Source organism: Pholcus phalangioides, unplaced genomic scaffold (genome assembly GCF_987345545.1).
Source record: "Pholcus phalangioides strain wild (caught in Gottingen) unplaced genomic scaffold, Ppha-v1.0 ptg000002l_1, whole genome shotgun sequence".
NCBI lineage: Eukaryota > Metazoa > Arthropoda > Arachnida > Araneae > Pholcidae > Pholcus > Pholcus phalangioides.
In genome coordinates, this window is record NW_028301595.1 from 4,542,436 (window position 1) to 4,787,951 (window position 245,516).

Genomic DNA, 245,516 nt, shown 5'->3' on the forward strand with positions numbered 1-245,516 from the left:
TCTATTATGTAAAAAATGAATGGGAAACTAGTGCTATTTTACACCAGTACTATTTCTCATTCATAGATGGCAGTACATTTCAAGTTTCAGTGATATTTTTCAATCTTTGATGAAGCCGTCTCAAGATTGATTTGTCAACAAACACTGGTGTGCTTGGTGAATTTGCAGGCTTTGATGGAATGTTCTTGACGACCATCGATGTAACAAACTCTCCCGGAAAAGCGCCAGTATTAGCAAAAAAACGCGTCAATGACAAGTGCAAAATAACCTATATGTATTGGTAATAACATGGTCGGTTTTGACTTACTCTTGTTTCTTTCGAAAGCTGTACGACTTTGACTGTACAGTTTTCTAGTGTGAAAAATATCTCCTGGAGGCACTGAGCTATAAGTAACTTTACTTATAGCTCAGAAAACAAGGAGGACATGTTTATTGCCATCTAGTTTTAAAAAATAGTGTTAGATGTTTGTTTCATTGTCCTTTTTTATAAATATTAGATGGCAGTGCATATTCCATAATTGTTTTTTTTCCCGGAAGATATTTTTTTATAGTCTGCCGATAGATGGCCAAATGCTGAATAAATTTTCTGTTCAGCTAAGCTCATGACTTTTTTCCTCATCAGGAATTTTTAATTCTCTGTTCGTGGAAACGAGGAAAGAACTCTCCCAGCCAGGGAATGGTCTCTGCAGCCGATAGCCCTGCTTAATTCAACTGTAACTGTAACTGTAACGAGGAAAGAAAAAGAAAGTGCAGTGAGTTTGCGATTTTTCTCTAAATAAAACGGTATAAGCATATTTATATATTTTTTATTTATAATTGTAATCAAGTTTTGAAATTCGATTTTTAATATATTGTGTTCACAACATGATGTTTATAAATATCGGTAGTTATTACTTAGTAAAAGTATTCGATCAATTTTGTAGCTGTCATAAAATTTTCACAAGAACAGGGGACCCCGGGACTTCGACGGGGAGGGGTCCCTGAGCAAAGCATGAATAGCTTCACCCTCCCCCACATTCTGTGCTCCGGGGGGGGGGGAAGAGTCAAATATATTTGGTCAGTTAGTGGATTTATTTTCAAATTATAATGCCACACTTCATGGCTCTCATATCCTAGGGCAGAGCCTCCAAGCCAGATTTTTCACGGGCCCCCCTCCACAGTGATTGTATACGGTGAAAAAACAAAAAATGGTGGTAATTGTTCCTGGCTCCCAGGGTTTGAGCTCTATCAGCCCTACCTTTGTGGGAGGCACATGCACACTTTCCTATGCCCTGCATAAGAATGTGTTGGTTTAAATTTTCTCCACCCTACATCCTAGAGTAGCGTTTCCAAAAATCTCCAACTCGGGGCGATGGACAGGCACTGATCTAGAGCGATGTGGGAGGAGCAGTTTGCATTAGTTAGTTTGTTCGTCCCGCTTACAGGACAGACGAATTGTCCCATACTATTCAGCACTTGGGAGGAGTGGTTGTTCCCATTGAAGAATGGAATAGAGGCAGGCATCTTCAGCTATAGAGTAAATGCAGGTATCTTCAGTCATGATTGGAATAGATGCAGGCAACTTTAGCTGTGAATGAAGCCGAGGCAGACATCTTCACCTTCATATGGAGTGGATCTAGGGCAGTGTGTCAGAAGCAACATGTTGTGTAGGAGCATTGGATCACTCCATATTGTATAGAGCAGAAAAATTTCAGGGCTCCCACTCGTCCTACTTTTCGGTAAAATGTCCCATTTTTGTCCTCCTTTCTTGGTTTTGTTCTACTTTCTAGTTTTTGTCCTACTTTTCCTACTTTTTTACCAAATCCTATCAACAAAATCTGTGTAATTGATTTTAATTGAGCAGGAAATCATTGATATATTGCCAAATATTACAGATGTTGAAGAATGCAATCAATGATTCTGAGCAGAAATTTTATCATTTTTAAGGTTATTTGGGGGGGGGGGTGGTATTTGGTTGATTAAATTTTCATTTGCTTAGTTTGAGGGTTCAACAAGTATAGTAGTCATTAAAAACTTCTGTCTGGATGGGAAAAATAATTTTGTATTTATTACTTTGTGGTCTTGGACAGTAACTAACATTCAAAATTACGGTGCAAATAGGTGAAACAACAGTTTGCATTTCAAAGCAGTTAGATACATAGGCCTATTCTAGGTTTGGTGATTCTGGTGCTACCCAATAGCATTCAATTATCTTCTGTATTTTTAAGGCGCGAACAGGCATAAACAATATTTACAATGTGCTCAGCAAAGAGCTAGAAATGGAAGTGCTTCATTTGTCGAAAATGATTACACTGGCATTGAACAGTCAAATGTGAACAAATCCCTTTAAAAAATGATGGACAACGCAGTAAAACTATCTGGTTCACCTTGCTTTATTTACATTGGATCTTGTAATCTACACATTTTGCACTGTGCTTGTGGAAGTGGTCTTGAAGGAGTGTCATTCTTAAAAAACTTGCGTCTTCAAAATTTGCTGTGCCTTGTCGAAGAGAAGGCCTCCTCTGAACTGCCCTCCTCTTTTGGATCTGTGCTTGATGTTGGAAGGGTTCAAGGTGCGGTAGAAGCTTTGGTATAGTTTAGGATCCTGTGGGCTGGCTTGAGTGGGAAAGTGGTAGATTGAAAGGTTTGGGAAACCGTGAAACTGAGTTTGGTGGTCCCCCCGGCTTTTCATGGACTCTGTAATAAATGTATAGTTTAAAAAATGAGATTCATTTTGGTTAGGTCCCTGTCATTTTACCGATTTTTTTCTTTGACAAGAAAAATGCCCGAAAGCATGACAAGAAGCCTCCAAGAGTGAAGCATACTCATGGTCTTGGATGTCTTGCCAAATAACAAAAATTGTCAACACGTCGACAAAAACAAAAAAATTCATATAATAGAACAAACGACAATAACAAAGCATTCTTGGATTAAATAGGGGTATCAAGATTAAAATATAACATCTTAGACCAGATACAGGATTGAAAATAATAAAAACCCAGACTTTTTTTCAAATAATACAGTGATTAGGGGCAAAAAAAGTTTTCTGTGTTCAAGAAAAACAAAGTAACATGCTGGAAAAGTATGTAAGATACAACAAAAAAAGGAAGAATAAGAGCTGTAAATTTCCCAAGATTAAAAATATAACATTCCCCTAGATCTGATACGGAATTGAAAATAATAAAAACCAGCACACTTTTTTTAACCCGGGAGAACTCGCTAGGTTTGCTATTGCTAGTGCATGAAAACTTGCATGCTGAGAAAAACTCTTTCACTCATTGACAGTATGTGACAAATTGATCGTTATTGTCACTTGAAGCACGCTGATTATTGGGACAAGAGCTAAAACTCCTACCTTTCAAAACAAAATATGTCACGGCGTAAGAGATGCAGCGTGTTCTGCCTTGTTAAATAGTACAACGGTCGGGGGCAATAAAAGCTCTCTGGGTTCAATAAGAACACAATTGCGGGATTAACATTATAACGGCTAGTATGCAAAAAAATTGATAAAAATAAAAATATGAATGTACAACCTAAGAGAGCAAATGAGGTATTCCAATGGGAAAAACTGAATGAAACATAGGGGCCGTTCAAATATAATGTCAACAAATTTTCAGACATTTTTGACTCCTTCTCTTCTTTGTCAGCAAAATTTTGTCAGTTCTGCTCCTACCTCCTAGTGCACATTGGGGGGATCAGAGACGAGTCCCCCCCCCTCCCCTAGATGAACAGAAATTTATTTTTTTAATGCAAATAATATTTTTAAAAAATTAAAATTTCAAAAGAAAATACCTTTATATGTTGTTATATTTCGGTTAATTTCAATAGCATTTGAAGGCTAAGAATTAAAAATTTCTTTTTTAAGAAATTCGTTGTGACCCACCCTCTGAGCCGTTTAAGGTTAAACCTTGGCCCGCGGACCAAATGTGGCCTGTATCCCTCAAACCTAATTTTGTAAAAATGAAGTAAGCACCACAATTACAGACCGTGTAAGTCACCTGTATCATAATTGCAGACCATTTAAGCGGCCTGTGGCACATTTTCTGATCACTCAAGTATTCCCATGGCACACAGATAACTTAAGTGACCCGTAACACAGTTCCAGAACACTTAAGCGATCTGTGGCACATCTAGAGATCCCTTGAGTGACATCTGGTACAGTTTTAGAACACTGGTGCAGCACCCAGTGTTGCTCCTACATCTTTCTAGTTACCCGTGGCACATTCCCAGATTACTTGAGTGAACCACAACGTAATCACGGATCACTTGTATGACACGAGGCTTAAGTGCTCAGGTCCAGAGCACTTAAGCAGCCCGCGACACATTTCCAGATCACTTGGATCCAAGAAACATTTAGTAAAGTGGCTCTGTAGGGAACTTATCAATAGGGATAAGTGCCCTACATGTGCCAACAAACTAGCAAAAAGTTTTACTAATTTTTTTTTTGGCGCACCGAGTAAGATGCCATTAAGAATATTTCATATTTTTATAAAGGGTCGATGATGTAAGCATAATAAGCCCCACCACCTTGTCATCAAAAGTCAACATATCGGAAATCCCCACCCACCCCTCATCGATGGTAATGTACCACTTGAATGACCTCATACTGGGAAAACAGTATGTACAAGAAATATATAAACAGAAGAGAAAAAAACTCCACAAATATCATCTCAATCAATTTCAAATGCAATGCTCTATACAAAATTATATCACTAGCGACGTCTCTAAGGGTGACTTCATGCAATAACTGCAATTTTTCAGCAGCTGTGTTGAAAAATTCCCCCCAATGTTTCTTTCGTGACTGTGGTGGATGGGCCAAGGGATGTAGTATGGAAAATAGGGACTTGCATCAAAATTATACTGATAGTGAACCAAAATCATTCCTAATGACTAAGTTGTTTATTCAAAGTTGCTGAGTAAAGTGAAATTGGCTGAGCATATTAAATTTTCATTTGTAAAGTGACTAACCATGTTTTACTGTGATTATCCACCTGTTTAATATGCATTACAGGTCTCTACCTAAAATATATAGAAGCCATGGATTTTCAATCTGTGAAACCTCAACCGAAACCATCAACTCAGGTTCATTTACAAGAACGAGGAGAATATAAAGTTCACGAGACTATGACTGATGGGTAAAAATGAATCAAATATTTAACAAGTTGTGTTTGCATTTATGATCTTTTGTATCATAAAAATTAGCATGCTCACATTAGAGAAAGATATTGACTCTTGAAAGATTGGACTGGACCAGTGTTCCTCAAAGTGAGCGTTGCCAACCTTTGTCTTGAGCAGTGGTTCCCAAACTTTTTAAGTGTGACCCTCCTCCCTGCCATAATCAACTTCATTCGAAATAAGAGCTGCTGGCTGTAAGTCACTGACAGCTATTTGTAATCAGATGATTTTCTTGATTGGCTTCTTATTGTTTTTATGCGCATAAGATAACAATATTACTTTTTTTTCAGATTGTTCAGCAATTGTCACATTGACATGGGAAAGCATGCAAGTCACTAAAATCAAATTTTACAGAACATGTAAAAAGCTCTGTGCCAAAGCCCTTACGCTTAACACATTCTTTGGAGAGTTGTAAAAACTAAACTATTTCTTATAGCAACTTACTAGCTTTACCATGCCATTGGCATGGGTTCTTACTACCTTATCTGCAAAAAGAAAATTCTGTTTTTGTGGCTTACATGCTTTCCCATGTCAACGCAACAATTATTCTAAAACAAGTCCCCTCCCCCCCAAAGCTAGAATCCTTTCTTTTTAAATATTGAAATTGCGGGAAGTTAACCTTTAACTGGTCTGGTGGAAAAAAAAATTGCACTGAAACTCTAGTGGAGTCTGAGGAAACCCTTCCCCCCCCCCTCCCCCGTCCAGGAAAATCAGATGTTGGTACAAATATTTACATTCAATTGTGATATAAGTTACATAAGTTACACACATGTGAATGTTATTTTGCACAGTCTTGGCCAATACGTGAGCTGTGTTCCAAGCAAAGGAACTTCTCACACCGCATGCAAGAAAATTTTGTCTTTCTCTCGAGGGCACAGCTGGAAACATCCTTTTCAAACACGTGGAGCTGGTCATTCCTGTCTTTGGTTTGTCTCCAGCTTTAATCTTCATTGCAAGTTGCTGAAGCTCCCTTGAAGGATATCTGGTTTCTTGCTGACCAATATGCTCTTTGATAAGAGTCATGCCCAATGAAGTCAAAAATTTTCTTCACAGCATCATTTGTGCTGTTGAATTAGACTTGTAGTTTGATACAATGGCACTTTTTACAAAGGCAATGTGCAACATTGTGAAGAAATAGCCATAGGACATCTCCTTGTGTGTCTCAAAGTTGTATATGTGCCACACAGCTGGTCAAGGGTATCCACCCTGCCCTTTGTGTCTTTTTGAGCAGACACACATGGCGAACATCAACTTTTGCAAATATTACAAAAATGTAATGCACAAAACCGGGAGAAAGTTTCTCAGAAATGTTTACTCTTCAATGAAAAAAAAACCTGAAAAAAAACAAAAAACACATTAACATAAACACTTTTGTGGGGTCTCGCACACCTACGACTGCTCTCAACTGCCAGACAGCGCAGAATAAATTCAAAGTAATAGCACTTGCAGAGCCATCTGTAGGCTGCTAGCGAATACCAAAACCAGCATTGCCATCTGTTGCCTAGTTAAGGAGGTACGTACAGAAAAAAGATTGCATGGGGTCTATTCGACCCATTTAATTAATATTAAAATTAACTTCATTGGTCAATTCCATCCCATGATCTACAGGTATCTTAGCCATGCATTTGGGGGAAATGTTTTTTCTGTGGATGGTTTGTACGAAAGAAAAGAAAACTAAAAATGAGAGAAAGAAAATAAATGAGTCAGAACCAACAGCAAATATTTCCATGGAAGGGATGCACTAATAGATGACATAATACTTAATTGCCTGCAGGTGGTTTAAGAATGGTCGAGGTACAGGTTTTCAGTATTAGAAAAGAAGAGTACTGAGGGTATTACTCGGTCTTCAAAAGGGCCCTTTAAGTGGCCATAAAGTAATGAAAGGAGTGTTGAATGATGGGAGGAATACAAGTTTTATGTTTTGTAGGCTTATTTTTAAATGGTAAAAGCAAGTCTCCACTTTTCTGTTTTATTATTAGCCTATTATTGAACTGGACCTGAACAATTGCTTTGAGAACGATTGTGATAGCTATCGACGCAATACAATTGAATGTATGTACCATTGTAGGCCTGTAGCTCTCTGTGGCGAGACTTTTTAACAGGGAAGTTTTATTTGTATTCACACCTCAAAGTTTGGTACCACAGAAAACCGACTTCAGCCAAACACCCTTGTTGGTGCAGTAGGATTCAAACCTTTGAATCGAGTACAGAAATTTTTGGCCCACTGTCTGATCTACTACTAAGCCACAGTGTGCCTTATCTACATTCCTTTGCAGAACTTATAATGAATTCATACATGTTGTGAACCCGACGTAAAGTTTGTTTCTGTGTAATGCTTGGGATGTGTGGTTCTGCCATCAGTTTATCAACTATGAGTGAATTGTAATGATTGAATAATTGTATCAAATAATTGTCTGGCCTACTACATAGTCTTAGTATTATTATAACTTTGTTTTAACTTAGATTAATGATAATGAATGGTTCAATGTGTGGTTCAACATGCTATCTTCAAAATATGCAGAAAAAAGGAAATTTAGGTGGTAAAAACATAACGTAAACTAGGGGTTCTTATACTTTTTCCATCCACTGCCCCCCCTTTCCTTTATCAATCCTTATCTGTGGCTCCCCAGAGCAGTTTATCAAAGAATCTCTTCGTAAAACCTTTGCCTGGGCCACCGTTATGTGGTGCTCCTGACAAAGGTTAGTGGTGCATAGTTTAGAACCCCCCCCCCCCCCTCGACATAAACTAAAATCCTGATAACTATGAAACAGTTTTTCCACATGGTATTGATATGTTCCATACAAAAGTGATAATATTTGTGATTCTAATATAAGCAGCATCTACTGTATATATATATATATATTTTTTTTTTTTTTTTCTTCTTCTGCAGGTTTTCTTGTGTCAGGGCTCAAGTGGCTGCTCCACATCCCATAGAAGCATCTGAAAAAATTGTAATTATATTTTTAAGAATTTTTACTCATCATAGTTTTATTTTTTTTTTTTGTCCCATTTGTGATGCTTTACAATTTATTTTAAGCAAAAGATTTATTATGATTTTTAGGAATTAATGGTGAGGTATCAAGATTTCCTATTCTTTTCTGATCTTGCAGGGGGTCTGTCCAGACTTTTTTTGTTGAGTCCGGTTTTTGTGAAAATTATCCTTATTTTTTGTGAATAGGATCAGTAATTCTGTGGGAAGTGAAGTAATCTAATTGATCTATCAGAAAATAAATGAAATTCCAAATTTATGGTTTCATTAATTTTCATTTTGTTAAGGGTTCGTTTTTCAGGTCCAGAATATTTTGAAGGTTCTGGAAATTGGACCCAAATTTTGGCTGGACAGACATTACCTCTTAGAGATAGAAAGCCTCAGCGCGCTACTCGTGGCGTCAGTAAGTAGTCAATTTTCCCTCAGAATCTTCAGGGAAAAAAATTCCCTGCTCGATCATTGTGCGGAAAAGAAATGATCTCTCAGAATTGGCGATTTCTATGCCCCATATGCAATCACCATGCTGTATATGTGAACCAACCAGGAAGATTCTATGCCAAAATAAGAACAAACGAAATAGCATGCGGTGGTTCAAAAATATGGAAAACTTTCTAGGTAGTTTTAATGACGTTACAGATAACTTTCAAACGGTGCAAAGGCCACCTATCTCTAGGAGCTGCTGGGACAGGCCCCTGTCTTGTTAGAGTAAGGTTCGAGGAAGTTTTTATAAAAAGGGAGATGTTTTTATGCTGTTTCCAGTTTGGTAGATTTTTATTTAACGTTTGAATATATATACACAAATTTTTATTTTACATTTTGAAATTCACTAGACTTGTACTTTGATAGTTTACTATATTTTTTTACTATTCTTTTTAATTTAAAATTTATCATTCTGTATGTACTCCCGAGAATTTGACACATTTTATAGAGGGTAAAAGCATATTTATAGGATATTTTTAGTAACATGAAAGATAATAAAAACTTGCTTATTCCTTTCATTTATGCGGCCAATAATTTACGAAACAGGGGTCATACATTTTTTTCTATTGTATCAATGGCTATCGCATGGGTAACAAGACAGTGTACAAGTGGGCCCTTATCTTATCCAGTCCCCCCCCCCCCCCCCCACCATACCATTCAACAGCAAGATACTTCCTGCTTATTGAATGTATTTATCGAGCAAATTTAAATTGTGAGCAAAAGTTTTATATAAATAAGATTGATCTCTAGACTTCCTGAGCCTCTCTCTTGTTAAAAGAGGAGGGTCCATGCAGGTACCACGTCGAAATCATTTGGCCAACACTAATCGATGTACTGATGTTCTGGCGTCTTGTTCTTATGCAGAAGTAAAAGCTTACATATTTACGTGTTTACTTTCAAAAATCATAGTGCCAGAACCCCACCCCCTTCCCCATATACCAGGCCATGCCTAGCTAGGCCCATGTTGTATCAAGATGACCTTTGTTAGATATGTAGTTGTGCTGGAGTCTGAAATTAATCACACTTTTTTCACAATATTTCATTCTAAAGTTTTTGTTTCTTCACATTTGAGTTTCTTTTCGCAGCTCTTTGTGGCATCAATAATGCCACCTGCTATGGCTCCCCTTCCATTTTATTAGCACTTGTGGCCCCTATTGAATATCCCAGGATCACAAGGGAAACAATATGATCCGAGGTTGAGAACCACTGGTGTAAAATATGTTCAGTCTACTGGTCAGATATGCAATATGACTACTGCTCGCAGGCCGCAAACTGGTGTAACTAACTATCGTGTTATTCCGATTGATACTTTACTTGACAATTCTTATTCACAGTGGCAACTAAAAAAATTATATTGCATATATGGCAATTCTTCCGATTTACCCGGAAGCCTGTTTTTTTTTTAACCTTATTAAAATTGGTTGGAAATTCTTCCGATTTTTTTTATCTTTATTTAAAATTCCTTGGGAATCTTCAGATTGTGCTGCACAAAAATTAGAAATTCCTCGGTCCTTGCAAACCTAAATAACGGTATTCACCGACAGATTTTAACTGCAATCCCAGGTTAAAGAATTAGAGATTGACATGAATTTGTTCAATTCGGGATTTTAACCAACCTGTGTCTATCTCTAATCCTTTAACCCACAATTGCAATTAAACTCTGTCAGTGAATATGGCCGTTAATCTACAGGTCTCATACACTAGCATTGTGCCACCAGGTTGTGACTAATCTGAAGATGATATCACTCTCCGTTATTCACACAAACATTTTTAATGACTCTTCAGATTGTGCCATCTGGTGGCACAATGTCAGTGTATGTGAGCTATTGACTGAGTTAGGTCAGACTGTCCATGTACAGATCCCGTTCAATGCATACAATCTCTAAGGAAAGAAGTTTGTTGCTTTTATAGCGGTCTAACACACTCACCTGGCATGTGAGAGGATGTGGGTTCAATTCTCCCATAGGGACAAATTTTCTTTCCCAAATTCATCTTTGCATCATTAGCTCTCGTAAAAGTTAAAAGCTCTCGTAACAAGAGGACATCTTTAAAAAAGTCATGACTGAATACCCTGGAAAATATTGGGTTATGTGGTCATCCTATGCCGTCCCTCAAAAAAATTCCTATCCCCCCCTTTTTTTAAGCACAAAATATTTTGTCATGTTACAAACTACAGGTTTTTCAAGTCTGGGAATGGGCACCTATGCAACTGCCAGAAGGGCAGATCGGACATGGTAACAACCATGTATCTATACAACAAAGGTGCCTCCCAAATGGTACTTGAAAATTGCTTATTTTTTCAAGTTTTGCCTTGTACACATCTCAAGCAACTTTTTTTTTTTAACAGTTTAAGATTAACAGTGAAAAGATGAAACTTGCCTGCTTGAAATCTGCCCAAGGGATCCATGCCCCTCTTAGAATCATGATGGAAAAGAAAGCTGTTGCAAAGGTGTGTTTTAACAAATATTTATTTCAATTGCTTCATTTGTTTTTGCGTGTAATTTGAAAACATTGATGTTAATTTTTTTTTGCCTAATCTGCCTTTTGTCATACCAATTTCTTCTATTCATTGTTGGCTTGTGTTTTATTTCCATATTACAGCTTTTGAGACATCAATTCTGGATGTTTATCAGTGATCGAGTGATATCACATCTCCCAAGTCCCTGGGATTCAAGTTGTTGAAAAACTTGGGCCTTTTGACCCAGTTGAATTTGAGTAAAAGCTTTCTGTGGGGGGTTCATGAAATAACATTTTATGTAATTCACACCCCCCCCCCCGCCAAATTTTATGTATTTTATGCTGTATAACCATGGTTGGCAGGTTTTTTGCAGTTTAAACCATGGTCATGTCAGAAAACCTCGCGTCTAAAACCTCAAATATTGCTTTTCAATTTTTTTTAATTCCCATTGGTAATTAGTGACTATTTTAGTTGCTTGGAATGTAAAGTCTAACAAATTCATTAGAAACATCACAAAATAGATGAGGGTCATTGGATTTTCTCCCACCATTCTTTTGAAAGATAACCAGTTTATATCACTTTTGGGAACAGAGCAGGGGTCATGGTTAGTTTGTTGTTGTTATCAATAGATTGCACAATAGTGTTGGAAACGTGAGGTGTCAAATTCTTCTTTTCACATGGCAAAAATTTGTATTGCTTACAAATCTTGTGTACAATCATTGTTAGTTCTCTATACTCTCTCTCTCTTAGAACACCTTTCAAATAACAATGTATTCATATTAAAAACTTGATGCCGTATCCTGACACAGCCAACCCTAATTATTTTTTTAAAACAGTTGGTGGTTTAAAATAAAAATATTTTTAACAGGGCTTGATAAATAGAAAAATAAATTGGGCACCAGCCATTTTCTAACAGGGTTTTTTTTTTTTTTTTTTCCAGGGCATTGGTGACCTTTTTCAATTTTTATGCAAATTTGGAAATTTTACATTGTTCTCAAACTCCAATTTAGTCTTTGCACGCACTGAAAATTTCAGGCGGCAATAAAAATTTTTTAGTCCCCATGGCTATCTGGGATTTGTCAAGCCCTTATTTTTATAGTTTTTATTAGTCATTAGAAATGCATACTATAGTCCGTTTCAGGTTAACTTTGCAGTGAAGAGGAAGCTACGAGGGAACCTCATCACTCATTGCTATGGCAACAAAAGCCTCTTAACCAATGTATCGATGGGCGGCCTCGGTAAGGTATGGACGATTTCTAGGATACCGCGAAAATGTCGTTGTGGTTGCTATAGATTTTTGGATAATGGTAACCAATATTTTTTTCTAATTTAAAATTTTCAAACGAAAAAACATCGGTTCAAAACGATATTTTTCCTTTTTTTTTCACAAAATCATTAAAAAAAATTGAAATATTCTATATAAATGATCATCGTAAAGCTCTGATTTATGGGAACTTCATTTTGCAGCGAAGGAGTACACTCTCTACCTTTCTCTCCACTGCAAAGTTAACCTGAAACGAACTATAGTCATAATCATGCTACTTGATGTAATGATCAAATATAATGATCATTGTAAAAAAATATATTTGTGATAGGTTCAGCGATTACCTTTCTTGCCGAGTTCTAATCTGGCTTTGGAGACACTCGAGGGAACTGATGAGGTTATCGTACCTGAAGATTTGTTCTATGGTGAGTTTCCACCCTTCATTTTGACTCGTTGCGGACTAGCTTTTGCCTTTTACTAATGTGTTTGCTTTTTTACAGAAATTTATTACCTTTTTTCTACACTTTCGAAATTCTTGGTCTTTCTATAAATAAATATTGTTATTAAATAAGAAAAGTTATCAGATATTAATCAAGTTTGCTGTGATTGTGTGCCTATTCCCAACTTATTGATCACCTTTATTTGAGCTGCGGAAAACATTTGTTTTAAAATATTAATGCTAATGAAATGGAATCTGATAATATATTTCCTTGCAGATCCTTTTGAAGGAGTCGAGTCTATTGCACCTCCAAGTATGGTCATGGATAAGCATCTGCATCTATTTTGAGATCATCGTTTTCCATTACCTTTCATTTTTGGTTTCGAAAAAATGATTGTTCATTGATTAATTCATGGACTTGAATGTTTGTATTATTTAACACATTAATAAATGTTGCAGAATTTTTCTTCTCATTATTGTTCAACAAAGAGTCATTTTTTGCAAAAATGACACTTTTAGATTGAGAGCATATCTCGCCTATTATACAGCCTTTGAAGAAGAAAAAAAGCAGCAATGATCTGCTCTTTATACAAAACTAGCTATAATGCCCGGCGCTGCCCTGGTTTTCTTCAATGAGGTTTTTGGATCATGTGATATCCTCCTTCTTTCTTTAAGGGACATACTAACCGTGTCCAAGTTAACCGATATGGTGACTTCTGGCACAACTCATGAAAGAAAAAACAAAAAAATGAAATGGATAGGTTTTTTTTTCCTTAGGTAGCTAGGTATTTTAATTTTTTTCCCTTGAACTTCAAGTGGAACTTCTTCAATGTACTTTAACGGGCCCATAATTAATTTTAAAACAACCTAAACTATGTGAATTTATGCAGCTGAATGTTAAAGGACAATACGGAAACATTAATTTTCACACGCTTGAGAAGATACAAATAAAAAGTTGAAATCAATGTTATTGCATGAATATCCAACTCAAAAGTAGGTCCGGCTAATTACTTCATATTTAATTCTCTGTTCTTCGTATATATCTCTAAGCGAACTTAATATTTCAAAAATCAAGAATTCAATACAATTTTTAAAATTGTTGATGTGACAGAAAACCCCACTAAATTTCCGCATTTCTACAGTAAAATAGGCAATTTTAACACTGATTTCTGTGGGGATGATCCTTTGCCTGATCCTCAGTGATGCTGATTGACATCTATTCGAAATGCCTCATTACTGGCAGGATTGAAAAAGTGGCAAACCATTATAAAGGCATAAATTATTATGCATATATACTGGCAACATTAACGAAGTGACAATCCATATACACGTCTAAAATGCATTGCTAGGGAACCATGGTAACTAAAGTAAACATTCTGAAAGTGATTGTTGAGGCCCCGAAATCATTATTACCTAACAGTTTTTGCCCAATTCTAACAAACTTTTAAAGTAGACTCGTTCAAGTCGGGTCCTGTTTGGTAAATATGTGCAACTAGCTATAATACCTGGCGCTGCCCAGGATTTCTTCAATGAGGCTTTTTGGATCACGTGTTATCTCCCTCTTTGTGGGACATACAAACTGTGTCCACAACTCCTGAAATAAACAAATCTAGATTTAAAGAAACGTATAAGTGAATTCCCCCCCCCCCCGAACTTCAAGTTATCTATTTCTGCCTGTTTCAGCTTCCGAAAATGCTTAATTAAAGCTGTGGAATTTTTTCGATGTACTTTTTATGGGCCCATAATTAATTTTAAAATATCTTATAACCCACATGAATTTATGCAGTTGAATATCAAAAGACAATACAGAGACTAATTTTTTACATGTTTGAGAAGATATCGATAAATCTAACAACTATGCCAGACACTTGTTGTGTTATATAGGCGTTGCCGACCACAGTGCCGTACTCTGATTGGTTCCATACCTCTTTATTTGCATACGCATGCCTGTACCAGTTTTTTTGGCTCTTCAGTTTATTATACATATACGTACAGCATTGAAGAAATGACAAACCATTGTAAAGGCATATACACGTCTAAAACGCATTGCTAGGGAACCACGGTAACCAAAGTAAACGTTCGGAAAGCGATTGTTGAGGCCCAAAACCATTGTTGTCCTACAGTTTTTTACCCATTTGGGGCATATTTGCCCTGGTCTGACAAAATTTTTAAGTAGCCTATCGTTTAAGTCTGGTCCCATTTGGTATATATGCAAAATTTGGCGACGACGGATCTAAAATTCTAGATTTGTATAGAGAACATACACACACATAGAAATTCAATTTTATATAAACAGAAAAATTATCCCTTTTTTATTCGTTGATTTCAGAAGGTTGCACGTAGCTGAGAAAAATATATATACCCTTATTCTCTCATAAGAAGCACGATCTATAGTGGAACCTTTCATAATGGACATTCCGGTTAGTGGACACCTTCACTAACAAACATTTTCTCGAATTATAAAGATGGGGCAATGTATTTTACTATTCATTACTAGACACTCCTCGTTAATGGATAAAATTTTCGGTCCCATAGCTGTTAGCTGTCCATTGTCGAATAGTTCTACTGTAAAATATGACTTCGAAAGCGCTTCTGAAAAACATACCATTTTCAAAAAATCCCTTGACACCAATAGAACAACCGCTTTGTTATTGTTCCCTTTTGAATGAAAAATACAAAAGTGAATGAAAAAGGTGAACCCCCAAAATAGAATATGCTGAAATCTGCCATGTACATTGTAGAACAATCTGGGAGAGTTTTAAGAAAAATGTAGAAAACAATATTACGGGAATTTTTACTGCAGAACATTTCCAGTCAGCGGAGGGCTTGTTGTAAAAAATTGTGCTTTGGGGAAAGGTGAAGGTGAAAGGTTCTTTTTGGTAGAAACTACCAACTTTACATTGTATTACGATTTCGACTGAAAGTATTCCCATTTGAATAAACCGTTTCATAATCCAACAGAGCTGACCGTTGCAATAGAAAAAAAAACAGTGGAAGTGTTCCTTTTTCAAAAAGAAGCTTTACAATTAATCATGTACAGAAAGGGACATCAAAATAGCTTTTGTTTATTGCGGTTTTCAGTAAACAAAAAGCGAACAGGAATTCATATATGTATATATATATACTTTTATTTGAATAGCAATATAAAAATAGACATCTGAAATGTGTTACAGAAACAGAAGTAAACTAAAATTTTCTTAATAAACGAAAAAAACTTATTGTGACATTTTTCTTCTTTGAAAACAAAAGTACAGTACAACCTTGTTAACCAGGTGGTGCGCAACCTTCTCAGTCTGCAGGCTAGATACTGTTACACTGAGGGTGACCATATGACTTGTATTTTACATTAGGGCATTACTTTACTATTACACATTTAGGACATTACCTTTATATTTTGACTATTTTCCGACTTCACTCATAAAGATGTCCTTTTTTTTCAATGAATTTGGTTGAATTTTTATTTTTTATTGAAAAATCAAGGAATAAGAACATTTATATAACTTATTTATATTGTGGTAATAATGACTATAATTATTGTAACTAAATAACCAATATTAGTTGTATAAATAATGATCTTGCATATATATATATATATATTTGAATAAAAAAAAGTTTTCTCTTTCCTCTTGTTAACTCCACTTTAATCCACTGTGATTTACCTTAGTGCTTCATTTCGATTGGTGATGATTGCCATTGGTGATTTTTTTTAGTGATTAATGGAGACCTTTGATAATTTTTTTGGCAATAATTTGCAATGTCCTATATTTTCTCTATATAGGGATCCAAAAATATACTACTACTTAATAGTACATATTCCTCTAACGAATTGGTAAATGTTGAAATGTGCGTGTATGTGTTGTGAACCAACGGGAAGTTTGTTTCTGTGTGATGCTTGTTATATGTACTGCTGCCATCAATTTTCTAACTATGAGTGAAATAAAATGATTGAAAAATTGTTTCATTGTAAACCTGTTGCTCTCTGTGGCGAGAGTTTTTAACAGGGAGATCTCGGCTCGTATTTTCACCTCGAAGTATCTGGATATACTGTCTTTTTTCTTCCTGGGCATATGGCAAGTCTGCGTGTGTGTATTAATAATTTTTAGCAGAACGCTTTTTGCGAGCTAAATTTGGTTTGTGCAATGGAGGTTAAGAACCCCATGTTGTTAAATGTGAATTTGATGGAGGAAGAAGAATGTGGATGATCATAAACCACTACAGCTGAACCATCAGAAATAAATAAAAATTATGCACCTAACAGTAATTGCCAAATAATTGTAGTGTTATACGTTTTCATGAGTTATTGCATTGACCATTCATTTTAATCAAGCGTTTGTCCTCGTATTGAGCGATTACAATTTAAGGAAATAGACATTTTGATCTATTTCCTTAGATGGGAAATTCTGTGTCGTGAAAGAAAATTTTGCCTTATTTCCTTGATGTATTGGACTGAGAAAATGCCATCTATCTCTCTCTCTACCGTCCCGCCAGGGGGCCATTTGCTGGTGTCAAGGGAGGCTACTGGTAACTCTATTTTAGTGTCGCATGCCGCAGTGCCTGAAATTTGAAGGCAAGGTCATATCTCCAGTGGTGTATATGGTAACGCACACTTGCCCAGTTTGCAAGAGGACCTAAGTTTGATTCCTGGTGGAGACCCCCCAGATGACGTTTCCTTCTGAATTCACCTCGTCATAATATCCAGAAAAAATCTCCTTGGTGTATTTTGAGCTGAGAAAAAGCTGTCTATCTCTAATTGAAATTTAAATTAATAAAATTATGCACAGTCAGTGCACACAAAACTTGTTGTGGCAACATTGTGATCACTTAACTGGGACATCATTACATATCCAATGTTACAAAAATGATGAATTATAACTACGTAAACTATACCCGGATCCACCCTACTTACATTTATAGCTCACAGGTACAGTATGTACAATTGTTCGAAATTCGGAAGTGGATTATTGTACATTAGAAGGAAGCTATTGAGTTGTCAGATCAGATTCAAGTTCCAATAGTGAATACCGATAGAACCTCTTTATGTGTATTGATGGGATTGCTAGCAAATTCACAGATGACGTGAAGCTAATGGGGGTAATTGGGAATCAAAGCGATAGGTAGTTGCTTGCAGACCAACTTATACAGGATTGCAGCATGGGTAAATGAATGGAGCATGACATCTAGTGTTGACAAGTGCGTGGTTGCTCATTTTGGTTTGAACAACCCACGGTTCTCTTACGAGTTGAATGGTGTCACCATCCTGAATGCAACTAGGGCCACCGATTTGGGAATTCTCATTGACGAGCAACTTAGGTTTTCTAAACATTGTTCAGCGGTAGTCAAAAAATAGAATAGAATGCTTGGTTTCATTTTCAAAAAGGTCTCTTCCTGTTCTCCTAAAGTCATTCTTCTGCTTTTTCGAGGCTTAGTTCATCCTGGACTGGAGTATGCTGTAAGGTTTTGGAGACCATACCTACAGAGGGACATAGACTTGGTCGAAGGAGTGCAGAGAACAGCTACATGTGTCCTTATTGAGTTATGAAGAAAGACTTCATTTTTTGAATATGTTTACATTGGATGAACGCAGGTGTCGAGGAGATATGATCGAAGTGTTCAAAATTTTCAATGGGATGGACTATGAACGTTTAGTACACTGTCAATCGATTGCTTTTACAAGGGGACACCAGTATCGATTGGTAATGGACAATGCGAGGTTATGGTGTCACAGGGAATTTTCCTGTAATAGGGTTGTTAATAAATGGAATAGCTTACCCACCCCTGGAGGTAGTGAATTGTAACACAATTGACACGTTTAAAAAGAAATACGATAAAAATGTTGGGGTAAATCAAGAAGCTATCCATTCTTAGAATAAGACAACCATAATATTCTTTATGGACATTATATATACATGATAAAATATTATATATACATTGTTTGTAATTGCATTTTTAATTAGGTTGCTGTATTTTAGAAATATATGACATCCATATTTGTTATGGGCTTCTTTTTCTCAGCCACCTTGTTAAGCATTTTGCCTGTTGTGGCGTTGTATTTGTATTTGGTGTTTCATTTGTAGTAACTACCTGTGTAATTATGCATTTTTGCTATCATTCATACAGAGATGTAAATGTGAATTGTGCATGCTTTTTTTATTTTTGTTGCACCCTCGAGTACTTTCATTGCAGCTCGCTGCACTTTTTCGGAACCTGAGAATTGTTGCTCCTTAAGCAAATTCTTTATTTAAGGAAAAGAGGGACATTGGGCGAGATCAAGGGAATAAGCTGGTTGTGAAAATATTGGAATGTGATGTTTCGAGTTTTGACAGGTAACCTTACACCATGAGGAACCTGTGAACCGGTGAGCTGGCCTTCCAAACAGGGCTGGATTAACCCATATGAAGGCCCTAAGCACTCAAGTGTGTTTTTGTTGCCCCCTCCCCTTTACTTTACTAACCTTAACAAGGTTTTGTGACAATCAGATCTGTTTAAATTTTCGAGAATAAGTATGTAAATTGGTAAGCAGGTATTTTTAAGTGGGGAAGGGTGTTCAAAAAAATTTCTCATGAGACCTATGATGCCACGGCTTGGGAGCCTTAAGTGTCAGGGAAGCCTCATGACAATTTGAGATGATTAAAATACTGGAGAGAATAAGCATGTGAATTGGTAGGGCAGATATTTATAGCTGGGTAAGGGGCCTCAGAAAACTTTGTTTTGCCCGGGGAAGGGGGACAGTGTGTGTGGTGTGTGATGCTGTTGAAAATGGCTCTGGGTTTACTTTATGGAAATTCAATGAAATCTCAACACAAAAACTGAGAATTAACAAGAGTTCTTGTTCACAATTAACTTAGTTTCTCTTCTTAGGGCTTGTCACATTCAGGGCCACAACAAAAAATGAAAATTTACTCTGTTACTTGTGGGATCTGTATCCATTTTAGCGCCCGCCCCCCTGTAATTTTTAACGGTAAAAGATTAAACTCGGTGCCCGGGACACCAGATCTCCCCCCACCTTTCCTTAGTTGAAGCCCTGGTCAACTTTTTTGATAAAGATCTTCAACTCTTCAATTAAGTGCTCTTAACATTTTAGGATTTCTACAGGATGGTTGATGCTGGGGAAAAAAATTACATTAAAAAAATGTACTATATTTGATCATTTTTTGTGACGCCCTTATTCTACTGGTGTCCTAAGCATGTGCTTATTTTGCTTAATGGTTAATCCAGCCCTGCTTCCAAAGATCTGGTTGCTTGCATTTCATCGAATCATGCAGATGTTTAAGGACTCACAGGTCCCTCCTGGTGTCAATCCTCTAGATTTAATTGATGAACAAAATATCACATTCCAATACTTCCACAACCACAGCTTATTCCCTTGATCTCGCCCCACGTGACTTTTTTATTGGATAAAGAATTTGCTTAAGGGGCAACGACTCTCAGGTTATGAAGAAGAGCAGTGACAAAGGTACTGGAGAGAGTGACAGAAAAGGCTTGCAATCCGCATTTACATCTTTGTGTGAACAATGGCAAAAGTGTGTTATTGCACAGGGTACTTACTTTGAATACACCAAATAAACAGGTTCTATTTGTATTCATTCTTCAGTTATAAAATAAGTCTCCAAACTTTTTGAATGTAGTAGTATTGTTTAAATGGGCTTTTTCAACTGGCTTACAGTAATCTGGCACACCCTAGTCTGATATGTGCCAGATTAGCGAAAATCTACTGTATTCACTAATAAACTGAACATCTTTGATCATTGTCATAGTAACTCCCTAAATCAGTGCTTTTACAGGGGCTCCTTCAAGTCAAACATACTAACTACCAGCAAAGCACCAAAAATTAGGCTCTGCAGAAGACTTTTTTTTTTTGCTTCTCCTCAGTTTTTTTTTTTTATTAACACATCACTATTTATGCAAAACAAGTTTGAACAAAGAAAATAATCATACAATTGTCACGAAGAAAGCTGGACCCATTCGTGCTCAATTCACAATAAGTCTGGTGAGTAAGCTGGCAAATAAAGAGTTCAAACTTGATGCAGACATTCTTGAGGAGCTCTTCTTAAGCGAGCGTCATCATGCTGAAAAATTTCCTGGACATATCGTTAAGCTGTTACAGTTCCCTGTGCCATGACTAGAGATCATCTTTTATAAGTAATATAGAATAAGTACTATTCATCTGCTGACCACTGGGACACCATTGTCAAACTCTGCATTACTTTCCAAAAGGAATTGTAGTTCATAGCTGAAAATGACAGGGTACCCATCCACAGTTGTCGCTATCGACACTGCAACTAACAAAGTTGATGGTGCTGAGAACAAACCTCCTTCTGCTAACTGTGTGGAAATGGTTAAGTGCAAGAAGAGGTTCCTGGATGAAGACAGTATCTGTTATTGGATGATTGGTGCAGTCACTGTCGGTGTTGCTCTGGCTTGTTGACAGATGAAATCAACCTCTACTGGACAGCCTAGGACATCTAGAGTCTGTTTGACACATTCACATACCCTCACTCTGCTCTCAGCATCTCCCAACATCTTGATCAGAGGGGTCAAGTTTGCATTCAACATGTTGACATATCTACCCTGCTTGTCTCAATCCAATAATACTCAATCTCACTGAAAGTCTGTCAGTTGCGCAAAAGGTTTTTGAACAAGACTTGGAGGCATTTTCAGCAACCAACAACAGCTTATCTAGTGAGAACAGAGGTGCAATTTGCAAAAGGATTTTCTGAGGCTGTTTTAACACTAGAACCACGGAGTGGGTCAATTTGACCCAAATCAAAATTTGTTTTCATTTATCTCAAAAACTTACACACAGATGTTAAAAAAATTTCGTGACTTTTCATGATATCATATGAATATTAATTCACGAAAATTTCATCATCTTCACATTTCGTGTTTCAGAGGTATAAGCACTTATACCTAGAACCGCGGTTTGGGTCATTTTGACCCAACGTACTATTCTATAGGAAAAAAGGGGTGCAGAATTTTCTTGGAAGCAGTCACCCTTTCCAAAAGTATGTGTAAATGAAGACAGTGAAGAATAAAGGTCTTTGAAGGTCAAGGCCAATTCATTGTCAGAGCAGATTATCTTTTTTTCAATGGGGTAATGGCACAAGTAGAGCTAAATATTTTTTCCCTTGTAAACTTGAATACCTGGAATTCTGACGGGACTCAATGAAGATTTTGGGAGAGTAAAAGCTTAACTCTAGAAAAAACGTATAGTTGAAATTTCTGTAGGCAAACGATGTCACAGAAAAAGAGTAAACTTCTAGTTTGCACCAAATATGTTTTGCACGGATTTCAAAACCTTGGGAAGTATCAGCGTCCAACGAATCTCTCTCTTTTAGAGCACATAGTGATGCAACTGATCAAGCCATTTGAGAACAAGGGCAGAAATGCATCAACAGACACTGTTTTTTGCCACTACACTGAAGCTGGCTCAAATGCTAAAAGCCAAAAAATATGTTGCTTAGTAGAGACGAAATCGAAGAGCAATATTATGTTACACAATAAAGATAGTGAAACTACAGTTGTATGGAACAATGATGCCACAATGACAATTTATCAAGGAAAGAACGATATAAGTTTTTCAATACTCAGCGCATTTCATCTGGCAGTCGATATTGGAAGTAGTTAGCCCCAAAAAGCTTCCTCACTCACACACACACACAGAAACTATTTCACACTACAATTCAACAATCAGAGTTGTAGCGATCAAATGCCCAGAAAATATTCGTCATCATAGACGTTTTCTATAACATCCTGGATCTCACTATAAAAATATTCCTGTATTTTGTATAGAGCAGTACAGAAGGCCAGAACTATTTTTTGAAAGCAGTTCCTCTAAATCTTATTGAAGAGCTGTGTTCATCATGCATGTTGCCCTTGCGTTTGTGTGCCCTTGTTGCACGTGTTCGTGAGCAATCAAAATAATAATAGTAATAAATAAAAATAAACGAGTCTTATATGTCAGGTAACATAAAAATGTGGAAACAAAGCTGTGTTAATTTTTGCATGGGATGTGCAAGAATATTGAGAAAAAAAAATTCCTCAACTGCTCATCATAAATTCCACTATCAGTAAGAAATCAATACTTATTTGACAGAATCATATTATAGACGTTTTCATGCTCAATTTGGCGTGCTTATTTTACATCTTTGTCATATTATGGGATAACTGAAAAATGTTTTTAGACTGAATCGAGTAAATAATGTATACTAAATCTTATTTTTACTGAATTACATCATTTTTTTAGCTAATTTTGAAGCCCATTTTATATTCATAAACAAATATAATTTTTCGTTATGAATACGCAATTAAACAACATTGATTAAGAGTAGGGAGAAACCTAGAAACCAAAAATAAATATCCTGTTTTTGCTATGAAACACTGTTTTTTCGAAGTTTGGGTCAATTTGACCCAGTCTGCGGTTCTAGTGTTAAAGAGCAATGGGGGGGGGGGAAGTACTTTCATACCCTCTGGTGGCAGGAATATTTGCGTGATTCGTTCACAACACTATTCATTTGCATTACGTTTTGTAGCAATCCGACTGTTCTTCCTTAATGAATTATTTTTTTATTGAGAGTTTACTCTGAATAATAAAAGTTGAGCAGTTGAACTTTTTTTTGGATATTATGCCAAGGTGAACTCAAAAAGAAAAGTCATCTGGTCTTTGCTGGGAATCGTAGCCAGGTCCTCTGTCCTGGCAGTTTTACTCCCAGCAGAGACTAGATGAATTTTCTTTCAGAGTTCATCTCGGCATAACATCCAGATAAAAGTTCAGTTGGATCATGTCGCTTGTGGTGTATATGGTAGTGCGCTTCCAAGATTTGCAGGAAGGCCTGGGTTTCAATTCCCAGCGGAGACCAGACAACTTTGAGTTCACCTCAACATAATATCCAGAAAAAATGTCTAATTCCTTGATGTATTGGATTGAGAAACATCTCACTCTTTCTACTGTACCATCCCAGGGCCATTTGCTGAAGTTAAGGGAGGCTATTAATTGTCTTTATTTCAGGACCAAAGTGCGCAAAACAAAGAAGGCAGGGGGTTGTGTCTCCAGAAGTGTATATGGTGGCATATTTGCCTTGGTTTGCAGGAGAGTCAGGATTTTGATTCCCGGCGAAGACCAGGTGACTTTTGTTTCAGAGTTCATCTCGGCATAATACCCAGAAAAAGTTCCAATTGTTTGATGGATTGGGCTGAGAAAAACTATCGCGTTAGTAGTCAAGTCCTAAATTTTATTTTTCTGCTTGATACTTTTTATGGGAAAAAAACACAGTGCTTTCAGGGCAACCCAAAACAGATTTCTATCATTCCAAAATACAAAGTAAAATTGGGTACTCTTTCGTTATAGCCATACTATGAATTTTCAATACCAAACTGGCAAATTTTGGCTTGTTTCTTTCTCCACAACTTCTTTCAAAAAAAGAGCAAATTTATAAACATTGCACTAAAGAAAATATTTAACATTAAACAGCAGAAATAAATTTTAAGATAATTCGCCAAGACAAAAAGGGTGCCAAGTGGTGTGGTTATGATGGAAGTGTATCAAAAATCCTTGTGATCAAGACCATTGAAGTCTGATCTTTCTAATGAGGCTCGTGTTAAACCAGATTTGCCAAACTTGAAAGTGTTTCAAAGTTGTTTTTTTTTCCCCCCACACCATTCAACATTTTTGGCATTTTGTAGATATTTATTCAAAACTAAATTTTTTTGTTACATATAAAAGAATGCTTGACAAATGCACATTTTACTTTTAACTAACAATAAGAATTTTTGAGATTCACAAGTTGTGGAATCTCGGAGCATAGAATATCACATATAAATGAATTACAACGATTTGATAAAATACATTTCTATTTTTCCCAGGATGAGTGTCATGATTCAAAATCACTGAGTATACCATATTTTCCTCCATGTAATCCACGGATTATCTGTTCAAAAAGTGGTTAAACGTTTAAAAAATGTGAGTTATCACTGTGGAAAATCTACAGAAAATGTTATCAGCCTGATGAGGCATGTAAATTTTGTTTTGTGTGTAAATAATGCTATTGTTTCGTAAATCAATTTCATTATCTAACATACCAATGGATTGATTATTAAAACCACAGGGTAAGTTTTTTTTTTAAACTCCTCCGTTGTTTGTTTTTTATTTCTTTCTTTGAATTTCACATGCAGATTATGCTCCACTGGGGATTATATGCAGTATAGAAAATATGGTAATATCCTTCGGAAATATAGTATGAAGTATATGAATTCTACACTGATGTGCCAAATTAAGGGAATTTTCACTTTTGGTGGATTATCCCAAGAACTTTTGGACAAATTTTAATGAGAGAAATTCAGGTATGCACATAAGTTGATAAAATACTAACAAAATAAGCATGAAGCAGTTATTGTACCCATCCGTGACCATGTTTGAGATGCACCAATGCCGGACGGACTGGCACAGAGCTTATGATATCGAACAGAAAAAAGAATAGGGGGTATACGGTCCTCTCTTACTGTTATACAGTTCTCGCACATATTGTGTATTAATACTTTCTTTCTTTCAAATGAGCATAACTCTAGTCCTATGGCCACAGTCAATTTACTACTAAGTGAGTTGTGCCGGAAGTGTGAGTGTGTGCACTTAACGTATGTGCATATCTAGTGCTCCTATCTATATTTCAAATTGTGAGTGAAGTGTAATGATTGAATAGTTGTACCATTGTGGGCCTGTTGCTCTCTGTGGCAAGATTTTTTTAAGAGGGATTTTGGCTAACTTTCGCCAGGTTGCAAACCACAGAAAACCAACTTCAGTCAACCACCCCTGTGGCACTGGTGGGGTTTGAATGTGAGTACATACTGGAAATCAGGCTGTTTGAGAGCCCCTGTGGCTGATTCTCTCTAGATAAACATGTGTCAAGAATCTGTGGTTAGGCTGAACTTGGATTCGCTACTTGTCCTCCAATATCAGAGAAAGGGACCACTATGGTGGTGGATGTTCAATGGTTTGGGTAGGCATCATCTTGGATGAGCGCACAGGTCTCTGTATCGTTTCCAGAGGATCTGTGACTGCTGTGAGGTATAGGGATGACATCTTGGAGTCCTATGTTTGCCTTTTCAGGGAAGTTGCACTTGGTGCTCATTTCAATTTAATGGACAACAATGAGCATCCACATAGGACTGATATAGTTGGCAAATTTCTCTAAAGTGAAGATATTCTCCAGATGCAGTGACCAGCCAAATCTCCAGACCTAAACCCTATTCAGCATGACTCTGAAGTTCTTGGGAATGCAATTTCAGCTCATCATTTTCCCTCCCAGAACCATCCAGGAGCTGAAAACAGCATTGTTGTTGGAGTGGAGACTGACTGCCACAGGGACTCTCAAACAGTCTGATTTCCAATATGAATTCATGTTGTGCAACCTGTATAACAGTAAGTACGGACATACTCTCGATTTTTTTTTTTTTTTTTTTTGTTCGCTATTGTGAGCTCTGTGTTAGACCATCCTGCACTGATGTGTCTTATGCACGTATGTATGTATACAACTGTTGTATGCCTGTTTTGTTTGTATTATATCAACCTATGCACATACAAATTTCATTAAAATTTGTCCCGAAGTTCTTGAGATTATCGACCAAAAAAAGTGAGAATTCTTTTAATTTTCGCACCAGTGTAATTAAGTGCACCGTTATGACAACAAAAAAAAAAAAACCTTTTCCGCAAAGCACAAGTTAAAACCAAAAACAAATCTTCATTGTAGGCATCAGTATGTTCTGTCATAGAAAAATATTCGAATCTTAATACAATCTCGTAGATTTCACATCCATTACTTACACAAATTTCTTTTCATTCTCGTTTAATGAGGAAAATGGCTATTCAGTTATGAAAATAGTATTCCTTTCATATAAGTGCCATAAATTCATGCGGTGTAAAAAAGCGTATTTCTGAACATTGGGAAAAAAAATGAATGATAAAATAAATATGTATACATCGATGAACAAAGACATAAAAATCTAAAAAAAAATAAAATTTCAACGGATTTTTCTTATACATCTTGAAGAAGTTCTTCTGGTTCATCGAGGAAATTTTTTGGTATAGTGTTACTAATCTGCATACTTGGTCCAACTCCTAAACTGTTATAATTACCACCAGATACAGGCTGGTGTAGTTCTTGATTCGATGGGTCAACGAGTAGTCGTTTTTCTTCCGCGACGCCAGCTAAATTCCTGCCAGAAACTGAAAGCTTCACCTTTTTGCCTGGAAAACATAGATAAATTGATTATCAGTGATATCAATTCAAGTCTAATTTTAATGTTTCATCATAAGATGAAAATAATGTATAGCATGGTAAACAATGATGATCCGACAATAGCGATAAGTTCGGCTTGAACTGGAATCAATGATTTTTTCATCAAATTTATCTACCTTAATTTCTAAACTGCCACAGCATTTATGGGTTTAAAGTTATATTTTAAAGCATGCAGCATTTATGTATCTTTTTTTTCCCCCAAAATGTTTTTTTAGCATCATGCTACTAATACATGTTAAGGAAAAAAAAGTTGTCTCAGTGTATTGGTGAATGCCGTGTTCTTCAATCGCAGACCAGTACTCGTCCATGAAAATTTCCTGCGTCTGCAAAAAGCATTTTTTTCAATTGACATAGATGCTACATAACTTTAGATTTAATAAATAAAATGCAGTTCATGATTGTTTGTGTATATTTTTTGCTGGTCAGTAAATTATCTCTAATTCATATATTTTTTACAAATCCACAAATTATTTCTCCTATTTATGTATCTTTTTACGGTCCTCAAATTATTTTTCCTGCTATTACTTTTTGCGCATATTACTTTCCTCTATACAGAGTGGTAACTATCAACCACCCAATAATTATACATGTGATTCCTTGTGGAAAACTGATATGGAAAGTGTATTAATGAGTTATAACGCTTTAAAAATTGATGACGTCACTTCCAAATCCTGCTAAATTCACCAAACGTATAACTTGGCGTTTTTGGAAATGCTTAAAATGTAATAACCCCCAGAAAGAAATTCAGAAAACGAAAGATATAGAAACCAGTTTTTTTTCCCCCTCGCACTTTTCAGGAAAGAGTAAAAACTTTTTTACAAGTCAATCAGAATATGTTCTTTGCATCTCACAACGTCAGCTTTACAGCAGAGGCTCCGACATGAAGAAAACATTAGGGGGATTGAGTTGCTGGTTGTTCTGTATATAAGGGACTAAAGCAGATTTACAAGAGAGGAAAGGTGCATTGTTTTTCCATAAATTATTGGGGGCCTCAGTCCCCCTTAAAAAATTTATTTGGGGGCCCAAATGGTTCCAGTACCGATGCTTTACATAGGTTATAGTCATTTTGTTTTATTCCCCAGAAAGTACTGTGTCTATTTATTTATTTTTAATTTCTGATTCCATGGCATTCATCATACAAGAATATTGTGACATGCACTTTATATAGATGCACGTCAATCACTCGAATAATCTGGCTCTAATAACTGCCATAAAACTAAACGTTTGTGAGTAGATTACAATAGACAAATTTTAGGCCAGAAAAAAAAAGTATATTGGAGCTGCTGGTTTCAAAACTGGTGTTCGTTTTGCCGAATTGGCTCTATTTTTTGAGATAATGCATAAAATCAATATTTCAATATAGTCTACAGCCACTAATTTTTGCATAGAAATTTTTCTTTCAATTTTTTATTTACACACAGACTTAATATTAAGTTTATTAATGATTTATACATTTCGCACAGTTTCGATGTGATTTGTATGTTGATTATGGCATGCACGAATCTAGAGAGCGCTGTTGGGAGGGGTGATTTTACAAAAAATAATATTAAATAAATAAAATGAGTTAGTCACTGTGAATAGGGTGATTATACGGTCTTCATTTTCCCCCGTATTTTCCAGGTCAGTCCTGATTGTTTTTTCTCTGAATGTTTTGGGAAAAAAAATGTACAATGTACAGGTTTTTTCTATTTTTCAGTCAAGATTTTCGTGATTTTGTTATTTCATCAAAAACGTCGATACAGGTAATTTTTAACATTGATTAAATGCAATATCAGCATATAAAAGTTTCGAAAATCTCATGAATCACATTTTGCTTGGGGGAGGGGGTGATCAGTGTGATTAGCCCTACCCCCAGGTTCGCATCTGGTTTATCACTGTTGAAATTCAACTTTCACTCAACTCGAAAACTAAAGCCGATCTGATAAAACCAATGTCAGATTCTGAATCAGTGTCGTAAAAGCACCCTCAAATCAATGAAATATCCTTGAGAACAAAATCATTGCTGAGTAGCATAATCAATAGAAAAATCTGAAACCAAAAATTATTTTAAATATGTCAATTCGCAACATAATAAGTTTCATTAAAAGTTTCTGATTGAATCGGTGTTATTATTTTATGGTTTCCACCAGTCATACCTTTGTCAAGCTACCATTTTTAGATCCTTCACTAAAGCGTTTCACAAGTAACAGTTTCGATGAAAGTTAAAAAAAAATATAAATATTACAGTTTTATTGATCAACACGTAATCTGATTAAAACTACACATAAAATAACGATCACGCAGTAAACACATATGCACTGTTCACACCTTCCCTCAAAAAATTTGTCTTGATAGTGAAGGTAAACAAATTGCCACATTTTGGCAAAAAATTGTTGATTTGGCTAAACAAAATTTCAAACATCTCATTTCGCTAACACTTTAGAAATCAGGTGAAAAATTTGCAAACATAATGGATGAAGCTAATACATAAGCGATACATAATAGTAAGGTTATAGTATCACACTACATGGAGAGAAAAAGTGCCAATCGTGTAAGAAGGGCGAACTTGGCTTTTAATGGGATTGAATATTTCAGTTCATTTTCAAGAAGTGACAACCCGCTGCTGGCGGAGGAATGTACTTTCTTTCAGCGTTTGGCACATAACTGACCATTAGAAAAATGACATGTCACGTCACAAAATTTCAGAAGTATAACTCACTTAATATTCGCCCAATCCAAAAATGGAAAGCACTTTTCTTTATTAGTTTCTCACAAGGAATCACATGCGTTATTATTGGGCGGTCGATAGTTACCACCCTATATATACTATTTGCAGGTCCTCAAATTATTTCTCCTATTTATTCATTTCTCACCAGTCCACAAATTATTTATGTTATTTTTGCATTTTTTGTCAGTCTGCAAATCATTTCTTCTGTTTATGTATTTTTTTGCCAGTTCTCTAGTCATTTCTCCTGTTAATGCATTTTTTGAAAATCCACAAATTATTTCTCCTGTTTACATATTTTTTGCTCATAGCCAGATTTTTCGCTTTCGTTTAACTTTTTTTTTTCATAGGTTTGTAAATTACAGTATTTTTACTTTTAGTGTATTTTTTTCCAGTTTGCAAATTATTTCTTCTGTGTTTTTTTTTGTCAGTCCTCAAATTATTCTTACCTTTTGTGTATTTTTGGCTAGTTAGCAAACATTTTTTCTCCTGATTTTGTATTTTTTTGCCGGTTAGCAAAATACAATATTTTTCCTTTTTTGTGTATTTTTTCTGATTTTTGTGTATTATTTCTGAAAATTATTTTTCCTTCTTTGCACGTTTTTTTTGACAGTCCGAATTTTTTACCTCTTATTTATTTATTGGCAGTTCACAAATGATTTCCGTTACTTATATAATATTTGTTGGGCCACACAATATTGTCCTATTTATGTATTTTTTTGAAAGTCAGAATTCTCTTTGTTCTTTTAATTTTTTTTGTCAGTCTGCAACTTATTTCCCCTATTCATTTACTTTTTTGCTCGTCTGCAAAGTATTTCTTCCATTTCTGCCAGTCAGGAAAACATTTTTACTATTTCCACCGATCCACAGTTGCAGAAGGTCGAACAACGTTGGGTTATTGGACTTGCTTTATATGCAAAAGGACACAGGTTGGATTCCTGAAGTAGACAACAAGCTTATCTTTCCAAAGGCTCGTGTTGGCATAACATTCTGGGAAATCTTTTTTCTAATTAAGTTAGCGATATGATTACTATAGGTTAACACTAGTTTAGGATATCTCCTGTGCTGTCTGCAAGCAATTTGAGATAAAGTTAAGGAGTCTGTTAGTTGCAAGCTATTGAAAAAGACACATTCACAGCCAAACAGACCAATTTCCAATGTTACCAGAAAGCTGTTTACAGGCGCTTGTGTTTTTGACCAGTTTGAGATGTTGTTTTACAATTTTTAAGCAAGTGCACAGCTTACAACAATGTTACATTCCTTCCAGGAACTTTGTTTTTTTTTACTTATGCCAATTTTTTTCTGTAGCATGAATGCGATTATTTATTTTAAAACTATAATTATGCTTACCAACATGCCGTATGTGCTCTGTTACATCGTGCGTGACATCTGATACATCCCACATAGCCATGAACGACATACAGCATGGCATTTGCTCTGCAGCCATGTCCACGTATGGTTTGTATGAAAAGGCAAAATAATGTGCAACCGAGGCTAGAAACATCTCAATGCATATGAGGAAATCCTGAAACAAAGTGGATAGTTCAGTCCTTCCTAAATCGATGTACAAATCACTTCAAATATGTGCGTTTAGACAATGCATATAGTTTTCACACAACATTTATAGCATGTACCATTCTATTAAGAAAACAAATAAGGCAAATACATGAAAATACAAAAGTCCTTTTTTGTATTTTCATGTATTTACCTTATTCGTTGGTGTCTTCTTAATATTCTTGGGCAAAGTTGATTAACTCTTCCATGTACCATTCTGTTAGATATTCCCCAGATGAGAATGTTTATGGAAGTACAGTTTAGTACTAGCAGTAGTACAAATAAATTGTTAAAATTCATTAAAGGATTTGACAGAATATGGAAAAACATGAGAAAGGATTTAACAACCAGCCAACCATATGGCATTCTTTCAAACTGAGCACAACTCAGATCTATTGCCATGGACAATTTACTATCCAGTGAGTTGCGCCGGAAGTGTAAGCGTGTGTACCTAACACTCTGAGTGCATATCTAGTGTTGTGTCTGATTTTTCAGTGTTGCCATCTATATTTCAGAAGTGACATGAATGGAGTGTAATTATTGAATATTTGTAATGTTTGTAGCCTGTTGCTATTATCCATATGGCTGAGAGATTTTAAACCTAATACTGCTTGGGTTTCTACATATTCTGGCAGCATTAAAGAAGTGACGAACCATTGTAAAAGAGTAAACATGTCTGAGACTCAGTTAGGGAACCATGGTACCCAAAGTAAACATTCCAAAAGTTGTTTTTGAGGCCCATGAGCCATTGTTGCCTGACAGTTTATCGCCTATTTTGGGCATTTGCTCAGGCTCTGACAGAGTTGTACAGATAAGGAGACCCAATCTTTAGGATAGGGGTGGCAAACAAGTGACATGTGAAGGCTTTCTACAAAAATTAAATAAATTTTATTTGTGATTAGATACTTTTTCCAATATATTTTAATTATTCGAACAAAAACACACTGAACTGGTTAGGGGCCATTGTAGTATTATGTACGCAGATTTTTAGCCATTTTTGACCCCCCCCCCCCCCGCCTTGTCAGCAGCTTAGAATATTTCATATCTTCAAAAAGGGTGGTTGATGACGTAAGCAACCTTCAAACCCCCCCTTCCCCCTTGTCATCAAAAGTCAGCAAATCCGAAACCCCTCCCCCCCACTAGATGCTGACGTAATACTTGAATGACCCCTTACGAGATAACCATGGCTGTCTTAATAGCACTATGTGATCCAGAGCAAACTGATATTTTCAGATCCCCTACTAGCTTGAATCACCTGCCAACCAATTTAGTCTTGAGAATCATAATATCAAATCCCATTATCATGAGGCTCCCCAATTATAAGATATTCCTCGGGATAATGTTTATTTGATTTGTTTCGTTTTTCATCTTAGAAACACCTAACCAAAGATGCTGATGCAAAGAAAACATTAGGGAAGGATGGGTCTAAGGTTATTTTATGTCCAATATGTATAGGATTCAGAGATGTTCCCATGCAGGTGGGGAAATCATGCATTGCATTGTATATTCATGCATTATTTCAGAGCCAGGTTCCTATGTCTGTGAGGTTTGAGGGAGGGAAAAGAAGCCTTTGTGACCTCAGTGGGAGAAATGTCACCAGAGAACTGACAAAAACAACTGGACCCACCCATGTATGTCGAAAGAGAGGACGAGGAAAAAAATAAATGGGGGGGGGGGGGAAAGGGAAAAAAGGACAGTTGAAATGTTGATTGTTACGGAGCACAATCTGCCAAAACTTTTTAAAATCAGGCAACTGATTGGCTTTGGATAAAGAGAAAGACTTGTTGAAAGCCTATAACAATATAACACAGAAACATTTGACAGCTTTTGACAACTACAGTGCAAGCTGCAACATTATCGCAAAACACAAAGTGTCAATATGCCATTAAACATAAGAATCAAGACGCACATCCATAGCGATATAGATGAACAATTAGCTCATAGATGAAATAGATGTTCAAAGAACTGGCATGCTGTTCAAGATCCAGAGGACTATTTCATAAAAAATGTGTCAATTTGTAAATTAGAGGTTCGTAAAAATGAGTGGCAACTGCATATGCAATTTCTCATTACAACCAATTAAAGTTTACCTGTAAACTTCTGCTGACTTCTGCAACATCTGTTCCAGGAGCGGCAAATGATTCAGTTATGACGCCCATATAAACTAGGAATGCGAGTATTACAGCTTGGCTATCAGAAAAAAATTAAAATATGAAGTTTCAGAGAAAAAAATTACAGTGGAACCTGTACGAAACAGAATGTCAAGAGACAAATAATATTTTGTTTTAGACAGATTTCTGCTTCATAAAGGTGCAAATCAAAGCACTAATCACTGAACACATTATATTTTGATTCAGGGTTTTAAACATTTTTTGTCTCATAAAGTGCCTGTCTTTGACAGGTTTCACTGTCTATGTAATCAGCCATGATGAAACATATAAAGCTTTCATGGTTATCATTAACAGGGGTCTGCCCAGCCTTTGTAGGGTCCTATTTTTGGAAAAGTGGTCCTTAATTTTCTGAAGATCGACGCAGTCTCATTAATTTTGTACAAAAGAAACAAAATTTCATATTTATGATTTTGATAATTTGTATTTTTTGAAGGGTCTGGAAAATGGACCTAAATTTTGGCTGGACAGACAAACCCCTGATTAATCAACAAGGTAAATGCTGTTCAAGTTCCACTTTTGCACTTTTATAAAGTTTTTACTCAACATTTTCATGTGACAGACTCTTGAAAATGCTGCCACTCGAGTAGGCAAAATGTTGCACAACAACCTGAGACACTGGTTTAGTATCAACATCAAACAGTTTGCATTTTTAATTTAACTAATTTTTATAATTATTATTACACCTAGATGTGCATTATACAGTGTTCGTAAAAAATCAGTGTTTAGAAAAAAATTGATTTTTTTTTCTGTTACAGTACTGTAGTAGTTCAGTGATAGTACCCATCAAGATGAACAATATTTACAATGGAGAGAACCTATGCTTGCAATCCACTCAGAGTGACTTAAAAGAGAAACTTGGAAACACATTCATTGAGCACAAGTCCTCACTTCTGATGTCACTTTTGCTCTGCCGGAGAAGTAGCACTTCTCCAGAACATAACCGTCAATCGTTTCTGAGCTTCAATTTCTGACACTGAGTGGATTGTGGCCATAGGATTCAATGTAAATCGCCAGTTCAGCACCCGAGTGCCCTGGTGGTAAGACGCTTGTCTACCACCATGAAGGTTGCTGTCACGGTCCTGGGTTCGAACCTGAGGGTTGATATAGATAAGATATTTTCCCTAACGAACTTGAGGCAACTACGGATAGACAGTGCCTTCATTTCCAACCCATCTCATTAATGGCAGTAAATTGCAACATAGCAATATGGCCAGAGTTGGTGTTTGGTGAAGTAGTGTAAATCACCCCTCCAATTTTTTCTAAACAGTTTACTAACACCCTTTATATACAGTATTTAATTGAATCTAATAACTGTTTTTATTTCCTCAGATGAAATCTCATCTTTATTTTTTCATTTGGGTGAACGATAGACAGCTATCAAGAATCAGATTATTTTTCTCAGCCTGATACAGGAAGAAAAGAGATTTTTCCTGGAAATTAAGTGGTGATGAACTTGGAAAGAAAAGCTTATTGGTCCCTGCCAGAAATCAAACCATATGCTCCATAGGAAACACAATTTTGCTTTCCCTATAACATGTACTATGTTGCACGGCTCAATTTCTACATGGGAAACACAGACATTTGCCCAAGGCTTCATGTTTTAAGGTGTCTTCCCAAATTTATAATAGTATATATTTTACTCAAATTTTTATCAATTTTATTTGGTAAAATTTTGGACTATCAAAGAGTTTTCCCTAAATCACATTATACTATTTCCCATGTGCCCATTATAAGCAAATCCTATTAAATACCAATTTTAATATTATATCAATCAGTAATAGACTTTACACAACATGTACAATGCACCTACTGCAATAATAAATCCGTGACAAAAATATGTTTCAATGTGTCTTTTGTTCGATTCCTTAATTTCACGCCTTTGACAGTATTGATTTATGAATGATGACAAGAAAGTTTGCATGTTTGATCAACATTAAATCCTTAAATCTTCATGTGAATTCTGTATATCTGCTATGCAAAACTTTATGCATTTGATCATGCAAACAGTTTTTTCAGACGAATTGCAACAATTTCCAACCTTGGTTAAAGTTAGTGACACAATGTCGCAAATGTTAAATAACGCTAGAGGTTGCTCTAGAAGAGACATTTCTCCAAATGTTGAGGCAGCATTGAATCATCATTGGCATTACCAATATCAAACTGTTCTAGAGAAAGATCTTTCTCATTATTAAACAGGATAAAATCAACAGTTCGCTTAAGTTTTCCACAAGAAAAACTATCATCTAGTTTTATTGTGCATTAAAGCTGAGATAACTCAAGAATTAAATGTTGATGACATTATCAATGATTTCCCTTATATGAAAGTGTGGAAAAAGTATTTATTATAGGATATTCGATGGAGAATTTTGCATTACATTTCTCATTTAGTGCATATCTTTTTTTGATGTGTCTACAAGCAACATGTACTGTATTTGCTGATGTATCAAATCTCTTCTACCATAGTTGAGGGCCCCCCCCCCCCATAATACCTGCTTTGCTCAGTCAACCACCACATTGAGTCAAAGTTCAAAGTTGGGCTCTGCTATGTTGTGACAAGCTGAAGTAGAGACTTACCAGCCTCCCTTAACTACAGAAATTAAAATGATTTTTCTTTCCAAGTTCACCTTGGCATAATATCCAGAAAAAGTCTTTCTTTGATGTATTGGGCTGAGGGAAAAACATTTCATTATCATTTTATTGTCATCACCTGATGGCCATATTCACTGAAATTTCTCGACTTCAATGTGCCATGCCACAGTGTGTGTTACAAGAAAAAGGAAAATCCATGTCTTCCATGGTGTATATGGATAACTTGCTTGGCTGTATTGCAAGAGGACCAGGGTTTGATTCCCAGGAGGACCAATAGACTTTTTTTTCTATGTTCAGCTCGGCATATAATATCCAGAAAAAATCTCTTTCTTAATTAGACAGCTACGTTTTAAGAGCCATCAGAATCAAATTGCTAATAGCTGGTGATTACACATATGCATTCGGCAATTTACATGTTTATTGATTTTTTTGTCCTCATGGGTTCAGGTTGAATTATGCAGGGTTTTAAAAAATATATGGACCAAATTTTAACTCTTCAAGCGCCACAGCAGCAACTACTACATCCCCCCCCTCCCCCGCTCCTTCAAAATGCCATATCATTTTAAATTATAAATAGCCTTTCTTCAGATTTTCAGCAGAATGCAAAGCAAAGGATATAGAAAAAAAGAGTTTCATTGAGAAATCAACTTTACAACATATCTGGGCTTGTCAGTGATAAAATAAGAGGCCTTTATTAGGAGGTGAGACATCTCTTTAATGCGACTTAAAGGGTTAAGAGGTGGTAGAACATAAGATAATCATCTTTTTTTTTAATCAGAAAATGCACAGTCGGAAATGGAACATAAAGGCACTGTGGAGCACATGCAGTAATTGTATTTTCATGGGAGGTTTGATCTTGCTCAGGCATCCTTGAGAACACCACAACAAGAAATGATTGTCTCAGTACTAACAATAACTTCTAGAAATTTTGCACCCACCCCAAACTGCTTCTAGACGTAACTGGCAACTTAGTTTGGCAGCAATTTAAAAAATTGACAAGAAAAAAATCAGTAAGAGACCACTTCGCTCTGTATAAGGAAAGAATATGTAGAAATACTCACAAGAATGAAAAAAATACAACTGCTTTGATGCAAAGGAATTTTGCAACAGGTCTCATCGGAGCGAGCTCTTCCCTGTAAGCTTTGTAGAACAAGACTAGAGAGTACATAGCAACCTAAGAGAAATAACGAACACACCCTCACAAAATCATTGTACTTTGACATATTCAATCATTTTATGATATTCAATTATTGTATGAGTACAATGTTAGCACTTACAAACTGTGATAAGTTGTTTATTGCCACTATGTAAGGAAATGCATATTTTGCAGAAAACTTGCCTTCCCCGTACACATTAAACATCTCGCAAATTCTACAAATTGTAAAAGAAAGAAAATAAATTATTATAACTTAAGAAAAGTGATCAAATAACTTTTTTTTCATATTCATTTTGTTGCACAATTATGTATGGGTGTAACCACCGGGCAAATTAAAATGTGTGTTAATAAATGCCAGGAGCTTGGGTAACAAGAAAGATTTTTTAGAAACTATGATAGTTGTGGAGGACTTGGATCTTATAGCCATTACAGAATCTTGGGCAAACGATGGGGATGAATCTTTCTTACACATCTCCGGATACGATACTTTTTTGAGAAATAGATCTGATAGGAAAGGGGGTGGAGTGTTGATATACGTGAAATCATGTTTGAAGGCTAGAGAGTGTAACGTACAGAGAAGTGATATTGAAACCATATGGGTTGAACTTGAGAACAAAAGACGTCATAAGCTTATTGTTGGGGTTTGTTACAATCCACCGAATAGGGATCAAAACTACATCGCCAAAATGCACGATGAAATTTCCTACATGTGTAAGCGAAAGAGGGTTCTCATACTAGGGGATTTCAATTACCCGGGTATTGATTGGGAGAACCTTTCATCTGGAAATCAGTATGAAAGAGACTTTCTTAAGTTGGTGCTCGAAAATTTTTTGTATCAGCATGTATCAGAAGCCACTAGGGGTACTGCTATTTTGGATTTAGTTCTTACTAGTTCTGAGGATCTAGTTGAACATGTTTCGGTGGGGGAAGAGTTTTCTTCCAGTGATCATCGTATCGTCAGATTTCACTGTAACTTTTCCTCGGGTAAGGTTGATAACAAAAGATTGGTTCCTTGTTTTCGGAGAACTAACTTTGATGTTTTGCGAAGAAGGTTAGCGGAAGTTTTCAAAGACCGGTTGGAATCAGTAGGGGTGGTAAGTCAATGGGAAGAATTTAGTACGAAGCTGTCCTCTGTTTTGCACGACGTCATACCCTTTGTTCGAAAAAAGCGTGTTTGTACATCACACCCTCTATGGTTCACGGATAGCGTGCGGAACCTTTATCTTGAAAAGAAAAGAGCATTCAGAGAGTATAAAAGTGGACGAGGTGACCTATCATTGTTTACTGATAAAAGAAGACTGTTGAAGAAAGCGATAAGGGATAGTAAAAAGCAAGTTGAATCTAGGTTGGCAGATAACATTGGCTCTGACCCAAAATCATTTTTTCGATACGTCAATAATGGATGTAAGGGGACAGTTGGCCCCCTCTCGATAGGAGGCTCAAAAGTAGAGAGCAATGTAGGCATGTGTAGTGCTTTCAATGACTTTTTCGCGTCGGTTTTTAATGGAGATAATGATATTCGATATACGGGTGTTGCATGGGGTAATAAAACGCTCAACGATATTCAAGTGGAAGACGTGGAGGTCCTTAATCTTCTAAGAAATGTATGTGCAAGCAAAGCACCAGGACCAGATGATATCTATCCCAGGGTTCTCAGGGAAGGTGCTAATGAATTGTTGGGGCCAGTCGCACAGATATACAGGAGTAGTGTTGCTGAGGGTATCGTCCCGAGAGATTGGAAACTGGCTAACGTTGTTCCGATATTTAAGAAGGGTAGTAGAGAAGTGGTGTCTAATTATCGTCCAGTGAGTTTGACGAGCTCCCTCTCGAAAATTTTGGAAATTATCATCAAAAGGCAGTTTGTGAAGTGGATAGACGAGAATAATGTATTGTCGGATAATCAGCATGGGTTCAGGAAGGGGAAGTCATGTGTAACTAACCTCCTTTGCTTCTATGATTACGTGACTAAGGCTTTGGGTAAGAGCAAAAATGTCGACGTTGTTTACCTTGATTTCCAGAAGGCATTCGATCGGGTCCAACATGGCAAACTCTTGAAGCGTTTACACGAGATTGGAATAGGTGGCAACTTGCTGAATTGGATAGAATCGTGGTTAAGAGATAGGTCCCAACGAGTTATGGTGAACGGGGAATTCTCTGGTTGGACAGACGTCACAAGTGGAGTTCCTCAGGGAAGTGTCCTTGGCCCCATACTTTTTTCACTTTTTATCGATAAACTCGATCAGGGTATCGATGGAATTACTAGCAAATTCGCAGATGATGTGAAGCTAATGGGGGTAATCGGGAATGAAAGCGATAGGGAGTTGCTCCAGACCAACTTAAACAAGATTGCAGCATGGGCAAATGAATGGAGCATGACGTTTAGCGTAGATAAGGGCATGGTCGCTCATTTTGGTTCGAACAACCCACGGTTCTCTTACGAGTTGAATGGTGTCACTATCCCGGATGCAACTAGAGTCACCGATTTGGGAATTCTCATTGACGAGCGACTTAAGTTTTCTGAACATTGTTCAGCGGTTGTCAAAAAATCGAATAGAATGCTTGGTCTCATTTTCAAAAAGGTCTCTTCGCGTTCTCCTAAAGTCATTCTTCCTCTTTTTCGAGGCTTAGTTCGTCCTGGACTGGAGTATGCTGTAAGGTTTTGGAGACCATACCTACAGAGGGACATAGACTTGGTTGAAGGGGTGCAGAGAAGAGCTACGCGTGTCCTTATTGGCACACAGGGCTTGAGTTATGAAGAAAGACTTCATTTTTTGAATATGTTTACATTGGATGAACGCAGGTGTCGAGGAGATATGATCGAAGTGTTCAAAATTTTCAATGGGATGGATAGGATGGACCATGAACTTGTAGTACACCGCCAATCGACTGCTTTTACAAGGGGACACCAGTATCGATTGGTGAGGGACAATGCAAGGTTATGGTGTCGCAGGGAATTTTTCTCCAATAGGGTTGTTAATAAATGGAATAGCTTACCCCCGGAGGTAGTAAATTGTAACACAATTGACACGTTTAAAAAGAAATACGATAAACATGTTGGGGTAAATCGAGAAGCTATCCATTCTTAGAATAAGACAACCATAAGTAATCTTTATGGGCATCGTATAATATTTTATCATGTGTATATATTGTTTGTAATTTGTGTTAATTGCATTTTTAATTGGGTTGCTGTATTTTTGAAACATATGACAACCATATTTTTATGGGCATCTTTTTTATCAGCCACCTCGTTGGGCATTTTGCCTGTTGTGGCGTTGTATTTGTATTTGTATTTGTATTTGTACAGTATTATTGGAAATGCAATGCTCAGAAAGAGTTGCCACCTATTATGCAACTTTGCAGTGTGAATGATGTCATGGGCGGAAATACGGGGGGGAGGGGGTAATATTTAATACTATAAGCAGGGCCCAGATGTTGATGACATTTACATTTTTTGCCACTTTTTTACTTTAAGGAGTTTTTTTTTTCAAGTTTCGGGGCATTTTTGACATTTCTGACTTTTCTAAAAAAATTTTCAGAGTATAAAAGATGAAAGAAATTAGATGTGTGGGTGCACTAATAACACTGAGCAATGTCATTGAAAATATCATTCATAAAACTCTTCAATCAAACCACTTTAAACAATTAACCTACGACTTTTGACGTGTTTAAAGAATTCAATCTAAACAAAAAGCTAACTACACATTACAAAAAAATATCTTCGTCCAAAGTGGGAACTAGGCAAAAGAAATCTTTCTTATAATTTGACTACAGTCACAGAGTGAAAAGTACAACAGATTGCATTGGAACATGAACTTCAAAAGTCTTTCACAGAAGATAAGTTAGCCAAACCATTCATAGACAAAAGAAAGCAAAGAAAAAAAGAAGTATTGGATCCTGTTAATACATCAGAAGGAAATTAAAGATATAGCCTACTACTTGGAAAAGGTTCTCATCTCATGATGGGTCTCTGTTGAGCAGCGACACCTTTTTTCCCCTAGAGATAAAATACAGCACAGGAGACGATAACTTGAAATTTTTCTGAAGCTTGCATACTGAAGGCGTCGTGTGCTGAACGGGAATTGCTAAATTTTGAATAATGCCTAAAAGCAAACTATCTAAATTTTGTCACTTGCACAAGCTGGTTGAAGAATTTGTAGTGAAAACATTCCCAAATTGGGAAGAAAACAGATCTCTCATTTTTTTTTCACAGTGTGTGGAATTAAAGTTAGAGCTAAAAAGAAATTTACTGTCACACAGCACATTGGAAGGGATAAGCATAAAAAAAGAAATCGAAGCAGCCAAGAAAATGTCTCAATCATTTCAACTCCTCTTTGAACAGCGTAAGCAGTCTACAACATTCTCTTCAAAGAAGGGTTCATTCTTCAAGGAAATGTGTGGCACATTAATATCAGCTAACAATTCAAAGTTTAGGGGAGACTTCTTGGAGAAGTACACCAGACATTGAATACTTGATGAATAAAGGATGCAAAAAAAACTATGTGAGTGATTGTTTTATTGAAATGATGACAAGGTCATACACCTACCACAGCAGGTAAAAAAAATTTTGTTCAATAGATGAAACAACTGATGCTCTGAAAGCACGCCCTGTTGTTAATGTCATTAGGGGAATTCTAGAGCCGTACCATCCAGGAAAAGTTCTCTATTAAATTCTTAGATCCTAGAAAAAGTCAATCATTCTACTATCTGCCAACTTTTTGACAAAAACATGAATGCTTTGTGGTCAAATAGTATAGAGCACAATATTTTACTTTTCTTGACCAATGCTGCTCCATATGTTATAACAGCTTGGCAAGGAATCAGAAGCTTCTTCCAAAAGCTGTACATGTAGCTTGCTTTGCTCATGCAATGCATAGGATTTGTGAAGAAATTTGATAATTTTATTTGAACGTTGACCATCTTGTTTCCAGTATGAAATTTTTTTGTGAAATCTTCATATTGCACAGAAGCTTTTTAAAGCCAAAGCCTTAGCTCTGCCTCAAAGCCTATGATTACGTGATGGGTAACATGGCTAAATGCTTGATATATATAATTTCATTAAGTGCATTAATTAAAAATTTTAAATAGTCAAAATCCATATTAAATGAACTCGATGCTGTATGCATCAAAATTTCACAAGCTTTGTTTTGCCAAGGGAATATTGAAGGACAGTTGGCATATATCAGATCAAACTTCAGTATTTTAATTTCCACTACCCAGTCCTTACAGAAAGAAGGTATGGAGCATATGGATGCTCTCCACTGTATAGATAAAGTCAATGAAGGCAGAAGGTGAGGTAGGGCAATCTAACATAGCGAAATTCGACAAAGTGATAAAAAAAACTACTACCCTCAGAAAAATTTCTGCTGTCTTGATGGGAAAGTCAGAAAATTTCAAGATTGAAGAGGAACTGTGAGTGTGAATCAGGTTTTTTTTTTTTTTCAAGTATGCTTCTATAACACCTGTTGATGTTGAGAGAAGTTTCTCATGGTATAAGACTTTACTTGCAGACAAGTAGACAATCTTTCAATTTTGAAAACATGAAAAACATTCTAAAATTACAAAGTAATGCATTTTAATTATTCAAACTTTTAAACAGATGAGAATTTCTAATATATAAATATATTATTTTTTATTTATTAAGTGCATGAATACATTTTCATGATGCATAGTTGTATATTTCCGTCTTTAGACTATATGCCCAATTCAAAAATTATAAATTTTTTATTCAGAAAATTGTATTAGTAATTTTTGATGAAATGTAAAATGTAATGTTGAGAGGGGTGAGGACAAAAAAAAAACGAAAGAAAAAACATTTGATTTTCTTAGCTACTTTCAGCTGCCTACTCAAATTTTTATTGAAACATTTTCCTTAGACTTTTGAACATAACCGGTTTTCAAGAACTTTGTATTATTACTCTGACACATTTTTGTCATTTTTAGGAAATTCCTCTTGAGTTTTTATGGCATTTTTCATGTTGGTGTTTCAGGTCAACAACATCCAGGCCTTGGTTATAAGCAATAAAAATAGCATACATAAATAACACAAAATTCACTGTGTATGTGGAAAAACTTCATTATACGTGAAAGTTTGTAATACCCATAGCCGTTATAAGCAATTCTGACTGTTTAAAGAACAACAGCGTCTTGACAAACCAAAGGTAACAGAGTCACTTTGGATAACAAGATCTTTGTTGAATAAAAACAAAAATTAATGTCTGCTAATCAGGTTAATTTATTTTAAACAAATAAAAATGGGACTGAAATACTTACCATATAAAGTCGAGTTTTTTTTGGTTCAAAAATGTTAGCTTATATTTGTTAGGTGGTAAATATCTTCATGGGTGTTTTTGAAGAGAAAATCAGACTACAAATTTGGTGGTCATGAAGTGGGAGCAGGATCGGCTTATACACGAGTATACACAGCAATCGTAATTGTGAAAATTATGTGAACAATATTTTTAAATGGCCAGATTAAGCCGATTTTTTTTCCTGTCATGTGCAATGCTTGGCCAGTGAAAAGAGACATGACTAGTCAATCTCAGACTGGCCAAGTGCTTCAGTTATTAGGGAAGGGGGGGGGGGGGGCTCAGTTGATTGAGGTTCTACTGTAATCAATAGCACAACTTATACTAGCAAAACAAACACTTACAGTGCTGTAACAGTTGTTAGAGGACGAATCACTGTATACTGTAGTATCCCATGTTTACACGCCTCTATGAATCTCCTGAAAAAGTAATTACAGAAAATTCAACAATCATAGAAACACTCGTTCAATAGTGCAAGGACGGGGTAGTTAATTCAAACAGTTTAAGAAATTTTTGTTGTTGTATCATCTGATAAATTATTATGGAATTCTGAGGGAAAAAAATTTAAATGGTTCCGATATTCATATCTCAACAAGAACAGCAATGCAAGGTGCAAAAGAAATCGCTGAGGCTGTTTCATAGAAAATGTATTTTATTATTCTATGATCCTTATTACACCTCGATTTTCCAGACATGCCCGGAATGGATCAGACTCTTAACATTCAAAACTAGTGTCTTCTGAGTTTTACAACTTGCTGGCTAATACAGGAAAAATATGGTATTCCCACACACATATATACTTCCCGTTAAAAAAACAATGCACTAAGAATTAGTCGAATCTCCAACAATCTTCACATGCAAATTGTATCACATTGCATTATGCAAAATGCACCGATTGAGAGTTTTCTCTTGTTCATGGTCACCGTACTTGCAAGAGAGACCAAGACTTTTCTCAGATAGTTATCATTTGGTTATTATTATCAGAAACCCAGAGTTCTGATCCGATCACATTAAGTGATGTGGACTGTAATTATCTGATATCTTGAACTGGTTGAATTGTAAGAATTGGTTTGGTTGAATGAGACATATGGTAAAATGGAACAGGTGTTTTTCTTTCCATATGATTGGTTGCAAAATATTCAATCCCAAAACAGGACCTCTTTTTTTTTTTTTTTAACTTTAAGTTTTAATTTTGCATTTTTGTTAAACAGCCATTGCGAGGCGTTAGAATGAAACTGTATATCCCAAATTATGATACTTTTTTCAATGTACAATATCTTTCATAGATCCCTTGAGAAAGTCTCTAGGAAAAAGACATTTGAATCTGGTTAACCAAAAGAAACTAATCAAGAACTGAAGGGGAGGAACTTTCTTTTTATTACATATACACTATAGAAAAACCATTGTAAAAGTACCTCCACACATATATGGGTAATAGCAAACACTATGGACCAGTGGTTCAACAACCTTTTTAGTCTGTGGCCCCTTTGGACCATATTTTCTTCTTGTGCGCCCCCCTCATCTTAACCAAGGCACCCTCCCTCCCTACCCTCATGCAGGAGTGAGATCTTTTCTTACTAAAATGAATTTGGTCAAAACTAAATTTATAATGAATAAAAATTTTATAAATAAGATTGATCTCTGGAACTCTGGGCCAGGCACTGATCCATAAGAAGGGAATGATCATCCCGTCTAACAGTTATATGGGTAAAAATAGGTCTGTGTAAAATACGGGATGATCCAATAAAGATACATAATAAATTGCCCCATCCAATACATCACCATATGTCTGTAACTACCCTAGGCTAGAGTTTAGTGAGCTTCTTTCTTGTGTGGTGCGTTCTTTCAGGTGCGGGGGGGGGGGGAAGATTTCTATGCATGGCTGTTGTCACCACCATCATGGGTTTCTGAGAAAATTGATGTTCTGGAGCCTTATATGTACTTAGCTGGAAGTAATTGTAATAGCTTACATATTTAGATTCGAAAATCATAGTACCAGATCTCATCATGTAGGCTTCCTATGGACATGAGAACTGCAAGCCATGACCCCCATGGAGACACGGCACAGGTTAAGATGGTCCTGGTTCTATGAACAGCTCTGCTAGATTCTGGAAGTACTCATATTTTTCCCAACATATTTCACTTGGCAGCTTTGTTTTCTTCACATGGGAGTTGAACCTGTGGGTGCTCGGACCCATTCTATGAATTTCTATGAGTGTTTGAGTGCCCACAGCACCCCTGGATCTGATGCTACTATCTTCAAATCTCTCTGAGGCCTCTTTTACTACTTGCTGTGGTTTCTCCCCTCTGATTTTCACTTGTGGCTTCCTTAGAATATACTAGCACATCAAGGGGGCAATATGACCCCGACGACATTAAGTAAGGAAATATTTGTCAACAAGAAGGGGGGGGAAGAGATCACCTTTCAGCCTCCAACATAGTACTGTAGACAGATAATGATAACTTACAGGAAAAAAATTAAATTTGGTTAAACTTCAGCTTCAGAATATGCAACAAAAAGCCTTTCGACAGGAAAAAAAACATAGCATTATCCGAAGTCAAAATAAGAAAAAAAGAATTTTGTCCCATGTTATGGTATTGGTCTGTTCCATTCTTTGAAAAAGTGATACAATACCCAAATGATAACATTAATAAGCGGCATTGACTGTATCTGGAATGTGTGACTCGAATATCCTGGCTTACCACAAAATATGGCTATTCCCGGCATATTAGAGAACACAGTGATAGTTTTATATACTTCAGAAAACACCTCTAACCAGTTCAGCTAAAAGAGCATGTTCAACTAAAAAGAAAAATTTGTCATCACTTGATGTCTCGATCTCAATCATAGCTACGCTCAAGTTTTATTAATTTGAATACTGTAGTTGTTGGGAGGAGGAGAAACATCAATCATTTTTCAGTGAAAATATGTATTAGGAAATATATGCGTTACCTGCCCCCTAAACAAGGTGTCAAACAACATAGGGGAAATAAATGCTTCACACACGGCTTAGAATCTATGTATGATTCCAAATCCATCTCGTAGTACAGAAAGTTAAGCAAAAACACCATGAAATTGTAAATCACATATGCTTCGTAGCATTCCCTGCACGTGTCCAAATAAATTCCCGTCTTTGGAAAGGTCAGAGCGAGCCACTGAAAGGAAGAGATAGAAAAAAAATCTAAATATAGTATGTGCAATCAAGGTTAAGATACAAAAAACTGCATTTAGTACTTAGTGCTCACTTTTCTCCTTCAAAATTAAACTTGTTTATCTGAGTGAAACCTCGTTACAAGGATACTCAATACAATGATAAATCACTATACAACAATATTTTTTCATATCTTGATTAAAATTGCCTATAATCTAATGTTAAACCTCCTCTCAATACAATGATACCCTTTACTACAATAAAAATCCCTGTTTAACCATATTTTTTTAGGATGTTTTGCAAAAAAAAAAGTAATGCTGCAATATTTTTTTATATTCTGCTCAAAATCACTTATGATATATTTTTAAATTCCTTACAATTTTTTGTTCTTTTGAGGATGTTTATCTACATCAGTATTTTGCGGCATCTACCCTCTGAATGTGTGTTAATGAAGTTGCAATAAAGCTACTTCCTGTGCAGTGCACAAAATTGTTGTGAGATAAACCACTTCATGCACACAACTGATGTTAATGCTACCTCTCGATGTAACGATCTACAATGATATTTTTTCTTGGTCCATGGAGTATTGTTATATTGAGGTTTCACTGTAGTTAGAACCGATGACATTTGAAGAAAAAAAAATCATAGTTAAGAATAAAAAAATTATCATCAATTATAATTGTTTCTAATAAACTAGATTTGAGTAAATACATCAATATAAATGTGATATACAATAAAACCTGCCTCTAATGGAATCACAAGGGACTGAGATTTTTTCTCCGTTGAACACACGTTTCCACTTAATAACGATTAAATTGACATATAATGTGTAAAATTATGTAACAATCTGGTATGTAATTGAAATGAAATTAATTAATTGTACACTTTATAATTAAAAAAATAAATAAAATGATGTACATTTTCTCTACAATTAGTAAATATTTATAACTTGATATGGTACATTATTTTTGAAAATATTAACATTACATTAACTATTTGCATGGCCAAATAGTGAATGAAAAATTAAAAATGGTACCCTTTTGTGTAAATAAAAATAATTTTTTATTTTTTCCAGTAGTCAATAAGAGTTTTCTATATGCCGTTTGCACCTTTCGCTTCCTGACCTTCAGTAAACAGTTTTGCTTCAGAAATCATACAAGACTACTACTAAACCACACATTCACCTTGTCCATATTCCTCAGGAATTTCTAACAAATCGGTACATGTTTTGGAATGTATATGTACGTATAGTAAATCTGAAGTGTAGTTTGTTTCTGTGTAATGCTTGTTATATGTAGTGCTGCCATCAATTTTTCTAACTCTGAGTGAAGTATAATGATTGAAACAATTGTATCATTGTAGGCCTGTTGCTCTCTGCGATGAGACTTTTTAATGGAGAGATGGACTCGCATTTATGCCTCAAAGTTGGGAACCCTGGAAAACCAACTTCAGCTGACAACCATTTGGCAACAGTGGGGTTCGAACCTGTGCCCTTGTGATGCGGACCCCACCATCGCCACGGCTGTGGTCAGCTGAAGTTTGTTTTCTCAGAAATCATACTAAATGTCAGTGAGTAATTCTGACGTAAAGCAAAGTGCTGCAGTTCTTTCAAGGTTTTGATATCATCTATACATGAGTCTTCACCCTACACTGTTCTTCTTCTGTAATGACGACATTCATCTCATCTTCATCCTCTTCTTTTTGACCTTCTCTGAAATTTTCAATGAGTGTGTCAATATCAGGTTCAGCTTGTACATTGTTGTGCATGTTTATTTAATCCTCAGCTCTGCAATCACGAAAACCAGTTTGTATGCAATATTTAATTCTTGCATATCATTTGGAAATTCAACCCTTGTTATTGATTTTTCCTGTAGAAAAAAACTGCTTTTCCAAAAAAAATTGTTGCAGTTTCAGGAAGCAACTGCTTTACTACATTAATATCACATCATAAAGTACAGAAAAAGTTTTTGCTAATAGTACGGGTGGATGATATAGAACCCACATTGGCAAGCAGAGAACCCATAAAAAAAATTCTTAGCACAGCACTTTGATATATTTTATAATCCCTTGGTCTATTGAACATGAAACATTCATTGTGTTTGTAAAGAGGATAGAGTTTTTCTTTCCGTTTCTGCATTACACAGGTTTCTAATATGTATTTTGGCATTAAATCACAGGACCAAGATTTTTTTTCCCCAATGAAGACAGGTTTCCGCTTAATACAGGTTCCATTAAAGACAGGTTTTACTGTATTTACTATATAATTGGGAGGGGAAAAAATGTTTCAAAATGAAAAGAATCCCTAAATATGAAAAGAAGAATCAAAAATGAAAAATAATTTTATTCTAGAAGCAATAGTCGGTACTACTTCTATCTTTTTTATGTGGGAACTGTCTCATGATTACACCTGTGCAATGAATTGAAACTTGACTGATCCAGAATTTTTGTGCAAAAGAGATTATGAGAAATGAATCAGGCAGTTACAAGTATGACTCTTACTTTTCCTGAGGCTTTTTCCCAGAATGAAGTAATTCATCGTAAATACGCTCTTCTAAGTCTGACAAAAACAATGACAGAGACTCATGTAAAAAATTATTACTGACTACATAGACTTTTCCGCAAGATTGTCATTTGGCCAACTGGTGGAAATGATAACCCTGAACATCAGCTAAATGCAAACTGGCAGACTTAAGGTCTGTTCACACAGCCCATCTTCAACCTGAGTGATCCGTCTTGTTTCTTTGAATCACATTAGAATTGGTTTCTGAACTGCACCTACAGAGTGAATGAAAAGGATAGTGGAGGGAGGAAAAAAACTTTTTTTAACTGAGACGAGACAGTTCTCTTGAAACGGACCCATGAGAATAGACTGTTAATGTCTGTTCTTCCCTTCAATGGAAAAACTCTCGGTATGTTTTGGATCCTTTTGGCATGCACAAGCATCATTATACCCTCCCCCATACTTGATCTAAATATTGTTCTCATATTTAACCCTTAAACTGCTAAAATGGTCAGACATAAGCAGTGTTATCCGAAAAATTTTGACAAGTAATTTTTCACTCCTCTCCTAAATTTTGAGGGGTATTTTTCAAAAATAAGGGGTAATTTTTGAAAAATAATTTTAAATTGGAATTGAAACAGTGAAAACCATATGAAACACATTCATAGCCTATATAAAATTCATGATACGTAAATGAAAACATACGTCAAAACTTTCAAACTTTGAAAAATGTTTAATCTAAACACACTTATATAAATAATGATTTGATACAAATATATAACAAAAATATGAGATAACAAGAACCAACTTAATTATACACACATGCAGTTTATGTATGATTCAACCTAAATTTTGAGGAGTATTTTGACCCCCAAAGAAAATTTTGAGGGTGAAAATTAATTTCAGGGAGTGAAATGTGCATCTAGATGCATATTGGCAAATGCTGGATATAAGGATGAATCAAATGAAAATGGAACAGTAGTTGTAATTTGGTTTATTTTTGTATGAACATGGCGAAATTTTTGTGAAAAGTTAGAGTGAAGGTAAGGAGGCAACTCCTACTGAAGAATAAGACTTGCTCCAGGTAGTCTATTGGAAGCACATAATGTGTGCCGGAGGTCGGCCAACAGTATCAACCGGCAAGCAATCAGTTGTTTTTTCAGCTGCATCTGTGGAATGTTTGTGAATAAAGAGCAATGTGATATTCTTTTTTGTTTTTTGGCAGAACGAGTTAGCATTCATGAAGTGCATCAGCGAATGAAGGCAGTGTACAGAGGGGGGAGGAGCATGCACTGGTATTCATTCACATACAGGACTAGCACAAATGTTTCCACGAGAGAGGGGAATCTGTGAATGATGATATGCGACCTGGTTAAGGCCACCTGGTCATCAAAGAGGCTTTGGTGAAAGAAGTCGACCAGATAATCAGTTTAATCAGTCGACGCACCATAAAGCACATCAGAAAAAAGTCTGAGTGAGTTTCAGTTCCTTTCATGCCATTATTACAGAGAAACTCCACTACAGAACAATGAGTGCACCATGGAAACACTTGTACTAGTCCTGCATACGAATCAATGAAAGTGTATGTTCTTCGTACACTGCCTTCGTTCACTGAAGCACTTCGTGATCTCCAATTCTCTCTGCCAGATGTAATTGAAGATCTCGCCTTTCTTATAGATGAAAAAACAACTGCTTGCCTACAGGACAATACTGTTGGTCGACCGCCAGCACATATCACATGATTCCGAGCAACTACCTAGTGCAGGTCCACTCCCAGACAGGGATTGCCTTCTTTATCCTCGCCAGAATTATACAAAAATGAACCAAATTATGTCCACTTTTCTATTTTCATTTCATTAACCCTTATTTCATCTATTTTTCTAAGCCTTTCTTTATGTACAAGAAGCAAATTTCCCCTCCCCCTCCCTTGCATTAAAACTAATAATACAATATAACCTGCAAGAAATGGAACACAGAGAAACCGAAATAGTTTTCCTGTCCAAGACAAGTTTCCGTTATATCAAAAGATAATTCCATGGATCGAATCAATAAGTTTATATTTTAAAGAGTCTCTGTCTTGGACAGGTTTCCCTGTAGATGATTCAGCAGTTTGCTAAGCTGCAGTAAATAACAGAATTTTAATGGGGGTTTTTTTTTTTCTCAATTCAATTCTATAATTTTAATTCTTATTTTATTGTCAGCTTATTTGAGCAACCAAATATGAGAGATTCTCACTCACCGCATTCAATGCATAAATCGGTACCATCCAAAGAACCCTAGGAATAAAATAAGAAAAAAATCTTTTTATTACATGAATGACTTTGACAATTAATGACTTTACTCTCGAAAACATGAATTTCAAATATTTCTCAAAATACGTAATGCATTGAGCATATGTTTAGGTCAATGCCATACCTTTCTGAGATGAAATGCGACATTCACATTATGTACAGTCTATTTCAAAAGTTTAGACATTATAAATTTTTAACTGCGCCATGGATACCGCTTAAAATTTTTATCTTTTTTTTTGCTCATGATCAGAATGCAAAAACCTGCCTTAAACTTTGGTCATTGTTAAGGAAAATAAGTCTACTACTAAACCAGTCATGCAGCTTCCCCATATTCCTCTACGGAACTTCTAATGAATTGGTACATGTCGAATGTGTGTGTGTATATGTGTAGTCAACCTAACGTGAAGTTTGTTTCTGTGTAATGTTTGTTATGCATAGTGCCACCATTTGCCATCAATTTTTCTAACTATGCATGAGATGTAATGATTGAATAGTATACCATTGCAATTTTTTGAACTCAAAATTCTAAAAATAGCTGTCTCAAAATTTTTGAAAAACTTCTGATTATATGCAAATTTCAAAGATTGCATCTATATGGCATATCAGAGATGTGATAGTATACAAGTAAAAGGATATCAGACCGGTTTTCATTTAAAGAAAAATTGCCAAAGTCATCACATATCTTGTACGATGAAATAATTTGAGTATTTCACTTGAAAGCAAAAACAAAAGGCTGTAAAAGGGGCTTGTGATTGCTTTAAGGATGAAATACAGTGTCTTAAAGGTATTGACCCAATCACAATGTTTCTCCCAAAAGCGAAAACCTTGTTGAGGTTAGCAATGCAGTGCAAGTTTACGTGAAGACAAAACCATTCGAAGAATAATGGCTTCTATCAAAAAAAATCACTTCACATGAAATTGTGAAAGATCATGGAGTGAAAATTTCAATAGATACAGTTCATAGAAACTTGTATTTGATTCATGAAAGTGCGATTAGGAAACCGCCTGTCACAAAGAAGCACCAAAGGGAAGTAGAGATAAAAGACTGAAATGGATAAAAAATCATATATTTTATGGCGATAAATAACTTATAGTACCATATTTAGAGATGCAAAAAAATGAAACTTAAGTGTTCCAAATGGATAGTCTTCCTACTGGCATGAACTACAAGAAAGAACCAAGAATTTTTTTTCAGCAGACAGCAAAGTGGAGCTTCAATAATGGTATGGGCAGCATTTGCTTCTTGTGGTCATGCTTCCATAACTTTTTGAAATTGGCCGTCAAAACTCTGATGCTTACAAGGAGACCCTCAACAAAAATTTGCTACCAATTAGAGAAGATTTAGGGGTGGGGGCAAACTGATGGACACTTCAAGATTATAATCTGTCTATTCAAAGGTGAGCTGCCACAAAACAGCTATTTAATTGTAAAAATGTATCGGTTTTAGACTAGCCAGTTATGAGACCTGACTTGAATCTTATTAGGAATGTTTACTTACAGTAAAACCTCTCTTTTGCAGACATTGGTGGGACAAAAAAAATTTGTCCATAAAAGAGGGTGACAGTTAATCAGGGGAGCCCGAGTGGCGCAGTGGTAAAGATGCTCGCCTTCCACTATGAAGGTTACCATCAGGGTCCATGGGTTCGAATCCGGGCATAGAACATCAGAAGAAAGTTCTTTACCTACTGAGCCTAGGGCGACCACCGATGGATGGAGCCTTCATTTCCCACCCAACTCCACTGGTTGAAAATTGCAGTATGGCGATATATGACCGGCGTTGTTGTGCGGTAGAGTAGTACTAGTTAATCAGGGGTTTGAAATGCATACTTTTATTATACAAGGGAAAATTATAATTTCGCTGTAAAATAAGGGTGGCTGCATCTGAAGTTCAGTTAAGAGGGGTTTTACTGTAAATGTGTACGTAAACAAAATACAGTGTTCAACTGTTGGTGATTTGAAGAGCTCTATTGAGGAAGCATGGTAAAATTTTGATGTTGAAACCCTACAGAATTTAGTTAGTTCCATGGAGGATAGTGTACTTGAGGTTGTTAAAAAAATGAAAAGTCTCTTCTCTATTAAAAGGTCATAATTCTTTTTAATTTGAATTTTCCCTAAACTTTTGAGACAGCCATTTTTATTATTTCCGGTATTATAAATATTCTAAATGTTCTTCAGTAGAATTTTTTTTTCTTACATATGTAGAAATGCTTAAGGTATTATTCATTAAAAGATGCTAATTTTAGTCTGCGTATTTTTCTTGTTATTTTAAGAAAAGTACATTATCTAAAATTCTGGAAATGGACTGTATATTACAGAAATTTGGCATCTCAAAGCACATGCATAAGCTCTACCATAACGTTTATGACTAATGAGGTCATCCCAATAGCCATCGATCGAAGGAGAGTTTTTGTGGCTAAGAAGGTCGTTGTCAGAATGGGTTCATTGTCAATGTTTTTTTTTTTCAAGAAACACATGTTCACCATGCTAGATACCTGCAAGCATCTTGGTTTTGGGGGAGGGGAATATGTTGAGGATTAACCTATCCCAAAAAAAGGTCCACATTTTTTTTTTTCGTCTCACTACTCTCCTTCTCAGAAAAAGGAATGTTCCCATCACCATGCCCAGCGCCTTCGTGGCTGAGCAAACCCATAGGATCCCGTGTTGTACTTGCTGGTTATTTTGCCTACTTTCAGAAATGCCACTTCAGCTCAAGGAATTCTCCTTTGACACTATACGTTAATGTTTGATTTCATTAATATTTTGTTAAATTCGAGTAAATAAGGTAACTAGTGTGAGCTTATTCAGAACAGTATAGTAATAACTACGGCTCAGATTTTTATGACCTAAAAACATGAAAATATGACCTTAAAATGAAAAAATATGACAATATTCCCATTATCCCATTTCATCTTTTCTTTTTCAGTTATTGCTTCTTATCTTATAAAATAATATAAAACCATAATGCAAAAAAAAACAAAAAACACTGTTATAGAGTTTTACAGTAATGGGGAGCAAGCGGTGGAAACTCCCCCTCTTCCATGACAAAAACCTCTGTGTTTAGGCATGATGAAAATGCATTGCAGGCAAAGATTTTGAACGTCAGAATGAAAAATATCTTTCACACATATTTGGCATGTCATGCTCCCCTGAGAACAAAAAAAAATGGCAATTGAGAGTTTAAGAAGAAATTTTAACAAAAAAGGAAATAAAAGACAATAATTCATTTAAGTGCATACTATATCCCCTAAAAAAATGCCCACGGATTAAAATTTTTTGCTAATAAAAATGATCTATTGTTTGAAAATTTCTAAAATATGATTGATCGCTCAAAAATGCTACAAATATGACCGATCGCTCAAAAATGCTATAAATATGACCGATCACTCAAAAATGCTAAAAATATGACCATTAGCTCGAAAATGCTAACAATATGACCATTAGCTCGAAAATGCTAAAAATATGACCATTAGCTCGAAAATGCCAAAAATATGACTTTTCAGAAAAAAAATATGAGATCATAAAAATATGAGCCCTAGTAATAACATTATGTTACCTCGATTTACGCCAGCTCACATTCATGTCATATCACCACAAAAAAAATTTTTTATCCTCAATTAGATATGCATTTTGAACTAATTAAGCTTTGTTTGAGGGCTTTTTACATCATGTTCTAACTTTAAAGAAAATTTATTTGAATAGAAAATATACACATTTGCGTTTCAAGTAAAACTTAGATAGCAAAATCCAATCAGCTGATGGAAAAAAATTTAAAATTCGCACATTCCTGCTTTTAGATGGAGGGGGATGATATTAAAAGTATATATTTTCTTTTGATATATATTTTTTTTTTTCAAATTTTTTGCTAAAATATTAATTTTTTAAAATTCTAATTTCTGGTTGTCCCCCTATGCCGTGGGAATCAAATGATTTAAATTGAAGATGATATGCTATTAGGAATTTCATATCTGATTTATTATTGATTTCAATGTGATTTAGGATTTTATATTTGAATTAAGATTTAATATGTGATACAAGATTATATGTTTGATTTCCGATTGTATAGGCCTACGTAGATTGTGATCTTGCAACTGATTTTATATTTGTGCTCATAATGTATTTTGTAATGCATGTTTTTTTATAAAAAAATTGCCAGAGGTATCCAGTTTGTGAGAACATTGAGCCGATATTGCCATATGGTGATGTGGCCTGGGTATCTTTCGGTTTGATGGTTGGCCCTATGCTCCCCTCTCCAGCAAAACTAAGCATTTTCCCTGAGAATTATACAAATACAAATACAACGCCACAACAGGCAAATTGCCCAACGAGGTGGCTGACTTAAGAACATCGTGGATCCCCGAGCCATTTTTTTTGGAGGCCCTACCTACTACTGCTACACCACAACACCCCCCCCCCACACCCCTGCGGAACCTCCAACGAATCGGTACATGCGGGAATGTGCGTGTACGTGTAGTGAAACCTGACGTGAAGTTTTTGTTGTTTCTCTGTAATGCTTGTTATGTGTAGTGCTGCCATCTGCCACCAGTTTTTCTAACTATGAGTGAAGTGTTATGATTGAATGATTTATCGTTGTAGGACTGTTGCTCTCTGTGGCGAGACTTTTTAACGGGGAGATCGGCTCGCATTTGCGCCTTGAAGTTGGGAACCACAGAAAACCAACTTCAGCCGACCACCACTGTGGGGTTCGAACCCGGATCCTCGCATCGTGAGTCCGTGACTATAACTATATTATCTAAATCTTATCTAAATAATATCTAAAGGCCAACAATATAGAATAAAACACAGTACAGTAAAGCCACAAATCCATAGGACTCAGAAAAATGTCTGTGAAAGAGAGATGATCTCCATTATAGGAAATGTTAATTTATTGCAGTTCCTTTGTATAAGGAATCAAAGAAAGAATTCTCTGAAAGTCCGCCTTTTCCCCCGATTATTTTTGCGATTGGCCCTGCTCAGTACCATGTTTCGAAGAGGGTCCTCTGTCCGAGTGAAATTCCAGGCCATTTTCCAATAGAATTTTTTTCAAAGGTCAGGATACAAAACTATAAATGTTCTTTTGCAAAACTTGGAAAATGCAACCAATACGCTTATTGGATCCATTCGAGAAAATGCAACCAAATGTTGCCGTGGTGGAGAAATACTTTGAAAAAACATAATGATTTATTTGAAACTACCCAAGATAAATTGAAATGAATCATGATATTTACTCAGAGTGTTCAAAGTTGTTCTATGCATACAAATATCAGTGTGAGATTACCTAATGATATGCTTCTGTAGGAATGGCTTGTTATAATGCACCAAATGTTGAGTTATTTCCCAGAAAGTAATCGGCAGCGCCATCAAAACGAAGAACCCTCCACTGAACCATGCTTGTGCATACGGTGTCGCACCACTCCGTTGATACTTGAGGCTGCACAGTGGTAAAACCACCAAGATGATCATGCAATAGAAAGCCATCACTGCTGGGCGAATCCACATTCGCCATCTTTGAAGAAGCCATGTGCAACACATTTTTGTCCTCCTTATCTATCACCTGCAAAAAATAAAAAATAAACAAATAACATTCAAGCATTTAGGTGTTTAAAAAAAAAAAAGGTTAGGCAAAACTTGTGAAAAAAATTTATTTTTCTCCACTTGATACTACGATAACTGTCGTAGTTACTCTTGCGTCCTTTCTCCTCAAAAATAAAACCTGTTCATCCCTTTCGGACTTAAGGTTTCCGACTACCTTTCTTGTCACTTTTCTTTTAAAATGGTATGGCAGTGAACTTAATAACATTTTTTGATAGAAAGTGTCACAAAATTATGAAAACAATAATAAATTTCAGAATTTCTATGTCATTTTCTATGAAAAAGTCATTTTTACGTAAAATTTTAAGCAAAACTTGTGTAATGTTGGAAACACGATTACAAAAATTTCTACGAATGAAATGTTTTGTTACTTTTACAGTACATTCAGCTAGGAATGGTGCAGGTTAGGAAGCAAAATTTAATGGATGGTGTGTATAGGCGGAGATATACTTGGAAGTCTGGGGGGGCACAATGATGTCAATACATTAGATCAGTCAAGTCCACCTTTGACGCTAGGGGGGGGGGGCAATACCCCCCAAAGCCCCCCCCCCCATATCTCCACCCATGAAGGTGTGGTATGCACATAAGTTACACTTAAATCTGTAGAGGTACGTGTGAATTTTTAGAAATTTCATCTACAAAACACTGTAATTACACAAATATATGTAACAGACCTTAGATTTTAGTTCATAACCTCAACAATATATAGCACAAAAGCACCACATTAAAATTTTGCAATGATACTGTAAGGTTTCCCCCATTGGGAAGAGGCATGATAGGATTAGAAAGCGTGGGTGGGGGAGAAAGACCCTCGATGGAGAAGAGGAAAGAAGCTTGGTGTGTTTTCAGTTAGTTAGAGAGTGGCTCCTGTGGGCTCAGGAGGTAATTTCAAAGGCTCTCTGTAAGTGAGTGGAACGAGTAAATAGTATAATGTTTACTGTGAAAAACTATGATTAAACCAAGTATTATATAAGTGGCAGAGAGAGTGTTTATGATTATGGCAATCAGTCATTGGAAAACGAACCCGACAGATACATTGAATAGATTTTTTAAAATAATGTAAAATGTCAAAAAAGTAGAGTTCTCCGTAAAACACGTTTAAAATGTTTGTTTACGTATTACTTTTATGTTAAAAACACAAGACTAAAGTGAATGTAACATCCATTCTAAGTGTCCTACCCACGAAACAAGGCCTATTTTGAAATCCCAAAGAATAGGGCTTTCATAAAATATATAAAAAATGAAAATATTTTTCTTTCAAACTGACATTTTCAACATAGTCAGATATCTGAAAGCTTCAAGTGTGAAAACCTGATGCTGCTGTCACGCGACACTTCTGTGACCAATCAAAACTGGATTTTGGGTCGAAACTGGGAAGTTCGGGAGAAGTTGTTGAAAACTAGGCTTTTTTTCTTAAGGTACTCTGGGCAGATAGCCTCCTTTCAGAACATGGAGGGCACATGCAGGGTTTCCATATTAAGGAATGTCAACCTCTACCCTGCCAGATCATAGAAGACGCTGCTCCTGGGCCACCACCTCTCATGACGGCTCTCCAGAGGCCTTCTCTCTCCAACCAACGTTGGTCAACACTGCTAGAAGCGATCCACCTGGGGCCACACATCTGAAGACGACGCTCCTGGACCACCACCCTACCGTCTCTCATGACGACTCTCCCGTGCCACCTCTTTCCACCTACATCCAACATTGGTCATCGCTGTTGAAGCGACAATCCGAAGACGATGCTTCTGGGACCTCTGTCCCACAAGACGGCCTGCCTTGGGCTTTCATCGATGACGTCCTCTGGCTAGCATCTCGCCGGATGAGCTTACAGTGAACCTGTCTTCCGCACATTTCCCAGAGAAGGGAACCAGATATCCGTAAGACAACAAGTAAAATAATAACATAATAAACTTTAAGTAAAGTTTATAACGTTAATTTTAGGGGAACGTTGTGGAGTGAAAAAAGATGTAGTGTTGAGAATTGAAAAAGGTATGTTGAGATGGTTTGGATATATAGAGAAGCTAGACGAAACAAGTATACAAGACGAGTGTAGATGGGAGAGTTGGAAGGGGTCGACCTCAGCGAACGTACCTCAATCAGATCGAGGACGTTTTTAGCAAGGACGTGCAGCCCACAGGCGGCGAAACCATAAATCTACCTTTGGTCACTGGGGGAAGGGGGGTCTATCTTTAATTCTTGATTTGCTTAGGACTCTCCCCCCCCCCCATAAAAATTTTATAAACGACAATGGACCTCTGAATCCCCGGGCTAGATACCTATGACTCGTTGTCGTCGGATTCTGCCCCTTAGGATATCCACGGGTCCCATGAGTGGGGGGGGGGGGTGCCCAGGCGAAAATGAGGAAAGGCACCTATGAGTGCCCACCACCCAAAAAAAAAGGAATGGTTAAAAATATAAAACTGAAATAGATAAATGCACAATGGAAGCCAAATACTAGAATCCACAATATTAATTTTACGTCCCATTAAATTTTCAATTGAAAAAACGAATTTCAATTACCACCTCGGAAATCACAATTTGTACAATAATAATAAATAATTTGTGAATTAAATAAAAGGAGCGTGGGAAAAACAAGACTAGAATTACAAATACTCGCAAATATAAGAATGTATTCCCCTCGCCCCTTGAAAATTCTCAGTATATATTTAGATTAACCTATAAAATTTTTATTTTTTAAACGTCATCTTACATTAGTGTTGGTAAACAAAGCATCTCAGCAATATTCGTTGCTCAAGACAAATTCTGTAAACAAAGTTGGTTTTCAATGTTGTCATGGGGTAATGGGATCGACAGACTTTGATATGTCAGAGGCTTATTCAGCGTGACCATATTTTTTTTTTTTTTTCACTAGGATTACGGAAAAGTTTTAATCATGTTTAGTGACGCGGTTCGACGCTGATTTAGTTTAGGTGGTAAAACCGAGTTTTCCTAGAAACAGGTTTCCTGTGCCGCGCGCAACGTGATTCACCCAGCGCGACACGCCATCCACTCACCAGTACGAAAAGCAGCATGACTGTTTTAATACAGAGCGCAATACGACGCCTGACGACAGCGCTTTACGTCGGGCGTGATTGGCCGACTGCTCCTGGAGGAGTCAAATGCGTCGTGCGCAGCGCGTTTTGCCGATGTTCTCTTCACACTCTTGTGTGTTTTCTTTCCCTTCAAACCGGAGCATGCAGACGAAACAGGATAGCTGATGCCAAGGCCAAATACTATAACATAGCCGCCCTGATCTGATGCGCCACGCTAGGAAAACACAAACGCGTAGCGTGGTTATGTAACACGTTTCTGTCGGCGCGAAATAGTCTAATTCGGTTCACGCTGCGCAACAAACCTATTCCTAGGAAAACCCGGCTTAAATCGTCGCTTTGTGAGGTCAAAGGTCGCAGGTTCGAATCTAGCTGCTAACAGACTCAGCGCAATTTTTTTTTTCTCACTTCCCTCAAAAATCCTTCTTTTCTGGTCTTTTTATGCGTCTCTGTGGGAACTTTGATTCCTAAAATAAGTATAAATATTAAATTAATTACCATTTATACCAGTGCAAGGATTCTCAAACCTTTTCCACCCGCAGCGCCCCTGTCCCAGAGCTTTTTGACAAGGCCACCAAGAAGGAGGCCGTGGATCACCACCTCCCGTTACCCAGAGCACTGGTAAAAAGAAAGTTAAAACAATCAATGCTAAGAAAATGGCAACACCAGTGGGACTCCAACACCATAGTAGGAAGATCCATCAGATCTTACCAAAGGCCGTAATGGATTACAACGGTTGGACAAGGAGAATGACCCCTTACTTTACAGAGTATGGACCCTTTCCAGCCTATCTCAAGAGATTCCACATTAGATCAACCGACAGCTGTAGGTGCGGGGAAAGAGGCACCTTAGAGGAGAAATAAAGAGGAGACTTATATCTCTTCTCGATGAGAGGCCCCCGAATACTAACGTTTAGAAATTCTGCTAACGACTCAACAAAATGCCCCCTTAGGAAGGAGCTACAGTTCGGTGCGCCTTCAGAAGAGAACACACCTTTATGGAGAGCTGAACTCTTGAAAAGGACAGACCGTACAGAGAAAATTGAAAAACTTATACGCCTAATCGAAGGTAACCAAGACAATTTCATGCCTATAAAAGCTCGTCCGCAAGCTAATCGGAGAAAACCCTCGATGGCTGCTTCGTCAGAGGAAGATTCAGACGAGGTGGAGGAACAATAACGTGGTAAAAGGACGCTCACCATTAGCAGTGAACCGCCCTCCAACTCATCCGAAGGAAACTTTTTCAACTTTCAGCTCAGAAACGAAAGCTAACGCCGGTCGAAACCAAACAGCCAACCAGAAGAAATAACGGAGTACATGGGACAACCAGAAGAGAGAGAGGACTTGTGGTGGAGGAGCCGTGGGGGTAACCATGTACAACATCATCTGCGCCGCTGTGGTCATAGTGACAGACTCGCAGGGACCCGGGTTCGAGACCCACCTTGTCGCCTCAGTGGTGGTTGGCTGCACTTGGTTTTTTTGTGGTTCCTAACTTCAAGGCGCAAATGCGAGCCGATCTCCCCGTTAAAAGGTCTCACCACAGAGAGCAACAGGCCGACAAACAGTACAAATATTCAGTCACTACACACATCACTCACTTCACTTCTGAGATATAGATGGCAGCACTGAAAAATATTACACAACACTAGATACGCACTCAGACTGCTAGGTACACACACTTACAATTCTGGCACAACTCACTAGGTAGTAAATTGCTTATGGCGATAGACCTGAGTTGTGCTCGGTTTGAAAAAAAAAAACATCATCTGCACCCCCAAGTGGCACGGTGGCGCGAGGTGGAGGATTGGCTGCACGTACGAAAAACTGCTCCCCGGGGTGGCGAATGCTCGTAAGGTAGTTTGTGACATTTTGGAGACTTCTCCAACGAGCCCCGGGAGGGCCAGATCTGACTATTTAAAGCAATATTGGTATGAAATACGATCTTTTCTGCGCACTGAGGTGGCATGCTGTCGCGGGGCAGAAAACAAACTGCACATGTAATGTCAGCATCCCGAGTAAAACTGTATACTGAAGTGAAAAGAGAGGGTAATGCCAACACTTTCTATAGCAGAACGTCTCCGAGCGAAGCTCGTGACGTCACTGAAGTCATCCATTTCACCTATAGTCATTGAATACACAGTCGACACCCCCCCCCCCCCCCGTATTCACGGTTTTTTTTCCTTTACTGGAAAAAAATTTTGCAACACTCAGAAATCGTTATTCATGTGTTTTGTTTGCAAAATTCGAGTTGTGCATGTTTAGGATGGCTCGCTAATGACATTACTGTCAACACTAGAACCGTGGCAGCTCCTAAGAGAGACAGTCGCCTCGGGTTATTAACTTTTGGCCACAATGTGCGCTCCAGGACACGATCATTTCTGCAGAGCCAACTGAAGAGATTATAAAAGACATTGTCACGTTAGCGAAACAGATGGGGGGAGAAGTCGAACAGCTAATTAATAACAATTCAGAGGCATTGACCGAGAAGGAATTAATGCAGGTTGACTGCTCCTGAAACTGAAGCGGTACCAGATGAAGATCAATATAAAGAAGTGGAAGGCAAGTTCACCCATGAGTAACATAGCGGAAGGGCTTCGAAAGTTTAAATCAGCAATAGATTGTTTTCATGACATAGATCCCTATATGGCACGTTCTTCACATGTAGAAAAATTAGAAGAGGAAGCCTTGTCAACATACTCCAACATACTTGATGATATGAAGAAGAAAAGAAACGGCAAACAGAAATCACAATGTTCTTTCAGAAAACATCGCCGACAATCGCTGCACCCTCTGTTACATTCCCTTCTATCTTCTGCGTCACGCTGCTCTTCTCATGCTGCTCAATAAACGAGATATACAGAAAAAAACCTATATGATTTCAGTTATTCGCGGTAACCCCGCGAATATGGGGGGCGGGGGCAATTGTACTGGTTCGAAGATAGCCGGAAATAATTTAAACGAATCCATGTCATAGCTGACAAGTCTCCCGAATTTTAGCTTCCTCTCTCGATCTCCCGAAAAGTTCTTAAATCTCCCGAATTTTTACGAAAATCACAAAAATCATCCTCTCTCTAATTGTCCCTAAAAATTCCCTACTTCATTTAAAGGCCCATTTACACGAGGGAAGTGCTTTAGTTGGTAACTAAATTTTAAGTTGCCAAGTACGATACAATGTATGCAGACGATAAGTCTGCATACATTGTCCGTATAATGTTTACACGGCTTTAGTTGGCAAGTACGCAAGTGATTTAGTTCGTAAGTGAACTTACCAACGGACTTTTTACCGACGATAAGTCGCATGCGCCGGCGCACTGTGGTGTTCTGCGTTGCCTGCTGTGTTGTCGTTGTTCTAGAATGTTCTTTCTGTTAAAAAAATACAGCGAGATGGCTGAAACTTCCAACTGCCATTTTCAAAAACGTGTCTTCTCTCCATTTTTTCTTCCAAATGACGTCCAAATGCGGCGTTTTGAATGATTTGAAAAATCGTTGGAGATTAGTTCGTTTTCTTTCCCTTCCTTATATATAATGTAGTGTATTCCGAAGCTATTCCGTTTTATTAATTTATTGATATGTCTAACAGAAAAAAAAATTATTTTACTACGCTTTATATTGATTATAAATATTAGAGGGCTGCAAAATATAATCTAGATTGTTTTTAAGATTCTGAATAAATTATCATTGAAGAAAATGCTTAAAATGTATGAATTTATCAAAAATGTGCGTAACTATATTTAATACTGTATATTGCTTACTTTTTCTGTCAGGAAACGGTGCGGAATCACGAGAAACTTGAATTTTTTTCGTTTTTTCTGGTAATACATGTTCTACTGACAGAAACTGTACATGCACAACCGAATGCGGTCCACACAAACCATAAAATACTGTGGAACTGCCTATCTCAGCATTTGTGGGGGTTTTTTTTTCAAGGAAAAACAAGGATTTTACTTCAAGTGGCTCCAAACAAAGCTCTTCTCCCCGTCTATAGCAGATTTCACCACTGTAATTTCTTTATATTCAAATTAGGATCACCTATGGAACTGCTTTTTGTCGGTGTCCTTGTTTCACTGATGGCCATCCATTAAACACAAAAGCTTTCACCAAAGCCCTGACCGGCGGCGTCAAAAAGAATGTAGTTTGTTTTCTCTTCTGCGGGAGACAGCAGGGGTTCCCATAGGGACGGATGCCTTCAGGTGACATATTTCCCACATTAAGCGACACGAATACACTCCCCGTCCTTCTATAGGAAATGGTGCTTGTATTCACAAAACCTGCATTAAAGCAGCCGAAACTGAACCTTATTGAAATGCTCTTTGTCAGCTGCGGCTCACTTTCATCATGAAAAGAAAAAAAAGACTCAAATACATGGTATAAAAAAAAAAGTCAAATGTTTGGAAGCATTTCGGAAACCGATTTTTTCTTTCTTCCAAAAATTTCCGCCCTACGTATACTGGCTCCAGCCTTGGGGGCCACGGCTTTAGCAAGCCTTCTCGGGGCTCCGGTGCATAGTTTTTCACGGGGGCTCCCTTGAAAGGGTTATACTCAAAAAAGGAGGATGATTCTTATTTTGCAGAATAAGAAACTGATTTTAAGAAATGTGCAAAATAAGTAAATGTTTTTTTTTTGGGGCCACCTATTTGGCTCAGGTTCCTGGAGCATTATCCCGGTTGCCCCAGCCTAGTAATTACCATCATTTTTAGTTTTTCATGCTACTAATCCATTACCTGTGAAAAGTCTGGCTTTGGGGGGCCCGCCAAAGATCCCAGACTAGAAGCCCTTCCCCAGTATGTGGGAGTCCATGGCCCTGCTTATAGCCCGCTGAGTGCCCTCTCCCGGTAAACACGCCACTAGATGCCACGGACAATCGTGGCGACTGCAGTGGTTATTAATGTACCACCATTTCACATTTGAAATGAATCCTCTCGCGCTTACTTTAACCTGTGACCTTGAAATTTTAATCAAATAAATATGTTACCTAGACAATTGCCCTTTGCCTAAGTTTCATTCCCCTAAACTAATTTCTTCTTGCTGTTGGGATTTTATTTTCCGCCAGTGTATTTTGGAATGCAATGTCTGAAAGTTTGAAGACCTTAGGTAATATGATAAAAAAAAAGAGGAAGCAACAGCTGTGTGTGTGTGTGAAAACGCTAAGAAACGTTCAATACAACCTAGTAATAAACTCAAATACCCTTCCACTCATTCGAAAGCCCCAATACCTCAAACTATATTTGTAATTGAAAAAAAATTCACAACGAAACTGAAAACATTCAGTTCAGAAAAAAATGGTCAGTTCTCATAAAAGATTCAAATTTAAAAAAAATTTAATGAAACATTTTTGCTTGAAAATCAAATTCTTAAAAACCAATGGTTACAAAATGAGCACATGCTAATGTTTTGTAGAACAATAATTTTAAATATTAAAGAAAAAAGTTTTACAGAGCAATTTTTAATCTTTTTTTTTCAGAACGAAATCACTACGATATAATGCACATCGATAAATAATATAATATTAAAAAAGGAGTTTAAGTACATTCGTAATCAAACTAATCAAAATTATAATTTACTCATACTTTAAAAAAAACAATTCTATCTATCATAATTGTTGCCATGTATTAAAAAAAATCCTTATAAGAACCATGTGGTAAATGCAATGTGATACTATATAGGTATAGCAATAATCATTACAGTACACACTGGGCAATCAAAGAAACCAGTCAAAACCTAAAGATTTCCATACTTTTATGGCAGTGGCTCTCAAACCTGTCATCTGAAGCTCCCCAGAATAGTGTGGTGGATATTTTAACATATAAAAGCACCCCTTCAAAGCACAAATAAGCACAGAAATTAATATCTCCAGCTATCAATGACGCACACTTTGACAAACACTGCATCATGAAATAATGAACATGCAGCACAAATAAGTTTGAAATGATGTCAGATTTTATTTATATAGAAGGACAAACCCCCCTCCCTCCCCTATAGATAACAGCATTGCTCAACAGGCAACTGCTAAATGTAAAGACACTGAATGTGCATGCAGAATGTGAGCTCTACATGCAATGAGAGTCAGAACCACCACATACTGACTTAACAATGCATCCCAGGCTTCAGGTTTTGCCAACAAATGAAGGTAGAGGAAAATCAAATAACCAAAGAAGGGAACTTTTTCTTTTGAATGTCAGTTCAAGTATGGTATGTATGGCACATTGGCGGAACTATTTTTACTAACAGATGAAGCACCACCTATTTGGCTTTAAAAAGAAATCATTAAGTGAAAAACCATGTCACTTTTTCCACTGAATGAACAGTAGAGTGACATTGTGTTTCTTTATGTTGCCATCTGGGGGCTATTGTAGACATGTGTCATGTCATGTCCTTTTGTGAGTGTACGTTTTAATGTGCTCTGATACGATAACAATGTTTGTCACACCACGGAATGGATTTTCCAAACAAAAAACAAATGTTAACCAACACTTTTGAATCTTTGGTGCATGTTACCAAAAACCCTGAAAGATGAATAAATGCCACATTTAAATAACACCGGTAAATAAATAATGGTACCATCTCAACTTTTTTTTAAACCGCAGCAAGTTGGTAAAAGTCAAAAATGTCAATAAACGTCTTTATTCTGGGCTTTTTACCCGTGAATGTATTGGATAGCATTTACCATTATCAACAGGCAAGAGAATGAAATGAAAAACTTCACAAGCATTTTTTTGGTCTTATGGTACACATGGTAAAAAAAGAAATGAAAGAAAACTAAATCGAAATAATCCAAATGGATTTCAAAATATCAGTCCCCATACGAATGGACATTAGATGATTAGAAAAACATCTGTTGTTGTCCCAATAAAATAACGAATTAACAACAAATGGGTTGTATTTCCCTTGTTCATGGAATAAAGGCGCAGGCAAAAATCCAATTGAGCATTTATCCATCAAATATATAGGGAAGGCATCCTAGTATAATAACTGCATCAAAGTAACACTTCATCTCAATCAAATCTATGCACACACTTCAACAATATAATCATTCAGAAATGCGTGAATACGGTCTCACTGACTAAAAATAACAATTCCCCCTTCTCATTAACATCATAAATTCAATGTTACTCAATTACACCCTAAAAATGTAATAAATTCCTCAATCCCAGGAAGAAGATTCTTTCCAGACCAGTGCTTTTCAACCTGGGACCACATGGTCCCTCCCTTGTGGTCCTGGAATATTTAAAAGGGGACATGATGCAAATAAAATGAAAGAGGGAGCCATGAAAGAAGGTTAAGGGAGCAGAAATGAAGCTTCCAAGTGAAATGTGATAGGGAAAAGTGCTGCTACTTCCAGAATCAAGCAAAAATGCTCTTAGAATCATGTTCATTTTAACACCAGGGGACTATCTAGGAATGGCCTAGGGGCTTCGTATCCATAGCGGGTTTATAAGATATTTGTTACTATGATTTTTGAGAGTTAATATTCAATCATGTAAGCTGTCTACTACCAGCTAAGAATGCCCCCCCCCCAAAAGTATGACTTTGCCCCAGGGTGGGGTCAACGATGTTGAGGCGGCCCTACATGGAACCTTATCAAAAAGAGGGAAGCTTACTGAACTATAGCCCAAGGGTTCGGCAATCGACCTCATTCATAACAATTTTGTTTATTGTAAATTCACTCAAAAAATAAAAGTGGGAAGGCTCTCACTCATAGATGGGGGAACCGTGGATAAGTTTGGACCATGAGAAGAAAATATGGTCTGAAGGGAGGGTCCATAGATGAGAAATAGTCAAGAAAAACTGTTCTAGACAATAGAATACGAGATTCATCGAAAGACTGGTTATTTGTGGAGATGAAGATTACAAGGAAGAAAATTCATCAGTGTCCCCGTGGGGGAACTGATGAATTTTCTTTCTTGTAATCTTCGTCTTTCGATGAATCTCATATTCTATTGTCTAGAACAGTTTCTCTTGACCATTTCTCATCTATGGACCCTCCCTTCGGAACATATTTTCTTCTCATCGAAAGACCGGTTATTTGTGGAGATGCATCTCCACAAATAACCATTCTTTCTATGAATCTTGTATTGACAAGTGAAGAAGACATTTCTATATATATGAATAGAATATGAGGCTTGAATATGAATGTAATGAAAGTGTTAACAAAAAATTTGATAGAATCCTGATAGCATGGATCTATTTCAAATAAGGAGGGGAGACAGTTGTGAACATTTTAAATCATCAAAAGCACCATCCAACATCTGCAAATTTATACCAAACATTAAATTGAACAAAAGTGATAAAAAAGACACGGTGGTTTTTGTATTGTATTGGGAATTGTGTTTGATGAAAAATCAAAATTTTGATAAAATTTTCTCCTTTGAATCTCTTGATTAATTTTTTGAAACTAGTGATTAGTATCAACATTAAAAAATCCTTATAAAGGAGAATACAAAACGGCCAAGTATCGTCATCTTTGGACATCAAACTTTTACACTGACTCATAAAACAATCAGTTCTATCAATCTCACAGTTTCAGTATGATATAAAAACAAACATCTACAGCAGTGGTTCTCAAATTTTTATTAGCTAAATTTCAGCAACTCACCACAACACCCCCCCCCCCAATCAGCTGCAATGCACATTTTGACAACTACTACTGAGTCTGATCTACATTAAAAAAAAAGATTGCATAAAACGATAAAATTAAACTCGTCAGGTGTCTGTCCAGACCTTTTTCACTAGAGTCCTGTTTTTGTGAAAATCCTTAATTTGGTTTATCTTGCATCCTTTATTTTTGTGAAAAGGATCTAAGTAATTTTGTGGAAAGTCATCTAGTTAATGTTGTACAAAAGAAATTAATTTTAAAATTTTGTTTCATTAATTTGAATTTTGTGAAGTCTGGAAAAACAAACTAAAATTTTGACTGGACAGACCCCTGGACATGATTACATTAAGACAGTGGTTCTCAGACTTTTGTCCCCCGCAGCTATCTTGCCCAATTCATGGCTCATCTGCAGCTCTCAAGAATAGTTTAGTAGATATTTTTACTTATAAAAGAACCACTTCAGAGCACGAGTAGGCTCACAAATCAATGTCTCCATCTCGCCACAATTCCCATAAGACTAAGACCCAGCAAAGCACATTTTGAGAAACACTGCATTAAGATAAAGATTTATGCTAAACTTTGCCTCTACTAAGGTACAAAATACAACAAACAACGAAAATAGCAAACGTAAGTTTTAATTTTAAATCCTTTTAGCAATGTTTTGTCACACAATGGATGCTATCTCTGGAGGAAAAACTGCCACAAAATCTCACTGACCTGAGGTCTCAAGGGTTCGAGCTTTCGTTTTGGGTCCCACTAAAGTGTAACCAGGTGCCACCCCCCTTCATTTTGACCTTAGCGTCTGAATTATATGTGTGGTGAGATGTTCTATCAATCTATCTGCTGAGCAACCTTTGGAGATGTGTCACGCTAGTCTTGATGGGGGGCCCTAGGTCAGTGAGATTTTATGGTTGTTTTCAAACTTTTTTCTTTCCCCCCGAAAGATAGTACCCATTGTGTGTGGAAACATATATAAGGATTTAAAATAAAGAACTTATATTAGCTGTTTTTGTTGTTTATTGAGTTTTGAACATTACATCAAGCGATAGATGACTTATATTGACATGCTTCATAAACACATTAGTGAAAAAAATCCAAAACATGCTCACATCTTAATGAAACACTAAACATTTTGAAAAAAAAAATTCAACATAAGAATGTTTCATAAACGTTTTCAACTATGCGTTTTTGATCACATAGACAAAATACTTACAATGATCGAATAAATTATAACTCAAATTGTTTACTTTCCAAAGCAGATGAGACAAGAAAAAAAGGAAAGGAGGTCATGACAGATGGTCAAAAAATCGTGATTAAGATCCTTTCTCATTTGGGCTAAAGAAAACACTCATAGAAACATCTATACATTGTCAAATTCATATTGAATCTTACAAACAATTATTAATCTAGAATATTCTGCATTCTCAAAATTGATGACATGTTGCCAAAAATATACATGTCACACAATTGTCTCTGTTCAAATATACAACAAGACTCAAAAAAGAGCATTCGGAGGAAACCTATTTATGAATAGAGCAACTTGGGATGAGTAACAACTTGAACAGGTAAAGGTTAAGCTGCAATGTTTGGATTATAACCAGTAGACATTTTCAAATTAAACAAAGTAGTATGTTTCAGAATAGTGGATGCCTGACTTTGAATGTACAAGAACATATAACTAAAGAGTTTGGGATGATGTACAAATTCAGGAACTTATTAGCCAGAAAATTTCAATCAATCATTATTTCCTCCCCAATAAGAAGTCTGGCATAAAGAAAAATCAATCTAATAATTATCTAATGAAGATTTGTGTGCAAAATATTGAATGTTTTAATGCAGATAAGATTATAAAACTTCTATCCGGGATCGAGTTGAAACCAATATAATTTTATGCATGTAAAGAATAATTAAACCAGGACCTATAGTTTATAAGTGGTCAATTGCTTCTTGCATGCTTTGACAAACATTAACTGCATGGAAAGGATAATTACAAGATATCTCTATAACATTTATTCTCAATCAGAAATATGAAATAGTGCCTATCTTTGTTATCAGAAGAGAATTGGATGAGAATTAATGAGGTCCCTTGATATATATGGATGTCTCAAACTACATTACCTCATCCTTGAAATAGTATTAAATTTCTGTTTAATCCTCACAATACAGAGAAAATATTTCAAAAACAGGTTTCTTGCGAATGCACTTGCACATTTTAGTCAAATGCCCATTTAAAAATTGCTTTCACTGTGCACAAGAACAAAAAAAATTTTCATCTACATATGCACACACAAACATATATACATCAACAATAAACTTCTTTTTTTACATAAGCACCACACATGCGAGGCATGTGAATTTGACACATGGGTCACTGAAAATTTTAATGGAATTAATGTAACACTTATCAATTCCTGATCAGTGGACTATGTTTGGGAATACTCCAATACTAATGCAATACAGATGATGCAGTATATAACATTTTTCTAATGTAACTGAAAAAAATTGCAAACATGCTATGGTTTCTAGAATACAAAACCAATCAACATGACAGATTTATCAAGTGAAAAGGCTATCTAAACTATTCATTCCAAAGACGATTTGCTTCAATTTGAGTTCTCTGTCTATATCACTAATTTCAATGACAAAGAGATGAAATTACACAAGCACTAACTAAGAAATACATGAATAAAATATCAGGATAACTTTTTTGAAACAGCTATAAGCCATAAATTTGATCATTCAAAGTCTAACACATGATCAAAGATTTGAGATTCTTCAAAGATAAAAAACAAACAAACATTCTAATGCACAATTGGAATATTCCCAGTTAATCAGGTAAAAAAAAAAGCATTGATTCAAAAACACATAGAAGTGACCAGTCTCACGTTACAAAAATATTACACGATACTTGAAAAACCTAACACTTTTTTTCCTCTCATTTCTACTCTCAAAAGAGTGCAGATGAGAAAATCAATACTTTGTCTTTTATGATAATTTTTTTTTTACAAATAAGCAGCTTATAGTAGTTAGTGCGAGTAGAAGCAAAACTTTCACTGATGTAACTGTATTGCAAAGCTTGTTATACTTATATATCAACCATGCTATTTCTATGAATCAAAGGGTTGGGAAAAGTGAAAGCAAAAGACTAAAATTATTGCCTATGCATACTAAATAAAGTAATCCAGCTGCTGTACATGCTCAAAACACGCATGCACATATGTAAAATACAAATTTCACTTATTTGAGAGGTTCATCCGTATTATTTGTAAGGACTGCTGTGACTGTTTTTGTTTAGAAAAAATTCTGTGCACATATGAAATAGGACAACACTTGCTCATGATACGTTCAGATTGAATTTAATTTACCGAAGGTTATTTAACAGTTTTTGAATGTTCTGTTTTTACAGAACTTTTCTGTTCTTTCTTCTTTCTAAACCTTCAGAATTCATCATGAGTATGGAGATATTTAAACTGCTATTCATTTTGATTAGAAGAAATATTTTAATGGCATGCCGAGGCACAGCAACCCCTACTGGACGAATGCTAAAACTCCCGTACGAGTTTGTGATTTTTTTTTTTCTTCTTTTGAGCAAACATTAAAGCTCTGAATTCACACACTCAAATGACGATTCTTTGAAAAAAAACTATACATTAAAGAGAATTGAAAAAACTGAAATTATAATGATGCAATCTAACAGCGTTGAAGTGAGTTGCCTGTCCAATAAGAATTGTGCAAAATTCAATAAAAATTGATAAATATCTTCCACTTTTTCACCATAATTGAAAATCTATATGTTTAATTTAAAAAAAAACTTTACTTAAACACTATAATAATATTTGCTTGAAAACTTAAAAAAAAAAATTCCAAATCAAATTCTAATGGCATGCAAATGTTGGCCATTGATGACAATCGCCACAGAGATGCACAAAATTTTATCAATTTCAGTTGATATCTTCTTTTGTCCACCATCCTTTGGGAATCGAGATAATTTGCAATAAAATATTATTTTTAATACAGACAACTAAACTATTATTTTAACAATACAGAAAATCGATAAATTAAGTAAAATACATAAACTTCACTCACTATAAAATTATTTGTAGTTTATACCAACCAACAGCCAGCTTTGTTCTCAGAGTAAACTAGATTTGGCATCAGTTTATGAGATTAGAGTGATGCAAATGTGGCCAGAGCAAAATAAAGATAGGACTCAATTTAAAATGATAAATGTTAATTTAACCTCTTTTGAGAATGTACCTCTATTATTGCTTTTGTCATGAGTAGACTATTTCTATAGACAGAGGTATATATCATGTTTTAAAACAAATTTTTGAATTTTTGATAGCAATGAGGGGATATAAGATATTAATCACTTTTGATAAATAAAACAAAAGACTTCTGTGGCCATCATGTAATTCAAATTAATAGTTTTCTAGTTTTTAGGCAGACATGACAGGAAGTTTTCACCTTTCGACGTTTCATTTCCACGGTGCCACACAGATTTCTTGAAAATGTTCGCCATTGCAAACAAAACGTTGAAAGGTAAAAACTTTGTCACACCAGCCTAAAAACCAAAAAACTATGGATTTTGATAAAGTTTTACACAGTTCTCATTGGTGTGATAGGTCACCTTTTCCATCACAAATTACAGTCACCATTATTTCAGTTCTTTCAACTCAATCTGCTATACATATATGCAACCATGCTAATGATTTTTTTTACAAGTGTACAATATGGATATTCACATGATATTTACATGCGCCAAAGCGAATATAACTTTCCTAACAGTATATAATCTTGTGAGAAACTCACATTTTATGCAATTTAACATCTACACATTTATGTACACACATCTGACAAAAGCAATAAAATATGTTTACATGAATGCAGCCTTATAATATATTGCAATGTACAAAATTAAAATTTATGGTTTTTCACAAAAATGAAACATCTACTACCAATTTCACTACTTACAAGTTTACAGTAATGTACAGGGCTATCACATGTGACGTTAACATCGACAGTATGCTTAAAAAACCCCTAAACCATTATAAGCACTTCAATGGCGAATGAAACGTCCACAATTTCTGTCAGAAACCTGAATGAAAATTCAACAGCCATTTTATCGCAAGTACATTTATTTAATGAATAAGTCTATAATAACAAGCCAGCACTTACATGGGGACCAACAAAGTAGGTTATACAATGAGATTAGACTTATACAAAGTTACACATTATAATTCAAGCATGAAAATATTTACGCTCGTGATTCAAGTGTCTCATAACAAGAACATCATCAAACATCAGTTACAGATAAAAGTTATTTGCACATAATGCTTTAATGCATTTCTTCTAAAATATTTGACTACTTTACCAAAAAAAAAGAAAAAAGTACATACATTAATTGAAAGCCTATTTATAACAAGAATAATTCCAGGATTTATAAACCAGTGAGTACTCGTGAGTTCAAAGATATGTTTACTAAACAATACAATTATTTCATGCCAGGTTATAATTGAAGGGAAATATAACAGTAAAAAAAACCTGGTAGAAAAAAAACAGTAGAACAAAACCAATACGGCAAAATGATATGCACGAGTCCTCGCTGGTTGAACAATTCACACATATATGCACACACTGTTTAGCCTACATTTTACTATACAATAAATGTATATTTATACAATCTCAATAAAAGATCACCCAATATACGAACACCAAGTTATTTACACTTGTATTGTGGGACTGTTAAAGAAAGCAAAACTGACCATGAATTTTGTTTTAAGAAATATATATGTATACACATAAGCCCTGTTCACATGGGAAATAAAAAAGCCAGTATATTTAACTCTGCAATAGAGAAAAATTGTAAAGAATTATGAGAAAGGTGGCGTGAAACTTTGAAAATTCCATCACAGAAAATGGTGTAAATCTATCATCTTACCAAGCAAGTTTACATTAACCAAACAAATCACCATTCAAACCTAATTTTGCATTTGTAAACAGGGCTAAAGAATTCTTTAATTTTCATAAAAAATAAATTGTTTACCATAATCATTGAACTTATTCAATTAACTTTTGGGAGAGGACAAATACTATAACTATACACAATTTCCAACAAATAAAGATCGAAGTCTCATCTTTTTGCTTCATTAGAGGGGAAAAAAGAATAAAGTTTAAATTATTTACAAATGTATCACTTAATTAAAAATGCATATTCATTACACTCAAATTGTCATACAGGCATAACAGAAAGAGACGGTCACGAATAATATCTATATTCTGCTCAATAAAAGATAAGAAAAAAATAATTAACACAAAAATTTTCTGTGAGAATTTGAATTTAAAATATGCTACTCATTGCACATACGAAACAGATAAAAATAATGCAATAAGAAAATGATCTATCAAGCCAAGATTCAATGTTATTTTAAAATGAAAATTACAGTGGATTCCACTTATAAAATTATAACATGACTTCCAGGGCCACAAAATGTAAAACAATTAAGCGGGAAATGTCTTGACATGGAAAGCAAATTAGGACTCTGGTGACACGTAAGGTTATCTTTAAAAAAAATGAATAAGATTTGAATTATTTTGAAAAAAATATAATTTACAAGGCCAATTTCATCTATGAAAAATCGTAAAAAAATGTGAAAATGACCAGAAAATATATCAAAAAAACATTTTAAAAAATTGTCTAAGTTTATTTCCTAAACTCTTTACTCATTATAATCAAATCTTAATGTGGCTTCAAATGAAACAAAGATAATACTTTCTGAAAGAACAGCTATTTGGTCAAATAGATAAAAAACAATAAAAGTATGTTTCTTAAAAATAATCTTGAAGAAATTAGAAAAAGTAACACACTCGACTTGAATGTGCAAACTCATTTTTCTTTTCCATCGATGAACAAAGATGTGGAAAAAAATGACAACTTCTATAACTCCATTTATCTCAGATGATTCTGATAAAACAATCACATTTTAGGTATTGAAAAAAAATGTATTATATGCAGAATGATCCTACAGCTAATTTCAACAACTTATTTTTGTTAAAAAACAACAAAAATATTTCAGTCCCATTAAAGATGATCCGATATGTTGATCCAAATGTGGAAGAACTTCAAGTGATGCTGAAAACCAATGTTGAAGTGCATGATAAACATTTAGTGTTTATGTATTCACTCACAAGACATACTTAGCATGCAAAAGATGTGCACAGATTCAGAAACAGAGCAATGCAAAGTGAATATGGGTTTCTGAAATTGATAATAAGGCTCTGATATTTGCTTCCATCAACAAAGTGTCACAATGAATAATTCACAACAACAGACAATTTTCAGAGCAATTTTTCCCTCCACAAAATACAAAAAAAATTCTGTTCATACTAATACAGATAACTCTTAACTCCCAAGTGAAAAAATAATATGAGGTGTCTGTAAAAGTATGTACAAGAGATATCTGCTTAAAAAAAAAATCAGTTTAAATTAGGGATGGGACGAATAGTGATTTGGCCAAATAACAGAATATTCAGTTTGTTTAGTGGCAGAACACAGAATATTCAGTGGCCAAATATCAGCTTTTCTTACTACTCATTAGTTATAAATAAAATCAAATTTTAAGTGGAGCACTATTTCAAACTAGATGTATTATTAACCATATATTATCCTAGTGTCTTTTTTGTGATAAAAAAATATAAATAAAAATTAAGTACATTTATTTTACCCATTTTATCTTTTCCTGAAACACATTAATTAGAATATCAATATCCTTGCAAACCATGGACCAATTAAAATTATATATCACATTTGATTTTAGTGCAATGATAACTAAGTTATGCAGAAAGTATTCTGGCACCAATTAATTAAATATAGTTATCTTACTGCATTACATAAGCACACAATTTCACGCTAAATAATTTCATTGGAAGCACAGCACAGATTGAATTTTACTTAACTCGATTTACTTCAATTATCTGACTTCAATTTATATCCTATACTTTTTCTTCAACTACCAAATATTCACTACCATAATATGCTCAATTACTTTTGCTGTGGCCTCTCTTGGACTGACTCATCACTCTGAAATTCTTGATTCTGTGTCTTTATTTTTTCATTATTATTATTCTGGTCGCCCCCTTTATTCTTCTTCTCTATCCCGGTACTCCATCAGCAATGCTCTATAGCAGTGACTCCGTCATTTTTTGTTGCTGCTAACAATATGTTCAAATTGATATTATTAGTATTTTCCAGACATTTGATCTATGAAGAAGTAATTTAATTCTTACACTACGGCTTAACAAATCAAGAAAAATGCCAAGAATTATTTTTCATTCCTGGGGAAAAAGTTCAAAATAATTTTTTTCCTTATTTCTCCAGAATTTATTGACACCTTTGGTATGTTTGTAGATATACTGACATAAATTTGAAAAAAAAATAATTGTGTATTTCTCAGTTTCCAATATAGAAGATTTTAGGCACCAATACAATTTTTATAGTAATGATTTAAGGGATTTGTTAAAGCACAGATATTCGACCAAATACCTAACAAACATTCAGCCAAACCGAAATACTCTACAAAAGGGCTGAATAGGCCAGATACTGGTACAAGATTCGTCCCATCCATAGTTTAAATTATCATGAACGACGATATATTCAGATGCAAAAAAATTAGAATTTCACTTGATTGAAATCTTTACTCGATGTCAGGGCTTGACATATTGAGAAAAAATTTACAAATACTTTAAAGCCGAGCATTTTTTCCTTCTTCTGAGGAAAAACACATTCCAAAATAATATTCTTTTAGACTATTCCCAGATTCAATAATCTCTACATGCTGGCAAATTCTGAAAATTTTGTAGTAATGCCTTCAGAATCAAAAGCATAAAAAACACATGAAATTTTATCTTTTAATATCAATATTTTAATCACAATGGAAACCTGGTGCCTTGGATTTGTCAAGCCCTGCTACATTGCAACTGTCAAAATTCACTTTTTGAAAAACATTATCAGTAAAACAATTTAATGATAAGTTAAAACATATGCATGGAATTTGGCATGGGATATGCATGGAAATGCATTTTTGTGTCTACATTAAGTGCACACATTCTTTAGCAATTATATTTTGCACATTCTAACTGTGATGATAGAAATGCTAGGTATAAAAGAGAGAAAAAAATCAGAAGGGAAAAACAAGCATGGTGAAACCAATGGCCACCGAAATGCGATTGGTGCAATTGATAGCACAAAATAGATCGGTGCTATAAAAAAAAAATGTTTAGCTATGATGGTCAGCTCAATTTATACCCATTCAACTGGCTCTTCAGGCTTTTGAGATAACATTCGTGGAGATGATCAACAAAATCGTCATCATTCTTGGGAAAAAAAAGAAAAACACCAAAATTAACAGAAATCTTGATCAGAACAAATGTTACACAAAATAAAAATAATTATTGAATTAAATTTTTTTTCAGCCATAAATTTTTGCAAATCATCCTTCATACAGTGAAACTTTCATATAATCAATACCCTCAATAATGATACCTTTTCGACCAGAAAATTTATCATAGCAAGTATTTTTAAATTTGATTCTATTTTTCTATTACAATAAATCCTTTATAAGCATAATTTTGTTAGGCCTAATCCATTGAAAATTGTTACAGAGTGTAGTATAGAGGTGAATTTGCTTAATAGGAGATAAAGGCTGATAATGAACATTTTTATAGCTATATTTGGTTTGCTGTTGAACCGCATAGGAAATTACATTCTTTTTTATGAGTGCTTATAGGAAAACTGTAATATAACATGAGCGAAATTTTTCGGACCCATTCTGAGTGAAGTTCTTTTTTCCTAGAAAATGAGTTGTTGCTCATAGAAGAAAAAAACTTTGAAAAAAACCAATAAGAGGAGATGTACACGAGTCATGGTTAACACAAGCTAGACTTTTTTTTTTATATTCACCATTTATGAATTCCAGTTCAAATATATTTATTTACATTATTTATTACTTATTACAAGTCAAATTTAAGAAAACTAAAACTAAAAATATTAAACTCGTCCCTCATGTGAATTATTACTTCAGAACTTGTAATAATATGTACCTGTAACATATAAGTGAGAGCTTCTCGCAGCTGATATTTTGTTAATGGTGTTATTCCAATGCTGTTTGATGACTTCTTGCCACTATTCATCTTTGGCATTAAGTTTTTAGGAAGAAGGAGGTCCCTGTCATTTTCATCTAGGAAATATGAAAAACACTATTTAGAAAAATGGTGTATAAACAATAATTGTCCCTGTATCATCTTAAAAAATAAAATATCTTTCTAAACAAGTTTATAATTTATTTCACAAGTAGTAACAGTACTTATGATATTGTGAGTACAGTAGAATCTCAGTTAACTGAAGGGGATGGAATCACTTCAGTTAATAGAGACAATCCTGGAATTTGAAAAAAAAATAACACTGCCTATCACAAGTTAATTTATTTTTTCTGATGGTGGCGTTCTTTCATACATATATCCAGCTCTATAATCTATACATAACACTTCTTGAATTTGTAGGACCAACCTTGGCTTAAAGTGAACTCCTCATCAGAAATTTTATTGAAAGAATCATCACATTCTTCTGCAAATAGAATCAGATGGAAACTCCATGAAATGTTCTTTTCAAAGCCTTCCTTGAGTAAATGTCATGACAAAACTCTTAAATTTTAGCTAGGAGTTGCTTTCAGCTTCAGACCATTGTTTATTCAGCAAAACACCATATTCATGATGATTCTTTTGATAGATTAACCCTTTTTGGGTTTTTTAATCGTTAATTCTTTTGCCATTGATATCACAACTCATAACAATTGTTACTGCAACAGCAAAAGGGATATATGATCAGTCAACCTTCATCTGGCCACATACCATAGGTAATAAAGGTAAAATTAATTGTCTCTACTGTCCACAATATAAACTGAAGAGCCAAAAAAACTGGTATAGGCATGCGTATGCAAATAAAGAGATATGGAACCAATCAGAGTACGGTGCTGCGGTCGGCAATGCCTATATAACACAACAAATGTCTGGCATAGTTGTTAGATCGGTTACTGCTGCTACAATGGCAGGTTATCGAGATTTAAGTGAGTTTGAACGTGGTGTTATAGTCGGTGCACGAAAGATGGGGCATAGCACGAGAGATGATGAGCATCTCAGAGGTAGCGATGAAATTTGGATTTTCACGTACGACCATTTTACGAGTGTACTGTGAATATCGGGAATCTGGTAAAAAATTAAATCTATGACATCGCTGCGGCCGGAAAAAGATCATGCAAGAACGGGATCAACGACGACTGACGAGAATCATTAACCGTGACAAACGTGCAACCCTTCCGCAAATTGCTGCAGATTTCAATGCTGGGCCGTCAACAAGTGTCAGCGTGTGAACCATTCACCGAAACATCATCGATATGGGCTTTCGGAGCGGAAGGCCCACTCGTGTACCCTTGATGACTGCACAACACAAAGCTTTACGCCTCGCCTGGGCCCGACAACACCGACATTGGACTGTTGAGGACTGGAAACACGTTGCCTGGTCTGACGAGTCTCGGTTCCAATTGCTTCAAGCTGATGGACATGTACGGGTATGGAGACAACCTCACGAATCCATGGACCCTACATGTCAACAGGGGACTGTTCAAGCTGGTGGAGGCTCTGTGACGGTATGGGGCGTGTGCAGTTGGCGTGATATGGGACCCCTGATACGTCTAGATACGACTCTGACAGGCGACAGGTACGTAAGCGTCGTGTCTGATCACCTGCACCCATTCATGTCCATTGTGCATTCCGATGGACTTGGACAATTTCAGCAGGACAATGCGACACCCCACACGTCCAGAATTGCTACAAAGTGACTCCAGGAACTCTCTTCTGACTTCAGACACTTCCGCTGGCCACCTAAATCTCCAGACATGAACATTATTGAACATATCTGGGATGCCTTGCAACATGCTGTTCAGAAGAGATCTCCACCCCCCTCTTACTCCTATGGATTTATGGACAGCCCTGCAGGATTCATGGTGTCAATTACCTCCAGCACTACTTCAGACATTAGTCGAGTCCATGTCACGTCGTGGTGCGGCACTTCTGCAGGCTCGCGGGGGCCCTACACGATATTAGGCAGGTGTATCAGTTTTTTTGGCTTTTCAGTGTATATAGAACTATAAACTGAAAACAGTGCAGTGCAAATCAACTCATAAAAAAGAATGAACTCACCAAAATTTTGGGTGGAGTGTAACATGTATGTTTCATCTATCTCTGGTGGAGATTCTCCCGGATTAGGAGAGCTGTTTTTTGCAGTGACTTTGAAGTCCATAGGTGACAGGAGAGGAGGAGCTAGTGGGGGACTATTTGGCAGACCAGCCTTATAAGAGGAGAAAAAAAAGCTATGAAAGAGCACCAGCACCTAACACGAAAACACACAAGTATTACAGTCAAAAATACATCCCAGTTTTCTAGCTTTACAAAGCATGTGCTCTGATGCAACAGATTATTTATGGAATTGATCAAAATTCTTGATGTAATAAAAATTCATTGCATTAATCTTTGTGATGTGTTAAACAATAATCTCTTGGTTATTTCGTGGAGCCTACTCACAGCCAGGTTATTTCTAGGCCTATCCTAAATTATTTGCTTTAGAGTTTTTAATTTTTAAAACACTTTCTTTCAAATACAGTCAAATCCTGTTATAACGAACGCCAAGAGACAGGAGGAATCACTTCGTTAAAACAAAATTTCGTTATAAAGGAATTCCAGGTTACCTAGCATTGTTCCTTTGTAAACTTATTTGGGGGATTAGAAAAGTGTTAGTTAAAATGAGATTTTCGCTATAACGGTATTCGTTAAAATGGGATTCGACTGTAGTCAACCTACCAAGTTGTTGGGTTAACCGAGGTAAAACATTAATAAACTTTTGGCTATAAACTTTATAATTTACACAAAATTACATTTTGTGAACTGTAATTAAAAAATATATTTCAAATTTGATCTTAATGACAAAAAGAATTACACCCTGATATTCATGATGCCACCATTGATCTGTAGCAATTTTTAAACCACTTGTGTTCTCCCTCTGAAATTTTGTTACCTATCCTATATCATCAAGAATTAATAAAAACGTGTTTACATACTGTGTCAATGCATTATTCTGTTCTTGGTGATGGGATGCTCACAATTTTATGGATTTTTGCTTTAAGCCATAAATATGTTAAAAGTAATTGTCAATTAAAATATGACAGAGAAATATAATTTACTTATCAAAATTTGTGGAAAAAAAATTCATGTAGCATTACTTAAAAAAACCCTATACTTACTCCAGGTAAAGATGATGAAACAGAAAACGGAGTGCCAAATACATTTTCTTTGCTGTGCTTTCCAAAAAGTATGGCATGACTATCGGGTACGGATGAGGACAGCTCCAACATGGCAGGAGTGAGAATGGGTATATCCACAGCTTCAGTTCTAGGTGCATTTGGACTGCCTAAAATTAGCTCGGGATGGGATGGGAGTTCAGATTTCACCTGGGAAGCAATCTGTTTCACAGGAACACATTTTGGACTGATATTCAGCCTTTCCTTGAGATCTTTCTCGACTTGCTCAGCAGCAGCCTGATGATGACTGTTTGAGGAACTGTAGGTTGCAGATCTAGCGCGAATGATCTTTTTAGGATTTGATTTTGGCAGTTCTTTGTGCTCCATAATGGATGAGTTTGAGGATGAGTTCGACAGCAGTTTCTGTATAATATCATCTCCAGCATCTGCACGCTTTGCACTTTCAGAAAGTTTATTGATAGTCATTTGTTGGTTTTGCATCAGTTTTTCATTGGGTTTATTAAGGTCATTTCCCTGATATACATGTTTCCCATCACCAGCTTGAGCAAACAAAGAGTCGACAGATAATGCTACAGATGATGAGCCATTTGATAATGGAGCATGGTTAGCCCTTACAGGGGTCGGCTTCACAATAATCCCACGCTGTTGCTTGCTTCTATCATTAGAGGCAGATGATTCTTGAACCATGGATCGCTGCAACAATAATTGTGTCAAAATTTGATCATAAGGAAAAAAAAAGATTCATGCATATATTGTCACTGCCACAGCACCACCACAAAGCTTGTTCTATTGATTACACATGCATACATATAGTAAGAAGAAGAAGAAAAAATCCTAATTGTTACACACAATATTTTTTAGTATCATACCTTGTCATACTCTTCTTGAGCTCTCGTAAGCAGTGACATAATATCCATTTTTTCGAAATTGTTATTGTTCTCTTTCTTCTGCGTTTTATCACCAGTTTTTGGCTTGTCTACTGATTTCTGCTGTTTTTGAATATTAATCTCAGAAAGCCTGAAAATTTTTTTTAGATGTATTAATAATATTAATACAACTACAATCCAATAAAGTTCATACTGGCCAGTAAATCTGAAGATCAACTGATAATTTTTAAATTATAAAATATGTAAAGCAGAGTGTTTACCATATACTCAAAGGAAAATTCTTTGACTTTTTTACTTGTGTACATCATTGACAATTTAACACTTGTTATTCTGTAACATTGATGATTTAACACACATTATTCAGCGAATTGGCAAATTAACACTTGTTACTCGGCAGAATAGATTTTTTTTACTCACAAAATGAAACATTTCATAGAGATTTAGCACAAGGAAGATCGACAATATAGTTATTTTTGCTGTTCACTATTGTGATTTTTTTTATTGGAAACAACTCATATACATGCTTCTAAATCAGAAAACCAAAGAAAATTTATCTTTAGCCGACCACCATTACTACACCACACATGCACCTCGTAAACATTCCCTTGGGGCAGTAATTCCCAAACTTTTTGATGTCACGGATACCCCATAGTGAAGATCAATACTCTGCAGACCCCCTGTAGCATCAGAAGGTTAATTTCATCACCTCCCTTCCACAAAATGTAAAATGCATTGTTTTTTAATAATTTGCATATTATAAAATTGGACAAATCAAATTACAATTTCACAGTACAAAGTGTGTCATTCATTGCAATGATAGAAAATGATCCTGCGGACTGGTTGCAAAGTACTCACAGAACCCCAGAAGTCTGTGGACTAAAAGTTGGGAAACACTGCTCTGAGAAATTTCTAACAAATTGGTGCATGCTGGAAAGTGTTGTGTTGCATGTGTAGCCAACCACTGCCACACAAATGAATTTTGTTTTGACTTGTGTGACCTATCAATAATGGTAGACATCCTATAAAGCACAACTTGTATCAATGGTGGTGGTCATTTATATATCTAGCTTTACCCACTTTTTTAATTTTTAACCATACCAGGGGTCTGTCCAGCCAAAAGTTAGGCCCGTTTTCCGGACCCTTCACAAAATTCCATTTTCTTAAGTTTTAAGCTCCCTCTGAAAGGGGTATTAATGTAAAATAAATATAGGCTGAATTTTCTTGTGGCCCCCCCCCCCCCATTTAGCTCGGGGCAGTTCCTCGGCTGCCTAAGCCTAGTTAAGGGTCTGGGTCATTTACCAAGTATTTGTTACAATGATGAAAAATTGTATAGTCTAAATACAGGGTGGCCTTAAAACAACTTTGCAGATATGCAAGTCCCCTAGCAGCTGCAAAAATCTATGAATGCAAATGAAATTTGAGATAAAGGTGTTTCAAAGAAGAAGCTCGAGAATGAGCTTGTGAGGGGGGCCGAGCCTCTCCAATTAATTAACGAATAAACAATACAATCCACCTCCCCTCTCCTGCATACGCGCTTGAGTCCCATATACACTGCTCAAAACAATTAGGGGAGCAAGCAAAAAAGCGAAGAAAACCGTGCGAGACAGCCACGTATTGGCATACAATGGATAGTACACGCGTATCAATGCGCAATACTGAAAAAAGACGTAAAAAAAAATTTGGAATTAAGCTTTAATTCTTTGAAAATATGGAAAAAAACATGAAAAGATGATTTAGGGCAACAATTTGGTTACATGTAAACGATAAAAAAAGTACTGTTTAGACGTGATGCATGAGTTTTAATAGGGCGTGTGGTCTCCTCGAACAGCTAAGACTGCTGCACACCTGTTTGCCATGGATGCGATGAGGTTATCGATCAGACTTTGGGGAATACTGTTCCACTCCTCAAGAAGTGCAATCTGCAAGTCTTGGACAGTAACAGGCGGCCTTGGTCGAGCAGCAATGCGTCGTCCGAGCATGTCCCAAACATGCTCGATTGGATTCAGGTCAGGAGAGCACACTGGCCATTCCATACGCTGTATTGTTTCAGCTTCAAGCATGTTCTCCACCAGACGAGCTCTATGCGGTCGGGCATTATCCTGGAAAACAAAGGAATCTCCAATGGCTCCAGCGTAAGGGATGACATGAGGTCGCAGTATCTCGTCTGCATACCTTCGGGCCGTCAAAGTGCCATTCCGAATGATATGCAGGTCCGTACATCCGCCTATGCTGATTCCACCCCATACCATCCAACCAGCTCATCTGTATTGTAACCTTTCACGAACGAATGGGGGGTTATTTCGAGTGCCCCCTGTCCCTCCATACCAGAACACGTCGGGTGTCACACTCCAGACTGAATCGGGACTCGTCTGTAAACAGCACTTGGCTCCAATCATGTTGCTCCCAATCTCGATGTTCAGCAGCCCATCTTCTTCGGGCCGCACGGTGGCGTGGGGTCAACGGAATGCAGACCATTGGCCTACGTGCATAGAGCCCTCCCTCATGAAGCCGATTACGTACTGTTTGGCTGGACACCCTTCGTCCTGTTGCCAAGAGCAACCGTCTTTGCAGTTGCGTAGCATTCTTTGTTCTGTTTCGACGGGCTGTTAACCGTATATACCGGTCATCAGTTGCTGTAGTGGCGCGTGGCCGACCTTGCCCTGGTCGACGTCTAACATTTCCCGTTTCTTGGAATCGATTCCACAGCCTTGCAACAACACTTCTGGCGACTCCAACAGCGCCCGCGACACTACGTTGTGTTTGCCCGGATTCCAGTCTGCCTATAACACGCCATGCCATGGATTCCGGTAAATCGCGTTGTTGAGACATCCTCAAGTCACCTTGTCTCAAAAAACAATACTGCGCAATCGAATTTCACAGTTACGGCAGTAAAACAGACGTTTCTGCAACATCCCGATTTCTGCCCTTATCTCCTTTTTCTGGTTTTTGACGTCATGAACTTTGATTTGCATATGAAGTTTTCTTCTTCCGTTTCCTGCTAGGCTTTAAATTATGGATGATTCATTTTATGTTACTTATCGGCAGGATTGGTAAAAAACCCAGTTATTTTGAAAAAAACCAAAAAACCATATTTTTTTGGTTTAAACCAGGTTTTTTTGGTTTCAACCGGTTTTTTGTTTTAAATAGTATTAACATTAAAAACAATAAAATTTCTGAAAAATCGTTCAAACTCCCAATAATTAACTAAAATAAAATGTTTATTAATGTAATTAACACTATTCCCATGCTAATTAATCAATAAATATTTATTACATTTTAACAAAAACCAACTTTTGCAATTTAATTATTTTTTGCTTAACTCAATGGATTACTGTGTGTTTGAAAATTCTTTTAATGTTATTATCAATCATATAATATATAAAAGTTTTTCTCCAGTTACTTTCAGTATACTTAATTACGAAGCTATTTCGCAAGTAATAAAAATTAGGTGAATATAATGTATTTAATGAAGCATAAATAATGCAGATTAATTAGCAATGGTTTATGATATACGGGGTGATTATAACTAAGGTTCTGATTTCAAAACACTGTAAAAAAAGAACGATTGTCAGAATGACTTGAAAATTGACATGAATATTCCTGAAAAAATTCAATTTTATTTGATAAAGGGGAAAAAATACTTAAAAATGTAAAATTAATGACATCATCCAACATGCAGGAACTTTGCCCGCAAAATGCAAACGATAGACAGTCATGGCAGAATAATAACTATAATAAAAATTAGGTGAATATAATGTATTTATTGAAGCATAAATAATGCAGATTAATTAGCGATGATTTACTATATACAGGGTGATTATAACTAAGGTTTGGATTTTAAAACACTGTAAAAAAAGAACGATTGTCAGAATGACTTGAAAATTAACATGAATGTTCCTGAAAAAATGGAATTTTATTTGGTAAAGGGGAAAAAGATAATATAAATTTAAAATTAATGACATCATCCACCACTTGGGAAATTTGCTTGCAGAATGGAAACGATAGCCAGTCATGGCAAAATGATAACTTAATTATAGCATTTCACGATTTCATAATTCATGGAAACATCACAAAAAACGAAGTAATTGAACAAATAACTACAACTTACTTAAGAAATGTTAAATATGTTGTCCACCGCGTGTTCTGGCTATGAGGTTGAAAGCACAAAAATTCTTGTTCAACAACGAAATCGGAGTATGCCATGGCCATAATGTGGATGTTCTTGCAATTCAGCTTTATTAAACCACTTAATCTGACCACTGTTTATGAGGTACATTTTGAGGTACCCCCACAGCCAGAAGTTGCAAGGGTTAAGGTGCATCCTGTCAAAATGGGTCTTCAGCAGCTGCTTTGCTGGTATTGCAATGTGCATCTTGATAGAAGTTCTATCCACACACTGATGCTGTCGTAGTGTCAAAATGATGTGGTTGCACAAAATAGATTATACTGCTCGCCAAGTACAGCATCATCTACTTGCATATTTTGCACTTTTTTCTTTTGCGAAAGAAACTTCCATTGCTTCAGGAGTATCCATGCAAATTTTCAAGTCATTCTGATCAGTACTTATCGTATAGTTTTGGAATCAAAACTTAAATTATAATCACATAAATGATGTGTGATGCAATCCTTATTCATGAATTTGCTAAAGACAGAGCATCAGAATGTAGCCAAAGGTTAGAAAATGTTGTAAGAATGAGAAATTATGTCTTTTATATATAACTTTAAATGACTAAGATACTTCATATGAAAAAAATATATATATTCTGGCCACTTTTATGAGACTTTTTGAAAAAAACCACTCATTGTTTTATGAGACTTTTTGAAAAAAACCACTCATGTCATTTAAAGATATACCATCAGAATGTACTCCAAGGATATAAAATGTGGTAAAAATGAAACATTTTGGCTAATAATGAACCAATATGATATTTTTCAAGGAAAAAAATTATATTTAGGCAACTTTTATTTGATTTTTTGAAAAAAACCGAAACCATGTGCTCCCCTAATTGTTTTGAGCAGTGTACATGGAATGAACAGAAACTTTCAGCCCCCCCCCCAATGTTTTCTTCATATTGGCACCTTTGCTGGCATTTATCCTGCTACAGCAACCCTTTTCATGCATTTATGGTTTTTGCACAGCCCTAATCGCTTCCTTCAAAATGTGAAAGAGTGGGCATTGCCTTTCAAATTTATTGAAATATTTTTGCTGTGACTATATCAGTGAGATAGGGTTTTGTTTTTCTTCTCATTTGAGCACCTACTCCGAAATACCTATATCTGAAATTTCATTCGCATTTGTTGATTTTCATTTGCATAGAATGTATAGTCATTTCCACTTGCATTAGCAGCAGCTAGAGACTGAACAAATCATACACGCTTTTCCTCAAGCAGAACTAGTCTCAGCAATACTATATACCAGGGGTCTACAACCTTTTTTGGCTGCGGGTCAAAATCAACCAAAATGTGTGTATTAAGAAGACATTTCGGGTATATAAAATATATATACCCGAATATAATTATACTTTATTTTCGGAACTCAAGTGGTTCACGTGAAATTATGAAATCGGTCACTCAGTGACCCGCAGATCATAGGTTGCAGAGGCTTGCACCCTATACTATGCAGCAACAAAATAAAGTGAACTGAGTACCTAAAAACATTTTTATTTAACGATCATCTAATGCTTCCTATGTTTCAATGCACTTATTTCTTCTTTCATCATGATGACTGGACAAAGAATTTTGAAATTCATCTGTTTTGAATTATGGGAGTGGGGGGGGGGGGGGGGAGAAGAAACCCCAATTGCATTAGTCCAGGGGTCTGTACACAATTTTTTTCTCCATAGGGTCCTATTGTTGTGAAAAAAGTTCATTTATTTTAGGGAAAGAAAAACAATCTGGTTAATATTTCAGACAAGAAATGCAATGTCAAATTTATGGTTTTATTGATTTGTATTTTGTGAAGGGTCCATTTTTTAGACCCAGAGTCTTGAGAAGGATCTAAAAACTGACCCAAATTTCAGCTGGACAGATCCTTATAGCCACCACAAAATCCTGACCACATTATGATTGCGAGAGAAAAAGCTAACGGGAACAGCTGGAAAGGAGTCCTGGGAGTCAATTTGACTCCTTCCCTAATCAACCAAAAATCTTAGAAAAATGTTGATGTAAATCTGACCAAAAACTGCAGGTGCTGAACCATTGCATGAACTTGCAAAACCAAGAAAATTGAAAATTATCTACAATTACACTTTCTTGAAATATCATAATTTACTCTTTTCAAAAAAAAAAAAAAAAAAAAAAAAAAAATTGCAACAAATTACTGAGGACTCACCCTTTGAGAAGTCTGCCAATTTTCTTACAATGATCTTGCTCGTAAAACCATATACCAAATATATTTCCTGTAACAAATAATTACCACTACTTAGATATTTAAGCATATTTACACAACAGAATTGGCAGCAAAAAAAAAAAAAAATATATATATATATATATATAAACTGAAGAGCCAAAAAAACTGGTATAGGCATGCGTATGCAAATAAAGAGATATGGAACCAATCAGAGTACGGTGCTGCGGTCGGCAATGCCTATATATATATATAAATAGTTTATTATTAAGAGAAGAAAAAAATAAAACAATATATATAAATATATAAATACAGTATTCTACTCAAGGGATCGCTTGATCCGTCCAGAGTATACAAACATAAATTTTTCTGTGGTGGCAAACACTTTCATATAGGCTACTAACAAGTACTAAGCAAAATACAAGTATAGAAATAGACAAATATTTCAAAGGCCTAGGTGACACAACACTGTATACTGGGGGCCGAGAAGTACCTTCCTATTGTAGTAAAATATTAATATAATTGATAATTAATTGTTTGAAAGCTCTTAATTTATTTTCATATTTTATTTCATTTGGCAGGTTATTAAAATATAATGGAGCCAAATATATAAATTGCTTTTGGGTTAATGTTTTTTTAGGTTGTATAATATTATATTGAAAACCTCGACGGAGACGTGTGTTTGTTGGGCATTGCTTGATTTCAAACCAAGTAGGATTTTTATAAATAAACATTAGACTTCGGTATATATACAATTTTTCAATATTAAATCTATAGTCTGATTTATAATTATAGGCAGATGGTGTAGGGTTACGAGAGGAAATAATATTTATAGTTTTTTTCAGAGCACTTATTAAAACATTTAAATTGGACTCATAATCACCTCCCCAAACACATATAGCATACTGGATAAGTGAGTAGAACCAAGCAAAATAAAGTGTATGAATAAATTGAGGAGATATAATATTTTTTAAGCAATATAAACGAACATTCATGTATTTTATTTTGTTACTAAGTGCAGTTGCATGAGAGTTCCATTTCAAATTTTTGTTTATAGTGACTCCTAAATATTTATACTCTTCAGTTTCCGAGACAATCGGACAAAAACATTGGTCATCAGAACATCCCAACTCATGGCATCGAATTATAAGTGTTTCAATATTTCTATTGTATAATTGAAAATTTATGTATTTAGTTTTGTTGAGATTCAAGGTTAACTTATTATGCCTCAACCAAGTGTTAATTTTTGTTAAATCTTCTTCAGTATCAGATTTCAGCATGGTATACGTTTGTTCTGACAAAACAATAGCTGTGTCATCGGCATAGCTAATCAAATCACCATGTAGATCCAGGTTATTGATATCATTAACAAAGATTAGAAATAAAATCGGTCCAAGAACAGAACCCTGTGGGACGCCAGTTTTAATAATCCTGTATGTACCTATTGTATCATTTATTTTAACTGCTTGCATTCTATTTGACAGATAAGTTTTAAACCAGTGATAAGTGTTGCCTCTCAGACCTGAACAATATAACTTATGCATAAGAATTGGATGATCGACACTATCAAAGGCTTTTTTTAAATCTAAAAACATAGCAAGGGTTCTTTTGCTCTCGTTAATACTTTCATATACTTTTGCTGAAAATTTCAAAATTGCCATCTCAGTATTCTTATTTCCAAGAAAACCGAACTGATTGCTCGAAAAAAAATTAAATTGATTTAGAAAATTTATAATTTTGTGTTTCATTATCTTTTCCAAAATTTTCGAAAAGACGGGCAAAATAGAGATCGGACGATAGTTTTTGAAATCATTGACATTACCTGATTTATGAATGGGTATAACAAGAGCACATTTTAATTTATCAATAAAAACTCCATTGAGAATTGAAGAGTTTATAATGTGGGTTATAAACTTCAAATGGTATTTACTGACAATTTTTAGCATTTTTGGAGTGATTCCATCATAACCAACCGCTTTATTATTCTCAAGTATGTTTATTAAATTCTTTACATTCCTTTCCTCTATCTCAGTAACAACTATAGAATTATACTGGTTTGGTACTAGAAGCTCTATTTCATCTATTAACTCAGAATCTTCAGTTATTGCAGAATTGATAAAAAATTCATTCATTTCATTCACTGTTTCAGGATTAGTATTTACTGGAAGTACTATTTTATTTATTTTTCGATTTATGATATCATTAGTAACTTTCCATTGTTTCTTGACGTCGTTACCACATTTTATAAATTTATTATAGTAAAAAGCATCCTTTGCAGCTTTTAGCTTCTTTTTTAACTGTTTGTTATAGTTTTTGTAATTATTTTCCTTATCACGATCTGAAGGATTTCGTTTAAAAACTTTATAAAGTCTTTCTTTAGTATCGACCATACATTTCAATTCATATGTAATCCATTCACTTTTCAAATTATTTCCTGTTTTGCATTTAGACTGTTTTGTCCAGAAATTACGATGCCTAAACACAATATCAAGAAATTTGTCATATAATACATTTGCATCAGTCACATTGAAAATGTTTTCATCAAATTCATAATTTTTTACACATATTTCAAACTTATCATAATCCACATTTTGACAAAACCGATTTTTATTATTTTGATTATTATTTAAAAGTTTTGTATCAGTTCCAAGATTACATTTAATAACCAGTGGTAAATGATCCGTTATCTCTAATTTTGATACTGCTGTTTCAAATCGATAATTTAACCTCGCGTTTCGAATGAAAACGTGATCTAAACACGCTGACTTTCTTGTTGGTGTATTTATGTATGATAAAAAACCAAATTCAGACATGAGACTCATGTATTCATCACTGTCCGTGTCAGACTTCAATATATCCATATTAATATCTCCAGTATAGATAATATTTTTATACCCTAAATTGCTAATAATTGATCTGAACTCAATAATATAATCCATTCGAGAAAAATCATGGGATCTGTAAATTAAAATTATGCATAGATCTAACATTTCACTGTACAAATATAAGCCTTCAGCTGTATTCATATTCAAGGCAGTACTTAAAAATGAATATTTTTTATTTACATATGCAATAACGCCGCCTGATCTATTTCTATTTCGACATTCACAAAAACTATTATAGCCATAAATATTGTACAGATCAGTTTCATGATCTTTGATCCAAATTTCAGACAGTAATACAACATCAAATGGAACCACTAATTTTTCTAAATGCAATAATAAATTATTAAAATTTTCACGAGCGCTTCTAATATTTACATGCAATATATTGAAAGTTTCAGGACTATTTGAAAAACTCACCAAATCATCGAATGTTTCAAGGCAAGATGAGTTGATACTTACATTATTGATTCCTGGGAATTCTGCTGTTGATTAATTTTATCCAAGTCATTTATGTTACGAATATAATGAAGTTTTTCACCCTGCCTTTTTCTCAGTAAGACCTTGCCGTCCCTCACCCACGCAAAGTCAAAGTCGTTATCCTTCTTGAACTTCCGGACGTGATAAAAAAGGTCTTTGAGAGTCTTAGTAAGATGTTCATTTATGAATAGCCTTGAATCACCATAACGTTCATCAATTTCACTTGCATTTAGTCCCTTCTTGCTTCGGCTAGCTTCGATCCATTCATCTCGCACCGCGGAGTCTCTAAATCGGACAATAATTGGTCTGATCCTATTTTTGTTTACCGAATTTACCCTATGTAGCTTCATTATATCATTCGGTTTATACACATTCAAAGTTTTACCAATTTCAGTCACTATTTCCATCACATCCTCCCCCTTTTCCTCCGGCATTCCTTGTATCTCTATATTGGTTGATTTCGATCGTAACTCTATTTTATCCAGTTCATCGTATATGTTCTTGATTTTTTCCTTCAAAACATTATTTTCACTTCGCAACCCCTCATTCGATCTCTTCATTATCTGTAATTCTTTCTTTACCTCCGATAGTTCAGCTTTCATGTCCCTGAGTGTTTCATCATTGAACTCGATTGATTTTCTCAATTCGATCATTTCGGATTTCAACACACTGCATTCTTCAGAGAATTTTTTTTCCATCTGTTTAGTCATAATTCGACATTCTTCACGAATGATATCATGTATTTTTTCAAGCTCCAATTTTTCCCGTTTTTCAATCTTTGCTGATATTATGCAGTCAGTACATCGCCATTTTTGTTTCATTTCAGTAGACATTTTTTTGAAATTTGTGTCTGTGGTTCCAACACATATCGGATGAATAAGTGATTCACAACCAGAACATGAAAATACCTCCTTCCCTTTCAGTACTTCGCCTTCACAAATTGAACATGTATCCACCATTGTTATGATTGATCAAAGCAGATATATCAACATAAATACCAAGAACGCGGTGGACGTCATTCGCAAAGAGATCATATATGTCTATAGATTAATTTTACTTCATCGACATACTTCGAAATAAATACCTTTCTATCAGACGCAAACAAATTAAATATTTTTAAAAAATGATTAATAAATAAATGGGAAATTTAATAAATTTCCGGAGCATTAGCAACATGCGTGCGTCCTCCCTGCTGTCGTGTTGCCACCATATATAACACAACAAATGTCTGGCATAGTTGTTAGATCGGTTACTGCTGCTACAATGGCAGGTTATCGAGATTTAAGTGAGTTTGAACGTGGTGTTATAGTCGGCGCACAAGAGATGGGGCATAGCACGAGAGATGATGAGCATCTCCGAGGTAGCGATGAAATTTGGATTTTCACGTACAACCATTTCGCGAGTGTACTGTGAATATCGGGAATCTGGTAAAAAATTAAATCTACGACATCGCTACGGCCGGAAAAAGATCATGCAAGAACGGGACCAATGACGACTGACGAGAATCATTAAACGTGACAGACGAGCAACCCTTCCGCAAATTGCTGCAGATTTCAATGCTGGGCCGTCAACAAGTGTCAGCGTGTGAACCATTCACCGAAACATCATCGATATGGGCTTTCGGAGCGGAAGGCCCACTCGTGTACTATTGATGACTGCACAACACAAAGCTTTACGCCTCGCCTGGGCCCGACAACACTGACATTGGACTGTTGAGGACTGAAAACACGTTGCCTGGTCTGACGAGTCTCGGTTCCAATTGCTTCGAGCTGATGGACGTGTACGGGTATGGAGACAACCTCATGAATCCATGGACCCTACATGTCAACAGGGGACTGCTCAAGCTGGTGGAGGCTCTGTGACGATATGGGGCGTGCAGTTGGCGTGATATGGGACCCCTGATACGTCTAGATACGACTCTGACAGGCAACAGGTACGTAAGCGTCGTGTCTGATCACCTGCACCCATTCATGTCCATTGTGCATTCCGATGGACTTGGACAATTTCAGCAGGACAATGCGCCACCACACACGTCCAGAATTGCTACAAAGTGGCTCCAGGAACACTCTTCTGACTTTAGGCACTTCCGCTGGCCACCTAAATCCCCAGACATGAACATTATTGAACATATCTGGGATGCCTTGCAACATGCTGTTCAGAAGAGATCTCCACCCCCCTCTTACTCCTACGGATTTATGGACAGCCCTGCAGGATTCATGGTGTCAATTGCCTCCAGCACTACTTCAGACATTAGTAGAGTCCATGTCACGTCGTGTTGCGGCACTTCTGCGTGCTCACGGGGGCCCTACACGATATTAGGCAGGTGTACCAGTTTTTTTGGCTCTTCAGTGTATGTGTGTATATATATATATATATATATATATATATTTTTTTTTTTTTTTTTTCAAGTAAATTCCTAGCACACTGGCAACAATAACATCTCAATATATGAAATCAATATAAACATAATCAGGGGTCTGTCCAGACTTTTTTGTAGAGTCCTGTTTTTGTGAAAATGATCATTAATTTTATGAAAATAAGTAATGTTGTGGGAAGCAAAATAATTTAGTTAATCTATCACAAAAGAAATGCCAAATTTACGGTTTAATTTTTATTTTGTGAAGGGTCTGGAAAACTGACCTTAATTTTGGCTGGACAGACCTGTGATAATATAAATATTAAGTAGGTAACAAAAAAAAATCATCTGAGTATAACAGAAGGCTTTACCTTTGCCGTTTCTGTACAAGAGAAAAGGTATCTGAACTTGGAATTCCAATTTATTTGTGATTTGTTCAACAAAATTTTTTGTGCTCACTCTGTTTATAATGACAAACCCATGCTGAGGCTTTTTTGATCTAAAATAATGAAATAAATCAACAAATGAACGATTTGTTGATAAAAATTTACAAAACAATCTTAAAAAAACAATTTGTGTTAAAAAACAACTCATTTATTAAATAAATACATGGAGTCTATTCAGAAAACAAGTTTTACACAGCGGAAAAGTATGATTTGAGGTATTTTTGTTTAAAAAAAAGTTTGGAACCATATTCTCAAACAGGCGATGCATAAATGACACTGAAGAGGGTGAAATTATGCTGTAAATTTTATGATAATTACGGATGCCTTTTCCCTTACCTCTGATTATTGTCAGAGGTATGGGAATATCTGGATTACTACTACTACTAAGCATCATTAAGCCATATATGCACCTTGTCCATATTCCTATGTGGAACTTCTAACGAATTGGTACATATTTATAGGATTGTTAATAAATGGAAAATAGCTTACCCCCGGGGTAGTAAATTCTAACACAATTGACACGTTTAAAAATAAATATGATAAACATGTTGGGGTAAATCGAGAAGCTATCCATACTTAGTATAAGACAACCATAAATACATTTTATGAACATTATATATTATTTTATGTATACAGTTTTTATAATTGTATTTTCCATTTGCATTGCTGTATTTTAGAAATATGACATTCATATTTGTTATGGACATCTTTTTCTCAGCCACCTTGTTGGGCATTTTGCCTGTTACGGCCTCGTATTTGTATGTTGGAATATGTGTGTACGTTGTGAATCGAACGTGAAGTTTGTTTCCATGCTTGTTATGTGTAGTACTGGAAGTCAATTGAATGTAATCAATAGGCTTATTGGTTGTTTTTTTTCCAAGTTTTACAAAAGATCTTTTACCAAACCTTTATAGCGTAATCCTGACCTTATACCCTTTATGATTTTAATCTAACAAACATGTCTTTATTGAATCCACAGATAATTTTTGACTAAACCCAGAGAGACTTTTCTGTCATGACAGTTGTACTATTTAAAAACAATTTTATATTCCTGACAATATTTATTTACAGTGGCGACTCTGCTTATAACGTTTCCATTTAGGATGTTTTCCCGCTTAATACGTCTTATTTTTGTGGTCCCAACTGTTACCAATACTCATACAGATTTCCAGTTTAAATTGTGTTTTCCCATTTAACATGTTCTTTCACAGTATATATCAGGAAGGACCATTGCATCAATTTAAAGTTTTATTATTTTTATCGTTCATTTTTTTATCGTCATATTTTTGTTTTTAACAGCAATAGTATTGTCTCTCTCTCTCTTTTTTTTTTTTGCTGATTTTTTTCTTTGACAAGCAAGACTTTCGCAAGCATGTCTTTGTTCCACTCTTGTCGACTTCTCATGCTTTTGGAAATTTTTTTTTGCAAAGAGAAAGAACGGCACTTACATCAACAAAAAGGGATTATACTATAGCTGCTTCATTCAATTAATTCTTAGACTCCAGATACAGTGGAACCTTGTTTATCCAAACATCAATTTTCTGAACAACTCGGTCAACCGAACATCTTTTCATTCTCTCATTTTCAGTTTTCTACAGTCAATGATGCTCACCAGTTGGTATTTTCGTGGAATTTGAATCCTCTTATCTCCAACCGGATGGCTTCCTTTCTTCTATTGTGCCATAAAGCAGAATGTTTAGCACTGTTCTGCGACGAGCCCTCGGCTGACTGGAAATGTTCTGCGGTAAAAATCCCATACATGTAATAGTATTTTTTGCACTTTCTCTTAAAATTCTTCCAAATTGTTCTGCAGTAGCGGTAATTGTTCTGCATCATACGTCACCGATTTTGGCACATTCTGCTTTGGGGCTATTGTGCAATAATCCACTTCCAAACAATTGTACATATGAGCTATAGATGTAAGCAGGAGCAGATCCGGGTAAAGTTTATGTAGTTATAAATGATTGGCAAGCAAAAAAACGTGTGAATAAGAGCAGATTTAGCTAGCTTTCTTTTTTCGTCTGATGAATTCATCTTAACCCTATGGATGTGCCTTAATGAGAGGGAGGAGTGTGTCTTCTTGACAACAAAAAGTTCTTATCACGGTTTTTGCCGAAGGAAGGAGTATTATTTGTTGCCAAATTTCAATATATATCTTTGCGTTATCGAATTAGTTTTGAGAAATCGATTCACCTAACTTTTCACTTTTCTGAACCCCCTTCGGTCCCAATGTGTTTGGATAATCAAGGTTCTACTGTACTTGAGAATTTTCTGGAATTCAAAACTCAAATTTCATGGCATGCTAGTTGTCCCCTCCCCCCATTAGATGGTATGCTGTTTTTCAGCATAATGTCTAATAGCGGGCAAATGTAGTAGTCGTAGAACAGCAGTACACCAAACATACCATATACTGGGAATTTACTTTTTCTTCAGCATAGGTTCAGAATCAGGTTCTGGATAAATCAGGCTAGATAAATTTCACGTGCCAGGTCACCATAACGACTAAAAAATTGGTATTGGCGCCTGTTTCAAAATTTATAACAGCATATATGCGAACATGTAAGAAGGGGGGTGGGTGTGTGGCATGAACTTTAGATACCCCACAGAAAGTCACCAAATGTGACACCTTAGAAACTTTTTGTCATTTTCTCTGTGCTTGTCTGCTCCAACCTGATTATACTATCTTCTTTGACTGCTAGGGCTTTAAACCTACTTAGTGAAATATTAAAAAAGGGTGAAACAATGTCAAAAAAAATTACATTTTTTTTTTTTAGATTTAATCAAACGTGGTTTAGGTGCATCAATTTAACAATAGTAATGGTTATCTGGACCATCCTATCATTTATTAATTCACACATATTCCAATAAATTAATGCTGCGGTAAACCGTTGCATTTTTTATTGATTTTTTTTATTATTCTGTGGTAAAGGATCATGACAAAGTAAAAGCAAAATCACATTCATGGTTATAGCTGTAGCAATTTCACTACCTATCCCTCTTATGTTTCATTCTCACGCAGGTATGTTAGGGATTGGATGAAATGCTTTCTGCTCGATGGCATTGAACTTTGTGTCATTCTGCTTTCATTGCGCTGTGGTGCTGCGTATTCAGCACTTATTTGGGTTTCAGCACCAATTTTTTTCGATTGTTTTGAGGTGTTTTACTGCTTCTGTTAGGCTAAGGCCTAGCAACTTCAAATCCTGTGGAATTTATTTTTCCGGGGAATTTTAATTTTGCACTTTCATGATTAAAAAAATAAATTCAGTGCTATCAGTGTACCATCCATTCAATTCATGCACGTGGGTTATTTCAATTTCTTAAATACAAATACAAATACAAATACAACACCACAACAGGCAAAATGCCCAACGAGGTGGCTGATAAAAAGATGCCCATAAAAATATGGTTGTCATATGTTTCAAAAATACAGCAACCCAATTAAAAATGCAATTAACACAAATTACAAACAATATATACACATGATAAAATATTATACAATGCCCATAAAGAATACTTATGGTTGTCTTATTCTAAGAATGGATAGCTTCCCGATTTACCCCAACATGTTTATCGTATTTCTTTTTAAACGTGTCAATTGTGTTACAATTTACTACCTCCGGGGGTAAGCTATTCCATTTATTAACAACCCTATTGGAGAAAAATTCCCTGCGACACCATAACCTTGCATTGTCCCTCACCAATCGATACTGGTGTCCCCTTGTAAAAGCAGTCGATTGGCGGTGTACTAAAAGTTCATGGTCCATCCTATCCATCCCATTGAAAATTTTGAACACTTCGATCATATCTCCTCGACACCTGCGTTCATCCAATGTAAACATATTCAAAAAATGAAGTCTTTCTTCATAACTCAAGCCCTGTGTGCCAATAAGGACACGCGTAGCTCTTCTCTGCACCCCTTCAACCAAGTCTATGTCCCTCTGTAGGTATGGTCTCCAAAACCTTACAGCATACTCCAGTCCAGGACGAACTAAGCCTCGAAAAAGCGGAAGAATGACTTTAGGAGAACGCGAAGAGACCTTTTTGAAAATGAGACCAAGCATTCTATTCGATTTTTTGACAACCGCTGAACAATGTTCAGAAAACTTAAGTCGCTCGTCAATGAGAATTCCCAAATCGGTGACTCTAGTGCATCTGGGATAGTGACACCATTCAACTCGTAAGAGAACCGTGGGTTGTTCGAACCAAAATGAGCGACCATGCACTTATCTACGCTAAACGTCATGCTCCATTCATTTGCCCATGCTGCAATCTTGTTTAAGTTGGTCTGGAGCAACTCCCTATCGCTTTCATTCCCGATTACCCCCATTAGCTTCACATCATCTGCGAATTTGCTAGTAATTCCATCGATACCCTGATCGAGTTTATCGATAAAAAGTGAAAAAAGTATGGGGCCAAGGACACTTCCCTGAGGAACTCCACTTGTGACGTCTGTCCAACCAGAGAATTCCCCGTTCACCATAACTCGTTGCGACCTATCTCTTAACCACGATTCTATCCAATTCAGCAAGTTGCCCCCTATTCCAATCTCGTGTAAACGCTTCAAGAGTTTGCCATGTTGGACCCGATCGAATGCCTTCTGGAAATCAAGGTAAACCACGTCGACATTTTTGCTCTTACCCAAAGCCTTAGTCACGTAATCATAGAAGCAAAGGAGGTTAGTTACACATGACTTCCCCTTCCTGAACCCATGCTGATTATCCGACAATACATTATTCTCGTCTATCCACTTCACAAACTGCCTTTTGATGATAATTTCCAAAATTTTCGCGAGGGAGCTCGTCAAACTCACTGGACGATAATTAGACACCACTTCTCTACTACCCTTCTTAAATATAGGAACAACGTTAGCCAGTTTCCAATCTCTCGGGACGATACCCTCAGCAACACTACTCCTGTATATCTGTGCGACTGGCCCCAACAATTCATTAGCACCTTCCCTGAGAACCCTGGGATAGATATCATCTGGTCCTGGTGCTTTGCTTGCACATACATTTCTTAGAAGATTTAGGACCTCCACGTCTTCCACTTGAATATCGTTGAGCGTTTTATTACCCCATGCAACACCCGTATATCGAATATCATTATCTCCATTAAAAACCGACGCGAAAAAGTCATTGAAAGCACTACACATGCCTACATTGCTCTCTACTTTTGAGCCTCCTATCGAGAGGGGGCCAACTGGATAAGTGGATTATTACACATGTATGCCCTAAGGATTATTTAATTTCCAATGTATATTACTAGGCTGCTGTGCCGTGGAAGAAGGAAGGAAGAAAAACAAGTATGCGTTAAAAAAAAACTTTATTTCCCTATGTTATGTGTTGGGTTGTACTAAAATTGCAACCCACGGTCTTGCCGTCCATAAAGATAATTACACTCCGTTTTCACAGAAATAGAGTCACTATGCTCTGAAAAAGTCAAAAGAAGCATTATTTTGGGCCTTTTTCTAACAGTACATTTTTTTGGCACCTAGTTTTTTTGGTAATTTGTCCAGGCCTGGTAAGCATGTACATTGCGCTATGTAGAGCTACCCTTGCACCCCCCATAACATCCCTCCATAAAAGGGCCCAATCATACCATGAACACAGCATCAACGTGACTGATTTGAAATGTTTCAGACCCTGAAGTAGCTTGAGCATACCTCTACCTTTGACTCAACAACAAGTTTTCATATTTCACTTCATTACAATCACCATAGAATTATACTGGACAACTATAATTATGAAGTTATTATCAATGAGCACAACAAGAAAAACCTCTTAGCTTTCTTTCAGGACATTACTGTAACATGATCACCCACTAGGACTTTGAAATTGTGAACGTTTCGTTCAGTAGTTAATACACAACATTAATTCGTTTATAACGACTTATAATGACCATAGGAAGGATAAGACCATGAGCAACAAAATAAAAAACTTTACCTCATATAAACAAAAAGAGCACCTTCGATTTCAGTCTTCTCCTAGAAATCGAAAGAAATTCATATTGAAAATAAAAACTTAACGGGCATTACTGTTATAAGAGATATTGGGGGTTTTTTTTTAAGCCAGTGCAATACAATGTACGATATAAATAATATAATTATACGATCTAATAATTACGGTGCCTCACCCATTCATGATTTTCATTGGAGAAACCATACAAAGCAACTTGACTAGCACTATCAACTATAGCTGTAATGCTGTTGTCTAGACGTTGTAAAACACTGAGGTTCAATTTGTTATCGATGACATTCGCCATGATGATGATGACGTAGCCGATTGAGATAATCTCATGTGATGGGTTTAGTTTTGTTTTTCCGTACTTCTTTTCCACCCGTAATATTTTCTGTCTGCTGATTTCTACAGACGCCTTTCCTGAGCTGACCATATTTCTTCGAGATAAATACGGGCTATTGGGATTCCAAACACGGGAAAATACGGGACATCGCCAATTATTGCCAAAACCAAACAAAGTTGCCAAATATTGTTGAAATTACGGAAAAATCAAAATGGCGGGAAATGATGCATCGCTGCAAATTGCAGTGGATTAAAATGTATTCTACGAAAAACAAACGTTCAAGACAAATGTGGGAGTTTAATATTTTCATATATAGCCCCGGGACACTTTTGCCAAAAAGTCGGGACGACCAAAAAAACAGAAAATACCGGGACTGTCCCGGGAAATACGGGACGTATGGTCATCTTAGTCTTTCCAGACGATGATCAATTTTTCGTTTTACTGATGAGGAATATTAAATTAGTAAATTTAATTTCTTTCAATTTTCACAAAGCTAGCATTATTGCCTAAAATAACCGGATGCAATGTCTGAGATCTAATAATTGTGATTCGACATTGAATATTTCAACTGGCGGAATTTTTTTGCACTACTGCACTAGAGTTGTCTGAGTTGAAAACTGAAAAAGGGGAACAACTAAAATAATAGCCACTGTGTGTGTAAATAGCATTATATCCTTTGGCCGGTATTACACTATAAAAGTTTGATAAAATCCCTTTTATAAAACTTGAAAAATCTAACCAATAAGGTTATTGGCTACATTCTAGAAAATGCAACCTGTGACCTTATTGGCTGCATTTTTCAAGTTTTATAAAAGGACTTTTATCAAACTTTTATAGTGTAATACCGGCCTTATCAAGGCACCTTAAAAGACGGCACCCTTGGAAACGTCACCGTTCCTAATTTTTACAAAAGATGGCGCCACTATACTAACAAAAAAAACCTGCCACCACAATAATTTTCCCCAGCTAAAATAAAAGCCGCTGTGGTGGTCGAGTGGTCATAGTGACGGACTCGCATTGCGAGGACTCGGGTTTGAACCCCACCGTCGCCACAGTGTTGGTTGGCTGAAGTTGGTTTTTTTGCGGTTCCAAACTTCGAGGTGCAAATGTGAGCCGATCTCCCCATTAAAACAACGGAGAGCAAAACGTCTACAACGGTATTTTATTCAATCATAACACTTCATGCATAGTTAGAAAAGTTGATGGCAGGTGGCAGCACTGCACTTACATTGCACTAAAATAAACTTCACGGAAGGTTCACTACACACATTCCAACATGTACCAATTCGTTAGAAGTTCCGCAGATGAATGTGGACGAGGTGCATGTGTCTGGTTTAGTATTATAGTGGCTAAAAAAATTAAAAACAGAAAAAAAGACCAAATAACGGTCCGTTTATTCGCTTATAATGAATTTTCCCCTACCACCTGGTCAGTTTTATTACTCTGCTGCCCTTGCCTGGAGCATGGCGGGGTTTTCTTTGGCTAAGAACCTTGTCTTTTGTTACATTTATTGGCATTTCTGAAAGTTTCCATAGCCTTTATCCTCACACAGGCAGTTGTCGTTTTTCTTTCGGGAGTGTACCTTTTTTGCCAGAGACGATTTCGCCATAGGAATCAGCATTCAGTGTTGTTTGCATCCTATTTTCTTTATTTCTGAATGGAAAAGTAACACCCCACCCTCCCCATTTCAATACACGGCATTAGCTATTGATGGGTGAGCAAACAATTGTACGTATTCTTAAAATGGATGTTGCCGTTTTGTTCTTTCAGCTGCTTAGGTATAAATTGAGTTCCCGTATTCTGGAAATTTCGACGGTGATTGGTCAAAGCGTGTAAAAAACGTGTGGGGGAAAAAAAAGATATACTGTATGTTTGAGTGAGAAAAAAAAATTCCCCAGGGAAAAAAGAAAAATAATTTCGGAAACCTGAAAAGGAGGACGAAAGGCTGTATTCTGTAAAACGTAGGAAGACGCTCGAAATGACAGAAAAATGAGGATGTCTGGAAACCCTATTCAGGCGATTGTATACGCGTCAGTAGTTCTCAAAATTTTTTTACCCGCGACATACTTGGCGTTGTGATAGTTTATTCGAGGCTCCATAATCTGGCAATGAATCATTTCAAAACTGAACGGACACAAAAATACACCAACTAATCGTGACGCCCCTCGGAGCCGCGACGCACGCTTTGAGAACCACTGGTAACCTGCAATAGCGGACACGTGAATGAAAAATGAAGATGAAGACAACTATAGGATACTACCGTTGCCAGAAATTTCTTTCGGGGGAGGGGCAACCTCCCCCGAAAATAAGAGACTTAACTACGTAATTCCATAAAGATCCGATATTTTCTAACATTTTTCCACTTCTAACACTGCCTTAGCCATGGTACTATGGGCTGACATCAGGGCCGTCTTAAGGGCTTCATGAGCCCCCGAGCGAAAGAATTTTCCTGAGGCCATACCTGGAAAATTTCAGAAAAATTCAACTACTTCTCGTTTTTCTGAGGCTCCCTCTTGCTTTGAGGCCCCGGGTCGTGCCCGGGTGTGCCCATGCGTTAAAACGGCACTGGCTGACAAGGCTCCAGCCCGGAACTCGGGACGATTTTCTTCATTTTCAAATATTTCCCGCTATAAATTCACTATAGAATGGCCCTTGAAAAGTCTGGCCTAGCCGCCTAGGGGCCCTGCTGCCGGATGTGGTGGTCATGACGGTAGCATTACTTCTTTCTTTCTTTTAAACCGAGCGCAATGCAGGTCTATCAACATGGGCAATTTACTATCTAGTGAGTTGTGCCGGAAGTGTAAGTGTGTGTACCAAAGCTGTATTAAGAAGCTCTTTAATACAGCTTTGGTGTGTACCTAACTAGGGTTACCAACCATCCTCCTACGTTTCGCCTTTTCGTCCTCCTTTTCAAGTTTCCGAAATTTTTCTTTTTTTCCCGGGTGAATTTTTTTTTTCTCCGCTTTGAAACATATATTTCTTCATTGATATGAGTGTTTTTGTGTTTTTTCATCCACCAAAATAGCCGTCAAAATTTCCAGTATTTTTTTCTGCGTCTGCTTTTTTTAGCGGTTCTGTTGGGAAAAATTATTGTTGTGGACGGTTTTATTGGTCGGAATAGTGGCGCCTTCTATTGAGAAAATTGGGATAAATGATGTCAAAGGGTGCGGGAGCAGGCGTCATCCTTTCTCAGTTTTCGAATCTGGTAACCAGGGTCGGATTAACCATTAAGCAAAATAAGCACGTGCTTAGGCATCAGTACAAAAGGGGCACCACAAAAATGTATCAAACGGTACTTTTTTTTTGAATGTACATTTTTTTTTTCAATATTGATCATCCGATAGAAGATCCTAAAATTTTAAGAATACATGATTGTATAGTTGAAGATCATTATCAATTATCACAAGGATGGCACAAAAGATGCGAAACTAATAACATTGCAAACTAGACCACACATTATTTTGCTGAGTTTTTCGATTAGCTTTTCACAATGTGAAAATTGTGAAAAGCCCACATTCAAAGCGATTTTTCTGAGAGAGGCACTACTACCTAGCTGAAAATTCCTACCTACCTATTTGCATATTTACTCTTGAAAATCGGAACCAAATCTAATTGTCACTTGACATCCCGGAGAAGTGCCCAGATGGGCCCATGCAGTAAAAGGGGCCAAGTTCTACAGAATATGACATGATTTTTGTGGGTCATTAGTGGAACTGTGTAGTTTGATCTATAGAAGTAAAAGAAAATGCTACCAGGTGTAAATCACAAACTTGAGAATGTATCTAAAAGAAAAAATACCCAATATAGCGGTGATTCGTCACAAATAAGATACCTACTGGCAGGGCCGCAACTGGATACTTGGTTAGCCTGGGCAACCACTCATTTAGTCACCCCTCTCGTAATGCTGAAGGATAGATTGAATGGTGAAATTTGCGCCCCCTTTTGGGATGCGCCTTGAGCACCCTCTCCCCCCATCTTCACTACTTGCGGCCCTGCCTATGGGTAATATTATGGCCATTCTAACATACAATGGTTTCTCTTTGGAGTGTTGTTACAGCCTTTACCTCATCAACCGTTCGTCGTAGTGGTATTGTTCTAATTTTAAAAATTCTCAAAATGTGACCAGAAATCACCCTATACGAGTTTTGAAGATGAAAATAGTGTACACAAAATAAAAAATATACATTTTCGTACGATCCTCCAACTTCCAATTAGACAGTTTTTGCTCTTTCTCTTCTGAGCATAACAAACGAATTACATGTTTTTAATTGCATTATTTTCTGAGATATTTAAATTCAAAAATCGGAGACAGGTCCGGGCTTAGGAGAATTTTGCGGCCCAATGCAAAAAAAATGTTTGCGCCTCCCTCTAAACATTTTTTTATGTAGTTGCTCCCCGACAAACTTTTCGAGTTACGAACGTAAATCTTGTGAAGGGGAAATTTTTTCACAATGAAAGCATTCTATGACATTCATTATTTCAGGAATGCGTTTATGCTCTGGATCGTAATCAAACATTGTCCATTGAGAGGGAATGGCATTTGAATTAATTTTACAAAATTCATGAGTTATTAATAATAATTAGCGCGTGGTCCACCTGCTGACACTTCATCGTGGCTCGAATCATATTGAACAGATTTTTGTCATACTTTTAAAAAGCTTCATCATCTCTTTATCAAATATACGTTGCAATTCGGTAACTGATCATTTTTCGAATTTTTTATTGCTGTTTTTGTTTAATTAATGTAAATTAATAGAAGTAAAAGAATCAAGCACTGGAATTCCATGACCCCCCACAAGGGGGGGGGGGCTGACAGGCAGGATCGTCTTAAGAGCATCATAGGCTCCGAACCAAGGGATTTTTTTGGAGAGAGAGAGAGATAGGCCCTACCTTAATAATTCAACTACGTCTCGTTTTTCTGAGGCACCTCTTCTCTTGAGGCCCGGGGGGGGGGAGGCATGCGTTAAGACGGCACTACCTAAGGTTCGCACCAGGCGTCCTCCTTTTTCAGTTTTGAATCTGGTAACCCTATCTGAAGACCACATAATACGTATTTTCACTTATTTGTTCGATCATCCATATTCTCCGAATTTTTTTGTGGAAAGAAATAATTATTTTTTCTACATAAAAAATCGATTATTGCAAATGTCCGAATTTTGTTACAGAAATTTTTGTCTCAAAAAAATTTATGCTAAAAAGTAAGAACTCTCTCTCTCTTTCTTTTCATCATTGCATGAAATTTCGAGATTAGATGGCAACAGTATATAAATCAAGCCTACATCACTGAGCTATAAGTAAAGTTTTAAAGTTATTATTATAACTAGCTATAATTAAAAGTTTTACTTATAGCTCAGTGACCTACATCGAGCTTATTATTACTGGAGAGAGTACGACGTCAGCGGTCTCCGCCTTGGCAGTGCTCTGAACTGTCCCCCAACATCTTTCGTCGGAACATCACGTGACTCGGCGAAAACAAACACGATTCCCCCGTTATTTTCTTAAGGCATAAATAGGAGTTTAAAACAATAAATGAAAAAATAATTTCAGCATCGATGAGAACGTCGATGAAAAAACTGAATTTAAAACTTTCATAAATACTATAATGATTGAATAAATAATAATAAAGTAATTAATCCGGTTGTTTTTAATTTAGACAAAATCAGATAAAAAGCAAGCAAATTCGACAAAATAAAGAAAACTTTATACTATACAAAACCATCGAAACAACTAGAACTACGGCAGCTATAACATATGAAAAAGAAAATATAGCACGCGTGATAAAACTGAAAGCAGCGAATGGAATGTCCAAGAATCAGACTCTCGGATCAGCGTCATAATTTTTACAAGTTCCAAGAGAATTACTAATGAATAACAACAACATACAGGTTGATTCCATAACTGTCCTTGCTGCATTTTACTGGCGAACCGTTGATCCCAGAGGCACACTTCCAGTTAGAAAAATTATCCAAATAACGTGTATATAGAACTCAGATGCGTCAATCATGTTGCAAGGGGGTTGTATAGCTATTAAAACAAAAAAAAACTTTTTATACGGACAGCTGTCCTTAAAAACCCAATTGGAAAGTTGTTGCCCTGTCTCTTCTGAGGCCAACATAAAAAATTCCACGTTTCCAATTGCAATATTCGCTGAGTTGTTTGAATTGAAAAACTGGAGAAAAATTGAGAAAGAAAAACAAAAAATAACGGACAACGCATCTTTTCTTTACTTATGCTGTTCTTTTCCAACTTTCCTCCGATTTTTGAATTCAAATACCTCAACGAACATTGTACTTGGAAACGTGGAGTTTTCTCTGTTGCCCTCAGGAGAGACAGGGCAACAACTTTCTAATTGGGTTTTTGAGGACAGCGTACCCGTATAAAAAGTTAATTTCTTATTTTAATAACTATACAACCCCTTGCAGTATGAATGATGCATCTGAGTTATATATATAGACGTTAGTTGGATAATTTTTCTAATAGGAAGAAACGCTTCTAGGACAGGCATCTTTAACCTGTTGCTCCCTGAAGCACCTATAGTGCTCGATACCCGTGTTAGATTTCGTGCTCGCGAACACTTAATCAACGCCCAACACCTTGTACAAATTGCATTCAAGTATTAAAACATTTCGAAAAGGTGCTCTACTTTTGATGAAGGGTAAAGGCAGTGCTCGCGACTAGAAAAAGGCTGAAGACCTCTGCTTTAGGATCAACGGTTTAATGCAATCAACAGTCAAATGCGGCAATGGGGGAATTAAGTAATCACCCTATATAGTATATATAGGGTATATCACCCTATATATCACCCTATACAGTATAAGTGCATTTCATGCCTTCTGGGGTTATTATTATTGTAAATAAAATCATTATTGTATATAACAACAATACATAGAAATATGGGACTCAACAGCAAAGGTCGGAAAATCGACAGAAATGCGAGTCTCGTTTGGAATTGAATAGGTTCAAATCACGAAATGTATTCCGAAATAGCAATACAATCGGCCAATCATTGCTGGAGCTTCTGTTTCCATTTCTGTATCCTCAGCAGCGGTCTCCATACAGGTAAGTCATCAGGCCACACACCTTTCAAAAGGTACTCCACTCGGTCTTTCGTGTAAATGAACCTCAGCATGATACTAAGCGGGAAATAGAAAATGTATACTACTTGTTATAATGGAAACATTTGCACAATATTATCGATTGTACCAAGAGACAACACACGTGGAAAATAAAATTAAAGATGCTAATATATATAAGGTCGTAAGAAACTCACTATTTATCAAGAGCGGGAAGATACTGAGCAGACCATAGCATGAGTAGAAAAGGCTGGTACGCTATCCATCCTTCGAACAGCTTGTTCGCTGCTGCTACCAGAGACAAGTGAGCGCACCTCTCTGATGTCATCTGATTGCATTCGTATTGCTTGAAATCTTTCTGAAATATCTGGGAACAAAAAAGAAACAATTTTTTTTGTGAACGGCAAGTTTATGAAGCATAAAACTATGCAGTCAGCACCTCCTAGAGATAGAAGGTCACAAGCACCTCCTCCGCACGCTGCTTGTGACATCAGTAAGTAGTCCGTTTTCCCTCAGAATATTCAGGGGTAAAAATTCCCTGCTCGTGCCAGTATCAGACCAGACCAGACCAGCATTAGATTTTCGCCCCCATTCCCAGCCGTTGAGGCTGACTGTGGGGTTACAGACGGGTCCAGATGGACCTATGAAGAAGTTGAAAGAGGAGACTGTGTCTGGTGTGTGTTAGAAAATGAGTGAGTGATGTGTTGTGCGTGAGAAAGTAAGTCAACGTCTGGTCAAATAAATGGTCATGGCTTCCCCAGAATTTAGCCTAGTTTTGTAAGTTTTTTTTCCTTTTTTTTTCTTTTTTTTTTTCAATGCCGCCACACCTGAAATAAAACATAAAACCAAGAGAGCAAGTCCAAAAGCAGTACACTCAGTATCACAGGGACATCACAACAAAAGCAGTGATTAATTTTGTGTGTCAACAAAAATGTTTATCACAAGCATTCTTGCCATTCCTACCCAATATCAAAGGAATCTCGATCCGTTCAGTGTGGATTTTTTTTTTTTTTTTTTTTTTATTTATTTATTTATTACGGGTAAATATTGAGTAAATAGGTGCCAAGAGAGTAAATAGGTGCCAAAACGCAAAAAGAAAAAATACTGTACAAGTAGTACAGAAGTAATCAAAAGCATATAAGATAAGAGGTTAAATAGATTCCAATAGAACAAAATGCAGTTTGGGATTTCCCCCTGAAAAAAGGATAAATAGGAGCCAAGACATCATACAATACAGTGAAAAATCACAGAGTGATGAGAGATATGTACATATTTACACAAGGGAAGAGTAAGAAAGATGATTAAATGTTTCTCCAGGGGAGATGAAAGATCTGTTTTGGACGTCTGTAGATCTTCCTTCTGGAAGTCCTTGGTGGAGGGATTTCACTATAATTGACAATTTCATTGATATGAGAGTATGTGGAATTAGCCATACGTAAAAATTGATTTTTATTAAGCTTTTTAATGTATTTCCAGATGTGGTTAATTCTGAGATCTTTTCTTATGTTTTTTCCTCTTATAAACCATGGCGCCCCGGTGAACCTCCGAAGAGTCTTGTTTTGTGCAGTTTGTAATGATTTAATGTTAGCTTTATTGGCAAACGCCCAAGCTGGGGAGGCATACAGAAGGGTGGGCCTAATGATTGATTTGAAGAGCAAAATTTTGTTTTTAATAGAAAGTTTCGCTCTAGGGAACGTAATCTTGTTTAAAGCACCAAGTATCCCATTGGCTTTATTTCGCACATATCTGATATGTTGTTTGAATGTAAGAGCACTATTAAGAATTACACCCAGATATTTAATTTGGTCAACTGGAGCGAGGGAGCAGCTGTTAATATGTAATCGACGCAATCTGGGTATCTTTTTACATCGAGTAAACCAGATAAATTTACATTTATTGCTATTCAAGACTATGTCTGAGTCTTTACACCATTCAGTGATATCGTCTATTGAGTCTTGAAGAAAGTCAACAGCATCACCTGGCTTTCTGTGTCTACAGAGTACTACCGCATCATCAGCAAAAAGCGATAATATACCAGCCTGAGGCTCTGGAAAATCGTTGATATACAATAAGAATAGTTGAGGACCCAAAACGCTGCCTTGTGGGACAGACGCATTTACAGGTTGAACAGTAGAAAGTGTGTCATTAATATTTACTTGAAAAGTTCTACCAGTTATGTAGTGGTAGAAGAAAATTATGTAGAAATATGGAAATTGCAGGTTAATCATTTTGTTGAGGAGAGTAACAAAGTCACACTTATCACAAAAAAAAAAAAAATGAGTAACTTTGCCTGGTTTTAATTTATACAAAAATTGCCACGTTTTTAAGACAAATAAATTACACTGGTCGAATGGTCGACGCGTTTCGGCTCCTCAATGGAGAGCCGTCATCAGGACCTCGTGGTCAGAACTCACACGAATGAAGAGTGATGTTTACGTCTGGTCGTCCGAAGAGTTCGCCTTTGTATTTGCTGCGTCCGAGTGGTCTTTGGATGCGAATTGGGGAGCCATCTGTTGTAAAGTGTTGAAAGTTTTTTCACGACTGAGGTTAATAAAGCCTGTCCAAGCTGACGAAATAGGTGGTGTGTTTCTTCCATCATTAACGAGGAAATTCTGGCATGTTCTGATGAAGTATCCCTCGAGAAAATTCAATTCCGAATTGTGTGTTGCTTTTTTAAAAACAAATGCTTTGTCAAAATCAAAATGATGTGAATGTTGCCAGCAGTGTTGGGCAATAGCCGAATTATCCGTCCGTCCCTTCTCAACATGCTTTCGGTGTTCGAGAACTCGAATATTTAGATTTCTTCTAGTTTGTCCAATATATCCATTTTCACAATTCTTGCATGGGATGAAGTAGATACCAGATTCTTTGGAGGGTGAGATAGGATCTTTCAGATGGGAAAAGGTGAGTATATTTGTTGGCTGGAATATTGTATGGAAGTCAAATTTCTTGAAGATAGAAGAGATCATGAAACTTGAAGAAACGAATGGAAGAACAACGGTATTAGAAAACTGTTTTGAGTCAGCTGGGAGCAGGTTCGTGGTGCATGTCTGGGTCATTTTTCTGAGGACCTTGTCGATGATAAAAGGTGAAAAACCCCGATTAGAAGCGATGTCACGAAGGATATTGAGTTCATTCTGGAGGGAGGCTGAATCACTGCAAAGTTTTAGTGCTCGATGAACAAAAGAAGAAAATGCCGAAAGTTTCTGATTGGGAGGATGAAAGGATTTTGCATGAGGTGGCATGGAGATAGCGAATGGCTTACGGTACACAGATGTATGAAATTCAGTGTCTGTCTTTTTAATGAGCACGTCGAGAAAAGGCAGTATATTATTTTTTTCCATTTCATAGGTGAATTTAATATGTGGGTCAATAGAATTCATAAAATTGAATAACTCAGTGACATTGACATCAGTCTCATCAACTAAAGTGAATGTGTCATCAACATACCTGATCCAAAGTTTGAAGTGGTGGGTTTCCAAAAGTTTTGTTTCGAAAAAATCCATATATATGTCACAGAGGATAGGCGAGAGTGGGTTGCCCATGGCAAGACCTTCTGTTTGGCGGTAAAACTTTCCAAACACTGAAAAATAATTGTGCGATACACAAAGTTGGGTGAGTTGACATATTTCTTCGATTTCAATCGAGGAGAAGTGGAATTCTTGCAGACGTTGTTTCAGGAAAGAAATTGCACCGCTGATGGGAATGTTAGTAAACATGGATTTGATATCGAAGGAAATCATTGTAGCGTTATCTGGTTGAATGCTGCGGATGATGGAAACGAATTCTGAGGAATTCTTTACTGTGAAACGATGTTTTTTGCAGAGAGGGGACAAAAGTTCAACGAGAAATTTAGCAAGTTGATGCGTAGGTGATCCAATGCAAGAAATTATAGGTCTTACTGAAAATGAAGGTTTGTGTATTTTTGGAAGAGCATAAAGTCTCCCGCAGTTTGCGGCGGATGGAAAGATGCGTTTCTTGGTCGAAGAATGTAGAATGGGAGTCTGATTGATTTTCTTTTGAACCAGTTTTAGAAGGGTAGGAGCTGGATCCGTATTGAGACAAGTATATGGTCCATCGCTAATTAATTTTTCAACCGACTCTTGATACATGGATTTATCAAGTACAACAATTTGGCCACCTTTGTCAGCTTGAGTGATGAAAATATTGTTGTTTCTTTTAAGTTCTCGAATGGCAGAGATCTCAGATTTCTCAAATGGTGAAGAAATGGTTTTCCGATTGGCCGAAACTGAAGAGGAAACCAAGTGCCGAAGAGATTCTCTTTTTCTCGTTGACCATTCATTTTCAGTAAGACCTATAATTTCTTGCATTGGATCTTCTACGCATCAACTTGCTAAATTTCTCGTTGAACTTTTGTCCCCTCTCTGAGAGAAAGAGATTCTGAGAAAGAATCTGAAAGAGATTCTCTTCGGCACTTGGTTTCCTCTTCAGTTTCGGCCAATCGAAAAACCATTTCTTCACCATTTGAGAAATCTGAGATCTCTGCCATTCGAGAACTTAAAAGAAACAACAATATTTTCATCACTCAAGCTGACAAAGGTGGCCAAATTGTTGTACTTGATAAATCCATGTATCAAGAGTCGGTTGAAAAATTAATTAGCGATGGACCATATACTTGTCTCAATACGGATCCAGCTCCTACCCTTCTAAAACTGGTTCAAAAGAAAATCAATCAGACTCCCATTCTACATTCTTCGACCAAGAAACGCATCTTTCCATCCGCCGCAAACTGCGGGAGACTTTATGCTCTTCCAAAAATACACAAACCTTCATTTTCAGTAAGACCTATAATTTCTTGCATTGGATCACCTACGCATCAACTTGCTAAATTTCTCGTTGAACTTTTGTCCCCTCTCTGCAAAAAACATCGTTTCACAGTAAAGAATTCCTCAGAATTCGTTTCCATCATCCGCAGCATTCAACCAGATAACGCTACAATGATTTCCTTCGATATCAAATCCATGTTTACTAACATTCCCATCAGCGGTGCAATTTCTTTCCTGAAACAACGTCTGCAAGAATTCCACTTCTCCTCGATTGAAATCGAAGAAATATGTCAACTCACCCAACTTTGTGTATCGCACAATTATTTTTCAGTGTTTGGAAAGTTTTACCGCCAAACAGAAGGTCTTGCCATGGGCAACCCACTCTCGCCTATCCTCTGTGACATATATATGGATTTTTTCGAAACAAAACTTTTGGAAACCCACCACTTCAAACTTTGGATCAGGTATGTTGATGACACATTCACTTTAGTTGATGAGACTGATGTCAATGTCACTGAGTTATTCAATTTTATGAATTCTATTGACCCACATATTAAATTCACCTATGAAATGGAAAAAAATAATATACTGCCTTTTCTCGACGTGCTCATTAAAAAGACAGACACTGAATTTCATACATCTGTGTACCGTAAGCCATTCGCTATCTCCATGCCACCTCATGCAAAATCCTTTCATCCTCCCAATCAGAAACTTTCGGCATTTTCTTCTTTTGTTCATCGAGCACTAAAACTTTGCAGTGATTCAGCCTCCCTCCAGAATGAACTCAATATCCTTCGTGACATCGCTTCTAATCGGGGTTTTTCACCTTTTATCATCGACAAGGTCCTCAGAAAAATGACCCAGACATGCACCACGAACCTGCTCCCAGCTGACTCAAAACAGTTTTCTAATACCGTTGTTCTTCCATTCGTTTCTTCAAGTTTCATGATCTCTTCTATCTTCAAGAAATTTGACTTCCATACAATATTCCAGCCAACAAATATACTCACCTTTTCCCATCTGAAAGATCCTATCTCACCCTCCAAAGAATCTGGTATCTACTTCATCCCATGCAAGAATTGTGAAAATGGATATATTGGACAAACTAGAAGAAATCTAAATATTCGAGTTCTCGAACACCGAAAGCATGTTGAGAAGGGACGGACGGATAATTCGGCTATTGCCCAACACTGCTGGCAACATTCACATCATTTTGATTTTGACAAAGCATTTGTTTTTAAAAAAGCAACACACAATTCGGAATTGAATTTTCTCGAGGGATACTTCATCAGAACATGCCAGAATTTCCTCGTTAATGATGGAAGAAACACACCACCTATTTCGTCAGCTTGGACAGGCTTTATTAACCTCAGTCGTGAAAAAACTTTCAACACTTTACAACAGATGGCTCCCCAATTCGCATCCAAAGACCACTCGGACGCAGCAAATACAAAGGCGAACTCTTCGGACGACCAGACGTAAACATCACTCTTCATTCGTGTGAGTTCTGACCACGAGGTCCTGATGACGGCTCTCCATTGAGGAGCCGAAACGCGTCGACCATTCGACCAGTGTAATTTATTTGTCTTAGAAACGTGGCAATTTTTGTATAAATTAAAACCAGGCAAAGTTACTCATTTTTTTGTGATAATATTTTAGCCCAACGTGTGCTTTCTTTTCATACTACGTCCGTTGATTCCTGGGACTTCGCCAATATGAACTCGATCAACCATTTTTGTGCCCTCCGTATCAAGAAACTCCGGATTCTTAACAAGATTGCATTCCTGAAACGTTGCAGAGATCACAAGGTAATGCCACAATTTTTACAAGTTTTTTCCAATCAGCCTGTTTCCGTTCGCATCAAACGCAACCTTTTCAATTGTCGACTTGCAATTTTGCGATCGATCATCCATGGTCACCGTCGCAATCTTGCTAAAATTGAATTGGATTTGTACAAACTGCATCTCTCTCTCGCACATTCTCGTGATGATTTCGCCCAGCTTGACGCAAGATCGTTCCACCGGGCACTTCACGTGTATCGCCAACATCAAGAAATTTTGGATAATAAGTTCACTCAGCTTCTTGCAAGAAGTTCTTCGAAAAAAAGTTCTCATAAATTTTCTGACTTCTCGAATGCTCCAAAAGTTGTCAATCTTTCGAGTGAAACATTGTCTGGTGCCCATTTGAAAGTACTTGAATACGGACTTAATTTCGCATCACCTAGGCCTCATTTTTGTCCTACAAAACTTCTTGCGCCCATCGAACGGTCGTTCCTCAACAGTAAAATTTCTCCTGATCAGAAAGAATCTCTTCGGCACTTGGTTTCCTCTTCAGTTTCGGCCAATCGAAAAACCATTTCTTCACCATTTGAGAAATCTGAGATCTCTGCCATTCGAGAACTTAAAAGAAACAACAATATTTTCATCACTCAAGCTGACAAAGGTGGCCAAATTGTTGTACTTGATAAATCCATGTATCAAGAGTCGGTTGAAAAATTAATTAGCGATGGACCATATACTTGTCTCAATACGGATCCAGCTCCTACCCTTCTAAAACTGGTTCAAAAGAAAATCAATCAGACTCCCATTCTACATTCTTCGACCAAGAAACGCATCTTTCCATCCGCCGCAAACTGCGGGAGACTTTATGCTCTTCCAAAAATACACAAACCTTCATTTTCAGTAAGACCTATAATTTCTTGCATTGGATCACCTACGCATCAACTTGCTAAATTTCTCGTTGAACTTTTGTCCCCTCTCTGCAAAAAACATCGTTTCACAGTAAAGAATTCCTCAGAATTCGTTTCCATCATCCGCAGCATTCAACCAGATAACGCTACAATGATTTCCTTCGATATCAAATCCATGTTTACTAACATTCCCATCAGCGGTGCAATTTCTTTCCTGAAACAACGTCTGCAAGAATTCCACTTCTCCTCGATTGAAATCGAAGAAATATGTCAACTCACCCAACTTTGTGTATCGCACAATTATTTTTCAGTGTTTGGAAAGTTTTACCGCCAAACAGAAGGTCTTGCCATGGGCAACCCACTCTCGCCTATCCTCTGTGACATATATATGGATTTTTTCGAAACAAAACTTTTGGAAACCCACCACTTCAAACTTTGGATCAGGTATGTTGATGACACATTCACTTTAGTTGATGAGACTGATGTCAATGTCACTGAGTTATTCAATTTTATGAATTCTATTGACCCACATATTAAATTCACCTATGAAATGGAAAAAAATAATATACTGCCTTTTCTCGACGTGCTCATTAAAAAGACAGACACTGAATTTCATACATCTGTGTACCGTAAGCCATTCGCTATCTCCATGCCACCTCATGCAAAATCCTTTCATCCTCCCAATCAGAAACTTTCGGCATTTTCTTCTTTTGTTCATCGAGCACTAAAACTTTGCAGTGATTCAGCCTCCCTCCAGAATGAACTCAATATCCTTCGTGACATCGCTTCTAATCGGGGTTTTTCACCTTTTATCATCGACAAGGTCCTCAGAAAAATGACCCAGACATGCACCACGAACCTGCTCCCAGCTGACTCAAAACAGTTTTCTAATACCGTTGTTCTTCCATTCGTTTCTTCAAGTTTCATGATCTCTTCTATCTTCAAGAAATTTGACTTCCATACAATATTCCAGCCAACAAATATACTCACCTTTTCCCATCTGAAAGATCCTATCTCACCCTCCAAAGAATCTGGTATCTACTTCATCCCATGCAAGAATTGTGAAAATGGATATATTGGACAAACTAGAAGAAATCTAAATATTCGAGTTCTCGAACACCGAAAGCATGTTGAGAAGGGACGGACGGATAATTCGGCTATTGCCCAACACTGCTGGCAACATTCACATCATTTTGATTTTGACAAAGCATTTGTTTTTAAAAAAGCAACACACAATTCGGAATTGAATTTTCTCGAGGGATACTTCATCAGAACATGCCAGAATTTCCTCGTTAATGATGGAAGAAACACACCACCTATTTCGTCAGCTTGGACAGGCTTTATTAACCTCAGTCGTGAAAAAACTTTCAACACTTTACAACAGATGGCTCCCCAATTCGCATCCAAAGACCACTCGGACGCAGCAAATACAAAGGCGAACTCTTCGGACGACCAGACGTAAACATCACTCTTCATTCGTGTGAGTTCTGACCACGAGGTCCTGATGACGGCTCTCCATTGAGGAGCCGAAACGCGTCGACCATTCGACCAGTGTAATTTATTTGTCTTAAAAACGTGGCAATTTTTGTATAAATTAAAAGTCACACTTATCAAATGCCTTGTTAATGTCTAGGAATGCAGCAGCAGCATATTCTTTACGATTGAAGACATCTGTGATAAATTCAGTTACACGGATTAATTGCGTCACGCAAGAGTGTTCTTTCCTGAAACCATGCTGTTCAGGTCTTAAAATATCATTAGTGTCAACGAAAGCTTCCAATCTGGTGGCTATGATTTTTTCATAAATTTTGCTGATATTAGTTAGAAGACTAATAGGTCTATAAGAGGTTGGAAGTAATACGTCATTTCCGTTTTTGTGAATTGCTTTAATAATAGAATGTTTCCATGGTTTAGGAAAATAATGAATCTTAAGGGCTGAGTTAAAGATATCTGTGAGTGTTGAAATTATGTTAAAAGGTAAGTTTTTTAGAGTCGTATTTGATATGTTGTCATACCCAGACGCTTTTTTGGTTTTGAGAGTAGAAATAATATCTACCACTTCGTCCACACTTGTTGATGGAATTTGTTCATCATACTTGTTTATATGTTGGTGGACGTACCCAACTACTCTGTTTTTGAGCTCTATTTGAGTACGGAGCGGCTGAACATGATTTGGTGAGAACTGCCTTCTGTATGCCTCCGCAAAAGTTTCAACTATTTCATTATCTGAGAAGACTATGCCCCCTGCACCTCGAATCTTGTTTATTCGTCTACTATTGTAGGGCTTGCAAAGGTTCCAAGCCTTCCATATGTTAGTATTATCACATGTTGCATTTTCTATAAAATTTGTGAATCTGCAATTTACGAAGTTTTCAACCTCAAGTTTAATTTCTTTACTTAATTTGTTCAAAGTAATTTTATCAGATCGCCGTCTGAATCTTTGCCAGAGGCTTCTAACCCTATTTTTGTGCCTTATTTTCTGCAAAATTTCTTTAGTTAGGCCATATTTATTTTCTTTTTGTATTGAGATAGTTGTGGAATTTTCGATTGCAGATTGAATTTTATTTGTAAGTTGATTGACTGCACTATCTATAGTATGTGCACGTGCTGGAATGTCATTATGCGTTCCCTCGTTCACAAGCAGCTCTTTAAATTTGTTCCAGTCAGTTTTACGGTATATTTTTTGTCTGTGAGGGACCGGGAAGTCAATTTGGAAAAATATAGGATTATGCGGTGAATTAAGTACTGTTTTGGTATACATATGTATTTCATATAAAAAGTTTTTAGAAATACCAAAGTCTATTACATCAGGGCTGTATCTAGCACAGGAAGGAATATGTGTAGGAATATCTGAAGAGTGAACTTCAAGAAGGTTATCAAGACAAAATTTCCTCAGAATACGACCACACCTGTTGTTACGTTTACTGTAGAAAATGCTGTTTTTGCTATTCCAATCACCTGCAACAAGTGTGGGAATATTTGTGTTAAAAATATATTCAAGGAGCGGCACGTCAATTGTATTCCTTGGGGGCTTATATATGGCACAAAAATTTAGAGGAGTTCTGTTAATGTATATTGTTATTGCACAAACTTCCATTTGCGTGGATGGTGGTAAGGTATTAATCTGATAAGAATATCAGCCTTAATATAAATAGCTGTCCCTCCCCCTCGATTATGAAGTCGGTCTTTTCTAATCTCGTTGTATCCATAAAGTTTTATTTTTTGGCTTGGGAGCAACCAAGTTTCTGAAACCAGAAGAATATCCACCTGGTTGAGAAATAATTCCTCTCTTAATTCTCTAACACTATTTTTAAGTCCATTGGAGTTCCAAGCCATAACACACAATGGCTTACTATAGATGGTATTTGATGTATTAATTTTTGGGCTGAAGGATCAAAATCAAAAATTGGAAAATCTGTTCGATTTTGTCCTTAGAAATGCCTGCCTGGTTCAGCAGTTGACAAAAATTTTTAGAGAGTTGACTACTTTCCACTGTGCTACCATTAGAGAAGCTGTTTGAGCTTGGATAACTATTTTTCACATTGACAGCTGATGTCACAGCCTTGTATGATCCACTAGAGTCATTAGAGTGGCCTCTTGGGTGATCTGTATGTGTGCTGATAGTGAAAGTGTTGTTTATGAGTGTGTGTGTGTGCTAGGGGTTTCAACAATTTTCGTGGCAGCTTTATCATCTATCATCGAGCAGTTTGTGGGCACGTTAAAGTCCATTACAGATTGCGAATCTGCGAGAGAATCATTGGCTTCTGACATTGATGTTATGTTCAGCCTCTCTGTTAATGTGATGAGTTGGTTTAACACTCTGCCAAAAGTAATCCTAGCATGTTTTTCTAAAAGATCGAGTTTAATTTCATTTACATCTTTTGAGTTTGCTCCTTGCTTTGTAAGTGGATGTGTTCCCGGTCTAACAATTTTATCCAGTTCCTTTTGTTTTTGAATATTTATTTGTGATAACTGTTCATTTTCAACCGAAAAGAAAATTGTTTTGGTCCATTTCATATTGCTCAGATTGCGAGTAATGGTGATTGGTCCTTGACCTATTGAGAAATCGTCTTCTTGATCTTCATTTTGCACATTGCTCTGTAGCGAGGGAAAGTCCAGTGTATTTGGTCCCTGAAAGTTAACAGGAACCCTGGGAATAAATAAACGTGCCTTATTCTGCGAAAGCACGGGTCTAGCTCTGCACCCAGAGTATGTCGCCGTGTGAGGTCCACCGCAATGATAACATTTTATTTTGTCTATGTTCCCCTTTACTTGGCACATCCGGGTCTCATGTTGTTTGGCACAGAATGCACAATTAGGCGTTAGATTGCATCGAAAGGAGCTGTGCCCGTAGTTTTGACATGATCTACATTGAATGGGGCTCTGAAGCCCTTTGTATCTTTCAATTTCTATAGGTAGGTCTGAAATGCTAGTGAGATTTGCAAAGCTCTTCTCATTGACTGGAATTTCTACCAGATACAATGGTAATGCTCTACCAGAATGATAGTTCTTCATGTTACTGATTTTTACAGGGTTAAATTTTTGTTTCTCTAGGCTTGCTTTAATTTCCTGCGTGTTGATATTTGCAGGTAAGCCACGCACAACAAACTTGAGAGTCCTTTCACTTTGGGTGAAATATGTATAGTATTTGAATTTTTTTGAATCAAAAAATTTAGTAATAGTTCTATGATCTTTCTCAGAAAATACCTGTACCACCACAGTATTGTTTGTAGGTTTGGCTGTCGGAGGGATGTCACACAATTTCTTGGCTGCCACGAAATCGTTAATCCAATTATTACCCCAGTCTGATAAAATTATTGCTGGAATTTTGGTTCGCCTGTTAGTGTTTGCATTGTTGTTTGGCATGTTTGTTGGTCGAGGTGTACCATCTGTCTGTGTGTTCCTTTTCTTTCCTCTCCCAGTGACCATAGTGAAGCCATCACCATTACCACTGTCACTCTCTGAGTTGTCAGTGACAACCAAACGGTTTCTAGGATTTGCCATTAGTCCATTGCTATCACCTGTCGGTGAAAGAGGTATTATAGGAGACCCTTTATTAGAGACCTGATCATTCGTGTCATCCGGTTCATTATTAATCAAATTGGAAGAAGAAATAGCCCCCTGAATATCAGTGTTTGCTAGGTCATTGGGTTCCTGATTTTGTGTGTGGTTAATGTTTATGGGAGAGATGTTTACTGTGTGTGAAGGAATAGTTGCATCAACTTCACTACGATTAGTTTCTTGTACCACACTTATATCTCCACTCCCTGGGCTGCCCTCGCCTTTACCCATGTTATTTGGCAGCTCTGATTCAGACGATGTGTAATTACTAGTTGAATTATTCTTTGAGCTATTCTCGCTTGTTGATGAAGTCGATGATTCATCACTTAAGCTCTTATCCTCAACTGGGGGGGTTGGGTCAACCTCATTTGGGATTAAATGAAAGCTGTTTGAAAGGTCAGTGCAGATGTTGTTTGATCCTTCTTCAGGGTCAGAATTGATATTAGGGATATTATCAGAATGGTCACTTAACAAATCAGTTTGAGTATTGTCAGAACCAGTCTCACTTTCTGAGTTCAAGAAATTTTTTACCTTTTTTGTTTTCTTTTTCTTTCTCCTACCCTTATTAGCATCAGAGGTGGACTCAATAGGAGTCGAAGTAGCATTATTATTACCCTTTAGAAAATGTGTAGATAATTTATGCATACATGATTCGAAATTCAGTGAATCAAAATAATCAATCGCGTTACTTACGAAAGTATCAAATTTTCCAGGCTTATCCTGCTTTGAAGCTGTTTTCCATGAAATAAAGTCCTCAATAATTGAGTCAAATTTGTTGGCGATAATGCAATTTTGGCCAACATGATTTAATTCATCACTTTCCTTCACTTTGCTTTTAACATACACAAGCAATAAATCAATAAACCTTTTTCTCAAGCTCGGGGATTCATTTGCCTCTGAGGCCCCGATACATAACTTTTCCACAATTGAATTATCAACACTTGCAAAGGGACACACCTTACCCATTGTTGACACACAAATATCAACCACTTACCTTGCAGCGTGTCCAATCAGCAGTGAGAAATCTAAACACAGGGACATTTGGGGCAGACGTTTCACTGGGGGGGGGGGCAAACAGCATCAATGACTTCAGAGATGAAGATTCACACCACACTCCAGAAGAATAGCACTGGACGAATCGCAAGATCCACCACAGACAGGGATACGAAGAAGTCCGTAGAACGTGAAGTCCATATACCGTCGTGGTACTCCGCCGCTGAGGCACCCGTTATGATACTAACGCGGCGATCGTTTTCCGTCTTGAAACTTGGTCGAGGAGCGAAGAAAACTGCGACTGTACTGGCCGACTGTCACACCTTGTCTTCCTTCTTTTTCTCTTTTAATGTCGTTTGTACTGAAAGGACTACAAGTTTTCTTAAATTTCGACTTTTAATGTCCGTGCCAGTATCATCGTTGAGAGGAAAAGAAATTATCGGGCTCAGAATTGGCGATTTCTATGCTCCCACATCCAATAACTATTCGGTATTTGTGAGCCAACCAGGAAGACTCTACGCCAGAGTAAGAAGAAACGAAATAGGATGTTGTGTTTCAAAATGTGCCAAACTTGCTAGGCAGTCTGAATGACGTTTATGGCAACGCGTGCGGAGGCTTATCTCTAGGAGGTGCGATACAGTAGAGTGAAAACTTAAGTTCTTTCACCTCAAATAACGTAAAGCGTTGCCTTATACAAGGTGCATAGGTAACAGGGCGTATTTTACTGGCGAACCTTTGGTCCTAGTGGAATACTTCCAATTAGAAAAAGTGTCCAAATAACGTGTGATACCCAGATATGCCATTCATGTTTCAAGGGGTTGCGTACTTGTTAAAAATAAAAATGTTAACTTTTTATACAGTCCCCGTGTGCCTAAAAACCAAATTAGAAAGTTGTTGCTCTGTCTCTCTGATGTCAACAAAAAAATCCCACGTTTCTAAGCGCAATATTAGCTGAGATATTCGAATTCGAAAAACAGAGAAAATTTGGGGAAAAAAAACATCTAAATGCAGGTAGAACCGTTTCACCGATTTGAATATCTCAGCTAATATTGAGCTTAGAAACGGGGGATTTTTTTTTTGTTGGCATCAGGAGAGACAGGGCAACAACTTTTTTAATTTAGTTTAGTGAGCACACGGAGACTGTATAAAAAGTTAACATTTTTATTTTTAATAACTGTACAACCCCTTGATACATGAATGACATATCTGGGTACTACACGTTATTTGGACACTTTTTCTAATTGGAAGTATTCCACTAGAATCAACGGTTCGCCAGTAAAATACTATATTACCTGTTACCTATATACTCTGTATAGACACATAACTATATTCAATTAGAAAAAAGTGAACGTTATCTAATGAACGTGTTCATCTCAGATGAGTCACTTAATTTACTAAGGGCACATAGACAGATAGAGGCGAGGAGCAGAAGGGGGTGACCGCCACCCATTTCCCAAAAATTTTGTATTATCAGCATAGCTGGAAGGGTGAAGGTGGAAAATCCGCTCCCGTTCATTATTGATACACCTCCCCCCCCCCCCGTTCGTAGACCACATCCGTATGGGCAAATGGAGTACGTGCCCAGACCCAAAACATTGCAGGTCCCGGAAATTGGCTGCCTTTTGTGTTACATAAACACGGGAAAATCTCCTCTGCCTCAAGGAACACTAAGGGGGATCCCAAAAATTTATGTTTGCCCAAGGTCTGAACTTATGAGGAAACAGGCTTTGTATATGTATCGAGATACAAAATGTTGTTTTTCTATACCGTCCCCTTGTCCACTAAATTTGAGCTTGAACGTTGTTGTCCTGTCTTTCCTGAGCCCAACAGAAAAAAAAAAATTAATGCGTTCAAGTGCAATATTCGCTGAGATATATGAATTTAAAAATCACTGAAAATGAGGGAAAGGACAAAATATGAAGCGTAGAATGAGGGTTCTTCCCCCCCATTTTCAGCGATTTTTTGAGTTCAAATATCTCAGCAAATATTGCACTTCAACACATGAATTTTTTCGTATAAAAATTTATATCTTTTAATTTGTGACCCACGGTATTTCCACTCTCAAAACTGGCATAGAGTGAGTGATCTCTGAACACATTTTGAGCATTTTTTTTTGAAATTGGAACCATACCTGTACGAGAAACGGTTGATGAGATAAAGGCCGAATTAGCACTTACAGGACACCCTGTATATCGACGACCCCATTCAGAAAGGCAACAACTCAAGAAATTGCATTTTTGAATTAAGCACACCATGAGTATGAATTAAGCACACCAACGGTGGAAAATGCCTCTCATATTGCAAAATAGAAACAACTCCCAACTCTGCTTATACGCTCCCTATTCTAATCAAATCGGAGTTGAGATTCCCATTAAGTTTCAAATACAAAGGCCACAACAAGCAAATTGCCCATAGAGGTGGCTGAAAAAAAGATGCCAATAAGAATATGGATGTCAAATATAACCCAAATACAGCAACCCAATGCAAACGCACATGACGCGAAAGAAAAAACTAATAAATATATATTACAGTCGAATCCCGTTATAACGAACGCCAAGAGACCGGAGGAATCACTTCATTAAAACGAAATTTCGTTGTAAAGGAATTCCAGGTTACCTAGCATTGTTCCTATGTAATAAACTTATTTGGGGGGGGGGGATTAGAAAAGTGTTCGTTAAAACGGGATTCGACTGTACTACAAAGCCCTCAAAACCTAGAATTTTGAGTTGTTGCCTTTTTTTTTTGAACTGGGCCGTCGATATGAATGAAAATCAGTGACTGTGACTGTGAATAGGGCGTCTTCCTACCTTTCCTTTCTCAGTGCCCATCGTCCTGTCGAATATGGATGACTTGAAAATTCCTGGATAAACGAGAGTGATTCCGATGTTATCCTTGTTGTACTCGAACCGCAGAGACTCATAAAAACCCTGCAACAAAAAACATTCAACTTTGATGTAAATCACAGGACACACACAATGATTATAAAATAATAACCATTTATATATATACTGACACTGATTCCAGTATATACTATGCTTCTATGTATGCATATAGCAATATGAATATAACAATGTGCATATAGCAAGTGTTGTGTGAATAGTGACAAGTAACATGTTAAAATTTTGTTCATTTTCATTTTAGTATTTGAATATATTCATGTTGTTGTAGGAATTTTATTTATTCATGACATATGATTTGAATACATTTATATTTTTTTGAACTGGTTTGCGTCAGTATGTTCCAGTCGACGTTAGATAATGTGAATGGATCATATATTCGACATTTGGGAGACTGATAAAACGCATGTATATTAATGTATATTTATTAAAGCAATAATGACGTCTTAATTTAATATTCTCGGGAGCATCAAATTCCTGCTCGCGTGATGTTAATGGTGCTTGGCCCGAGGTATAATGTAAGATGTAATAGTAGTAGTAATCTTTTGTTCTGTTATTATAATTGTAATGCAATGTTAATTGTTTTGTAAGGGGAATTGTTAACCTCGGGGGCCAATGGTGCACCCGGGGGTAGAATGCATATGTATTTATATATGTTTTTTTTAATTGAGAAAATAAATGTTTCCTCCGGGGAACCCCCCCCCCCCCCCGTATGGCGAATCACATTCGCCGGGCCGGGGTAAGTAACTCATATACTATGCTTCAAGAATAGAAGACAGATGGCAGCACCAGTAGGGAACGAAGCAAGCATTACTCTGACAACTTATTAAATACGTTGGTAAAACATATATATCCACGCACCCAACACGTTCAGGCATGCACCAAATAGTTAGAAATTCCTCAGAGGAATGTTTACGAGGTGCATGTATGGTTAATTGGTAGTACATATCGTACGAGTATTATACTATGGTCACTTACCTTCAAGGCATGTTTGGTCGCGGCGTAAGCGGCTACAGATGGCACACCTACAACAGAAGCAGAAAATTAATGTTTCTTTATCAAGAACTTACATAAACAAGTCACTCGTGTGTTCCTGTCTGACTCCTAATGGGTGTATCCATGTGTCTGCCCAGAAACCGTTCTGACCCAGCGTTCGATAGAGACGAGCATAACACTATTATTGGTGTGAGCGGAAAATTCACAGGCATCAAAATTCACCGCTAGGAAACTAATCGACAAACTGACACAGTGAATGAGTGGATGAGCCAGTCAGCGAGTGATTGATCAAGCGACTCGGGGAGTTAATGAGTGAAGAGGTGAGCAAATGAGCGAGTGAGTAAGTGAAAGAGGTGGTGAATGAGCAAGTGAGTGAGCAGATGAGAAAATGAGTGAGTAAGTGGGTGAGCAAATGAGCAAGTGGGTGAGCAAATGAGTAAGTGGGTGAGCAAATGAGCGAGTGAGCAAGTGAGTGAACGGGTGAGCGAGTGAGTAAGGGAGTTGGTGAATGAGCAAGTGAGTGAGCAGGAGAGCCAAGAGAGCTGAGTGAGTGTGAGCGAGCGGGTGAACAAGTCACTCACTCATACGGTCGATCACTAGTCGATCGCTTATTCGCTAGCGCATTCACCATGGCGGGGACATTGCCCCCCCCCCCCCAGCGTCAAAATGGGCAGATCTAATATATATGTGTATATATGAATTGACATCATCATCATCATCGTGCCCCCCCCAGACTTCCAAGTCTATCTCCGCCTATGGCATTCACCAACTCATTCGCTCACTCATTTACTCCCTTGCACAATCACTCGACCACTCACTAACTGGTGACGAACTGTTGTCGGTGAATAGCGTGGCGTTGAATTTTCGTCCGTACTATCAGGTTCCCTGTATCCCTATCAGGTTCATTATACGTATCTCAATTTCATTAACTTACCGAATTTTCCGGCGATGCTGGAAACAACCAGTATATGACCTTTTTTCCTCTCCAGGAAGTGCTTCAGAACAAGTTTGGACAAATTCGTGCTTCCAAAAAAGTTCACATCGAAGAGGTCTTTTGAAACGTCCACTTGAGTATCCACCACTGATCCTATTTGGTATCTCCCGGCATTGCTCACCAACAAGTCTACCTGTGTAATAATAATGATGTTTCAGTAAATAAATTAGATTTTTGGTTGCGTACATAAAAAGTAGAGCCCTGATTATATGCGCTAAAAAGGCTAAATGTGCACTAAAAAATGTTGAAATATGCTCTAAAAATAAATCTGCACTCAAATATGTCACGATATGCCGTGAAATCAAAAAATATGCGTGAAAAATGAAAACAAATCCATCTAATACTACAAAAGTATAGCCCCTAAAATGGAAAATATACGCAAAAATGGAAAAAAAATTCATTTAAAAGTATCGAAAAAAGGAAAAAAATCATAAAAATAGTGAAAATGTGCATTTAAAAATGCCGAAATAGGCATGACTTAATAAAAAATCACTCCTTAAAAATTCTTCAAGATATAAATTATAGGTGCATTGAAAAATATGCATTCAAAATTTTGAGGTTTTCTTAAAAATAAGAAAATATGCTCACGAAAATAAAGCATATTTAAAAATGCACCAAACACATGCCCCCTTGAAGATTACAAGGAAGAAATCCTTGCAATCCATCTCCACAAATAACCAGTCTTTCAATGAATCTTGTATTCACAAGTGGAGAGAATATTTCTAAATGCATGATCGAAGTGTTCAACATTTTCAACGGGATGGATAGGATGGACCATGAATTATCAGTACACCGTCAATCGACTGCTTTTACAAGGGGACACCAGTATTTCGTTTGGTAAGGGACAATTCTAGATTATGGTGTCGCACAGAATTTTTCTCTAATAGGATTGTTAATAAATGGAATAGCTTACCCCCGAAGGTAGTAAATTCTAACAAGATTGCCACGTTTAAAAAGAAATATGATAAGCATGTTGGGGTAAATCGAGAAGTTATCCATACTTAGAATAAGACAACCATAAGCATTCTTTATGGGCATTGTATACAAATACAAATACAAATACAAATACAACGCCACAACAGGCAAAATGCCCAACGAGGCGGCTGATAAAAAGATGCCCATAAAAATATGGTTGTCATATGTTTCAAAAATACAGCAACCCAATTAAAAATGCAATTAACACAAATTACAAACAATATATACACATGATAAAATATTATACAATGCCCATAAAGAATACTTATGTGCCCATAAAGAATACTTATGTGCCCATAAAGAATACTTATGCGCCCATAAAGAATACTTATGGGCGTATAATATTTTATCATGTGTATATATTGTTTGTAATTGCATTTTTTAATTGGGTTGCAGTATTTTAAGAAATATACGACATCCATATTTGTTATGGGCATCTTTTTCTCAGCCACCTCGTTGGGCATTTTACCTGTTGGGTCCTTGCATTTGTATTTATTTGTATAATTATGAAAAGTGCTGAAATAAGCAATTGCGTGTGCACTTTTATGCATTTGCATATAATCCGGGCTCTAATAATAAAAATAGCTCGTTTCAGAAAATTTCTCTAATAAAGTGACGAAAAGCTCAACTTACTTTTCCGAAATGTTCAATTGCTGTTTGAACGGCATTCTTTTGAGTTCCGGTGTCGCACATGTCAAAGGGCAATACTAAGATATCGGATTTTTCAAGTTTCCCGCCAGACTTGACTGTATTGATGAATGAGAAAAAAAGAAAGATCGTTCTTGATTATATTCAATACATGACGAATAAGTCAATTCGTAAATATTTATCAACGTTTCTCAATCTTTCTGAACCGAAGGACCAGTAAAATACCTAAAACAATTCGACGGATCACTAACATTATAATAGGAGCAAGGTGACCATATGCTTCCTATATCTCTTGGCCGTTCTGATTTTTTATGGAGTTGTTCCGTTTATTCAATGAAGCTCATTTAAAAGTGTAATCTTTACAAATATCTTGAATGAAGATAATTTCCACAATCTATAAATCATATTGTGAAAATTATAGCTATAAATATTCATCTAATATATTTGTCCTTTTGACACAAAATACTTTTCCGTGAACTGCAATTTCTAGTCGTTCTTCACATCCCATCTCTATTGTGATTTTTCAGAAATTCTAGCAAACTTCATTATGCTGACTTATGGCAACGCCTTTGGTGACAATTGGCGATGCAACAAATTTTGCTGTATTTAAGATCCCAGTTTACCGTTGTTTTTTTTTTTCAATAAAATATGGTCACCAATGGTCCCATGTGGTAATCATTGTGAGGGGGTCCGATACAAAGGCATGTATCGGTAAACATCTCTGACCGGAGTCGCTCTGATTCAATGCGTTCTTTCTATGCGAATATAGAGTTGTTTTAATTTTATTGATATCACCGAGGGTCCAGTATGTCATAAAGATTGCCCCAGTCTTTATTTCGTCTAAATCGGGCGAGTAGAACCGAAGTTAAGAAGACTTCGCCCAGCAGCTGAATCGTTCGAATGCGTGGCAAGATGGCGGTGACCGTATGTTGATAATCACGATTCTCGCACCAAGCAACTCTAGCATGCTGTCTGGTCCACCGATTGTAATTTTCGGGAGAATAGATAAATTTTGTGATTTCGATTTGATTCCAGATTTAATAATATTATTTTAAAATCTTATCTTTTGTATGAAGAGACAATTGTTTAAGAAACAGAGCAATCCTTGGTAAAGCCAGAGTGATAACGCAACTCTGCAATGAAATTCAGCCGGTTGCGTCGTGTGCTGAGTGATGGTCAACTAAAAAGGAATGTTGACTCAACGAACGAAAAAAGAGATGATGGGTTCAGGGCTAGAGCGATCTTGATGGAGGCTCTGGATTTATCACTGCAATCTCAATTAAATTTTTCCCCCCAACAGACATCGCTTTCAAAGAAGGACATCAAAAATTCAGCGTCACTGTACAAGACCATACTGAAGAGGAACTTTCTCCGAACCATGAATTTAGCCCAGCCCAGTGCAGAGAAAGAGGAATTCCTTTCCGTATTAAGATCTACAGATTCAAGATCAAAGGGATATCTGATTTTAGATGGTACTGAAGCAGGGAATGAAGTAATGAAGCAACCATCTTCTGTGTCAGGCGCAGAACAAGGGGAAACCGGTAGTGAACAACAAGGTGGACCCTACGCGTATGAGGCTGCTAAGACTATATGGACAATGCTGACAGATACGAAGAAAAACGGTAACGCCAAATCACGTAGTCGAATCCCGATGAGTGAAAGAAAGAAACTACAAGGTCTTCTAACAAGAACAATCGATGACATAAGAGACTTATGGGCGTTAATTAGCGTGACACACAAGAGTGTACGAGGGAGGAATCGCTACAGAGTTCCTCTTGATGAACAAGAAATAGTTCTACAACAACTCCAGCTGCTTCTTGAAGAAATAGCGAAGCCATTAGCTGTTACACAACTACCTTCTTGCCAAGCGTTGATTGGTAAAGGCTTGACAAAATGTGATGAAGGACTGTCATCTATAGACTGCCACAAGCACAGCTCACGAGAAGCTTCGCTAATTACAACTTCTACAGTGGATACACAAACTACAACCGACCGAGAGGTAACAGAGGTGCGGAACGAAACAAAGAGAACCTACGTCAACAGGGGATCACAAACGGAAAAAACGGATATAGCAAAGGTTCAGACATCTAGGAAGAAATTCCAGGCTCCAGTGGATAGACAAAATTCGGTAAATGTCAACATGAGCAAAAAGAATCGGAAGATATGTTTCAACCCAATAGTTTCATCGGGTCGTAAATCTCTATTAGACTTTTCTGATCTACCCACTGACGAAGGAAGTGACGTTGCAGCTGAAGTAGAATCTCGAGTGGAAGATCGGTCGCCAAACCTACAGAAAACAGCTACTCAACTTGGAAATCACAAGTGCACCCTCACAACCGGAAATGATGAAAATGAGCGGCTGGATTGGTATGAACGTTCCACGATGGGGCAAGCATGCGAAGTCGATGGACAAACGTTAACTGAGAATAATCTTCAGAATAAAAACAATATGGACAACCCTAAAGATGGACAGTCCTCTGAAATCACTAGTTATAACCTATGTGAGGATGAAAACGCACACTCTGTGATATTGCCGGATGGCCATGCTAATTTAAACATTTCTGCAATAAGATCATCACAAATTTCAAATCTATCATTCTATGAGGAGGACAGTTGGAACGAAGATCAGCAAAAGCAACAAGACGTTTTGCAGTCAGCTCATAGTAACCTGGAAGGTGAAAACTGGAAGAAGGTATGCAGAAAAAATAAACGGCATCCATCAACATCGAAAGACAGCAGTAGTAAAAAAGACAATGGTTATATCTCAATAAAGCTGACGGATTTTACAACTCTCGACACGTGGCCTCCGTTAACAAAGTCCAGTGACACCTCGATAAGGCTAAAACATAAGGTAGAAAATGACAAGGCAAATTACAATCGTAATGACCAAGAACTGCAAGGTACTCAGCAATCGTGGTCACAGGTGGTAGGTGATAAGCCCTTAAAAAAGAAGAGATATGGTTGTAAAGTGATGAGTGGTTCTAACAGACCACAAAATTCCATAAATGAATCTACAAACATCACTCGAAAGGATGTATGGTACTCTCGAATAGAGAAAAATCGGAGGATAGGAGCGGTAGACAACCACATCGCAGATAAATGGTCACTACAGCCAACACGGACGAACATTGATTGGCAAGACGATTACAAGCAGAAAAGTGAACGTCAGCATCAATATGATGGAGGGAAAAACTACAAGCATGTCAGGATTCAGGCAAAAAGACCATTTGGCGGTAGAAGAAACAACAGAGAAGTGCCATCCTTCAATGGATCAAATAAACAATGGTGGTGTAACATACCAGCAGTGCAAGACAATCGCTTCCAGAGGCATAGTGACGGAAGAGCTGGGATTAGATCAGGCTACGAACTCTCAGAGAGAGGAAGATGGTCATCACAGAGTCGTCATACACATGCGAAATGGACTGTTCCCAAGGAAATAGCAAGGGGGGATTATCCCACATGCAAGGGAAGTATAGATATCAACAGGAATCACATACTGGGGACGGCTAGGTGTGATGATGGCGAAGACAGACGCGATAATGCAAGAAAGACGTCATGCTGTTATTCAAGATTTAGAAGAACACATACCCAGTCATCGAGAGAAATAAACAAAGCAAAAAATAGGTGCATAGACTGCTCTCTGATGAACTTGGCCCACGGTTCACAACTGAGAACAGATCATAGAACAGCCGGCAAAGAATGTACAAGCCATTTACTTGTACGGGGTCGCAGCTTGATACACTAGACCAAGAAGAGATGAGTGCTCAAATTGACGTAAACATATTAGAAGGGGAGGCGCCCTTGCGTCTAATTCAGATTAACATGGACAGATCTAGGAACTGTACTTTTCATTTGGTGACCTATGCAATAGAACACAAGATTGATCTACTGTTGGTGCAGGAGCCGTGGGTTAATCGCGGTGCTCTCCGTGGCTGGCCACAACAATGGACAATATGGAGTTCACAAGATTCTAAAAGTGCAATTATAGCTTCTTCTTCGCGGGTGCATCCAGCAACTTATCGTATAGGTAAACAACTTGTTGCCATACAGCTTAGCCTTCGACAGAGAGAAATAATCTTGGTGAGTGCCTATGCTTCTCCCTACGAGGGTTTAGACGGGGTACTACAAGAACTAGAAGAAATACATCTATCATCTACTGCTAAAGAGAAGATGTTTGCTACCGATATTAACTGTCATTCGTCATTGTGGGGCTACAAAACTACAGACGCCAGAGGCTGGAAATTACAAGAATTTCTCAGCGGTCACGGCATGTACCTATTTAACGCTGGCCAAACAAAACCTACTTACGAACTTTTTGGTACAAAAGGATGGCCGGATCTCACGTTTACCTCGTCTGAAGAATTATTTGCTCACACAGCCTGGTCAGTAGGAAACGAGGATTCGCACAGCTCGCATCGGTATATTCATTTGGACCTGCATATAGAATGTCAATCTCAACTGCAATGGCGTTATAGGACGACCACACGGAGATTAATCAGGCTCAAGACACACACCAGCCCAATGTTAACCGATTTTGCACATCAGCTGCGTATGACACACACGGAAGAAGACCTCAATGCAACTGTGGACACCTTTATGGAAGTGTTGCAGTCTGCTTGCGTAAATATACTGGGACGTGCTCAAAAACATAACGAAAAACTTCCCAACTGGTGGACACAGGACTTAGCCATTCATAGAAAGAGGGTTCGAGCCTTGGAGAGAAAATTTCTCAAGGCTAAAGGTAAGTTCAAGGGTGAGACCCATACGATTTACAAAAAGGCTAGAGCAGAATATCTAAAGAAGGTTAAGAAAACTAGGAACGACTGCTGGACAAATTTTTGCGCTGCTGAAAATAATCCTTATGGGATCGCATACCGTTCTGTTTTCAAAAGCAAGAGAGTACCGCCTCAAGTTTTGATGATGCAAAGCGGGAGTCACAATTCCACAATCTTGGAAGCGGCGGAGCAGCAACTCGATACGATTTACCCAGATCCTACGGACACAATATCCTTGGTAAAACCAATTAAAACTGGTATCCCAGATGACGAGCAAATTACAGTGGAAGAGATCAGGAGTATTGTCACAAGATTGAAGAATAGAAAAGCACCTGGCTTTGATAATATTAGTGTTCCCATACTGAAGACATTATTCGAAGCCAATGCCGAATCGTTTACTGAAATTCTCAACAGGTTCCTGGAATTATCTCTCTTTCCTAAACATTTTAAAAAGGGGAAGCTCCTGCTATTCCTTAAGAAAGATAAAGACCCACAATTGCTACGGTCATATCGTCCGATTTGCCTACTACCCACTCTAGGTAAGGTCTACGAGAAAGTTATAGTGCAAAGACTTATGTATCAATTGGAGTGCATGAACTGGCTAAGTCCTCTACAATTTGGATTTCGTGCTGGAGGGTCAGCTGAGAAAGCTATAGATTCACTGTTGCAAGTAATTGTCAGTATGCATCAACAAGGCTATCAGACGGCGATAGTCACGATAGATATTCGTGGAGCCTTCGATTCGCTGCGCCATGAAATAATTATTAATCAACTTCGCCAACTGCCACTTCCTGGAAACCTGACGCGAGTTATTGAGAATATGCTTTCAGACAGATATATAATGATGTCCACAGACGGAGGAATAGCCATGAAAAAGCAGATGAAAGGGTGTCCACAGGGCTCATGCAGCGGCCCCTTGATGTGGTCACTTGTCCTCAACACGCTTTTACAGATTAACTGGGGCCCGCGGGTATATATACAGGCATTTGCCGACGACCTGGTATATGTTATATCCGGCGAAGACCATATAGCAATAACGGATGAAGCACAGACAGTGTTCGGAAAATTGAGCAATTGGCTGGCTAATAATAAACTTCAATTGGAAGTAGAAAAAACCCGCTTCTTGTGGCCGCACCCAAAGAAAAAGATGAAACCTAAGATCTACATTGAAGGTATACGAATTCGACCGTCTCAGATAATACGATACCTTGGTGTGTACTTTGATAGTAAATTGAACTTTATGGCGCACATCCAAAAACAGGTCGACAAAGTAAATGGCACACTGCAATTACTGCGCAGATTGGCCGGATCGAAATGGGGAATGCAGCGAGCCTTTCGCAACATCTTATATAAGACTATTGTACAAAGGCAACTTTCATATGGATGCGCCACTTGGTATCAGCACCCAACTCAAAAACAAAAGAGAGCTCTGGATATCGCACAGCGTCCCTTTCTTCTATATGTTACTGGAGCCTACGTTACAACCGCGAACGAAGTTCTGTATGTGGCTACAGGCAACCCAGCTTTGAGTATTTACATGGAGTACGAGGCTCTTAAGACCAGACTGCTACATCTTGAAAAGGACATAATATTGGACGAGCAGAGAATTTCGTCAAACCAATTTGAGCAGCGGCATAAGCAATGGCTGTTTCACCCAAGCAGACATCTCACCAAGTCTCAAATAATGCCATTTGGTATTGATAATATAGATTCCCTGGGCTCTAAGAAAATATTCACTGATGGCTCTAAAACAGAAACGGCTACTGGCTGCGCGTATGTGGTACTAGCGGAAGATGGTTCAATAGAGGAGCAATGGAGTCGAAGGTTAGCTAAAGAGAATAGCGTATTCCAAGCCGAGATTTTTGCGATACTCAATGCTGTTAAACGTGCGGGAGAGATGCTTTGTCCAGTAACAATCTTGACAGATAGCGCATCTGGCCTCCTAGCCATACAAGATCCTCGTTCACCTAACCCTGACGTACGAAGTATTCGTCTTATCCTACGCGCTCACGACAACATAAGGTTAGTCTGGGTCAAAGCGCACGTTGGTATTGCTGGAAATGAAAAAGCGGATCAACTTGCCAAGGAAGCGACAACATTGAAAGACTTGGTTGTTCTACCTTGGCCGAGGAGTCATGCCCGTAATATCTTGAAAGACAGAATGCTTCATATTTGGCAAGTTGAATGGAACAAGAACTCAACGAAAGACGTCTACAAGATACAACGTCGAGTGGCTTTGCGCAAGTGTGTATGGCCGCGAACAAAAACAATCCTTTTAACTGAGCATGGTCCATTTCCGACATACTTGCAGCGCTTTGGACGATCATCTCACAATGCTTGTAAGTGTGGTGCTACGGGCTCGCTATGGCATTACGTCTGCCAATGTCCACACACATCAGCGTTTCATTTTGGTCAGATGTCACAAAGTCAGATGACGGCATTCAAAAGAAGAATACTAAAAAGTCCGATGAACTTCTCACGCATTCAAAATTTGATTCAATTTTTGGACCGTAACCTATATTTGCTGCACGACAAGATGGGTGGACTACGGAAGAAGCAGGATGAATTTCAGCCTTCCAGACCATTAAAGCTGATACCAGGGAGAGTCTACAACTTGCGGCCACGTAGGGGTACCGGAAATTCACGAAACTGATACGTCGTTGAACGGTGAACTTTATTGGAGAAACTATAAACACTTAACATGTTAACGTTGTGAATCAATGCACCCCATAATCCAGCTAGCCAGCCGATGTAGCTTCGGGAATGATGAAATCTCCTAATTGCCCAGGAGAATTAAGACGTAGGATGCTTATGGAACAGGAATGTGTTCCTAGAATGAGCTAAAACATCTGGGTGTCCGAACATTGGCTGACTTGGACCAGGACATGTGACGCAAACATGGCATCGATTCGTCGTTGTACGGCCTACATGACTAGTGACATCCAACGAACGCGGACGGACCGCCACCAACGGAATTTGATTATCGAGTCCGGACGTGCCAAGGACGTTGTAATATCAATTTAGATTTCGATTCTTAGATCACGATTTATCATAATTATTCCGTTGATTTATACTTCTGTAATTGGGCTTGTTATTCTGTTATACAAATTCATATAGATATATATACATATACATATTTAATAAAATTCCGGATGCACCCATCTTTCGGGAACGCTTTGATATCTCCTTGAGATGGGAAGCGGGGTGTGTCCGGTCCTTCAATGTTCAATCATTGTGAGTGGTTTTTTTTTCGTGAAATGCATTTTTGTTTATTGCGATTTGCAGCATCAACAGCAGCCCTTTACTTCCCCGCCCTTCAGCAATTTCAACAATAATTAAAAAATTTGTGGTAAATTGCATTTTTTCTTCTTGGCTCTGCAATTAGTGATATACTGTATTTATGAACGCAATTTCCTCAATGAGATATGGTGAGCCTAAGTCTGAGGACGTAGTTTTTATTTGAACTCGCAGGGATATTGCAAATACTGTATCAATTACAACAATTGAATATTTTTTTGTTCAATTAGAATTAAATTATCAAGTCTCTGACTGCGAACCGCTTATGCCACATCGTCACGGACCAACTCTGGCCCGCGGACCATAGGTTGAGAAACGCTGATCTATGCCAAATGATAAAAAACATGGATGCAAAACATCTTCGTCTTCTACTCACCAAGGCAATCATCTTTGACTTTCTCCAAAACGTCGACGCTCCTGGATGACAGTATCAGTTTGGCACCAACGGAAGCAAGCTCATAAGCCATTGCTTCGCCGAGACCAGAAGATGCTCCGGTTACCCAAACGACTTTGCCCTTATAGCATGCTGCGGAAAGACATTTCTTTTAACTTCTTCAGTCCTGAACCAAAAACAGCAATTAAAACTGTTTTTTGACGTGAATACGTCTTTTAAATCATCTGACGATACTGGGTAGGCCTCCATTCGCAAAAAGTTGTGTAACAAAATAGGTTATAAACACTCATATATCTCAAGAAGTACTCAGTATATAATAGTACTTTTGATGTCTGCGGGTAGATCTCACGAAGGTAAATCCAATGACAGCCCTCGGTTTTAATATTTCTGCTGGTCTGTGGGTACCGGGCTTGCGGCCGGCTTTCGTAGCAAAACTCTTCTACGCTATGTCTCGAGAGGTTTGCAACGCAAATAAAAACCAATAGTGTCATCTGATAGGCATTTTTATGACAAAACCAACGATATCTAATCGGTTTTAATACCTTTTGTTTGGTCTGGTTTTTGACAATTTGACCATTTCATCTCGTCATCCTGACCGAAAAAACCCGATCAGAAAATTGTTGCTCTGTCTCTCTCGAGGTTAGCATAACAAATTTTATTTTTCTAAATGCAATATTCGTTGAGATATCTTGAATTTAAAAAAGAAACCGCTGAAAAAAAATGAGAGAAAGAACGGCATAAACTAACTAGAAAGCTCAATATGCTGTTCTTACCCACTTTTTTAGAGATTTTTTAACTCAAATATTTAAGCAAATATTGCACTTAGAAAAGTGAAATTTCTTCTGGAGAGAGTTTTTTAGAACACAGTGGCCAATTAAAAAAAAGTTAGGTTTTTAATTTCAATAAATATACAACCCCTTGCAATATGAATGACGTATCTGAGGTTTATAATTTATTTGGAAAATTTTTCTGACTATAGGTATTCCCCTAGGATCAACGGTCCGCCAGTTATTTATGGCCACCACCTACTGAAGAAGGTCTCCGCACGAAGCTCGAGACGTCACCGAAGAAGGCCATTTCTTCTTTTGCCATTGGATATACTGCAAAAAAAGATAAAAGATATCGCATGCGTCGGCCTACTATATCATTACCACCTAGAGATACAGGCAATGTATCTGTAAGGGGTAATGGCTATATCCATGACACTAGGCGAAATTGCCTTCTCCAGTGACGTTATGAGCTTCATGCGGAGGCCTTCTTCTATAGCTGGTGGTGGTTCGGGTCCGGCGTTTTCAGTGTCATTCTCTTTGTGATCTCTACATTCGTGCCTGATTTTGTAATTCTAGTTGTACTTTGCCCTCATATATAGCGATATTTTAAGAAAAACGAGAAACTCTACCTTTTTCAAATTCGCAGCCTCGTATCTTTTCGAGGATTTTTGAGATGGAAACTCAAAATATGAGTTTTCACATACACACTCTTTTCAAAACAATACTAGATTCACGCGAATCGGATATAAAGTCTATCAGATAATATCCGTTTATGGAGATGTGTCGAAGTCGAAAGTCTTGGGTTGTTCACGACGTTCGGCTACCACGAACGTCGGAGCAGTGCTTCACAAATTTCCATTCTTTATCTTTAAAAAGAGACCAAGATGATGGCGCTATGTCTAAGGTTTTTAACTGAGTTATTTAAGCTTGAAGTTAATTGGACAGAAACTGTCGCTCATTTAAGCGCAATTGTCTCCCCACAACCGGCATTGATTTTAAAGACGTTTTCAAGTCAAAATACAATAAAATAAAGCACTTACACACTGGACGTCCGAATTTTTCGGCGATAGCTAATGCTACATCAGAATCTGTCAAGAAGAAGTACCACAGCAGGTACAGCAGCAAGCATATCGAACTGGCAGATAGGAGAAACTCGTACACACTCATCCTAGGCTGTAACTAAGAAGAAATGAAAAAAAAAGTAAGATTATAGTGAATGAAGACCGTTGTTTCTGATGCATCAACTTGATAGTCACTGCATCAAACACATTTTGAAATTAATCATCTTGATTTCCATCCAGGCAGCCAAATATTCGACAATGACGGGAGGGTCACCAAGATATACATACGAGGAAGAAAGCAACTGAGTTTACCGTAATAATGCTTTCTGATAACGTATTGGTTGACAAGTGAAGGACGGGAAAATGTTACTTTCCGAAAGCTATAACGAGGTAGAATCGGAAAGCAGAAAGTAAAAAAGAAAGATTTTGTATATATGGAGCAGAAAAAAATAGAGCTCTCTCTGAATAACGAAACAGTTCTCTAATCTCATCAAGTGACCCTGAAGGTACAGCAACATCCGAGAGAGGTGTTTTATTTCTATACTGATTGGTCAAAATCAAGGTCAGTGAGTAAAAGCATTACATTCCAAATAATGGCAACATCTTTAGGTGAGTAAAATCAAAAGAAAAAGTAGGAAGGTGAAAAGAAATAGTGTTGTAGAGGAATCCTTCATGGATCACACAAATAGAAAATGAATTGATGACCCTTCGGATAATCGTCATCGATACGTCAATGAAAATCTTAATTTTCCACTAATTTCAGCCATGTTTTTTTTGCTGTTTTTTTTTTTTTTTTGCTCAAGATCAAGCTGATGGTTATTGGACAGAGGCGTAGTAAGCCAGTGGTGCCATGGATGGCGTGTTTTAATGTTGATTGTTAAGAAAGGAGATTCCCTCCAAGTTTCACTCGCTTCTTAGCTGCTCACTTTGTGAGACCCTATCTTAGTCAAATTCAGACTTAATGCTATCGATCTACATTATGAACGTACTAACTATAATACCCGGCGCTGACCGAGTTTTTTCTATATACACTGGGATCATTAAAGAAGTTACAAAGCATTGTAAAAGAGTAAACATGGAGTAAACACGTTTGAAACGCATTTTTTGTGAACCACGAAAACCAAAGTAAACATTCCGAAAGTTCGGAATGTTTACTTTGGCCGAGAAACCATTTTTGCGCGATGGTTTTTTGTCCAATTCGCACAGCTCTGACGAACTTCTAAAGTAGCATGCCATTCAATCCGGGGCCTGTTTGGTTTATGTGCAATTTGCGACGATCGATCTAAAATTGTAGATTTGTATAGAGAGCACGCACACGAAGAAAACATGAATTTTTTTTTTTGCTCCAACTAGCAATTAATTGGACATGATGTTTGGACTTGAACGTAAGTTTTGGAAGTTGATCGGGGATAATTCCCACCTTGTCCGCTGGGGGAGGGGGGGGGGGGTAACTGCACTGCTGTATAGCATTATTAATACAAAACATTTGGCTAACTTGAGGCCGTCAAGAAAGCCAGCCCAGATTTCCTCTGACACGCTGTGTCTCTTCATATTCATATGCTTGTATATACATACTTATAATAACTTGTATAACTGTTTCTCGTGGGTCCCATTCGTGGCCTTCGGGCGATGTGCGGCTGTGCACCTGCCCATGTTCCCCCCATATCTATGTATTTAATGTCATTTTATATGTACAGTGAATGGGGGAATTGTAGAAGAATCCTGCTGTTGGTTGGCTTGGGGCTGTCCAGCCTGCTGCGGGTTGTTTGCCGGTCTTGGATGTCGGATTTTCCCCCATGGCCCACGTCTCCTGAGACGAACCAGCTTATATCCCCTAGGGGGACAGAGCGGGGGCCACGGTTGGTCTGGAGGAGGATAGCTGGTGCTCGGAGGAAATACGTGCAAAGGCGTCGGAAGTGTTTGAGATACATGGGTGCTCGACCTGATCATAAAAAATAGGTTTTGATTTCTGAATTAATTTTGGGGGTGCTCAGACTGGTGCTACAAAATACTGTGGATGCTCGAGCACCCACTGCACCCCCAGCTCCGACGCCGCTGAATACGCAGTCAGGTCTGTTAAAGCGAATGATTAGAAGCCTCGGGGCAGAAACGACCTCAATCTATTCTCAAACTTCACACTCGCGCGAAATCAATTTTATGTACCTACAGTCGGCGCTCATTATAATGGCCCCACGTTATAGCGACTATTTCATTACAACGACCTGTAGGATAAGTATCAAATGCTTTCATATAACGACCATGAAACGTTTTACTCGTTTCGATATAACAACCCTCCCAATAAAAAGTTTTTCCCGACAGTACGAAGGGGGTCGTTATGTCGAGCGTCGACTGTATATAGGGGGCATTTTATAACAAATTCCAACTGTGACGGGCCACGTTGAAGAAAGGGCATCCAACTGTGTGGTGAGAGTCGTGTTCATTGACAAAAAAAAATACAATAGGTCATGTTACACAAGTGGACAATTTTCCCTTTACTGGTGGGCCAATTAGAAATGTTGGAGGGCCAAAAAACTACTACTATTTAACATGTTAAAAAAAACGATTGATATGTAGATATATCCGTTAGAATTGTTATAGTATTTATGTGTTTGAGAACAAAACACCTGCACCGCAAAATAGCGCTGTACGGCAATGTAGGTATCGTCATGAACTCGCATCGCGGGGAACCAGGCTCGAACCCCAGAGACGGCGCAGCCTGAACGTAGTTCTCCGACTTCAAGTCGCGAATACCAGCTGATTGATACCCCATTTAAAGTAGGCTCTCCGCAGACAGCAATCAGTCCTATAACATTTAAAATTCAGGCATCAAGAATAAATAGGCAAAATAACCAGCAACGTTGTTGATTCCTAATTCAGAGGGCAGTACTATTTCAACAATAAAAAACATTCGTTAGAAACAAACTTCAGTTACTGGACTTTCCGACGTATTTACAGTTAAGAATTACTTACCACGAAATTGTGAAACGGACTGTGATCTTGGATTTGGAATTATACTGATAAAAAAAAACGACTGCGCTGTGTGCACAGCTGTGCAAGCCACCACACATTTATGATCATGGAAACATGAAATTTTTTTGAAGAATCCGAAAGAGAAACTGTAGTCCTCAGATCACGAGAAGAGTTATCGGAACACACTCCCCCTCTCCAGAGAGAGTCCATTTCGCACGCGGTGCGGGGAAAAGATTAAAATTATCCCGGGTTGCTATAGAGTAGGCTGTCTTGGCACAAATCGGTTTTATTGATGCTCTATACCAGTAATTCTCAACCTTTGGAAGCAAGCCCGCGGCCCGGTAAATCTCTTTTGCGTAAGTGAAAGGTCCTATACAGCTAACGAGAAATTAAAACGCCGTTCAAGTATTACGTAAGCAAATTTTTAGCCATTTTTGACCCCCCCCCCCTCCCTGTCAGCAAAACTCTGACTCCCCCATGTCAACAAAATTTCGTCATCAGCTCTGCTCCTCTGAATCCTAACGCATATTAGTGGGATCAGAGACGTACACAGGGGGGGGGGGCGGGGCATAGGGGGCTCGTGCCCCCTCCCACGATCAAAAATTAATTTTTTCAATGCAAAAAAATAATTTTTTTTAAAATTGAAATTACTTCGGAAGAAAATACCTTTACTTACAATCAATTTCTGTTAATTTCAATGTTATTTGAAGGCTATGTATGAACGCAAAAAAATTATCTTTAATAAATTGATTATGACTATGAGAACTCCTTTCTCCATCAACTACCAACATCTCCTCGAACAAAAGTAACTCCACTCATATTTGTGAAAACAAACATATTTAATTACCAACTGAGAGTACAAGAAAACCATATTCTCTCTCTCTCTCGAGCACACACATAATATAAAAGAAAAACCCTCCGGCCTTCGTCACCAGAGATGCACCCCCCCCTACGTCTCTTCTTCTTTTTTCTTTTCCTCCGGGCCCCCCCAACAAGAATTCACTCCCCCACAGTCTCTTTTTTCTCGATCAGTTCTTTCCTGTAAGACCCCTAGGCGTGACACCTCCCCTCCAGTTTACAATTACTGGACAATTGTCCATAATTCGTAAACTCATTCACCAAAATAACCAAGGTTCATTCATGCGGATAGAGCATCCGCATTTGTATTTTGGCTTCCGGCTTTGTGACTTATAGATAGTTGAAACTTTGAAAGAGCCAGAGCCCATCTCTGCAACTTTGCATTTCTGGGCACCCCTTCGCATAGAAATTTGAGCGGATTGTGGTCCGTGTGCAGGTGGGTCATCCTACCTAAAATCCAGTGCTCAAATTTTCCCAAAGCCCAAACGACTGCATAAGCCTCTCATTCTATTGTACTCCATTTACTCTGAGTGGGAGTCGGTTTCTGGCTCACGAAGGTGATCGGTCTGACTTTGCCATCGACTCGTCGCTGCGCTAAACAAGCACCAACTCCTGTTTCAGATGCGTCGGTATGGATTTTGAATGGTCTCTCTAAATCGGGCGTGAATAAAGAAACCACACTGCACAATGCTCCTTTTAGTTTCTGAAAAGCGGTGTCTGCCTCTTCCGTCCACGGAACATCATTCGGTATTGACTTCTTCGTTAGATCGGTCAATGGTTTAGTCACGGTCGAGTAATCTTTCATATATTCCCGGTAATAGTTAAACAGTCCTAACACTGACCTCAGCATCTTTTTCGTCTTGGGAACCTTCAGCATTTTTATAGTTGCCAACTTCGCCGGATCAGGACCATGTTTCCCTGAACCAATGACGTGTCCCAGGTACTTCACTTCCGATTTTCCAAATGTACATTTCTCCAGATTGGCCGAGAAGTTCGAAGATTTTAATGTGCTCAGCACTGCTTCCAAGTGAGTCATATGCTCTTCCCAACTACCTGAATAAATAACAATATCATCTATGAAACTCTCTGCGTACCCACTATGTATTCTCAAAGCCTCTTTCATCGTCCTTTGGAACGTTGCCGCAGCCCCCGATAAACCAAATGGCATCACCTTCCACTTATACTGGCCTCTTGGTGATACAAATACAAATACAAATACAAATACAACGCCACAACAGGCAAAATGCCCAACGAGGTGGCTGATAAAAAGATGCCCATAAAAATATGGTTGTCATATGTTTCAAAAATACAGCAACCCAATTAAAAATGCAATTAACACAAATTACAAACAATATATACACATGATAAAATATTATACAATGCCCATAAAGAATACTTATGGTTGTCTTATTCTAAGAATGGATAGCTTCTCGATTTACCCCAACATGTTTATCGTATTTCTTTTTAAACGTGTCAATTGTGTTACAATTTACTACCTCCGGGGGTAAGCTATTCCATTTATTAACAACCCTATTGGAGAAAAATTCCCTGCGACACCATAACCTTGCATTGTCCCTCACCAATCGATACTGGTGTCCCCTTGTAAAAGCAGTCGACTGGCGGTGTACTAAAAGTTCATGGTCCATCCTATCCATCCCATTGAAAATTTTGAACACTTCGATCATATCTCCTCGACACCTGCGTTCATCCAATGTAAACATATTCAAAAAATGAAGTCTTTCTTCATAACTCAAGCCCTGTGTGCCAATAAGGACACGCGTAGCTCTTCTCTGCACCCCTTCAACCAAGTCTATGTCCCTCTGTAGGTATGGTCTCCAAAACCTTACAGCATACTCCAGTCCAGGGCGAACTAAGCCTCGAAAAAGCGGAAGAATGACTTTAGGAGAACGCGAAGAGACCTTTTTGAAAATGAGACCAAGCATTCTATTCGCTTTTTTGACAACCGCTGAACAATGTTCAGAAAACTTAAGTCGCTCGTCAATGAGAATTCCCAAATCGGTGACTCTAGTTGCATCCGGGATAGTGACACCATTCAACTCGTAAGAGAACCGTGGGTTGTTCGAACCAAAATGAGCGACCATGCACTTATCTACGCTAAACGTCATGCTCCATTCATTTGCCCATGCTGCAATCTTGTTTAAGTTGGTCTGGAGCAACTCCCTATCGCTTTCATTTCCGATTACCCCCATTAGCTTCACATCATCTGCGAATTTGCTAGTAATTCCATCGATACCCTGATCGAGTTTGTCGATAAAAAGTGAAAAAAGTATGGGGCCAAGGACACTTCCCTGAGGAACTCCACTTGTGACGTCTGTCCAACCAGAGAATTCCCCGTTCACCATAACTCGTTGCGACCTATCTCTTAACCACGATTCTATCCAATTCAGCAAGTTGCCCCCTATTCCAATCTCGTGTAAACGCTTCAAGAGTTTGCCATGTTGGACCCGATCGAATGCCTTCTGAAAATCAAGGTAAACAACGTCGACATTTTTGCTCTTACCCAAAGCCTTAGTCACGTAATCATAGAAGCAAAGGAGGTTAGTTACACATGACTTCCCCTTCCTGAACCCATGCTGATTATCCGACAATACATTATTCTCGTCTATCCACTTCACAAACTGCCTTTTGATGATAATTTCCAAAATTTTCGAGAGGGAGCTCGTCAAACTCACTGGACGATAATTAGACACCACTTCTCTACTACCCTTCTTAAATATCGGAACAACGTTAGCCAGTTTCCAATCTCTCGGGACGATACCCTCAGCAACACTACTCCTGTATATCTGTGCGACTGGCCCCAACAATTCATTAGCACCTTCCCTGAGAACCCTGGGATAGATATCATCTGGTCCTGGTGCTTTGCTTGCACATACATTTCTTAGAAGATTTAGGACCTCCACGTCTTCCACTTGAATATCGTTGAGCGTTTTATTACCCCATGCAACACCCGTATATCGAATATCATTATCTCCATTAAAAACCGACGCGAAAAAGTCATTGAAAGCACTACACATGCCTACATTGCTCTCTACTTTTGAGCCTCCTATCGAGAGGGGGCCAACTGTCCCCTTACATCCATTATTGACGTATCGAAAAAATGATTTTGGGTCAGAGCCAATGTTATCTGCCAACCTAGATTCAACTTGCTTTTTACTATCCCTTATCGCTTTCTTCAACAGTCTTCTTTTATCAGTAAACAATGATAGGTCACCTCGTCCACTTTTATACTCCCTGAATGCTCTTTTCTTTTCAAGATAAAGGTTCCGCACGCTATCCGTGAACCATAGAGGGTGTGATGTACAAACACGCTTTTTTCGAACAAAGGGTATGACGTCGTGCAAAACAGAGGACAGCTTCGTACTAAATTCTTCCCATTGACTTACCACCCCTACTGATTCCAACCGGTCTTTGAAAACTTCCGCTAACCTTCTTCGCAAAACATCAAAGTTAGTTCTCCGAAAACAAGGAACCAGTCTTTTGTTATCAACCTTACCCGAGGAAAAGTTACAGAGAAATCTGACGATACGATGATCACTGGAAGAAAACTCTTCCCCCACCGAAACATGTTCAACTAGATCCTCAGAACTAGTAAGAACTAAATCCAAAATAGCAGTACCCCTAGTGGCTTCTGATACATGCTGATACAAAAAATTTTCGAGCACCAACTTAAGAAAGTCTCTTTCATACTGATTTCCAGATGAAAGGTTCTCCCAATCAATACCCGGGTAATTGAAATCCCCTAGTATGAGAACCCTCTTTCGCTTACACATGTAGGAAATTTCATCATGCATTTTGGCGATATAGTTTTGATCCCTATTCGGTGGATTGTAACAAACCCCAACAATAAGCTTATGACGTCTTTTGTTCTCAAGTTCAACCCATATGGTTTCAATATCACTTCTCTGCACGTTACACTCTCTAGCCTTCAAACATGATTTCACGTATATCAACACTCCACCCCCTTTCCTATCAGATCTATTTCTCAAAAAAGTATCGTATCCGGAGATGTGTAAGAAAGATTCATCCCCATCGTTTGCCCAAGATTCTGTAATGGCTATAAGATCCAAGTCCTCCACAACTATCATAGTTTCTAAAAAATCTTTCTTGTTACCCAAGCTCCTGGCATTTATTAACAAACATTTTAATTTGCCCGGTGGTTTGTTGTCAATCGAGAAGCCATCCAAGTCAGAGGTGGGTAATTCCCCGTCAGTACTGTTGTGATTATCATTAACTAACCCGCATTCCCGACTACGTGGTCTGGGAGTAAAAAACCTGACCTAAGACTATCGTAAACCTCCCAGACCCCTCTCTTATTTAGATGGATCCCATCCGAACGAAGCCACCTATCGGTAAATGCAGGAAGCTCCAAGAACGTGACCCCAAGTGAGGAGCAAATGTCCTTCAGGCCTATATTGAATTGGTGGATCCTACTCCTATATCCCCTACTACCCCTTGGCAGCACTGGAATCACTGCCACATCTGAACCCCCCTCCCTAGCGGATAATAGTAAATCCCGGTATTCTGACAGAGACTCACTAATATTCGCTCCTACCTGATTTGTTCCCACCCACAGAATCACCCGCAAGGGCAACTTTCGGCGATGAAAAACGTCTCGAACGTTGCCAATCTTCCCCCCAGGAAGACAACAGCGCTCGAAACCCCGAAAATCCCTACACACTCGGTTCCCAAGTTCCCTAACCATAGAATCGCCGATGATTAAACCCCTATCACTATCCCCCTCTACCTCATCCACGACCACCCATTCGCCCTCTAAAATGTCGTTGTTCGCGGAGATTGCTTCTTCATCAACAGGTGGCTCGACGACCAGAGGGTCCGTTATAACCGGGCCCTCTAGCACCCTAACTTTTTCCCGTAAAGCTTCGATCTCGAGTTCCAGCCTTTTTCTATCCAAGCACCCTTTACAATTGAAACTATCAGCTGCTATACCCCTAGACCAGGGAAACCTCCCGTCGCAAGCTCTACACAGCACTAGTCGAGGTCGAGGCATACTAACACTATTGCTAAAGCTAGATAATAATAATAATACTTAACAATAGGAAAATGAGAAACGTTAACTGGAAATTAAAATAATGTAAAATACATTACTATGCAAAATATACGTAAGAGACTATACGAAAAAATTACGTAAAGTAGAATGCTCAGCACTAAATCACGAAGAATAAAATAAATATGTATATAAAGAATACAACACCCTCTAAAAAAAGTATTAAGCTACGAAGTACAATTTATACTTATTAGAATTAGCTAACTATCTCAAAACACTAACACTACAACAATAGGCCCAAATGGAAGGAAAACAAAGTTATTGAGAGTACCCGGGAAAAAGTATACACTGTTTGCTAACACTAACGTCCAAAAACCTACGAACTTATATCAAAGAAGCGAGCGAACCTGGCGAAAAAACAACGAAAATGAAATGCGAACGAGAAAAATAAATATAAGTCGATCGAAAATACACAACGAAAATTTAAAAAAAAAATGAGAGCAATATAAAACAAAAAAAAAAACACTTATCTCACAATCCAACGTGCGCTAAAAAAAAAGAAAATCACCACAGAATATGACCCAAAAGATACGAAACTTGTCAACTCTCTACAACCCTTATCCAAAGGAATTTCCCAATATCCTTTTAAAATATCTAGAGTAGTCAAGTAACTTGCCGCTCCTGCTTTGTACCTCAATTCTTCGGAACTCTGCATTGGAAATGGGACCACCTTACTAGCTGCGTTAAGTGCCCGATAGTCACAACAAAGTCTTACCGTACCATCTTTCTTGGCCACACACACAATAGGGTACACGATCTCAGCTCTAGATGGTTCAATTAGACCCCTATCCAACAAATCTCCAATCTGGCGTTCTAATTGAGGTTTCAGTGCTTCGGGAACTCTGTAGATGTGGGGCTGTTTCCTTGTTATTCCCGGTTTCAGCTGGATTAAGTGAGACCCGACTTTGGCACGTTTTATTTCCCCTTCAAACACTGTTTGAAACTTCCCAATGATTTGTTTCAGATCCCTGACCTGTTTTTCATCCAAATGGCTAAATTTTTCCTTTCCGTTAGATTTTTCTAACAAACCGTCTACTTTCCGATCCTCCACGGGGACATGCCGAATTTCGCCAAAGTCATCGTCTTCCTCATAGATTAAACCCACCGCCCGTATCGGCTGTATGTATTTGCGTAATTTGTTTTGGTGTAAATTCCGTATGCTTCCGTCGGGTAACCTAACAAAATATGAATGGGGACCCCTGATGTCTACGATCTCTCCTGTACCACTCCATTTCGAACAAAGATTGTTTGTTGAATATGGAATAAGGACTACCACCTCATCACCCACCCACTTCGAATTTTTCCTCCTTAGATCGCAAATTATAATGATGTACATACTTTTCTTGTTGTTTATTAACAGTTGTAGACACAAATTGTTCTGCTTCCGCTATATTTTCCCGAAGGGATAGCAAATACTGTGACACTGAACCTCCAATACCCTGTGGTAAAATCTCATCATCCTCCCAACTAGACCTTAGTACGGCCAAAGGACCTATTGGCATATGACCATGCACAAGCAGAAATGGAGGTACTCCGGTCGTTGAATTGGGAACTTCTCGGTAAGCCCACAGTAAAAACGGTAATTGTTTATCCCATGCTCTACCGTGACTATGAATTGCGTGATGTAGCATGTTTTTCATCGTTCCAACGGAAAAAAAGATAACGGAGCTAAACACAGAAGAAAAAAAATTAAAGAGAGTAGAAGTGATAATTTAATAATAAAGGGAGTAAAATTACTTTAAATTGACAATTAAATTACAGTGAAACTTCGATTAACCGTCACCGTCTAGACCAGGGCTGTGACGAATAAGGGGTCGTTCAAGTATTACGTCATCATCGATGGGGGGGGGGAGGTTTGGATAATGCTTACGTCATCAACCACCCTTTATGAAAATATGAGTTGGATTCAGAGGGGCAGAGCTGATGACGAAATTTTGCTGACAAGGGGGGGAGGGGGTCAAAAATGGCTAAAAATTTGCTTACGTAATACTTGAACGGCCCCTAACCGAATAGACAGGTAACGGAAATGTCTTAATGTATATGTACAGCACAGTACCGTGATTTCACTGCGGGCTTGGGATGAAAATGAAATTCTTTCTAAAAGTGAATAATAGTACATACTTATTGTATTTAATTTTACACACACACACAAAACGATCAATATAAGGTCAGCCCGGGCAGTGGCGACATTGAAAATAGCTTCCTCTTCGCATCCCTTGTTTATCCTTTCCAAAATTCTGTGACAGTCGCGGCATGATCAGATGAAAGCAAGTCTTCGATAAAAGCTTTTCTGTAACGTCGCTGGATATTTTCAATTATGCTGGATATACCCCCAGTTACCCGTAAAAGAATCCCCCACGAATTCCCCTATTCTATAAACGACTCTTTGATCTCTGAGGTTTCCCATTATAAATACCTGGGCATTATAATCTCTTCCGATCTCCGCTGGGACCTTCACGTTGATTATATCTTTAATAAATGTCTCCAAAAACTGTTTTCCTTCGCCGTAACCTAAAATACTCCACTCGTCATGTTCGTCACTTGTGCTACCAAACATATATTCTCCCTGCTCTATCCTATGCCTATGAAGCCTGGGACCCCCACACCCAAACCAACATGGACAAATTAGAATCTATCCAAAATAAGTCCACTCGTTTCATTTTCAACTGTTGGTCTTCACATGTCTCTATAACGGAACTCAAGCGACAACTCAATATCCAACCGCTCTCCTCTCTTCGACTTATCTCTCGCTTAACTTTTCTTTACAAAATCCTCCATGGGTTTTTTAATATTGACACCTCCAATATTCTAATCAAACCTTCACATTTTCTGTTAGGCTCAATCACTCCCAAAAATTACAGCTCATCTTTGACTCTTCAGATTGTCACAAATTTAGCTTTCTCCCAAGAACTATTATCGACTGGAACAACCTACCATCAAATATTGTAGATTGCACCACGATTTCCGAATTCTCTCGTACCATTAATCGTCACTTCCGCCATATATAATTCCGCATCCTCTTGTATAGGCCTCGTCCAATCAATATTGAATAAATAAAATAAATGCCCTGGTCCGTAGGCTGGATGTAGGCAGTTGTATTCGCTGGGAGAAAAAGAGGCATGTTATTTTGCCACTATCACTAACAGGGGTGTGTCGGGGTTATATTGTCCATTAACAGCAGTGCTTCCTGTGGCAACTGCTTTTCCGGCCGTATGAGCTCTAACTTGAATCACGAAAACGTTGTGGAAACCATTCTGAAAAAATTGTTTGTCCATCCAAGCACTTTTTTTTGGACACAATAGTTCACAGGCAATGCATTGATATTTAAATTTTTGAAGCCACGTGATCTTTTGGATTTACCAATCACAAACAGGGTTTAATCTATGGTTGCCGTAGGCATTTTCACAGACCATAGCAGGACCTTGAAACCTGGGGCTGTTTTTTCCGGTTTTTTTAGACGATGACGGGTAACAGAAACTGACGGTTAATCGAAGTTTTACCGTACTAAAAAAAATTAAATTACTAAAAAACTACAGTTAAATTACTTTAAATTAATAATTCAATACAAAGGGAGTAATAATTAATAATTCAGTAATGATTATTCATTACTATTGCAAATTATATGCGACATTTTCTTCGGTTTAATTTCTATACCGAGCAAGAGAAGGCCACCGGCCAGCAACTAGCTCTTCTTTTTCCTCTTATTGTCTTTTTTTTTCCTTTTTTACTTTCTCCACAGATGCTACTTGTATGGGCTTTTAAAGAGGTGACAAATAAAAAGATTATACATGCATGTTTGTCAAGCTTGCAGTTATTACGTGTGTAGCCGCCTTAATGAGCATTGGAAGCATGGTCCTCCCATGCTGCAGTAGGGATCCTAGGCTGGGATCTCTCACCCGCCGTCCATAAAGAATTTACAGTGTGGAAAAAAAAGAAAAGAAAAGTTCAAGAAAATTCTTCTAGATTGGAGCCTTGTCAGCCCCCATCCTTCTGGGGGTTGGGGGCTTGGTCGAAATTGTTTTATATGTATAGGTGTTCGGCTTCAGCTTGATGCATGAAACTGATTATTAAAAAAAAAAGCTGAAGTTTTCGATCCCATCTGCGGAATAAAAAGTATATTTTTGTATAAAAATAATATACTGTAAGTGCTCGAGCAGCAGGGCCGTCTTAATGAGCATCATAGACCCTCCGAGATAAGCGGTTTTTTCTGAGGCCCTACCACGTAAAAATTCTGGAAAATTTCAACAAGATCTTATTTTTATGTTGCCCTCTCCTCTTGAGATCCCGGACCGTACCTGGGTGGACCAATACTTTCTAAAGCAGAAGGTGCTCTAGAACTTGCTCTAGAAGGTGTTGGGTGGACCCATTCCTTAAGACGGCACTGCCGAACAGCCGATGTTTACTTAACATAAACACCGCGATGACGATACTATCTAGTGCACTGCTATGGCGCTTTTAGTGAAATTTCTATATAGGAGGGTAAAACAGCGCTAAAGATGCCAAGCAGGAAAGCGACGTTACTAATATGCTATTCTCGAAGCCCAGTCGCTTTACCTAAAAGGAAATAATGGAATCGTCCGACGTGACGTAACGTGACGTAGGCAATGTTCTTCTCGTGGCACCATCATCTTGATAACGATGGTGACGCTCGTGGTCGGTGGATTACCACATTCTCTTGGTCCAGCTGTTGTACCATGTGTCTGTGTGTTGCTTTGTATATTATAACTATTTCATGTATAATTTATCTTCCTCATGCTTCTTAATTGATGATTCTACTTGCCATATCGAAGCATATCCTTTTTTCCCCCTCAAACAGAAAATGTATCGTTACGGAAAATTTAAGGGCAAAAAAAACACGTTAAATTATGACTTCAAGCTAACTAATGGCAACTACACATACGATGCTCATTTGTTGGTTTGTATAGTATATTATAGTATATACATACAGTTTTACAGAGAAATAAATACGGTATTCAAAATGAATGGTTCTATGTAAAAAAAAACTCACTGAACACTAACGTTTAGTGAGTTTTTTTTTTTGAATTGCTGAATTTAGCAGCAATTGTTTGATATAGGTTTCCTATTCATCTACTCAGTATAATTGGGAGCGTTGAATTGTTTTGTTGTTTGTTCAACAAATGAATACGAAAGCAAAACTTGAGGAAACCCAAACAATGGCCTATCACTCTTTTTTTCAATTATTATTCTTTATTATTTTCACACGACATGCCACTTGATAAGGATAGATACGTGATTGAAATCAATAGATATTGACTTAAAAAACCGAAAATAATGCAAGTAAAAATTTTTCAACTTCCTTTGAAATGAATGCACAACCTCTAACTGTTCTTTGTCATTTGCTTTTTAAACCACCGATATTTTGTTCTTCCTCTTTATACACTTCCTGGTTACCAATATTTACATAATTTTCGTTTACTTTTCAATTTCTCATCGCCGTATCGAAATGCATGTTACACAGGATTTCAATATTCAGTTTCAAAAACGTTATCTTACAATACAGGCTGTCTCAAATTGTTTGCCCCGGCGGATATCCCTACGGGAGCGTTGACTTTAGAAACATAGTTTCAATTACAACAAAAAGTTCTCAAATGACGCGAGATTACTCGAAATATCTTGAAATTGAGGGGTTAAAAGAGAAGAAATAAAGAAATTAACTTTTTATGTATTCCCCGTGTGCTTACGGTTATTGAAACGTAGATCCCTCTTTGAAAAGTTATTTGCAAAAAGTTTCATATTTTTAAATGCAATATTCATCGAGATACAGAATATATAAAATCACTGAGTTAGCAAACTTTTATTGGCTCAAAAGTTGCCATTTTTAGGGATTGTACACAAATAGAATGAACTCAAACATTTCATTTTTTTATCCACAATAAATAACAATTAAATTTTTCTGACAATCACAGAATTTTTACAACTTTGAATTTACTTTAACCCTTTATTTGGCAGTATTGCTCTTAAGCAACGCGAGCTTCTTATATTTTTTAACTAAAGGTATTTTATATTTTGAGCTCATTTCAGTATTGATGCTTCTAAGCAACTCCTAAACATTCGATTTTTACTTGTGAGCTGTTCATGGAGTTCCTATAATTACGAGAAGAATGGCTCAAAGGTACAAATGTCTCGATTTTCTTGACAAGCCAAGCAAGAACGATTTTCAACCCTTGCATTGCATTTTGGAGAGAGAGACCATGTGTGGAGGATATATTGTATTGTATTCAACAATGATGGAAAAGTAAGTTGGCAAACAGTAAATGGCAATTTTAAACTATTCAAATCTACGTAAAAGTCATATACAGTGCGTTCCTTGAAGTGCAATATCCCATATTTTTTTAAATATTGACATTTAGATATTTTTTGCCATGCAATAGCATTTAGGGTACCTTATTTTCTTAATATAACCCCTGCAACTTTTTCTCCTGTGGATATTTCAATGATTGCCAAGTAAAGGGTTAATTTTCGCTATTTGTGAATCACACCTTCAATCGATAAACAGCGCACGATCAACAGCGATAAACGCTGATAAACAGCGCACGATCAACAGCGATAAACGCTGATAAACAGCGCACGATCAACAGCGATAAACGCTGAAGTAACGCTTTTTTGTAAATGACTTTTCAGAGTCGCATCTACATTTCACTAATTGTAAGTTTTAGCACATACAAGGTCTACATTAAAGTTTATTTTTACATTTATACGAGCCCTTGGAAAAAGGGCTGTAAATTGGGAAAAAGTCTTTCCAGAACATTTCGAGTAACCGAACGTCACTTAAAAACATTTTGAAATTAAAAGTATGATTTTAATGTTAAAAGTTGCAGAGCTATCCGCTGTGCAAACAATTTGGGACAGCTTGTATACTAGAGGACTTCACACTTGAAAGAGATGTCTTATGGGATAAATTAAAATGTCTTTTAATCACGTAGTAATTCGTGAAAAAATTATATATATATTCTCACCTATATATTTTTTCTTTTAAATCATTGCCATTCATATTTTTGCGAATTCTGGTGCATAGCTGCTGCTGGAATACCAAGAGTCTAGATTCTTCCTGTCTGTATGTTAAATATTAACATATTCCAGGGGCAATAACAAATAAGAGGTTTCTCTGTTGCACTTTTTCCCCCCCTTTCGAGAAGGATACAGACGTGGTCCAGTCTTTTACAATGAATGACCTTCTATGAATTGCGATCTCAATATTATCGATAGTACAGGTGAATGGCGCGGGTAGGTGTGTTCCAACATTGCTATGCAACCTTGAATTTCACTTATAATGACCTATTGTTTTTAAGCATGAATTATAGAGAGGGGATAAAAAGATTCAAAATGTGTGGTGTGTTTGTGTGTGTGCAGGAAGACTCGTATAAAAAGATTCTTTATTTCAGTGTGGATAGTTCAGAGTAAGGCGCTGGAAAAAAATTTAAGGACAACCGTAAAACCTCTATATCTTGATACTTTGTGCATATAGGTGGATGAAAATTTTGAAGTGACAACTACAAGGAAAAAAAAAGTTCAAATGATCCGATTAAGTCAGCAAAATCCCCCCAATTATAATTATAATTGCTGAAAAATTGAGGGGAAAACAATTTAACTTGACAATGAGAAATGAATATTTGTATTTATACCCAAAATTATCATAAGTTATAAGAACGCTGTTTAATAACGATTTTAGTGAGCACTATAAATAAACGTCATTGAAAAAACGGGACAAATGTATGAAAAGGAATTCAAAACCACTGAAATGTCCCGTAATACGGGCCGCAAGTGGTCCGTCGAATTGTTTGAGACATTTTACTGTTCCTTAGATTCAGAAAGGTTGATAAACATGTTCTAGAGCGCTCTTACGTGGCATTTTGACTCCTGGAGCGTATAGAAATGGTGTTCTGTACGAAAACAAACACGATGGTATTGCTTTGATCAAAAAAACTTCGAAGGGAGTGACACAACTAGTTATTAATGACTTATCTATCAGTGACATCCCGAAAGATGCTTCTTTAGCTTTAAAGCTTATAAAGAAAAAAAGGTATCTCTTCTGGTTAAAACGAAATTTTTGCGCATAATTTTTGATTGTCCTTATACTTTTTTCTAGGTTTTGACCTTTACTATAATTTAAACAATTTTTGTTCGAACCCCACACTGGTGGTCGGCTGAAGTTGGTTTTCTGTGGTTCCCAACTTCAAGGCACAAATGCGAGCCGATCTCCCCGTTAAAAAGTTTCGCCACAGAGAGCAACAGTCCTACAACGATAAATCATTCAATCATAACACTTCACTCATAGTTAGAAAAACTGGTGGCAGCACTACACATAACAAGCATTACAGAGAAACAAAAAACTTCACGTCAGGTTTCACTACACGTACACGCACATTCCCGCATGTACCGATTCGTTGGGGGTTCCGCGGGGTGTGGGCGGGATGCAGTAGTAGGTAGGGCCTCCAAAAAATGGCTCGGGGATCCATGATGTTCTTAAGTCAGCCACCTCGTTGGGCAATTTGCCTGTTGTGGCGTTGTATTTGTATTCTGAAATTTGCAGCACTCATCAAAATTGTTTTCAGTTGAAAAATGTTTAATTCCACTTGCAGTTGCGTCACTCTGAAATTTCCATGCACCTAAAAGCACAAGTTTTCAAGATATAGGAGTTTTTTACGGTTGTCCTTAAACGTTTTTCCAGCTCCTCACTCGGATCTTAGACAAAAGGCTAAGAAGCAAATTTGGATCTTTGAAAACAAACTAAATACTGCGCATTTTGTCACGTGGCTCCCTCCGTAATTTCTCTTCTTTTTTTTTTTTTTTTTCCATTCCATACTGGATTTATTCGTAGTTTCCTCTTGAGAATTTATCCGTCGTCACACTTTTTTGATATGAAAAAAAAAATGGCTGCTATCAAATTTCATTTCAAAACAGAGATGTTCACAATTGAAGGTTATGAGTTGATAAAAATAGTCTATAGAGGCAAGGCCATAGCCATGACGGGGGTCCACTCTTGAAATGTTAAAAAAAGACTGATATGTATGAAATAAATGGTCTCCACATGCAAGGGCCCAAGGCTGGGATCTTTGGTAGCCCCCCCCCCCCGAAGCCAAAATTTGCAGCAGGTATCTTTGTAGTGAATTTATAGTGTGATAAGAAGCGAAAAAAAAAACCGATGAGAATCGTCTAGTGAGCCCTGTCAGCCCCACACTTGTGAGGTCCATAATGGAATCTAATGGTCAAGTCTATCCAGAGCCGCAACTAGATACTTCGTCACCCGGGGCAAACCGGCATTTTTGCTTCCCCTTGCCATGAGGAAGAAGCGGTTAAAGGGCGAATTCGACGCTCCTTCTGGTCCAGCGCCCGGGGCAAAGGACCCAACTGTACCCCGCAGTTGCGGCCCTAAGCCTATCGCTCGCTCCCATTCCCAAAAAAGCCAGTTGTGTTTCTTCAAAAAATTCCTGGCTTCAAAGCTTTCAAGCTTCAACTCTGATTCAATTGATTGGCCTCGTATAGTTAAGCCATAAACAAATCGTGACGTTAGTTAAGTTTGGTTTTGCGAATGAATGCAAAATTTCTCATTTGAAAAATATTTTTACGAATGAATTGAAAATTTTTGATTTCGTCATTTGATCATTTTTGTCGCTCCGTGGTCTTTTTCTGCACACGAGAGCTAATTAGACCGGGACCTACTATTTATTGCCGATTCTGAACGGCAGCCTTTTTTTTATACTCCTCTTGAGGTTGGTGCGCTAACCCCTCGGTGTGGGACTAACTGCGGTAGCAATTCTCTTCTGTGTTCACGTCACCGTTTTTGTTGAACTACTGCGTCAGGAAAGTATCCGACTTTTTGATTCGGAATTTTTTTTTTTCCGGATGGATACAAAATTTTTCATTTGAAAAAAAAAAATTCTAACGAATGCAAAATTTTTGATTCGAACTTTTTTTAGTGAAGAATGCTAGTTTTTGTGTTTAAAAAATATTTTTGTGAGTGAATGCAAAATTCTGGATCAGAAAAATTTTTTTGAGAGTGAATGCAAAATTTTGGATTCGAAAATGAATGCAAAATTTTTAATTTGAAAAATATTTTTGTAAATGAATTCAAAATTTTGTATTCGAAAAAAATTTTTGCGGATGAATGCGAATTTTTTCATTTTATTTTTTTTGCAAATAAATGCTAAATTTCCGATTTGGAATTTTTTTTTTTTGCGAAATTTACGTATATCTAGCTACTGATCTTTTTTTTTTTTTGTCACACCACGGTCATTTACTGCACACGAGGGCTAATTAGACCGGGACCTACTACTTATTGCCGATTCCGAACGGCAGACTTGTTTTATATACTCACCGAGAGGTTGGTGTGCTAACCCCTCAATGGGGGACTCCCTGCGGTAGCAATTTTTTGCTGCGGTCAAGTCGCTGTTTTTTTGTTGTGTACCCCTGTATCAGGAATGTTTTCTGACAAGGACGAACCGGGTATCGAACTCGCGACACCTCTAAACATCCTTTGGTACTTTAGGCGAGCATCTTATCGACCGGGCTACCGCGCCCCTATCTCTAGCTACTGTCTTGCCTCTTTATGGTTCAACCCCCCCCCCCATCCCCATAAAAAACAACCAATAAGCCTGTTGATTACATTCACACGAATGTAACCGATACGCTTTATTGGTTGCAAGTTTTGTAAAAGATATTTTATCAAACTTTTATAGTGTAATCCCGGCCAAAGAAGAGTTTTACCTTGGATTTTTTTATTTCCGATTCCTTCAATTTGGTGCGATCTTTAGAAATGTCTGAACTTCAACAGCTCCAAGAAAAAATTACACCAACCAAGAAAAAATCAGCTCTTCCTCGATAAAAAAAAAAAAGTATTGTATTCACATAGCCGTATTTTGTACTGAACTGTCACTAAAGGATGCACTTTCTAAAATACTGAAAAATTTCAGAAAAGAAATTGGTACATTGGGGGTTTTTTTACCACATATTTGCCATGTACATTCAAATATAATCCGAACCATAAAGCAGGGGGTGCAGAATCTCCGGCACGTGGGCAAAATGTGGCCCGCCAAGGGGGGGGGGGGTTCCATCCGGCCCGCGGAAGGTATTCTGGTAGAAAACACTAATATAACACTAAACAATACACACTAAACGATAAAGACCTAGCATGAGATCATATTTCCTTCATAAAAATACATAAAACTGAGATCCGTTCGGGACAGTGCCAATTACCGCTAAAAATATTGTCAAAGTTACCAATTACTTGCAGAAAAAAAATTGCCGAAGGCAAGTAAAGTTGCTAATCACAGCCGGAAAAGTTATCAAAAGCAAGTAAAGTTTCCAATGACAGCCAAGAAAAAAATGTCAAAAGCAAGTAAAATTGTCAAATATAGCCAAAAACTGTCAAAAATAAGTAAAGTTGAAAACTATTGCTAAAATTGCTGAAAAATCGCCAATGACGAGAAAAAATAGAACTACCGCAAGTTGCAATGGGTGAAAATGTAATTCATGAAAAAAACGTATATGTTCGAAAAATATGAGATAAATGTACCATATTTATAAGACTATAATTAATTATGATAGAGCCATTATTATCATAATATAATTTATGTCATGAAGAAATAATAGTCTTGATTTCAAAACTTTAGTAGACTCGTTGTGAAAATAAATAAGAAAAAACGGGACATTTTATAAAAAAAGGGTTGAACGGTCAAAATTACGGGAATGTCTCGTAAAATGCGGGTCATATGATCACCTCATGTATACAAGTTTCTGGCCCGATGGTCACCTCATGTATACAAGTTTCTGGCCCGCGAGCGGTAGAAATACCACAAATCTGTGCCGCGGACTGAAAAGGTTCCGTAGAGGGGGGGTTAAAAGGATTGATCAGCACTTACCGAATTAGTGAGTTATTATTATGTTTCCTTGGTCTTCGCTCTCGAGGGTCTAATGTGATGGTGGTCTCTTTTACTACATCGAACGAGGAGAAAGATAAGAGATTCCGCTTTCTTGATGTTTCTTTCTCTCTTAACAACGTCTTGTCTAACCTTAACCCACTAAGTTCTCAAACCCGACTACTGACTGGAACTCGTTATACTAACACCAGCTCTATAAGCACAGTTTCGATACATAGGAGAAAAGGCATCTACTACAATCACTTTTTCGCAGTCAAGGAACTCTTCTTTACCCCTCACTCTTTTCTTTCTCGTGAATATTCATGAATTTCTTTCAGCACGTGATCATTTCACTTTCTACTAATTAGTCGGTTTAAGAAGGGGGGAAAAAGTGAATATTCGCGCGGCTCGATTGTAATGATAGTAATAAACGGTTATTTATGATCATATTAAGTAGGGTTGGTCCGATTAATCGGGTCGGTTAATCGATCAATTGTTAACTGCAGTTAAAAATTTTAGTTGAGCTAATCGAGTCGATCAATTCGATTAAAATTGTGATTAAAAGTTTGTGAATTGACGATTTTTTTGAAAAAAACCGATTAGATGTCATAAAAATCATGTTTTATGCAGAACGTTTTTAATCAATATTTTGATCAAATTAGATTCAACGAAAACTAATGATTCAAGTTTCAAATTGAGTTTGATGGAAATTTTAGAAGACGACCAAAATTCATTGTCTCCATTGTGAACATTGTTTTTTTTGTATTCTTGGAAGCATTAGTTCATCTCCTCACAAGTAGCCTACCATTCGGAAGAAGTTTCTAAAACAAAACAAGCAACAGTGTAATCGAAAGTACAAGGTGGGCAAAAAGTCCGTAGAAACTTTGAAAATGAATAAAAATCGGAAGAATAACCGAAATAAAAAACGGTTTTCAGGGTTAGCATCGCTAGGGCACGGGAATTTTTTTAAGACATGAAAATAAAACAGCCGATAGGTGGCGCTGGTACGAGCGACTTCGGTGGAAATATGCAAATGAAACGTTTATAAGAACTTGCGCTCCTGATCCACAACCAGTTTACCGTTGTAAACCGTGTATGTGGATCTGAAACGCTTTGCCGTCGCTGGATTTGTGACTCGCCTGCAATGTGTTATCCCCCTGTGGTGGTGGTGGTCATGTGGAACCATTAAGAGTCTTTCAAGCGGCTTTGTGTGGAACACATACTGCTGTAGTAAACGATTTAAAGGCATTCTGTTCGCTATTTGCGTATCTTTTCGTTGACTTGTGTACGTCAGCGCCACCTATCGATTGTTTTTGAGTTATTTTTCTCCCTGTCAAAAAAATTCCCGTGTTTTTTTAAAAACGACAAGATGAAAAAAATCACAGGTTATGGCAAGTATGTTCACAGCATATTAAATTGCTTGAAGCGGGCAGCCTCAATTTCTTAACCTAATCCTATATTTGTATGCATGTACCGAATAGGGGAGTGAAATGAATGGAATACATATTATTTATAGCATCTATTAACATTATATGGACACAAAAAAATATATTCGATTAATCGAACGATTAATCGATTAATATTTTTTGATTGACGGAGCGGATGCGGATGCGGGTCCGCATACCCTTTCAAACGAGCGCTGAAGATGCGGACGAATCGCCCGCATCTTTAGTTCGAAATTCGTGCATAAAAACTGTTTTTTCGCAATTTTTGTAATTATTTTTCTCCTTCACCCCTGATTCAGTGCCCATAGGCAGCCTAGAGGCATTCTTTAGTGGTTTAATCTAGAGCCACATAGAATATGGGAATAAAGATGACTTCATTCCGATCCTCACAAGTAGTCGATGGGAGAAAATGTCTTCAAATATTTTCAAAATATTTTGAAACAAAAAATCCGTCTTTTCGGAAAAATATGGAAGAAAAATTCCAAAAACATCCAATGTTCGAAAAATCCAATCCAAAAACATCCAAAACATTCGATGTTTCAAAAAAAAGAAAAAGAAATTCAGGAGATATCAAAGACTTTGCAAGTAGTAAAAAAGGGGAGGGAGGGGTAGTGACTTTCAAAATGCCTGTGCTTAGAAATATCATCACAATTCTGTCTTAGGCCGGGTTTACACTATAAAAGTTCGTTTATAAAACATGAAAAATGCAACCAATAGGCGGATCAGTTAAGTTCTCTCGAATGTAACAGATGTGTTTATTGGTTACATTTTTCAAGTTTTATAAAATAACTTTCATAAACCTTTTAGAGTGAAATCCCATCCTTAGATTAGTCTCACTTCTGAAATATAAAATTTCATTTTCTTAAGTTTATAGACTGAATATCGAGTAAAATAAACTTGTAGGTATCGGGGGAACCACCAAAAATATCCAAGTGCTAGGGTCTTCAAACGACTTAATCCGGCCCTGAGTGAACACCGTACGTGGATAACGTTGTTTAATAAAAGTATTTTTTTTTAAGTTTAAAAAAATTAACAGATTAAAAATTTTAAAAAATAACAAATATTTAAAATAATAATTCAGATATTTATATTTTTAAATAATTTTAAAAATTTAAATAATTTTAAAAATTTAAATAATTTTAAAAATTTAAATAATTTTAAAAATTTAAAAAGAAAAAAATTCAAATTTTTTAATTAAATTTAAAAGTTATTAAAGTATGTATTATAAAGTAAAGTATGTCAATTAAATATTCGTAATGAACAGAACGGCTTATAATTTTGGTCCCGTCAGTGGCCGTTGTTGGCAGGTTTTATTGTATAAAATTGTGAAATATGGACAAAAGGCAGTTAAAGTTGCTATATTTCCATCTCAGAAGGAAACGGAGGGATAGACGTATGTAGGTACATTATATTAATGAGCAGGGACCATCATATGGTGTTTTTAAGGGTATTTATGGCAAATAATTAAAAAAATTCCGTGAAAAATCACCTTCAAAAAGTAGCCAAAGATGCGGACGAATTCGCTCCGCATCGTCTGAATAGCTCCGAATAAACCTATTGTCAAAACTTCTATGTGCGGATGCGGAGCCCGCACTTAGGTTTTGACACATGCGGACGACGTCCGGACCCGCATGAACATTTCCTAGGTGCGGAGATTTTTCGGCTCGTCTGAAAGGCGCAGTATATTCCAATTGTTAAAACTTCTTCCGGACCCGCGTCCGCATCCGCTCCGTGTGAAAGGCCTCTAAGCCACAATATTTCACATGCTAACGGGGCTACAACGCTTCAAAACTGATTCAGCGTCCTTTGGTTATATAAAATATGGCAAACATATATATCAGTGAAATAATAAATTTTCTAGCATAATTTCTGACGTAGCTAAATTGTAAATTGGGGAAAAATATTGAAAATAATTCTATTTCATTGCGCAAACAAAAAACCGGGACAAACAGGCTTTTTTGGGACAGGATGGAAAAATAGCTAAAAAAACCGGGGCATCTGGACACCCTAGCTCCGGCACGTCATGAAACAGCCCTGGAAAACCCGGGTGTCAATCCGACAATGTATCCAACCGTATATACATATCCCCCCCCCACAAAAAAAAAAAAAAAAAAAAAAAAAAAACTAAAAAAACACAAGTTTTCAGTGTCATGTTGAGGACGTCCATTAAAACATTTGAATACATAGTACGCAACGTGGAAAAAAAACGACGAGATTTGAAAACGGTCACTATGAGGTCACGGACAAGCAAACATTTCGAAGTGGGAAATAAAATATCCTTGGGATTTATGTGACAAGCTCTGAATAATGATAATAATAATAATAAACGGCGGAGTCTTTTTTTTTTTTTTTTAATGCCAAAAAGTAAAATAAAACTGAAACAGGTTGTGGTCGTCCTTCACACACACAACTTTCATTTGTGTTTTCACTGTATTTGAAGCGAGGACGAATCACAATCGGATATAGACTGATAAGCATCGTTGTTATTATTATTACAAGAAGAACAAAATTGCAAAGCATTTAGTAGTAAAAAAAATTTCCCATTATAACAATGCAGAATTGTATTTTGATAGGTGGCTATACAGTATATGTTATATATAAAGATTGGATCTTTCACAATCGTCACACAATTATAATTGGATTTCCTAGAGCTTATCATTAGGCGCTCCGTTAAATACTCTGCTTTAATTATATCGCGTTCGTTTTGGATTGTTCTGTTTTTAGGGCTCCAGATCAGTGGCGTATTTACGAGGGGGGGGGGAGCTTGGTGGGCTATAGCACAGGGTGGTAAGTTCGGAGGGGCGGAAAATTTGATTAATGAGTGGCCGAGAAAATTAGAAGAGTGAAAGGGCGGAAAAAAGCAAAAAGTTTGCGTAACACTAAATAAATCCGCCTCTATCGAGCAGTGGCGTCTCACAACATCGGCCTACCCGGGCACGGCCCGGGGCCCTCAAGAGCAAGCAGAGAGGGGGGAGGGCTCATGAAAATAAGAACCGGTTAAAATTTTCAAAGAAAAAAAGAGTAAGCGTGTAAATTTGTACGTACAAGCATTCCTAGCCAGTTAGAGGACTCAAAAATACTACTTCGTCAGGGTCCCCACCAATGCTCTTAAGACGCCCTGCTGCCGAGACAGTAAGGTAGGTCAGTGAGTGACCTAGAGCGTGTGCAAGCATGTGAATGACCAAAAGAGTGACCTAGAGCATGTGTAAACGTGTAGATGATCAAGAGAGTGAGTTACATAAAGCAATGAACCATGTTGTTGAGCGACCACGAGAGTGACCTAGAGCATGTGCAAGTATGTGAGTGACCAAAACTGTGTGCAAGCATATAAGTGACCAAAACTGTGTGCAAGCATATAAGTGATCAAAACAGTGTGCGAGCATGGGAGTGACCAAAAGAGTGACTTAGAGCCACAGGTGAATTTGTAGGAGGGGGGGGGGGAGCAAGCGGTTTATAGCAGCGGGTGGCGAATTCGGGGAAAGAGTAGTCAAGAAAATTAGACTAGAATGGGGAGAAGGGAAGGGTGGCAAAATTCGTGCAGATCACGGGCAGCAAAACCATAAATGCGCTTCTGCTCCCGATATATGAAATCAGTAATATATTCTAGTTCCATATTGTTTAATCGTGGCTCGTGAAATATACAGCCGAACCTGTTATAGCGCCAGTGTCGTCTTAACGCATGGGTCCACCCGGGCACGTCCGGGAGATTCGAAAGAAAAGAGGCCTGACAAAAGTGAGATCTGGTTGAAATTTTCTAGAATTTGCCAGTAGGGCCTCAGGAAAAACCACTTGGCCCGGGGGGGGCCCACGATTCTCTTAAGACGGGCCCTGTATAGCGCCTGTCTCTCGCATGCTGAAGTTGAAGTGCAAGCCCATCACTTCTAAACAGGATCTACTCAAGACATACTAAGCTTAGTTTTTCAACTGCAAAATATTTTTCTCCAATATAAAAACTTAAAAAACATGTGAAACATAAAATTAAACGGTTGAAAAATGAATATTCAGCAACCAAAAAAAACATGAAAACAAATCCAAATAAAATATGCATCATCAGATTTGTTGTAAAAAACTTAGTAAATATGCGTTATACACATAGGCGGAGATAGACTTGTAAGAGTCTGGGGGGGGGGGCACGGTCATTATTGCTGGGGGGCACGATGATGATTATGTCAATTCATATATACATTTATACATTAGATCAGTCGACTCTACTTTTGACGCTGGGGACCCCCGTATCTCCTCCCATGGCTTTATTATAATTATTTATTCATAAAATTTGAAACAGATAAATCTAATTTTTTAATTCTATGAATTTTTGTCACTGGCAAAAATGAGGCAAAAACTATTTTTTGCCGGGACGATTTTTACCGTGGTTTTTTTCACTGAGGCAAAAAACTTGCCAACCCTGCTTCTAAGAAAATTGGAACGAATGCGGATTTTTTTCCACAGACCCACAAAAGTGGTCGTCTATGCCCGCTAACGAAAGTGGCCGTCCAGATATGCAAAAGGGAATGGAGGCCTGAGAAAGCATGACTGTGTGCAGTGTAGAATGAGAGTTGCGACTGAAAGAAAGGCTTTATTGAGGCTCGGGTTCCTAATTTTTTAATTTGCTGCATTCCATTGGTTCTCGTGGGGCTCGCTTTCTCGTAAAATTTGGGGCGAACGTTCTCAAACTTTTTAAAGTAGTTGTCGGCTCCAGGTGCAAGTTCAATTTCCGGCCCCCGCCGCAACATTGGGAACGTCGGGGGGGGGGGGGATCCAATGGGGTTCGAGTTGACCAAACTGCACTGTCCATTCATTAGCAACGAAATCCACAGCCCCATAATGCCGCCGCTGTGGTGGTCGAGTGGTCATAGTGACAGACTCGCATCGCGAGGACCCGGGTTCGAACCCCACCGTCGAACAAACTGAAGTTGTTTCTCTGTGGTTCCCAACTTCAAGGCGCAAAAGCGAGCAGTTGGCCGATCTCCCCGTTAGAAAATCTCGCCACACAGAGAGCAACAGAATTACAACGATGTTTATTCAATCATTACACTTCACTCATAGTTAGAAAAAAACTGATGGCAGATGGCGGCACCACACAGAAACAAACCTAACTTCGCGCACATTCCAACATGTACCAATTCGTCAGATGTTCCGTAGAGGAATGTGAACCAGGTGCATGTATGGTTTAGTAGTAGCCATATAATGCTGCCGCTGTAGTGATCGAGGGGTCATAGTGACGGACTCGCATCGCGAGGACCGGGTTCGAGCCCCACCGTCACCACAGTCAAGTTGGTTTTCTGTGGTTCCCAACTTCAAGGCGCAAATTCGAGAACCTATCCCCCCGTTGAAAAGTCTCGCCACAGAGAGCAACAGGCCTACAAACAGAAAAAAATATTCAGTCATTACACTTCACTCACTTCACTTCTGGGATATAGATGGCAGCACTGAAAAATCATACGCAACACTAGATACGCACTCACACTATTAGGTATACACACTTTACACTTCCGGCAAAACTCTACGAATTCGATACTAGGTAGTAAATTGCCCATGCGATAGTCCTAAGTTGTGTTCGGTTTGAAGGAAAACTGTATAATGCTTTCTGCAGAATTTAAGACTTTGTAATAAGTCCACACACACTCATTGAACTGGGTACTTTAACTCTGAGCTGAGATTTTTTTTGCCCTCCCCTCATCAAATACCAGTTCTTCTTTCTATTGGTTGATGCTGAGACTATTTCTATATTGTACTTCTTTGTTCTGCACAGTTCTGTTCTTCCTGATCTCCTTGGAAGCTGTTTTTGTACAACATTACACACTGAAAATATGCACTTAAGCAGTTCTAGAGACCCCAGCAGGCACAGAGGACGTTAATCTGTATATCCGCACACACAGCCATACTTTATCCAGTCCCGTCAGATCCCGCAAGAGTTGCCCGATTGCGCATGCCTTGCTTATATTTGCGACAGTGCAGTACTGCGCATTGGTTTTGGTTTCGGGTCCAGCGATTTTTGGTGCAATTCTCTTTGTCATTTTGTGTTCTACCGTGACCTTCGAAAGTAGTCACTCACGTAGGTCACGGTTCTATGCATTTGTGCCCGGTTTTTCTTATTTTTGGTTGTAGTTTGCACTCATAAATCGCAACATTTTGTAAAAATCCGGAAATGTTTACATTTTTTTTAAATTTACAGCCTTGTACCATTTTAAGCGCTTAAGATATACAAACTCAATCCTCAAAATTAGTTATAGCACATATACTCCTCTTAAAAACAACACTTGGTTCACTGGAATTGGATAAGTAGTTTCTGAGTTATGATCCCGTTTATAGACACGTGTCGAATCCGAAAAAATCATTGCTTCACTTTTCGCGTGCGCAGTTCGTGATGTTAGGCTGCCACGAATATAAAACTGGTACTAGCACAAATTTCCAATTTTCCTCTTTAGAGTGAGACCAAGATGGCAGGGCTATACCTATTTTTCCATGGAGTTATTGAGGTTTGAAATTACTTCGACAAAAAATGTCGCCCATTTGGACGGGGTTGTCGTTGCACACCCGGCATCGATTTGAAAGACGTTATCAAGTCAAGAAAAAAAAAAAAAAACTCAGGGGTCATTCAAGTATTACATCAGCATCGGGGGGGAGGGGGTTTCGGATTTGCTGACTTTTGATGACGGGGGGAAGGGGGTTTGAAGGTTGCTTACGTCATTAACCACCCGTTTTTGAAGATATGAAATATTCTAAGCTGCTGACGAAATTTTGCTGACATGGGGAGGGAGGGGGGAGGTCAGTGTTTTGCTGACAAGAGGGGGAGGGGGGTCAAAAATGGCTGAAAATCTGCTTACGTAATACTTGAATGGCCCCTCAGTTAAGTGGAATTTGATATAGAACGTTGATACCCCAACTGTCAAATAAGTGTTTCGTACGCAGCGTGAATAACCAGTCTTTCGTTTTTTTACCATGTCAAGGTTATCAGGTCAATCCATAATCGAGAAGATAGTCAATGTCCCCCTTAAACACATTGGCGATATCTCCGCATTTTTTTTCTTTCTACGATACGTACGCAACAGACCCTTTAAAAAAGCTGGTTTCCATCCGTGAATCTGAATAAGGGACGTCATTGGACTGATGATGAGAAATTGAGTAGTCAAAACACCCTTTATTTATCTTTCTTCTAGCAATGTAGGGATACTTTCTGGCCGAATAAGAATAATGGCATAGGAAAATTATCCATCCAATCAAATCGTGTGCAGAAAATTCATCCGGAAAGTTCACCCACAACAATTCACCGAAAGGAAAATTCACCAACAAAGTGGCAAAGCGAGTAAGTTAATGTGCAAGTGAGTGAGTGAGTGAATGAGCAGGTGAAGTGATTGATCAAATGGAGTCAAGGAGTTAGAAGACGAGCAAATAAGTTAGTAAATGAGCAAGCGAGTGAGCAGTTCATCTTTTTTGTCGCACCACGATCATTTTCTGAACACGAGGGCCAATTAGACTGAGACCTAGAATTTATCGCTGCTTCCGAACTTCAGCGTTCGACGTTTTGTCTTTTTATACTCACTGAGAGGTGGTTGCATTAACCCCTAGGTGTAGGACTCCTTGTGGTAGCAATCATTTACTGTGGTCGTGTTGTCGCCCTTTTCTGTTGCATCCCCGCCTCAGGAAAGTTTCTGACTAGTACAGATCGGGTATCGAGCTCGGGACACCTAAATATCCTTTGATACTTTACGGGCGTATCATCGATCTGGCTACCGCGCCCGTGAGCAGCTGAATAAATGAACAAGTGAGTGAGCATGTGAGCGAGTGAGTCATTATCCCCGTTTACATGTGCTAATATTGCGGTAGCATTGGGAGCTCTAGCACCCGCTTGACGACTTTTCCCTTCGTAAGGAAAGAAATGTAGAGCAGTAGTCATTGGTGAAAATTCTTGAAGCGGGTTTTAAACCCGCTTTTTCTGTTTCCCATGTAAACGGACTTGTTCATACGATCACTCCCTCAATCACTAATTCACTTGGCAGCTCACCCACTGCCAAGTGAATGAGTGATTGAGGGAGTGATCGTATGAACAACCCCGTTTACATGGGAAACGAATGAGTGAGACCATTCGTACGGTCGCTCATTCAGTCATTCATACGGTCACGCACTTGCTCACTCATGTGGTCACCCACTCACTAGCTTATTCGCTATGTCATTCACCAACTCATTCGGCAGCTCACTCGCTCACACATTCATTCACTTAGTCAATCACTCGGTCACTCACTCGCTCACACATTCATTCACTTAGTCAATCACTCGGTCACTCACTCGCTCACACATTCATTCACTTAGTCAATCACTCGGTCACTCACTCACTGGCTACGAACTGTCATCAGTGAGTTTTCCGTCGGTGAATTGTTTCTTTATGATTTTTCCGAGCCGTCAAGTTTTTCCTTATCGGAAAATTGCGTGGCGGTGAATTGTTGTTAATGAATTTTCCATAAATCCCATCAAATGTCATAACACGATGGACGAAAACGATTATAATAATGTTCGTAATTCAAGCTTCCGAAGTTTCGCAACATGGAGTATTTACTTCCTCGTTTCTCTCTCTTTCTAGTGTTGACAGACAGTATATACGACAAGGTAATTGAGAATAAGAAATTATCAACACATTGAGCGAACACATAACAAGAAAAGCCTTTGTTGCGAAACATTATGGGGATGGGAAAGTGTGTCTCTCTCTCTTCGTCATTCGAGTAAATATTATCTTCGTTGGATTTCCTTGAGTTTTCTGAGTGGAAAAAAAAAACGCCTTCCGCAAACATTGGGAAATTTCAAAAAAATGTTTTTGTTTTTTTTGGATTCCCAACGGTTTTCTCTTTTTCACTTGTATGTGCGGCAACCTTATGACTTTGAGATTGGATAGAATTTCAAATAATGCCATCTCGTGGCACCTTTAGTGTCGTTGTATCTCGATTATGATTTTTATCCCTATTAGCATTTTCAGACATTCAATTTTGTTCCTAAATTATCCCGCGGAATCTTCCTGTTGGGAATTATTGCATTCCTCATACAGTGTACTATGGGATTTGTTATGGATGTCACGAGATATTGCGTATAAATATAGGTGAGAGCACATTAAGAACAAAATAGAGGTGAGCACATTGGTGAGAATTACGGCCCCGTATTTATAAACGGGGCCGTAATTCTCACCAATGTGCTACCGAAATGTCTCGAGATTGAGCCAGCACCTCCTAGATATAGAAGGCATCGGCATGGGTTGCCATAAACGTCAATTCAGACCACCTAGCAAGTTTGCCACATTTTGAAACACAGCATCCTATTTCGTTTCTTCTTATTTTGGCGTGGAATCTTCCTGATTGGCTCACAAATACCGCATAGTGATTGGATGTGGGGGGGGGGGATAGAAATCGCCAATTCTGAGCCCGATCATTTCTTTTCCGCACAACGATCACTAGCAGGGAATTTTTTTTCCCCCCTGAATATTCTGAGGGAAAATGGACTGCTTACTGACGTCACAAGCAGTGTGCGGAGGTCTTCTATCTCTAGGAGGTGCTGATTGAACAGGGGTGCAACGAGATGTTTTAAATTCTAATTTCCCAAGGGTGTCACATGCGTTAAATAGTTTGGGAATCTCTGCTCGTACTGTGATACTTAAATTATTGTTCGAAAAATTTCCAATTATTATTTAACGGATTATCTGATCGTGGATTATCTGAAACATTTACCTTGAACAACAGAAAATTCAGAATTTTACATAGTAATGGTCTGAAAAAGCCTTTTTTTTTTTCAAAATATGTGAGAGTTTTAATTCAGCTCCAAAATTTTTTTTTCACGCTATTAATTCACTGTAAAGGGAGTCCACTGAAGAGCGCAGGCTATGGGCCCCTGTTCCAGGATGGGGTGGGGGATCATGCACTTCATCGGCACCCAAAGACAGGACCGTCTTAAGAGCATCACTGGGCCAAGTGATTTCACTGAGGTCCTACCTGCTAAAATATCGAAAAATTCAACTACCTCTCATTTTTCTTAGGCCCCTCTTCTCTTGAGGGCCCCGAGGAGGGCCCATGCGTTACGACGGCACTTGCCCTACCCAATACATCCTACATTACCAGACGCGGAGCCCGTAGAGAAAATGATGTATGGGGGGGGCTCCCTTGAGTTGCTAATAAGTCTCTTTTATCTATTGTATTATTTGGAATAATCATTTCTATAATTGAAACATGACTATGTTGTTCTATTTTTGTAAAAAGAAATTTTTTTTTTCGTATTACCACGTTACCACGTATGCGGGACTCCTTCGAGCGCGGGGCCTCGTGTGGCCGCATCTGTCACACGCCCCTGAGGGCGACTCTTGTCAATTTAATCGAATACTAAATATGCATGTTTAATAAATAGCCACGATTGTTTTCAGAGCATTATGTGCAAAAAATAAAATCAAAACATGGGCCTCAGAGCCCTGTCTGCTCCTACCTCGCTTTGTGTAAGTTATGACATCAATTCGAGACCTCTTGGAACAATCATCGGTCCGCTATACACATACAAGTACAACGCAGTCCAGTGCTTGAGCGAGGCATATCTTGTGCAGCCTGTGCGGAAACAAATTTCTAATTTTCCTCTGTTTTTCTAACACAAGCTGCGTTTATCTGATCCAAAATCACTCTCGTCTAACACCATCCGGTGAAAGCAAAGTTAATTCATACCAACACCAATCTCTCAGATCACTTGGTTGCGTCTAAATGGGGATGGAAGGATGGGGAGGGGTGGCTTTCTGATGATAATGAGCGCGGGAAAATTAAAAAAAAAAAAAACCAATTCTTTTGGTGTTCTCAATGCTCGATATATTCAAGTTTTACAGATTATAGTTTCTGAAAAATTCATTAATAAACTAAAAACTGTTTTAAAATAGGCATTTATGGCACGAAAATTTAAAAAAAAAAATCTTTTTTACCAAAAAAGTTTGAAAATAGCGAAAAAAGTCATTTATATGGGCATTTTGCCTGTACTTCCGCGTGCTAGGGATGACTAGGGAAGATAAGGTAGATAACCAGGGAAGAAGGAGACAAGAAATAAAGTGTGAATTTCCACTGTTCTAATACACTGTTTTTGCTGCCATCTATTGTCAAAAAGGAAAATGACTCAAATCCTGATAATGAATTTCGGATCAAGGAGCAGAAATTTTTATTCAGTGTAGTTCCCTACGATCCAAGCCCACAAACTGAACTGAATGGCAAGTTCGGTTCTTTCTCAAGAGCATAAAGCCGGGTTTTCCTAGGAGCAGATTTCCTGTGCCACGCGCAACGTGATTCGCCCAGCGCGGCACGCCGGCCACTCACCAGTTAGAAAAGCAGCATGACTATTTTCCTACAGAGCGCAATAAGCCTCACGACAGCGCTTTACGTAGGGCGTGATTGGCTGACTGCTTCTGGAGGAGTCAAATGCGTCGTGCGTCGTGGTTTTGCCGATATTCTCTTCACTCTTGTGTGTTTTATTTCCCTTCCCTTCAAACCGGAGCATGCAGACGACAGAGTAGCTGATGCCAAAACCATATACTTTATATAGCCGCCCTGATCTGATGCGCCTCGCTAGGAAAACACAAACGCGTAGTGTGATTATGTAACACGTTTCTGTCGGCGCGAAATAGTCTAATTCGGTTCACGCTGCGCAACAAACCTATTCCTAGGAAAACCCGGCTTAAAGCCGGGTTTATTATACTATGCCAAGTATATGGCTTTGGGCATCAGCTACTCTGTCGTCTGCATGCTCCGGTTTGAAGGGAAGGGAAATAAAACACACAAGAGTGAAGAGAATATCGGCAAAACCACGACGCACGACGCATTTGACTCCTCCAGAAGCAGTCAGCCAATCACGCCCTACGTAAAGCGCTGTCGTGAGGCGTATTGCGCTCTGTAGGAAAACAGTCATGATGCTTTTCTAACTGGTGAGTGGACGGCGTGCCGCGCTGGGTGAATCACGTTGCGCGCGGCACAGGAAACCTGCTCCTAGGAAAACCCGGCTTAAGGAGCCATCAAAAACAAAGCACCAAGAATGAAGCAGACGACAGCAGAATGGCAAGTTCAGTTCTTTCTTCGAAGTGTAAGGAGCCGTCAAAAACAAAAAACCTAGAAATGAAGCAGAGGACAGGTGAAATGAGAAACGGAAGATTTTTTTTCAACTTATTTCAGTGGGGCTCTCAGGAAATTTTTGGGGCATCTGCTCCGATTCACCACTTGTGTGCAAAGTACGTGTTTGCAAAGTACTGTTCTCATATATACACACACACAGATATATTTATATTTTTTAAATTAATTACCAGAAAAATTTAAAATTTCGTCCTAGTTCAGGGTCGTTTAGTTCGGGATTCGGGAACGAGAAAATTATTTTTGGGATTCTTTTCCCTTTCTCCTTCCTCGCATTAAATATCTTTTATAGGCATAATTTATGTCTATGATAATTTGCTTGAAGGACCACTGAGGGCTCCTGGTGAGCTACTCACTCGCTTCCACGCTTTTCTGGTCAATCTTTTGGTCGTTCACTGACCTGGTCACTCTTATGCTTACAAACTCTCAAAATCAATCATTTGGTCATTCACTGCTCTGGTCCCCCCCTTCTAAAAATTCCCTATATACTATATATATAGAATATTATATATTCCCCATTACCATAAGGTAGCGTGTTATTTTGTCGTTCAGCACAGATAGCGAAATTCTGTGCGCAGAGAAACAACAGGTCCGCGCAGGTGTAAAAAATAGAATGTGCCCCTCCTCTTCCAGAGTCAGAAGGTACATTTCATATGAGAATAAAATTTTTCCTTCGTCTTCGAGAGCGTCTCGGTGCTCACCCATGGCGCCCCCCCCCCCACATCCTAGAGCACTGAGTACTTTGGTGGGCCTCTATTGCAAATTTATAGCATAAAAAAACAATAATAATATTTGTCCAGGGCCCATACTACCATTTTGTGTGTGTGTATGGGTGGGGTTGTCATGGAACTCACGAACCATTGAGAGTGGATATTTGATTTCGTATTCAGGAGACATGTTCACCGACAACTCAGTTGAACCTCCTATGAGTATTGGCAGAGAAAGACTAAAAACTCTAGCGAGGAGGGGGATGGGGGGGCACGATGATGATGATGCCAATTCATCGCATTCCTATGTGAAAACTCCTGTGCGTGTATTCCTATGTACATTACATACATTAGATCAGTCGGCTACGTATGCAGAATTTTCTCGAGGGAGAGCTTTTCAATTTTTTTTTCTTCTAAGGGGGGGGGGGGGTTGGTTAGGACCAAGGCCGTCTTAAAAGCATCATGGGCTCCCAGGCCAAATGATTTTTCTGAGGCCCTACCTGGAAAACTTTCGAAAAATTCAACTACGTACTTCTCATTTTTTTGAGGCCCTCTAATTTCTTGAGGCGCCCGGGTGGGGCCCATGCATTAAGACGGCACTGCCCAAAGGCAATTTCACTGAGGAATGCTACATCTGTTTATGCCAATTTTCATTTCATCCAGACATTATGGTCTTCTACGAACTGAAACAACAGGTGTCGCGCTATAGTCCTGAGGTCACACACAAAATGCTTGTGTCCTTATACGTCAGTAGCCATGATCATCACAAACATTTTTTCTTCCTTCCTAGGAGAACGACTGCCATCCGAGAGCGGGAGCCTCTGTTTTTTTTTCATTCCCTTTTTTTCCAGTTACTTGTACATGTGTATTGTTACAAAATACAATGAGAAGAATAGAAGGTACTTAGTTCAAGATATCCATCAATACGAGTACAAATCAATGTGACTGATATTAAAGAGTCCTGTCTGTTTTCCTATGGGACATATCTGAAAGAAACAAATCGACCACCCCACGGGCCCCCTTGACTCCCGGGTCCCAAAGCTGGAGCCCTGTCAGCCCCCCCCCCCTCCCATGTGGGGTTTATGTCCCTGAGTATCCAACACATACATTCGACCTCCTCAGAGGAAGTGTGAGGTCACAAATCTACACGGGTTTTCCCCGAGCTTCCAAAATCTATCTGCAAGCGATTTCCTTCAATTTCCAGAACTCGCACTCATTCTTTTATAGCTTCTGAAATCTACACGCGTTTTCTCTGAGCTATTGAGGTCTACACCCGATTTCCCCGAGCTTCGAGAACGTACACGTGTTTTCTCTGAACTTCCAAAAATTGCACCAAGTTTAACTGAGCTTCAAAATCTTCTGCGTTTTACCTTAGCTTCCTAAGATCAACGCAAGTTTTTCCCTGAGCTTTAATATGAAAAATAAATACGGGGTGATTATAAAAAAACTATCTCGACATATGGGCCCCTAACTATCATACCATTCACAGAAACTGAATGAAATTTTGGCATAAGGTATTTTGATGTATGCGCTCAAGAATGATATGGAAAACAACAGTGTCACTCTAACAGTTACGGTTACAGTGAGAAAATTTCGAAAATACCAAATGGCAACACCAAGTTTTTTGTATTGGAATGCGATCTCCATACTGAAAAACACTAAATAGCGTTGGAATGGCACCTGTAGCACGAAAATCCCCGGAGCTAGGCAAGGAAAAAGTAAAAAGGACTTTGCCGTGCACAGAGCATTAATGTTCGTTTCATTCGTCACACCGTTTCTTCGGCTGAGATCCCAGCCTGATTAGTCCTCCACATGGTCATGTGGAAAATTTGTGAAACACAATAAAATGCTTTATTTTATGCTGCTTCTCTGTCCTTATTGGTTGTCCTCACTTTTAGCCTATCTACCACCGGTGATTTTCGTGCTACAGGTGCCATTTCAACGCTATGTAGTGTTTTTCAGTATGGAGATCGCATTCCAATACAAAAAAATTGGTGTTGCCATTTGATATTTTCGAAATTTTCTCACTGTAACCGTAACTGTTAGAGTGACACTGTTGTTTTCCATATCATTCTTGAGCGCATACCTCAAAATACCTTATGCCAAAATTTCATTCAGTTTCTGCGAATGGTATGATGTTAGGGGGCCCATATGTCGGGATAGTTTTTTTATAATCACCCTGTACACATGCTAGTATAATGCAACAGTATACCGAGATCCTTACCAGGGGATGAATGGGGGGGGGGGGTTATCGGAAGCGGGGGTTCCAGATTCTTTCCATCCTATATTTCTCTCATCTCCCCCCTTAAAAAAAGATAGCTTATTATCGAGTAATTTTCAAATTAAAGTTAATTAATGAAGTTCTCAATGAAAATATCTCTTTTTTTTATTGAATTAAAACGAGAGAGTTAGCTACCAAGGTCCTACTCATTTAATTTGTCTCAATGTCAAAACATATTGTGTTTTTCAGCAGGACTGGGTGTGATAATACGTTTTCCAGGAAATACACTGATAGAAAAGGAAAAAGAAGTAATTCCCGGATGCGTGTTAACAGATTCGTGAGGACGCCATGGAACAGAATACAGTGACCATCACAAAAGGAAGAAAACAGTCAGTTTCCATATTTTGAATGCCATGTGAACGTTATGCCCGACGAAACATTTCGACGTGATGAATTCCACGAGGTCGAATCATCATAAACATTTGGACACTCATCTCTCTCTCTCCTCCCTTTTTCAATTTTATTTTGATATGTGAATGGTCGTGGAAAATCGAAATCGGACAATGGAGGGAGGAAGAATGAAAAAAGAATGAAAAAAGCCATAATATCCTAATGATACTATCATGGTAGTGGTAAAACGTTTGCTACGTATTGTATGTTAATATTACCCAGTCAAATTTCAAAAGAGAATTCGTTTGTAAACCCTATAACCTGTCATCCAATATCAATCACGTTATTCGATTGTTGTCACTTGACCTGACTAAAATACTGTTGTGTGAATGAATCCATTGATCAGGGGCTGCCCACAGAGGCGTATCTACAGGGAAGTTGGGTGGGACCAACAGCAACTAGGGAGAGATCATTTTTGCTCTAGCTTGTGTTATTGGGGATCCCAGAGTGGCACGTTGAGAGGGCAGGGAAATTCGAAGAATGAGTGTCCAAAAAAATTAAAGTGGAATGGGAGAAGGGCGGCAAAATTTGTATAGCGCCTGCAAGTGGCGAAACCAAAAAATTCGCCTCTGTCTAGAGATCGAAGAATAGGCCATTTAGCGAAGAAAATAATGACCTAGAGCAGTGTTTTTCAGCCTTTTTTGCCCATGGCCCCTTTGGACAATATTTTTTTCTCGTGGGCCCCCTTGTCTCAACCAGCCCCCCTTCTTATTATTGAATTGATTTTGTGAACAAACTGATATTGACGAAGAATTTCATGAGTAAAGTCAACCCTGATTCAGTGAGGGTTTTCGGGGGGGGGGGGGGAAGGGTCCATGTAGTGCCGTCTCACATCCATGGGTCCTCGAGCAAAAAGATGGTCTGGAGCCCCTTTTACTTTAGCTGTAAATAACATCTTAAGTATTTAATTATTTTCGCAAATCTGATATTAGAGCTCATCATGTAGGTTCCCGTACTGAGATATCAAGGCCACGCCTGAATTGCCCATATTTTAAGACGGCCATGGTTCTATGCAGGGCCGTTTAAGCAGCATCAGGAGCCCAATGCAAAGCAGATCAAATGCGAGCCGATCTCCACTTTAAAAAGCCTTGCACACAGATAGCAATAGGCCTACAACGGCACAAATATCCAATCATTGCACTTCATTCACAATTTGAAATATAGATGGCAGCACTAAAAATTCACACGCAACGCTATATACGCACTCAGACTGTTGTAGGTACACGCACACGCACACATTCCCGACGCAACCCAATCCATAGTAAATTGTCCATGGCGATAGACCGGAATTGTGCTTGGTTTAAAAAGAAAGCGCCCCCCCCCCACACTAGCCCTACCCTAGTTTCGGCCCTAGTAGTGACCTATAATGATGTACGTAAACACAAGAGGAGTTTGAAAACGTAAACTCTCTGTTGAGTCATTCGATGACCAAAAAGAAACGGGATTTCTTTTCCGGGTTTATAGCAGTAACAGTAATGTACAGTTAAATCACATAACGACCAGTAAAACCTTCAGGCATGAAAAAAATGATCCTCTTACAGATATTTATGCCTAACCCCCGTGTGAATATTTCCCGTAGCCTCTAAACATCGAACGGATTAAATGCGTAATCCTTCGTTTATGTGACACTTTTATGGGCTTATCTGTGGATGGTAAATGATGTTCCCTCAAACAGATTCGATTAAAGAGAGAACGATCTTAATATTTATCAGATCTATCAATGATAAGCTATGCACAGACCCCCTACCATTAGAGATCATGGTACTTCATATATTTTTTTTTCCATTAAATGCGTATGTGCTACGTTGAATGGTTTTTAAATGAAAACGCGCTGAACACAATAAGGTCGGAAATGCTGGAATTACGCTCGGTTGGACTCAGACCGGGGAACGGCAATCGTTGACTCATTGGGAATGGATGGACAAACGACCCTTGGGCATTCTTCTTCTTTTTTTCTTTTTGTATTGCTTGTTTTCACTGTGTGCACAATGGCGAAATTTCCCTTCGGCGCTTCCATTATGTGCCAGAGGACACTTTTAACGACAGGTGTATCCACCCTGTTGCTGTATTGGCCCGACAGTGTTGTTGTTGGTTGTTGGACGGCAGCGGCGATATAGGAAAGGTGTGATACACAACATCCAGTAGTCAGATCCTTATAGTCATTCTATCGCGACGTGTGGCAAGAATTTGTTCTGGATTCCATTTTGTTTTTCCCACCGCTTCCTCTAATGACGTAACGGACTTATATCTGGGTTATATATACTTATCCGTTTGAGTACTATATCATTGAGTAAACGCCTAAGACCAAGACCAAAAATTTGGACATCTCTGTGGGTGTCATTAAATCAGTCTGAGTGAAAGTGTGTTTGTGTGTGCGCGTGTGTGTCCTTCTTCAAATAAAACATTGCTGATGGGACGAAGAAAGAATCTGTTCATCTGAAGTGAAAAATCTCACTCTCGAGGAAAAGTTAATCCAGAGCAGAGTTAGTCAGTTCCAGTTGGACACCTTCTATTCAGCAACCAGCCATGAGGAAAAAGAACCTGGTGTCTGTGATCATCTTGCAAGGTAATACGTAACTCCATATTTTGGACTTAGCGCACTATGTTCACTATGTTATGGACTCATAGGCCATAGGACGTTGGCCTATGCATCCCCTCCCCTCCCAGACTGGGTTTTTTTCGGACCCAACTCCAGGTTTTTCACGGATCTTTTTATATTTCAGTTGCAGCGCTACCAGCCCTTCTTTTTCGGGGGTGATATTTTTCCATCTAATTCGCTTATCTCAAGCCCCCTCCTCCTGTTGTCTCTGCGTAATTACGACCTTGATTATGTTCAGTAATTCTTTCGTCGATCAGTGTCTTCAGTATTCTTGCGACGATTGATTCTTTTCCTGGATACTGCCATATCAGTGACGTCACTTGTTCTTCAGCCAATGGGTTCTTAGTTTTTTCCGACATGAAAACCGACAATAAGCAAACATCTTTTAAATCGATGTCGGGTGTGGGGGCCGCCATCTTGATCTCGTTTTGAAGAAGAAAGATGAAAGTTTGTGACAATACCGCTCCAACTTTCGTGGAGGCTGGAAGTCGCGAAATGCTCTCGTGCAAAGTGAATATATGATTTTTGACTTTCCGGATTCAACCCTGGACAACGCGCAGAGCTGTCGCAAATATGCAGGTTGATGCCTTAAGTCCCTTGGCCGCAAATTACTGGCGAACCGTTGATCTTGGAGGCATATCTCCAACCAGGGCAAAAGTACCTGAATAACGTGTAGATTTCAGACACATCATTCACATATTGCGAGGGGATGTATGTATTTCTATAGGTATTATATATAGAGAGAGTAACAAACGCGATGGTTAAAATTAAGGAAGAAATATATGAAATGAAATCTAAAATAGAACAAATGAATCTTCACTCCCTTGCCCCCCCCCCCCAATCTTCGTTATATAATTAACGTCTTGAATTCTTTTTGTTTATCCTTAGCGTCGGTGCTAGAGAGCTTTTTTTAAAAGCGGGTCGTATGGTCATGCACATTTTGCGCAGTAAACAATAGTGTGCTGCTTCGTATTAACCCTTTAAGCGGTTTTCAAAATTTCCTGATCCGGCGTAGCGGGGGGGGGGGGGACTTGGGGGTCTGGTCCCCCCCCCCGAACGAAATTTCTGGTGGTTAAGCGCCTGTCCTGATCCGCATCATAACTGCCACATTTGAAATCACTAAATCTTCTGTAAAAAAAATTGTCAGCTATTTCCGGGAAGAATTTTTTTCCCGATTGCAAGCTGATAAATGCTCCCCCCAATACAAAATAATTATAATAAAAACTAGGAAGAGAGAAAAAAAAACTACAGTTTTCTATTATTATTACAGTTACGCTGTACGCAATAATCCTATAATACCACGCAGGGAAAATGAAAAATGTCATCTTCTCTCTCCCCTCCCTCTGTTATCAGCATATAGTAATAATAGTATATAGAGAGAGCGCGAGAGAGGGATTAGAATTTGAAGAAAGGATCGGAGTCACGTGACTCAGGTCAAAAGGCTGGTCAGGGAATCTCGCTGGTAACGCTTTTCCTTATGGCTGTTCGTATGATGATCTACACGTGCCGTCTTATTTTTGATTAGAATGGTCAACACTAGTGCAGCTTTCGGATGTTCTGAACGGTTTAGGAAAGGGGGACAAGTATCCTTTCACAAGGAAGTACTTTTTTTGCTTATTCCCCCTTCTTATAAATTAAAAATTGGAGCATTAAATTGACGATTCTCAATGGATTTCTAACTTAGCCTCAGTTTTTAACAATTCCATTTTGGATTTAATTTAATTAAAGTTCCAAGTTTTGGTGTAAAATTCAAATGTCATGAGTACGTGAGTCATTAAATGTTTTAATAGAATTTTTGTTAATAAATGATTGAAGTAATGAGTTTTATTAAGTTTTAACCGAAATATGCGTCTCCGCAAGATTTGTCGAGCTAGTGAGTTCATTCGAGTTTCGCTCACCTTGAAGAAAACATGCTTTTCAGAATGAGGAATTTATGACACATATTTTATTTCAATAGAATGCAACGACGAAAACTTACCCCCACACTCTAGACCGGTGGTTCTCAACCGGGGGCCATATGGCCCCAGGGGGGCCCTAGGATATTCCAGGGGGGCCACGGATGAAAATCTTACAAAAGGGGGAGCCACGGCTACTGATACGTGGGCCACGAAGAAATTTGTGACATTAAATTTTTTTAGTCACTGACAAAAAAAAATTTAATTTCAAACAAAATGCATAGAATATCTTTTTCGTAATTTTTCCCCATTCAAGTAACATTAACATGAGTAAGGAAATAAAAAAAGTGGTTCATGTAATCTCGGTGATTTACGACTTTGGGGTGATAGTAGGCCCTGACACAAACTATAGAAGAGGTTTAAGCAAAATGGAATAACTGTAAAGACAGAAAATTGTGTGTGTTCAGACTTTTCATGCAAAGAGGGCTGCCATAAAGAAAACAGACAAAGATTTGTTGACCATTCATTGACATTCTTTTGAGTGTTGGTAGTAAATGTAATCCAAGAAGTAGATGGGTAAAAAATGAAAGCTTGTAAAATCGTTTTCATTCAATTACAGACGGATAGCCATCTAGTTTAGCACAAAGCTATCTTCAGCCAGCACTGAGTGGTCTGATGGGGAATATATTTATAAAAATCGAATAGAGAATGATTGCTCTGGGGTATTTTTTATGAATTTTGAAAGGGGGTGCCAATCCATTGCCTCTGCTGAAAAGAAATAAAATCGAATTCAGTTACAACTAACTCCAACAGATCAAATCATACATAGGCAAAAATACCCGCGAAATTTAAAATTTTTTAAAACTACATTGCTGTGATAATGTATTGGGACAGGGGCGGCTTACGCGAGGGTGCAAGGAGTGCGGCGCACCCGGGCGGCAAATTGTAAGGGGCGGTAGCGTAGACTTTACTTAAGACAACAAAATTTAACACAGTAAAAATTCACGACATCACGCTTTTGAGTCATACTATACCTCGACAACGGAAACGTTGAGAAAATAGACAAGGCCTCTGATCGTAATACCAGAAACAAGAATGTAAGCTATCTGGACGGCTCGAGACAAAATCTGTACCCGTGTGGGACTTATTTTTTGCACCTCCTACCTATTGCTCCCTCCATAGCCCCTACCTCCTGCGTCAGGAAATCTTTCGTGGGGCCCCCATGCCCGATTTTCCATGGGGCCCCTTCTACAGTTAATTTATAGTGAAAAAAGAGAAGTTATGAGGATGTAGTCCCAGGCCTCAAGCTGGAGCCCTGTCAGCCCTACCCTTAGAAGGTCATGCCCCTCCCTCACAATTTATCCAAACAATTCCTAACAAAACATTTTTTCAGCCCTTCATTTCGGATTTTGCGCCCCTCAAGAGCCGACGGTTTGGTTTTTTTTGGCCAATGAAATTTCTTTTTACCCATTCACCCCGGATTTAGCATCCTCTTAAACGGTGCCCCGTGTGGCCGCAATGGGTCGCATGGCCAAGCGCCACCCCTGTACTCTATTACAAGAGCCATGTGTGCATTTTGGTTCCCTCACCAATGGCCCCCACAAGAGCCCGAGATAATACTCATAATTTTTTGGCTTTTTCAGGCTATAAATTAACTATAGAAGGGGCCATGAGAAATCTGACTGGGAGGGGGCCTGCAAAAGATCCCAGCCTAGGGACCCATACCCTCACTCAGAATTTGATTCACAATAGTCAAATGAAGGCAAAGGAAAAATTTGGTTTTTCACTTGTCTGGAATACCAGAAACACCTTTGAAAAAATTTTCTTAATAAAAATTACCCCGTTAAATATCATCTTTACAGGATAAGTGATGATGGCTCACAAAAATAAGTGCTCTTTCACGGATTAAGTTATCAGGCATTTATTAAGAATAGTAAAATAATTCTAGAACAAAAAACAAAGACAAAAAAATTTTCTACTTTAAAAGCGGGACGTATGGTCACGCACATTTTGTACGGTACACAATGATGTGCGGCTTTCTTCCGAAAAAAAAATCAGATTTATTTCCAGGTGCCCTTTACCAAAGCCCTATCAGCCTCCTGGCGGGGTCGCCAGTAGGGGCGGCAGGTAAGCTCGAGCCGCCCCTGTATTGGGACTTCCTCTAAGATTGACACCACATCTTTAAAATTTTTTTAATCGATACTTTAATGCTGCTTCCTTTTAACTGTCCTACTACTGGCCTGCAGCATCCTCAATAATTTCAATGCAATTTTCCTATCCTGTAAGAACAATGTTGTGGACATTAGCAAAAAAATTCTAAAAAGGCGTATGACTACATTTAAAGCAATTTAAATCCGTTTATTAGAGACTCACTGCATCTGCTGATTTCTGAAAAAAGTGCAATAAATTCTCACGTAAGTCTTCACTTTGAAATGTCCGTAACCCGCTCAATGCGTCTCTTTGTATCTGTCAACCTAAAATTTATGGTTTTTAGTGTTGATAATACACGCATGCAAAACCAATTCAGCGACACGTTTTCATAATCTGCAAAAACTGCTTGGATTTGATAGTTGGAAATGATGTCTAAATGCCAAAGATTTGGGGTTCGAATCAAAATGAAAATGTCAAATAATTGAAATTGTGCTTCGTATAAATGAAATATTTTAATATTGAAAGCTATATATATAGAGATTAATCTCGTGCCCGTAGTCATACGTCTCATAAATGTGAAATTTTGTCATAAAACCGGGAGTGAGGCACGAATCCCCTTGCGCACAAGTGGAATTTCGAGGCATTTACGCACAACCGAGCCCGTCTTGGCCATTTTTCTTTTTCTCCCCCCCCCCCTCCTTTTTCTTCCTTTTGTTTCCTTCCCAAATTTATAAAAGTAAAAAGGACATAATCATTATAAAAAGGACTGTTTTCAGATCAAATTGCCGAAGTTCAATTACTTTACAGTAAAAATGTCAGATTGTTTTGGGGGGAAATACAGTCAAACCCAAAGCGAATTAAAGACCCTTTATTAATGCGCTTTGGTCAAACCCCATTAGACCGGAACTACAAGACACTCGAGAAATCACTTCGTAATAACGAAATTTCGCTAGAAAGGAATTCCAGATTTTTACATTGTTCCTATGTAAACCTATCCGAGGGATTAGAAAAGTTTTCGTTAAAACGATATTTTTCACGTTATAATGATATTTGTTAAAATGAGAGTTGACTGTATTTCGTCTCAAGTTATTTTTTTACGTGTATATGCAGACTGCATGGGTAACACGGCGTATGACACTTTACTGGCGGCTGGTTAGTCTTAGAGACATACCCAAGTAGAAAAAGTATCCAAATCACGTGTCCAACTCAGATATGTCATTCATGTTGTAAGGGCTATTCATCTTATAGCTATAAAATTAAAAAAAAAACACTCTTTATACCGTCCCCGTGTGCCAAAGAACCCAATTAAGAAGTTGTTTTGTCTTTCCCGATGCCAACTAAGATAATTTCCCGTTTCTAAGTGCAATATTCACCGAGATATGCGAATTCGAAAATTGAGGAAATTTGGGGAAAAACAGCATTCAATGCGGGTAAAATGGTTTCCCCTCATTTAATGCTGTTTTTTTCCAACTTTCTTCGAATATCTCAGTGGAAATTTGAACTTGGACACGTTGAATTTTTTTGTGGGAGACCGGGAAACAACTTTCCAATTGGGTTTTGAGGCACAGGGTGTTCGCATAAAAAGTTCATATTTTTATTTTAATAACTATGTAACCCCTGGCAACATGAATCAAATATCTGAGTACTACACATTATTCGAGTACTTTTTCCAACTGGAAGTATGCCCCTAGGACCAATGGTTTTCCAGTAAAATGCCATATGCCCCGTTACGTATGTGCCCTGTATATTAAATATAGTACGGACTGTTATGTGAAATAATTGTGTTGGGTTTAAGTCAACTCGCATGTTGCTTCGTTCGCCTGCGAGAGAGCAGCCACGTTGTGAACCAAAAAGCCACTTGAAGGTAGCTTGTCATCCAACGAAATATCAGATTTTCACCGTATCGAAACTGGAGTCAACAAACTGATAATTTTCTTATTTGAAAATCTGATTATTTGTATTTTCCGATGGGCTTGAAGTCCTGATAACGAATCATTATGTTCACACTAACAGTTTTGTCACTGCGTACACGATTTCTCTGGAATGAATGGTTCAAACAAATATTTAAAAAATTTTCACACGTATTTTAGAGAGAGAGTTCATTTTTTTAAATTCATAGTAGGGCTACAACATGAACCTATATCGTTGATACATGTATTATTGTTGAAAACGATGTGGAAGGTTGAACTTTTCAATTGTGATTCATTTGTGTGTGACTACTCCCTCATTACTACCTTTATCCGCATGAAGAGAATAAAATTAATAAAACTGCTTGCTACCACTTTTTGCGATTTTTATCATTATATGAATGCATATTTTGGAAGCTACAACTGACATTTCTCAATGAAACCATAATCTTTTACACACAAAAAAAAACTAATCTGAAAATAATACAAATTTCATTCAGTAAAGAGTAACTTGATGACATTGTGTCGTCTTCAAGCGCAGAGTTTACATTGATTAAAAATATTTTTTTTTTAATTGGACTGACACAACACATAAAACATACAAATCAAACTGAAAAAAACACAAAACAATAAACTTCACAAAAAGTAACATTACGATGATACAGACCCTTTGTGACCCCAAGGCATTTATTCTACTTTTAATGTATTCTATTGTGTTTATTTTGCTTTTTCGTTATTTTCATAAATTAAAAATTAATCAATTAAATTCAAAAATATTTATACTTCAGACAATTTTTGAATAACTATCTTCTAATGGGGAATTGGGGGGGGGGGGGGAGAAAGGAAGGGGGAGTAGAAAATTATTCGTGTTCGCAAGGGGGCCACAGGAATGAGAAATGGTTGAAAGGGGGGCCATGGACAAAAAAAGGTTGAGAACCTCTGCTCTAGACAATGGCAGTTTTTTCATAAAAATGTATAACTACCTCTAAAAATAGTAGTATTTTTACCCTTCTTCACGCTTGAGATAAAACTATTACAGAAAAGAAATTTTTTTATTGATTTGTGTATGTTTTGTATGTGAAAATACCCTCAAACAAGAAAATTAATTAATTAGTTAATTAATTTTAAACTATTTAAAACTACTGAAAACTATTTAATACCTTAAAAAATGAAGATTCACATATGTTGTATACTTCTGGAGCGAAGAGGCTACACATGTATGTCACATACTTTAAATTATTACATTATTATATACTCTACCATGAAATTTCATTTCTTATAATTAAGAGAAATTATTGATGATGAGGTTTTGTTAATTTTCTTGAGTAAAATTTATTTTATTCCTGAAATATTATGTAAGTGAAAGTTTTTACAGTTTTGTGTGATAAGCTTATAAAAGGTTTTTCCGCAATGTTAGAAATAAAACTTTTGCTTATTATTTGAGTATTATTTCATGACTGAATATGGTATGAGTTTGAATGTGTTACATTACATAATGATGCATTATAATAATTACATATAATGCATTATAATTATATATAATTATATATATAATTATAATGCATTCGATATATATATATCGTATATATATCGAAAAGTCTTAAATTATTAGGAATTATCTCATGGAAAATAAAAAAAATTCCGTTTTTCAATATTTGTTTATATTATAAAAATTGATTTTTTTTTCCAAATCTGATACTCCCTAAATATTTTACAAAAGAATGAATGAAATTCATTGAACAAATAAAGGAAAGTTTTCATCAACTTGACCGAGTCAAATTTCGTTACAGCAACATCCTAGCTTTAACACGAAATCACTAGCTTCTGAATAAACGCGCCAAATGTAATCGCAGAACCTATTTTTTCCCCATCAATACTGCTTATCTTTTCTTCACGTTCCACAAAGTTTTATGAATATATAGCGTGCTCCGTCTATATACGTATATATATCTTTAGTCTATGGTTATCAGACTTTGAACGCAAGCTAAAGCTGACTCCGCCCACTGACAATCGATTGACAGGACGCATATTTCGCAAATGCACCGCTATTCCGCGATTACACGATTTTTTTTCGTAATTTTTTCCACACAGCCAATCACGTTGCTTCAGCCTCTATGATAATTTGCGTAACTCTACGATATCTTCATTTTCGTATCTGATCGCGGAACAGTGGTGCAAACAATGTAGACATTTCCACTGATGTTCCGCGAGGCATTTCAAATGTGCAATCGCGCTATTTTCAATGTTACAAAAACGATTTTATTTTTTTAACCAACAAATTTATGCATCGAATTCAAACTTAGATATTCAAACAGTTAAAGGAGGATAACGACTTCAAATTTCTGAAAATGTGATAGAAAATCCTTGTAAATTTTAGTAAAAAATTTCTCCAATTTCTCAATGCATTTTTCGATAGTAAATCGACTAAAAATAAACCGATAAATTATAGTATGAAAAAATATATCGTACATGTTAATAATCGCAAACAACTATGAAATATTTAAACATCTATTTAAATATCGGTACTTCAGACGAGTAAAGATATGCTAAAAGGAATTACATTTTTTAGAGCATTACTATTGGTCTTGATAATTTTTTCTACATATTTTTGTCATAATATTTAATTGATTTATTATACACCAAAGTTTTAAGATTCGGCAAAATATAAATTACATTATAAATTCGGTACAAACTGAAATATTCAAACAGCTAAAGGATCGGATCACGAAAATCTTTGCAAATTTCAGTAAAATATTTCTCCAATTTATCAATGCATTTTTCCATAGCAAATCGACTAAAAAATTATTGTATAAAAATATATATATATATTATGCACATTAATTAGTCGTAAACAGCTATAAAATATTTAAAAATCGGAACTAAGGAAAGACACTAAAAGACAACTACTTTTTTTATAACATTATTGGTCTTAATTTCTTCTGCGTGCTTTTGTTATAATATTTAACTCATTTACAGTACTTGTATTTTAAGAGTCCGCAAAATATATTGTAAAATGTATTGCGTCAGCAAAAAGAATTAAAATTTTTTAATCATTTTCTGGCGAGGAGTGGAAAAAAAATGGATAACTTTCGCGAGCTTCACAGTCCGATACACTATCACCTACACTAATTCGGTAGACGGAAAAGGTTTTAAAACTGTTTATCAACAAAAGCATATACTTTTAGTGGAAACGAAATTTATTACCACCCCTTCATCACTCGCTACCATTAACCACGGAATTTTAATCCTTCGCTTACACGAATTAAAATGAACAATTTTTTTTGGCATATAGAGTGTTAATCTTTCAGAATACATTCCAGTGCATGTAATCGCGGAATAGCGGTGAATTTGCGAAATTAGCTGACCGGACGGACCGGGAGAAGAAAAACATGTTACCAGGAGAAGAAAACTTCCAGTGTTATGTGGGCTCGGAATTTTCATTCTGACAGAGGTTTAAGAACCCGAGATATCTCGGGGTTGCCTCTGTAAGGGTTGAAAAAAAAACATTTTACCCCAGTCTTTTTGTCAGCTTCTCGCAAGAGTCATCTTTAGGGGTAACACCCAGGTCGTAGGTAAGCTCGAGCAGCCCCTTCCCCTTAGGATAATTTGATGTATCGTAACACGGGGCGCGATTACTTTTTAACGTTTTTATTTGGAAAAACTCATACTAGGCATAACAAATATGTAAAATGGTAAGAACAGGTCTATTGCAATAACATTTTTTGCTTAAATTTTTTATGAATTTTTTAAAATGTGTGCGAAGTAACCCATATGAGTAACCTAATATAATAATTAGAGCTACGATTTCCGTGACTTTGAATATTTTTTTTATTTTTTGCATATTTCAATATTTTTACGTGATAGAGCATATTTTAATTATTTTTAAGGCATTATTTTGCGTATTTCTGCATTTTCAATGAGAAGTATTTTTTTCGTATTTGCCATCCCATTTTCTACTGAAAGACTTATTCAGACAAGGTCGACTTAAGACTTAAAGACAAGGTCGAGATAAAAAAAAGAGTGTGTGTGTTTTAGTGTTCAGAATATTTTTGCATTCGTCCTAGTGACAATATCAAAATTTCTTTTTCTCCCCTTTCTTGAAGCTAGAGACAGAATTTTATGAAATAGATCTTTTGCACACGCCAGTCTTATCCTCAAGGTTTTTGGTGATCCCTCAAGTTTTCCTTCCATTTTGCTGACTCATATGCTTGCGTACTCTATAGGTCACTGTTTTGGTCACACTTGTGTTCCCTGTTCTTTATGACAAGGTCGTATCACAAAATATCGACAGCGGCAACGCAAAGCATAACAGGAGTACCCCCCCCCCCCGAGTTTGTATACTGACTTCGTATGCAAATCAGCGGGAATATCCAGACTCAAAAGAAGGGCGACAGTTGGTGAAAGGCTGATAGTACCAGAGGAGGTGGAGGGAAAAGCGATAGGATGAGGCGATCACCCAGCTAACGAAATCCAGGAGCAACAGGTCGTAACGACGGAGCGAGAAGAAGCCATCTCATACGAGGGAAGGACAATATTTATGGATGGGGGATCCAAGACGGATAGTGGAATAGGAGCAGCGTACGTGGAGTATCAAGGGGGTGAAAGATTTAAGTCCTGGAGAGAGAAACTGAAAGAGGAATACACGGTATTTCAAGCAGAGCTGTGGGTGATCCGAAAAGCACTGGAACAACGGGAGGATAATTTGGAGAAGATGACCATATATTCAGACAGTAAATCAAGCTTGGAAGCCATCAAGGACCCTTTAACAAGACATGAAGACGCTAGAGCCATAAGAATACTGAAAGAGAGGGGGAATGCAGCACTGATGTGGGCGAACGTGGAAACAAGGAGGCAGATCAGTTGGCGAAGGAATCGACGAAACCGACAACGTCCCAGGAAAAAAAGATCCCGGCGGCAACGGTCAAAAGAATAATTAAAGAGCAGACAATAGAGTGGAATGGCAGAAGCAATGGAATGATCCAAAAACAAACGGACGGCTTATTCATAGAGTCATCCCAAAAGTCCAGTGGGAAGAACGTTACTGGAGTAGGGAAAGGACAATCTTCTTCTCGGGCCATGGACCGTTTCCCGCCAACTTCAAGCGTTTCAAAATTTCCGACAACGTGCAGTGTATATGCGGAGGAGTGGGAAGTCCAATTCACTTTGCCACGGAATGCGTCCACACACCATTCGTTTCCACTTAGTAAAGCCATGGCCGGAATTGGAGAAAGAGTGGTTTAAAAGAATGGCCAAGGATGATAAAGCACTCAGAAACATCAAGGAACTGGTCGGCTTTTTGGAAGAGAACATGAAGTGGCTCCATAATATAAGCGGACGGGAGCGGCAGATCGAGCGATGAGCCCACCTGCACCCAGGAGAAGGAGTGAGAGGATCAGAAGACAAAGGAGACCGGACGACAGGGAGAAGAAGAATAGAGTGAGGAGGAAAACGAAGATCAAGAGGCAGACGATCCAAGCTCCGGATCCGACTTCCAATGAGGACGAGGCGAAGAAGGAGGAAGGCAGAAAGTCACGAATCAGACTCTAATAAAATAGGCAGAAGCTGTTCCTTACAGGCAACAGTCACGACGCAGCTCCCTTAAAACCATGACAGTTGGGCAACTACTCGAAAGGCGGCTGGACTTTGAGGGCTGGGCGGCAACTGGTCAAATGTCAGGCAGTTGAATGTATTTTGTGTAATGTACACTTAGTATACAATCGTTTTCGTGGCCCGGGGGATTTGAGGGGGGACACACTCATACTTCCGACACAACTCAATCGGTAGTAAATTGCCTATGGCGAGTTGTGCTCGGTTTGAATGAATGAATGAATGTTTTGGTCACTCACGGGCTGGATACACACTCGACCGATACGATAAGCGATGCAATCAGCAACTCGACACGGATTAGTTAAATACCTGAATTTCACCAATCCGTGTCGACTTGCAGGTTGTATCACTTATCGTATTATCCCAGTGTAGCAGATGCCATATGCTTACACACCCTCTAGACCACTGTTTTAGTCTCTCGCTCACATTCTTACTCTAGGTCAGGCATCTTCAACCCGTTGCTCGCGAGCAACACGGTGCTCCCTGAAGGTCCCAGAGTGTTCGATGCTCATGTCCGATTTTGTGCTAGCGAGCATTTGATGAACTTTCCGATTGAACACCTCGTACAAATTGCCTTCAAGGATTGAAATCATGCTGATTTCATGCATTTGTGTCTCAAACTTGCCATAAGGTTGCTCTTCTTTTGATGATGGGTACAGACAGTGCTCACGACTAGAAAAAGGTTGAAGACCTCTGCTCTAGGTCTTCCTTGTGGTCGTTCACATTACTTACACATTCGTGTTAGTTTAACTCTTTATGAAAGTTTTAAGCTTAGAAGTGGTGATCCCAGTATTGTTGGCGACAAATTTGTGTGTGTGTGGGGGGGGGGGTTCTATTGTATTGCACGTACCAGACATTTTTGAGAGAAATCGGAAAGAAATAGTCTAATTTATCCGAGAGCCGCCCTTTTGAATTTGCATACAATATGGACAATATGGAGTCTCCATACGCTAAAGCTCTTTATAGACCACTTCAGGATACAGTAAACGTTTCGGGTCTTCTGATGAACACCACGATTGAGGCACAGCTATTTTTCTTATTCGTTGAATTAAAGATGCGACCTTGGTAGTTTTTGGTATATTTCAACTCCCGAATAGCATAAGACCAGTGGCATATTTACGGGGGGGGGGTGCTTAGCGGGCTATAGCCCAGGGTGGCAAGTACTTGCAAATAAAGAGATATGGAACCAATCAGAGTACGGCGCTGCGGTCGGCAACACCTGTATAACGCAATAAGTGTCTGGCGTAGTTGTTAGATCGGTTACTGCTGCTACAATGGCAGGTTATCGATATTTAAGTGAGTTTGAACGTGGTGTTATAGTCGGCGCACGAGAGATGGGACATGGCATCTCCGAGGTAGCGATGAAATTTGGATTTTCACGTACGACCATTTCACGAGTGTACCGTGAATATCGGGAATCCGGTAAAAAATTAAATCTACGACATTTTTGAGGGATGAGCAGCCAAGAAAATTAGAAGAATGGGAGAAGGGTGACGAAATTTGTACAGCCCTAAATAAATCTGCCTTTGTGGAGACACTAAGGGACTAGGTCAGTGAGTGACCTATAGAGTTTGCAAGCACGTGAGTGAGTAAAAGAGCGACCTAGAGTGTGTGCAAGCATGAATTAATGACCAAACGTATGACCTGAAGCATGTGTAAAAGAGTAAATGATCAAAAGAGCGCCACCTATAAAGTAAGGAACCATGTTAGTTAGTGACCAAAAGAGTGATTTAGAGCGTGTGCAAGTATGTGTGTGACCAAAACAATGTGAAAGCATGTGCAGGAGCATTGGAAGTGTCGTAGACCTGTGGACTCTCGACTTGAGTTTCACGCAGAAAATTTTGATTTCTTAAAATAATTCACGGTGTGCTCGGGCCTATGCGAAAAAAAATACTGTGGGTGATCGAACACCCACAGGACCCCCGGCTCCGATACCACTGATCACGTGAGGGACCAAAAAATGTGCAAGCATGTGAGCGACCAAAACAGTGTGCAAACATATGAGTGACCAAAAAATGTGCAAGCATGTGAGTGACCAAAAAATGTGCAAGCATGTGAGCGACCAAAACAGTGTGCAAACATATGAGTGACCAAAAAATGTGCAAGCATGTGAGCGACCAAAACAGTGTGCAAACATATGAGTGACCAAAAAATGTGCAAGCATGTGAGTGACCAAAAAATGTGCAAGCATGTGAGTGACCAAAATATTTTTCAAGCATATGAATGAACAAAATAGTGTGCAAGCATGTGAATGACTAAAAGTGACTTATACAGGGTGTGAACGCATGGGAGTGTGTGAAGGACCAAAAGATTGACTTGGAGACATGGGTGCACTTGCAGGTTTCGGTGGGGGTGTTATAGCACAGGGTGGAGAATTCGAGGAAAGAGTAATCAAAAAAATTAAGACTATAATGGTATAAGGGCAACAAAATTCGTCTAGCCCTCAGGCGACAAAACCATAAATGCGCCTGTGCATAGGACCACACAGTTCTCTTGATTGGAGATCCTTCAAGTCTGATGTTGGTCCGAAATCTACTAACGATGACATTGTTTGACGAAAGACCAATGAATATCATCATCGCTTGATGATTGATTAGTTTGATATGAATGAGTTTTTTTCTGCCATGGTCAAAAATCCTCTGAGCATCTACTAAATTGGGAATCAAGTATGTTTATATCATGCCAGTATTATTTATTATGCCAGTAAGAGCAATTTGGCTCCTAGGCAATTTTTTGTTTCTCTGTATTTGGGTGTTTCTTAAATACCTAATATAAAGTGTTGAATGTTTATGGTATTCTTTGTATTACTGCATTACAAAAAAAAAACACTCCATGATCATTAACCGTATTTCATTGTAGCTGCCATCGTCATCGTGTCGAGTATGAAGTTATGCGAGGAGAAATTGAGCAACTGCACCGCAGAAATACAGCCCGTGTTGAGCGAAACTCGGTACATGTTCCCGACGACACACATGGAAATCGAAGGAATGTGCAAGTTAGTGCAATGGGATCTGATTAATTTTAGCAATTACCATTACTTATTAGTGTCAATCAGATAAAAATGTTAGTTAAAATGTTTGTCGATACGGGGCACTGCGCGAAAGCAAATGTCTGAAAATATACAAATCATAAAATGCAGGGTCTACGATTAACAGCTCATTTCCGAATTTTCCTGTTAGTGGCGCTTTCATAAGGCTTCCTCCATCGTGATGTTGGCATTGGTGGATAAATATCGGTGAAGTTGTTTCCCCTCCACCACAAATCACCGGCTGAAGCCTTACGAACGTTTCGGACACAGAGGAGGTTGAAGAAAAATTCAATTCCAGAATAATGCAATTTGTTTTCGTGCAGCACCTTATACCGACAAAAATTTGAACTAAAGTTTTTTCAATCAAAAAAAAAAAGGAAAAGTTTGTACTATTAAATGCTATCCATTCACATTTGGCGTCATTCTCAGAATATGGAGTCACATAATGGAATGCGTCCGTAAGTACATGATGGATTGCTCGACTGAAGACCAGAAAACCAAGTTCAACGAAGCCGTGAGTGATTCCGTCGATTCCGTGCACGCCATATGCAGCTCCGACAGGTACAGGGGTGGTAAGTGTCACTATTTGCGTATTTTACAATTTGCTGATTTACAAGATTCACGTGGACAAATGAAACATCTCAACAATTACTAATTGTTTTGTTGTTCTGATTGTTACAATCCAATGCAGATTACCTGAAGCATGCGCATTGTCTCAAGAGAGTATCGACCGAAAGCTGTGACGGGCATTTCAGAAAGATGGTGGAGAGTGCTTACAATCCTCTTTTCCACGAGTCACACATATGCTGGTGGGTTTCTTTTTTTTAAATTAATAAATGATATTCCAGTAGGGGCCAGACTCGGTCATTTCATGACCCAAAGAGGTCAAGAGGGCCAACGCGTTTCAGGATTTACTTTTTTTTTTTGCTCTAACATAACAGAATATCAATGTAAGGAGGCCCGCTGAAAGTCCTGCAGGTCAAAAATCCTTGTCCTGGTGCTATTAGAACTACAGGGTGATTCAGAAAAAATGGGGAAAACTTTAAGAGGTGATAGTACACACCAATACAAACAATTGTCATCAAAGAATGCATGGTCTAACATGAAACGCATGCGCTAGTGTGTTTCGAAACAGTCGCTCCACAAACGTTAAAACGGTATTCCTGTTGAAAATGTATCGGGAGAAAAAGAACACCCTGCATGCAAATGTAACCTGGGGAAGAAGAAGAAACCGTATGCAAATCTGCGTCAGAGTGAATAAAAGGCGCGGACGCCATCCCTGTGAAGTTATTCCAGCGCGCAACCGTTCTAACAGTTGTAACGTATGTATAATGGCGCACTTTAGTAATACCGAAAAGGCAAACATGCATCTCATTTACGGAGCTGCAAACGGAAGTACCACAGAGGCAGCACGAATGTGCGGTGAGCGATTTCCCCACAGGTGGTTACCCAATCAGAAAACATTTGTGCGCTTGCATCGGCAGCTGTGTAAAACGGGATCCTTTCTTGCTTCCCGGTCTGATGCAGGTCGTACGAGGACTGCCAGAACGGATGCATACGGTTTCTTCTTCCCCAGGTTACATGCATGGTGTTCTTTTTATCGTGATAAATTTTAACAGGGATACCGTTTTAACGTTTGCTGAGCTGCCGTATAGAATATTTTAGATATATATATTATAGATTAGCCGTGTTCAGAATATTTTGCTGCCCGGTGCAGTCGCTGCAGTCCTGCCGTGCCTACAGTTACGTAACTTTTCATCGTCGCACTACTGAAATCTTATCCCCCCCCCCCCCATTTCGGAATCAAGACCTTGGGATGAAATTACAGAGTAAATATATAATCACAGCTGATTTTTTTCCCCGTATTTTACTTTAGTTTTTCAAAAAAACAGTCATCTTCGTGAAACAACCCGTTTCTTAACAGTATGTGTTTGATTTCCTTGGCAGTGCGTACAGCCGATACGAGAAATGCGTATCTGAACCGATCCAAAGGATGTGCGGACCACAGACACTACACATGTTGGATCACTCGATGTCTTCCTTGAAGTCCAGATGCGAAATCATAGGACATAAGTACGTACGGCTTTTACACCACTTCCCATCAATTTCTGTCTCACTCTGTAGGTTTTGGAGTTTGACCAAACTGAAATTCCTAGGACATCGGGTAACATTGGTTTCCGACAAAAATAACCGATTGACAGCTATATCCGAAGGAAACCCAGAAGTCAATATGATGACCATACGCTCCGTTTTGTCGAACACGACGTGTCAAAACGGGACACACAACTCCGTTTTCTTTTTACATAATTAGTTTCAAAATGTTCAATCGTACGTTCCCGTTCAACGTATGCAGTTAAATCTCTATCCCGAAACTGAGGGGACCGCAAAAAATTTCTAAATGGACAGTTTTCAAGAAATGGAGTGTTTTGTAAGGAAGGAAAAACACGCCAAAAATGGCGAAAAATTCGATTGATTATAAACTAAAAAAAATACCGTACTATATTTTACTACATACTGATGAAATTTATTGGTCAAGTTACACAATCAATGATCAATCGCACTATATGCAAATACACTGAAATACATTCGAATTTTTTTTTTCACTTATTCTTTTAGTAATGCTCTAATGTTCTGAAATTCCATTTTCAACATCCTTCTGAGATTCGTTGAAATTCGAGTGGTTCGCCAGATCTGATTCCTTCATCACTGAGATGATTGGTTAAAACCCGTAGTTTTCCTGAAGCAACTTTGAATTATCTGTTGGCGAACTTTTTGCCATGCTGAACAAGCCATCCACACATGGCATCCACCCCTCCGTCAATCACAGTATCCGCCTGTGATCAAAGCCGCTTGAAAGATTAATGCAGCTTTGCCTATGATCGACAAGATCCATCAACGCAATGAGCTTTTCTTTTTCCTTTAAACACAATGGGCTGTACCCGAATAATCCTTTTCTCTTATCAGTTTTTTCACCTAAAAGGAAAAAAGCAAGAAAAGGAATTTTCGCGTCTTCTTTTTATTGTCATTGGGCTTGGCCTTCGAGATAGAGAGCTTTTCGAAAATTACTTCGAGACAGAGAGGTGAAAATGCATTGATTCAGTACAGTAAATGCAATGATTTTTTTTCATTTTTCGAGATGTATAGTTTTTCGAGAAATAGTGGTTTTGACTGTATAAGCTCAAAGGAAAGAGGTTCGTTTTACGCTTCTGTAGCATTTAGTAGTCTAGCGCACTCGCCCGGGTTGCGCGAGGACGGTGGTTCGATTCCCCCTCGGAAGCAGTTGAATTTTCTTTCCTGAATTCATCTTCGCATCAGCCAGCTGTTCAAAACCTTCGTAGTTAATAACCTATTGATGAGAAATTGTTTTCTTGAATTGCATTGTTAATCACCTTCCAATTTTCTAGAACAAAGTCGATGGGCAAAGACTGCCAGCTGCCCGACCCACCGCCAACCTCTCCAAACGATGTCGCACCTCCCAGGAAGATCCCAAGATTGGCTCCGGAGCAAAGTTACGGTCCGTTTTCGACGCCCAACACCTACACGTTCAGCGACTCGAATTACTTCACGACCCCATCTTGGACGCCCAGGACCGTCATCTACCCAATGCCCGTCACGAGGTACAGCAGTCGGATCGCCAGGAGTTCGAGTACCTCGACCAGCAAGGTTACGATAAGTCTGTTGTACATACCGTCCCTTGCAGCGTTTCTCTACGCCATGTCCCGTAACTGAAACGCCGACGATGACTTTCCGCTAGAAGAAAAAACCAGTACCATGATCAAAATAACTGCCAGGACCCCACTTATGTACCAGACTCGACAAAACAGACTTCTTCGATAACACGGAAGAGTATAAAACATCTAGCCAAAGTGTGAATTGTTTTATCTTGGACTGTATGAAAGTGTTCGTCAAATCGATGTCTGACATCAAACATGAATGCAGGATTTCAAATGTAAAATGGCTCTCGACACACTTTTTAATACAGTATTGCTTATAATTCTATACAGAGAACTCCTTACCTGCTGTCTTTCAATACAAAAAACTGTGGCATTTCATATGTAATAATTATTAAAATCCTCAGAAATTTCAAGAACTGGTTCTACAAATAAAAGACGTGCCCTACAGTTTAACAAATTACTTTGCAATAACAATCAACTGATTCAATAAATCTGTAAATGAAAGTAATAAATCTGTTTATTCGTATTCATAGTTAACATACACATCTGTCTCGTAATAATCAGCTCAAATCGAAAAATAGTGCCCCATAAATACACAGGGTGGTCATAAAATAACTTTCCCGATATATACGAGCCCTTAGTGGCCGCTAAAATCAATGAATGCAATTCGAGACTCAGGTGTTTGAAAGTATGCGTTCGAGAATGAAGACAAAAACAAACCCCCATCTCTCTCTCTCTCGTGATTGTGATCAAAGCAACAAAATTTCGAAAAATTCAAATCGCAACATTCACTTTTATGCTTTGCTAAGTCGTCGGCGCAGTGAAAAACTATGATAAAACCGTTGGAACGGTATCTGTAGCACCATAAACGCCGGCGCAGGACACAGACAAAAGGAGATCTCACCAAGGGGTTGGTGCGCTAACCTCCTTGGTAAGGGGAATTCCTGCGGCAGTAATGTGATCTGTATTAGTTGTTTCGACGTGTTTCTTTGTCTGCGTCCTGCGCCGGTGTTTATGGTGCTACAGATACCATTAACAAGGTTTTTTCATAGTTTTTCACTGCACCGATGACTTAGCAACGCATAAAAGTGAATGTTGCAATTTGAATTCTGTTGCTTTGACCCCAACCACGAGAGACATTTTGTTTTGCTTTTCATTCTCGAGCACACACTTTTAAATACCTATGTCACGAAATGCTTTCACATTGGGGCCGTTCAAGTATTATGTCATCATCGATGGGGGGAGGGGGTTTCCGATTTGCTGACTTTTGATGATAAGGGGGGGGGGTTGGATAATGCTTACGTAATCAACCACCCTTTATGAAAATATGAAATATTCTTGATGGCCTCTTACTCGAAACGCCAAAAACAAGAAAAACCTTTCGATAATTTGTGGGCACTTGAAGTAACATTCCCCCCTATTGATAAGTGCCCTACAGATTCACTTTAGTGATCTTTAAATGTTTCGCGGATCCAAGTGATCTTTAAATGTTTCGCGGATCCAAGTGATCTGGAAATGTGTCCGGGCTGCTTAAGTACTCTGGAACTGTCACGCATCACTCAAGTGATCCGTATTATATGCCGCGGATCACTCAAATAATCTGAGAATGTGCCGCGGGTAACTTGAGTGATGTAGAACCGCACTGGGGGTCCTTAAGTGCTCTAAAACTACGCCTCTTGTCGCTCGAGGGATCTCTAAATATGTCACGGATAGCTTAAGTGTTGTGAACTGCGTCCCGGGTCATTTAAGTGTTCTGATAATGTGGAGGGGGCCTCTTAAATGTTCTGGAATTGTACCACGGGAGACAACCAATCTGTAAATGTGGCGCTTCGTTCATTTTTGCAAAATTAGGTTTGAGGATTGCAGGCCGCATCAGATAACCCCCCGGGGCCATATTCGGTCCGCGGGCCTTTATGCGATTGGTTATCATTATATGGCTTAGAGGGTGGGTAGCAATGAATTCATTAAAGGTAAATTTTGAGTTCATAGCCTTCAAATAACATTGCAATTAACAGAAAATGATTATAACATATAAAGGTATTGTCTTCCGAAATTTCAAATTTAAAAAAAGTATTTTTTTTTGCATTAAAAACTAATTTTTTGATCGAGGGAGGGGGCACGAGAGAGAGAGCCCCCCCCCCCCCGGTGTACGTCAATCCCACCAATATGCGTTAGGATTTAGAGGGGCAGAGCTGATGACGAAAGTTTGCTGACAAGGGGGGCAAAAATGGCTAAAAATTTGCTTACGTAATACTTGAACGGCCCCATTCGTTGATTTTTGCTGTCGCTAGGGGCTCGTATATATCGTCAAAGTTATTTTATGATCATGCTGCATGTGGTTCAAATGAAACTCAAATAATTGATGGGGTAATCAAAATACTGCTTAGTTTACAATTTTTCTAGTAACAGTGCAGCTGCGGTTTTCCAACTTCGAGACGCGAGTGCGAGACGTTCATCCATTTGAAAAAGTCTGCAGAGAGCACGCAGACCTTCAACATGATGCATAACTTGAAAATTCAAGCATTTTCATTTTGAAACGTGGAAGACAGGTGGAAGCACCAGTACAATGATAAACGTGCGTAACTCTGGTAACGTAAAATACGTTAGGGTCATACATATTTTCCCACACACGCTGGTGTATATCGATTTGATAAAATACCCCAGAAAAATGTTTATGAGGTGTATGTACGGTTGCGTAGTAACAGCACGTCAGTCTGAGACATGATCAGACGAGTAGAGGATGTTTAAACGGAAATGGGGTACGTGAGTTATGTCTCTCAATAAATACAATGCTACTTGATTCAAAGAAGGTTCTTTAGCAAGTGAAATATTTTGTTGAATGCAAACACTGAACGGTGTATATGTTTGTGCGGCTGGATAATGAAACCTGGTGCGGTAATTTTGAACTGCCAATGAAAAGGAAGTCTCCGATCGAGACATCCTGTACGCCACCAAGACCAAAGAATGTGAATTCATCCGAGGCCGCAATTAGGACAGGGGGAGCAGTTCTAGTACCTGGGCAAAAAAAATTGGACTAAAGGAGGAAGTCGAATTCACCATTTATATACACTCATTGCCAGAAGTCGTCGTCAAAATGAAACGAAATTTTACACATGTAAGTACTACGTTGATATAAGTAAGTGATTAGAAAATCCAAGAAAAAGGATCATTTACTGCAGAAAAAAGTACAGATGAACAGAAGTTTTAGTACTCTGTTGGCCCCCCTCTAGCGCGAATGCACGATGCGATACGAGCGGGCATTGAGGCATACAAGTTCCGTATGATGTCCTGAGACATCTCGTTCCACAGTTGCTGTAAATGCGCCTCTAGTTCGACCAACCTCGTAGGGTGTCCAACTTGCCGTCCCAAATGATCTCAGATATGCTCGATTGGTGTCAAATCTGGGGATAGAGCAGTCCAGGGAAGGGTGGTAATGTGGCGAAGGCAGTCTTGTGACATCCTTGCTGTGTGTGTGGCCTAGCATTGTCTCGTTGAAAAACGGCTCCTGGGAGCACTGCCATGAGTGGCAACACATGTGGCTGAAGGATGTTATGGACGTACCGCTGGGCTGTCACTATGCCATGGATCAATATTAGGGGTGACCGTGTATCGTAAGCAATGGCACCCCATACCATGACACCAGCTGTGGGAGCGGTGTGTCGCTGTAAAGCGAAGGCAGGATTGAAGCGTTCACCACGGGGCCTCCACACACGAACACGATTGCCATCACTGCTCAAGTTGAATCTCGATTCGTCGCTGAAGACGACCTGGTTCCATTCCGTTGCAGTCCAATCCCATCGTGCTCGACACCACTCCAAACGGAGGCGTTGGTGGGTGGGTGTCATTGGCAGCACACGTAATGGGCACCGCGATACCAGATGTCCTTCAGCCAGGCGCCTTGCGATGGTTCGGGAAGACACGGGCCCGTAGTGAAGCTGCTGCCTGTGTCTGGATAGCGGCCAATGACGCAGTTTTTCTCTACACGTGCGTTTCGGATGATGTGACTGTCTTTTCGACGACTGGTCCGTCGGGGGCGTCCTGAACCTGGTCGCCGTGTAAATGACGTCTCTTCTGTCCACTGGTCCCAACACCTCCTCACAGTAAAATCAGAACGGGCTAGTTGACAAGCTACTTGCCGAGCTGACCACCCAGCTTCCATCATCCCGATGATTCTTCCCCTATCGAACTCTGACAACTGCTCATATGGTCTTCGACGGCGGCGTAACGGCATGTCTACCTCAACATTTCCTTTGCAAATGATTAAATATACTCCAGCAAGCTCTGCTTACCTGTTTTATACTCCAAGGAGAACGAAGTTCAACACCCTCTAGTGGCATTATGCAATGCGCAATCACGCTGCAGTTCTAATCATTTGCATATCTGCCCGACATGTGCCTTCAGGCCAACTTTCGTTTCGATCCCACAATTATTTCTTGGTGCGCAAATTTTTATGGCAATGAGTGTATAACTGCTCCTACATTACATAGGGCACAAAAATACATGCTTGCCCCAGTTGACAAAGTTGTGGTCCTAAATTAACCTACTATGGTAGGAAACGCTATACTGACAGCTTTGTTTGCACCCAAACAGAATAGTCCATAAAACTTTTCAAACATTACGCTGCTAAACAAAAAATTTCATGATTTTAAGGAAATTCTAATGGTTATAGGGTATATTTTGTTAGATTGGCTCCAGTTTTCGAGATAGTGAAAATCAAATTTCAATGTTGATACATAAGTAGCATACAAATCACATTGGAACTTTATGAATAAATACAGAATCATTGGCAAAGATATTTCAGTGATTTTATTCTATTTGCCAATGTGGTAATCGAGTGGTCAAAATGACAGATTTGCACCCGGGTTCAAACCCCACCGTCACCACAGTAGTGGTGGGCTGAAGTTGGATTTCTGTGGTTCCCAACTTCGAGGAACAAATGTTAAAAGTCTCGCTGCATAGAGCAACAGGCCTACAACGGTATGCTATTCAATCATTACACTTCATGCAGTTAGAAAAATTGGTGGCAGATGGCACGCTATACATCACAAACATTATACAAAAACAAACTTCACGGAGAAGGTTCACTACACGCACATTCCAACATGTACCAATTCCTCAGAAGTTCTGCAGAGGAATATGGATGAGGTGCATGTCCGGTTTAGTAGTAGTGATTTTATTTTACTTTATCCCAAAAATTAGAGTCAATCTGACTGATGTCAGATTCTGAATATGAAGCTCCAATATACCCTGAAGTCAACTGAAATATCTTTGCGAGCAAAATCAGTGTTATCATTGTGTATATGTATACCACTTACATTCGACAAAAGACATCTTTCTGAAGCATCTTTTAAGAATTTCATTATGCCGCATTGTACTTAGATCTGCATTACACTATAGAAGTTCGGTAAAAGTTTATAAAACTTGAAAAATTTAACCAATAGGTGGATCAGTTAAATTCGCAACAAATGTGCTTATTGGTTACATTTTCCAAGTTTTATAAAAGAGTTTTATCAAACTTTTATAGTGTAATACTGGCCTAACTAAAAAAAACTGATTAAAAAAAAAAAAGATATTCATCATACTCTTGTGTTACTTAAACACTACCCCTAATTCACAGATGCGAGTCTCACACTGATCAAATAAGTTGTATTGCAGGGTTCCCAGGAAAATCTGCTCAATCATTTTCCTTGACCAAAACACTGGAAGAAATATAATTTAAAAATCTTAACCTTTTCCAAATTTTGAATTTTTGTTTTTCCGAGTGTTTTCTCTTCCCTCACAGAACTTTTCCCCGCCTTTTGCCAAATATTTTACATTTTCCCCGACTTCCTGTCAAACCAGACACGACCTGGGCTATGTCCCTTCTGGGATGTAAGCCCAACCCGTGTGGGTTGGATCGTGCATATACAATTCGAAGCATAAGAGACAATATAAATTGCCTCTGATTCTTCAATTATAAACTGTAAGCTCCACCCTACACGCCATTAAAAAAATGTGAAAAATGCAAACCCACGGATTATAATGAAATACTTTCTCCTTAATATTTTATCACGTAAAAATATCCTTAACAAATTTGGGAATGTAAAAATGTGCTCCCCCCCCCCCCCCGGGGGGCTTGAGTAAAAAAAATCTGTGCACCAACAAAATATTTTAAGAGCCCAGCCTATCTCTTTTGCCTGAGCTAGTAATTACACGTAGGAAATTTTAGATGTCAATATAATTTTTAATCGCCATTGAAACCTGGGATTTGCAAAGCCCTACTCTTCACTAATCACATATATATCAAAGGAGAACACCAAATTTAAGGAGTTATATAGGTCGATTCCAATTATAAATTTTCAAACAAAAAAAAAACTCGAGGGAAAAAACGACATTTTATTTCTGTTTAAATATATACTAAAAAAATTATACACAATCTAAGTCTGCATCATCAATGCGATCGAATCACCAGCATATTTCAACACAGCAGATAGACCAGACTACTTCAGCTATTCCTCGCTTGGGAGTTTCGGTGTAAGATTGAAAAAGAAGAGACCAGACTGTTTAGCCTACAGAAGGAAAAAAAAAATTAGCAGCTGAATAGAAGGGGGATAAATCATTAACACATAATTATCAATCCCAACAGAGCAAAATCATGAGTATATGCTCTCGGGTCTACTTCGGGAAGAATCAAATACAGCAAAGTGTAATCGTTTCAATTCTTTTCCATCCATGAATATTATAGTTCAATAAACACCCTCTGTTGCGGACACTGGATATTTCTTTTGTAGAAGAGAAGTGACCATTAATCAAGGATTTGAAATGCATACTTTTATTATAGGAGGGGGCCCATTTAAATAGTATGTCAGCATCGAGGGGGGGGGGGTTCAGATTTGCTGACTTTTGATGATGGGGGGTTGAATGATTACTATGTTATCAACCACCCTTTATAAAAGTATGAAATATTCATAATTAAATCTTTACTAGGAATGCTAGAATGAGTCAACAAGAAAACCATCTGTCGTTTGTTGGTACCTAAACTAATATTCCTATAGATAAGTCCTCTATATGCCATCCCCGTCTTACTTATGAGGGGGGGGGGGGGTATTGGCTAAACTGTTTTGTGTCCACTCCACATGTCGTCCTTAAGTGATTTGTTGGACTCCCATACATTAGCGAATACATGCTCTTCGAACGAGGTGGGGGCAGTTCATAATAGAGGGTATTAGTGATTGAGGGGGATTGTCTACTTTTGCCTTCCACCTATGCCTAGAACACAATTTTTCTGTGAATGGGGTAATCATCACCCCCCCCCCCTCCCACTTCTGTACCACCTATGCTCCTACATGATGTAGACAAGATAACAGGGGCTGTGATGATTTACAGAACAAGAAAAGAAACGATTGCTCCTGAAAACAATTTTAGACAATTAACAACCGAAGAATATTCTCCTAGATTTGAAAATTGGAGAATAATCGAGAATGTTAATTTTTCTCTTTTAAATAATTTAAATTTTTCTACTAATTTTGTTTATATTGTGAAATATAAATCAGTTCTCATTGCCTGAAACATTTACAACAAAATAATTTTTGGTATAATCACCCCCCAATGACAACTTTTAGTTTGAGAATATTCTTCAATCATGATGAGGTTTTTGAAAGTTTGGTTATAAATATTTTAGAAATCTTTAGATTAAAACCTTAAAAAATTATTTTACAATTTGATAAATTTTCAGAAATAAGTTCACAACACAAAAGAAATTAAACCAAAGTTGATTGATAAAGGAAGCTATTCCTATATAATCACCTTCATTCTAAGATACAGAACTGTTTTCTTTTTGAATGCACACACTTAAATTCTGTATCGCTCTCATTTCTTTGGAAGTTATGCAATTCAGCTTTATTAGTTTAATTTTCTTGCTTTCAAATTTTAATATTGTGGTCTACACTATTCCCATCTTCTTAACAGGAAGAGAGACGGGGACAGAGAATATTCTTGAGAATAATTCTCTCAAAGGACTATTATAAATTACTAGAGAATGTTCTTATCAAAAATAATAATTCTCAAGTTATTTATCGAGATTATTTATTATAATACATATTACATATATTCTTGATAATACTCTTTCTTGTAAGATTTTGGTAACTGAAGAATATTCTCATTGAGGGTAATATTCTCTGGAAGGACTATTTTATTAACAACTTCAGAATAATTCTTATTTTCTATAAGAATATTCCTCAGTAATTTATGAAAGTAGTCCTTCCAGAGAATATTGTTAAGGATATATTATATATAACTATATTATAAATAACAAGGGAATATTCTCATTAAGAATATTCTCGAATATTCTCCTTGAGAATTTTCCATCTCTACTGGTGTATTTATCTACTATTCCTCTGGAAAAATTTGACCATGCATGGTGTGAGCCAACCTTGTGCACGAAAAAAATTGGTAATCATTGGCTAGTTGAGACCAGAAACAACCACAATAAGAGAAGGCAGGCTTTCATGGCCGGAGTTTATAATGAAGTTCATATCTTTCGGGCTATCATGCTGCGTTCCAGGCTTCTCTGAAGCAGGCGTTTTGTCCAATACTGCGGTAGACATCTTCAGGTAGACTTATCTCCTCACTTGTCGAAAACTGCACCAAAGATGTCCACCACAGTAGTGGACAGAATGCCTGCTTCAAAGAAGCCCGGAACCAAGAATAACAGCCCGAAAGAGAAAGGAATAAATTCAAATTACTTAAAATGCTGTTTTTAAATAATTGTCTTTTTTTGCCATTACCTGATTAACATCTCTGAAATTTAAAGAAAACATGATGAAGAACGAGAGCTCAATGCTCGGTACTTCACACCAACTAGCAATGGCAATCTATGCCATTCCATTAATTAATAAACTTAAAACACAAACTAAAAACATATAGTGTGTTTGAGCCTATAATCATGTGAAAAATGATACCCCATGCATACACAGCCGAGTTCACTACAACAGTGTAAGGCGGTGGTGATTCGGCTTGTGCATGAATGATCTTTGGAGAGAGCACAAAAAGCTTGCGGGGGGGGGGGGGGGGTGTCACAATGACGTCCTTAAGAAATTGAGTTATCAGCATTTAACTGCTTTACGATGAAAGGACGTAATATTGCATCCAAATGCCAGTGGAATGAGTTCAAACAAGTTCACTCTGTTTTCTGTCCTCTCTCCTGATCATTCCGAGGAGCTTTGTTGCAACCTTATAATTTATTTTTTCCTTTTGCTTTTTTTGTACACCCTGAAACTGATTTTTCTCCTTCATATATGATGTATCTTTCTCATAAGATTGAAAGAGAACAGGTAGGGTGAGGATGAAAAGAAATCCAACTTTGTACCTACATTATCATCACTTCATCTTTTATACTGTCTTACTCTTTTATATATTTGTTTTTTTCTTCCCTTTTCCTAACGAGCGGGTAGGCCCTAGGTTAGGACAAAATTACTATATTTATTGAGGATTCGTCAAATATAGAGCATCCAAATTTCTTGCCAATTGCAAAGGCGCTAAATAGCATTGAAACTAACAGAAATTGATTATAACAGCACATAAAGGTATTTTTTTTCAATATTTTAAAAAAAACTATATTTTTCATCAAAAAAACAATATTTTTAATTGTCTTGGGAGAGGGACAAGCTCCCTATGCCCTTCCCGCACATGTCTCTGTTCCCAATATGCGGTTGGAGATACGGGGCAGAGCTGACAAAATTTTGTAGACAAGGGGGTCAAAAATAGCCAAAAATATGCTGACCCCCCCCTCCCAAGGAAATTAATATTTGGCTGTAGAGAAGGGTAATGTTAAGGGGGGGGGGGGGTTACTAAACACTTAGGGGTCATTCAAGTATTACATCAGCATCGTGGGGAGAAGGGGTTTTGGATTTGCTGACTTTTGATGATGGGGGGGGGGGGGTTTGAAGGTTGCTTACATCAACCACCCCTTTTTGATATGAAATATTCTAAGCTGCTGACAAAATTTTGCTGACGGGGGGGGGGGGTCAAAAATGGCTGAAAATCTGCTTACGTAATACTTGAATGGCCCCTTAACAACATGTAAGTGGATCCAATATAAACTGAAATTTCCCTCTAGAAGGGTGGTGTGTTAGTAGATGGCCTTCTAAGGATTATTGACAAGTGGTGTTTGCAAATTGTGTGGTAATTTGATACGGTTCAGCACAAAACTTGTGTACTTACAATGAGTACGGTGGTCCCGAAGAAAGCAATACCAAAGCCAAGAATCAGATTATAACTGAACTGTTTTTTCTTGAAACCTTCCTCCCAACTTCCAGATGGCACCGGACAATCATCGAGAGTAGCTGGCTTGTATTTGTCAGGAACATAACTAGAAGACGACCTCGTCTTCGGAGTGCTACCTACAATGTCCCACGAAATAAAATTTGTCAAATTAAATAAAATCTAAATCCACATTGAAAAAATATACGTACTCATTCACACATTCAATGGCGTGGGGGGGGGGAGGATAGAGCAACAAAAATGAAGAAAGAATAAGCAAGAGCACGGTTCACTTTACCATGAAAAGAAATTGTTCGAAATGTCTCAGGATTCTGCCTCCCCTCTACTACGTTTTATCTTTTCCCTCAGAAATACGACTTGTTTCATTCTGTTCGTTCCCCACTACAAATGTGAATGCGACTCATTATGATAACTCTAAAATAAATACCTGAATATACAGCATGTCCTGTAAGTGCAAATATGGCCTTTATTTCATCAACCATCCGTCTCAGAAAGATATGGTTATTGTTTGAAAATACTCAAAAGGCATTCAAAAATTACCCTATACCTGTTTTGAGAGTGAAAATACAGTGCCACAAAATAGAAAAATCTAAATTTTATACGTTCCTCTCCCTCCTCTAACTTCCAATCAGGAAGTCGTTGCCCTGTATTTCCTCAGGCCAACAGAAAAATTCCAAGTTTGCAAGTACAATATTCACAGAGATATATGAATTCAAAAATCGGAGAAATGTTATGAAAGAACAGCAAAAACTGATGGACAATGCTCCTTGTCCTTTCCAAACTTCTCTCCAATTTTTGAATTTGAATATCTCAGCAAATATTGTGCTTTAAAAACTTTAATTTCTTTTCCGTCTGACTCAGGAGAGACAGCAACAACTTTCTAATTGGAAGTTAGAGGACAGGAGGATGACCGTATAAGAATTTAGATTTTGTTACCTACTGTATTTTCACTCTCACAACTGGTAAAGGGTATTGTTTTTAAAACGTCTTTGAGCATTTTTTGAAATTGGAACTATACTTCAACGGCAGACGATTAATTAGAAAGGCTGCATTGTGAACCCCACTGTATAGCAATACTGTCTATAACAATAAGACTAGCCTATAATATTTTCTTTGGTCCCAGCGGAATTCCTATATATTGGAACACAGCTATAGTATAATCCCTTTTATCTAAACATTTTTTTTTTTTCGGTGATTTCCTTTCTTGCCTATAGGCAATGGTCAACCATTTTCTTCTGTTAAGAGTTTCTTCGGGCTATGTTCACTTCCATTTTTCCCTATTGGATATCGTCTGAAGATGACGTCACCTACTTCCCAGAGGTTGCTAGTAATAATAGGCTTTTTTAATAGGCGAGCGGTATTTGAGTTAAATGAGCTGTTAGCATTTGAGAGCTTATTTTTCGTTTGTGTTCACTAACACATTGTATCGTGGGTGTACCATTTTTCCCAGTATGTTACATTCAGTTGTCTTGTTGGAATGTCTCATTTAGGATTTTTCTCTCAGGTCGTACATCTATATTTCCATTTTTAATTTTCTACATACTAGCTGTTGTAGTTTCAATCCTGCTTTGATATAGCTGTTCCTTCCTATTTAATAGGAAACAGCACAAATGCTCAAATTGTGTATAATGATTACCTGTCTATAACAATATTTTCTAGGTCCCTTGAGTATCATTATAGACAGGTATGACGTACATCTTTGGAACCAATATAGCTCTTTTGGTAGCTGTGCGCCCACAGCTTTGATTTGAAAATGTATCGCTGGTCACTTAAATAATGCCTTCCATGGGTCACTCACGTCATCTGTAAATGTGCTGTGGGCCATTTAAAGAATTTTGTAATCTTTCATGGGTTACGCTAATGGTTCGGTAATCTGTCACGGGTGACAACTGAATAATTCTCGCTTTTCAATTTGTTACGAAATTTTGAAATAGCAGCACGAGAAAATTTAAAATAATATACTATGCACGGCTACTTTTCAACCAAACAATACTTGTAAGAGCATCAATTTAACTCATCTTTACAGAATTAGGCTTGAGGCTAAGGACCACAGTAGGCCTGCAGGCCACGCATTGAGCATGTATGATTTAGGTCTTATTATTCCCAACATGACAATGCATCCATGTTTACATGCCCATACACAAAGGTAGAACTTGCCGGGTTTACATACACAGGCCACAACTGGGAGGACAGGAGGGTCTGGTGCCCCGGGCACTGTACCAGAGGGGAAGAGCCAATTTCACCATTCAAACACCTCTATCACATTACAAACGGGTGCCACAATGCCTGCCTGCCCCGGCATCTAGCTGCGGCCGTGTGTATGCACCATCCTATCTTATATTAATTGCTGGAAGCACAATTTACTGAGATTAGATTTCAAGAAAACAGTTATTTTCTGAATATTATGCTGAGGTGAACTCTGAAAGAAAAGTTATCACGTCTCCGCCGGGACTCGAACCCAGGCCCTCTTGCATACCGGGCAAGCATGCTACCATCTACACCACTGGAGACATGAGAGACTGCCTTCCTTATTTCACACACTGTGGTGTGAGGCACTGAGTCCCAGCGGAGACGTGATGACTTTTCTTTCCGAGTTCACCTCAGCATAATATTTGTAAAATAACTTTCCTTGATATCTCGGGCTGAGAAAAAGCCATCTATCTCTCAAAACCGTCCCGCCCGGTAGGGGGGGGGGGTGGCGATTTCCTGAAGTTGAGAGGCTACTGATGCGTCTACTTCAGCGCGTCACGCCACAGTGCGTGAAATAAGGAAGGCAGGGTCATGTCTCCAGTGGTGTAGATGGTAGCATGCTTGCCCGGAATGCAAGAGGACCTGGGTTCGAGTCCCGGCGGAGACGTGATAACTTTTCTTTCAGAGTTCACCTCAGCATAATATTCGGAAAATAACTGTTCCCTTGATATTTCGGGGTGAGGAAATGCCATCTATCTCTCTGAGATTAGATTGTTGAAATCCTTTAAACATGTCAAGTATTGACATCAAGGGACATTTATTTTAGGATATTTAAAAAGAAAATAAACACAAGCCGTCACCATGTGCAGTTACAAATTGTGTCACCTTACATGGATTTCCACAATAAAGGAAAAAAAAACCACGTGTGCGAAAATAACTCACGCATTAGCGAGGAGACTCCACCACGTGCATTCAATATAATTCGACTAGCGAGCATTTTTTGGCCGAATATTAGGAATTGAACAGTGACCCTGAGATACCTTTGGGAATATCGGTCGGCAATGGATTCACATTCAATCACCCACAGCAGTTAGAACACGAACTGCTCAACGATGTTCCTCGTATTTTAGTGAAAGTTATCGCAAATACTTGTTATAAAATCATGCGTTGACCATACATCCTGGAATAACAGAAAACTATTTAATTTTCTTCTTGACTCGACTTACGTTGCATGCATAGAAGAGAAAAAAAAAATCTTTTTTTTTTCCCAAATGATTTAGTTTACGATTACATTCATGTGCAAGAGACTGCATAGAAACAGCAATGTTGCTGCCATCTATCAAATAAAACACAACTGCTATAACTCCAAATTACAAATACAAATACAACGCCACAACAGGCAAATTGCCCAACGAGGTTGCTGACTTAAGAACATCATGGATCCCCGAGCCATTTTTTATAGGCCCTACCTACTGCTGCTACACCACGCATGCACCCCGCCCCCCAACGAATCGGTACATGTGGGAATGTGCGTGTACGTGTAGTGAAACCTGACGTGAAGTTTTTGTTTTTTCTGTAATGCTTGTTATGTGCAGTGCTGCCATCTGCCACCAGTTTTTCTAACTATGAGTGAAGTGTTATGATTGAATGATTTATCGTTGTAGGACTGTTGCTCTCTGTGGCGAGACTTTTTAACGGGGAGATCGGCTCGCATTTGCGCCTTGAAGCTGGGAACCACAGAAAACCAACTTCAGCCGACCACCACTGTGGGGTTCGAACCGGGATCCTCGCATCGCGAGTCCGTCACTATAATTAGTTAACGGTTTTTGAACAATGTATGTAGATAGCAGCAGAGGTTTCATAGAAACTCTTATTTTTGATTTGTTTAAGTTCATATGCAAAAGACTGATTTTGAATCATAACTTAGCTGTCATCTATCAAATAAAAAACGTAACTGCTATCATACTTAAATCAAGATTGATGATTTGCCACCGATGTGTGTAGATGGCAACAGGTATTCCATCTGCAGTATCCCATACTTTTCTCAAGACAATATGGTCAATTATGTTACTTCAGGATGTAACCAATACCATTTTTTTTCTTTCGTCAGTAAAAAACAAGCTAAGGAAAAAGTTGAAATGATTGAAATATATTACAAAGTAATTCTCTCAAAAAATATAATAAAATGTGTGTATAATAATAAAATTAATGAAACTTCTTTCTCCCCCCCCCCTCATCAAAACATCTTAAAGTTAAGATCAATTCGAACCGGTAGAGTTTCTGCAGCAATGAGAGGGTTAGTGACAACAATAAACAAACAACGTCCATCAATTTATTTATTACCAGCATTGGATGAAGAGATAAAAATCGTATTTGTGGATGGTGGTGATGCCAATCTCTCTCTCTCAAATTGCTCAAAAATCGCGATAGATATATTATCGCTGATTGAACTTTTTAGTTGTTCGGCTATTGAATGTGAAGGATGATCAATTGCTGATCGCTTACCGAGTATACATCGTAATTAAATTGCTTGTTTGTGTGTATACCGAGTGCATAATAAACCACCAGCCAAGATTTATTCCCAATTCAAGTTTTCATTCCTGTCGGATCAGTTTCACCCGGTATTCAACATGACACAGACTAGTCCCCGCAACCGCTGCAGCAGCAAGCTGCTGTTGCACGTCATAGACTGCTTGGCACTGTTGTTGATAATCGTACTGCAGGGCAGTATACTGGACTATTACCTCATACTCCACAACGGTGGAAGTGCGGCTTGGTACTTCTGGTTCCTAGCTGATTTTCTCATCTTGATAGCCTTCATGGCCGCTGCTGTCATATCCTATAGGCACTACAAGAAGGTTGGTACCTACGGGCGTTTATTTTTTAGGACGTCGTGCATTTATTCGATGCACGGCTGTTAATGGCTTGTCGTATCCTTTAAAGACAAAGTACACTTGTTGTATCCTTTAAATACAAAGTACACTTGTTATATCCTTTAAATACAAAGTACACTTGTTGTATCCTTTAAATACAAAGTACACTTGTTGTATCCTTTAAATACAAAGTACACTTGTTGTATCCTTTAAATACAAAGTACACTTGTTGTATCCTTTAAATACAAAGTACACTTGTTGTATCCTTTAAATACAAAGTACACTGTGCATTTATTCGATGCACGGCTGTTAATGGCTTGTCGTATCCTTTAAAGACAAAATACTTGGCATGTCCCTTATATCAAAGCTGTTCCGTTGTGTCATTTAAAGAAAAATCATGCTGTGCATTTATTCCATGTATGACTGTTAATAGCTGGTCATATCCTTTAGAGACTAAGTATGTGAAGACGAAGCACGCTGTGCATTTATATGATGTACGCTGTTAATAGCTTGTCGTATCTTTTAAAAACGAAGTATAGCATGCATTGATTCAATGTGCAGCTGTTAATAGTTTATTGTATCTTTTAAAGACAAAGTACGCTGTGCATTTATTTGATGTGCAGCTGTGTTAATAGCTTGTCGTATTCATTGATGATGAAATATATTGTGCATTTTTATTCAATGCACGGCTGTTAATAGCTTGTTGTATCGTTTAAAGGGGAAGTATGCTGTGCATTTATTCAATGTACAGCTGTTAATAGCTTCTCTTATCCTTTAAAGATGAAATATGCTGTGCATTTATTCGATGTACAGCTGTTGGTAGCTTGTAATATTTCTTAAGTATGTTTATTCCGTCTTTCATGTACACATAGCTACTAGTATTAAGTATAATGAAATCTCAATATAACTTGACTCTGCAGACAAAGAAAAAAATATTGTAGGGGGATTTATCATAATTCAGAGTATCAATTTAGCTAGGTTTCACTATATGTTGAACTGCATTATTGTTTGTTTGTGGGGGTTCATGCCAACTCAAAAATGGTCTATAGTGCATTTATTTTACATCCAAATAATAATTTCCATATTCTGCTCATGTAAAAAAATAATAACTTTGAGACATGCACAACAAGCCTTCATTTGTCTTTGCCAGAAAAGTAGCACATCCCAGAACATATATGAGTCACATGTGTAGAGATTCTGTTCCTAGAATTGCGTAAGAGTGGCTACAAACGTAACTGCAATCTTGACAAGCATGCATAACTCTCTTTCCGCCACAACTCAGTTATGGGCTTCAAATCACACAAATGATGACACATAACATCAAAGATATAATATATTAAGATTTTTAATAAAAGAAATGAATATCGAACATTGTTCACATTGAGCTCAGGTCTTTGCTCGGCAAAAAACATCAACAGTAATCCCTGTTGCCACCCATCGCCAGCAAAACTATTAGTAGTTGTTATTCTTACACAGTACAGGCATTCTTACACAAGTGCTACTGTAGTTTGTACACTGAAGAAATTTACGATAAATTCACGAAGAACAGTTTGACAGAAGTGAGTGAGAGAGTGCTTGAATAAGCGAATGGGCCAGTCAGTGAGACAATGAGTAAATTAATGAGCAAGTGAGGGGGTGGATGGGTAGGTGAGTTAATGAGAGACCTAGTTACTGGGTAGGTGATCTGGTGAGAGAAAGTGAGCGGCATAATGAGGGAGCATCGATGAGTGCAAGCTAACTAGACCGTTCAATGCACTCCCCTGATTCCCATTTTTATCCTTCAAGTGATTCAACAGTAAAAGGAAATAACCCAAAGTCAATGTTTCACAACAAGATATTTATTCAACACTTTTAATAACCTTTACGGCTACATAATTTCCGTAGTATAATACTTTGCAAGTGTTAACAAATTTTTAATAACTTTTAAAAAAATTAGATGTCACAAATAAATTCACTTGTTAATTATTGTGTTTATCTGTTAGAAAGTCAGTTGTGACGGTTGTCGCACATCTAGAAGAATTCCTCCACCGTCCATATGAATGTCAATGCAATTGTTGACCACTCAATGTCATATCAAAACCACCAACGGGCGTCTTCTGGAGAAGGAATGCCCGAACCTGGCAAGGCCAAGTCGATGAGACTCGTCTGAATCGATCTGATTATGTGACATAGGAGAGCCAAAGTGTTGTTGACCACTGGATGTCATATTCAAGCACACCGATGGATGCTATATGGAGGGAGATTAGCATCAGTACCAGACAGAGGGTCTTCTGGATTGGTCCTACTAGTTGGTGTAGTAGAGGATATCATCAGTTCCATTAGCACTATGGGATTTAGTCTTCAAACATTTCCACGTCATCTTTCATTGAAGGCTATCGTTAAAACTCACAGTAGATTAGTTGCAACTCAACATAAAACCGAATTCCAGACCTGCCGAGACATGAACACAACTTTTCTTAGTTGAACATTTTCGGGATAAAGTTTTCAGCCAAAGTTCAAATGAAAATTTACTACATATCAATCGATATGAAAATGCATTAAAGCACAACTGTAGTGCTACAGTACTTACAAAGTAATGGGATGTAAAGAAATGCAATCGTCCAACAAATTCGATCTGTACTTATACACATCATAAGCAAAACAATCTTGGAACACGGGAAACACTTCTTCTCAAGAAGAAAAATAACACGTCATGTAACATACGTTTCCATACAATTTGCATTCACTTTCACAAATATTATTGTAAACTGTAAAACCATTTGGCAACATGCCAGATGTACCGGCCAGGTTCACCCAACATTACCAGCAAAGATCATCATAAAAAAAGAACAAGGGGAGTTATTTACCAACGGATGTCTGCGGCCACCTGCCAGCAAACAAGGTATTTATGCATACAATATCAGACTTATAAAAACACAATACCCCCAATGAGACTTTAGGTGATATTTCCGCCGGGAGGAGAGAGAACCTATTTTAAAGAATTACAAACTAAAAGAAATCATTAACGAGAGTTTAATTTTGATGGGACATCAGCAGCCCAACCTGCAATCTCATCCTCGTCTAATGACTGGAAGACTCCAGCCGAGAGACTAAGTAGACAAACTAACCCATACTGGAACGCTATCGAGACCTTTGGTGGTTTCCAGTAGCTGAGAGGTCCCTGGGTCTAAAAGGTGAGAATTCTCTCTTAACATTAAGGATTCATAATAAAAACATAAACCAGGGGCTGTTATGCCACATGTTCTACAGTCATTTTTAATTTTGCATCCAGCAAGTTGGACTGAATTTAGCAGTCGCTCTTAACTTTTTAGTTCCCTCGCCATGGGCCCCACATGGGCATAGCTGACAGGACTCTAGCCTCGGAGTCTGGGACAATTCTCATCTTTTTTTACTTTTTCAGGCTATAAATTAACTATAGAAGGGCCCGTGAAAAGTTTCACCCGGCAAGGGCTGTAAAAGAACCCCGCCTAGGGGTCCTACTACAGAATGTGGGGGCCATGTCCCTCGCAATGTAATGTTTGCAACTACATTACCCTAGCTCATTTGCTCATTCACTCTCCCACTTGATCACTTGCTCATTTGCTTATTCCCCTCATTCACTTGTTTATGATCATTCACACACTCAGTTGCTCACTCACTCACTGAATTACTTAATTGCTCATTCACTCACCGAATTGCTTAATTGCTCATTCACTCACTCTCTGACTTGCTCAGTTACTCACTCATTTTCTTACTCACTGATTCACTCTTTCTCTCACTTGCCCATTCACTCACGCATTTGATCACGTGCTCACTCAGTCATAAGGTGCCAAACTGTTTTCGGTGAACTCTCCAGCCTATCAAAGAAACAGATATTTTCTGGATTTTATGCAGAGGTGAACTCGGGGGAAAAAAGTCATCTGGTCTCCACCAGGACTCAAAGCCAGGGGGCATTGGGTTGCAAACCCCTTGCATTTTGGGCTACCACCTACACCACTGGAGACATGACCCTGCCTTCCTTATTTCATGCGCTGTGGCATGAGCCACTGAAGTAGATTCATTAGTAGCCTCTCTCAACTTCAGTAAATGGTTCCCAAGTGGGACAATGGAGATAGCCCTGAAGCTGTTTTATTGATGGCAGCGCCCTCTAACAGGACTTTGAGCTGTGGCCATGGTAGTCTTTATTTCCCAGCCTATGTTTGAGCATGATCAAAATTTGTTCAATCTTCAAGCCGCTTGTACAATCGGAATGGTTATGCAAAATTATCGTGCAGATGCTCGCGCATGCTTGTACAAAAAGATTGAGCATGTATGCTTGTCAAGCTTGCAGTTATGTGTGAACTTCACAGACCTTTCCGTGTTTAATTTCAATCTGCTTGATGTATTTTCTACATTTCAAAATTTTTTATTTAAATTTTTTTTTAATTTTTTATAACTGTGAGCAATATCAATTTCCAAGACGTACAGGGTGATTAATTATAGTTCCGAGTAGTTTTTCTCATAAGCTGCTTATCCGAATGCAGCCAAATTTTTAGGATATCTCGCAAGAGAGAGATTTATGAAACAAAAAAAGTTTAATTTTTGACCACCAGGTGAAAAAGTGGCGCTTTATTATTGTATTTTACATTTTTCCATGGTCCGTATATCGTATATACAAAGTTTCCATGGAATATGTCCTCCAGAACAGAAGATGTATAGATAGGTTGGAGTATTGTCAGTATACTGACCCATGCTACATTGGTCTGAGCAGTGTCAGTATATGCTGAAACTAATCAGACCTATGTAGCACCTGTTCTAGTAGATTTATTCCATTGAAACTTGTGGTACGAAACACGGGAAAATAAAATACAATAGTAAAGTGCTATTTTTTCACCTGGTGGTTGAAAATTGAACTTTTTTTTGTTTCATAAATCTCCCATCACAAGATATCTTAAAAATTTGGCTGTATTTGGATAAGCAGTTTCTGAGAAAAACTACTCTGGAACTTTAATTATAATCAGGGCTGCAACTAGATACTTTGTCACCCAGGGCAAGCCGGTGTTTTGGCTCCCCTTGCCATGTAGAAGCAGTTAAAGGGTGAATTCTGCACCCTTTCTGGTCCAGTGCCCGGGGCACCTGATCTACCTACTCCCCCTAGTTGCACCCCCAATTGTAATCACCCTGTACTTTGTGATATCAACATTTGCTTTTGTGCATTAGTTGTTTAGTTTTTGTGCACTAGCATTGTTAATCTAATTATTTTTTTCTGCTCACAATTTACAGATGAGATTGAGGAAAGCCGAAGAATCAGATACCGCTAGTCTGACACCAGTTTCCAAATTTGGAAGTCTTCCTCTAGTCTACGTAGTTTGGAGTTTTTACGCGATGCTTCTGTCGGCAAAAGTCATCCTTTTATTCAAGTTGGAAATAGCTCAGAGTCTAGATTCTGGTTCAGCTTTCGGGCCGCAGCTCTTGAAAGTGATCATTGCCTCATCGGCCGTAGTGTTCCTTCTTCTGGTCGAGACCCACAATGATGCTGAACCTCATTCAGATCACCAGGCATATATTTACTTCCTGATAACGTCCACAATGTTCGAAATCTTTGACAGCGTCACGTTCCTGGGTATACTTTTCCCAAACGAATCGAAGCTTGTGCTCACATTCAGTTTGGAAAACACTATCTTGGGGTTTTCCTGCATCAATTTCATCCTCCCTACCCTCGCCTTGTACAAGCTGAGTAAATCAGAATTCGGCAAACAAGCTAGATCCTTGGGATTGCAGCTGCTGTACAAGATCTTGCATCTCACCCTTGTCAACATCCCGTACTTCTGCATACGGGTGTATTTATGGACTCTGTATGACCATGATGTCACCCTATTCTTGCTCAAGAATATTTTGGCCATCTTGATGGTGCTGAGAACAGCCTATCCCGATTTCACCCTCTGGTGGCAAGCGGTGCAGGAGAAACGTCGTAAGGATTCCAATTGGTTGAAAAATGCCACCGAGCTCAGTGCTGTTTATGAGATTACCGATACTAACATCGATGAGAAAAGTCTAGATGACGAAGGTGCCAAAGTGCCGATGACCACGCAGCTATGAGCATCCCCCCTTTTTTCATTTGGTTAGAGACGATCTAAACCGTTTATTATTATGCGATGTGATTTGATGGTTAAATGTAAAAACGGTAGATATAAACTATGTTTCTCATAATGCTCATCTCTTTTTGTCGAGTTGCATGGGGGAAGTTTAGAACTCTGGCGAGCTTGATGGTATTGGACATTTGCTGTCAAACAATTTTGTGTAAATTGATGTTTTTTTCTCTCTTTCTGTGGGTATGTACGGTGCAGTACTAATGCAGTATTTATATTTTTAGCTCTTGACAAATGAATGGGATGATAGCTGAATGTGTGGCGCTCGCTGCATGGCCATTGATTCCATTGCTCTGTACTAGGAAAAGTTTTTCCCGTCTGCACGTCATATCGATTCCCCCCCCCCCCCCCAAGCGTGTTCTTTTAACTTCTGGTCACTTATTTATGTAATATAGATGATAATGCAATTCGATAGTGTAATAACGTGCAAGGCTAGACAGATTCCAGGTGCTGGGTCACCTTGACAATTTTAAAAAATCAGCGTCTGTGCCTGTAAATTTTCTATGTGTATAGTAATGACTAAATTTGAGTCTGAGGATGACGCTGTAAAGTTTTAGAATTTGTGTTACCGTTTCCATCGATTTTCAAAAACTCAATGCCAACAATTATTATACTATGAATATTGTATGTATGATATACTACTCGCTTACATACTCATTCACTCACTAACTCCTCGACTCATTTGCTTACTGGCACAGGATGTTTCAAGAAAGCCATCGCCAAAATGAAGGAGCGATTCAGGCATGTGATAATGGTCTGGAATCTCATAGGATCATGGGTGTGTAAACGCCATCCAGAAGCAGCAGACGTTATTAAAAATGATACATTATACAAGGATGATGAAGAAACTTTCTACAATAATTGGAACAATACTACTACAGTAGATGCTCCAAGTTTTTGCCAGACGTACTGACACACACATTACGTTGACGCTGCATGGATTGTATGCTTGCTACTATACATCCACCTCGTACACATTCCTCTGCAGAATTTAAAATGAATAAGTATATGCCAGAATGTGTGTTCTGAGCGTAAGTGTGGTCCCATAACAAATTTGTTGTCAGAATTGTGACCGCATGCTTGCTGCAGGGTGTACGTGCTTGCATAAGTTTGGGATTGCTTTAAATGCGTGTGGTGCAATGACACCCTGTAGCTCCTCTGGATGGCATTTGCACGTATATGTTTCTCTGTGATTTTGGATTGTGGTATGTCTGAGTTGCCCTTTCATTTTGGTGATGTTTTTCTGAAACACCCTGTATACTCGCTCACTGACTCGCTCCTAGACTCATTCACTCTCTCCCTATGTCACTTTGTCAATGAATTTTCATGTCTGTGAATTGCATTGTGGTGAATTTTTCTTTTGGTGAACTGCGTGGCAGTGAATTGTTGGAGGGCCTGAGTGGCGTGGTGGTGAGATGCTCATCTACCACCGTGAAGGTTGCTGTCACAGTCCCGGATTCGAACCCGAGGGAGGATATTGATAAGATATCTTCCCTAACAAACTGAGATGACAGCACCTTCATTTCCAACCATCTCATTAATGGCAGTAAATTTCAATGTAGCGATATGGCCAGAGTTGGTGAAGTTGTGAATTGTTGGAGAATTGTAAATTCCTCAGAGGAATGTGTATGTTCGTTTTAGTAGAGTAGTAGTAGTGTGAATTGTTGGAGATGAATTTCATGCTCACAGTTTCGTCCAGCATTGGAAAAAATCGCCACGTCCTGGAAAAAGCCTTTAAAAATATTATTTTGGCCATCCTTCTCAAAAAGGGAAAAAAGTTTGGCTTGACACCAAATTTTTTTCCCTGACTTATCAATCCCTGCAATATAGTAAATTTATGCAGCGCTTGTTTTCGAGATAGAAGTGATGCTGGATTTTTATCAGGCTGAAACTGCCAAAGTTATGAGTGTATCTAATAACTTTGCCGATTTTTTTTCCTTCTTTTTATTTTCCATTTGCAGTAGGATCCTCTTTCCAGAAGCGTATCAAGCCATTATCTCATTGGAATCACCATAATGTATAGTCAGTATTGTCACAACCCCACCTCCTTCCCCGGACACCGAATAAGAATGATTGCATGTTCAGGTTGACTTAATAATGAATCCGGATTATAGCTACACAGTCAGTGACCTTCAAATTGCTCCTGTCATGAATATATGACAAGAATATAGTAGAGGGCTTGACAAAGTGAAAAAAACATTTAGGGTCCAACCAAATTTCATGGGAGCCAAGAATGGTATTTTGGTCAAGAAAATCAGTTTTGAGTAATATTTTTTTTTCAACTTTTTGGAACTTAATACAGTCAATGCTCTTTATAACAACCATACATTATTGTGACCGTTCCATTATAAAGATTAGTACGATAAGTCCCAATTTTTTTTTCCTATTCATCCCACATTATTTCTCATCCAATATAACAAACTATAAAGACCATTCGATCCAATACTATGTCCAAAGTCAGCTCTGTCCCCGCCTCAGAAATGTACAAAATATATGTTTTTTGTTTGCCAAAATTGTGTTTGACGTTGATGCGTGCATGTTTTTGATATTTCAATTTTATTATTTTCTAACCTGGTGCGTTTTCACTGCAGCAGCTTACATATACATAATGAATGTGATTTTTTGTTCTGCAATGAATGGCGACTGCAACTTCTTCCCATGTTGAAAGAGGTAATGTAATGGAATCAAAATAAAAAAAAAAATTGTTATCCTTAGACTCTAATTTAACAATCACACATAAATAATTTTTAAGTGCCAATACCGATTTTCTAGTCGTCATGGCTTCTGGGATTTGTCAAGCCCTGTCACGGTACACGACTGCATCACTTTTCAGGGATTTATTTCTTACAGGGGGTGGGTCAAATACAAGAGGGGAAATATTTTCCTTGCTCATGTGTGCAAAGGTGTATTTCTAAATATTTACGCAGTTTAATGGTTAAAAACTGACATTATATGCATGGTGGCATCGAAAGTGATTGATGTTCTGAAACTGAGTTCTGACTGTATATGGATACAATGGAACCTCTCACATCGGGTACTCACTGTTAATGGATACTTTTTTTGACAGGATTCAACGCATTTTACTATCCATTAACGGAAAAAAATTTTTAGTCCCTCAGGTATCCATTATCAAGAGGTTCTGCTGTAACTATTTTAGCATTAAGATCTGAAAAAAAAAACCATGTTGTTGCTTTTAAGAGTACTTGGACAAGGGTATTTCAGTATTTTTTTTCTTTTGTGTAGATTTTTTTAAACTGTGGTCAGTTTTATTTCGAAGCAAGATGCTTTCGAACGTTCATAAATGTTTGTTTCCACGGGGAGTGAAGGAATTGTATTTCTGTGATAAACGTTCTCGAAAAGCCTAACAATTTTTTTTATTTATTGATACGATATTGCTTGGCCGAGGCTGAAACAATAGAATGTGGTGGTGAAATTCGACAGAGGGGATGGTTGATATTTCAAATAAAATCGGAAACTGCTGTACAATCAATAATGTTTTATGGAAGGTTGTTCCAATCGATTATTGTTCGAGGAAAGAAACTAAATTTTAAACGGTCTGTAGATACAAAGATGGGTTTCAATTTTTGGGAATGGTCAAGTCTGTATATATTGGAAAGGTGTGAAGCTTTAATTGTATAGAATATGGGAAGTACGAAAAAGGCCATGTATGTTAATCAAGATATGTCTACGGATAGTAAGTGGTTGGATATTGAGTTGCTGCTTAACCCTTCCAGCGGCAATTCAGAGATACCTCCTCGAACTTGGTCTGCTTTATTTTGGCAATACTGAAATATCTCGGGTTCTTCTTAAAACTCTCTCATATCGGCAACCCCAATCACCATTGTAAGAAGAATATTTTTATCAAGGAAACATTGGCACTTCGAGATTGCAAAGGCTGAGGGATTTTTAGGAGTTTTCTATAAAGATAAGAAAATAGGAAAAATGCTAAAAAATTGGCACCTACGTAAATGATTAATCCGACACCCCATAAACATAATTTCATGATTCTAAGGAATTTGGTGGATAGCATTGTTCCAACCACCTCAATGTACGGGGTGGTTGTACTTGAATCCTACTCAGATCATTGTAGAACCCATTCTGGTGGACATTTCGTCGGAACTGAAAAAAAAAGAAGTTATTGACGGTTTGGAAAAATAATCAGAACTTTGGATTATACCAAGTAAAATTTAAAGAGAATGGGAATTTTTTCAACCTGCTATATATATATATATTGCACTGAAAAATACATATTCAATTAATGCATTTATATTTATTCATTGTAAAGTATTGTTAGTAATAGAAATATTTTGTACGCTATTTTCTAACACCTATTCAAAAGGTTTAATGCTTGCAAGTATAGTTAGTTTTTTGTTTTTGTCATACTCTACTAGTTAAAATCTCTTAACCCCTTGAACTGAAATGATGAGTCCAGCTTGCCATGCAATTGTATGTCTGAGCAGTGCTGCCCGAAAATAAATTGCAGTTCAAGGGGTTAATAATGCCACAAAATATTTCTTTGTACCTCTACTTCTTGGACACCCTCTGTAACTTGGGCAGATTTCAACGAAATTGTAGGTGTCCAACTTGGACTGGTTTTACTGTACATGTAAGAGCAAACAAGAACATATAGGGTGAGGGTGAAAAGCAAAATCTACTGTTATCTAGTTATCTATTATACTGGTTTTTTTTTTTCCTTTTTAATTTTTTCTCCCTTCTATTTTTTTCTTTCCCCTTGTGTGCAGTTAGGTTAGGACATGATTATCAGATCTATCACTGATTCGTCAAATAGAGATCATCCAAATTTGTTGCCAAAAGCTTGTATGTAAAGGCGGTTAAGCTAAATGTGTTCAGATTTGAGATTTTCACAGATTTTTGAGTGAAAAATTTCAACGTTTTCTTTTTTATTAAAATGTAGAGAATGTTTTTCTTCTTTCAGAATAGCTTTGAAAACATTAGAATGATTGTCTAAGTTTCTTATATTCTTAAATCGTATCGATTTCTAGCCTAGTTTTGAATGATTGATGTGTTGTAATCTATGTGCTTGATGTGTTATGAATTCAATGTCTTGGATGATAAAGTTCCTTTCACTTGTAATTTGAGCCACGCATGAACAAAATCTGCTGTTTCCTTCAATTTCCTTCCGATTCTTAGTGTATGCTTTGTGCTACAAGACTTGAGTTTGTTTCTCATATTCACAAAATATTGTCATCGTTCTACTCTTAGCTGAATGTATAATGTGTGATCAAACTAATGAATATTCTATTTTCTAGGAAATTTTGTACATAGGTGTTATACAATATAGCATTGATTGTCAGTGTGATAAAAAATATATATATATATATTTGTGTAGTTTTTCACGTCTTTCATGTTCAACTATTTCAGCCATAATTTCCTCTCAAGTATCTCATTTTGAATTCTTACTTTGATGCTTTTCGTCTGTGTATTGTAACTTGTATTTTATGATATATTACAATGTATAATATGAAAATACTTCCAGAGTAATGTATGGATAATATTTAGTTAAACCCCATTAACCCAAATGAAACATTTCCAAAATCTTATTTAACACTTCATACTATAACTAATCATATCCAGAACATTGAAGGTGTGTTTTAGCTCACACAGTGATATATTTAGGGGGAACTAAGTGGGCTTTAGCCTGGGGTAAAAGCAAATTTGAGGAATGAGCAGTTGAGAAAATTAGAATAGAATGGAAGAATAACAAAACTATAAATCAGCTCCTTTCTGGAAATCAAGGAACTGGGTCAGTAAGGGACCAGAAGAGTGTGCAAGCATATGGGTGACCAAAGAATGAGGAACCAGTGAACGACCAGAAGAGTGACCTAGGGAGCAGGAGACTGCCATTGTGTAACTGAAAATGTGATCTAGAGACAGAGGCACAGTGAGGGTGGGGGGCTAAGCAGGCTATAGCTGATGGCAAATTTGAGCAATGAGTGAGCAAGAAACTTAGCTAAGAATGAGAGAGGCTGCAAATCTATAGCCTACAGGCAGTAAAATTATAAATCCGCCTCAAAGCTCACACCAAGGCAGGAAAAACTACCTATGAGCCCAACTAACTTGTGTGCACAGTGTAAAATTTTCTACTGTGCAGTCATGTGGGCATTGTTCTGGCCTTTCATCATGAGGATCTAGGTTTGAACTCTATTGGCGGCACAGTAGTGGTTGAATGAAGTTGGTTTTACAATTTTGAGGCGTGAATACCAGCCAGTCTTCTATTCGAAAAAAGTCTCTCCGCAGAGAGCAGATAGACATTCAGCACAACACTTAAATAACATGAAAAGTCACAAATTTACTATTTTCACTTCAAAATATGAAAGACAGATGGCAGCACCAGCAAGAACACAACTCTGACAACATAAATTTATTAGGGATCACACATGTAACTCAGAACATTCATATTTCGGCATATATTGATTCGTTAGAAATTCCACAGAGAGAATAGGTACAAGTTCCATGTATGGTTAAGTAGTAGTAATAGCGTAAAATTAAAAGATATTCAATTTCTGACCTTTCCTTTAAGTTCTTCATCATACACAAAGTTTCTCATCTTTGCCTTCTGTCAGTTTTTTTTCATAGTGCTCTTTTTTAGTGTTTCGTAAAACTTACCTTTAAATTTAAAAAAAATTAAGTTATTTTCTATTCAAACCTATTGAAAATTACATTTTGGCTAATGAATGTGATTCTAGAACTAATTATCTTCCATAGTGAAAGCATCACTGTATATTAAATTTTCAACCCACACAGAACTAAAATAGTCCACAATCTATGTATTAGAGGTTTTTCAAACTGTAGAGGTTGCCCCATGGAGAGCGTGGGAACTTCCGAATTTTTGAAGGTATTCGGCAATATTTCCCCCCCCCCCCAAGCATTATCTTGATAGAAAGAGAGAGGTGCATGGAGATTTTGGAAGCTAAAGGCAACGGCAAAAAGTTTGAAAACCCATGCACTATATCAGGGGTCTTCAATGCATGCCCCCGGAGTTTTTTGTCGTGGCCCACTGGTTATTTTTAGAAAATGGTTGAAAACATTGAGAAATGATTAATTCTGGAATTAATAAAAGAAATAATTTTGGAATTTCTGAAATTCTATGAAAGAAATAATTTCTGAAATTCTAGAATTCACGAAAGAAATAATTTCTGAATTTCTGAAAAATAATTCTAGAATATACATGAAAGAAAAGGTGATAATAGAATATTAGAATACATGAAAGAAATAATTGATGATAATGAGAAATTGATAAAAATTCTGAATTACCAAAAGAAAAATTTTTTAAACAAATTCCAGAATTAGTTATAACTCGTATAAATCTCAATGAGAGAAATAATTTTGTAATTTCTGATAGAAATTATTTCACAATTAATAAACAAATAATTTCATAATTGTTGAAAGAAATGATTTCAAGATGTATTCAGAAGGAAAATAATTTCTCTCAGAATTACCGAAATTAATAATTCCGGAATCATTTAAAGTGATATCAGATTAAAATTAAAATTTCAGAATTAATTAATTTAATCGAACTTTTTCAGAATAAGTGAAGAAAGTTACTTCAGAACTAATCAGAATTGATAATAAAAGAAATAATTTTAGAACAAATAAGTCTTCAATTATTTTTGTCCCTGTTCAACTCTGGGTCCCTTCTATGAAGATGTCATAAATTACATGAGCGCAGGTGTCATATTAGTGACATTTAGCATTACTAAATTCTGGTGGCCCGCAGGCTTTGTGAGAGGTTTCAATTTGGCCTGCCATGTCTGAAGCGCTAAAGATCCCCACATTATATGATAATTTCATAAGGATGGTTTTTCCTTGCAAACGACTAGATATAAATTTTCGAGACAATAACAATGAAGCATGTATGTAATAGAAATCCTGTATAAAATAGCGCTGCCATGCTGTGCAATATTTTGTTTCAATGTTGTGAACGTTCACTGAATACTTTCAATTACTTCTTACTTTAATCTCAAACTGCTTTGTCACATTCATGCTTCTTTTGATCGTTCAAAAAACAACAACATAGAAAAGTTATGTTTAAAAAACTGTACCATCTACTATGTGAATAGTAGAAATATGTGCATTTGCCGCATGAGTCTTGCCAATGTATGTGAACATACTTTTTATTTTTTACTGTGGCTTGTGATAAGGTCATTATTTTTAACTGCTTGCAATTCGCTAGTAATGGAATCTCTTTACGTCTAGTGATTTTTTTAAAATCTGTTTGTTGCCTGTGTGTTTTCGTGATTGAATTTTGCTTCATTTATTGAGTCATTTTTTTCCAGTATTATTATAGCTAAAAAAACTGCATGTTATATATACTTTTGATTTCTTGCAATAGATGTGGCAGCTCAGGTTTTAAGATAATACAATAACAGTGCAGCAAAGAAGAAAAATGTCTAGAAAAAGTTTGTATTAATTCCATTCATGCAAAGCTCTTTATGATTTAACAATATTCAATACGAATTATGGATGAGATGTACTTAAATTTGATAAAATGTGAATATAGTGTTAATTTTTTTTTATATAAAATTAAAATAAGCTTAAGATGGTGATTGTCAAAGTGTGTGTTACAGCTCCTGGGGGAGCATTGTGCCGAGCCAAGGATATTGATCTGCTCCTATATGGTGATTAGTAGAAATTAACTTTTCTTATTTACACGCTACTTGCGCAAGAGAGCCTGCCATGGATGACATGAATAAGCAGAACAGTGGGCCGCTGGTAAGCGATTGCCAAAACAAGAGTCTCAAGCGGTAAATGGTCTATAGATAAGGGAGCCGCAAACATGGCTCTCGCATCCTGGAACAGGACCCCTAGGCTGGGATCTTTTATGGTGAATTTATAGTGTAAAAAAACAAAAAATGATGGTAACTGTCCCCGACCTGGAGCCCTACCCTTGTGGGAGCCATGGTCGCAGGTATATGATCACTGAGATGAGAGAACCATAGGTTCGAACAAAAGAACCACGCCAGCTTCAAATTAATGCAGTGATTTCCAAACAACGTGTCGTAAAATCTTCAGGTGGGTTTGTTCCAGCATAGAAGGGGAATATGTCTGTGTCAAAAAGTTTATATTATTCAAGGGCTTTTTCAACTAATTTCCAGTAATACAAATACAACGCCACAACAGGCAAATTGCCCAACGAGGTGGCTGACTTAAGAACATCATGGATCCCAGAGCCATTTTTTGGAGGCCCTACCTACTACTGCTACACCACACATGCACCCCGCCCACACACCCCCCCCCCCGCGGAACCCCCAACGAATCGGTACATGCGGGAGTGTACGTGTAGTGAAACCTGACGTGAAGTTTTTTTTGTTTTTCCGGAATGCTTGTTATGTGTAGTGCTGCCATCTGCCACCAGTTTTTCTAACTATGAGTGAAGTGTTATGATTGAATGAAATACGGCATATACTGTGGTCTGATATATGCCGGATTAGCGAGAGTCTTAATCAGGGCAGTGATTCCTAATTGGACTGCTGTAGCCTTTGAAGATGCTCCTGAAATACCTCAGTGGTGGGAGTGTAGCCCAGGTCCATAAGCTATTCGTCTAAAGTACCAAAGGATGTTTAGAGGTGTTGCAATTTCCCGGTTCATCCTTGTCAGAAACTTTCCTGACACGGGTACAACAGACACATTGACATGACCACAGAAAAAGATTGCTACCTTAGGGAGTCCCACATCGAGGAGTTAGCGTACCAAACTAACGGTGAGTATAAAAAAAAGAAAGGCTGCCATTCGGAATTTGCAATAAATTATAGGTCCTGGTCTAATAATTAGACCTAGTGTGCTCAAAATGACCGTGGTGCAACAAAAATGATCAATGACCTCAATGATGCAAGGGTGTGTAATACAAAGAGCTTGAGGATGTGTCTTAATTTGTCTCGGATACATTTCTTTCTATCGGGATTCCTTAATTCCTTTGAAAATGTATATTATGTGCTTGAGTTGTAATTTTTTATTCTAGCAAATGAATGTAAATGCAACAAACAAATTCTTTTTTGTTGTCGATTAAAATGATTTCTCCCCTTTTTCATTAAAAGATTCCCAATTCTAATGAATTTGTTAAACTTTTCCAAAGGGTAATTAATCTCAAGCCCTGTTTACATGAATGATAAAAAAGCCGCTATCTTTCATTCTGCAATAGGGGAAAAATCATAAAGAATTAAGGAAGGAAGTGGCATGAAACCTCCCCATAAATCCACCAAAGAAAGCGTGTAAATCTTTCTATCACCTTTTCCTTCTTTACTGGGGAGGGGGGTGTCTAAGGAGGTTCATATTTAGAGAAAAGATATCACTCTCTGCTTGTTTGTACAAAGTACAAAAGAATGGATACCAAGTGAAGATGAAGATCAGAAAGAAAACTCACATGCTTCTGCAGGGAGATGAACCACAAACCACGAATGAGAAGGGCATGTGAATTTTCTTTTTGAACTTCATCTTTACTTGGTATCTAATCTTTCGCACTTTGTATTAGCAGAGGAGAGTGACATTGTTTCCCCTCTATATCATAGCTGCATACATTGAAGAAAGTATTACGGAGGTTTTCGTACAGATCCAAATTTCATACAAAAATTAATGTAAAAGTGATTTTCGAAAATATTGTTGAGACTTTTCATTATTAAAAGAAAGTGCAGGGATTTTTTCTTTTTGAAAAAACATAGCATCATGCAAGCCATTGCTGATTAATGCCAAGTTGCCAATCAGTAGGTTAAATTTCCTATCTTTCCTTATATCACAGACAACAGGACCTTGGTTGGGGTTGCAACTAGAGGAACAGGTGGGTCTGATGCTTCAGGTGCTGGATTAGAGGGGGTGCTGAATTCTTCCTTTAACAGCTCCTTCTACATTACATGTGGTGCCAAAATGCATACTTGCCCCAAAAAAGTATCTAGTTGCTGCCCTGCATATGGTCAAAGCAGATACATGTCATCTCACCAATTCGGGAAGTCAAAGGGTCGAATCGATGCTGGCTGTTTGACAAATTTTGTCTTTTCCTTCCCTGAAAATCATATATTTTTTGTGATTTGACGTAATGGGGACAATTTACATTACGCTTGAGATGTCATTTCAGGGATTAAAAATGAAAGCAATTGTTTTTTCCCAAGTAAATTCTTTCGGAATAATTTTTTCCCAAAAGTAGAGATTTTTTTACGATGGGTGAAATTTGGTAATGTAAGATTTTTTCGGGAGTCCGGAAGATGGAATAGAAATTTGGGAGGCTTGGCAGCTATGGTATATGTTGCCATGTGGGAGTCTAAGTGTCATTAAGAGCTATTATTCTGCCGCCCATATGCGGTCCCGAGATTGCAGGATATCATATATGCTTCAAAGGATGAAAATGCCAGTCCTCTTGTAGCTTAATGGTGGAGCACTCACCTGGACTGCAAAGAGGTTGGTGGTTCACTTCTCTGCAGAGGCACATGTGAATGTCATTCTGGATTGCATCTTCATCTCTGCTTGATATATCCCAGTCTTTCATACTTTGTAGGCTCATATTCACAAAACAAATCACAGTGATGGTATTTTTTCGGCCTGAAATATACTAAGAAATTGAATTTTCTGGATGTTAATGCCGAAACTGATAATTGGAAAGAAAAGTGATTGTTGCTGTAGTTAAAAGAGGCTACTATGCCTCCAATCAGCGTTTCACGCTACTAATGCATGTTAAAAGGAATTGAAAAGTGTGTCTCTGGTGTATTGGTTAGCGCACATGCCTGGTATGCAAGGGGACCCAGATTTCAATCCCGGAGGAGGCAAATCACTTTTCTTTCCAAATACCAGTTTCGGCAATAACATCCAAAAAATTCAATTTCTCAAATCACAGTAATCTAAGGCATGGAAACAGCATTGAAGTTCAAACATCCAGAGATTTTTTTAAATTGATCCATAGTTTTTATAATAAAGCACATTAATTTTTTTTTCAATATTAAAATCTGCAAAGTTCTTAAATAAGTGTGAATACTTACGCCATTACTTTTTCTCGCCCATTCAGTTTTACCAGCTCGTTTATTGATATTTTGTACTAAATGGCTTTGTATTATTTTTTCCCCATAACTTAGTATTTATTTCCTTTTATTAATGTATCGCCGTGCTATATATATATTAATTGTAATGTTTTGATTTCTTGGTGTTTACTTTACATATAGTTCAGTGTTATTTAGTCAATAAATGGCTTTTAATTTCCACTGATTTGTTTATGTTTTTAAATTAATAATCATAAAAAAAACTAGACTTGGTCTGATTAATCAATTCAATTGATCAATTGTTGAAAATTTTAGTTGAGTTAATCAACTTCATCGATTGAAATTTTTACTAAAAGTTCATAATTTATTTCGATTCATTTGGCAAAATCGATTATATGTATTAAAATATATTTCATGCACCACTGTTATTTTCTGCACTCAAGAGCAAATTAGACTGCAAACTATAGCCAATTCAGAACAACAGCTTTTGACATTTTTGTTTTTTTTTATACTTGCCAAGAGATTAGTGCGCTAGCCCAATACCAGCTATAGTAGAGCTGGTGTTGGCTAACTTCCTCGGTGTGGGAGTTGCTGGAGTAGCAATTTCTTTTTCTGTGGTCATGTGCTGGAATTCAACTTCAGGAAAATACAAAACTGGTGATTATTTCAGTTTTAAATTAGGCTTCATGGAAGTTTTAAAGAACAAGCCCAAACCTTGTCGTCTCCTCTAAGAACCAGTTTTTGTATTTGGAGAAATCCCTCCGCCCTCCCCAACAGTAACATTTGGGTCAGGAAATTTACACACACACAAAAAGTTTTTAACGTTAATTGATACATGCAGACTCAATTTCTTAACTGTTATAGTGTTTGTTTACATCTTGCGAATAGGTGAGTGAAATTAATAAAATATTTTTTTGTAGCATCAATTAATAAAAAAAGGTTACCTAATAAGTTTGTTTCAAAATAACATTTGAAAATATTCAATTAAAATTTGATTACCCCAGGCAAATATCAATTTAAGTTTATTGGTTGATATGAGAAAAATTTAATCGATTCCAAGCCCCAATAAAAACTAATTAACAATATGCAGATTTGTGAAATTAATTGCAGTAATACAGATTGCGAATGAGAAATCAATGTTTCAAATGAAACAAAATACAATAAAAATGTATTTAATCAACATGCATTCATGTGCAAAGAAAAACAAATAACAGTGGAAACAAAAAAATCAATGCATATAATAATCTATAATTGATGAAAATATTGCAAATCCTGCAGCTCCTAAAATTCCAGCTTTCACTCCAGCTATTAACAAAACAAAAAAAACAGCCAGTAAATCATCAAAGCTTTTTTAATAATTATTTATATTGTAAATACAAATTCAAAGGCCACAACAGACGAATTGCCAACAAGATGGCTGAAAAAATGATGTCCATAAAAATATGGATATCAAATACACAGGTGTGTAAAAATTAAGGACGAGACGGTTTTTCTAATGCAACGTCATGCAAACGTGTTCCAAATTGACACAAATAATACCATAAGTAAACAAAATAAACAAAACTTTCCCAAAAAAAAAGAAATCCAAAGGATAAAAAGGAACTTAAACTGAAAAATTAGCTTCGAGCACAATTGAACAGTAAACCAAAACGTCCATGTGACAAGTGACTAGCAAGGAAAATCCAGCATTTAGTAGGGAATATGGTCATCCTTGACTGCTATGTAGGATTTACATCGTCTGCCCAGGCTGAGTATAAGGTTGTCGACGAGCTGTTGAGGAATGCTGCCCATTCCTGTTGTAGCACCAATCGCAGCTATGGAATCATTGCTGGTGGATAGTGGCATACTGTCAAGCATCTCCCTAGAGCGTTCCACACCGGGGACCTTGCCGGCCAATCGATGCGTTGAATATCTTCACTCTCCAACAGCCACTGTATGAGGTGTAGCATTGTTGTCCATGAAGAGGAACTGAGAACCCATAGCACCTCTAAAAAAGATTCATGTAAGGAAGGAGAATCTCGGTACAATAGCGGGCACCAGTGACTGAACCCACCTTGAGAAATGTATGGGTACCAAGCATTTTGATACCTCCCCAAACGAGAATAACTCCACCTTCAAACCGGTCCCTTTCAATGATGTGCCCCAGGCAAATTGATGTGCCGCCTGGCAGTCGAGTGGTTAGGGAACTAGCTTCTCACTGTGCAGGTCTGGGTTCGGGCATGGATGTCTACTAACACTAACAAATTCCCTGGACGGATCATGCTGATCCCTTGGGAATATGTGAAGATCACATTATTTATATAAAAAAAATTATTTATTTATTTATGTTTTAGGAGTTATTGTGTGTTCCCCCCCCCCCCTCTCTCCAGATGTATATGTGTCCAGAATCGCTAGTCAGACTAAATTGGTTTTCATCCGTAAAGAGTACTCAACCTCAATTTTTCAGCTTTGTCCTTAATTTTTGCACACTAGCATATAACAAAAATACAGCAACTTGATATAAAAGCATATTTATCTCATGAAAGAAAAACTAATAATATTATATAATGCACTGCCCTTAAAATAGATTATGGTTGTCTTAATCTAAGAATGAATAGCTTCTTGATTTATCCCCATATGCTTATCATAATTTTTTTTAACATATCAATTGTGTTAGAATTCACGAACCCCGGAAGTATAAGCTATTCCATTTATTAACAACTCTATTAAGAGAAAACCTCCTATGACATCACAACCCTTACTAATCGATACTGATGTTCCCTTGTCAAAGCAGTTGATCGACGGTGTATTAACCCCTTAACTGCCGATGAAATCTTACATGATCCATTCCCCAGTCCCCACCTTTTTTGATTAGAAAGACTAAAGACGTATAAATATGCCCATAGCAGTTAATGCACAAACTCCCTAGGACTTATATATATGCCCATGGCAGTTAAGGGGTTAGTAACTCGGTCCATCCAATTGAAAATTTCACACTTCGATCATATACCCCTGAAAAGTTAATAAATAGCCATTATAAATAACTGCTTGTTGATAAATTCCAACAGCTTCATTAATAAATATCTGTTTGTTGATAAATAGCAAATTTGTTATAGCAATGGTCATAGGTGCCAATTCCCAGACTCAAAAAATCTGCAGTTTGTCACATGGCAAAACATTTTGCTGCAGAAGAAAACACATACTGCAAATTAAAAAAAAAACTTTGAGATTTTTCGAGGGTGACCATATGACTCATTTCCCCTCTGTATATAATTTTGGCCCTCCGAACCTTTTTCCATAAAAATTACCTTGTACTTTTCAACGAAGCTCACTAGAATTTTTCTTATCCACTAAAATCAATCTGATTATTGTGGCAATGAATATTTATCTCATTGTCATGTTGGATGGTTCCCCCACCCCCCCGTGGAATTCATTTTAATCCGCTGTGATTTGCAATAGCACTTCATTTCCCAACATCAGCATTTTTTTTTTAAGATGTTAATGGTAATTGGAAACTTTGCTCAGTTTTGATATCATATTTGGTGACAATAGGCAATTTCCTGTATTTTTATTTAGGAAACATTGGCACACTGAGATTGCAAAGACAGAGATTTTCTTTAGGGATTCTCAATTTCTGTGAAATACAATTTGAGGATTTTCGGGGTTTTTTAATGAAGATACAAAAATCAGAAGAATCTGGTTTCCGACAGGAATTTTGATAAGGCTAAAAAAATGGAAAGGCTTCCGGGTAAATCTGAAGCATTGGCACTTATGTGAGTGATTATTCCAATACCCATGAACACATAGTTTTATGATTCTAAGGAATTTGGCACATAGCATTGCTCCAACTGCCTTTATGCACTGGATGGTTATAATTGAACCCTTCTCAGACCAGTGTAGAGCCCATTCTCGAGAATGTATTTCATTGAAACTCTGTATATACGGGTACATTATATGGACCATGGGGGGGAAAGAAAACTCCAATATAAAAAATAATAATTTAAATTTTGATCACCAAGTGAAAAAGTTGTGCATGAAGAACAAGAAACAAATTGGACACGAAAACTTCATTTAAACACATCATTTGTTCAATGTGCATTTCATTTGCATCAATAACACTTTCAAATGTGAGTCTTGAGGAGAATTAATAGACTCTAAAAGGTTTTCCCATTATGAATGCTCATTACTGCAAAATTCTGCAATGCAACTTCCGCCCTACAAGAACAAGTACAGTAGAGTCTGAATAATTTGAGTCTCAAAACTTGGTGGTTCTGGATAATCTGAGGTGGTGGGGAATTTTTCGAAATTCATTCTCAAAATCTGTTTTTTGTTTAATATTGTCTCGAATGTGAGTAATTTGAGTTTGAAAGGGAATGTTAACAGGGACTGATTTCTAGACTGGGGTCTTGGGTGTCCCCAGGAAAGAATTTTTTGCAGGCTTTCCTATAGCAAATTTATTATGTGGGAGAAAAAAAAAATAACATTCATGTTAAACTCCAACGGCTGGAGCCCCTGTCAGCAATTTTTTTTTTATAAAGAGGCCATGGTCTTGGCAGTTGTATAATGAATTAAGTCACATTGAATTAAGAGTGAATAGATAAGAGTAGAACACCTACACACACTTAGAATGTCATTTTCTGTTTGGAGTTTCCCGGTGGAACCTTGGTCCCGTTCATCTCGAATTATTGAAACTCTACTGTATGGATAGAGACAAGGATGACATCACTCTCTGCTACCATATGAAGGTTTTTTTAACAACTGGCTGTTGCGAAGATACATTTTGGAAAGTCGCCATCTGGTGGCAGCGTCAGCAGTTGTGAGCTTGGCCTGAGTCTGGTCCGGCCGTCCATGTACACGTGGTGGAGCTCGTGTCCCTTTCGGTGTACACGAGCTCCAAGGAAAGATTGAGAGATTCTGTGCCTCTGTAGTCTAGTGCGTTCACCCAGAAAGTGAAAGGACGTGGGTTCGATTCCCCGCAGGAGCAGTTGAATTTTCTCTCTTTCCAAAATATATCTTCGCAACAGCCAGTTGTTAAAAAAACCTTCATCTCAATTTCATTCTGACCATGACGTTTGATGAGAACAGATATACACTGAGGTGCCGGAAAAACTGGTACAGATACAGACAAGCATTTGCAAATAAAGGAGAAATGCAATTAATCAACATAACTTGATGCAGTCAACAGCACCCACATAAAACAATGAGTAGCTAGAGAAACTGCAAGATCGGTTTCTGCTGCTAAAATGACAGGTTATCACGATTCAAGTGACTTTTATATTGTGGCTTGGTAGTCGGCACTTATGAGATGGGCCACAGCATTTTTGAGGTAGAGATGAAATTTGGATTTTTGTGCCCAACCATCGCAGGTACAGTGAATATAAGGAATCCAGAAAAAAATCACATCTCCAACAGAGGTGTGGGCAGAAAAAAACTCTGAAGAAATGGGACCACCAATGGCAGCAAGAATTGAGATAGCTGTACAACACTGATTCAAATCATTACAGATTGCAGTGTTAGGGCATCAACAAGTGTCAGCATGTGAACTGAACAATGGTCTCTCCTTGATATGAGCCAAAGTCTTACTTGAATATCTTTGATGACTGCAACACACCAAAACATGCATCTTGCCAGCATCACAACTGGACTGTTGACAACTAGAAACATGTTGCCTGGTCGGAGTTTACGAGTCACGTTTTCAGTTGTATTGGGCTGATGGACATGTATGGGCATGGAGAAACTCCACATAAAACCATGGACTCTGCATGTCCACAGGAGACCATCCAAGCTGGCAGAGGCTCTGTCATGATATGAACGTGTGTAGTTGGCATGATATGGGACCCTTCATTAAGTCCATAAGGCTACAAAAAGACTGAATGGTGACCAGTAAGTAAACATCCTTTCCAATCACTTATACCCATTCATGTTCTGTGCGGATTCCGACAGGCTAGGACAATGCGACACTACACACATCGGAAGTCACTACTGAGTGGCTCCAGGAACACACTTCTGACTTCAGTATACTCTGTATGTTACCTAAATTTTCACACATAAACACTATTGAGCACATATGGGATATCTTGCAACATGCTGTACAAAATCACTTCGCGCCATTATGGAACTGTGGACTGCCCTAAGAATCATGGTGTGAATTTCCCCCTCCAGGATGTCTTCATACACATTAGTGTAGTCTGCGCCATGCTGTGTTGCAGAAGATTTAACTGCTCTCAAGGATAGTGGGTGGGTATACCAGTTTTTCTGGCATTTCAGTGAGCAACAGGGAGTAAAGATTTGGTAACCACCCCAAGTCGGATTCCTGTTCAGAGTGATAGTAATTACATTTTTTTCTCTGAAGATGACACTCATATATAATGTGTGTTAGTTTAAAGAAAATGACTGTAAATCTTTTTTTTATATAATGATATGCGAGGGATGAGTCTAAAACAAACAAACCCATAGTGTGTCAAAATGCATTAGGAATTTTATACTTTTCTGTGCATTTGCTTTTTCTGTTGGCGATTTCTGAACAATGTTTTCTGGTCTAAAAAAATTACGCATAAAATAAAATGCTAAATTAGTAAAATTGTACCTCGTAATCCTAAAACTCCTCCAGTTATTCCACCAGCGAGAGTCCCATTTTTCCAGTCTGACTTACCTCGATGCTAAAAGTGAAACAGTTTTCAAAATTTTGCACACTCTTCTTGAATTAAAATAATAATATAACTGTAAATTTACTTAATAGCAATTCTGTACATTTAACAAATCTATTTTTGAATCGATGTAAATGCACGAAATATTTCAGAGGTACTTTGAGTAATGAATAAGTGGAAAAATGAAACTAATTTTCTCACACTTTCTATCATGCACTCCGTAGCAGCAAACATAGCTCCGATAATGGCAAAGTTTTTGCCGTATGATACAGTCTTTGTCTTCATATCAGCCAGAACTTGCCGGACTGTCTGTTTCTCTCCGATAGCAGCCACATTAGGATCAACACTAGCTGAGAAAAGTCCTATGGCACCACCCAATCCAAAACCTGTATAAAAAGTAATTGATAAAATCTGTAGGAAACAATTTCAGAGTGGTATTTGTTAACTGCATATCGTTTATTTTTAAAGAAATTTCTGGGTCTAGAGTGAATTTTGTTTGTTTTGAATAAATATTCAAACTAATAACAGGGTTTGGCCGGGACCGCAACTGGGAGGAGCAGGTAGGTCTGCTGCCCCGAATCAGAGGGTGTCTAATTCATCCTTTAAAACTCGTGCATGCTCCAGCCAAATGTGGCTCTCAGAGCATCTGATGTCACCTGAAACCTAATTTTGTAAAAATGAATTAAGCAACACGTTTGCAGATCACTTAAGTAAGATGTGATAAAGTTCTAAATCATTTAAGTGATTTGCAGCAAGTTTTCAGATCACTCAAGTGGCCCAGGGCACATTCCCAGCTCACTTGAGTGATGCGCAGCACATTTCCAGAACACTTATGATACCTGTAGAGCAGTTGCCCATCACACAAGTGGCCTTCACTCTTTTAAAAATTGAACATCCTCGCTGTAACTGCTCTTTTATCATTACACAGTGGGAGCATTAGTTATGTAAGCTTGTCACGACTGACTAAGTACCTAGTTTTGTTTCTGGGTTTGAAAATTGAAAAAAAAAAACATTTTAGGCAAAAGCCTAATTGCTTAAGAGCCAAGCATAATTTATCCCATACATGTGCTTGTATATAGAAATCTAACTTCCACATAAGAAATAGTGGGAAGTCAAATAATTTGGACGGCACTAAAAATGTTGTTAATTATATCCAGAAATTTTTGTTGTGAGTTATTATAATAGGATTTGACTGTAATATCGCCATCTCCCACGGGAATTAATCCTACACAGGAGTAATCCTACTTGAACTACCATCCTTAGAGTTTCCAGATTCAAAAACTGAGAAAGGAGGACACCTGTGAGAGCATCCTCCTTGATAATGTCATTTTCACCAATTTTCACAACAGATGGCGCCACTAAACTGGCTTTAAAAATAAAAACCACCAAAATAATATTTTTTACCCAAGTAAAAAAAAAACCATTGAACGCATTCCATAGACCACATCACACGTAACCTCCAAACAATGGTCACTTTGGACATGGAATCGAAAAAAATACATATATTACTATGAGAAAAATGATTTTCAAGGGAGTTTTTTTCCTTCTCCCAAACTCTATGGGGAAAAATTATGTATGCTTTCTTTTCCAGGGTACAAATGCTAGATGGGTACAGTGGAGGGCAAAAAACAGCCACCTATAGCTTTATAGTTGCATTTAAAGATCACTTAAATCATCTGAAAATGTGCTGTGGTCCACTTAATTGAAGTGGGGATGTGCCACGGGTCACGTAAGTGATCTCAAACAGCGATCAGGTCACTTAAATTGTCCATAAATGTGCTACAGGTAATTGAAGTGATTTGAGAATATGTCGCTTAGTTAATTCTTATAGAATTAGGTTTGAGATCACGGACCACATTAGATGACCCCCAAGGGCCACATTTGGCCTGCGCGTCATGAGTTTAGCATGTATGGTCATGGGGTGAGAACAAAGAACTATTTGGGGTTGCTAGAACACATTATCTTGGTCCATATCAGTTTTCCTCGCCAAGTCGTTTCTGTTGTGTTCTACCTCAGTACTGCAAGCCTAAATTTCAGGATGCCAAAATGGTACAGTGGAATGATTAATCAATCATAATAATATTATCAATATAATCATATTTGGAACATAATCAGTTATATAGTAATCAATTACAGAATAGATATCATTTTGCATGTTACATAGATCGCAAATTTTTTTTCCAGAAATAAAACAGCCATTCCCCCCAATAACGGCTACCTCCAAATAGCAGCCATATTTTCACTGTCCCGTTAGTGGCTGTTGTTGGGAGGTTTTACTGTATATAGATAAACGGTTTTTTTAATAAAAAAACCGCCAACTTTATTATCCGACGTCCCGCCACAAAAAAAAAATCAAGCATCACCTGTTGAACTTCTCAGAATTTCACATAACAACAGAGTTAAGGCTCTAGAAACCACAATTGAATACATTGAGCAACAAGAAACTACAGGAATGGACATAATGGGGCTACTACTTAACCATACATTCCTCTACGAAATTTCCAAGAAACTGATACGTGATGGAGTGTGAGTGTACATGTTGTGAACCAAATGTGAAGTTTGTTTCTATTTAAAGCTTGTTATGTGTACTGCCGTTAATTTTTCTAACTATGAGTGAAGTGCAATGGTTGAATAATTGTCCAGTTGTAGACCTGTTGCTCTATGTGATAAGGCATAATGGCGCTGCAGAGACGGCAGTGCTTGTTTAGGAAAGCATACTACGAGAAATCATGACAGGACTGAACTTTTCAAGTTCCGTATTTAACTTCATAATATTTCGTAACTGTGAGTTCATTTTTTCAGTAATTTTTTGTTTGTCATAAAACATTATTATTAGATTAGTAATGTGTAAAATCATAACATAGTTTGATGTTTAATAGGCTTTTTCTTAACACCTCCCCTATTATCCGATGTTCTGCCGGTCTGTTTATGACAGATAAGCGAGACTCTACTGTACAAAAATCTTATACGCTATAAACTTGTAGAGCTAGATCTATAAGTCTGATAAATACCTAAAGACAGCCAATTTGAAAAAGAGCTTGATCGATTTGGCATTTAGATTGTTGCGGAAGCTGAAATTTCTTCAATATTTCTAAAACATTTTCATAACTTTTCACTAGCATTTGATAAACATCAATATTCATGATAACTTTCATTTTTATTTGAAGAAAAAAACGTGAATCACCTGCAACACAACTGAGAACTGTCTTGAACGTGCAGCTCTCAAAAGTAGCTTGAACCATTTTTTCTTCTTTCGTCTTCATCTGATGAGGTGTGAAACTCACGGGGAGGATAAGATTTTCATTCACCCGTTTGTTTGGTGCAATCAACAGAGACATCAATTGGTTGAAATCTAAATTTTTGCTCGTTTCAGCTGGCTGCGTTGTTTCTTGGTTCGTTTCCATAATGGCAGGTGATTCTCTGCAATACTGAAAGCAATATGTCTTCAAAAATGGCAGATGATATGAAAATCATTGATCAAAAAAATAATATCACAAGAAAATATTTGGCGATACTTAAATGTCAAGATTTCGGTGCACAAATTGAGTGGTTGGGAAAAAAATTAAACTTCAATTACATTTGAAACATTTTAATGCAATAGTTATACCTTAAACATAGTGACCAATGACTAGACGAAACTTATCTTGGTTTCGGTCAGTTATCGGAAAGAGCGCTAAGTGCAGAAAAACCAGCTATGTAGTACTTTCAAGGTCAAAAAACTTGGTGCTCACAAATAACAAGTGCAAACTGGAATGCCAGGCTACCATCAAAAACACTTTATATATAACAGTATTTGTGTAATGGTATTATACCCGCAACGGATGGACAGGGATCACCCTATTCAAATAAGTGCTTATCCGGCCTGCCCTTCCATCACATTAGACTAGATTCTACTGTATTTAATTGTGCTCGTGAACATTCTTGATACTTCGGGGGGGAGCACCATGGTGCTCACGAGCAACAGGTTGAAGATGCCTGCTGTATCTGAGTGGGCCATGTCACGGAACATTACAATTTTTTGCCAATTTTCCGATCACTCCTAAACATTTTTTTCTTGTCGCCAATATAGTTTGCCTTGTGATATCAGCAATTATGGTTCCAAGGCGCGAATGTGAGCTGCTCCCGTTAAAAAATTTCACCACAGAGAGCAACAAGCTTACAAACCGCACAAATATTCAATCATCACACTTCACGTCTGAAATATAGATGGCAGCACTGAAAAATCAGACAACACTAGATACACACTTCCACCACAACCCACTAGGTAGCAAATCGTCGATGGCGTTAGACTGAGTTGTGCTCGGTTTCAAAGAAAGAAAGCTATCACCAATTAAAACTAATAAAATCAGGGTTTTTTTTCACTTTGCCATCAACTCAGACATTTATCACCAAATTTGGTTCGGGAATGAAAAGGCGCCAAAAAGCGTCAATTTTGTGTTTTGGGAATTTCAATTAAAGACATACAAAACAAGTAATAGCCAACATTCATGAATAAAAATATAATAATAGGGGGTTGAATAGCTTGAGCTCTTCACTCAATATTACCTTACATTAACATCATATTTTCTTTTTATAAAAAAAAAACAGACTGGATTAACATTTCGTCAACATTATCAATAATCAACTGGAAACGTTTCCATTTCAAAACAAATTACCCAAAATAAATGAGATTGATCCGTACGACCAGAGCCGATGGAAAAATGACTTCTCGATTATACAGAGTCTAATATTTTTGGACTATCTTCTGTGTGAACAATCATACGGGACAATAGTGACCATATTTCTTGGAGGGAAAAAAAAGACCCTTGTTAACATCCCAATTAGTCGCCTGACGTCAAATATGACGTGAAAATTTGGTCATTTTCGTCTGAATGACGTCAGTCAAAAAAAAAACACGTCATTTCAAAGTCATTAAATGACCACGAACAATAAAGGTCAGGAAATAACGTGATTCTTGATGACTTTAATGAAATATCAGGTCATTTCATGACATTATTAACCATGAAGGTCATGAAATAACGTGATTTTTTATGGCGTAAATGATTTTGCGTCATAAAAATCATGAATTTCTTTCCAACTGAAAAATTTTGTTCCGCATGAAAATATCAAAATTATCCAAAATGTTTGTTAATGAACCTTCAGAGGGTGTTTCAAAATTACCCTAGGCCTATTCATTACTGGTTGTCACAAGATAAATGAAGCACTTTTAATTGGCATTTTGTTTTGAATGGAAATGCAAAATTTTTCAATGAGTAATTGTTCATACAATTTATCAACACGTTATATAAATTATAATTGCATCCATATCATGTTTTTTACGGAAGATCAGAGGATCTGTGAAATCTGTCAACAATTGAAAAGATGCAACGAATTCTTTGACGTGTACATTGAACTCCGACCAGACTTTCACGGGCCCTTTTATGATGGATTTATAGCGTTAAAAAACAAAAAATAATGAAAATCATCCCGGGCCCCAGGGCTGGAGCGTTGCCTGCCCACCCCTTGTGGGGGCCATGAATTTAGGTGGTCGTGCCTTTGGGCTATGGGTTGAGCATGCACGTGCTACATTTCTGTCTCCTTGACAGGTTTTTTTTCCCGAAAAGCACGGGGGAAAAATTGATCATGATCATTAATCAGACTTTTTCAAGTAACAATAGAAATTCGATTTTCTTTTTAGTTTTGATATTATAACATTGTTTTCGATTCCACATTCTGTGGGAATGAAAGATTTTTAAAAATTCGTTATATTTATAACTTGAGTTTCTTGAAATACACTAATAAATAAACTACAATTAAAATACTCAAGATATGATTCTGAACATATCGAGGAGAAATAGTTTTTTATTTTTTTCTCCCCTAAGATTCTGAACATTTTTTAATACTACGATAATTTGGGGATTCCATTTCTTCCCCCCCCCCCTCATATTTTTTCCCTTTCTTGAGATAATGGCGTGTGTGGTGTGTTCCTAATTTTTCCTACTTTTTTTTTTTCAAATTTCAACTTCTAGGCCTACAGGGGCCTTCTAGATGGATCAAATGTACTATTGCGTCGATCACTCGTTTCTCTCATTTCGCAAAAAAACAAAAAACAGTTCTATGGATCACGAAGCTGATCGTGTTATTTATTTTGGGTCGTGGCTAAAAAAAAGGTTAAGAGCCCCTGAAACTAGTATGTATATATGACTTCACTTTGAGACTAGAGAGAATCATGGCTCCCCAAGTTTGTGAGGCTGACTGGGCTAAAGCACGAGATCCCAGAACGAATTTTATCTTTTGTTTTTCACCTTAAAAATTCACGATAGAAAGGCCCATGAAAAGTTTGGTCTGGGGCCCTGCGGCAGCATATGGGAAGCCATGTGAGACAGGGCTGTCTTAAGAGCACCATGGGCCCCCGGGCCAAGAGATTTTTCTGAGGCCCTACCAGGCAAATATATATGTATGCTCCTCGAAAATTTCAACTATAACTCATTTTTGAGGCCCCTCTTCGCTTGAAGCTCGGGTGGGCCCGTGTGTTAAGACGGTACTGATGCGGGAGGGTATATAGGGAATACCTTTCGGAAGATCTTGCATTACTAACCTTAAAAAATTAGCATTATAATGATAAGATGAAGAAATTTAATTGAAATATTATATCGATATTTTCTCTTCGATTTTTTTAACCACTTCAGGTACAAAGCTTCGGCAAGAAATTTGAATTATCTCTATTAACGAAATCAGTGCTAAATATGGTAACCTTCTCCTAACGTAACCACTGGTTAAGAGTGGGGAAAAGGAAAAAGTATAATAGTAGATAAGAGGTTTTTTTAGAGTTCTTTTTCGCTCTTACAAGTATATGGTACAGATACTTTATAAAGAAAAGTGAGTAAGAAAAAGCAACTTTTCAGTAGATAACAGACAATCGTGATTATAGGGTTGCTATAAAACTTCGCGATATGGTAAAGAGGGAGGAAAGGAAACCAAGAACTTGTTTGAATTCCACTGGTGTTTGGACGTAATATTACGCCCCTGACCGTAAAGAAGTTAAACCATCTATACCTGATCACCTGAGCGATAGTTTTAGGTTTCCAAATCAAGCTGTGCCAAGTGTAGAGCAGTGATTCCTGAAGGGGTGTGCCGTTAGATCGGTCAGGACACCACCACACTAAAGATATTTCTAGATATTTTTAGTGTGATATAGGTCAGGGAAGGGTGCCGCTGTGGTGGTCGAATAGCCATAGGTACGGACTCGCATCGCGAGGTCCCGGGTTCAAATCCCACCGTCGCCACAGTGGTGATCGGCTGAAGTTGGTTTTCTGTGGTTCCAAACTTCGAGCCGATCTCCCCGTTAAAAAGACTCGCCACAGAGAGCAACAGACGGTACAAATATTCAATCATTACACTTACTTTACTTTTGAAATATAGGTGGCAGCACTGAGAAATCATACACAACGCTGGATACGCACTCAGACTGTTAGGTACACACACTTACACCTCAGGCACAACTCACTAGGTAGTAAATTGCCCATGGTGGTAGACCTGAGTTGTGCTCGCCAGTTTGAAAGAAAGTATTTCCGAGGTAGAATTTAGTGACGGCTCCTGCATGAAATAGTTATCTAGGATGTGTGGGGAGAGGGCTACCAAATTTGCTGTTTGATACAGGTGTTCAATTTTCAAAAATATGATTTTTTGTAATATTAATTTCTTTAA

The 245,516-nt window shown here is 37.8% G+C and overlaps 7 protein-coding genes, 1 long non-coding RNA gene and 1 other non-coding gene across 17 annotated transcripts; 4 read left to right on the forward strand and 5 right to left on the reverse strand.

Moving 5' to 3' along the window:
* Positions 1–621: 621 nt before the first annotated feature.
* Pomp (proteasome maturation protein) lies at positions 622–13,258 on the forward strand. 2 transcript variants are annotated; one of them, XM_089237249.1, is made up of 6 exons: positions 622–752; positions 4,991–5,114; positions 8,046–8,106; positions 10,972–11,073; positions 12,678–12,771; positions 13,063–13,258. In XM_089237249.1, exons 2-6 carry the CDS (start codon positions 5,017–5,019, stop codon positions 13,131–13,133), a joined length of 426 nt encoding a protein of 141 aa, XP_089093375.1. In that variant the 5' UTR covers positions 622–752; positions 4,991–5,016; the 3' UTR covers positions 13,134–13,258. The 2 variants fall into 2 exon arrangements, with proteins under 2 accessions (XP_089093375.1, XP_089093374.1); XM_089237248.1 differs by having other exon boundaries at positions 646–783.
* An 11,680-nt stretch (positions 13,259–24,938) lies between these two features.
* On the reverse strand, positions 24,939–59,925 carry LOC149089108 (transmembrane protein 184C). Of its 2 annotated transcripts, none has more exons than XM_089237246.1 (10): positions 59,795–59,925; positions 56,771–57,046; positions 51,444–51,480; positions 46,506–46,708; positions 43,897–43,971; positions 37,369–37,462; positions 37,153–37,265; positions 33,422–33,521; positions 31,128–31,302; positions 24,939–27,021 (listed from the first exon to the last, which is right to left on the reverse strand). In XM_089237246.1, the coding sequence occupies exons 2-10, from the start codon at positions 57,022–57,024 to the stop codon at positions 26,810–26,812; spliced, it is 1,263 nt and encodes a 420-aa protein (XP_089093372.1). In that variant the 5' UTR covers positions 57,025–57,046; positions 59,795–59,925; the 3' UTR covers positions 24,939–26,809. The 2 variants fall into 2 exon arrangements, with proteins under 2 accessions (XP_089093372.1, XP_089093373.1); XM_089237247.1 differs by having other exon boundaries at positions 26,242–27,021; positions 59,608–59,811.
* Positions 59,926–76,838: 16,913 nt separating this feature from the next.
* Positions 76,839–101,764, reverse strand: LOC149089109 (uncharacterized). The gene is made up of 9 exons (XM_089237250.1): positions 101,623–101,764; positions 101,433–101,473; positions 95,416–95,543; positions 89,312–89,378; positions 82,963–83,110; positions 82,076–82,786; positions 80,979–81,126; positions 78,825–78,961; positions 76,839–78,098 (listed from the first exon to the last, which is right to left on the reverse strand). The coding sequence occupies exons 1-9, from the start codon at positions 101,749–101,751 to the stop codon at positions 78,015–78,017; spliced, it is 1,593 nt and encodes a 530-aa protein (XP_089093376.1). The 5' UTR covers positions 101,752–101,764; the 3' UTR covers positions 76,839–78,014.
* Positions 101,765–107,469: 5,705 nt separating this feature from the next.
* LOC149089110 (dehydrogenase/reductase SDR family member 7-like) lies at positions 107,470–172,016 on the reverse strand. 6 transcript variants are annotated; one of them, XM_089237252.1, is made up of 10 exons: positions 142,171–142,299; positions 141,825–142,003; positions 139,180–139,318; positions 137,352–137,501; positions 128,889–129,001; positions 127,221–127,413; positions 126,269–126,315; positions 125,201–125,320; positions 109,061–109,230; positions 107,470–108,923 (listed from the first exon to the last, which is right to left on the reverse strand). In XM_089237252.1, the coding sequence occupies exons 2-10, from the start codon at positions 141,876–141,878 to the stop codon at positions 108,794–108,796; spliced, it is 1,116 nt and encodes a 371-aa protein (XP_089093378.1). In that variant the 5' UTR covers positions 141,879–142,003; positions 142,171–142,299; the 3' UTR covers positions 107,470–108,793. The 6 variants fall into 6 exon arrangements, with proteins under 6 accessions (XP_089093378.1, XP_089093381.1, XP_089093379.1 ...); XM_089237255.1 differs by lacking the exons at positions 141,825–142,003; positions 142,171–142,299 and adding an exon at positions 171,891–172,016; XM_089237253.1 differs by lacking the exons at positions 141,825–142,003; positions 142,171–142,299 and adding an exon at positions 159,994–160,276.
* Positions 172,017–179,029: 7,013 nt separating this feature from the next.
* On the forward strand, positions 179,030–198,321 carry LOC149089111 (uncharacterized). Its single transcript, XM_089239633.1, has 6 exons — positions 179,030–179,501; positions 193,954–194,089; positions 194,552–194,694; positions 194,814–194,931; positions 196,070–196,195; positions 197,527–198,321. The coding sequence occupies exons 1-6, from the start codon at positions 179,462–179,464 to the stop codon at positions 197,849–197,851; spliced, it is 888 nt and encodes a 295-aa protein (XP_089095759.1). The 5' UTR covers positions 179,030–179,461; the 3' UTR covers positions 197,852–198,321.
* Positions 198,322–204,151: 5,830 nt separating this feature from the next.
* LOC149089112 (uncharacterized) lies at positions 204,152–211,347 on the reverse strand. Its single transcript, XR_016193342.1, has 3 exons — positions 211,189–211,347; positions 207,997–208,175; positions 204,152–204,344 (listed from the first exon to the last, which is right to left on the reverse strand). It is a non-coding gene; the product is annotated as an uncharacterized LOC149089112 (long non-coding RNA).
* TRNAS-GGA (transfer RNA serine (anticodon GGA)) lies at positions 210,840–210,913 on the forward strand. Its single transcript has one exon. It is a non-coding gene; the product is annotated as a tRNA-Ser (tRNA).
* Positions 211,348–212,547: 1,200 nt separating the features above from the next.
* On the forward strand, positions 212,548–227,472 carry LOC149089114 (uncharacterized). The gene is made up of 2 exons (XM_089237258.1): positions 212,548–213,104; positions 218,361–227,472. The coding sequence occupies exons 1-2, from the start codon at positions 212,877–212,879 to the stop codon at positions 219,174–219,176; spliced, it is 1,044 nt and encodes a 347-aa protein (XP_089093384.1). The 5' UTR covers positions 212,548–212,876; the 3' UTR covers positions 219,177–227,472.
* Positions 227,473–232,360: 4,888 nt separating this feature from the next.
* LOC149089115 (mitochondrial import inner membrane translocase subunit Tim22) lies at positions 232,361–242,573 on the reverse strand. 2 transcript variants are annotated; one of them, XM_089237261.1, is made up of 5 exons: positions 242,486–242,573; positions 241,015–241,258; positions 238,032–238,216; positions 237,770–237,842; positions 232,361–232,509 (listed from the first exon to the last, which is right to left on the reverse strand). In XM_089237261.1, exons 2-5 carry the CDS (start codon positions 241,232–241,234, stop codon positions 232,433–232,435), a joined length of 555 nt encoding a protein of 184 aa, XP_089093387.1. In that variant the 5' UTR covers positions 241,235–241,258; positions 242,486–242,573; the 3' UTR covers positions 232,361–232,432. The 2 variants fall into 2 exon arrangements, with proteins under 2 accessions (XP_089093387.1, XP_089093386.1); XM_089237260.1 differs by having other exon boundaries at positions 242,376–242,510.
* Between the last annotated feature and the right edge of the window lie 2,943 nt (positions 242,574–245,516).

Excerpts from the sequence above, each read along its gene's own strand:
- Pomp (XM_089237249.1), top strand. The coding sequence starts at position 5,017 with ATGGATTTTCAATCTGTGAAACCTCAACCGAAACCATCAACTCAGGTT. Across the intron at positions 11,074-12,677 it reads AAAAGAAAGCTGTTGCAAAG|GTTCAGCGATTACCTTTCTT; the intron begins GTGTGTTTTAAC and ends TATTTGTGATAG. Across the intron at positions 12,772-13,062 it reads ACCTGAAGATTTGTTCTATG|ATCCTTTTGAAGGAGTCGAG; the intron begins GTGAGTTTCCAC and ends ATTTCCTTGCAG.
- LOC149089108 (XM_089237246.1), bottom strand. The coding sequence starts at position 57,024 with ATGTGTTGCACATGGCTTCTTCAAAGATGGCGAATGTGGATTCGCCCA. Across the intron at positions 46,709-51,443 it reads CGATTTATGCATTGAATGCG|TGGCTCGCTCTGACCTTTCC; the intron begins GTGAGTGAGAAT and ends TCTTCCTTTCAG. Across the intron at positions 31,303-33,421 it reads AAGTCAGCAGAAGTTTACAG|GATTTCCTCATATGCATTGA; the intron begins GTAAACTTTAAT and ends ACTTTGTTTCAG.
- LOC149089115 (XM_089237261.1), bottom strand. The coding sequence starts at position 241,234 with ATGGAAACGAACCAAGAAACAACGCAGCCAGCTGAAACGAGCAAAAAT. Across the intron at positions 237,843-238,031 it reads CGGAGTGCATGATAGAAAGT|CATCGAGGTAAGTCAGACTG; the intron begins GTGAGAAAATTA and ends TTTCACTTTTAG. Across the intron at positions 232,510-237,769 it reads AGGAGTTTTAGGATTACGAG|CTGGAGTGAAAGCTGGAATT; the intron begins GTACAATTTTAC and ends TTTTGTTAATAG.
- LOC149089111 (XM_089239633.1), top strand. The coding sequence starts at position 179,462 with ATGAGGAAAAAGAACCTGGTGTCTGTGATCATCTTGCAAG. Across the intron at positions 194,090-194,551 it reads GAAATCGAAGGAATGTGCAA|AATATGGAGTCACATAATGG; the intron begins GTTAGTGCAATG and ends CGTCATTCTCAG. Across the intron at positions 196,196-197,526 it reads TGCGAAATCATAGGACATAA|AACAAAGTCGATGGGCAAAG; the intron begins GTACGTACGGCT and ends CCAATTTTCTAG.
- LOC149089110 (XM_089237252.1), bottom strand. The coding sequence starts at position 141,878 with ATGCGAGTTCATGACGATACCTACATTGCCGTACAGCGCTATTTTGCG. Across the intron at positions 139,319-141,824 it reads AGCGCTATTTTGCGGTGCAG|TTACAGCCTAGGATGAGTGT; the intron begins GTGTTTTGTTCT and ends ATTTCTTCTTAG. Across the intron at positions 129,002-137,351 it reads AGTCAAAGATGATTGCCTTG|TCAAGTCTGGCGGGAAACTT; the intron begins GTGAGTAGAAGA and ends TCATCAATACAG.
- LOC149089109 (XM_089237250.1), bottom strand. The coding sequence starts at position 101,751 with ATGGCGAATGTCATCGATAACAAATTGAACCTCAGTGTTTTACAACGT. Across the intron at positions 89,379-95,415 it reads CTTGTACAGAAACGGCAAAG|GAAATATATTTGGTATATGG; the intron begins GTAAAGCCTTCT and ends TATTTGTTACAG. Across the intron at positions 78,099-78,824 it reads CTCTCACTTATATGTTACAG|AATGATGACGATTTTGTTGA; the intron begins GTACATATTATT and ends TTTTTTCCCAAG.
- LOC149089114 (XM_089237258.1), top strand. The coding sequence starts at position 212,877 with ATGACACAGACTAGTCCCCGCAACCGCTGCAGCAGCAAGCTGCTGTTG. Across the intron at positions 213,105-218,360 it reads CCTATAGGCACTACAAGAAG|ATGAGATTGAGGAAAGCCGA; the intron begins GTTGGTACCTAC and ends CACAATTTACAG.